The following is a 288,358-nucleotide window of genomic DNA, read 5'->3' as shown; positions in this document are numbered from 1 at the left end:
TAAACACAAATAATTGATAGCAATCAGGAATTTTATGAACAAAGCTTGAATTTCAAACTGCGGATGAATTCAGTAACAACCAGCAGCTTTCTAATATAACATTAGCTGTCAAGGGTGAATTCTAAGAAAGCTGCATGATGAGCGCTAGTGACCCAGAGACAAATAGGTTCAAGACTGGATTTGTATAATCCAGGCAGCAGTTAATACCTAATTGTGATACCTTACCAGGAAGAGTAAAGCAGACCTAAAAGGCTACACATTAACACTTTAGACCGCCAAGATTCTTGGTTGAACTGGCTTACAAGTTTTCAGAAGTGAGTTGATTTTTAGAACCCTGGTGTCAGTCTACCAAGTACAGAATGAAGAGCTCTCTTAAAATAGTTGGTGGTGGCTTCCCTTCAGTTTTTATTGTCACTGGTAAATTCTACCTGGTTCTGGCATACTTCACTTTGATTTCCTGCTGTCCTCTACTGCTTGCCTCTAAATCAAGGTAAAGAGCAGAGCAGGTATGTATTGATGTTGCATTCTCAATCATTTTACATGCTTAGAGCACTTGAAACATAAGCATTGATTGGCAGTTGACTTCAGTGTATGATTAAGTCTGCCTTGGTGGGAGTGGGGCTCAATGAGAGTAGGAATGAGAGCATGATATAAAAACAGTAATAAATGAAAAACATCTGAATTTTTTCTACATAGCTGAGATACACTGGATGTCAAAAATAATTTGGCATTTGATATAATTTCAGATAACTGTGATCTGCATTTTAAAATATCAAGAGACCGCCTCAGTGCTTCTTCCCTTACAATGGAGAGTTTTGCTTTTCTTTGGGCTGGAGGAAGAGCATCTTATGGTGTGTCAAAGGGCAAAGTCTGTTTTGAGATGAAGGTAAATCTAATTTTGTGACTTCCCAGCAACTTTTATTGGTTGATGGAACCGGTCAGAGGGACCCCTTTACGTTTCCTCTGAAGTAAGCAGGTCTTAGGAGACTGTTCCGTTACATTTTTTAATATCAAGAGTATACAGAGCTAGTTCACTTAAGGTATTTCTGTAAGTTTACATTAATTCAGACCTTTGTTAGTTCCATGTATCAGCTTATTAGTTCTGAGAGGGGAATGTGTTTAGCTAAAGATTGAATTCTTTGTTTTAATAGCAAGGGAAGAAGTTGGCCCATAGCCCAAATGAAATAAACTTAAGAGTTCGGGGAATTGCATTTGGGTTTTCAGCTTAATCATGTAGCTATTTGATTTTTCAGGTAACGGAGAAGATCCCAGTCAGGCATTTATACACAAAAGATATTGACATACATGAAGTCCGCATTGGCTGGTCCCTAACTACAAGTGGAATGTTGCTTGGTAAAGTTTATATTTGAGTACTGCAGAAGCGGGAATGTTTAGGATCTGGTTACAATATTAAGTGAGAGTTAGAAAGCTTTGATCCGATTTTGCCCATTCAGTGTTACTATTCTATTTTACAGTTAGAAAGTGCAAGCAAGGATACTTAAACTTTTTTCTTCTTGTCCTTCTGTAGTTTTAAAGATGATTAAAACAGACTACCTTTGACACGTAAATTATCAGTTTACTGTTTATATCATAGCGGACTGTAAGTCGGTTAAGCATTTGGTAAAGAGACGGCTGTCAGATTGTCATGTGCTCACTAATATTTTTTAGCATTCATTTTAAATAGGTTAGGTGGGTCTGAACTGTCTAGGCCCTAATTTTAAGTTTTTGGGGTTTTTTTTCCTTTTAGGTGAAGAAGAATTTTCTTACGGATATTCTTTGAAAGGAATAAAAACATGCAACTGCGAGACAGAAGATTATGGAGAGAAGTTTGATGAAAACGATGTGATTACATGTTTTGCTGTAAGTTAAATTCTCTGTAAATGCCAGTAGCTGTGTGTATAAATTAAAGAAATTCTATCAGTGTGATTATATACTAGATCTACGTTAAAGACAGGAGGGGCCTAGGAAAAAGAGGCTTAGGGGGTAAAGTAGTACCTGAGTTTGGATACCTTGCACCTATGTAACAAACAGCACAGCAGTATCTGAGTTTGGGTGGGGACCGAGGAGAAACAGCCAGTAGAGCTGAACCCTTCAGCTCTGGGGTTAGCAACAGGAATAGCTCTGACGGAGCCCTGGCCACGAAAAGCAGTTGAATTGGAGGAAGACACATTTTAGGGATCACTAACACAATTTGACATAAAAACAGGAATGGTGTGAAAAATATCCTCTAAGTCATGGATCATGTCTTGTGTTTATGAATATTAGTTTACATTTAGCTTAAACATGTTAACTGTGGGGGGATTATACTTCTGTGTACCTTGACAAGTTTAGAAAGCTCAAAAATAGATTCAAGCTGATTATAAAAATTTTGTTCAACAGAATTTCGAAACTGATGAAGTTGAACTCTCCTATGCAAAGAATGGACAAGATCTTGGTGTTGCCTTCAAGATCAGTAAGGAAGTTCTTGCTGACCGACCACTGTTCCCACATGTTCTCTGCCATAACTGTGCAGTTGAATTTAATTTTGGTCAGAAGGAAAAGCCATACTTTCCAATACCTGAAGACTCTACTTTTATTCAGAATGTCCCCTTAGAGGACCGAGTTAGAGGACCAAAGGGACCCGAAGAGAAGAAGGATTGTGAAGTGAGTTGTTAATGTGCTATCTGTAAAATGTTTATAATATTGAACAAGACATACATCAAGCAAGGATAAATCCTTGGGAGGTTATAATATTGTTAATACTTTACTGATGAATGATGAAGTTGTAAAAGTGTTGCTGTCTCTCCACCCCTACTGTAGGTTGTAATGATGATTGGCCTGCCAGGAGCTGGAAAAACTACCTGGGTTACTAAGCATGCAGCTGAGAACCCTGGAAAATACAACATTCTTGGAACAAATACCATTATGGATAAAATGATGGTAAGTAAAATTGAAATTAAAATGGCTAGCAGAGTGGTGGGTAATTCTAAGGGACGGCAACTTAACTGTGGCTTGTTTCCATTATTAATACTTTAGACAGAATTTTGGCTAAAAATGATACACCTAGCTAATCTATCTTCAATAAAATACGTTCAATGACTGCTTCCTCCAGAAATTAATCCTTAAAAGCAATTTAAAGGACAATTTAAAGTCATAAAAGCTCTTTATTTTGGTTTTTCAAGACAGGGTTTCTCTGTAGCATTGGAGCCTGTCCTGGGACTTGTAGATCAGGTGGGCCTCGAACTCAGAGATCCACCTGCCTCTGCCTCCTGAGTGCTGAGATTAAAGGCGTGTGCCATCAGCGCCCAGCCCAAAGCTACATTTTTTTGTAGTAATGAAAGGATGCGATTGAATTATGTTTTAAATGGTACCGGTGTCCTGTATGTATTTGAAATCTTTTATTAAAAATATAACTTGAAGTATGCAAATTAAAATTTTCTTGGTAGGTGGCAGGTTTTAAGAAGCAAATGGCTGATACTGGGAAACTGAACACGCTGTTGCAGAGAGCCCCACAGTGTCTTGGAAAGTTTATTGAGATTGCTGCCCGCAAAAAGCGGAATTTTATTCTGGATCAGGTAAGCAGTAACTGTAACTTTTAAGAAAATGTTAATTGATGAGGTGAAGGATTGTCTAACTCTTCTCTTTATGTCCTTTAAGACAAATGTGTCTGCTGCTGCCCAGCGGAGGAAAATGTGCCTGTTTGCAGGCTTCCAGCGGAAAGCTGTTGTCGTTTGCCCAAAAGATGAAGACTATAAGCAGAGGACACAGAAGAAAGCAGAAGTAGAGGGGAAAGACCTCCCAGAGCATGCTGTCCTTAAAATGAAAGGCATGGAATTTTTAAAAAATTGTTAATGTGCCGGGTGGTGGTGGCGCACGCCTTTAATCCCAGCACTCGGGAGGCAGAGGCGGGCGGATCTCTGAGTTCGAGACCAGCCTGGTCTACAAGAGCGAGTTCCAGGACAGGCTCCAAAACCACAGAGAAACCCTGTCTCAAAAAACCAAAAAAAAAATGTTAATGTCTTTGTGGTTTATGCCTGAAATACTCTCAGCACCAATACATTTAAAGATTAATCTTAGTAAATATAATAGTGTTCGGCTTACTTTTCAAAGGGTGTCACTAAGCCATGACCAGATACTGTAATAGGTTGAAAGAAATAAAGATATTCAGAGATGATTAAAAGTTGTAGGATTTACAGTAGTTTGGCAACTTTAACTTAATCTGACTTTATTCTCTGTAGGAAACTTCACCCTGCCAGAGGTGGCTGAATGCTTTGATGAAATAACCTATGTTGAACTTCAGAAGGAGGAAGCCCAAAAGCTTTTGGAGCAATATAAAGAAGAAAGCAAAAAGGCGCTCCCACCAGAAAAGAAGCAAAACACTGGCTCAAAGAAGAGCAATAAAAATAAGAGTGGCAAGAACCAGTTCAACAGAGGTGGTGGCCACAGAGGACGCGGAGGATTCAATATGCGAGGTGGAAATTTCAGAGGCGGAGGCAAGTACATTTTAGTTTTTTCTTAATTGAAATTTAGAAATGAGCGAGGTCTTTACAGTTTAAGTTTGAAGTAGCCAAGAAGAAAGTTTCTTAGCTAATTTCTATGCTGCCATGTTTAACTAGTATGTAATTTAAAATTTACAGTAGGTGTAGGTATACAAGTATTAAAATGTGGTGTTGCTTGTTTTTCACTAATGCTATAACTTGACAGTAGGTAGGAATTATACTTTGTTTACAGCATAACTAAACTGAACTCTGTTTGTGTTTAGCTCCTGGGAATCGTGGCGGATATAATAGGAGAGGCAATATGCCACAGAGAGGTGGTGGTGGTGGAAGTGGTGGAATTGGCTATCCATACCCCCGTGGCCCTGTTTTTCCTGGCCGAGGTGGTTATTCAAACAGAGGGAATTACAACAGAGGTGGAATGCCCAACAGAGGGAACTATAACCAGGTAATGGCTCCAAGAGGTGCTAACATCTATAATTTGGTATAGAACGTTGACATAACTTCAATGGTGGCATTGAAATAATTGCGAAACTATTGATCTTTGAATTTCAGATATACTGACAGTAACAACAATGAGCATGGGTGGGGCTTTATATAGGGTTTCTAAATGCCCCTAAAAATGGAAACTTTTGTTTCAGAGTTCTTTGTTTACAGATTTTATTTTCTTTCATAGAACTTCAGAGGACGAGGAAACAATCGTGGCTACAAAAACCAATCTCAGGGCTATAACCAGTGGCAGCAGGGTGTAAGTAGTTTCTTAAGTGATTAATAAATTATAGTGTTTATGTTTACAAAAATCAGGTGGAAGTGTTCTATATACATTAGTAGGACAAGTTGTCTATTGTTAACGTGTTATAAATTATAACCATGGTTAGGCTGGAGTTTAACAGTTTTTTTTAGATAAAGTAATATCTATTACATATGGTTTTATTATGGCTTTTTAATAGTTTTAAATTACATAAACTAACCCAAGTCTTGTGTTTCTTTTTGTAATGTGTATTGGTAAATAATATGGGTAATTGGTAAATTAAAACTTAAGTCTCTGGTCTTACGTAGAAATTAAGTGTGACAAGTATAAATTTGTTTTCAGCAATTACTCTGAATTAGATCATTGTCATTTCCTAAAAGCAATTTGAGTGGCTTATTGATGTTTTTTTCTTTAAAAACAAAATTTTCTCTTACAGCAATTCTGGGGTCAGAAGCCATGGAGTCAGCATTATCACCAAGGATATTATTGAATACCCAAATAAAACGAACTGATACATATTTCTCCAAAACCTTCACAAGAAGTCGACTGTTTTCTTTAGTAGGCTAACTTTTTAAACATTCCACAAGAGGAAGTGCCTGCGGGTTCCTTTTTTAGAAGCTTTGTGGGTTGATTTTTTTTTTTCTTTTCTTTTTTGTACATTTTTAATTGCAGTTTTAAAGTGATTCGTAAGAGAACCTCAGCATTGTGCACGATAAGAGAATGTGTCAGTATTTCAGGGTTCTACATTTTATCTGTAAAATGTGACTTTTTTTTTATCACAACAAAAGTAAAATGTTGCTTTGTACCTGGTGTCTTTTATTAAGCATTTACTCCCCCATTTCTCACAGAGAATAACAGTCGGGAGTCATTGTCACAATAAAATAGCAATGTTAGCAACCAGATTCATGGAAGGACTAAGTGTCCTCATGAATTGCACAAGATTCTGTACTGCTCATGGTACACTCCATCCTCTCTGTGAACTGGTGGGTAATAGTGAAAGAAATTTCTGACAAACCGGGAAGGCTATTTTTTTCTGTTCAACAACGGAATTTGGAACAATTGGGAATGAAGATAAAATTTGGAACCAAGATTTGAGAAGATGGAGTGTATGTAGAAGGGCTTTTAAAAATGTAAACTTGGTTGCATTATATGTGGAGGCTCAAACTTGTGAAGGTTAAATACCATAAATTTTTCCATTTGTTCTGCATTTTGATTCTGAAAAGAAAGCTGGCTTTGCCCATTTCTTATTAAAAAAAACTTGTTGTAAATCCAGTTGTCTAATGGGATCTATATGAAGTTAGCTATGTCTGTATGCCCTTCTCCCACAAAATACTGTATAACTAGTGTGCTTGTAGTAGTTAACTCCACCATCTTTGTAAGCTAATGAAATTGTGAGTCACCCATTTATATCTTTTAATCATGTCAGTTCTCGAATGGGTATCTCCTTAGCCTGCTGATTTCTTTTTCTTTCTAAAGAAAGTGGGTGGAGAAATTAATTTAGACGTTTGTTTGCAATAAAAGAATTCATTTTACTCTTGTTTGGGATTCTCGCCATCAAGGTTCAAAATCCCTTTATACTACAACTCCCAAGAGGAGAAATTAAGTGTGTGCTCTCTGGACAGCTTATTCTTTTACTTTGTACTTTGGAACATTTAGGTTTTAAAAACTTAAATGTACACTGACAATTTACAATATAAAGCTGAATTCTTCCCCTCCCCGCAAGACGACTTATAACATTTATGAGGGGCAAAGGTACTGGCTGGGAGAAGTTAATGCTCAGTTGATCATGTTTACAAAATGCAAATGGCTGTCCTCACCTGATTATATACATATATGATACATGAAACTTTGGGAACAGATGCTTTTAGAAGCCATCATGCAAGCCAGTCATTGATTTCACTACTACACAATGCTGCTAACTTAACTAGCTATGTGATAACATTAGATCCCCAAATTGTAATTTTATTGGGTTTGCACAGAACACTTAAATCTTCTAAAGGAGCCTCACTTATGAAGTGAGGAATCAGGAGTCAAACTGTAGAACTAAAATTAGAATTTAGTCTAGCATGCCAGTGTTTTTAGCCCGCTTCTGGTAAGTTCAGGTTTCCTGTATTGGTTGCTGTAGGATTTTGTTTAGGTATTTTAAATCATGTTTGTTTTTTGGTTTTTTTTTATTTTTTTATGTGAGTTTTGTTATACTTTGCTCCTGGAAGTTGCTACAAGCTAGTTAGATGAAACAGGTGGCCATAGAAATAATTGACACTAAAAAGGTCCTGCTTGACATTTGGTTTCAGCAGTAAATAAACTTACTGCTAGTAATCCCTTATGTGAGTAACTGCTGTATGGATAGATATATTATTAGGACTATATTCCTAACATGGAGAACAATTCAAACTTTTAATTCAATCAGTATTGATCCCAGTATTTTAGTTTGTGCCATTCAAGTCTTGTGTAGACCTACAGACTCCAGGAACAGGAGAACAAGGGTCAACTGATGAAGTAGGACATGATGTGTATATGGCACAAAAAAATAGGGAAAAATTCAAAGGGAGTGAGCTACACTAATAATTGCATCTGTGCTTAAATTCTCTTTGATTTAATAAAAGCAAATGCATTCAAAAGCAGATCTGAAGGAAAAAAATTGACTTAAGCCCAGTGGTGAGCAAAATTGAAATATTAGTTTGAAATAAGTATTGTTTAGAAGAAAACAGATTTTATTTTTTTTGTTCGGACATGCTTTCAATCAAGCTGAGCAGCATGGTATCACAGACTCATCTACAGAGGGGCAGAAGAACTACAAGCATGGGCTACATATTTCAAAGTGAGGACCCTTTAAAGGTCTTCCCTTCCCCCAGTAACAAAGTACTCTTTGAAGAAAATTAAATCCAATGCCTGCTGAGCAAAAGCTGGGGAAACGGCCTTTGTACATCAGTGGCAGAGAATTTGCTTAGCAATACTTAAAGGCAATGGGATTTGTCAACTGGTACTTAGGAAAATCATGTAGATTAATATTGTAGATTAATAACAAAGAAGTGTAAAAAGTATATAATATAGAACAAACTGGCATAGTCTCAGGACTGCAGTACATAGGGCCTTGACTAAGAAGGCTTATACCTCTTTAGTGTAAAAACAAATTTTAGATTTATTACAGAAAAAAATCAGTATTTTTTTTTTAATTTGGTTAGATCATGTTTGGTATTTAATGATTTCCTGTTAATGGAAATTGACTTTTAGACGCTAGCTCATTAATGTAAACTACAAGTCTAATAGACTCTTCTGCACAAAAATAATACCTTCTTAGGTAGTATACAGTTGGTGTAAAAAAGTCTAGTTGTATGTACATCAGTGTGAATATTTTTTTAATGTAGAATAAGCTTTAAAGTCCTAATTTTTTATATGAATGTAATATTTTTTATTAAAACGAACAGAATTTATAGCAGATTGCACTCCAGTATTCATTCAGTTTCCCCCAGAAAGATAAGAACAATGTTAATGGGTAAAATTCATGAGATTTGAGTGTTTTCTGTATTAAACATTCTTGGAGTTGGGTATTAGAAGTAACATTTGAAAACTGCTAAATTGTAACTTGAAATAGTTGAGCCAAGATGTAGTTAATTGATACCTAGGGCATAGTTAGGCAAAGGTTACTTGGAAGGACTTAGAATAAACCACAAATCTTGGAATAATTACCTTCATGTCTTGTTATCTAAAACACTAACTCTCCCTGGAGAGCATAGCCAGTTAGTGCTTTAAAGTTTTTAGTCCCTAGATTTTTTTTTTTTATTTGGTTTGGGTACATGCTTGTAAGAGACAAGTATTCAAAGAAGTTTGGCTAACTCATGTTGGACTGGCCTTTGTCTCTCGTTCATTAATATCCTTCTCATTAACCGTTTTCCCTCCAAGCCCTTGGAAGTGATTTTTATAGTGCTGATTGAAGGAGTATGCACCATTTGAATATTGGTGTAGAATAGTGGTTAAAACCAGAGGTCTTCCAAGTACACTGTGTATGCTAGTTTCATTGTTAAACACAAGGGTCAGTCTCATGCCAAACAGTGGGTTCAAAGTAAGAACTTGGCTAGGAATGATATCTTTCCCCTTTGAGTAAAAGTATTTAGAAAATGAACTATCTTAAATTTATAATTACAAACTTTATGCCAGTGGACTAACGGGTGTTGAAGAAAAGTGATGGGCCGGTAACTAGTCACTTATCAATACAACCTTGAGAAATGTCTGTATGCCAAAATTAGCAAGAGAAGGAAGTCGATGGGGGAAGGTTTATTTGAACACAACTGAGCCCTCCATATAGGGAGATTACTGTATTCTGAGTCATTGATGACAGTTTAGGATATTGTTTATTCTGAACAGCCATCCTCTAGGAAGGTTGTAAGCATTTCTTTTGGACAATTGAACACCTTGTGTGGCAGTGACATAATGCCATGTTCAACTTGTGTAAGTTAATTTCTGGAGTTTACTTGGGTTTGAGTGAGCCAGCAACACTGAATTGTTCACCTGCTTGAACCATCCCATTGGGTGAAACTAGAAAATAGTTTACCCACTAGAAGGAAATCTTACACTTGGAGGACACCTAAAAGTTACTGACCAAAAATTGAAGTCACAGACCAAAATTTGGTGTGAATTCAAATTATTAAAAGCATACCTAGATAAAAATATGGTTTGTCAACTAAGTAGCCAGTTGAGATGGGGAGGGATCATGGACAAGTGACAAGAACAGAGTTCCAGCATACTTCATTTTCTTGTAGCTTAGTAATAAAAGCAATGTGTTGATTTAAATTTCATCTCCTTTTTCTTAGTCTGTCCATGTGACTGTGCTGTGTTGAAGAGTAAAAGGGGCCCAACTAAATGTGTTCCAGTGATTCTAATAGGTATTCAAATTAATTGCTGCTTGTATATTAACCAGTTATGCTAGGTTTTCAGGATCACCTTACACAAAGCTATTGCAACCAAGGACGGGACAATTTCTAAGCTTTCCTGATTTTCCCTTTTTCAGAAGTGAAGTGTTTGGCAATTGACAACTATTTCTAGATTTGCAAGAATATATCTTTAGAAAGACCTTGACCCAAGTTTTAAGACATTTATTACCCTCAGGCCTATTTATTGCCAAACAGCGACCTTTAGGTTATTTTCTGACCTAGATTACCAATTTTTTTCTTCTGCTCTGACACTAATAACAGCCTTAGAAAATTTGGGAAATAGGCTGTGTGGGCTTTTTGGAGTAATGAGGTGATACATTGAAGTCCAAGATTAGATGAGAAATAAGCTGAAACCTAGAAGATGCTAAAAGTTAATGGGAAAGTGTGGTGTGAACTTTGTGCCATCCCTGGGGCATTTACTATAATAAAACACAATGTCACCTAGATGTTTCAGCTTTGTGGGTTTATATAGTGAAAATAGCTGTACCCTTAAAAGGGCAACTTAACAACTTTCAGTGAATAGGCAGCCAAGGGTTTTGACTACTGTTAGGGGGGAAAGGTGCAGGAAAAACTTAAGTAGGCTTTAAGTTTGTCTGGCAATCCAGATTTTCATGTCGTGGTATAGAAGCATTTACTCAAATATCTTTATAGTGCATGCAGATTGGTCTTCCAGTGCTGTCCATAAACAGGTGGTTTAGAGATTCAAGTACTTGAGTTCCCTTGTTCTACACTAAAAGTTAACATTAGAAATATTTGTCTAGCCAGGTGTTAGTCTTAACATTTTTGTCAATATCTTCATTTGAAACTGGATGTAGTAAATACAGTTGAAAAACACTCAAATAATTTCAGCCACATGTGCTTATCCAGTAATTGGGCAGCCATGACAGGATTATAGAACTTTTAATCTAGTAGTGCTTACACTTACCTGTAAACTGTAACACATTGAAAAGTTTCTCTAATTTTTTTCTTGTTGCATCAGCTTTGCTTTCTCAAAAAGTTGAAAATATTTAAAGTTGAACTTATGTATAAAAATACCAGTATTTGGGTGGTAGTAATGGATACTGGCTATTATATAAATCTGATAATTACTAGACCATTAAGCTGCTTCAAAATTGATTCTAGAGGACCGTTATAAGTCAGAATTACAGAAATTGTTTAATTTTCCTACTTACTAAGGTCTGCGTACCCAAAGAATAGTGTATATTAACATGACTTGTAAAGGGGTGCTTTGACACCTGTCACAGATTTTTATCTAGGAATAGAAGGATTCAAACCCTATTTGATCCTTAGCTCTTTGCTGAAAAGTGCATAAACAGGAATCCTGAATTTATTATATAGACCTCCGCATTATATAATCGAAGCAAAGGGAAACCATCGATGGAGTTAGAGGTACGTAGACTAAAAAGATGCTTGCAAATCAAATACTGGTTTTAGCATAGTTGAGATTTATTGTTGCCAAATTCAGTCAACAAGTCACAAGTCCAGAAAAAGCTGTTTATTAAATTTCCCCGAGGTCCTTTTACTGAGATGGAGAAGCAAGGAATTAAAGAGGGAGGGGCTAAGGGAGGAGGGAAAGGAATACAGCCTAGGATGTTAGATAAAACTACCAAAAGAAACTTCAACACCACTAACACTACAATTCTATTTTAATCAGCTATTTAGCTGGTACCTACTGCCTTATCACCTAGTATGAAATTTGGGATTATCGGAACCATGAAGGAAGCAATGTGCACAAGAGGGCGTTGAAGGTAGGTTGAGCTTAAAATCTGCAATATAATTTTGGGTTTGGGGTGACATGGTATCTTAGACCCTACCTAGTAAATACATAGCACTGTAACTCAATTAAGCCTGACCTTTTGGGAACCTACATGTGGTGTGGCTCGATGCAAAATCACCTACTAAAGGCACACCCTGTTTCTGAGGAAAATGGAAGGTTAGCAAAGGTTTCTGGCAAGCTTGGAGATTCTGGTGTGCAAGAGGTTTGGTGTCGTTTGGGTTGGGATGACAGTAGGTTGAATTAAGCTGGTCTGCAGTAATTATACCTGTAATACCAGCATTGGGATACTTGCAGTGAGATGAGTACAAGACTAAAAACATAGTGCTTGCAGAAATAATAGAAAACATTCCAGGGAAGCCAAGAAAACTTAAATGCTTTGTGGCTCTTTTTATTCAGTTGTGCTGCTGTGAAACTGAACTTTGTAAGTAGTGAAGATACTGGAAATGTTACTGGCCAAGAAAGGTTTCTCTTTCACGGTAAGATAATAACTGCAGTATGATAAAGCTAGAACTTAAATCAACAACCCTGTTAGGTTCCTGAGAGCTTAAGAACACTCACTGCACAGCTTGTTAGACTAATAGGTTGGCCATTTCACCATTGACAAATACTGCAAATTCCCTTCTATCAATGGCTAAGTCCTGAGGTGGTTACCGGCTGAAAACTTAAAGTAATATATGTGTGTGTAAAAACCATCATTGACTGGGTAGTTACGCAAGTCTGTCTGCACCCCACCCTTCATGGTGATCAAAAGGAAAACAGTTTTTTGTTGAAGGATAGAGAACAGAATTTCAGATATTGTCCTTTGGGTCATCCTGACAGCAGTAGGACCAGTAATGGATATCCTTGTTGAAGTGCAGTTTTTCCTTCAGTCTGGTTTAGTGCATACGACACATAGGAAGGTTTTACACTCCTGTGTTTTTTGAATGAGAATTGTGCAGTGTATAGCAAGCATACTGTACTGGCTTCCAAGACCAGAAACGTTTTCATGCAAGTGACACAATACATACAATTCACACACAATTTGAGTTTTTTTTTATTGTACACAGTATATACATTTGTGGTGTTCCAAAGGAGTAAGTAGTTCGCTTTGGGTTCTTTATGCTCAGGGTTGCTCAGCTGTTGCTACTGCTCTTGAGTTTTCTTTCAGGATCAAGGTGGGTGCTTTCATATAAAATCTTATTTTTAATTCCTTCTCTGGCGATTCTCTCCTGGATTCTCTGCTTAGCAAAATTATACCTACAATGGAACCTTAGAGAAAATATGAAAAAAATTACTAGTTTCTATATGACCCAAGGGATTTTAATTTCACACAGATTTTCAAAATGACTACTCCCAAATATATTTAAGGTGTTAAAATGATTTTATCTGTTGTAGAACGTGTATACTGTAGGGATCCCTTGGGTTCCGTTTGGCTATTTAAATCACTTTCATGTTTTAATGCAATCCTCTGCCATTCATCTGTTCAAATATACAATGAATGCATTGCCATAGTCTTAGGATAGATTTTTATTTAAAAAAAAATTCCTTATCTGAGTGTTGTGGCTTTAATCCCAGTAGCACTCAGGAGAGGATGCCGCAGGGGTCAGCCTAGTACTACTACAGTGGGGGTCAGCCAGGACAAAAAACCCTCCCACAATGGTTTGTGAAGGTGGTGGCAGCATGCACACACCTTTAAACCTAGCACTTGGTGGGGGGCAGAGTTCAAGACCAGCCTGGTTCCAGGACAGCCAGGACACAAGAAATCTGCATTTTCTGGAATATCTAGCAAACGTACCAGCATCCTAAAGTCACCAGGACAAATCCTCCTACTCCAACATCACATGATCTCCTAATCCTACCTGTCAAAAACAACTGAAGTAAATATAATCATGTTTGTAAAAAACGTTTTACCCCAGAAATGTTTAATACTTAGAAGAAATACTCACTGGTCACCAAGAAATGTCCAAGTCCAGCCACAACTGATCCTAGTGAGCCATATAGAATAGATTCTCGTGCACATGGAATGTTCTCAACATCTAAAATTCCTAGGAGCTTAAAGGGCTAGGATAAAATGAAAAAATCCTAGACTGAATAAGAAAATAGAGTTAAAGTACTACTATAAACATTACCATTTACTAGTTATAAGTGTGTCCTATCTAATTTACCACTTTGGCAAATCAGTTTGAATATAGTGCCACTTAAAATTCACTGGGTGAACATAGTAATTGCAGGAAGAAATACTTTATATGGTCATTTTTGTATTTGAACAAATAGCTTTATACTTTGTCCAAGGACATCTGTTGCTCACATGGGGAATGGAATGGAAACAGACTTGACATTCTTAGACATTGGTAACTTGTGATTGCAATCCTAGCAATCCAGAAACTTGTGGCAAGAAGGTTACTATGAACAGAGATTGGTCTGAGCTCTAGGAGTAAAAGTCTCAGAAGCAAGATTGCAACTTGGTAATGTAGCATGTGTGAAAGAAGCCACCTGTGTTGGGATTCCAGCACTGGAAGGAAAAACAGGTCTGGATACCTGAATGTCTTCTACGGTGCGTAAGAGATGGCACCTACAATGGAAGTCAATGGGTGGGGGGAAGGACAGCAAAGTAAAAGGCAAGTCAGGTCCTTTAAAGATGAAGGCAGAGCTGAACCTTGCCTATGTCTTTCTTACTGTTGGCTCAAGGATCTGCTTGAAGATAAAATGTGACTTTGATTCTCATTAAAGTAAAATTATGCTTTCTCAGATAATTGTTTCTGGCTTGTTTTTTGCTTGTATCACACACCCAACTTTTAGGTGTCTTCATGAATGTAGCAGGCCTTTGTAGTTGTAACCTTGATGGGCTGGGCTCACATAAAGCAGCTCACATAAAATAGGTCATGGCATTCCTAAGCTTTAGAGCCTGAACACCCTCACCCTGAGGAATCAGATGGGGTAGTGGGTCCATTTAGCTTAGGTTTCCATCCATGACATGGAGTGGATACAATGCTACAAAATGGGAACCTAGTCAAGATAAAGTATCCTAAACCAAGCCACCTTGGTTAGATTTTCTATTGTGATTGAGAAACTATTGGCTCTTTGGACAGATCAAAGTAGATTCTTCCAAAGCTTTCAATGCATCTAAAATATGCTTGGGTTGACCCAGCAGTTCTTGGCACGTTATCCCTAGCACCTGTGGTTTCCAAAGGGTCACACGCACCACGCCGGGCATGCTGTGCACCAGGCATACCAGCACAGGTCAGAACAACTTTAACTATCAATTGCACAGGATCACACTTGGCCTTAACGCTAAACTTTTATGATTGATGGGCAGGTCCTCCACCAGTGTTCCCAAGCTTTTTGCTTTTTTTTTTTTTTTTTTTTGAGTACTGATGCTATTTGGATGGGTGCTTATTGGGGCAAGGACAATATCTTATGGCAGTCCTGCTTACAAGGGCTCTAGGGATTGAGCTGACCATCACTAGCCCCAATCAAGCTACCACTTTTCTGGTCCCTTTTTATGGCATCACTAACATTACATAGATACCTTCCACCTATACTCCCATTCTCCTTTGTTTCGAGCAGTAACCCTTGACAGTCAAGGCCGGTTATTCCACCGGCCTGGATTCCCCCTTGTGGCCCCAAGTTTTCCTGTCATCCTATTTATACGCTTTCCTGTTAGTGGAACTTAAAATTGTACTTAGTTGTCTCGTTCACTCACAAGTATTTTAAAAATCTGTCAAATCACATTTACCTTTTGTACTACCAAGTTATTCAATGAGTACTTTAGGCCTCATCATGGCTCTTGGTTGTACTTAGAACTAACCATTGCTACTAAGGCCCCCTAAGCCCTGAGAGGAGCTTTGCATTACATTCTCCACTCCAGACACACACCAAACAGGCGGTTATGTCCGGTCTGACTTAATTGAAATTCGACCGTTTACCCCAGTAGGTTGTAGGCTTCATAAGCGGAGACTGTCTCCTTTTTTATTACAGCCCAATACACGCAGTACTCAATGCATTAGCGGATTTACCTTACCTGTGTGCACGAGGTCTAGTATGTTACAAGCTAGCCCAGGCTGTCCGTGCCTCAGCCTCCTAAGTGCTGAGATTACTGACACGTGTCGCCTCGCTCAGCTCGGAGAAATTTTCATGGACCCTCTACTAACCCTTGCTACCAAAGTACAATGCATTGCTAGGTAAGATCCTGCGGGTCTGCTCTTGCGTTTGCATCAGCTGGCAATTTGGCACTCACATCGGGATCTGCGGACTAGACTGCCAGAATCGCTCGCGGTCATGGGGACCGGGCTAGGAAACCAGGGCGCCCTCCTGCGCGCCCACCCCCGCGTGCCCCTCGGCGTGCTTTACCTTCCTCTCCGGCTCCTGGGGCTCTCGCGCGGCAGCCATGGTTGCCAGTCGTCACTTCCGGCCCGCGACGGAAGCTGAGGGCCCTGCCCACCCTCCCGCGCGGCAGCGGCCATCTTAGGGAGCGTTACTGTGGCTGCGCCCACGCCTGCCGTGGCCCCCTCCTTTGTTCCACGGTCCACGACACAGTTTTTCCAGTCCCGAAAGCGGCCATCAAGAATGGAACGAGAGAGGAGGCAGCCTGGAGAAGCGCCACTGGCTCCTGTCTCGCCGGCGGGGTGACCCGAGCCAGGGAGCGCCTAGAAAGTTCTCTTCCCCCAGCCCCTCCTCTGCATTAACCGCCATTTCCAACCGTTGTGCGCGTTCCCGTGCCGGGCGTCCCGGCGCGCGCCGAGGGCGGGGCCGGGGCCGCGCGTCGCGCTCCGCTTTGTCCTCGGAGAGGGCGGGAGTCGGGGGTGGACGGCCCGCGCTGCCGGAAGTCGCCTAGCCCTGTTCTCGTAGGCCCCGTCTCCTACGCGTCCTTTGTCCTGGCTTCGGTGACCTTGGCGGCCGCCCGCGTCCCCTGCCTCGGTCCCTCGCGGCTGCCTCCCGGCGTACCCGCGCCCCTCCCCTCTCCCCTCCCTCCCCAGGTTTAGAAGGTTAAAAATAAAAGCGCGCCGCTGGCGTGGAGGAGACCCGGGACAAAATGGAGGCAGCCGCTAGCTGGAGACGTGCGCCAGGCGCGCGTGTCTTCCGCCGGGAGGGAGGCCGTGGGGTGATGCCACGGCGACATAGCGGGGATGAGCCCCGAACGTGTGTGTCGTTGGGCTGAGTGACAGCCCGTTCAGCAGGCGGTAGCGGCTCGGTTCCCGGGTTGATGCCTTGGATCCAGCCTTGGGCCTCTCTTTGTTTACCTCTCTTTTTCCCGATTTGGGCTCTTCCGTTCCAAACGGTCCTCCCCGGAAAACGTTCCAGCCTGGCTTTGTGCAGAGTCATTCTGTCTCTTAGCGTGGTGCCCAGTGCCTGTCAGCGTTCCTAACCACCATCCCGGCTCCATTCTGTCTCTCATGCTCATTAACTGCTTTCCTACAATTCCAGGATGGAAAAGTGATTTATATTTCTGTGTTTATACGTGGTAGATTTGGTATTTTTAAGGTTTTTTTTTTTAATTTACGCTAGAGAGTGTAAAAGGCTCTAATATTACTAGGGAATAGAAAATGGAACTGTTATATTGACAGTTTGGGGTGCTCTGGTCTGCTGAAATTCTTGGCTAGCCAGCTTTTGAATTCTTGTCTAGAAGGTATTAATATTTAAGGTAGTATTTATTTAAATATTTAGTATAATATTCCATAAAGGATGGAGGAATTCTTTTGAATTCCTGATTGCGGTATGAAGGACGTCACTGGGAAAGTACCAAGGAAATAAATAATGTCATTTTATTTGTGACTTGAGTTGGAGTCTATTTCACTTGTCTTTAAAAACTGTTCTTTGGATTCATTATATTAAAAGTTCTTAATTTAACAAAATGGCATGAGCTTCAGTTTCTTTGTTAAAAATGGGTAGTGAGAAGTAACTCAGCTGTCATCCCTTCCTCCTCCCTGAAGGTGTGGATGATAACAATCACTTTCTCCCCAAAGGGCAGCGTTTATTCTGGAGCCAAATATGAGTGAGTTGACCATGGTCCAAGAACATGGACTCAGCCTGTCCCCAAACCACATTAAACATAGTAACAGTTTTATGACGTTTATATGGTAACAAAAGTGATAAAACATTTTTAAAACACACCTATGGAAACATCAGGTACGGGAGACCTCTGGCTGTAGATTTTCTATGAGGACAGTCTTTGGGATTGGGCAAACCAGTGTTCTGTTTATACATTCTGAAAGGATAGGTACAAGGAGAGATGTTAGGCTAAACATAGAAGTGGGAGGTGAATGGCTGTCGAGGAGGCTGAGGACAGCCTCAGATAATTGGCTCCAGGCCTCTACTGTCACAGTGGAATCAACTGACCTTGGAGAAGTTTTAACCTGGGAGGGAGGTGAGGTGCGGTGCGAGTGTGGCTTTTTTTCCTTGGGAACTACAGTTCGCAAAGCAGAAGGGCAGATATGTTTTTCCAAACCGTTTCCTTTCCTTAATTAAGTTACTACACAAATACATAAATTTTGAGTCCTTTAAAATAACACTGGATGCAGGTGTATTGACTATCACCTGGAATCCCACACTCAGGTTGAGAGAATTGTGATTTCAAGGCCAGGTACAGAGTGAGACTGTGTCTCAAGAAACAAGTTGATAACTCACTGGAGGGCTGGAAGGTATAGTTCAGTGGGAGAGTATTTGCTGAGCACACCCAAGGACTTGTTTCAAGTTTGATACCTAGGATGCTTAATACACACACACACACACACACACACACACACACACAAATTTTTTTAAGAGATTTTTTTTATTGAGCTCTACATTTTTCTCTGCTCCCCTCCTCCCTGTCTCTCCCCTCCCCTTCAGCCCTCTCCCAAGGTCCCCATGCTTCCAATTTACTCAGGAGATCTTGCCTTTGTCTACTTCCCATGTAGATTAGATCTATGTAAATCTCTTTTAGTGTCTGCATTGTTGTCTAAATCTCTGGGATTGTGGTTTGTAGGCTGGCTTTCTTTGCTTTATGTTTAAAAACCACCTATGAGTAAGTACATGTGATAATTGTCTTTCTGTGTCTGGGTTACCTCACTCAAAATAATGTTTTCTAGCTCCTTCCATTTTCCTGCAAAATTCAAGCTGTCATTTTTTTCTGCTGTGTAGTACTCCATTGTGTAAATGTACCACATTTTTCTTATCTATTCTTTGATCGAGGGGCATTTAGGTTGTTTCTAGGTTCTGGCTATGACAAACAAAGCTGCTATGAACATAGTTGAGCACATGTCCTTGTGGCACGATTGGGCATCCTTTGGATATATACTCAAAAGTGGTATTATTGGGTCTTGAGGAAGGCTGTTTCCTAATTTTCTGAGACATCGCCACACTGACATTCAAAGGGTTTGTACCAGCTTGCATTCCCACCAGCAATGCAGAAGGACACACACAAATTTTAAAACCTACCATAACCTGCCAGAATTCATGTGGTAAAAGGTAAGTCTCCAATCTATCACATGCATCTTTTTTATGCCATCTCTGATTGTAGTGGGCCTGCCCTGTCAGCTGCGCTTTCTTTTCTATCTTTGGTCATTCTTGAGAACTTTTATGAAATGAATGCAGTTGTGACATTTGCCGAAAGCAATTGTTTACAGAAGTGAAGAGGTCACAGTTAAATGGTAAGGCAGTGAGCCTTATTTAGCTCAGGGTCATATTGTTCAGGAATTTGGGGCAGGTTTAGAGACCAGTTCACCTTAGGAATTTATATGGCTGTTCCAGAGACCAGTTTACCCAAGACAGCACTGGCAGTATTCTTAGGATTTTTTTTTAAGGGTTTCTCTGTAGGTTTGGAGCCTGTCCTGGAACTAACTCTTGTAGACCAGGCTGGCCTCGAACTCACAGAGATCCGCCTGCCTCTGCCTCCTGAGTGCTGGAATTAAAGGTGTGCACCACACTGCCCTGCTCTTAGGAAGTTTTTGATGGGATGGTCTAACTATACTTCAGTAGTGGTCTGCTACACTTCTGCCATGTGGGTTGTAGGGACCGAACTCGGGTCTTCAGGCTAGGCCGCAAGCTGCTGCACTGTCTTGCCAACCCCTGCTTCCTCCTTTCATGAGATCAACTTTCCATAGCTTTGTGCACTTTACATAAAGTCGGCTGTAGCTCAGCGGTAGAGCATGCGCTTACCATGAGGGAAGTGTTGGGCTCCATCTGCAGTGTCCTACAGACCAGTTGTGATGGTCTTAGTTCACAGCCGCTCTAGCCAAACCCTGTATGGCTAGTTTCTTCTAGTTCAGTTGCTTTGCTAATCTTGTTTATGGAATTTTTCAGTTTTCAGATATTTAACTTTTCAATGTAGGGTCACGTCTACCAATGCATTCTTTTTTATTATTTATTTATTTATTTATTTTGGTTTTTCGAGACAGGGTTTCTCTGTGGCTTTGGAGCCTGTCCTGGAACTAGCTCTGTAGACCAGGCTGGTCTCGAACTCACAGAGATCCGCCTGCCTCTGCCTCTCGAGTGCTGGGATTAAAGGCGTGCGCCACCACCGCCCGGCTTCTACCAATGTATTCTTTCATAGACTTTTTAAGAACTATTTATTTACCTGCAGGCACATGTGCTTTGTGTGTGTTAGTGCACACACTACGGTGTGCATGAGGAAGTCAGAGGACAGCTTGTGGGAGTCAGTTCTCTGAGAATTGAACCCAGAATATCAGGCTTGGCAGCAAGCTCCCTTACCCGCTGAGCAGTCGGCTCCCCACCCCAACCCCTTGCATAGTTATAATATAAATAGTGTTGCTAGATGTAGCACTCTGGAACCGCAGTTATTTATTTAGAGGGCTTGAAATATATCTTCTGTCTTCTCTTGGATTTGAGTCACTAATAAGAGATTTGATGTTACTATATTTTTTAGCTGATTTAATATATCCCCTCCCCCTGCCCCATTTCCTCATATTGTTTCTTTGCTTTGTATTCTTTTGTTTTGTTTTTTTGGTTTTTTGAGACAGGGTTTCTCTGTGTAACAGCACTAACTGTCCTGGAATTAGTGTTTTTTGTTTTTTTGTTTTTTTTTCGAGACAGGGTTTCTCTGTGGCTTTGGAGCCTGTCTTGGAACTAGCTCTGTAGACCAGGCTAGTCTCAAACTCACAGAGATCCGGCTGCCTCTGCCTCCCGAGTGCTGGGATTAAAGGCGTGTGCCACCACCACCCGGCCTGGAATTAGTTCTTGTAGACCAGGCAGGCCTCAAACTCGCAGAGATCTGCCAGTCTCTGTCTCCCAAGTGCTTGGATTAAAGGCAATTGCCGCCACCACCTCGTATTCTTGATGTCTTGATGGTAAAGTGTTGTGGAGAGTTCTACCCTGGTCATGTTTATTTAGGGTCCCAAGGGTTATTGTGTGTGTATGTCTACTTCTAGAGAAATAAATAGACATTCTCACAAGAAATTTTGTTACAATTTCCTTGAATAAATTCTCTATGCCTTTAGTGTACATGAGTGAGCTCCTAGCTGCATAGTCTTAGATTTGATATCTCTTTTTTTGTTTTGTTTTGGGTTTTTTGTTTTTGTTTTTTGAGATGTCTCTCTGTGAAGCCCTGGCTGTCCTGGAATTCTTTGTAGATTAGGCTGGCTTCGAACTCAGAGATCCTACTGCCTCTGCCTCATGAGTGCTGAGATTAAAGGTGTGCTCCACCACTTCCCAGCTTTTAGATCTCATGGTCATAGACTGGAATGCTTGAACCTTGTGGTCATGCTCACTATTTTTCCGTGTTGATATTTCATGCAGTATTTTATCAACATTGTTCTTCAGCCCCTGATATTCTTCTGCTTGGCTGAATCTATGGCTTATGCTTTCCACTGTGTTTACTGTCTATTCAGATCAACTTCTTACTGTTTTTTGGAGACAGGGTCTCACTATGTAGTTTTGGTAGACGAGACTGGCCTTAAGCTCATTAGAGATGCATGTACTACCACAGACATCTATTTCAGTCTAGGGTTCTAGTACCTTTTATTGAAGAGGCCGTCTTACCGCTAGTGTAAACATAAGGTGTCTGACTGGAGAGATACTTGCTGTTCTGGTGGTTTGACAGCCTCTTCTGGTCTCCACAAACACATAAATAAAAATAAAGGTAAACTTGAAAACTGACTGTAGCTGTGTGGGTTTCTTTCTGGTCCTTTATTCTATTCTGTTTTTGTCTGTTTATTATTCTGTGTTAGCATATGTTTGTGTAGCTCAGACAGGGTTGGATAGTCCTATAATACCAACACATTGGGGCAGGAGGATTATTGAGATTGAGGCAAGTCTGGGTTACAGAATGAGGTTTAGGCCCATCTGGGCTCTACAGAGAGTCTGTCTTCAAAAGAAGAAAAAAAGAAAACAAAAACAAAAGGTTTAAGTACAGAAGTTACGAGGGACATGGTTATTGGGAAAAGTAGGTTTAAGCAGAGAGAATGGGTATGGTCATACAGCGTAAGAATTTGATCAATAGCTATACATGGTTTTGGTGACTTGAAGTTATATTGTCCATATTACTTAAAAGACTGAGTAAAATGTTTTAAAAAGTATGTTTTCATTCACCTCAGAAACTTTTCTTTAGTAAATGAAACCATAGAATAGTTTATGAAGTGCACTGTTCAGATTTACAGGCTGGCAAGATCGGAACATTTCAGAGAAAGGCACAGGGTCACGAGGAGGCCAGGCACGTATCTTGCTGGAAACATGGTTTCTAATCTTGCTTGTGAGATTCTCAGGAAACCACTCCCAGATGAGAAAGGCAGAAGGTCACACTCTACACCTTAAGCATTGTTCATTAATATTCTTATTTGAAATCTCTCTCAGAAAGGAATGGTTTAGCTGGGCGTGGTGGCATATTCTTTTAATCCCAGCTCTCAGGAGGGAGACAAAGGCAGGCGGATCTCTGTGAGTTCGAGGCCACACTGCAAAGCAAGTTTCAGGATAGCCAGGGCTGTTACACAGACAAACCCTGTCTTGAAAATAAAAAATAAAAAAGAAAAACATGCTAAGAAAATGTCAAGTCATCTTCATAAGAATTTTGTTAGCTATGTATAAACTTGGCTCTCTGTAGGCACAACTTAAACTGTTTCTGGGATAAGGGGTTGTTTTCCTTTCCTATACCTTTAATGTCATGGTGGGTGGGGCTCGCATGTGGTTCCCTCAGATGGCAAGGTAAGCCAGTGTCTGAATAGATAAAATATGGCGCCTTGGTACCTGTCGTTAACTATTGGGCCTGCAGAGCACTTGCTGTGATGGACAATGAAAATAGTGTTACTTCAGATCTGAACACGCGCTGGGCGGTGGTGGCGCACACCTTTAATCCTAGCACTCGGGAGGCAGAGGCAGGCGGATCTCTGTGAGTTCGAGACCAGCCTGGTCTACACAGTGAGTTCCAGGACAGCCAGGGTGCTTACACAGAGAAACTCTGTCTCCAAAAAACAAAACAAAAACAAAAATTCCTAAGAATGCCAAAACAAAAAATTAGAAGGAACTGTAGTGGTACACACCTTTAATCCCAGCACCTGGGAGGCAGAGGCAGGCAGGTCTCTGAGTTCGAGGTCAGCCTGGTCTACAAGAGCTAGTTCCAGGACAGGCTCCAAAGCTACAGAGAAACCCTGTCTCAAAAAACAAAACAATAGGGTGCTGGAGAGATGGCTCAGAGGTTAAGAGCACTGGCTGCTTTTCCAGGGGTCCTGAGTTCGATTCCCAGCAACCACATGGTAGCTTACAGTACATGCCAGAACACTGCATACATAATAAACAAATAAATATTTTAAAAAATAAAAAAAAAAACAAAAAAAAACAAAACAACAAAACAAAATACAAGGATCTGGGGAAGGATCCAGTGTGGTCTCTGCCACACAGAAGTACAAAGGTCACTAGGCCTTTAACCACATCTGTTCCCAATCTTCTGGCCAGGCACACACGGAGGCCTAGGTTTGAATGGGGAGTCTTCATTGATCGCTCCCCACCTTACTCCCTGAGCATTCCATTCTGGAAGGACCGGCCTGAAGACCTGGAAAATAACTGACTCAGAAGGGTCTGGAAGTCCCCTAAACTAACCTGAACCACAAGACTCTTCCCTTCCTAAGGTGACCTAAGCTGTAAGGAGCCATGAGCAGAGGGGGCTTGCCACCTGTCTGCCTGTCCATCCTGCAGAACTCCAGGCTTCCAGCTGTCATTAGTTGTCACCATGTTGGGGTGGGCTTTCAGGCTGGACTTGGTGGGATCATTACTTCCGTCTGTTGTCAGTTCCCTATCTGGATGAAGGGACAGTTTGCATCTCTCCCGGAATGGCATCACACCACACAGCTTGCTGACAGCTGGTTTGTCCAACTTGCCTTGGGAATCCCATCTCTACCTCTGAGTGCTGGAATTCCAGGTGGATCAGCCACATGTCTACCTGGCATTTCTGTGGGTTATGTGGGTGCCCGAACTCCAGTCCTAATGTCTGTGCAGGAAGGGATTTAACTGCGGAATCAGCTGAGTTCCCCATTTAATTTTTGCTAAATATTTTCCTTTTCCTTTCTGTTTTCTTGTTACTGAGACAGGGTCTTCTCAGTAGCTTAGGCTGGCTTGGAACTCATTACCCCGCCCAGACTGACCTCCTCCTGGCTCCGCCTTCTAAGTACTAGGGCTGTAGCTATGGCCATGCTCCGTTCTTGCTAGATGGTAGAAGCGTTACAAATACATAGACAGATTCAATGGATTATTCCAACTAATAAATTACCAATACTATAGCTGGACCAGTTTGCATTTGCCCTTACTTGACCTCTGAGCAAACAATTGTTCAAATCATGGCCAGCTATCTTTGGTTCACTCTTTCAGGATATTTTTGCCACCTCTCTTGCCTGCCATTTCCACTAGCCATTTATTCTAAGAGGAAAGGGGACGATTTTCCCTATCATTTCCTCTCTGTTGGGGCTGGCTGACTGGTTCCAAGTTATTCCTTCATCTCCTGTGAGGCCACAGCGTTGGCAGCTTCTCTGGGTTCAGATTTAACTGTGTTGGTGAGACTGCTCCAGAATGGTGCCATGGGCTTCTTGTCTTTCACTTTCAAAGATGGGGGGTAGGGTGGGGCTGTAGCCTTTGAAGACCCCTGGGGTCAGCATGACCCTCTCTCAGTCCCGGTATTCCTAGCAGCTGTTGAGACCTTCAGCTTAAACTGTGACTTCATTTGTAGCTCCCTCCATCCCTCCCAGATTTATTAACTGGAGTCGTAACGGAGGACTGGGGTTACTATGAAGCTAGCAAGTAGTGAAGTATTGCAACATGAATGCATGCGCATGCCGCGCAAGAGCTGTTCCCTCAGCCCTTATTTTGCTTTTCTTAAAAATTACATATATTTGTTTATTCCCTAAGCCCTTTTCCTCCCAGTTTCCACTTGTTCAGTCCTGAGGCTTGGTTGGGAAGGTTTTATTGTAGTAACTTATTAAATGATCTACAACCCAGGCTGGAGGTGGAACTCACTTGATAGGTAGAGTGCTTGCATAGCATGCAAGAGGCCGTGGTTTCATCTCCAGCACCAGTGCAGGGCATGCTGGTGCCCGCTTGAAATCCCAGCACTTGAGAGTGGAGGCGAGAGATTCAGAAATCCAAGGTCATCCTCAACTGCACAGCGAGTTTGAGGCCAGCCTGGGCTACGTGACACCCTTTCTAAAAAACAAATACCAGTCTGTTTTATCCTGTTCTTTCGGGGCAGAGACTCAAACCCAGGCTGATCATGTACACTCTCAGCTACAACCACAGACTCCTAGCGTGAAGGAGGAGAAAGCTACAGAATTTTCATTCTGTTTGCGAGATTATTCCGTAGATTATCAAAGGGTCATGCATAACCTTGCCCTTGCCTTTTCCTGTAGGCAAGAGGGATCCGCAAGCATTGAAAATCCCCCTTACTTGTGAGCAGAGACGCTATGGGCAGTAAATTGCGCAGCCTAGTGGCCAATGTTTTTATTACAGTTACTTTGTAATGGGAAAGAAATGCAAAACCAGTTACAAAAGCTCCAAAAAAGTTAAAGTTACCAAGAGTCTACAATTAAATGTGTGTGTGTGTGTGTGTGTGTAGTGCCAGGGAGCTAAGGTGGAGGTCAGAACAATCTGAGACAGTTTCTCTCTCCCTCCTTGTGGGTCCCAAGGATAGAACTCAGGCTGTCAGGCTCGGCAGCCAGTTTCTCTACCGACTTAGATATCCAACTGACTCTGTAAACTTTTGTCGAGTATGGTTTTTAAGTTTTGTTTTTTTTTAAATAAAACACAGGTGCAGAAAATTGCACAAAACCAAATGTATAGCTCCTCTTAAGGAAAACAATCTCATTATTAGTACCTGGGCCCAGAAATGCCAGCCACAGTCTCAGAGGACAATGAGTCCCATCCAAGCACAGGTAGGCGGCCGTGCAGCTAATGAATGTTCTTGAGAGTGGACGCTGCACACTGCGAGCACCCCCTGGGGACTCAGGACTAGATGTCTCCAACTGCTTTGTGATGGTGGGCAAAGGGGCTGGGGCTGGGGTTGGGGTGTGGAAGAGGAGGAGGGCAGTGAGAACACCCTCCTAGGAACTGCTGCCAAACCTTACCAAGGGCATGGCTAGAGAGCAGAGGCACAGACCCGGTGATCACCCACAGGCTCCGCTCGGTGGAGAGAACTTTGTGAATGTTGTCTGAGACGCTGGGAAGAGCTATTTGTCAGGAGTGTTTCTCCTGCCCATTCCCTCCCAGGCTTCTGAGAGTCTGGGAGGTTTGGAGGGAATGCCTTGAGTTTGGTGAGTGTCAGACCTTAGATCTCACCCAGATAAGACTGTTTGCCTCAGTTTCAGCTCTTTCCATGTATAGAAAGAACTGGCTTGTAAATGTGCCAACCCTTCACCACAATTACCGAAGTTTTCCAAGTCGCAGGCGCTTCTAAGCCTGGGGACCTGCAGCTTTCGGATTCCATCGTCAATAATCCAGCGCAGAATGGCAATGTTGTGCTGCTAAACCTGAGTGTTCTGTGTTTTCTGATTTGCCTTGAAGGCCTTGATAAGCTGCTCCTTCAGACGGGACAGGCTGACCCTCACCCGGTGCTACAGCGCTATCGCGGAGCACAGAGAACATCTCAAGCTGGATCTCAGTGGCCACCGAAAGCATAGCCAGAATTCAGATGCCTCCTCGGCCGTCCTTAGAGGGTATCCCAACTTTGTCTACCTCAGCTTAAATGATAAGGTCATGCTAAGGAGGCTGACTGTGTGGTGGTTTGCCCGGGACACCTATAAGCACTTGGTCCCCAGTCCGAAGCAACATTTGGGGAGGCGGTACAGTCTTGCTGCTGGAGGAAGTGCATCATTTGTGGCAGGCTTTGAGAGTTCATGGCCTTGTCCCACTTCCGGTTCACACTCTGCTTCCGGCTTGAGGCTCAAGATGTCATCTCTCAGCTTCCTGATCCAGATGCTGGCTGTCCTGCTATCCCCACCATTATGGGTCTAACCCCATTCCGGAACTGCAGTGCACAACGCCTGTCTGCACTCTATGCGCTACCATACAGTTCGTGAGCTTCGGGCAAGGGGCTGGAGATTGAAACATACAGAGACACACAGACAGAGACACAGACCTCTAGTCACTGGTAAGAAGCTCTTTATTCTATAGCACCCTGGAGGCTTATATACCCAACACAGTCAGGTGGGCCAGCACGTGAAAACCTTATCCTCATCCTCAAGGCAAGGCAACACGTGCTCGTGAAACAGAGCTGGTAAACAACTTTGACACAGCTTTCGGTAACTCAAATCAGAAGGAAAGTAAAGATCTCTAGTGGGGAAGAGCAGCTGGAGGCCAGGACTCCAAATGGTCCCAACATAGAACTGTACAGCAAAATAAACATTTTTTTGTTTTTTTTTAATATTTATTTATTATGTATACAATATTCTGTCTGCGTGTATGCCCGCAGGCCAGAAGAGGGCACCAGACCTCACTACAGATGGTTGTGAGCCACCATGTGGTAGCTGGGAATTGAACTCAGGACCTCTGGAAGAGCAGGCAATGCTCCCAACCGCTGAGCCATCTCTCCAGCCCCATAAACTTTTCTCTAAGTTGGCCATGGTGTTATAGCAACAGAATGGTAACTAATACTGACGGCTTCAGGAATTACCCAAGCCCAACTACCTGCAACACAGCATTCAACAAATGCTATAACACAATGCCCAAACTCGGTTTGAATTTGGAGACATTTACACACTGAGAAGGCTACTGATTTTGGTACTGATCATACAGATGCCCCACTGCTCCTGTTCAGCCATCCATGCCCAGGCCAGCTTTGGCACCAAGAAGAACAAGGAGCTTTGTGGGTGTTAAGTGCAGATTGTGCAAAAGCCTGTTATCTAGGAAGTCTTGTACAGGGTGTGGCTTCCTCTTCCTCTGGAGCAAACATAGGAAAGGTGGAGCAAACAAGAAAGCACTTGGCTACTTTTATTACTGGCTTTCTCTTAGCCTTCATCTTGTAGGTTACTAGGGAACCATCTGAGGGGGAAAACTGTGTGTGTGTGCGTGTGCGTGTGTGTGTGTGTGTGTACCACAGTCTGACACTGGGTGTTTTTCTTGATTCCTTTCCATCTTGTTTTTTGAGAAAGAGCTTCTCCCTGAACCCGGAGCTCACCAAATCGGCTAGGCTAGCTGGCCAGCAAGCCTGCGTCTTATTGTCCACCTCCCCAGGACTGGATCACAGGCTTAGTGCTGCTGCCCCATTTGAGGGTGGAACTGAGATCTTCATCCTTCATCATTCAGGCAAGTACCCTTCTGCCTGAGCCATCTCCCCGGCCCCTGGATGTTCCTTCCTAAAAAAATATAACTGTTCCTGTCAGTGTTGTGTTCTTAAGAGCCCCAAGTTTTAGGTCTTGGGAAATTTTAGGTGAGCCTATAATTTCAAAATAAGATTTAAGCCAGGGGTGGTGGCACATGGCTCTAATCCCAGAGGTGGGGGAAGGAGAAAGGAAGGGGAAGGGGGGGGCATACATCAGAGGTACAGAATTGGTATAGGATTTGAAGGTTCGAGATGCTGTTTTCTAAACTGGGTTTATCTGAAGCCACCTTTTAAGATTTAGGTCCCAGAATCCTGCATGAGGCAAGGAAGTTTAGTTGTGCTTTTCGTGTGTGTGTGTGTGTGTGTGTGTGTGTCCACAGAGGCCAGAAGAGGGCATCAGATTCTCTGGAACTGGAGTTACAGGTGGTTGTGAGCTGCCATAGGTGTTGGGAATCAAACCTGGGTCTTCTGCAAAAGTAGCCAGTTGTTTTGACTCCTGAGCTGATGGAGGAAGGTCATTGGCTAATAAAGAAACTGCCTTGGCCCATTTGATAGGCCAGCCTTTAGGTGGGTGGAGTAAACAGAACAGAATGCTGGGAGGAAGAGGAAGTGAGCTCATACGCCTTAGCTCTGCTCTCTAGGGCAGAGACACGGTGAAGCTCCGACCCAGGATGGACATAGGCTAGAATCTTCCCAGTAAGTGCACCTCGGTGCTACACACATTAATAGAAATGGGCCAGGCAGTGTTTAAATGAATACAGTTTGTGTGTTGTTATTTCGGGGCATAAGCTAGCCAGGCGGCTGGGAGCAGGGCGGCAGGAATGCAACCCGCAGCTCCTACTACACTGAGCCAGCTCTTCATCCCCCCAACCCCAGGGATTTCTTTTGGTAGCATGAGTTATCTTTAAAATGGTACATAGAAAACGATCACTTTTCTTAAAAATTGCACACACTGGGTTAGAGAGATGGCTCAGATGTTAAGAGCATGGGCTGTTCTTCAAAAGGACCCAAGTTCAATTCCGAGCACCCACAAGGCAGCTCACACCTGTCTGTTCTGGAGGACCTGGCACTCGCAACAGACATGCATGTGGGAAAACATAACAGAGCAACAAACAACACCAACAGCAAAAAACTACACACACTAGGCTTAAGTCAGCGATTTCCTATTAAAAATCAATTTAAAAAGTGCACACCCACCATTTCTCTCGCTGTGGTTTGAATGAGAATGACTCCCATGGACTCAGTGTAATTTGAGTGCTTGGTCCCCAGTTGTTTGGGGAGGCTGAGGCTTGTGTCACCTCTTTGAAGGACATGTGTCCCTGGAGTTGGCCCCTCCCTGCTCTTCATTTGCTTTCCCGGCCTTCTGCTGGAGGCTCAGTGTGCTCCAGCATGTCTGCCTCCTCCCATGTGATGGTGAGCAGCTCTGGTCCCTCTGGAAGCTTAAGGCCAAATCAACCCTTCCTCCTATAGGCTGCCTTGGCCATAGTGTCTATCACAGCAGCAAAAAGTAACTCAATTATGTTTTCTTTCTTTTATTTTGGTTTTTCGAGGCAGGGTTTCTCTGTAGCTTTGGAGCTTGTCCTGGAACTAGCTCTTTTAGACCAGACTGGCCTCGAACTCACAGAGATCCACCTGCCTCTGCCTCCTGAGTGCTGGGATTAAAGATGTGTGCCACCACTACCCAGCTTCTGTTAACTTTTTTTTTAAATAATCAAAAATTTTCATGTTGGCTGGTGAGATGGCTCAGCAGGTGAGGGCCTCACTGCCAAGCTTGATGACTGAGTTTGGTCCCCAGGACCCACAGGGTGGAAAAGGAGAACCCAGAAAGTTGTCCTTTGACCTCCACACATGGATTATTTAATACTTAATATTTTTAATAGCAAAGCTCTTATTTATTTTTTGATAATTTCATACATGCAAAAGATGCATTTCAATTATGTCCCTCCTCCCAACCCTGCCTGGGACCCTCACCTCATCCATGTCTCCCAAATACCCCCAATAGCTCCTTCCCCTTTCTTGTTCTCTCTTTTTAAACTTTTTAAAAATAATAGCCCACTGAGTCCAGTTACTGCAGGCAGTTGGAATGTCAAATGCTCTTTTACCTTGTTTTGTGTGGGTGAGTAAGTCTAAGTGCAATAGCTACGCCTACCCTTTCTCCGGCTCTTAGACTTCTGTCCCCTTTTCAGAAATGTTTCCAGGTCTGGGGGTGGGGAGGGTGTGTGTTTTGATATAGATGACCCTTTAGGGATGAGCGCTCAATAGACTTTCTTAACTTTGACCACTTATGTGCAGGGAGCCGGACAGGATCGCCATTACAAGATGGCACCGACATCCTGTCTTGTTGGAAATAAACAACTCCATATTTGGCTATGCCTTTGGGAGCTGCGTGTCCCCCGCTTCCCGCATGCACGGTGGATAAGGGCCCTTGGGCCTATCCCGATGCAGTCTGGTGTCAGCTGATGGTGGCAGCCAATCACAGGGCAACCCGTGTGCCTACTCCCTATATAAGCAGCTGCTTTAGCGCTCTTGGGCGCCTCTCGCTTCCTGCTTTCCCTCAACCAAGGGCATTCCATTAAAGCGTGATCTGAGAAGAATCCTCGTGTGGTGGTTGTTCTTTCTCGCTGGTCGAGAAGTTTGCCGCACTTATGCAGTAACTCCTGACCACTGGCTGAAGCTGAGGAGAGCACCAGTCTATATAAGACAATTCGACAACATGCATTTAGTAAAACAGCAGTAGAAGGTTCCTCCCCAGGGCCCACGACCTCTCTAGCCATGGGATTAAAAAGGAAAAAGATTATTTTTTTTAAATTATGTGAATGCATGTGTGTCTGACTGAATTTATGAATATGTGTGCAGGGTCCAAGGAAGCCAGAGGAGCTGTAGTTATAGGTAGTTCTGAGCTACCCGACATGGTGCTGGGACCTGAACTTGGGTCCTCTGCAAGTGTACCTCTGAACGGCCGAGCCATGTCTCCAGTTCAAGCCATGGGCTTTGACCAGGTTTACAACACCAGGCCTGAATCCCTTCCTGTAGAACAGCCCTCAAGTCCAAATGTCATTAGTTACCCCCATAACCTCCATGCCATATTGCCCTAGTAGGTGCCTCTTGCTCGGTGGGTCAGTACTGGTCGCAGGGTTACCACTGATGTCTTTTATTCCCCCAGCGGCCTGCACAGCGCCCTCTGGTGTCATAGAAACTAGCCAGCAGGGAGGATTTTACAGGTCCCTTTCCTTCAGCTTGACTTCTTCATGTCCTGCAAACAAACTATGTTGTATCTTCAGCAATGGGGTCTTATCTCCCGGGTCTGGTGGGTAACCAAGAACAGCGCCTGTGTTGCTACAGAGGCCTCCGAGGCCTCACTGGTCACTCACAGGGAGGGATCCCATTTAACAACCCATATCTTATCCTGGGTGGGGTGGTGGCAATGGGGGTGTCATTGTCCACACATGCAGGGTATTTGTGTTTCAGACCCTTTTTAAAAAAAAAAAAAAAAACAAGGGCTCTCTATGTAGTCCTGGCTACCCAGGAACTTGCTGTGTAGACCATGCTGGTGTTGAACTCTCTGAGATCGTCCTGCTTCTGAAGAGTGCTGGGATTAAAGGTGTTAGCCACCACCCACACCAAATTTTAATATTTTTAATTATTTAATTTAGATATTTTAAAAGTTATATATTTAAATTATTTTACAAAGTAGTAGGACTCCACAGGGCTTTCCCTTGGAGTTGGCTGCTATGGTCTTGTTTTATCCTTGTTCTGGTACAGGTTTCACTCTGTAACCCTGGTTGGCCTCGCACTCCCAGGAATCTGCCTGCTTCTGCCTCGCAGTGCGTAGGGACTTTTCATCCACCCTTAGGTTTTATTTACTCACTCCGCTCCCTCTTCTACTTTTTATATTATTTAATTTTATTCCAGGAAAAAAAAATATAGTAACAGTCACTTCTGTGATGGGAGGCTCCTCGGTTTTGTCTGTTTCGCCACCAGGTGTCGCCACAGCACACTTGCCCATGCTTCATCCATTGGCGAGTTCCTGATTCTCTAAATGCTGCAAGTTCAGCTGCTTCAAAACAAATAAAAACTTGGTATTTAGTTGTGTCATACACCCAAAATATCCCAGAGACTATAATGAAGATTAAAAGAAAACAAATAAAAACATTAACCAGGTGCATAGGGAGACCTAAGAACACCCCTGAGATAGGAACCCCAGGGAGATTCTCTGCTGCCTTGTGTGGCTCCTTTAAATGTGTCAGGAAGATGTGTAGTTTTCTTTACCACGACCCTTCTGCCAGAGGCTCCATCCTGATTTTCAAATGTTATTGGTTTGAAATTTTAAGACCAAGTGTAGTGGCACACGACTTTAATCCCAACACTAAGGAGGAAGAGGCAGGAGGATTGCTATGGGTTCAATCAAGGTCTGCCTGGTCTACTGTGTAGAGTTCCAAGCCAGCCAGAACTACAGGGTGAGACACCCTCTCAAAAAACAAAGTTAAGCCGGGCGGTGGTGGCGCACGCCTTTAATCCCAGCACTTGGGAGGCAGAGGCAGACGGATCTCTGGGAATTCGAGGCCAGCCTGGTCTACAAGAGCTAGTTCTGGGACGGGCACCAAAGCTACAGAGAAACCCTGTCTCGAAAAAAAAAAAGTTAAGACCTGTTAGTCATCGCCTGTGGATTACTAAAGTGCGTGTGTTTAATTCTGAAGAGAGTCCTGAGAGAGGGTACAGATAGGTTCTGCTAGTCTTCTGTGTAGATTGAAAAAAACAAACAAACAAAAAACAAAACAACAAATCCCTTGTGTGAACAGGTCTACAGGGCATTTTAGGGTCACAGGTCAAATGAGTTTTGAGGCTGTGAGTGCCGTGCTTTAGGCTCTGGGATAGATGTTGAGCTTCAGGGGCTTAAGGAGCATCCCCGGGGTCCTCCAGCCACGGAAACCAAGCTGTGGCCAAGCCAGTGACCGCTTTGGCAGAACCCTTCATTTCCAGGGGGCCTCCGGTGAGCATCATGATAATTGGGTACAGGCCCACAGCTTTTCTGTGGAGTGGCCCACGGGAGCGTGGAGGACATGCAGCAAAGACCCAGGTGGAGAAAAGAGAAAGGATTTCACCATGAGCACGAGACTTGTGGTCTTTTAGCTGCTTGCCTGTGTCTCCCACGGGGTAAGCATCAGCAACAGGTGAATGACTTGAGGGGCTGGATGATCTCCAGGATGGGAATACTCACCCCTGATGCAAACGTGCAATCTTGAATCCACAGCTGGGCTGGCCGTGGGATTGCAGAAGGACTCTGCCTGGTGACCAGACTTGGCCAGTGGTTTCGTGGGAATTTGTTTAGTACTACAGCATGCAGGTGGGAGAAGTGAGGCAGGCAGGTAATTTGTTCCAAGGTGGGCAGGAGAGGTAGGAGGATATGCACGTGTGCGTGTGCGTGTGTGTGTGTGTGTGCGTGTGTAGGCGCGTGTGCGCGTGCATATTATGAAGGGTCAGCGATGCTAACTCCATCCCCACCTCATCATCTGAGAATGGGTTCTATGTCCACTGGAATCCTTAATTTGCTCTCCAAGGGTGTCCCTCCCTGGAGCCTGCTCACCTCACACAGCTAGCTCTCAACTGCCTGGGTGTTAGCTGAGCTATCACCCTGCATGTTGCGAGTATTTGCAAGTTTCTGTGTTCTTTGCCATAAAAGAAGCCCTCTGTGCTGTCCCTGTGTCTGTTACCATGTTTTCTTTTTTTTTCTGAAGCTTACCATAATTTATTTATTTATTACATATACTGTATTCCGCCTGCATGTATGCTGTACTCCAGAAGAGGGCGCCAGATCTCATTTCGGATGGTTGTGAGCCACCATGTGGTTGCTGGGAATTGAACTGAGGACCTCTGGAAGAGCAGCCAGTGCTCTTAACCTCTGAGCCATCTATCCAGCCTCCTGTTACCATGTTTTCATCTGTCACTCCACTTTCCAGTATGACACTCCTGCAGGCCAGTGCCCATCAAGCCCACGTGGGATTTGCTGCCCTTGACTTGTGTGGTGGTTGAGCTTGGTTACCAACCTGACAGGATTTAGATACCAGGAAGACCTGCCTCTGGGTAGGCCCGTGAGAGCATTTCCAGCAGGATTTAACTGAAGAGGGAATACCCACTCTACAGAGTGGGCAGGATCAACTGGGCATGATGGCACAGACCTTTAAACCCAGCACTTAAGAGACAGAGATAGGCGGATCTCTGAGTTCAAGGCCAGCCTGGTCTCCAGAGTGAGTTCCAGGACAGCCAAGGCTACACAGAGAAACCCTGTCTCAACCCCTCCCAAATTATATATATACATATGTGTCTGTGTGCACATGAATGCAACCGTTCTTGAAGGCCAGAAGAAGGCATTGGATGCCTGCACCTGGAGTTACAGGTGGCTGTGAGCCGCCGATGTGCATGCTGGGAACCGAACTCAGGTCCTCTGCAATAGCAGCATGTGCTCTCCACCGCAGCAACATCTATGTAGCATATATATTATATCATCATATTTTTTAGATACATGATTGATTCCTATTGCAAAGCAAGACTAGACCGTGTGTATAATAATGCGACTACGGACAGCCCAAGGCAGTGATGCCACAGTTGAAGCAGCCGCCATGCCATATGGAAGCAGCTGTGGTGGGGTGGCTCAGTGAGCTGCTGTGCAACCATGAGGACCTGATTCAAGACCCAGAACCCGTGTCTTAAAAAACCAGCCATGGGGGCACGTGTTTGGAACCACAAAGCCGAGGAGACAGAGCAAAATATTCTTTGGGGCTTGCTGGCTCAAAAAAAATGTGGCTACCCACACTCTTGTACATGTGCAGAGAGTGGATAGGCATCTGTTGGTGACTTTGCCACTGTGGGGTGTGGCCTGGCCTCACAGCGGGAAGGTGTTCAGGTTTAGTTTGGACATTTGTAAATTCCACATCGAAACTCGCGACCGGCCTGCACTTGCTCTAGCTTTAGAATCCCATCCTCAGTTGCGGTCCAGCCACTCAGGATGCTGAGAGGAATGAGTTCAGTCCATAAAGTCAAGGCCAGCCGGGGCAACATAGCAAGACCGTGTTCTCCATGCCCCAAAGTCTAGGCTGAAGAGAGCTCTTGTCACTTCTCAGCCTCACTTCATCTCATCTTTAAAAAATTACTATTAGCGAGGCGTAGGTCAGGGTCGTAAATGTGCGTCACAGCTCAGGAATCCTCGCAGCACGTCCAAAGGCTCGGATGGGGGCGGCTGAGTTACAGCCCTCTTCTAGCCCGTGTGAGCCCGTGAACCCCCCCCCCCCCCCAGCACAATACAAAACACACTGTTTTCCAGTGGTGAACTTGAACGTTATTTCCTTATCTCTCTCGTCTCTGCCCCCAGGAAGGCTGCCTGCTTGAAGAACGGCAGGGATTATTTAGTCTCCCGTTCAGGACACAATTCATTCTCTCCTTTCTGGGCCTCTGCTATCTCTGCAACATTAAAGAGGACCATGCTGTAGAGCTTTACAGTTTACAAAGCACCTTCGTAAACATCTTGTAATCTACAGACCAGTGACCCTAAACCCGAGAGAGGCTAGGTAGCCTCCCGGGAGCTAACACTCCTTTATACCTAGTTGGTTATTTTGTTCATCACTGTACAAAACACCTGAGAAAACAAATTAGGAAGGGAGGGTTGACTTTGGGGGGAGTTTAGGGGCACAGTCCACCACGGTGGCAAGGCTGCAGCTGGGCACACTCCATCTCCAGGCAGGTGCTCAGGTGCTCAGCTTATCTGCCTTCTGCCTTCTCCTTTTTATTTATTTATCCCAGGCTGTGGGATGATACTGCCTACTCTTTTTTTTTTCTTTTTGAGACAGGGCTTCTCTGTGTAGCCCTGGTTGTTCTGGAACTCACTCTGGAGACCAGGCTGACCTTGAACTCAGAGGTCCGCTTGACTGCCTCCTAAGTGCTGAGTTAAAGGCGTGCACTGCCACCATCCAGCACATATACATAATTTCCAAAGCATAGTCTAGAGAGATGACGAGGTTAGCAGCTGGCACTGCTCTTGCAGACAACCCGAGTTGGTCCCCAGCACCCAGGTCCAGTGGTTCACTTGTAACTCCAGCTTCATCAGGGGTTCTGATGCCTCTGTCCGTGGGCACCTGCACACGCATGTACATCCCCATACAGAGATACACATATATAAGCATTATTTTAAATAAATTTGTTTTGTTTGTTTTCAAGACATGGTTTCACTATGTAGCTCTGGCTATCCTGGAACTCACTCTGTAGACCAGGCTAGCCTTGAATTTACAGAGATCTGCCTGCTTCTTGCCTCCTGAGTGCTGGGATTAAAGACATGGGCCACTACGCCCAGTTTAAAATAAATCTTCAAAAATAATAAAGTAGAACAAAATATTCACAACATTTGGTGTGACATGTTTCTTTTATGATTTTAAGTATTTTCTTCTCAGTGCTGGGCCGGAACTAGAGTTTCCCGTGCCCTCCCACTGAGCTGCTTCGAGAGGCCTGCATTCTATTTATTTATTTATGTTGGTTTTTCAAGACAGGGTTTCTCTGTAGCTTTGGAGCCTGTCCTGGAAACTAGCTGTTGTAGACCAGGCTCGAACTCACAGAAATATGCCTACCTCTGCCTCCTGAGTGCTGGGATTAAAAGTGTGCATCACCACCACCCGGCTTATTTTATTTTTGAGAAGCATACAAAAGCGTTGTTCTGGCCCGGAGAGATGGCTCACACTAGGCTCACAACCAAACACACAAAAGCACTCTCCTACAGAGGTGCGGAGCAGGTGTGGTGATGCATGGTCGTAGCCCAGCGAGCTATTTAGAGGCTGGAGCAGGAGGATCGCTTGAGCCCAGGAGCCTAGCAACATCAGGCGATCCTGTTCGAAAACAAATAGATCCGAAGACACCACCCGTCTGCCAAGGAACGTTAAGCAAGGCACTAAGATACCGTTGATTCGTTCCAAAGCTGCGTTTCTTTGCAGGAAGTTTTTACAGTACGCAGTTAATATGACTCACACATCAAAGGATTGTCAAAACACTGGAGACTCAGTGGAGCATGGTTGCTGGGAAACGAAGCCCAATGTCACGGTTACTTCTTTTAAAACAAGGAAAGAAGGTTGGAGATGGTTTACTTGCTCTCATTAATACCTTAAAAAGATCTAGAACTAGAGAGAAGGCTCAGCATTTAGAGCATATATATACTGCTCTTGCAGAGGACCAGAGTTCAGTTCCCAATGAGTCACAACCTGCTGTAACTCCAGCTCCAGGGAATCTGGCACCCTCATGACTCCATGAGCACCTGCAATCACCTACACATAATACCACCATCACCACCACCGCAACCCCATGACCACCACTACTACCACCACCTCCTCCACCACCATCACCACCACAACCCCCATGACCACCACCTCCACTACTTCCACCACCATCACCACCACCTCCTCCACCACCATCACCACCACAACCCCATGACCACCACCTCCACTACCTCCAACACCATCACCACCACAACCCCATGACCACCACTACTACCACCTCCTCCTCCACCACCATCACCACCACAACCCCATGACCACCACTACTACCACCTCCTCCTCCACCACCATCACCACCACTACCTCCACCACCATCACCCCCCCCCATGACCACCACCTCCACTACCTCCACCACCATCACCACCACAACCCCCATGACCACCATCTCCACTACCTCCACCACCATCACCACCACCGCAACCCCATGACCACCACTACTACCACCACCTCCTCCACCACCATCACCACCACTACTACTAGCCAGCACATGTAGGGCTCCTCACAAATTCACTACCATCTCACTTTTCATGGCACCTACCAAGCTCTTTCCTACTTCCCATTTAATCTCTGTGACTTTGAAACTGATGTTATAACAATCCCAGTTTTATAACCGAAGAGACTGGAGGCTCAGAAAGAAAGGAATCTTGCCCTTGGCTCATGGGTCACAGTAACTTATAATTCACAGTGCAGGAGGGCTTGAAGACACTACCTCTGAAGCTATTTCTGTGAACCTGTGTGGCGCTCTGGAGGAGGGAGGGTTCCTCCTGCTGCTCTTCTCGCCTGTGCCCCCTGTGACCAGCGGCAGACCTGCTAAAGTAGTCAGAAGACCTGACGGAGAGGTCAGGAGATCTGACAGAGCGGTCAGGAGACCTGATGGAGTGGTCAGGAGCTGGAGATCGCCTGTGGCCTTCTCGCCCTGGCCCCAGTTCCCCTGAGTGGCCCAGAGACAGAAGTGATATAGCAGTCACCATCTGGGGCTCCGGGGACACGAATGAGGTGTTCCCCCATGCTTTTCTGAAAACAGCCTACATCATAACCTCTGCAGGAAGAAAACCTTGGCATGTCCTTTGAGGTTTCTGTCCTAGACCAGTGGCCACTGGCACCTCGGGGTCTGGGGAGCAGCCCTGGTCTCCAGAAAGGTGCCTTACAGTGGAAGACACACATTTCTGGTTCCTGTCAGGAGAAAACATGGCATATGAGCGCTGTTGTTTGAATTTGAATGTCCTCCAAAGACCTGCACGTTAAAATGTTGGTCCTTAGGGTGGCCCCGCAGGGAGATGGGGGAACCATTAGGAGGTGGGGCTAGTGACAAGTCTTAGGTCACTGGAAGGCATGTCTTTAAAGGGAATTATGGACCTGGTATCTTTTTTTGGGGGGGGGTATCAAGACAGGGTTTCTCTGTAATTTTGGAGCCTGTCCTGGAACTAGGGTTCTCAGTCTTTTTCTTCCTGGCCATGAGGCCAATTTACTCATTATGCTCCCACCACAGGTCCAAAGAAACAGGACCAATTGATTGTAGATATTATAATAATCTCAATTTTTAAATAAATATTATTTATTTGGGATCCCAAAACTATGAATCAAAATGGACCTTTCCTGTTTTTTGTTTTGTTTTGTTTTTGGGTTGTTTTTTGTTGTTGTTGTTGTTTTTTGTTATTTTGAGACAGGGTTTTTCTGTGGCTTTTTTTAAAAATATTTATTTATTTATTATGTATACAATATTCTGTCAGTGTAAATGCCCGCAGGCCAGAAGAGGGCACAGATCTCATTACAGATGGTTGTGAGCCACCATGTGGTTGCTGGGAATTGAACTCAGGACCTTTGGAAGAGCAGGCAATGCTCTTAACCTCTGAGCCATCTCTCCAGCCCCTTTCTGTGGCTTTTTGAAGCCTGTCCTGGAACTAGCTTTTGTAGACCAGGTTGGCCTCGAACTCACAGAGATCCACCTGTGTCTCCCTCCCAAGTGCTGGGATTAAAGGCGTGCACCACCACTGCCTGGCGACCTTTCCTGTTTGTAAGTTGATTTTTCTTGGGTATTTTGTTACAGTATAAGAAGCTGATTTAACTCACTCCCTCAATTCCTTTTGCTTCGCATTGAACCTTCTAAGTGGGGTTTTCATTTTCCTAAATCTTGACACCTCACTGATTGACTTTTGTAGATGGAATGTTTGGTGCTGATCTTGCCAGAGAGGAGCTTGGGCCGTGTTGAATGTAAGAGGACTCACAGGTGATCTGTTTCCTTTTAAAATGGAGCCTATCACTTACATGGAAGTTAGAAACGTGAATGGGGTGATTTCCCTGTGGAAAGCCAAGCTGCCAACTTGATACTTTGTTGCGAACTTGATCCTCCCATGTTTTTTAAATTTGGATGTCTAGGAAACCAAATCCTATTTTTTCAGCATCTCAACAACTTCATGCTTGACAAAAGACTAAATGCTAATAACTTAATTCACATACTGGAATGTTCCAGTTACAAAGTGTTAGGATTTCTATAAAGACAGGAAGCCTAGGGCAGGAATGTGTCTAAACACAGAGTGCTGGCCTGGAACACAGGTGGCCCTGGGTTTAATATCCAACACCTTGCAGACCAGACATGGTGGTGCACTCCTATAATCCAAGCATTTAGGAGGTGGAGGCAGGAGGATCGTGTAAATTCAAAGTCTTGTTCAAGGTCAGTTTGGGGCTGGCTACAGGAGACCCCGATCTCAAAATAAGTGAGTAAATAATTTAAAAATCCATTTAGATTGATTGCTTCCCAGAAGCTCTATATTTAAAAAGGAGCAATCTGAGAAATTATACTGTTTTGTCTCTAACACGTCAGGTGAGTAGGTCATGCTTAATAGATTCCAAGACAGTGTGTTTTTCTGTTCTTGAAAATGCTTGAAGGAATGTAATGCTAAAAATAGAGATGGAAATAACATTCATCAGGTAAAATACGGTAATTTAGAAGGTCGGTCGGGTACTGTGAGTTCTAGGAAGGGCGACTTTCTGCTGACCCGCTAGATCTTTCTGGTGCGTGGATGTTTGTCACTTAGTGCCATCACATGGCCTCAGTGATTGACACTCGACACGGTTGTCCTTCAGTATCCATGGGGGAATTGGTTCCAGGACCCCTCTTCATATGAGTCAGAGTCTGTGAATTCTAAAGTCACATAGAAAATAGTCTTATTTGCCTACAATCCAATCCATTCAATTCTCCCATGTACTTTAAACCATCTTTGGGTTACTTATGATACCAGTAAAGTCTTTGCTACCCAAGTCATTATAATGATTTGTTTAGGGAAGAATTTTTTTTAAAGCTGTACATATTTAGCATAGACAACAAATATATACACACACACACACACATACACACACACACACACACACACACACACATTTTTCAGTCTAGAGTTGGTTGACTCCATACAAGGACACCATAAAGAGTTGTTTGTCCCGGATATAATGGCACACGCCTTTAATCCCAGACTCAGGAGACCACTTGTTTCCTTCATGGCTGCTCAGCTAATCACACAGAAACTATATTGTTTAAAACACTACTTGGCCATTAGTTCTAGCTTCTTACTGGCTAAATCTTACATCTTAATTTAACCCATCTCCATTAACCTGTGCATCACCATGAGGTCGTGGCCTACTACAGCAAAGTTTCAGCATGTCTGTCTCTGGTGGAGACTCCCTGGCTTCTCCCTAACTCCTCCTTCTTTTTCTCAGCATTCAGTTTAGTTTTCTCTGCCTACCTCTATTCCCTGCACAGGCCCAAGATGGTTTTTTTTATTAACCAATGGTATTCACAGCATATAGAGGGAAATCCCACATCACCTCCATTTTACTGTTTAAATAAAAAGGAAGGTTTTAACTTTAACATAGTAAAATTATGTTTAACAAAACAGGTATCAAGCAAGAATTACAGTTACAATATTTCTATCTACTTTATCTTTTATTATAAGTAAGGAAAACTATAATAATAACTCTCTATTCTTCAACTCCATCAAAGACTCCAGAAGGATATAATATTTCCTAACTTAACAGGAAGTGCATTGTAAGCAACTTCTAAAACTTTAGAATTGACATAGACATCTCATTGCCTAGACAGTCACCCAAAGTTCTTCTGTAACATTGCAGGCACCCATATTCAGCCTACAGGCCTATAGTATCCAGCAGACATTTCCATGAAGCAGGAAATTTCAAAGACAGATCTGCCTATATCAGCAGTTTGTCAGTCACTTTCTTCTGTGTCCTGCAGAATGTCTGATAGTCTCTTTCATGAAGCAGGAGTCCCGAAGGATGGCCTCACTTTTAGGCAAGTTCAGCAGTCATTTCTCTGCAGGGCCTGCATGTCCATTTCATCAAGCAGTCTAGGCAAGAGCAGTTTCTTGCCCAAATGGCTAACCAACTTCATAACTCTTCAATGTCCATCTTCCTCTGGAAGTAATTGGTGTTGCCAGGAGCAGATGGGTCTCATTGTCATGAAAAGTCCTAACTTCTTAAAACATTTAAATGCCGTATTCCATAGACCTTTGAAAGGTTTGAAGAATGCCTATTCATCTGAAGTACGTCTCTGTATATCTAGAAAATCTAACATGACTAGAAGCTTGACTGTTATAGATGATTATCTAGTAACTATATTTCTTAATTATGCATTACATTTTTAAATGAGCTGCATAAACACAATACCTTAATCAAGAGCAGAAATATACATATAACAAAATTGGCTTTAAATTTGTATCCATAAAACAAGATCCATACCAATGCAAATCTCTATAGTACAGGCAAATCTCTGTGAGTTCAAGGCCAACCTGGTCAACAGAGTGAGTTCTAGGACCACCAAAAATACACAGAGAAGCACTGTCTTGAAAAACAACAAACAAACAAACAAACAAAAAGTTGACTGTCTATGTAACATACCAAAGAGAGAGAGTGTGTTTTTCTCTCATTCATAGGCATAAGCTATAAGCTGACTTTGATTCTGAGAGATTTGAACCTGTTAAATTTCCTTGTTCATCGTTGTATAACACTCACAAACTGTTACATCATCTGTTCCACCAAAAAGGATGTATGTTCTTGCCTAAAGGAATCAGACATGATGAAGAGATACTATTGCAGTGTGTGTGTGTGTCTGTGTGCGCGCACGTCTGTCTGTCCGTCTGTCTATGCTGGGTAGCTTGTTCCTGTTGTCCAGAGGAGATCATGTACATATTTATATAAATATGGATATGTTTCTACTGTCTTCTAAATGCCCACATCCGCTAAACTTGGGGATCACAGAACTTACATGGTGCCCCATCTCTGAACCAATCTGACCTCACAGATCCTGTGCTTACCTAACCAGAATCTTTGGCCCAGTTCCCAGTTTCTGGAAGAAAGACCTTTTCTGTCTCATTTCTTTGGTGTGGGTCACATTAAATAACCTATTCCCACCCCACCTCTCTTAAAGGAGCCATGGCATTAAGCCATGCCTAACTCTGTTTTTTTTTTCTTTTTTGTGTGTGTCTAGAATTACTTTTTAAGTTTTCTCAGGTTTTACGTGGATTTAGTCAATCGCGTTGGGTACCAGTTTGTAGTAGGAGGCTGCTTGTTCATTTCCCAGCTGCCCAGACACCCTAAATAACCACACAGAAACTGTATTAATTAAATCACTGCTTGGCTTATTAGCTCTAACTTCTTATTGGCTAGTTTTTATATCTTAATTTAACCCATTTCCATTATTTTATATTTTACCACAAGGCTCGTGGCCTACTGGCAAGGTTCTGGCATGTCTGTCTTTGGCAGCGGCTCCATGGCTTCTCCCTGATTCTACCTCTTTTCTCCCAGCATTCAGTTTAGTTTTCCTCACCTAGCTCTGTTCTACCCTATCAGGCCAAGCCAGTTTCTTTATTAACCAATGGTATTCACGGCATACAGAGGGGAATCCCACATCACACCTCCAACAAGGCCACACCTCTTAATCCTTCCCAGACAGTTCCACAAACTGGGGACCAAGCATTCAAACATATGGACCTATGGGGTCCAGTCTCATTCAGTCCACTACAAACCAATCAGATTTCATATCCTCCATCACCACCCAGCCCTTTTCTCTCCATCTTCTTTTCTTAATAACCAATATCAATGTGGTAGGAACCCAAAGAAGATGAACACCCTCCTTCCTTAAGCCCTGAACAGAAGCAGGATTCTCATCCTACCTTGTTGTAACTCAACAGTAGCACTTGTGATGATCTTTTGTTGTTGTTGTTGTTGTTGTTGACTTGATGGGATTGAGAGGCACCACAGAAAATAAATGCAGCTCTGCAAGAAACCTAATGGGGCACCAGAAACCAGAGCCTCCAAAGCCAGGAAGAGCCCATGCTGTAGCGTTGTGGTGGTGAAGGTGAGGCATGGCGGAGCGTGCCGTCAATCCCAGCACTGGGGAGGCAGAGGCAGGTGAAGTCGCACCAAGGTGAGGGATAGGATAAACAAGGACAGCCAGCATGTGCTCAGAGGAGGCTGGAACTGAAGCGGTGTGGCTCAAATGACCACAGATGAAACATGCCACTCCTAAATATGACTCTTTTACACAAGGATTAGCCCAAACCGTTTATTTTAGAAAATCCAGCACAGGAGAAGCTCTGGAAACAAGAATATACACACTGTAGCTGGGCAGTGGTGGCACATGCTTTTAATCCCAGTACTCACAAGGTAGAGGTAGATGGATCTCTATGAATCTGAGGCTAGCCTGGACTAAAGAGCAAGTTCCAGGACATCCAGGGCTACACAGAGGAATCCTGTCCTCCAAAACAACAACAAAAGCAATGAGAGAGAGAAAGAGAGAGGAGAGAGATACATATAGAGAGGATATATACTGCTTTCCTAAAGGAAATGTGCAGGGCTCCTATTGTTGGTATTTGTATCCCCTGTATGGATTGGTTTATTGCTGTGATTGGTTTAATAAAGAACTGGTCAAAGCCGGGCAGTGGTGGCTCATGCCTTTAATCCCAGCACCTGGGAGGCAGAGGCAGGCGGATCTCTGTGAGTTCGAGACCAGCCTGGTCTAGAAGAGCTAGTTCCAGGACAGGCTCCAAAACCACAGAGAAACCCTGTCTCGACAAACCAAAAAAAAAAAACAAAAACAAAAACAAAACTGGCCAATAGCTAGGCAGGAAGTGTAGGTAGGACTTCTGGGCAGAGAGAGGAAGTAGGAGGAGACAATAATCAAGGTGCAGGCACAGAGGAGACTCAATGAGACAGAGGGATTCGGACATACAGAATACAAGAAAGGTAAAAAGCCACATGGTAAAACATAGATTAATAAAAGCAGGCTAATTTAAGTTATAAGAGCTACTGGGACAAGCCTAAGCTAAGGCCGAGCTTTCATCATTAAAAATAAGTTTCTGTGTTGTTATTTGGGAGCTGGCTGTTGGTGCAGAGAAAGACTAGTTACACGTATGGTTTGGATGCTCCCCACCCCCACCCTCAATGGTAGCATGGGGAGGTGGTGGGACCTGGTGGGAGGTGGTGGGCTTGCTCTTGAAAAGGATGAAGAACTACAGCTTCTTCCTATTGTCTTAGTTTGCTTTTGGAGCATGAGATGGCTTCCAGCATGGTGTGCTGTGAGCATCTAGGGGAAACAGGTACACTAGAAGACTCGGGAAGGCGTAGGGAACAGGGGCTCTTGGTTGTGCATGGCACGTTTACCACACGTCTCCATTCAGAAGGTGGATGTAGTTACTGTCTGTGTTCTCACGTTTTCTTCTCTTTTGGGAGTGGTCTTGCTGTGTAGCCCTGGGTGTTTGTGGACTTATGATTCTCCTGCCTTAGCTTCTGCAGTGTGGGGATTAGAGACGCGAATCACCATACACAATCCCCTTTTCACTTTTACAACCTTAAATTGCCTTCAGTTTGCACTCTGATCTAGGTGGTGTTCGTTTTGGTAATTACAGCAGGTGTGGTGGGGAGCGAGTCTCTAGGAGGCTTTACCTTCCGTAGAGAAAGTGGCCTAAATAGTACCTTACTCCACAGAGTAAGAGGCTCGTTCTTCGCCTTGGGCAACCCAGGCAAAGTTAGAGGCGTTCCCAAGTAGCTGGTTCTTTTAGTTCTAAACGTTCAACTTGCCCAAGGGGCATATTTGGGGATGACACATTCTGAACCCCTTCACCTATTATGCCCAGTCCATGAGGACCCCAAAAGACCACCAGGGAGACCAACTCACACAAATGCAAAAGTTTATTGTGTGCACATTACAAGCCGGCAGAGATCTTGTCAGTGCAGCAGCAGCAAGAGGAGGTACCCCGCTCTTCTTGAGGCAAAACCCAGAAATTTAAAGGCAAAACCCAGAAAAGTTACATTAGCAGAGTGTGGGGTGATGGGTTCAATCCTGATTGCACGTATCTAGGGACTTTTCAGAAATTTTATTTTCGAACCTCACCTGTTGCTTATCAAGTTTTCTTATCGGCTGACCTTCTGGTGGGGACATTCTGTGGTCACCTGTACCGGCTACCCTGTTACTTTTGCCCCTAGCCATTTCTGAGGATGGGGATGTTTTGCGGAAAATAGCTTACACAAGGCACAAGATGGAGGCAGAGGACAAAATGGAGGAACTTCGGTTCTTCATCACCAAATGCGATATTGTCCCAAATCGATGGTTTTTCCTCTCATTTCCGTTTAATCAACCAGGAAAAACAACTCTTACTTCACCCGGGAATCATTTCTTGTCAGGATTATGTAGTAATCTATTCACAGTACATTTGCCTTTGCCAAGCATATGCTAAATTATAAATATATTCTACAATATATTGACAAATCCATAAGGCCTAAATCTCCAGACTATTGCAGCCAGAGACCCAGGGCCCTGTCTAATGTTGCTTAATAGTGAGGCAAAGCGGGACCTCAGGGTCCTTTCTCATTATGTCTGAAGTCACTCTGTAAGGAAAGGGCGCAGTCCCTGCACCCCTCCTAATTCTTTTGGTTGAGACAGGGGCTCATGATATCCCAGGCCGACCTCGAACCCCTGAGTGCTAGGATTACACACGATGCCACTGTGCCTGGCCCTGGAGAAAACCCTAGCATCCATTGTGGAGTCACCTTCCACGTTTCCTTGGCAACCTAACCGGAGGGGGCGACTGCGGGCACACAGCCCCTGAAGGCCGCGGGGGAACGCAGGTCCTTTAGGTGTCCTGGGGGCCACCGCAGAGCTGAGCGGCCAGTGACTTCCCGAATCGTCGGCTCCGGTCCAGCCCATGGAGGAGGCGCGGGGGCTGCGGCGCGGTGGCGTGAAGCACGAGCTGCTGGAGAAGGTGGCGCGCCTGCGGCGGGGCGCGGAGCCCGAGGTGGCGGCGCGCAGATCGGCGGGCGACAGCGGCTCGGGCTTGGGCTTCTGGTGCTGGCGGCGGCTGTTCGCGCGTGGAGCCCGGGGGGCGCGCCGGAGGAAGAGCAAGTTCCCACGGCCCGGCGCGGCCGCCCCAGAGCGCGGCGTGTGGGGATCTCTCGGCCTGCAGAGGCTGCTGCAGAGGCTGGCGAAGTGGCGGCGCCGCTACCTGCGGCGAGGGGAGCGGCCCGAGGGCCTGGAGGAGATCCCGCTGCTCGTGCTGGACCGCACGCGGACCGCCGACTAGGGACGTCTGTGCCGGATTCGCCCGCACACTCACCGGCCTCCGGTCTGTTAGGTTTTGTAAACGAAGGCAAGAAGTGAAAATAAACCCCTCACTGTATAGATGAAAGAACGTGGATTTGGGGGTGACTCTCGCATCCCAGGTGCAGGAGGGAGGCATCAGCTTTTTGAGCGCATCGGTGATGTCTTTGGAAGCCTCCTGGCTGGTCCCTGTCCCGACGCTGGGTAGCGGGTGTAATATTGCCTTCTTACCACAACCCCCTGGGTGGTGTGGAATTGCCTCGCCATCCTTGATTTCATTTGTTTATAATGCAGATGTTGAGCCTACGCTGCTTTTTAAAATGTATTATTTAGGACCTTAGAGATGACTCTGTGAGTAAACCTTGGGACTCGAGTTCGAGTCCCTGAACCCATGTAAAGGTGACGAGGCAACTCCAAAGAGTTGTCCTCTGACCACCACATGCACAATAGTAATACTAGGTAAAAACATCAGTCTTTCATGGTTCCCAATTTCATATACATGCGCACACACATACATATATAATATACAATTTACCTCTGCGTTGAACATATCCCTACCCTATGTCCTCATTCTCCCTCCCGCTGTCCGGGATCTTTTCCCTTAAGATTCTAAAAAAAAAAAAAAAAAAAAAAAAAAAGACTTCTAGTACTTTCGTCCTTACAGGTTCTTATGAGCCTGAGAGCCAACATTAGAAGCAAGACTTGGGGTTGGGGGGCTGGAGAGATGGCTCAGTGGTTAAGAGCACTGGCTGGTCTTCCAGAGGACCCAGGTTCAAATCCCAGCACCCACATGGCAGCTCACAACTGTCTGTAACTCCAGTTCCAGGGGATCAGATACCTTCATACCAATGCACATAAAATAAAGTTAAATAAATTTAACAAAAAAAAAAAAGACTTGGGGTTGGGTGTGGGTGTGGGTGCTTGAGTCTGAGAATTGCCGCTAGGGATAAAAAGTAAGGGAACCGCCACCAGATTTCCTGGGGGTGGGGTGGGGTGTGGGGCGACCCTTGGTCCCTCTTCCTCCTCAATAAAAACCTTTCTAATGATACTCTGGCCTAACACGCCCGTCAGGATGAAAGTGAAATGTCGCCAGAGAAATGATCAAAGCGCTCTCAAGGACTTGGAGGTTAATAAGCGACTGGGAGGGTGTTTCCTCGGGCTGCTCCCCTGTCCCATCCTCATCCTCGGTTTTCCTTCCTCCACAGACAGGAGCGGACCTTTCTAGCAAGCTGAAGATGATGTGCCCTGGTGTGGCCGTCGCGGTAGACTTTGGAGTTTGCTCTGCCCAAGACCTAGAGAACCCAACAGGGGTTGGGGTAGAGGGGAGGACAGATGGCGGGTGGGGGGGGGAGGAGATGTCTGGAAATGATGAGGTAATTCCACACCATCCAGGGACAGGGGCAGCGGTGGGCAGGGAGTGTGAAAAAGCACAATTACAGCCCATCTAAAGAACGTAATTGTCTCCGAGGTTCTAGATAATCAGGCAACGCTGTTGGGCGGAGCAGAGAGGTCTCTGAGCGGAGCAGAGGTTGGCTCGCAGGTGGAAAAGAACAGGACACACCAGACTACCCATTTCAAAGCTGCTCTCCTACCCTGGGCAATGCGGTTGTTTTCTGTTGTAAGGACTGAAACAGGGAAGACGTCACAGACAGGGAGGGAACTTCATGCTGAGCAACATGGCCTGTTGGGGACATTTAGTGAGCTGGCCAGAGAGGCATGCAGGTCATAGAGGATGCCCCCCTCCTTGTGCTCAGCTTGGGACCCCCACCTCCCATTTCTCTGGGAAATGGAAAATTCCCAATTTTTAAATTGGAAATTCCAATTTTTAAAAAGTGAAGCTTCGCAATTGTCCTTCAAATGTGAAATACTGCAAGGCAAAGGCAGGGCATAGGGGTTTTGTTTAGGCCCCTTAAAGGAAAACTACTTTCTTTTGATTAAAAGGTTGGAATCTGGAGCCAGGCATGGTGGCACACACCTTTAATCCCAGCACTTGGGAGACAGGCAGGTGGATCTCTGAGTTCCAGGACAACCAGGGCTACACAGAGAAATCCTGTCTCAAAAAAGCAAAACAAAGCAACAAAAAAAAAAAAAATTGGACTCTGAGTTTTATCTGTGACCAGAGTGGAGCCATGGAGTTTAGTATCTTAAAGATTAGAACATTATTGCCTGTTCCCTTCTTAAATGTTATCCAGCTGGACCTGTCAATCACATGGCCTTGGAGACTCTCCCTCAGTAAAGCCGATTCTCCTGAAGATGGGAGAAGGAGGTGGGGAGGAGAACGATACCTCCCCCCCAGCAATTTGGCTGTTCCACGCCTTCCAATTTCTCTGTAACTCTAATAATTTTTTGATGTCATTGAATGCGGTATATATGTGGTTCCATTTTGATCTATTGGCCCTAGTGCTGAGTCTCAAACAATGGTCGTCCATGATTTTTCTTTAACATGAGGGATGATGGATGGAATCCTGACCAAGAACCTGGGAGACTCAAAAAAAGAAGACATGGGTCAAAATGCTCGGACCAGGAACAAGGGCTTACAGCCCAGCTCCTCTGCAGCCTTGAACATTGCTGTGCACTTGGCATTTTTTGTGAGTTTCTTTATCCTGTCATTTCCCAGCTAGCTTCTAGAGTCTATAAATCTGTGACAGGGGAAACTTTTTTTTTTCAAACCAGAAAAGCCATGAAACTTTATTCTGAAAATAAAACCAGTTTTCCTGGCTCTTGTGTTGAACTGATTGGGCCTCAATTCCATTGATTCCTGAACTTAAAGACTGTTCTGTAGGCCCAGTAGGATCCTCTGTGTGGAGAGACTGCACAGACCACTAGAACACCAAATTGCTAAGCCCTTGAGCACCAGAATGGAAGTGTTGCTGAATGACCCTCCAGAAATGTCAACTGCTAAGTGCTCCCTGGATTTATTTCTTTTATAAAGAGCCAAGTGAAACTCCAGTTCATTTCCTAACCCTTAATTTGAATGTAGCTGCGCCTTTGTGTTTTGACCATTCTGGGGACTCGACAGTCTTTGCCCCTCAGTAGACTGAAGTTAGCCAAGACTCAGGTTTGGTCTGTATGGTGCACACTCTCTCTTCCTCTTTCCTCCCTAGCTCCCCGCCCCTTCTACAGTTCTTTGTCTAAGCACACAGCTTGAAGCGGTGCTTAGCTTATTTGAACAGTTGCAGTGATTTAATGAACATCTTCAGCCTTCCTTTTTGACTCAGGTGCCACACCCAGCCTGGCAGGTTTGGTGTTGCCACCGAGCCTGCAGCTGACTCTTCCTGGCTACCTCCCCCTCAGAAGGGGGGACTTTTATTATGTTAACTGCCAGGTGTCTTCCTCTAGACCCCTAGCTCAGCTGCAATGCTCATGCTGGGTGCTCTCCGGTAAAATTCAGGAATAAAGACCTGGGGGTGTTTTCTCTCCTTCTTGACTACCTCAAGGCTAGGAACCTCCCATATTCTGTAATGGCAACTTTTACCCGTGACCTTCTGGGCATAAAATAGCACCACACAGGCCTTGTTTCCTTAATGCCATCTTCTTCCTAATGGAAAACCAGGACATATTAAATGCAACCCCTCACTGTTCAGGCATTATTCTGTTGTCTTAAATAATTCAGAAACACATCTCAAGGTCTGAGGAGGTAAGCCAGCTTAGGGTTTTTGTTGGCAAAGATTTATTGTTTACTATGGGTACTGGGAATTGAACCCAAGACCTATTAGTTCCAGGCTAGTGCTCTACCACAGAGTTATAGCCATGGCCTTTTAACTTATAGCCAGCTGTCTATTATGACATCTTGTGATTATTATGTCTTAGTTAGACTTTCTACTATGACGATAAAACACCATGACCAAAAACAACTTGGGGAGAAAAGGGTTTATTTAAGCCTACAGTTCCACATCACAGTCCATCACCCAGGGAAGTCAGGACAGGAACTCAATAGGGCAGGAATTGGAGGCAGAAACTGATGTGCCTCATGACTTGCTCAGCCTGTTTCCTTACAGCTCCCAGGATCGCCAGTCCACAGATGGCCCTGCCAGAGTGACCTGGGCCCTCCCTGATCAAACAAGAAAATGGACCAGAGGATTGCCCACGGTTGGTCTGGTGGGCCATTTTCTCAGTTGAGGCTTCCTCTTTTAGAAATGACGCTAACGTGTGCCGAGTTGACAGAAAACCAGTCATTGCACTACGCCTCACCAGACTTGGGGTCCTTATGCCCCAGCTTCGCAATCACAGAGGGAGAGCCTAGGGCCACGGTGCTGGCTACTTTCATCTTTGAGGGGTACTGTGTATGTGTCAGGTTCCCCCAGGTAACTGCTGCAGAAATGTTAGCTGTAAGGCAGGAGTTAGAAGGTCTCTGAGGTGAGGCGCTCCTCTCTGTACTTTTCCTGAGCATCTCTCTGTAACCTGCCTGTTGGGGACTGCGGACCCTCAGACTCCAAATTTTCTTTTTCTTTTTTTTAAAATATTTATTTATTTATTATGTACACAATATTCTGTCTGTGTTTATGCCTTCAGGCCAGAAGAGGGCACCAGACCCCATTACAGATGGTTGTGAGCCACCATGTGGTTGCTGGGAATTGAACTCAGGACCCTTGGAAGAGCAGGCAATGCTCTTAACCTCTGAGCCATCTCTCCAGCCCCCAGACTCCAAATTTTCTATGACCCCTTGCCTGCTGAAGTAAACAGCTTGTTTTCCTGTGCTTGCAGCTGCTCTGAGCATGAGACCCATGAGTTCCTGATGGCAGGGGAGTGGTTTCTGGTGGGCTTGCAGCTGAAAACTCTTGAGAGCTAGAGCGTGGCCATTTGTCAAGGAGAGCTCTATATAAGCTGCCCTGGAACACAATAAAAGGGGCATTCTTCTTTCAAGGATGGCTCGTGTCTCTGTGTGTGTGTGTTTCAATCTCCAGCCCCTTTCCCGGCCTGCAAACCATCCCGTGGTAGACAGGAGGATGGTACACCTGTCTCCGGGTCTCACTGCAGATAACGCTCTGTCCTGACCTGGAGGGCATGGTCTCTCGAGGGACTTACACCACGGCCATCACATCAGTGGCAGTCTCTGACAAAGCTGCATGTCTCTTCTAACACTCAAGGTAACCCCTTAGTTATGAGCCCCTAAAAATGAAAAAAGCAAAGAAAAATGATATACTTCCAACATGCAGAGGCATGGAGTAAAATACTGCCAATCAGAAAGAGAATGACACAAAAGAGCTTAACCAAAGCACATCAGAACACCAAAGTCTGCGACGCTGGGTCCTGGGTCTGGGGCCTGCCGTGGCGTCAGCTGGGCTCCAGCAAGCAGCCTTGGGCAGCCTGCCCCTCCAGTTCTGACGCCTCCAGCACCCACAGTCCCTTTGAAGGGGCAGCCCCACACGACGTCCACAGCTTGCCTTGCCCTTCGGGAATGAGGCTCATTTATTAAAGGCCTTAAGGCCAGGGTCAGGTCTTGAGCTGGGACATCAGAAAAGAACAAGGAGCCGGGGTGGTGATGGCCCACGCCTTTAATCCCAGTACTTGGAAGGCAGAGGCAAGTGTATCTCTATGAGTTTGAGGCCAGCCTAGTCTACAAAGTGTGTCCAGGACAGTCAGGGCTAAACAGAGAAACCCTGTAGAAATATATCAAAACCAGCATGAAGGGAAGGAATGGCTTCATTTGAAGACACGGATAGATACTTCCCAAAGAGAGAGACTGAGAGGGCCAGGGAGAGCTCAGAGGAGCCTTGGGGGTGAATCCTCCAAACAGAGGAAATGGCTGACTCTCATAAGTTTTGGGGTGCTTGCTTGTAGTATGGAGAAGCAGCGGGCTATGTCCTGCCACCCAGCTAGCTTAGCCCCCGAAATAACCACACGGAAGTTTAATACAATTTTTATGTGGTTATTTTGGGGGCTAAGTAGCCGGGAAGCCAGGATCGCAGCCCGCTCTTCCTCCTACTACAGGTGCTGGTGGGAAGTTTTACATCACGCGATTTAGTCTGGGATAGTATGCCTGACAAACCGCATAGAGGAGTCAGGAATAAATCCCACAGTACAGAACAGCTTTGAAAAAAGATTTGCTGGGTGGTGGTTGTGCACAACTTTGATCCTGAGGAAAAGACAGGTGGATCTCTGTGAATTCGAGGTCAGCCCGATCTATGAAGCGAGTGAATTCCAGGACAGGGTGAGCTATTCGGAGAAACCGTCTTGAAAAACTGTAAGAAAAGGATCTGTGATGCTTCACATGTGTGTGCGCACACACAAACATGAGGGATGTCCATACATGCACACGCGTGCAGTGTCTGCCAAGTCCAGAAGAGGGTGCTGTGTCCCTGGAGCTGGAGTTACAGGCAGACACTGTCCACTGTGGGCATTAGGAATCAAACTCAAGAACTACGCAAAAGCAGTCAGTACCATTCTTTACAGTAGAGCCATTTCTCCAGCTCCCAGAAAACCTTCTTAATTCTCTGCCCCAGGGTGAGAGTGAAGGGGGTGTGGCCTGATTTACTCAGGCTGGGAGATCTAGCCTCCTAGGAGTGACTGACTTCTTAAAGGGGCCGATTCGTGTTCCAACAAACACAATTGTCAATGACGAAATGGATCTGTGCTGTACACTGTGGAGGAGACAAACGGTCAAGTTCTCTTTAAACTGAGTTGCAACACAGGGCTGGAAAATTAACATACCCTTGAGGAAGGACAGCGAAGGCATACTGCTGGACCAGCCAGCTGAGAGCAAATCGCTTCTGGTAGGCGTTATCGACAATTACGGAGAAAAAGCATTTGTAGTATCAGTGGACAATACCAGAGGCCAGGAGCTGGGGCAGTGCACAGCCCTATATCTGGGGTAGCAGCTGCACCGGAATTGCCACTTGATTAAACTTAGGATAATTGGCTGTCTTTCTCCAGATCCAGCCATCTTCTGCACAGGCCAAATAGGAGACAGGGTTAGGTAGAGATTTGGAGGCAACCCCCAAGCCTTCATCTTCTGTCCCTGCAGGGATTCCATACTGACTTCACTGTTTTCCAGGGCAGAGCAGTTTTAATGGATTCCTTTTGGCCTTTTCAATAATAAGAGTCCCCACTCCCTCCACAGATAGGGGAACCAATGCAAGGATTCTGCCAACTCTTAAGTATATTTGTCCCTATTATGCATTTCAGGACTGAGGAAGCAACCACCTCAGGATGAACTCAGGGACCCACGATGTAAGGGAGGGTGGCTCTGCAGAATCAGTACAGGACACACTCAGACACTAAAGTCTCAGAACAAAGGAGATTTATTACCCCGGGAGGGCAAGCAGGGTGGGGTAGAGTTGTGTGTGTGTGTGTGGGGGGGGGGGCTGTTGCAAAGGCAGACAGCAGCAGACTACAGCAGCAGACAGCAGCAAGCAAGCAAACAAGCAAGCAGGAGTGTGGTTTTAAGGACAAAAAGTCCTTAAAAAAAAGTTTGTGCTAGGGTGAGTTGCTAAGTCCTGATTGGACATACTAGCCAAATAATGAATTTTGATTGTTGGGCCTTGGTGTTTTGTGTCAGGAACAAGTCAGTGGCCATGCAAGGGAGTGGACCTTGGTGGCTAGCTTTAGGAATGCAGTCTAATGGTCTTTAGCAAGGAGAAGGGTAAAAGGCAAAGCCTGTTGGTGCCCTGTTTGCCATGCTCAGGCCATTGTCAAAGTTTGGGAATCCCGACAATAGCCTAGAAGGAAAGAAAGAAATCTGGAACAACTTGCCAGCCCCAGATGTTTCCTCTGAATGTGCGTTCCCGATAGCCCTGAAGTGGCTAGCTCAAGACAGTCCACCTTCACTAACTGCTTCCGTAGTCCCAGATGGTCCCCCAAAATATAGACATCAACTGACACAGCCTGCTCTTCCTTGACCAACAATCCAGCTCCCCGAGTCCCTAACAACCACACCCCAGTATCAGCAGGAAGAAGCCAGAGAAATGATGCCCACTTAACTAACACCCAGTGATCCAACAGCAAGACTCAAAAAGGTGGGAATGATGGTTTTTAGCAGGCCCGAGCATGGCAAACATGGCACCAACAGGCTTTGTCTTTCACCCTTTTCCCCCTTGCTAAAAACCATTAGATTGCATTCCTAAAGCTAGTTTCCAGGGTCCATTCCCTTATTTGGCCACTGACTCATTCCTGAGACAAAACACCAAGGTCCAACAATCCAAATTCATTAATTTGCTATACTGGGTGATTTTGTGTGTCAACTTGACACAAGCTAGAGTCATCAGAGAGGAAGGAGCTGAGCTGAGGAAATGCTTCCTTAAGACCCAGCTGTATGGTGTTTTCTTGTTTAGTGATCAATGGGGGAGGGCCTAGCCCATGGTGGGTGATGCCATCCCTGGGCTGCTGGTCCTGGGATCTATAAGAAGGTGGGTTGAGCAAGTCATGGGAAGCAAGCCAGTAAGCGGCAACACCCTCATGGCCTCTGCATCAGTTCCTGTCTCCGGAATCCTGCCCTGTTTGAGTTCCTGTCCTGACTTCCTTCAGTGATGAACAGCAATACTGAAGTGTCAGCCAAATAAACCCTTTCCTCCCTAACTTGCTTTTTGGCCATGGTGTTTCATTGTAGCAATAGAAACCCTAACTAAGACAATGTCCAGTCAGGATTTACCAACTCACCCTAGCACAGAGTTGACCCTTTCTCCTTAAAACCTGCCCTTGCGAAAACCACCTGATTGCTTGCCACTGCTGCTTGCTCTCTGCCTTGGCAGCACCCTGCTGCCTCTCCAGGACAATAAGGTCTCCTTTGGGCTGAGGATTTGGTGTCTGGCTGTGTCCTGCACCACCTCTGAGGGGGCTGCACTCCCTTACACACAGTATCCACCATGAGTTGAATTCGGTTGAAACTTAAGTTCATCTCTTAACTTCCATAAGCTCCACCTTGATTAGAAGGTCATGATACTTTTGGGGGTCCCCTGGAATCAACATCAATTCAGAGCCAGAGTTTAGTAGGCTCCCAGAAGTCTGATCATTTTCTTTCTGCTAACACTCAGTTATCTTGGTAGAAGGCAGTAGGTTCTTCTTTTCTGTAGTGTAGCAAAATCCTTTCTCAGAGGAACTTGACTTCCCCTTACTCAGTGTTTTCTGGTCCATAAAGGACTTAAGTCTGCTTGGTGGGTTGAATAGGTGTGGCCCCATAGACTCACGTGTTTGAATGCTTGGCACATAGGGAATGGCACTATTAGGAGGTATGACTTTGTTGGGCTAGGCATGGCTTTGTTGGAAGAAGTGTGTCACTGGGGAGGTGGGCTTTGAGGTCTGGCCAATGTGACAGGTGCTTCTGCTGCCTACAGATCAAGACGTAGAATTCTTGGTTAGGGTTAGCTTACATGCTACTATGAGGATAATGGACTAAACCTCTGAAACTCTAAGCCAGCCCCAACTAAATGGTTTCCTTTATAAGAGTTACCATGGTCATGGTGTCTTTTCACAGCAATGGACATGCTGACTAGGACATCTGCTCAGACGGTGGTGGCACAAGGCTTTAATCCCAGTGCTTGGGAAGCAGAGACGAGCATCTCTGTTGTGGAATATTATTTTAACTAGGTAAAGATGTGTTACATTTGTTTATGCGGCAGAATATGACTTTAACTCTGTAAAGGTGTGCGACATTTGTTTCTGCTGCATTTGTTTAACGATGTAAGGACGTGTGTTTAATTATGTAAGGATGTGTGTTTAATTATGTAAGGATGTGTGTTTAATTATGTGAAGATGTGTTGCATTTGTTTCACCTTGCCTGCCTAAGGCACCTGATCGGTCTAATAAAGAACTGACTGGTCAATAGCTAGGTAGAAAAAGGATAAGTGGGACTGGTGGGCAGAGAGTAAATAGGAGGAGAAATCAAGGCTCAAGAAGAACAAGAGAAGAAGGAGGAGAGAATGAGGGACAGACAAGTCCTGGGCCAGAAGCCAGGCAGCAGACAGACATAGAGAAGCAGTGAAAGTAAGATATACAGAAGATAAAAAAGCCCAGGGGCGAAAGGTAGGTAAAGAGAAACGGGTTAATTTAAGATAAAAGAGCTGCCAGAGATCAGACCTTTGTCAGTTGCGGGGGTCTGAAAAAGCATGGGATAAAACCGGACTCGCTGAACATAGCCGACAATGAGGACTACTGAGAACTCAAGAACAATGGCAGTGGGTTTTCGATCCTACTGCACGTACTGGCTTTGTGGGAGCCTAGGCAGTTTGGATGCTCACCTTACTAGACCTGGATGGAGGTGGGTGGTCCTTGGACTTCCCACAGGGCAGGGAACCCTGATTGCTCTTCGAGCTGATGAGGGAGGGGGACTTGATCGGGGGAGGGGGAGGGAAATGGGAGGCTGTGGCGGGGAGGAGGCAGAAATCCTTAATAAATAAATAAATTAAAAAAAAAAAGAGCTGCCAGAAACAAGCCTGAACTAGGCCAAGCATTCAAAATTAATAGGAAATCTCTCTCATGATTTGGGGAGCTGGTTGGTGGTCCCTCCCAAAAAGCTTGGTACACATCTCTGAGTTTAAGGTCAGCCTGATCTACAGTGAGTTCCAAGAGAGTCAGAGCCTGGGCTACCCAGTGAAACCCTGCCACCCCTCTTCCTGCCAAAAAAAAAAAGTCTCTAGTGTGGAAATTGGTTGTGGGGCCATGATGCTCCATTGCTGTGATGTATGGTCGCTTTGGTTCATTTGCTTTGGAGTTTTTCTGTGTCGTTTTGGGGACACCATGATCAACCAGCTAGTGCCATAAGTCTACATGAGTCAGACATTGCGATCACCGAGTGGCCTCTATTGCCAGTACAGTAGGAAGTCTGCTCATCTTATGCTGCCGCGTGGCCCTGGCCACTCTGGACTCCGTTTCACTTACATTTTCTGGTTACGCAGCTGCAGTTCCCATGGAAACGCCTGGCATATAGGGCAGAGCTCAGGTGTGTTGGCGCCTGCTTGTATGTCTTCCCTCCTGGGGTAGTGTGTTTTACCCAGAAAATGCATTCCAGCATTCAAGTTCTCTGGTCTTTGCCTCCCCCCATGGTTAAGCCTATGGCCCCAGCGTTTCCAGCTCACTCATAATCGGTGTTTGGATCTCGACTTCAAATATAGCTGAGCCATCACATTGAGATTATTGGCACTTTGTTTTTTGTTTGGAGACAGTCTCTCTCCACATGGCCCTGCCTGCCCTGGCATTCACTAGGTAGATCAGGCTAGCCTTGAACTCACAGAGATCTGCCCCACTTCTACCTTCCAAGCACTGGCATTAAAGGCATGCACCATACTTCCGGAGGCACCTTGTTTTTTTTGTTTTGTTTTGTTTTGTTTGTTAAACTGAGAGACTTTAACGCTAAACTCAGACTGCTCAATGAAGCAATGATGATAAATCTAGCTTAATTCAATTTTATGTTTCTTCCTCCTTTATCCCATACTGTTGGGGACTGCAGACTCTCAGATTCTGAATTTCCTATGACCCTTTGCCTGCCGGAGTAGACAACTTGTTTTCCTGTCCTTGCAGCTGCTCTGGGCACGAGACCCTCAGGAGTTCTTGATGGCAGGGGAGTGGTTTCTGGTGGGCTTGCAGCTGAAAAATCCCGAGAGCTAGAGCGTGGCCATTAGTCAATGAGAGCCCTATATAAGCTGCCCTGGAACACAATAAAATTGGCATTCTTGTTTCAAGGATGACCTGTGTCTGTCTGTCTGTCTCTGTCTGTCTCTGTCTCTCTCTCTCTGTCTCTCTCTGTCTCTCTCTGTCTCTCTCTCTCTCTCTCTCTCTCTCTGTCTCTCTCTCTCTGTTTCAGTCTCTCAAACTGTCCCGTGGTGCAGGCAACACACCATACCCCTAAAAATCATTCCTATGCGTATTCCCTAGAGCTCAAAAATTCTTTTGTGGTGTAGTCCTCCTGTATAGGGGTCACATTGTACCTAACTTCTAGGGGCCTGTATTAGTCAGAATTCTCTAGAATCACAGAACTTATGGAATAAATCTCTCTCTCTCTCTATGTATATATACATATACTATACACACACATATAAATATATAAATTTATTGGAATGACTTGCAGGCTTCAGTCAAACAATGGGTAGCTATGAATATAAAGTCCAAGAATCTAGTAGCTGCTCAGTCCCATGAGGCTGGGTGTCTCAGCTGGTCTGCATATTCTAGAATCCTGAAGAAGCAGGTTTCAATGCCAGTGAGGGAACGGATGTGCTGACTAGGCAAGGGCAAGCAGGTGAAGAAAGAATATTTCCTTATTCCACTGTCCTTACATAGGCTTCTGGCAGAAGCTGTGGCCCAGATTAAATGTGTGCCTTCCAGCCTCAAGATCTGAATCAAAGGCATGTTGTCTCCCTGCCTCGAGGTCCAGATCACAAGGGTGCCCTCCATTTCTGGACTGTAGTTCATTCCAGATATAGTCAAGTTGACAACCAAGAATAGCCATCCCAGGGCCGAGGCAAAGAGAGATGTGGAGGAAGGTCATTGCTGTGTCCACATATAATGCAGTAGTATCAGCCCACACACTGACAGAGGGTGATTCTGCACCAGATGGGCGTGGGACTGGGATGGACGTCACTTCTGGTAAACTCATCAGCCACCGAGTGTCCGATGGCCACAGCCTTTCCCCAGTTACAGGACCCCAGTCTTCCAATATCTTCACTTTATGTGGCTGCTTTGAGCAGATAAGTCGGCTGCATGATGAAGGCAGGACACCCGATTGCTTGTCAGCAGCTTCAGCTCTGGGCTGCAGGAGAGGCTCTCTGTAAGATACACTTTGAAGCCTTGGGGGTATGGCCAGCCTTTTGACACTGCCACAAGATCTCACCTACAAAGTCCATCCTGGAAAAAAGCACATTTAAACAAACCAACCACAAAAATGTCTCAAAGTTTTAAGTAAGTTTATGATTTTGTATTGGATTGTGTTCATAGCTATCATTGGCCACGTGAGGTTCATGAACTATGGTTGGCCATGTCTTCATTCTGGAGCTGGGAAACTTGCTTATCTAAGCTTATTTCCTTCCTTTGTTTCTTTATTCTGTCAGCAATCAGCAATTGTATCCTTAGTTTCCCCAGAGTGTTCCACAGATGATGTGGAGTCGTTAAATTCCTTGCCTCTCACAAATCTTGAATCAGGAGTTGAGAATGCATTTTTCTCTGTGTGATTCTTTTAAGACTGTGTGTAACCATTAACTCTAGACTACGAGGAAGATTTAGGAAATGTTGGTTGTAGCATAGAGAACCCACCAACCCTTTAGAGAAGGCCACCCTTACAGCTCTTCCTAGACCATGGTGATGCATAGATGTGAAGGGCTATTTCCAGAGCAACACAGCCATGTCTTCGTCAGGTCAGCCATGCCTGCTTGCAGGAGATCACCACCATCGGGCCTGCTGTTGATGGTCCTCCAGAGAAGGAAGGGGTGGGGCCATTACAGCCCCCTCTCAGCCAGGCCTGCTGTTGATGGTCCTCCAGAGAAGGAAGGGGTGGGGCCATTACAGCCCCCTCTCAGACGTCAGCAACTCCCACACATTTGTATGCAATTCTGATTTTCTTTTTTTGAGTGTGGAGTTTATTGAAAGAAGGGTAAAGAAGAGGGAAGAGAGAAAGAGAGAGAGAGAGAGAGAGAGAGAGAGAGAGAGAGAGAGAGAGAGAGAGAGAGAGAGAGAGAGAGAGGCTTACCTCTTCAGAAAACCAGGGAGAAGAGCTGCAATTCTGATTGTGCAAACCCTGACTGCATTTGCATAGTGTCTAGGTATCTAGGTTGAGGAAAGTTAACTGAGAAAGGACTGCATCTTTTTAGTTATAGGGAAGCCATCATACATACTGAAGGCTTCTAAGTGGAGCTGCTTTGGGCTCCCCAGGCTCCTGTAAGCAGCTGTTTGGCCATGTTTACGTGAGCAAGCCCAGTGAACTCATTGATTCCCCAGGCAGAATGTGGAGTTGTACTTCACACTTGGGACCATGTAAGGAGAGGGTTGATGTTTACACCTCCCCAGAGAAGGACTTCTCACAAGAGCAGAGGCCTCTAGTTGCCTCTGGTCAGATTCTAAAGCATCTTTTTTCTTATGTTCTTGCAAGGGAAGAATTCACACCGTCAGTCAAGAGTTTAACTGGGGCAGGCTGGCATGACGGCTCACTAGGAAAAGGTGGTTGTGTGTAGGCCTGGCAATCTGAGTTCAATTCCTGCCTACTACCAGTACATTTTTTTTTTTTAAATAGGGTTTCTCGGTGAAAAAGCCCTGGCTGTCCTGGAACTCACTCTGTAGACTAGACTGACCTCAAACTCAGAGGTCCACCTGCCTCTGCCTCCCAAGTGCTGGGATTAAAGACATGCACTACTACCACCCAGCTTCAAATCTATATTAGGGTCTTCAGAGGACCAGAACTAGCATACTGTAGCTATAAGATTTACCAGGTTAGTTTGCACTAAAGGGCTGTGTAGCCCTACATACTGTGGAAGGAGGTAACCTGGTAGTTCACAGCCCATGGAGCTGGATGCCTCTAGTCCCAGTCCAATGCCAGGGTCTGGAGCTCCCCGGAGAGCTGCAGATACAGTCCACAGTAGAAGGTTAAGAGCTGAAGTCTGAGGGCCAGGACAAACTGCCTTCCCTTGTATCTGGCTGCCCCTTGGAAGCTATGGCCCGCTGTGGGGGCAGGCCTTCATCTGTTTATTTTCTCTGAAAGCATCTTCACAGACACCCGCAATCGTGTCTTCTGGGTGATTCCCAAACTCATCAAATAGACAATAGCAACCATCATAGGTATGAAGCGCCTCCCAGTGACTTGCAATTGCTTCCTGGGCCCACAGCTGGTGGCAATGTTTAGGGAGGTTCTGACAATGTGCAGGCAGAAGTAATAGTTGCTGGAGTATATCTTGTCAATAATCAGAAGGTATACATCAAAAGTGGGAGAGGTCTGTCTACACGCAGCAGACATGGGCAGTGCCACCCGACAAAGATGTGAGTAACAAGAACTACACCCCAGTGGGAATGTCAAATCCACACGGCGAAGCATTCACTGCCTCAGGTGGCATGGATAAAGTATGGACTCTGGTGTTAGGATAAATCGTGTATCCTGCAGGACGTGAAGTGCTTTGATCTTTCTGGCCTGTTTGGGGAAGAAAAATAGCCAGTCCTCAGCTGACCCGTGAGAGAAACTTTCCAATTTGTGCCAGGTTTAGGACTACTTGGTGTCATGTCCAACACTCCAGCCGAGCCTGCATGTTATCATCACAGAGGACCAACGTGGTCACAGGTTTCTCCAGCGTTAACAGATTTGTGGAAACACTGGTTTGTACCTGTGTGGGAGACGGATGTGCCACAGTGCGCATCAGAGGAGAACTTGTCAGTACTCTCCATCACGAGGGTTCAGGGGATGGAACTTGGTTTGTCAGGCTTGGCAGCAAGCTCCTTTACCTGCTGAGCCACCTCACACTTTAATTTTGAATTTATTCCTTCAAACTTTGAAAGTTTCACTAGGTTCTGCTGCTCACAGTTTTGAATCATAATATTCACAAGTGTCATTCTACTAGATTTTCTCTTTTTAAACTACTTTTTCAATGTTGAGTGTTATCTTTCCCATTGGCTGTGTGAGAGGTTAGTATGACTTTCATCTCTCTGATTCCCTTAGTTATGAAAAATATTTTAAGGCAAAGCTCTGAGAAATTTCATTATGTGATATTAGAAGAGAAAAATTGAATCATGGAGTTCTGTTTGATTAGCAGATGGAGAGAGGACTGAACAGGATTTTATTTAATAAACGTGTAATAAGAGTATATTGTTTTTCTACATCAGTAAGTTTTAACACATACATTCCTAGCAGTTCCTAGAGAGATCCTCACAACCGCAGACATGCCTTACAGCGTTCACAAAGTATTGCTCATCAGAGTGAGAAATCTGGAACAGTTCAAACATCCAGCCAAGGGAGAACGTGTAAACAGAATCATGGTGCGTGTACAGTACAGTAGGCTACAATACAGTGGTGGAAACAAGTTAGAACTATACATATTAATATGCATGAGTTATAAAAATAGAGAATTTTAAAACCATGGCATATATATGATTTCATTTATACAAAGCTCAAAAATAGGCGTATGCAGGTGATAACCATAAAGAAAAAACTGAAGGGACAATGTACACAAACTTCAAGATGGTGGTTCCCCTTCTGGTGGAAGGAAGAGGTAGTGATGGGAGAGGGACCTAGACATGTTTTCCAGGTCTGTTATTTAAGTCAAGTGGTAGGTACAGAGTGTTATTCATTTTATTATCCTTTAAACTGTACATACAATTATATACACCCCACCCTTCATTTTTCACACAGTGCTGGGACGAACTCCAGGCTTTGCAAATACTAGGTAAGTGCTCTACCACTTGCTATACTGGGAGCTACGTGCCCAGCCCTAAATTCTATTGTATACACCATTCAAAATCAAGGTGATTTTCAAAACAGTGCCTGGGACATGGAGCTGGCAAATTTTGGTTGTGGAGACGGGCAAGGTTTCACTTAGTCATAGCAGGACTCAAGGGACATTGTAGAGATCCCCTGTGTCACCTACTGATAGGAAAGAGGGGTGTGGGAAGTAACTGTTAGAGACAAAGTTTGGAGAGGTGGCGGGGAGCATTTGATGAAAGTAGGAAGCACCTCCCATATTAGCACAGTGTCTCTGGAGACAAATTTAGTGAGTCTGTAGATTGGGAGATGAGAGGCCAATTGACCTGACATCTTTTTACTGAGGCATCAAGTGAGGGTCTCAACAGAGATAAATGTGGAACATGTCGGGGCCACAAGGAGGGAGGAGGCATGAGGGCCTACAAGGGGAAGCTAACTTCCAAGGAACTGAAAGTAGGTCATGGTGCAGTGATGAGTGCCCGCTGCTTTGTGGACAGAAACGTAAGGCCAAGCCAACCCACAGAGTAGCAGTTAGACACTGGGAATCTAGATCCCGATCGGGCAAGCCAGCCAGATAATAAAGGAGCACTGAAGTAGCAGAGGGACCTAAGGAGCAAAGGACTTAGTTGCTGGCCATGGGATTTAGTTTGGGTGAGAGGAGAAATAGGTGGGTTTAGGGAGGGGATGTTAGTAAGTGCTAGGTATAATGGCTTTGGGATCTTGCAAAGGCCAATGACTTCTTGTAGCACAGTGGACCAGGGTAAATCTAAAGTTAATGGTCAGAAATGCTTGGAACAAAGATTCCAGAAGTGACCAGCCATGGCTCATGCCTTTAATCCCAGCACTCAGGAGGCAGGGTCAATCTCTAAGTTCGAGTCTACAAAGTGAGTTCCAGGACAGCCAGGACTACACACAGAGAAAACCTGTCTTGAAACAGAAGATTCCAGAAATGGTTTAGAACATTCCCAGTGGTAGGGCTAAGGTTTCAGTTCAGGGTTGAAGAGACAGGGAGACTGGGACCCCCAGTGGTTATTAGCTGGGGAAGGATGGTGAGACTTGGGGTAGAATGACAAGCACGATGACGGAGGAGGGGGCTGGCAACTGGGGGGAAGGGTGCCAAGATGACAGAGGCAAATGGCACGGGTCACCTGTGTGGTGTAGTCACTGGGAACGAGGAAGGCTGCAGGGGAAGACATTAAGAGCAGAAGCGTGTGAGGCAGCACGTAGCATCTGGCAGAACTGGACAGCGCAGGCTCTGTAGTAGAGAAATGACAGAAGCAGAAATGGAGAACACAAAGGTTTAGAGGGCTTCTCAAGGGACAGCGTGTGGCTGAGAGATGCTTCTTGGAATATCCCAAGAGTCACCTGGAGCAGTTTTGCCTGCCACGCTTCAAGTGTCAGAGGGGACAGTAAACATGAGCAGTTGGCAGATGAGGCGCTGGGCAGGGCCCCTGGGGATGAAGGTCTGAGCAGTTTGGGTCTTTAGTGATGACCGACATAAACACGGATGGGTAACTGATGGAGGTGGTCCTCTCATGGCAAGGTGGTCCTCGGATAAAACAGACCAGCCTTAGCCCAGGGACTACAGGCTCCTAGACAATTCTCTCTAAAGTGCTCAGGTTCATGTTTTATTTTGTCGTTACCTTTTGAATAATTTGTATAGGTTGACTCAAACCCACCAAAAACTTGGGAAATCCTGCCTCCACCTCTACTGAATTTTGTAGGGGAACCAATGACTAAGGCTTCCAGTGGTTCACCTGTCCATGCTGCCAGTCATTTTATCCAGGAATTCTGTGTGACTTTAGGCGACTGACCTCTCCACTGTCTTTGAGGCACACAGGATGTTGTGATGAAGTGTATTTAAGTGATCTAGTACAGCCCCAAACATGTGAGAGGTAGAACAAACGGATTTTGCTTTTTATTTTGTCTTCAATCTAAGGTAGAATTTTTTTGATATTTGTGGAGGGCAATGCTAGGGTACTCCTGTGGCGTCTGCTCACTGATGGCACGCAGAAGAGGAAGGTATACGTTTTCTGCACTTGCCTCTGCTCCCTCAGGCCATATTCTAGCTTTGCCACTGGAAAGTTCCACATCATATTTGAGGGGATAAAGACAGGCCACCTGCACTGAGATCCCCACCCAAGGTGGGCCAAACTACCTTAAAATATTCTTTTAGACGAGTGTTTTGCCTGCACATATATCTGTGTATCATGTGAGACTAAAAAGGCGGAAGAGGACTTCAGATCCCCTGGGACTACAGTTACAGGAACCTAGGTCCTATGGAATAGTAGTCAGTGCTCCTAACTGCTGAGCCACCACTCCAGCTCCAAACTGTCTTAATTTCGTAAACACATCGCATGTGTATTTGAACAGTCAAGCAAGCCACATTCAAGCTGCTTTGAGGAGTCTGGCTTAGCAGCCTGGGTAACTATACCCAAGTCCTCCAATTCAGAGGTTTGAAGGGTAGCCCGAGACACTGTGAGGACTTCACAGAAGCAGATGACTGTCCTGACATGAGACCCACTGCTTGCCCGTGAGTTTCGGAAACGACAGAAGACAAGGTGATGGCCAAGGCCTTCCTCCACCTGGAGGCCCATTTCAAGTAAGTGCTACCCAGCATGAGGGGCCAGGGAAAGGCTTTGAAATGGCAGCCCTCAACAGCGTGGGAGGGGGTCACTCTCAACTGAGGCTGAATTCTTTTTTCAGTCACAGCAGGGTCGCAAAGCACACGGAGGCTCCTCTGGTCTTTCAGTCAGTGGAGAGGTGGCTCTAACCTTTCTTTAGTGTCCCTTGGTTTGGACAGGAAGGAAATAGTTCACATTTGCAGTTCAAGTCAAGGTGTGTTGACAGGACCTAGCTTTGAGAATGCTTAGCAGTTCTGTTGTGGAATATTTGTTTAACTAGGCAAAGATGTGTTATATTTGCATTAAACGACCTGACCGGGCAGTGGTGGTGCACGCCTTCAATCCCAGCACTCAGGAGACAGAGGCAGGTGGATCTCTGTGAGTTTGAGGCCAGCCTGTTTTATAGAACGAATACCAGGACAGGCTCCAAAGCTACACAGAGAAGCCCTGTCTCAAAAAAACCAAAAACCCCTGGGCTCAGAGCGGCGAGACTGGCACCTAGTTGACAGGAAGTAGCAAGGAGGGGGGCATGGGTTTTTAGTTGGAGCGGTGTGGAGAGAGGCTCCTGGATGCCAGCAGAGAGAGAACGTTAGCCAGTTGCTACTCTGAGCTGGCAGGTTTTCACCCTAGCCTTTGAACCTCAAGTTTTATTAGATGGAGAGAGACTGAGTTAAAGCTGCCTTTGGCAGCAGCAGCAGAGCCACAGAAGTCCCCCAGGCTACGGCCTGAGCAGCAGGGCTGTTAGTAGTTTAAAGTGCACACACTGACATGGAAGACAGCAGTTCTGTTTCCTACCAGTAACGTCAGTAGCTGTTTGCTTCTCATTTACTGTTTACAAACTACAGGAAGTCATTAACCTTCCTTAGCACAGACTTCCAAAAAGTTGGAACAAGGCCAATACACGGGTAAACTCAGGGACAATTAAAAAAAGAGATTGCCGTTCCCTAGTACTACTGGCATTCTTCCTAGATGGAGGGCCTGTAAGTTGTTCTTAGCAGATCTGAATCTATTACGGAATTATGGTAAGAGTTCCATGGAGTGTCTCTGAGGTGAGAACAGCCGAGTTATAGTAGATCACTCTTATTTGGCAGAGTAGACAAATCTTGGTAGATCATAAAAACTATTAATTTACTTGACAAAACTTAATTTGAGGGGAAGAGTTTAAATTAGGGGAGAAAACATTGCACTAGGTACAAAAAGGCCGATGGAGGTGAAGGCGAAGGTTCAGGCTGGAGGTACCAAGCAGAAGAGGCTAATGGAGAACAAGGAGCAGAAACACACAGGCTCCTACTTAATTCCTGAAAGGGGGTTGGGAAGTCTTCCAGTCGGTCCACTCTGCCTCCATTTTTGAGACATCTGAGCTGCTACCTGCTGCTTGTGCACAAGAGCAATTATCATTGAGTAAGGGAAGCCGTGACTACAAGAACGACATGATACAGAAGGGCTGGCCGCATTCCTGCACAGCAGATGGGATTCCTGGATTGTACAAATAACCCTTCCCAGCACAAATACAGAACAGCCTTGTCTCTTAGAGGTCAGAAAGAACTATAAAACATTTCTTATAAAAGTAGTTTTTAATAAATCGATGTATTTCAATGTTGTAACATGATAACCCAATGTTGTATCAAGGTAGCAAAAGTGAAGGTTCCTGGTGTTTTATAAACACTGGATGACAGTACACTTGCATTCCACTTCACAGGAAATTCTCTTCAGGTCCAGGAAGATTCATTGACAGCTGTCCAACTGTTGACAGTGGAGATGTGTGTGTATGGAATGAGCAGATAAAGTCTAACAATCGAGCTACACTCTTGAACCCATACTGACAAGAAAGAGGTGTAATGGCAGGACGGCCAAATGCTGACAAAAACTAACTTTTAAAATTAGTCATTTAAAGCAAACATAGCATATACCAAAGCTACAGGAAACAGATAATGGAGTCGTAAGACGACACATGGGTTAGAGCCCCGAAGCAGTGAATGTGTTTCTACCCGTCTTGTGACAGAAGCCATGGAAAGAGTTCTGCAGCTGTCCGTGGTGTGATCTCTACACACAATGCTATCAATGGACTACACCTGGAATTCCCTGCTCTGTAAGATGCTGGTGATGGGTAAGATGCTATTGCTGTGAGTCAGAGCAATAGTTGGCTGGAGCTCAGGCCTGGAGGTGCTCTAGGACAATCACCACCTGCTACCGTCCCATGTTACACTTCTAAAGCTGATGTCCCCAGTGTGGGTTAAAAAACCCAAGCGTATTTAAAACAAGTACCAGAAACCAGCTGTCTGATCCTTTACAGCTATTACTGTTCAACCCTCCAGGAGAAACGGTTTCACTTGGTTACAACTACAGAAGCTATACTGGACTCCATGGATCACATGTGAATTCATGACTGCAGTTCTGACCTGGGATTTTTTTCTCATGAGTTCTGGTTGAGAACAAGATTGCTTTCATCCAAGGGCAAGAGAAGAAAAATTAATAAAACCCATTCTTAATTTGTACTGTAGAGAAGGTCCTCACTAAATGAGATTCTTTCTCTTTCAACCTCAATCAAGTACACTAGACTGCAGGAAACCTCATGTCCAGACTCTGACCTGCTCACTGTCAGGTAACTGGTGCAGGCATTCTTTATTTCCCAGAAGACCTTTATATCTCTTCAAATGCTACAGACATCAGCAAGTCACTTGTGTGTTGAGCTGCTGAAATATGGGTGAACACAGAAGAGCTGTTCCTGGTTATTTACCCAGAAATGTCTGAGGGGCCATTCCCTTGGGTCAACAGCAGATTCAGAACATATCTCAATGGTGAGAAAACATCATGATCCATATTATTAATAAAAAAACTCCAAGTGAACCACATCAAGCATTACCTCCTAACCTGGCCTGAGGGCTAGGTCTCTTCTTTTAGTGAACAACCTCCTGGAGAGCATTAGTGTTTTGTCCTAAGTCTCATTTTCAGACCTGAACTAAGTCAACTCTTCATAAAGACCACATATTCTGTCCTGCTGCACGGTTCCTGAAACACAGGCTCTGCCCCCACGGAGCAGAGCGACTTGCACCGGCTTTCCTCTCTGGACACACAACAGTCAAACAGCACAAAGTGGCTTCATTTTCCTCAGGCCAGTGTTTATAACCCAAGGTTTACTTTCCCTAAAGAGGGTGTGCTTACATTAAGTATCAATCAAAATCAGCTCTTGGCAAAGTTAAAGATGTAATTTACTCAAAGATATGTATCCTCACATAGAGAAATGTGACTTTCACACTAATGAAGTATCTAAAGCCGCAGTCAGTACCTTGGATGTTTCTATGCTGCATCCACTACTTTACACAGGACACTCTCTCTTAAGGCAGAACATTGATTGTGACATGTAATGATTGGTTCTTACATCCAAGGGTCAACTGGGGGTAGACTCTAGCAAACAACTTCCTTACTAAAGAAGATTTAGCTGTAGCGACAACTTCATTCCTACGATTATGTTATGTAAGAGACACATTTGAGAGAACATAAAAAGATGAATTTAAGACACACAAAAATATGATTTTTCAACAAGAGATCAATGAAAATAGAATTTCTATTATGAGGCGAAACTACTCTCATCATGAACTAATAAACTCCAACAAGCCATTTCTGGTATGGTGTACACAAAGTATTAAATATTAAAGAATTACCTTTGGGGGGTGTTTCTTTAGACTCTAGTTTTCAATGTCTAGTATAAAAGGTAGCCTGGATAGTTAAAAAGCAGTTTAATGTCAGTTCATACTGCTGCTCAGGAAGCTAGGTTAGGATACTCCCGCCCCACCCAAAACATCCTGGGCAGAGAGGAGTTTAGTATGTATTAAAATAAAAATGAAGCCCCTCCCCAACACATGTGCAAAAACACTTGTCAGTTGTAAGAGTATCTTCCATGAAAACATCTTCATTATAGAATCAAGGCATCAAGCCAGGCAGATACAAGAATACCACCCTGCTGAGGTGGGCTTATTTGGGATGAAACCAGCTGCTCCACGGGCACCCTGGGAAATGTGCTACTCAGACTAGGAAGGGGTGGAGTGGAACTGACCCAGGGCTCCAAGCCCTCGGGCTGTGTGTGTGCTCCTTCATGTCAGGCCAGTTTGGATCCCTGTATCTGGGCACCAAAAATGGTAACAAAACAAATACAAATCTAACATACAGCTCTTAAGCAGGTGATGGGAACTGTAACCATGTAAGGACCTCTTCAAGTGCCTACTTTTTATGCTGTAGTTCTGGCGATTTTCAGGATGTGTACAAAGATGACCTGCCTAATTTCTGAAGATGGTTTTCTTCTTTCATGGTGGCAGAAGTCCATGCAAGATTTGTAAACAGTGATACAAAATACTGTAAACGTAATTTAACAGAGCTCATATAAAACAGAGGAAGTGAATCCAAATTTACAAGTGGATTAAAAAAAAAAAGAGGGCAGCTTCATATAAAGTTTTCCCTCCTGCGCCAAGTGATTTTTTTTTTTGTTTTTGTTTTTGACTACAAATATAATCCTGAGCTGAAAAACTGGGATTTGGGGGAGAGCCATCTTTGCATACAAAATATCCAAAGGACATTTACTCTATTTTCTTTTCTCTAGTGATATTCAACTGCCAGAGACAGTTCTGAAGGTGTGACTTTGGAGATGCTCATAGTTTAGTGTGACGCCCAGTTCTGGCACCAGCTGCAGCACTTGCCATGGCAGCGGATGCGGCTGCATCCTCTGCTTCTTCCAGTTCATCCTGGAGCTCTTGGCTGACACTAGACTGCAGTGCAGCAGGAGTGAGCCACTCCTTTGGGAGGCAACTCTGTAGAAAGGGTATACAGGAGCTGAAGTAGGCCAGTCGGTTGATCCAGCGAGGAATCTCTTTCCCACAAAGAATCTAAGGAGGAGACAGCTCTGTGTTAGGGAGAAGAGAACAATGCTGGCTGTCCTGCTAAAGGGTGAGAAAATATATTGCAGACTAGCTTGTGGTGCTACTATTCCAGGCTGCTGACAAGCAGTGCCTTAACTCAAGAGCCAGGACCTTTCTGTAACCCCTTCCTTTCTTTCAGCTGTCTCTCTCTCTCTCTCTCTCTCTCTCTCTCTCTCTCTCTCTCTCTCTCTCTCTCTCTCTCTCTCTCTCTCTCTCTCTCTCTCTCTCTCTCTCTCTCAGTTGTCAAGTCAAGCTAATTCTGCTTGGCTTCTGTTTTGGATCCTTGAGCTACTTTGAAACATGTAAAATTACTTTGAACAGTACACAGAAGAAAAAGACTTGTTAGCACAAGATGTTATTAGAGTAAGAGAAGCCCCAGGCTGTTAGCAGAGTCAGTCTTGGGTATTCTTGTCAAATCTTTTCCCAGGATCTTTTCTACTCTCTTCCAGTCTCTACCACCCCACTTATTCCTGGACTGCATTCTATGTATTTTTCACTTGTTCAAAGATGTTCAGATGGTCCAGAAAGAAGTGTGCCCACATGAAGACTAGCTCCACGACACCCTGGCACAGGGACTATGGTCAGAATAAAGCATGGAGGCCTGGTTAGGGGGACTAACTGGGGTAGGAGTGGGTGTCAGCTGGAATCCTGCTACATTTCTCTGCCCACTTCTCATTCTTTTAGAGTCCTTAGGTCTGGGAGTCTTCCTCTTCCTATTTTAGATAGTGAGAAGCAGCTCAAAACAATGCTGACTTTACCCTGTATCATCTTGGCTCTGGTAAAAACTGGGCTCAACTGAATCCATGTTCCACTGCCACTTTGATGGTTTGCCTCTAGTCATGCTAGAGATTATGATCATGTGATCTGAAACTAGTATCTTAAAATATCTGCAAACATTAGGTTAATGACTTTGGAATAAGGCTTCAAAGTTTCTTACAGCAAAGAGGTAGTGAGCATTTAGAAAGTTGGCAACTGTGCAACACTTTCCCCTAAGGATACAGCAACATTCCTTAATCCGTTCTCTAGCTTGGCTAAAAGGAAAATGAGGTGACTTCATTTACGAACAGGTAGTGTGTTCTGACCATTTTTTATTACCCAGCATCTATCACAGTGCCTAAGAGCACAGAGCGAGGCAGATGGGTACTTAAATATGTTTAAATAATATTTGCTTGGGTAAAATGTGGGAGAAGGCTGAGCAATGAACTTCTTGACACGTTCCCATCTGTCTACTCCTGAATGCACTAGCAACATTGTGTCTTATATTTGAGATAGACCTAGGAGTATCCGCATAGAGATTAACCACATATGAAGTAGTTAAGAAAAATTAGGTTAACATGGCAGCCTCTTGCTGCCCATTTCATATTCTCCTTCTCAAATTTTGATTCCAGTCATCAATCTGTTCTCTTCGACATACCTTTGTGTTTCAGGGAAGCTGACTTCACCCAGCTCTTGGGGTTGAGGACTGATCAACCTAAAACAGTCTGCTATATCCAGCCACCTGTGTTCATAGATATACGCCTATGGCTCTTGGTTACGAGAAGACACAGAACTAAATAAGGTCATAAATAGTTTGCAAGCCTAAAACATCCATTTGCTGACTCATAAAATGTTTAGCAATTCTTGGGTTGATGTTTGACTTTTTTCTTTTTTTTTTTTGTGGTTTTTCGAGACAGGGTTTCTCTGTGGTTTTGGAGCCTGTCCTGGAACTAGCTCTGTAGACCAGGCTGTCTCGAACTCACAGAGATCCGCCTGCCTCTGTCTCCCGAGTGCTGGGATTAAAGGCGTGCGCCACCACCGCCCAGCTTTGACTTTTTTCTAAATTTCCATTTTAAAGAAAGCATTTTATGTACAAGTGTTTTACCTGCATGCACATTTGTATGCTATGTGTGTAGAAGAGGGCTTCAGCTCCCTAAAACTGGAGTGTAAATTACCATGTGGGTGCTGGGAATTGAACCTGGGTTACCTAGAAGAGCAGCCAGTAGCTGCTAAGTCATCTCTTCAACAACCTTGGGTCTGAGTTTTGAAAACTCTGAGTCAAAGCCCATTAGTAGGTTATTTAGCATTGTAACCACAATTTTATTTCTTTATTTTTTTTTAAGATTTATTTATTATGTATACAACATTCTGCCTCCATGTATGCCCGCAGGCCAGAGGCGGGCGCCAGATCTCATTACAGATGGTTGTGAGCCACCATGTGATTGCTGGGAATTGAACTCAGGACCTCTGGAAGAGCAGCCAGTGCTCTTAACCACTGAGCCATCTCTCCGGCCCCCACAATTTTAATAAAATAGACTATTAATAGTGAGGTAACTGTGACACTTGTCTTCTATGCATTTGTATAAATGGGAACATAATATTTTTTACTATGGTTCTTCATCAAATAGTATTTGGTTTATAGTGTGTGAAGGGTAATGTCAACTGGACCAACCACCAAATAGATAAGGCTCTAGGCAGGTATGTGAGGGATTATCTAGGTTAGATCATTGAGGTAAGGAGACATACCCTAAATGAGGACAGCACCACTCATGGGCTGGAGTCCCAGTTACTGCACAAAAAGGAGAAAGGAAACTCAGCACCAGATTTACCACTTTGCTTCCTGACTCTGTAGATGTAGGGAAGGCACGGCTCCTGCTGCAATGATGGACTTTCCTTTAACTATAAGCCACAATATACTCTCCCTTGTTTTATTTATTTATTTGAACTTTTCTTTTCCAACTCTCCCCCCTCTCTCTAATTTATTTTTTGTTACTTCATGCACACTGATGTTTTGCTTGCACGTATGTCTATGTGGGGGTGTTAGATCCCTTAGAACTGGAGTTACAGACAGTTGTGAGCAGCCATGTGGGTGTTGGGAATTGAACCTGAGTTCTCTGGAAGAGCAGTCAGTGCTCTTAACTGTCATCTTTCCAATTCCCCTTCTTTTATTCTGTAAATGAAAAAATTGTGTTTGTTGTATATATGTACACATATGCCATGATGTGTGTGGTTAGTGGTAACTTTTTGGAGTCAGTTCCCTCCTTTTACCGTGTGAATCCTGGGGATCAAACTCAAGCAGCCAGACTTTGCAGCAAGCCCCTTTACCTGCTGAGCCATCTTGTTGGTCCTTAAAATTGCCTTTGTCAGGAATCTGTCACAACAATCAGACAATTAATGGATAAAAAAGCAGGACCAGGAGGGGGCTGCTGCTCTGACAGACCTGAACCTGTGGTTCTTTGGGCCACTGGAACTGGTTTATGGGAGGAATATTAAAGACTTTGGAACTCTGGGCTAGAAAAACCCTCAAACACTGTAAGCAAATCTTCATGGGGCATTCCTGTGAGAGCTGGGAAGATAAGAATGTTGAGAGAAAAGGAGACAGTGGAGTCCCAGCTTAGGAGGTTTCAGAGGGAACCACTGACTCTATCAAATAACTGAGCTAGAAGTCATCCACATGTTATTCTGGCAAAGGATTTGGTTGCATTTTACGAATGTCATGAGAACTTGAATGAAGTCAAATACAGGAGTAATGGACTAGGTAGTCTGATGGCTATGGTGTGGCCACCGATTTTTGCTGTCATCTAGATCTAGGTAAGAGAGACCAAATGTCAAGCAAAGACATTAGAAATGTACAGTATGTCCAGGAGAGAGCCTGGGCACGTTTAAAGTTGCATAGAGGCCCTTGTAGAGAGGCTGTAAGTATTGAAGACAAACCTATTCAACACTGGAACAATGGAAAAGGTGCCCTGAGGACAAGACCCTACCCATCTAAGGCTCTGACTTGTGAAAATGCAAATATGTCCCACAGAAGGAAGTCTAAACCAAGAATGTAACTAAAGGCGTTAATGCCCAGGGAAGTGTCTGTGCAGGACACACTCAAGCTGCTGCACTGTGGTCCAAAGGCAGGCTACATCCTGAGCTGGCAGTAAAACTTGGTAGTATCATCTACATAGAACAGCTTTCTGAGGCATAAAAGATATAAAACTGTGTGAATCATGGCATCTTACACTATGGTGTCAGAAAACTGCTGAGTAGGCAAAAACTGGCAGTTCCTGAGGCCAACTGTGTGAAGCTGTGAGAGCGAACCCCAGTTTGAAATGGGACCTCAGTTAGTTGGAGAGGTCAGAATCATGGCTGTCTGCCAAGGAAAGCTGCGCGCATGAAGTGGAACTGGCATGTGCTGAGGCAACAAGAGCTTGGGCAGTGGCATTACCCCAAGCCCTTTAGGTCACAAATGGGTCCAACAGGAGCCCTATATGCCAATATGGAGCTATGGGGTTTGGTATTTTCCTTGGTCTGGTTTTTGGTCTTGCTTTGGTCTATTCATTCCTTGTTATGCTCTATTTCTACCTTTTAAAATAGAATGTTTTCTCTGAGCCACTGGATCCCGAAAGTAGGTAACTTGGTTTGATGTGAGAAAGGCTCAGTTAAGAGTTACAGTTATACTTCTCTTTCCCACCTGAGAAACGGTTTCTCTGTGCAACTACCCTGGCTGTCCTGGAACTTGATTTGTAGAACAGGATGGCCTCAAACTCACAGATCCAGCAACCCTTCTAGGATGCTCAGTTTCTACTAATAAAAATAGAAGAGGTACACATGGAGAATTCATCACAACACTCTGATATCAACAAGACTAGGCTAACTCAAGCACCAGAAATAAGAAACTAGTTGACAATATTATATTGTCATATGAAGACTGTTCAACTATCACTACAGAATGGACTCTAGGCCGGGTGGTGGTGGCGCACGCCTTTAATCCCAGCACTCGGGAGGCAGAGGCAGGCAGATCTCTGTGAGTTCAAGGCCAGCCTGGTCTACAAGAGCTAGTTCCAGGACAGGAACCAACAGCTAAGGAGAAACCCTGTCTTGAAAAATCAAAAAAAAAAAAAAAACCAAAAACAAACAAACAAACAAACAAACAAACAAACAAAAAAAACAGAATGGACTCTAGGACAGAAATGGGCCCTCTTATCAGTAATTTTACTGCTGCACTTTAAGTTATAATCGGTCATCTTTAGTCTAAAAAATGCTTTTAAGAAAGACTACATCAAGCCTTTAATGCCTGCATTTGTGAGGCAGAGGCAGAGAGCCAGGCAGATCTCTGTGAGCACAAAGCCAGCCTGGTCTACATAGTGAGTTCCAGGCTAACCAATCTAAGTAGAGACACCCTTTCTCAAAAAAACAAAACAAACAAAAAACAACCAACCAACCAACCAAATAAACAAAAACTATGTCTGCATAACTTTTGTTATAGCACAGTGTGATGTTTTTGCTGCTAAATTTTATTGCAGGTATTTATGTGTAGTTTGAATGAGATATGTTCCTTATGGTCTCAGGAATTTGAATACTTAGTCCTGTTGGTGGCACTGTTTGGCAAGGTTCAAGGCTCAGAAGGTGTGGCCTTGATGGAGGAAATTATTCACCACTTGCAGTTTGTGGTTCAAGATGTGAGCTCACAGCATCCAGTTCCCGCCATCATGCCTGCTACTTACTGCCATGCTTTCCCGCCACAATGGACTCTTACCCTCTGGAACCGTAAGCTGAGTAAACCCTTCCTTCTAAGTTGCCTTGAACATGGTATTTTATCAATCAATAGAAAAGTAACTAGTATATCATACATACAAAAACTATAGTACAAGCCAGATATGGTGCCTGTTTAAAAAACAAATAAACAAAACAAGTTATCTATTAACAAGAGTCAGGAAAATTCAGGTAGGCAACTAAAATTTACCAAACAAAAAGTCTCAGCAGCCAAGAAGTTTCTTTCTTCTTCTTTTTTTTTTTTCTTCTTCCAAGATAGGGTTTCTCTGTGTAGCCTTGGCTGTACTTGAGATCCACCTGTCTCTGCCTCCCTAGTGCTGGGATTAAAGGTGTGTGCCATCACTATCCAGTGCTAACAGTTTCTTAACCTTTATTTTTTTTAAAGTTAAGAATTTCAATGTCTTATGGTTTAAATCTAAAACATTCTCCCAAGGTTCATGTACTAAGTGTGGTTGCTAGCTCAGGGCACAATGGAAAAGTACAGAACTCTGAAGGAGTAGTTTAGTGAAAGGAAGTGTGGCTGGAGTAGTAGGAATGCCCCTGAAAGAATACCAGGCACCAGCTCCTTCCCGTTTCTCTCTTGGTGACAGATGGTAAGCTGCTTGGCTCTTCTGTGTCGTTCCCACCAAGACACATTGTGCACAGGCTCTAACCAATGGTAATCCACTCTGATTGGAAAATATGTCTTTTTCTATGTATTTGTCACAGTTATAAAATGCTAACATAAGGATACAAACCAACTGAGTAAGAGGCAATTATCTGTAGTCACTCTACCCACTACAAAAGAATGAGCAGAATCACTACTTAAAACTTGGCTGACTCCGCCGGGCAGTGGTGGTGCACATCTTTAATCCCAGCACTCAGGAGACAGAGGCAGGTGGATCTCTGGGAGTTTGAGGTCAGTCTAGTCTAAAAGAGCTAGTTCCAGGACAGGAAGAATCAGGAAAAAAAGCACCAAGATTGAATATAGTGGCACAGAAAGTACACCAGGAAAGTGCTATCTGCAGAACTTTAGGATGAAATTGAATTTACCTCTGATAAAGCTGAAGAAAAGTGATTGCAGTTTTTGTGCATCAAATGGTAGGCATTGCCTTTATACTCTTTCCCCAGTTCTTCTACAATCTTTTCTATATCGTCTTCTAGAAAGTCCGTACTCCCTAAAACAACAGCTTCTCTTAAAGAACAAAAAACAAAATAAACAAAGCAGTTTCAATCAGGTTATTTATAATAAGCATTATTAAGTACTTGCTTATTTACAGGTATATTACAATAAATAAATCAAGGCTAATATATTCAGACTAAGGGAAATGAGATACTTAGTAATTTCAATGATTTTAGTTTCCATTTTGCTTTATAAAACATGTTTGTTATTAGAGAACCAGATTTAAGGTAAAAATAACCTTGCTAAATATTCATAGCAAAGAGCTGGCCATATTTTTACTAAAGAAAAAATTCCTGGTATTAATCACCCTTGTGTTTGCATTGAGACAAGCCATGAAACTTGACTAAATTTTAAAATATATTATTCAAAACATCAAAAGAAAATACTGCAATATATTTCCTGGAAAATGTAACAGATATTACTCAATAAAAGGTAAAATTTTAGATATAAGCTAGTTGTAAAAGACAGCTACAAATTATTAGAAAATCATTTTATCAAGCACAAACAGAGACTGAGGGGCATCAGTACTGAGTTAGGAGCTGTGAAAGTTACAGAGATCCTGAACAAAAAGCATAAACAGGTTATTTCACACATTATTTGATTTCCCATTCTTATATAACAATTTAATTCAATTTTAAAATCTTAACTTTTTAGATTTTTTTAAATCTAAAAGTTCTTTATGCCCACAAACCAAGCTCTGACACCCACAACAGTGTGACAGAAATTACTCTCCCTACTTACTTAAATTTAAATGTTTCTCCTAGTTCAGAAGCATTTCCTGGGGAAATTTCAAATATTCCAGAAAAAGGGTAAGGATGGCCACCATAAGCAAATTCTGAAAAGATAAAAGTGAAAATTTTTAGTATATAATAAAATATAATCAGAATGCTGAATCAGCTTTAAAATACCACAAAGATAATGTTATCTAAACATTTTTCTAAAGTGCCCTTTGCAAGGTCCTGTTTGGGTATTACCAGTACAGAATATCTGTCTTTTTATTTTTTATTTTTGGTTTTTTGAGACATGGTTTCTCTGTAGCTGTAGAGACTATCCTGGAACTAGCTCTTGTAGACCAGGTTGGCCTTGAACTTACAGAGATCCGTCTCTGCCTCCCGTGCTGGGATTAAAGGAGTTTGCCACCACTGCCCGGCGGTGAGAATACCTGTCTTTAAAAGCTCTGAAATGGTAACTGTTACAGACACTCCAAAATGCCTGTGACTGCTCTATAGACTGCTCTACATGTACTCCAGGAGAGTGATCAGTTTTTAAAAGTGCTCAGTCTCTGTGGCACCATCACACCATGAAGCCAGCAGCTCAGGACTTGGGCACTTTCCAAGCTTGCATGTCACTGGAGAAACTGTCTAGTGAGAATGAAGTCTTCACAGTTCCTGAGGAGAGCTGTCCTGTTTTGGTGTACTTTGTCATCATGCTGCATGCATCCGCTCATACCTGAAGACTCTTCATTTACACTGGATTAGGAGTGAAAACACCACTGCACCACGCATAGGGGTATATGTCTGTAATCTTAGCACGCAGGACGCAGATGGATCATGAGTTTTAGGCTAGACTGGGCTATTCCTAGTGAATTCCAGGCAGGTCTGAACTATATATTGTTGAAGATATGGAGCGGCGGGCTACGTTCCGGCCACCCGCCTCCTGCACGGCTAGCTTTACCCGAAATAATTACACGGAAACTGTATTCATTTAAACACTGCTTGGCCCATTAGTTCTAGCCTCTTATTGACTAGCTCTTACATATTGATCTAACCCTTTTCTAATAATCTGTGTAGCCCACGAGGTGGCTTACCAGGGAAGATCTTAACATGCGTCTGTCTGGAGTGGGAAAATCATGGTGACTGACTGACTCGGCTTCTTTCTCCCAGCATTCTGTTCTGTTTACTCCACCCACCTAAGGGTTGGCCTATCAAATGGGCCAAGGCAGTTTCTTTATTAAATGAAAGTAACTCCTCCATCAATATATAGAGACCCTATCTGAGAAAAAAACATCAAAGCTGAAGCACAGTAAAATACCAACATTAAATACACAACCATCTTCATATTCTTCACAGCAAGTCTTATAGTTAGGAGGGCACTATTTTTACGTTCTCCTAAGACATGTATTTCCAGCTATATGCTCTTATCTACAACAAAAATGCAGATAGCTTCAGGACAGGAAAGAACCAGAGCTTCTGGCTTCAATTCTGGCATCTCATATTAAGTGGTAAAGTCTTTTTTCTTTTTCTTTCCTTTCCTTTTCTTTCTTTCTTTCTTTCTTTCTTTCTTTCTTTCTTTCTTCCTTCCTTCCTTCCTTTCTTCCTTTCTTTCGTAAAGTCTTAGTAGATATAAGCAATTCCAAATAAATGTTTAAGTAAGTTAGTCCTATCACTTAAGATTTACTAAATAACTAGGCATGGTGGTACATGCCTATAATCTCAGTGCTAGAGAGGTGGAGGCAGGAGGATCATTATAAGCTTGAGGACAGCTTGGTCTACACTGTGAGTTCCAGATCAGCCATGCTATATAGCAAGCCTGACTCAAAATACTTATTTAAATGAACGTATTTGTTAAATACACACTCTTAAGTTTTGAGACAAAGCACAGCAAAGAACGAGGTAGATGAGGTTTAGTTTTTCTCATTTATATTTTATTTGGTCATGTGTGTATCTGGGTGTATATGCTACCAAATAGTGTTGGTTTTCGCAGAGGTCAGAAGAAGACAATGGATCCCCTGGAGCTAGAGTCACGGTTATTAATTCTAGTCTCCCTCCATCCACAGCCAACAGAGCTGAACTCTAGTCCTCTGGAACAGCAACAAGTACTCTTAACCACTGAGCTCCAAGGGTATCTCTTCAGATAGATTCTGTAGAAACATAAACTTTTTTTTTTAAAGAAACGATTTGGTTACCCCTAAACTGACCTGATTAACTCTGCAATGCAGCCCAGGTTAACTTTTAATAATGCTCCAGTCTCTGCTCCCTAATTGGTGAGATTATGGGTGGTCCACTTCTATGCCTGTCCTAAATTTTGTTTGTCTATCTGGTCTTGAGGTAGGGTCTCATTCTGGCCTCAAACCCACAATCCTCTTACTTTAGCTTCCTAAGTACCGGGATACAACCATATACCACCATGCCCTGCTCCTCTTTAAGATTCAATAAATAGCCGGGCAGTGGTGCTGCATGTCTTTAATCCCAGCACCCAGGAGGCAGAGGCGGGCGGATCTCTGTGAGTTCGATGACAGTATGGTCTACAAGAGCTAGTCCCAGGACAGGCACCAAAAACTACAGAGAAACCCTGTCTTGAAAATCCAAAAACAAGCAACAAACAAACAAACAAAAACCCCAAAAGATTCAATAAATAGTTCTATATAATTTTTATTAAAATATTGTATATAATCAGATTGGATTTGGTAAAAATCATTGTTTTTTGTTTTTGTTTTTTGGGGGCAGGGTTTCTCTGTGTAACCCTGGCTGTCCTGGAACTCGCTCTGTAGACCAGGCTGGCTTTGAACTCAGAAATCTACCTGCCTCTGCCTTCTGGGATTAAAGGCATGTACTGCCACCACCACCTGGCTTCCTATTTTGATTTAATTTTTTTTTTTTTTTTTTGGATTTTTGAGACAGGGTTTCTCTCAAGATTTTGGTGCTTGTCCTGGAACTAGCTCTTGTAGACCAGGCTGGCCTCGAATGGATTTAATTTTTTATTTGTTTATGTTATGTAGGAGTGCTCTGCATGTTTACCTGCATGCCAAAAAGGGCATCATGTCCTACTGTAGATGGTTGTGAGCCACCATGTGGTTGCTGGGAATTGAACTCAGGACTTCTGGAAGAGCAGTCAGTGCTCTTAAATGCTGAGCCATCTCTCCAGCTCCACATGGACTTTAATCTTAAGTAGAGTAAGGGAAGACAAAGGTCCTTTTAGTTTTTATTTTTTTGTACAAGAAACAATTATAATTTCTCTGAGTTTCCACGAACATGTTTTGAATCATGTTTTTGTTTTTAAATTATTTTATGAAGGGGAGTAAAATTTGTGCAGGTTAATAGAGCACTGGAATAGCATATAAGAATATCTGGGCTCAAATTCTAGTTCTGATAGTTATTAGTAGTGTGAGTGGTGACAAGTTAGAGCCTTAATTTCTTTTTATTAAAAAATGCCACATTCTCTATAAATAGCATGATCATATGGTCTCAAAGTTCATAGCACTAAGGAAACCATAACACACTATTCAAATTTAACTAAAAAAAGTAATACAACTTAGGCCAAAGGTCAGATAGGAAACCCACAGGCTATAATCTCATCCACCTTCAATACTCTAATCATTGAAGATTTCAGCTGAAGCCCCTCATTGTTTCTTGGGGTTAGCAAGTGCACTCATTTCAAGTAAAGCTTAAATGACAAGTCTTTATAGCCAAGACTGAATAAGCTAAACTGCAGCTAGAAGCAACCATTATATATATAAAAAAGATAGGGATTAGGGACATAGTCCAGAGGTGCAGCACCTGCTTAGCAAGTTTGAGGCTACGGATTTAATTATCAGCACTTCTCTACCCAGATACAAAGACAGCAGAAACATCGTATTGAAATATTTAAGTAAATGGAGCTTACTTAAAATTAGTGAACAAGAAGGTACATAGTTTATCCTGGGTAAATTAGATAATGTACTCTAGGAAGTTACAAAGACTGCCTATCTTATGCAAATATAGGAACTTCGATAAAAGGCAAGCGTATAATTCATAGTGATAGATCACGATAATTGAGCAAAATGGTAGATGTTACTAAAGGCAAGAGTGCTTAGCATAGACTATTGATACTCATAGACCTTCAAAATCCAATGTTTACTGAAATTCCCTAAGGAATTGGTATTTCAAATTTGACACTTTCGCCGGGCAATGGTGGCGCACGCCTTTAATCCCAGCACTCGGGAGGCAGAGGCAGGCGGATCTGAGTTCAAGACTAGCCTGGTCTACAGAGCTAGTTCCAGAACAGGCTCCAAAGCCACAGAGAAACCCTGTCTAGAAAAACCAAAAAAAAAAAAAAAATTGACACTTTCTACCACTAACCAAAATGATTATTTTTGTTATGCAGTTTTCAAAGTGCAAAAGTTTCTTAGGAACTCTTACACATGTTGGAGAAAAACAATCATGACTTAACAACTTCAGAAAGAAGGTGTTTGGTTTTTTTTTTTTCCTTCTTCAAGACAGGAGTTCTCTGTGTAGCTGTAAACCAGATTGGCTTCGAACTCACAAAGATCCACCTGCCTCTGCCTTTTGAGTGCTGGGATTAAAGGTGTCCGCCACCACTGTCTGGGCAGGCTTTGGTTTTGAGACAGGTCTCACTTGTAGCTCTGGCTGTCTTGAAACTCTGTACACCAGGCTGGCCTTGAACTCAGAGAAATCTGCCTGCCTCTGTCTCCTGAGTACCGGGCAAAAAGGTGTTTGCCACCAAGCCTGGCTAAAAAATGTTTTAAAAGACACAATAATTAGAAAAAAATATAATGAATGTACTCTTTTATATTCTACCACAGGCATTTTTTTTCAAAGCACAGTATAAACAAATGTGTTTTATTCTACTTTTTGCAATAATATATGTAAGTCACTTCAAAGAAAGGGGACAAAGAAAAAGATCTAACAGTATTTTCTTTTTTTTCTTCAAGATAGGGTTTCTTTGTGTAACAGTCCTAGCTGTCCTGGAACTTTGTAGACCAAGTTGACGGCAAACTCACAGAGATCCGCCTGCTTCTGTCTGCCAAGTGCTGGGATTTTTTTTTTTTTTTTTTCGAGACAGGGTTTCTCTGTGGTTTTTTTTGGAGCCTGTCCTGGAACTAGCTCTTGTAGACCAGGCTGGTCTCGAACTCACAGAGATCTGCCTGCCTCTGCCTCCCAAGTGCTGGGATTAAAGGCGTGTGCCAATAACACCCAACTGATTCTGTATTGTTTTAAACTGGAAGAAACCCCAGAAGGCATATTTAAACTATGTGCACACATACCTCTGCCATACACTTCAATTCCAGAATGAAAAACTCCAATTCCAATAGATGATGTGTATTCATTCATCCAGTACTAAGGAGAGGGGAAAAAAAAAAACAACTTTTGAATATCCATTCATTTATAGTCCAACTCTATAGGACAGGTAGAGTAGAAACCCAATTCTTGCTATTTTGCCTTACAATGATGAAACACTACTTAGAGTAGCCTAGTCGGCTCTCACACATCTAATCTGGAAGGCATTCCTGTGTCTAGACAAATATTCAACTTAAGTCCAGCACACTATTTAAGGTTCAGCACATAATAAATAAAATTTAAATGAGTGAAATCTAAATTTGGATCAGGCTGGTAACAAAAATTGACATAAAAGTGACATTAGTGATTAAAATAGCACACACATAGCGGGTCATTAACAAGGGCTATTGGAGAGCCAACCTCGAAGCCCTCTCAGGGTTCAGATTAGAATCTACAAGAAGTGAAAAGGACTCCTTTTCCTCTGGCTACTGAAGGTGAATGAACAAACTCTCCCATTCTGTACTTCTTCATGCCAGTTTATTGTTCTGTCCCGCTGCAAAGTTTCCAGTTTATACACATACACAAACAAAGGCAATTCTCTGGTAATCACCAAGTGACAGAACCAGAATTTCTCAAAGTCATAAAACAGATAAGAGCTGTCCCAAGTGACAGCTTCTTTATGGCTCCAGGGAGGCGTGGCTAGAGAGATGCCTGGGCAGCACTAAGAGGCAAAAAAGGTGATTTAGGAGACTTTAAATTATAGGAAGGGAGAAGGGGAGTTCACATGCGGTACTACATTTCTATACTAAAATCCTGTATCGGTAAGTCGAGTAAGTGTAGGGAGTTTAATAACTTTTGTAGGGTTAGAGCTGGGGGTCAACTGAGGTTAGCACTTTGTCCCAAGTCAGCTGTAGGAGAATTTGGGACACCTAATCTCCTTATCAGGAAAGACTAAGAATCAAACAAGCTTGGACGTGCTATACTCATATCTTTGAAGGTCCCAAATGCGATCTATTTGAAAGACTTGGCTATTTTTTTTTTTTTAAAGAAAGGGTTTCTCTGTAGCTTTGGATCCTGTCCTGGAGCTAGCTCCTGTAGTCCAGGCTGGCCTCAAACTCACAGAGATCCGCCTGCCTCTGCCTCCCGAGTGCTGGGATTAAAGGTGTGCACCACCACTGCCCTGCTGGCGTATAAATTTTATCTCAGGGAATGAAGCAGAGATTTGACTGTGGGAACCAAGGTTTTTGACTGTGTGACCAAATTTTCTTATTGGGGTCCCACATATTGGGGGAAAGTCACCCAATAAGCAAAAGAATAAGGCAGTTTTTTAAAGTTTTCATAGTCCTTGTAGGACAAATAGATCCAATTATGAAGCATGTCCCAGTATATATTCTATATATCAAGGCTGTATAGCTAAAGGAAGCGTTTTTCCACAGACATATGTACCCATTAGACTGAGATGCAATCATGAGATTAAATATACACATCACATGAGATTATACATTACAGTGCAGACATTGGGGTGACACCCAGTGCCTTAGCAACAGTTTCAGTCAATGGTCCTGCAGACTCATCTGGACAGGATTAACCTCCATCAGATAACCATTCCTCTGGTGGGTTGATATCTAAACACTAGTTGTCACCTGTTGTAACTCTTATGACCTCTGACAGGTCATGGTGGCACATGCCTTTATCCCCAGCACTTGGGAGGCAGAGGCAGATGGGTCTCTATGAGTTCAAAGTCAGTATGGTCATTAAAGTGAGTTCCATGCTAGCGGAAGCTATACAGTAAGAAACTGTTGTGCCCCCCCCCCAAAAAAACAAACCAAAACAACAACAACAAAAAAACCCAAACATAAAGCACCACATATAGACATGCATATTTAGTTCCTATCTATTTTTCTTCTAAACTTTTTCATACTCTAGTGAGTTCTCTGCAAGTAGGCATACTTTATTCCTTGTTAACATTTATGGCTTGTTTACTACCCCAATTCAGCCTGAAGTTCGAAACTAGGAATAAGTACTATAAAGCACATAGGAACACTGAGGGTAAGAACAACCCTCCTACAGGCGCCATGAAGACAAACTTCCTAGAGAAGGTAGTTAGTATATGAAATGGGTCTATAGGCACAAATAAGATTTTCTCAGGTACCAAGTTTGGACTGGGCAGGGAAGAGAAAATGAAAGGAAAAGTCCAAGACCGTGGAAGGGGAAAGGAGATGTATATCAGAATTATGGTATGAAACTACAGGGAATGACTGTGAAAGGGTTTAAAAGGGTAGGCTAGAGAAGCTTACACTTAGAAAGAGGTAAATGAGTTACTAATGCATTAAACAAATACGTAGGCAGTAATTCCAAGTGTTATAAACCTATTGGACTTCTCTTGGGTTAGATGACTGATAATTTGTCTTTATTTTTTAACTATTTTATGTCTGTGGGGCATGTAGTATTGTGGAATATTATTTTAACTATGTAAAGATGTGTTACATTGTTTATGCTGCAGAATATGACTTTAACTGTGTAAAGGTGTTACATTTGTTTATGCTGCAAATATTCACTATAGCTGAGGAGGTAGCAGAATTGTAGAACCCCAGATCATGTACCAGGTCCTGTGCTGGGTTCCTAACACTGAAAAATTAATCATGACAATACAGGATATAGCAAGAATATCCTGAAACACATGTTTATATATGCAAATAGTTGCTGTTTGACAAAGGTAGTATTTAAAACCAATTATTAACAGTGGATAAATTATTAAACTAAGTTTAGTGGTGACTACCAGTAATACCAGCATTTGGGAGGTTGAGGCAGACGTTGGTGAATATAAAACCAGGATTGTAACACAACAAAACCCTCTCAAGAAAGCAAAAAGGAGGGAAAGAATGTACCCAGCTAGGGGTGGGTAGGAGACAGAGGTGAGGGCAGCGAGGAAGGTAAATGAGCGAGAAGCAAGAACATATGAAGATACCAGATGAAACTCATTATTTTACATGCTAATCTAACAATAACAACAACAAAAAGCAAAGAACACCCTCACCCCATCCCCCTTCTTTTTCAAGATAGATTTTCTATGTGTAGCCCTGGCTGGCCTCAAACTCAAGAGATCCAAAAAACATTTACCCAAATATATCTATCCTTACAGTCCAAGCAAACAAAGGCTCAGGACAGCCAGGTATACTAATAAACAAAAGTTCCATTGAAAAAAAAGAATCCCCAAAGATGTGTAAGCAACCACAGAAACAATTTGTAGTCAACCAACATGAATAATCTCACTAGTAAACAGGAAAATACTCATTATAATTTATCCTTTTTTTTTTTTTTTTTGCCTAAGACTGTCAAAACTTTGTTAGGAAAAGGATGAGGAAGATTGCACATTTATGAATCAATCTAGGTAGTTAATTATTCTACTCACAGAAATCTACTCTATAGAAATAACTATACATATACAAAAGAATGTTATAAAATCTTATTATTGTCCATAATGCCCCAAAAAACTTGATATAATAAGTATCAGGAGAGGAATGGTGTGTTTAATTTTTTGTCAACTTGATATAAGCTAGACTAGAGTCATCTGAGAAGAGGGACTCTCAACTGAGAAAATGCTTCCATAAAACTAGTATGCAGGGCAATTTTTGACTAATGACTGATGTGGGAGGGTCCAGCTTATTACAGATGATGTCACACCTGGGCTGGTAGTTCTCTGCTGTGTAAGAAAATAGGCAGAGAAAGCTATGGGGAGCAAGCCAGCAAGCAGCATCCTCAGTAGTCTTTGCTTCAGTTTCTGCCTCTAGGTTCCTTCCTTGAGTTCCTGCTCTGATATCCCTCAATGATGGACAGTGATGGAAGAGTCAAAAAACCCTTTCCTCATGGTTGTTTGATCCAAACAATAGAAATCTAATTAAGAAAAATGGTTAAAGAAACTAGAAAAAAAATCTGTATTATGAATTAAACAATTACTAAAAAGGAAAGAGGTAATGCTTTATAGAATATATATAGTTACAGATTGGCTGCTGCTCATTTGCATGGCTGTCTGGGAGCTTTGTCCCAATACTCTGTATTAAAATTTAAAAACTAATATAAAGTCACTGCTGATGGGTATGTGTTTTCTGCTTATAATAATTGAAATTTTGTAATGTTCTCAATATAGTAAAGGCTCCACTAATTTCTACCAAATGGCACAAGAATGCATTTGCAAGCACATTTTGAGACAAGGGTCTTACTACGTCACCCAGCCTAATTGGAACTTAGAATCTTCCTCACTTAGCCTACTGAGTAGGGAGATTACAGATGTATTTTAATACTATACTTGGCTGAGTATGGTTTGTTTTGTTTGGTTTTTGGTTTTATGAGACAGGGTTCCTCTGTATAACTTTGGAGTCTGTCCTGGCACTTGTTTGCTCTGTAGACCAGGGTGGCCTTCGAACTCAGAGATCTGCCTGCCTTTGCCTCCTGAGTGCTGGGACTCAAGGCATGCACCACTGCTGCCTGGCGCGTATATTGTTTCATAGATATAAATTATAGTTATCTGTTTTGAATAAACAAAAACTATTTTATATATGCCATGAATCCCTCAACAGCAATTTTTCCAAGTATAAAACAGGCTTTATTCTTTTAATTGGCAATGTCAATTTCTTCCTTGTTAGCAAACTGAGAACAAAGAAATTAACGAGGAAGTAAGTTTCTGTTCCTTATTCTGAGATGATATACAGTAAAACTTTGAGAGGAACATCTCATCATGTAGAACTCACATGCCACAATGATTCTTAGTCAGTGACAGTTCTCATATATGACGATCCCATAAGATTATAACAGCTGAAAAGTTCCTATTGCTTAATGACACATAATTAAGGTAATGGTGCAGCACATTATTTATATTTGTGGTGATGCTGGTATGTATAAACAAACTTAGAAGTATATGTAAGATATAACATTTTATATAAGTATAGTATACATAATTATAGTACAAAGGACTTGATAATAATAAATGTTGCTGGGTTTTGCTGTTATTTTACAATGTACTTCTCATACTTATTAAAGAAAAGGGAGGAAAAGCTCCCTGTAAAGTCAGATGCTGTGTTATGAGGGCAGGAGTTTTTTTTTAGCACCTCATGTTTATCTCACCTTTTACTGTATTCATAGGTCACATGCACTGTGCACTGGGATTCAACCACAGTACCAGGCCATTGTGAGGTGACTGGACGATACTGTGTAGGTTTGTATAACTACATTCTATGAAGTATGTACAAAAAAATTAACTGATAACAAATAGGTAATTGATTTATGTCCTACCTTAATTGATGCTTTTCTTTATATAGATTATGGATATGACTCTCAATGAAAACAAAAAATGCAAAATACATTTAGATACCCTAAAATTTTTTTGGGCAACACTAAATAAAGTGTAGTGATATTTTGTTTGTGATCTAACATATAAAGCTTGCCTTAAGATCAGAGTGCGGAGCTAAGACACTAGTTAGCCACAGAAGCCAGGTAGTGTGGCACACACCTTTAACCACAGCACTCAGGAGACAAAGGCAGACAGATCTCTTGTCAGTTCAAGGCCGCCCTGGGCCACACAAGAGTGAATCTGTCTAAAGAAAAACAACTCACACAAAGGTGATCCTAGCACTTGACATTCCACGCCTTTAATCCCAGCACTAGGGAGGTGGAGACAGGAGTGATATGGTTGGGAGGAGAGAAGAATATAAGACAAGAGGAGACAGGGTTTAGATGCAGTCTGAGGATAAATAGAGACAGAACTGCCCCTTGGTCTGAGCATTGGTAGAGGTAAGAACTCTATAGTGACTGGTTGCTCTGCTTCTCTGATCTTTTAGCATTAACTCCTGTATCTGACTCTGGGATAAAATTAATACCAATTAGAATTCATGTTACACTAAAGGAAATACAGTTAGTTCCTGAACTTTCTATTCCTAACCAAACTTCAAATGAATTACTTCTTAAATCACAGTGTGCATATCTAACTGTAAGCTGCCTTCTAGGTTTGTGTGCTTTTGGTTACAAGGAAAACAGGATGTAAAAAAGTAGCACTTTTTTACTTCAACAGCAGCAGGAAAGAACTCAGTACGTAGTCTGGTCACCACCTCTTCATACACAACAGCAGCACATTTCTGAAGAAACTTAGTTTTCATCACAAAATGAGTCAGAGTAAACAGATGCTTTTTCTTTGTGTGAGCATTTCCCTGAATATATTCATTACAGAAGGGCAAGCCCTTCCTTGGAGGTTTGGTCAGAGCGTGATGTCCTCCAAATGTTCTGCCCTTGTTCAGGCTTCCTTGATCTATTATTAGAGAACAAGCCTGGAGAGCTCACTCTTTACTTACAGGGGAGGCTGCCTGGGAAGACAGGAATTCAATTCAAGGTCAGCATGCTTCATCAAGTCCTGCCTCTGCTGTGCAGACAGCACGGATAAGGCCCTGTATTTGAAATTTCCTGAGATAACTGTAAACAAGCTAGGAGAACTGAGCCTTTTACTGAATGATCAGTTGTGAAATTCTCCTACAGTGATTTATCATCACTAACTATTCATGCTGAAGTAACTAACACCCTTTCACAGGTAAGATTTGTAAAATTAGCAGTGGTGATTTCCAATGCTTCCCTAACGTGGTGTTTATTCCTTGTTGTCACTATTTTTGGTTCTTTTTTATGGAGTCACAGTCTTGTTATGGACTCCAGGCAAGCCTCACATTCCTCGGATGCACTAGGTAGCCCAGGGAGCCTCTGGAGTGTTAGCATTATAAGTATGTACCACCAGGCCCAGTTCTTTTAATTACTATTATTATTATTATTATTATTATTATTATTATTATTTTAGACAGGGTCTATGTGTGGCTCTGGCTGTCCTAGAACTAACTCTAGACCAGACTGGCCTCAAACTCAGAGATCCACCTGCCTCTGCCTCCCAATGGATGGGAATAAAGGTGTATGCCACCACTGCTCAGCTACTTTTATTACTCCTATTATTTTATATATGCATGTGTCTCTGTGTGCAGTGTTTTTTTGTTTTTTTCTTTTATGGCATGTGTGTGGGTGCATGGTATATGAAGAGATCAGAGGCAGTGTGTTAAGATAGGAACTGAATTGAATCTGGAATTCACAAATGTGCCGAGGCTGACAAAGCAGCAGGGACCTGCCTGTCTCTGAGCCCCAACTACACATGCATGCCTGGCTTTTTTACATGGGTGCTGGAGATATAAAGTCAGGTCTTTGGGCTTCCATTGCAAGCAGTTCTTCCCCCCGCCCCTTCCCTTTTTAAAACAAGGTTTCCTTGTGTATGTGTATGTAGCCCTGGTTAGTCTGGAACTTAAAGAGATTGGCCTGGCTCTGTCTGCTGAGTGCGGGGATTAAAGATGTGCACTACCACTGCCTGGCTTCACAGTTTTTTTTTTTAACCATTATTTTTAAAAAATTATTTTGCTACCTCCAAAACTTATTTTATATAGCATCTAAAGCAAAATCTCCCTACAAAGTTCAGAGAGCTTCTTTTTTTTTAAATTTATTTATTTTGGATTTCTGCCTCCTCCCCGCCACCGCCTCCCATTTCCCTCCCCCTCCCCCATCAAGTCCCCCTCCCTCATCAACTCAAAGAGCAATCAGGGTTCCCTGACCTGTGGGAAGCCCAAGGACCGCCCGCCTCCATCTAGGTCTAGTAAGGTGAGCATCCAAACTGCCTAGGCTCCCCCAAAGCCAGTACGTGCAGTAGGATCGAAAACCCACTGCCATTGTTCACAGAGCTTCTTAAACTTGCAAAATTCCTGCTTTCGTAGAACAGCAAGTATAATGTATCTGTTTAATTCCATTTTATAAACTAGAAACATTTTTTCTAACAGAAAATATTATAAATATGCAAAATGAAATGACAGCCAAGAAAAAGCATCTATGAAAAACAAAACAAGCTGCTGAACTAGATTATGGCTGAATGTTAGCAAGATTTCTGTTAATTTGTGTTGAATGTGTCTTTATTGATTTTGTTGTCTAAATAGTAACAGATGCCAAAAGTTTAAACATAACGTACACAAGGAAAAAATGGATTATCCAGGATATTTTATTCAAACAAAGTCTTAGAAGTTGGCTTTTTACTTGAACCAGGGAAGGCCACGTCTATTCCCAGGGTGTGAGCCCACCAGAGTTGAGTGGACTAAGAACACCTCTCTGAGACGACTGCCAAAAGTGGGATGATGAGTTACAGGTGACGCCAGGGTCAGTCCTGCAGACAAAACCCAGCAGAGAGGTGTGCTGTATACAAGGGAGGGATGAACCAGGACCCGGGGCAGACCAAGTAAGGAGGCTCCAGATTCAAGTTTATGCAGTGCTGGCTTCACAACATGATCACCCAGGAATTATACTGGGGCGGGGGGAGGATGGCAAACATTTTAATTTGAAACTTAGAGTTTCCCTAGACGATCTTCTAGTTTGGAACATGGGGGACTTTCTTCTACTGTATTTGAATTGATCAAGTTAGAAAATGTATCCAAATATTACCACTAACAGAAATAGCAGAGAAGACTGGATTCTGTGAGGATTCAGCTGTTTGGCCTTCATTTGTTAGTGGATTTGGTAACTTTTTAAGGTATTCAATCTGTCTAAAAAAAAAAAAAAGAAAGAAAGAAAGGAAAGGAAAGGAAAGAAAGCTAATGTGGTGCTAATTCAAAATTCTGGAGCTTTGGTGTAAATATTGGCTTAATTATTCACTAATTCAAATTGGGGGGTGTATCTAAGTTCTCTGATTCTTGATGTCCATGTGAATATGATGAGGTAATAAACAGAATCTATCTTAGACTCCTGTGAGGGTTAAATGAATCAACACCATGTGTGTTCAGAAGAGTGCATGAGCCCTAGAAAACATTAGTGTCAGAAATGGAGAACTTGCCTCAAACCTGTACTACCAATACACAGGAGAGTTTAAGGCTGTTGAGGCTACAAAGCCAGTCACAAACAAGGGGAAGGAGGATGATTAAGAAAAAAAAAAAGGATAGTAATTTTTTCTATACTAAACATTTATCTACTAAAGAAAATGGACTATGATTTTTCAGCAGACAAGAAAGTGCATATGTAAACAAGTAGATCAGTTCTGGTTATCTGCCAATCTGTGAATTCTTAACAATTTTCATGATTCTTTCAGAGCTGAAGTCAAATTACCAGGGTGATGACTCACTAAATTGAAGAGAAAACAATGCTAGCGTTAATGTAACTCTACTTTCAGACTCCTACAAGATTTATTTATATTCTGGAGCAGCACAGGGGTGAGTGCATGGCCTCTTGAAGGAGGGCTGTATTTTATAGGATGTTTGTATTTGTGAGGGCCATGAGAGGCCTAGAGACCCAAATCTCATTTTGGCACAAGATCTTTACTTCTTTTTTTAAAATATTAATTTATTTATTATGTATACAATACTCTGTTGGCGTGTATGCCTGAAGGCCAGAAGAGGGCACCAGACCTCATTACAGATGGTTGTGAGCCACCACCATGTGGTTGCTGGGAATTGAACCCAGGACCTTTGGAAGAGCAGGCAATGCTCTTAACCACTGAGCCATCTCTCCAGCCCCAAGATCTTTACTTCCTAATGTCCAAGGAAATGGTAAACACAAAGACTAGGGCCACTGATGTACATTTTACCTCCTCTGACATTTATCTTATTTATTTATTCACATCTAGAAAACTTTTAAAAAAGCATCCCATAGTATTAACAAATGGAAAGGAAACAATGGGAAAGTTATGTAGAAAGACAATATATATAATTACTTAGGGCTCAATTTTGCTTCAATATAAAAACTGGCCTAGCCGGGCGGTGGTGGCGCACGCCTTTAATCCCAGCACTCGGGAGGCAGAGGCAGGCGGATCTCTGTGAGTTCGAGACCAGCCTGGTCTACAAGAGCTAGTTCCAGGACAGGCTCCAAAACCACAGAGAAACCCTGTCTCGAAAAACCAAAAAAAAAAAAAAAAAAAAAACTGGCCTAAACACTATTTATTATTTTAAACTATTGTATACTCAAATAAATTGAGTTATTGACCACCTTCTCAGAGACCTTTCATTAAACTTCACTTTAGTTAATAACTTGTCTTATCAATTTAATAAACCCTCATGCTTCCAGTTTGAGATCAACAATGATAAGTGCTATTTCCCTGGTCTGGAACCTGAATACTTAATACAGCCACCAACTTCTGCACACAACAGTGTCAAACAAGTGAGTAAGTGTAAAGCATGGCTGTTTTCCTCCAAATTTACAGCAAGTGTTTATGTAACATGTTGAGTGGAATGCTTGACTTGTTTCTCCCCCCAAAAAAGAGTGCTCAGGAAATAGAAAGTATATCATTTACTAAGTTTTAAATTCTCAAATAAACCACGAATAACGGAAACTACACAGTACTGTCTCTTATAAGCTGTTCTTGGTGATCAAAGCATTATTTTACAGTCATTACATAAAATCATTTCATTATACTTATATAGCAGTCAATACTTAAAAGCCTTGAAGTTTAAAAGTACTATATTCCTATAAAGGATTAGCTAGCAACTTCTTGTAGTATTTTAAGCTTCTGAAAAACTTTTATATTTTTTTTTCTGATTTTGAGACTAAAAACTGAAGATTCCTAGTCACTAGTGAATTCCTGAATTGGTTTCAGTGGGTTACACCAGCATTTTAAATGAACACCACACAGTAGTACTCATTGAAGACATGTGATAAGGTCCTATCTACCTACCTACCTACCTACCTACCTACCTACCTACCTACCTACCTATCTATCTATCTATGGTCTTAATTACATGTGGGCACAGTGGTTATTATATAAAATGTATTTCTTAGTTGATTCTGGATAAATTTGAGAAACATTGTTCTAGAAGAGGCTTCTAAATTGTACCTCAGTTTAAACGTTATTTTACATTGTTTATATTGTTTTGAGATAGGTTCTCAACTCTGTAGCCCAGTCTAGCTCAGAACTCAGAATGTAGTGAGGGTTGGCTTCGAATTCATGGGTGAGCCAGAGCCTCTCAAGTACTGGGACTCCAGGTGTGAGCCGCCAAAGCAAGGTCCAGGTCAGCTAATGCTACACAAATAAACGTCTTCTAAAAAAACAACAACAACAACACCACATAACGGTTTTTATACAAGGAAAATAAAAGTGAATTAAGTCTGTTAAAAAAACAACAACAACAAAGAGTATACATACATCAGTTACAATTTGGTGTTAATAGAAACACAGGACAATTTTCTGAGAGGCCTTTCTAAAGTATACATTCACTTATTCTATGTGAAATAGGTAAACTGTAAGGCAGGTGAAGAGGTACAAGCCTTTAATCCCAGTTCTCAGGAGGCAGAGGCAGGTAGGTGGGTCTCTGAGTTTGATGCAGCTTTGTCAGCCAGAGATACCCAGAGAAATCCTGTGTAATCCAAGCATGGCTGACTTGGAGCTTGATATGCAGAAATCCCCATCTCAAACAACCAACCAACCAAAAGGTGGGGTGATGTGGGAGTGTCATATATCAATCTGTTGATTTCATTGGCTAAGCAATAAAGGAACTGCCTCGGCCCATTTCATTGGTTAGAAGATAGGTGGGAGGAGTAGACAGAACAGAATGCCGGGAGGAAGAGGAAGTGAGGTCAGACTCCACAGCTCTCCTCTCCGGAGCAGACGCCCCAGAGAGACGCCATGCTACCTGCTCCAGGGAAGACGCACACCATGCCCCAGCTCCAACCCAGGATGGACTTAGGCTAGAATCTTCCCGGTAAGACCGGTGCTCACAGATTGTTAGAGATGGGTTGATTGGGATATCAGAATTAGCCAGTAAGGGCTAGAGCTAAGGGCCAAGCAGTTTATAAAAGAATACAGTGTCCGTGTAATTATTTTGGGGCATAAGCTAGCCGGGCAGGGCAGGCGGCTGGGGTGTTTGGGGACGCAGCCCCGCCGCCGCTCCCCATATTACTACAGTGGGGGGGGGGGGAGCAAAGAAAAAAAGACAAAAGAAATGTAGACCATGTTAGGGAAATGAGTGGCTGTCAATACAGACCCCAGTTGTTATCCTCTCTCACACAACTCTACGTCCTCACTGGCCCCCATGTTTCTATATGATCTTGAAATGTGTTCAACAACTTCAGAATTAGGAGGAGGTTAATTTATCACTCCTCCTAAAACATGAAATTATGGTGCGCCTTCAGGTACTACCACCAAAAAAGAAACAGCTATGGCTTTCTATTGCTTGAACATCACACAATGTGCTCACTTTGTCATTAACTCAGTAACGGAGAAACACCATTATTAGTACTGTACTTAAATTCTAATTTGAAAAGCAGGCAAAACCAAGAAGGCATCTTTTTGGAAATTAGAATTTCAAATGTATGTGAGCCACACAACTTTCACATAATTCAGCCACACTAAGACCTGCTAGAGACAATAAACATGTTAGATCCTTCTCAATAGTTCTTTTTCACATTGTTGGACAATAAACTAGAAATCATAATTACCTTAAAGTATTATGAGCTTTTCTCAGGCTAAGTTCCTCTTCCTTTAAAAAATATTATGTGTATGATGTGCAAGAGTGTACATGTAAAATGGTGTATGTGGAGGTCAGAGGACAATTTTTGGAAGTCAGTTCTCTTTTTCCTCTATGGGTTCTGGAGACTGAACTTAGGTTGACATGTGCATAGCACACTCAAGTGCATAGCAAGCACTTTCTATTAGGAGACACCATGACCATGGCAACTTTTTTTAAAAAAAACATTTACCTATAACTATTTTATGTGCACTGGTGTTTGTTGCATGTATGTCTTTGTGGTGGTGTCAGATTCCCTTGAACTGGAGTTACAGACAGTTGTGAGCTGCCATGTGGATGCAGGGAATTGAACCCAGGTCCTGTGGAAGAACAGCTAGTGATCTTAATCACTGAGTCATCCCTTGTGCCCCAGCAATAAAAAACATTTAATTGGGGCTTGCTAACAGTTTCAGAGAGTTTATTATCATCATGGTAAGAAGCATAGCAGCATGCAGGCAGACATGGTGGTGGAGGGGTAGCTCAGAGTTCTACATCCAATTGGCAGGCAACAGAAGTGAACATCACACTAGACTTAGCTTGAGCACTTAGACCTCAAAACCCACCTGCTAGTGATTAGTGATGAACTTCTTCCAACAAAAAGCCAAGCTACTCCCCAACAAGGCCATGCATCTTAATAGTGCCACTCCTTAGGAGCCTATGAGGGCCATTTTCTTTCAAACCACCACACTCGCTGAACTATTTTATTCATTGAGAACATTATAATGCCTAATTAACCCTAATTTTGCACATGTATTATGGAGACTTTGAAGGCAGCGTCCAAAATAACAATCATACCTTTAGTACTTCAATTTGGTTAGCACTGTTCTTTCTCTGTAGTGTAACATTTCCTTAAATAAAGTGCAGTTAAGCTGCACTTTTAAGATTTTTTTCCCAGGCAGCACTAGAGATTGAATATAGGGCCTCACGTTCTAGGCAAATGCTTTATCACTGAGCTATAGCTAAACTGCAGTTACTAAGTAACTGCTGAAGCAGATAAATGGTGGCTTACTTAGCTTACATAGACCTGCAAATGATAACACTACTAATAACAGCTAGCACTTTCTAGTGCTTATTAGGTGCCAGCTATCATCTTAAGCATTTTAGTCGACTCATGATCCTTTTAATAATTTCATGATGTGGACACTGCTGTGATTCCTGTTTTAGAGAGGAACACAGACACAGAAGTTGACTTCCCTGAGGCCACACAACCATAAAACCTAAGGATATGAACCATGTTGCCCGATTCTAGGCTATTTACAAAGATCTGTATTATACTACTTCTGATAAGATACCAGGCAGCAAGCTTGACTAAGAAGGAGATCAAATATAGCTACCTGTTGCTCCCTTCTCAGTTCTGCCTCTTAGACCAAATCAACAAAGATGGTTGACGGCTTTCAGTTTCCCATCTGACAGACTGGGAAGACCTATCAAAACAACAGATAGCCGAGTCGGTAGAACAACAGCACCATTGCCTGTCTCCATCAGCATGCCTGCTGTGCTCTTCTGTAAGCTTCAGGAGAAAGCCCAACAACCCCCACTCCTTTTAATATGTCTCACAGTACGGCATTGGCTGGTTGACTGGCCTGTAAGTCACAGAGATCCACCTGCCTCTGCCTCATAAGTGCACACCATATCTGCCTCCAACAAACCTTTTTAAGGAAGAAAAAGATCAGTTAAGATCTGGCCTCTGCCCTCAAGTTCTCTGCCTGTGGTAGTATCAATGTAACTGGCTCCCATAAGCTCATAAGGAGAGGCACTACCATTAGGAGGTGTGGCCTTGCTGGAGGAAGCATATCACTGTAGGGTTAGCTTTGAGGTCTTATATATGGTCAAGTCACACCCAGTGTCTCAGACCTCTTCCTGTCACCTGTGCAAGATATAGCACTTTGAGCTTTCTCTCCATCACCATGTCCCACCATGATGATAATGGACTGAACCTCTGAACTGTTTAAATGTTTTCTTTATAAGAGCTATCATGGTCATGGTGTCTCTTTCACAGCAATAAAAACTCTAAAGACAGTAGTACCAGGGACTGGGGCATTGGTGTGTTAGGCCTTGACCATGCTTTTGTTGGAAAGTATATGGACCTTGGGGCTGTGGGTTAGGAAAGCAGTGGAATGCTTTAAGTGCTGTTTAATGGGCCTTATGAACAGGGACATGGAAGACAGTGGTGCTGAATGTGATTTAAACTGTTGCAGGGAGGGGAAGGCTGAATAAAGAGGTTTCAAAGAAGAATGTTAATATGTGGTCTAGAGACTGGTCTAGTGAGATTTTGGTAAAGAATATGGCTATTTTTTTGCCCCTGTCCAAAAAGTCTGCCTGAGGCTAACATGAAACATTAGGATTAATTCCATTGGCAGAGGAAATCTCAAAAGTCTAGGTTTTAGTGGTAACTCTAATGAAGATTTATAATGAAAAGGAGCAAGCTGAGCAGGGTAAATTACCTAATGTAAATTTGGAGGAGAAAGCGAACACTAGAAGTGGAACAGAGCTAAATTCTATGTTCAAGGAGATAATGGATTAAGAAATGGAATAAAGACCCTACCCACATGTGGTGGGGCACACCTTTAATCCCAGCACTCAAGGCATTGGCTGGCAGATCTCCGAGTTTGAGGCCAGCAGTCTACAGAGCAAGTTCAAGGTCAGCCAAGCTTTGGCAGTGAAGGCAGCCATCGAAAACAGAAAGTTGGTGAAGATGTAACTGAAAGAGGGGCCATGTTCCAGCCCCAGCACAGGCAGTCCGTTACTCCATGCAATGGAAACAAAGAGGGTAATAATAGGCCAGTGGTAGTGGAAAGAGGAGAAAACATTTCCATTTTTTAAAAAATTCACCCTTCAGTGACATAAACTGTGAGGTCATCCTGGAAAGTGAGCTGAGAATAAGGAGTAGGAAAGAGGGTATGAAATACTGTAGCTGTCTTGGAGACTGGAAAAGTCAATTGACCAGAGGAAGGAGGAAGCACTGCCAGATAGCATGAAGGGCCCTCTTGGGATATGTGGTCACAACTTCTAAGTGAGATCAGTCAGAGTGGTTGTGTATTTCTCTCTAACCACATTCAGCTTCTGAGGTGTGGAGGAGATACAATTATTTGAATTGGAGCAGCCAAAAGTGTGGCAGGGAGTGACTAATGAAAGACTGGAATTTAACCCCAGACTGTGGGGTAGAATGAATGATTTAAAGGAACTAGCTCATGAGACTGTGGAGACCAGCAAGTCGGGACCTAGGGCAGCAACATAAAACACTACCATGGCCTAGTCAGGGGGACAAAAATAACCATCACACAAAAACAGTGTAGGATATATCTTATTATTTTATTATCATTATCAATTGGTTACTGTCCATTCATGAAAGTTACAAAGAACACTGTGGAAACTGAAGTTCAGAGAGGAAATGTGAGAACAGGACAGAGAAACACAGTCCTTTCCTTTTTCAGTGCAAAGGATAGTCAAGGCTTGCACATGTTAGGCAGATGCCCAAAGTCAGTGGTTCTCAACCTGTGGGTCGTGACCCCTTTGGGGGTTGCATATCAGATACCCTACATATAGGATATTTATATTACGATTTATAACAGTAGCAATAAAAATTTTATGGTTGGAGGTCACCACATGAGGTACCGTATTAAAGGGTTGCAGTATTAGGAAGGCGAGAACCACTGTTAAGACTACCCCTAGCCTTATAAGGAGAAAACATGCTGGATGAGAGTAGAGCTGAAGTGTTAAGAGTGCCTAGTCTTAGTTACGTCTATGCTCTTCTACCACCTACATTCTGGGCAGGTGTTTCTCTTTTCTCTCTCCTTCCCCTTTCTTTGATTTCCTTTGTTATTAAGAGGTATCACGTGACTTCCTTTCTCCTTATAATATCTGGTAAACAAAACCCCTTAAATATTTTAGTTCTTTTAATAAGAAAAATCAATGTCCTATATCTATCAATTCTCTCCCTCCTCAAATCATTAAAATATTACTACACTTAAAATTTCATTTTTTATGATCTTCTTCAATTAGCTTATGGCCATGTTAATAAGGGTATAGATTATTTCATAAACAGTTTGAAACAAGTGGTACCCTACTTGAGGATAAACATACAGATTATTTCTAAAACTTTCATTTCTGTTGCTGTGACTAATACCCTGACACGAAGCACCTAGTAGAGGAAAGGGTTTATTTAGCTTACAATCCCAGATTACTGTTCAGGGAAGTCAAGGCAGGAACTCACACACATCTACAGTCAGAAGCAGAGGAAACACATGGATAATCTGCTTGCTCTCATCTAGCTTTAATTTATATCGTTAAGGACCACCAGAAGGGGAACAGTGTCACCCTACAATTCTATCTTTCAAATTCAACTGACAAACAAGATAATCTCTACAGACATGCTCACAAGACAAACTGATCTAGAAAATTAATTCCTCCTAGCTGAGGCTCTCTTCTCAGTTGACTACAGGTTATGGCAAGCTAAAAGATTTTAATTAAAAAATTAAAATTAAAGAAAATTAAAGCTGGATGTGGTGGCACATGCCTTTTAATTCTAGCATTCGGAAGGCAGAGACAGAGAAATCTCTGTGAGTCTGAAGCCAGCCTGATCTACACAGTGAGTCCCAGGATAGCTGGGACTATGCAGAGAGACTCTGCCTCAAAATAAATAAATAAATGAATAAATAACTGTCCTATGGGTGAAAGGTCATAAAAAGCCAATATATTTTAAATTTTCAATATGGTAAATAACACTATAACTACAGCTAATAAACTTAATAGGGGATTTTACTATTATTCCATATCATTTGTGCTGACTTTTCTTGGTTGTCTACTTGATTACATCTGAAATTAAGTAAAACCCAAATGGCTGGGGATGCATGTAAGGGAGTTTTCTCAATTAAATCATTTGAAATGGGAAGACTCACTTCTAATCTGGATCTCTGAGGTGGATGATCCACCTTTAATCTGGACTCTCTCCTAAATACATAACTGAAGATGATTCAAAAGTAGTTGACAATTGTCTGGCAGGGAATTTTCAGGACAGTATATCATCCGGGCACTGGCCTAGTTACTACTACTCACTCCTCTTAGATGCAGTTAAGAGAGCAGGAAAATATGAGAAAGGTATTGTTTGGCAAGGAAAGGATTTGTGAGTTAAAAGTTGCAGAAAAGGGGTCAGGGAGATGGCTATGTCGTGAATGTGCTCACCACACAAGTTTGGAAATCTGAGTTTGGTCCCATATCCCATGTAAAGATAAAAGGAGAGAACTGACTCCACAAAGTTGTCCTCTGACCTCCATGTGTGCCATGGCATGACTCCATGACAAGCCCCCATCATGCAACATACATACATTAAAAAATAGATAAAGATGCAGAAAAGGCATGTGTGAAGACAGCAGCAGCTGGAGACTAGTGCCTTTTAAGAGAAACTTTGCAGTATGTAAGGACGCAACAGAAAAGGTTTATAATAATAACAGTGATAATAATAAACAACCTCTGCCTATTGAAGATTATTGTGAAAAATGCAAATTCAATAGAAGAGAGTCTGAACTGAGAATGAGGAAGAGGTTTCCTGATCAAAATCAAGAAAATAGCTGCCTCAGGCTGAACTGTGGTAGAAAGGGCCCAGGCTATACCTGAAACTGGCAGCAGAGCTTGGCGTCATTATTCTAACAGTACTAGTTCTGTAGGCATGTAAAAATAAGAAAGCAATATGAGGCTAGTATCATGGTTTCAGAAAGCCCCGAGGCCTGGCAATTGTGTGGCAGGGTTGGAGTCTCTGCAAGGCCCCCGAGAGGTCACAGTATCAAAGCTGTGAAGGTGGAGCTAGTTCCAATAGAGATCCCTAGACAATGGGATGGCCACCAAAGAAAGCTACAGGCAGAGTATAGCTGGCCCAAGAGAAAAAGGTCATATAAGCTGTAGGCAGAACTGGAAGGAAGGGACTACTCAAGGTTGTTAAACCCAGATTGCTTTAGTTACTTCTCTACTGTGTGATAAAACAGCATGACCAAGGCAACTTATAGAAGAAAGCATTTATTTTGGGTTTATGGTTCCAGGGGATAAGACTCCATCTCCATCACTGTGGGAAAGCGTGGCAGCAGGCAGGCATGGTGACTGGAGCTGCTGAGAATTCACATCTTGAACCTTAAGCTGGAAACAGGGAGAGCAAACTGGAAATGGCATGTGGCTTTTGTAACTTCAAAGCCTGCCCCCAGTGACATACTTCCTCCAGCAACATCACTTTCTAATCCTACCCAAACAGTGCCACAGAATGGGGACTAAGTATTCAAATGACTAAGATTATGGAGGGGCATCTCATAATGCAAAAGATACTTCTTAGTTCAACTTCAAAAGTCCCCTTAGTCTTTTAGTCTCAACACTGCTTAAGTCTAGTCTCTTCTCAGACTCCAGATAATCTCTTAATTGTAAAATCAAAAAGTAAATTACATACTTCCAAAATACAATGGCACAGAATATACATTACTATTCCGAAAGGGAGGGATCATGACACAGTGAGAAATACTGAACCAAAGGAAGACCAACCGAAACCCAGCAGGACAAACTCCAACTCCTGCAGCTACATGCCTGATGTCAAAGGGCTTACATTACTTTGCCCTTCCAGATTTGCCACTTGTAACTCAGTCTTCTCTCTTGGGATGGTTCCACTCCCTGTATACAGCTCTAAGAAAAGATGTTCATGGCTCTGGCAGCTCCAAAATCTGGGGATCTCCAACACAACATAGCTCCACTTCCACAGCTTCAAACAACAGCCTCTATGTCAGAACATCTTTGTCACATACTGCCTTGACCTCATTGACCTTTCAAACTGTGGAGGAAGAGTCCAGTATTGTGTCATTTATCTTTCATTACTCTAAAAGCAGTATCACAGGGATGACACTGCCAAGTGTGGCATTGGTTTGGGATAGCTAATTTGTCCCTTAAAATGCAGAAGTTTTCGTTATCCTTTCTAGGAGCAGAAAATTGCTTATGCATTTTTCTTTCACAAGTTGGTACCCCTCCCTTCAATTCAATGCAGATCAGGTATTAACCCCCTTATCTCCTTCATCACACGCTGAAACATTAAGTCTCGCTGGTGCTTTTTTTTCCTCTTCAAGAGTATGTTTTGTATTTCTTTTTACTCAGTTGCTTTTTTTCACTGTAGATTTGCTTAAGAGTAATTACTAATAACTGCATGACAAAGTCAATATTAGGCTATCTTGAATGCTCCTCTGCCAAAGAAATTAGTCCATTACTTTTAAATTTAACCTCACGTAAGTTTTTAGGACTTGGGCAGAAAGCAGTCCTCCCACCACCATCCCTCAAAATAGCACAGGAATGATTGTTTACACTGTTCCCCTCTGAAACTTGTTGAGCTGGACCTCCATAGTCTGCATAGCTCTCTGCACTACCTTCCAGGCTCCTACCAGGATGACCTGGTAAGCCTTGCTTACAGCATTCTATGGCTTATCTAGTATAATGTCCGAAAGTCTTCCTCATTCCACCCAGACTCCACATGGTCAGGTTCTTTGCAGTACTAGCCCATCCCCTGACACCAAATTCTGTTCTATACTAGATACTTTTCTATTGCTGTGATAGAATACCACGACCAAGGTAACTTATAGAAAGGTTTATTTGAGCTTATGGTTCTAGAGGAATAGAATGTATTACCATCACGGGGGGGGGGGGGAGTTTGGTAGCAGGCAGGATGGATGGCAGGAACAGCTGAAAGTTCATTATCTAAAACTGTAAGCAGCAAGCACATTCAATCTGCCATGAGGCTTAAAACTCTTGAAGCCCACCTCCACTGACATACTTCTTCTAACTATACCACACCTCCTATACATTCCAAAACAACATCACCAACTGGGGACCAAGTATTCAAATGCCCCAAAATATGGGGGAGGGGATCATCTCAATCAAGCCACTATATGATGCCAGCAAATCTCCAGACACTGAACAGAGCCTCAGGGCTTGGTGTTTGGTTTCAGTATTGCTTTAGCCTGATCTTTCCTTGCTGTGCTCCATTCTTTCCTTTTGGAAAGGGATTTTTTTTTTTTAACTCTGTACCACTGTTTATTGGAAGTATAAGTATATAGCTTGTTCTTTAACTTTGTGGGAGATCACAAAATAATCAAAAGTCTCGGAAAAGACTTTGGATTTTTTTTGGGGGGTGGGGGGGACGGGGACAGGGTTTCTCTGTGTAACAAGAGCCCTAGCTGTCCTTTAACTCAATTTGTAGACCAGGCTAGCCTCAGACTAACAGAGATCCACCTGTCTCTGCCTCCCAAGTGTAGTGACATTCCATTTGTATTTTAATAAAGCTTGCCTGAAGATAAGAGAGTAAAACAGTCACCCTGGTCAGTCTTACAGACCAGGCAATAGTGACATATACTTTTAATCCCAGTAGCCACACTAATTTGCCACTGAAACTGGGTGGTAGTGCACGCCTTTAATTCCAGCAGTAGAGAGGAATATAAGACAGGAGGAGATAGCTCTCACACACAGTCTCATTCTGAGAATTCTGGAAGCAGGATCGCCAATTTGGACTGACGTAGAGATAAGAGCCAATGGCTGACTGCTTTGCTTTTCTGATCTTCAAGTTGAACCCTAACATATCTCTGGGTTTTTATTAATTGTGCTACACCCAGGTGCTGGTATTAAAGGCATGAGCTACCACACCAGGTTCGAGACTTTAGAATTTTTTTAACAGTTTTGAAATTTAAGACTACGGGACATGTGAAATCAGAATGAATGCATTTTGCATTAACGTGGGCATGAGCCTACAGGTTCCACAAGTAGAAAGCTATGACATATGTTTGGGTGTCATGTTGACAAAAAGTAGACTTGTGATAGTTAATCTTGATTATCAAAACTTGAGAGTATTTTGAATCAGCTAGGAGATACACCTCTAGGCACACCTTTGAAGGCATTTCCAGAGAGGTTGAAGTAAGGAGGGAAGACCCACTCTGAAGTGGGCAGAATCATTCCCTGGGCTGAGCTCTTGGACCAAGTCAAAAGAAGTGGAGCACCAGTATTCACTGTCTACTTTCTGAAAATGAAATGTGACCAGACACTCACATCGTTGCCACCATGCCTGGGACTGTATCTTCAGTGAGCCAAAATAAATCCTTCTCTAACATTGCTTTTGTTAGGAATTTTAAACTGCAATGGGAAAACTAACTAATACAAGACCCCTACACCTTCAGTCACTAATATGCTTGCATCTAATTGACATCTGAGTATTTCCCAACCATAAAAGATTTCCACACTTAACTGTTAGTATGCTTCAAATTTTCTATTTTTAGTCACTAAGTTAACAGTTACTCTATGCAAAGTCAAGGAACTGCTAAGAGGAAACACTGATCATTGGCGGGAGGATTATAATTGTATCTTTTATTGACGCTGTGGCAGGTGCAATGACTTCACACAATAACCACAACCGAATGCCTAGAATCTGTGACTATATAATATGGCAGAAGACTATAGATGTAACTAAAAGTCTTAACTTTAAAATAGTTAAGTGACTGAAATATCTGCCTGAGTTCCCACTTAGTGAGATGAGCCTTTAAAAGACATAGCAACTTAAAGAGGAAAGGCCCAGAAGACAAAGGCATTAAGATCAGGAATTCAGGGCAAGCATGGTCAACATAAGATTCTGTCTCAAAATCAACAAACTAAACAACAGAACAACCAAACAACAAGAAAATTACACAAATACACACTGAAAAATGAATTAATCTAATCTGAAAAATTTTAAAACGTTAAAAAAGTTGGGGACAGCAGGGTGGCTCGGTTGATCAAGTGGCTGCCTTGCAAACATGAGTCTCTGAGTTCAATCTCCAGAATTTATGTTCTCGGGGGAAAAAACCCAAAATGATGACCAAAAACAAAGCTTCTGGGCATGGCAGCACACACCTTTAATCCTAACACTCTTGAGGCAGAAGAAGGAGGATCTTTGAGTTCCAGGCCAGCCTGGTCTACAAAGTAAGCTCCAGGACAGCCAACCCTACATAGTGAGAGACTCTTATTCCCCACCCCCCTAAAAAGTCAAGCACGATAGTATTTGTTTTGTTTTTAAATATTTATTTATATGTGCATTGGTGTTTTGCCTGCGTGTATGTGTGTGTGAGGTTGTCAGATACCCTGGAACTGGAGTCACAGACAGTTGTGAGCGGCCATGTGGGTGCTGGGAATTGAACCTGGGTCCTCTGGAGGAGCAGTCAGTGCTCTTAACTGTGAAGTCATCTCTCCAGCCCCAAGCATGATAGTATTTGTAATATCTGCACAGGACAGGCAGAAACAGGTGGATTCCTGGGGCTCACTAGCTCGCCAATTTAGCAACTGGGTGAGTTCTAGGCCAGTTAGAAACCCATCAGAAATAATAAAAAAAAAAAAGGTGGACAGCACCCAAGAAACACCTGAGGTTGTCTGATTTCCACACACGGACAAATAATTCAGAAAGTCAAATGTGTAACCGACACCCTAATTAAATTACGACTAGCTATCTACAACTTGCCTCTAAAGACTAGAAAGCCAGTGGATCCACTTATTCAGGTTCAGTATAGTTTTATGTGAGCCAATTCTGAACACTCTCTGGAGGGAAAGAGGGTAGCTCTGCCAAAGCTTTTCCTTTCTGCTCGAGTGTGGGTGCAGGTAGAACCCTCCCTGCATCCCACTACATCTTACTTCCACATTCTGTTCTATGATGACACCAAATTTATACTATGGCAGTGATTTTGCAACTCTGAGGACACAAGGACAAATGCCAGCAAGCTGAGCACAGAAGAGTAGGAGGTTGCAAAATCTTAATGACAGGACTGTGCTGCTGAACTATCTCAGGGGCTTTTTAATCTCTGGATTTAAGACATTATCTTGCCAATTTAAGCTACTGATTGTCAAGTTCTGTTACTTTCACACAGATCAACCAAAACTAAGAGCAGGACCAGGCCAGGTGACTGACTGAAGAAGGGTTTATAAAAAAGAGATTTAGGTTTACTTCCAAATTTTTGATTTGAGACACTGAGTAGAGTACTGGCTATCAAAAGTGGTAGTGGTGGGATTTGGCAGGGGTACGGTTGTACACGAAGGGAGAGGGAAGCATAGAAGAGGCAAAGAAAGGAAGGGCAAAGTCTGCTACTATATATATGGACTCAGACTGTATGGAGATGGTACAGTGAAGAGTGTACTCAGTATATAATAAATGAGTGTACATGGATGTCATTTTAAAAGTCTTAATTAAGCCAAGCGGTGGTGGCACACGCCTTTAATCCCAGCACTCGGGAGGCAGAGGCAGGCGGATCTCTGTGAGTTCGAGGCCAGCCTGGTCTACAAGAGCTAGTTCCAGGACAGGAACCAAAAGCTAGAGAAACCCTGTCTCGAAAATAAAAAAATAAAAAAAGAGAGAAAAAAAGAAACCCTGTCTCAAACAACAACAAGCCAAAAAAGCCTGAACTAAATCAACAAATGTATGAAAGAAAAGTCAGGCTTCATCATACTTGCTCCTCTCTTGGAGGAGCTTGTGAATCAGGCCAAATAAAAATGCCTTAACTGGAAGACTTCTAGGATGTTTCTTTCCTATTTTTTGTTGTTGTCATTTTGTTTTGATTTTTATTTCTTTTTTCTTAGTTTAGAAACACTAAGACTGTGTTTCTCTGGGTAGCCCTGGCTGTCCTGGAACTCAGATATCCACCTGCTTCTCGCTCCTGAGTGCTGGGATTAATGGCATGCGCCACCATTGCCAGGCTTCTTTTCTGTTTTTTTAAAGGTACTATTTTTAAAAGGAAGAAACTTGTATCTAGGATGAATTGATAAACACAAACACTTGCAAATTTTAATTTTTAAGAAATTCCTTAGTAGCTAACATAGCCTGAAATACAGAAATTTTGGAGCTATTAAAAATAAAGACTAAGTTAAAGCAAATATAACAGACTTATTCCAGTAATGGAAAGAAATCTGATTTGCCTGACTTTCTATAAATACAGATAAATTAGGGATATATGAGTAATCCATTCTCAAGTTTCAGAGAATTACACCTGGCCCTATTTAATTGGTAGTAGGTTGCCCCAAAGTATACAGAAAACTATAATCACCAAAAGAAAATAAGTAACAATTTAGCATAAGCTCTTGAGGACCATATTAGTCCTCCACAAACAGAAAGACAGCACGCAACCCTGCTCATTATTTACATATATGTGGTAGGTGTAGAAAAGGAGGAATGATATACAGCCATCCAATCTAGTGAACAGGAAAAATAGTCACAGCTGAAGCAGGTGACAAAGAGATACAAGGATACATGGCAATTGATCGATGGTTGCAACAGGAAAATCCAGTGGTTGATTTTGGAATAGTTGATATACCAGACTTATAAACAAACACAATTATCATCAAAGTCATCTACAAAAAAACAGAAATTATAACCAAAGATAAAAGGAATTTACCCTGAACATCAAGCAAAACACATCAAAAAGTAAAACTGATATGAGAAAAATGTACACCTTAATCCACTTGGCTTTGTGCTAAAGTCTGTGATCACATCGATCCCCTCGAGGAAAACAAGTGTTTTCCCTGGCTCACAGAGTCCTCACAATCCTTCCCTCACTCCAGTTGTTTTCTTTCAAGCATCCTACCTTCCAGCTAAAAGTTCCCAGGTCAGCCTGTGCTTCCCTATTCTTGTCCTTTTCATGCTGACTGATCCGACCACTGCCTCTAGTTCACCCCTTTTTCTCTTTCAGCATTTCCTAATTCTACAGCTACAAAACCATCTCCTTTGCACCCTCTTCTGCTCTTAGTAAAATAATGCTCATCTGCTTCAAATGATAACCCTTCTTGTGTCTTCCTTATGCTATCCCAAATTCCTTAGAGCAGAGAGGTAACAGATCCTATCTGTGGATTCTACAGGGTCAAAATTAAGTAACGATAAGTTTCTGAATTAGTGATATAAGCAGTCATAGATCAAAATTCCTCAAAAGAACATACAAGGGCAAGTTTCTTTCTTTCTTTCTTTTTTTTTTTTTTTTTTTTTTTTTGATTTTCGAGACAGGGTTTCTCTGTGGCTTTGGAGCCTGTCCTGGAACTAGCTCTGTAGACCAGGCTGGTCTCGAACTCATAGATATCCATCTGCCTGCCTCTGCCTAGTGAGTGCTGGGATTAAAGGCGTGCACCACCATCGCCCGGCCCAAGGGCAAGTTTCTAAAACATTTTTATTCAAATGCTTCTCTTCCTCTTGATGAAATAAAGCAACATGTAAGAAATAATTAAGGGACTCATTTAGCAGAGACAATACTGAATCAAGACTGTCATCTAGAAATTCTAGACCCTGCTTTTAGTCACCTGGGAAGGTCACTCACTCTTTTTTTCTGTCTGCTTTCTCTGCAACTAGAGATAGGAGCAATAAATTTTTTTAATTGCTTCATATTTTATCATCACTTAAAACACTCTTCCCCTAAGAAACATAGTTTGAGTATCTTCCCTAGCCCTCACTAACTAGTAACAATTTTCCCAATTCACAGAACACACACTATATGTCATGTAATGCATTTTCAATTTAAAAAGCAAAACTCTATAACCATGGCCACTGGTCACTGTATACTCCTAATTTATTAAAAACAGAGCCGAGGCCGGGCGGTGGTGGCGCACGCCTTTAATCCCAGCACTCGGGAGGCAGAGGCAGGCGGATCTCTGTGAGTTCGAGACCAGCCTGGTCTACAAGAGCTAGTTCCAGGACAGGCTCCAAAACCACAGAGAAACCCTGTCTCGAAAAACCAAAAAAAAAAAAAAAAAAAAATAGAGATGATACCTCAATATATATTCTCCAGAGTCAAACATATCCAGAAGGAGAGTATATAATAGTTCCCATCAATTAAAAAAAATTCAGAGTCTGATAGGCAGAAGGCACTGAAATAATAAAAGTGCAATATTAAGTCTGAAGAAAGGATTCCCATGGAATGGAACACAAAAAGCTTAAATCCAGAGAATAATTTCTTAACCAGTAGTGTAGGCTATTAGTCATATGCTCTTCTAGAATCTCTTGTTATTCAACTTTTTCAATCATGATTCACTTTTCCTCGTCTATTAACCCACCTCTTTCATCTCCAGACTGACACTGGAACCTCCTAGAAGCCTCGCTTGTAGTCACAGGCTGTCACTGCTGACTCCTAGCTATCAATAGTTCCCTTTTCATTAAAGAACGTGTATAAACAATACAAAGAGCTTAGAGCTGTAAATAAGAACCAAGACTCCCTACTGCCGAATTTCTTTCAGTATTTTTAAGCCAACAGAAATAATGACGGAGAATTTCTCATCTGTCAACGCACATACAAAAAATTTCAGGCTTTTCAAGCTAAGGTAATCCTCCACAAAACAAAACAAAACAAAACAAAAAAAATGAAGTCACCAAAGGCAAGGAAACAAACCCAAACTTGCATCTCACTGTGGCGACCATTCTATGGGTATTGCAAGTGCAACCACGGGGGGGTCTACAGTTCTTCAAAGTTAGACGACACAATAAACAGGGCTTCCCTTCCCTCTCTAGTGGTCATGTCATCCACCTGTTGCGTCACCTGCAAAGTGGTCTCTAGAATCTTAGCACAGGAGCACCTCTGTGGTCTCTAAATAATTCAACCGGGCTATTTTCTAGATAAATTTTAGCTTCATTCATTTTAATGAGGCGGCCTCGGAGGCGAGGGTGTGCTGGCTCCGGTTCACCTTTGGGGAGACGCTAGCGTCCGCATCGCAGCTGTGACTTTCTAGACTCGGGGGGCTTGGGAGCTGGTGGGAGACTTGAGCATTTGGAGGCGGCCAAGGGTCAGCAGCAGCAGGGCAGAGGGGGCAAGCGGGCAGCTCGGAGGCCAGGCGGTGGCGCGGAGGTCGCACGGCGACGGAAGCCTCGCAGGGGACACGGCTCACCCGCCCAGGGGTCGGGCCCACAGTCAGGGGAGCCGAGCTCGGAGGAGGGTCGTGCCCCAGCCCTCCCTCGGGCCGACTGGGCTTCTCCCGGAGGCGCGCCGGCCAGTCTGGGGATTAGGAGACAGCGCGACGGTCCCCTCCCCCCACCCCCGGAGAACTAAGCCGGAGGCGGGGACGCCAGGCAGGAAGGGGCCGGGGTCCCAGCCTGTCCCAGCGGGCCGATCGGCCGGCTCGCAAGGGCCGCCAGGGGCCGCACTCACCATGTCGTACACGTTGAGCACCACTAACTGGTTAGCCCCCATCCTCCTCCCCGCGGCCGCCGCCTCGTCCTCCAGCCGCTCGGTCTCCGCGGGGCGGAGGCCGCTGCCACCCCCGCGGGAGCTTCTGGCAGGGCACGAGCCGGGCACTAAGCGTCCAGCCCGGCCCGCCGCAGCAGGGGCGGAAGCATCCGGCAGCCGGGGACGCTCCCGGGAGCCGCTGACGGAGACCTGTGTGAGGACCGGGCCGGACCGGTGGAGAGCCCGCTCCGGCTCAGGCGCCTCCCCTCGGCCGCAGACACGTGGGGGAAGGCGGAGCCTGGGCGAGGGGCGGGCTCCAGGCGCTCTGGAGGCGGGGCCCGCCCGGCACCGGGGTTGAGCCCGCCTGCGCGCTGACTCTCTCCGCTGCCGCTCCTCGAGACCTAAAATGGCGGCAGGCTGGGCGCCTCTTCACCTCGTAGGCGCGAGGTCGCAGGAAGACTACACTTCCCAGAATGCAGCGCGTAATATCTCGTTTCCTATTGGGCGTATAGGTTTAACTACATCTCCCAGGATGCTCCAGGAACACCCCCCCCCCCCCGTCTTGCGTCTCCGAGGGAGACTACAGCTCCCAGCGTGCCGTTCTCTAGTTCTGTCCGCGGAACCTTGACTGTTCGTCCTTGGCGAGCGAAAAAGTCGAATACCTTGTATCTTTCAGGGCTATGTCTGGTGCTGGTAGAGTGAGACGTGAATCCGACGGAATGTGAAGAAGTGATGACTAAGTTTTCCAAAACCCTTCTAATTTTTAATTTTTTTGCAAGTATAGGAGTGAGGAAATAAAGGAAGGTTACTGTTGTAAGGTAGGGTGTAAGAAACACCCAGTTTACCCTCAATATGGAATTCACGTTTTCTGTGAGTATCCTGCTCACGTGGGAAGAGTGTAGCAACTCATAGATCAGCTCAGTCATAGGACACAGAAAGCGTTTGTGCACCCATTCAGCAAGCAAATATTTGTGTGTGTGTGTGTGTGTGTGTGTGTGTGTGTGTGTGTGTGTGTGTGTGTGTGTTCCTGCTATAAGCCATGCAATCGGGTAGACTGAGGAATGCCAGGTCCTGAGATTTCAGTTTATGATTGAGATTGAATATCTATTTCAGATTTGTGTGTGTGTGTGTGTGTGTGTGTGTGTGTGATATGGGGGAGGGAGGGAGAGAGAGAAGAAGGTAGGTAGGTCTGCAGGTGCCTAAGGAAGCCTACAGGCCTTTGATGTTCTTTGGAACTGAAGTTATAGGCAGTTGTAAGTTACTTGATCCGGGTGCCAGGAACCAGACTCAAGTCCTGTGGAAGAGCAGCAAGGACTCTTAGTGGGTGTTCCTCTCTCCCACCCCTGAGATGGATTTTTAAGTGAAGACTTGGTAGTAGGGTTTGGGTCAAAGGGTGAGATGAGTGTGTGAAAAAAAAAAAAGAAAGATCGCTCGAGTTTCTGTGTGGAAGAGGAAATGGAAACATGAAGGTTAACGTGGTAGACTGTAAAAATAGCGTCTCAAATTACACATAAGCTTTGATGTATCTCTCTACTGACTCCAGCAAGCCTTGACTTGCTTTGGTCAATGAGACCTTGACAAATATAATGCAAAAGAGTTGAAAAGCACTTTGGATTTCATGCTTGGCTTCTTTCTGCTCTTGAGAGTCTAGCGTTATATGAACAAGTTTGGACATTGAATTTGTTGCAGGGGTTGGAGGTGGTTTCAAGAAAGAATAGGTTCCAGATTTTTGACAGACATTTGGATAGATAATATGCTATTTGATAATATATGAAACTTTGGAGGGGAAACAGGTTGGGAAGAGGGTAATCGAGTTGTTGTTAGATCATGTGATACTTTAAGTGCCTTTTACACGCGCTTGGGAAATTGAGTAGGTATTTACATAAATGAAATGGAGTCATAACCATTAAACTGACTAAAATAGACATCCAAGTAGACTTTAAAGCCTAGAGACTGGTTGGATAGCCTATATCCTACTTAGCATCTCCGTCGCTGTCTCTGGCCAAAAGCAGCTTAGGAGAAGAAAGGGTTTGTGGGTCACAGTCCATCACTGAGGGAAGTCAGGTTAGGGCAGGAACTTAAAGCAGAAACCTTGAAGGAACACTGCTTGCTGGCTCATTTGCGGGCTTATGCTCAGCTAGCTTTTTTATACAACTCAAGACCACCTGCCCATGGCAAGACCACCTGCCCAAGTAATGGTACCTCATGTAGTGGGTTGGGCCCTCTTATATCAATTAAGGAAATCAAGACAATACCCACAAGTCAGTCTGGTCAAGGTAATCCTTTAATTGGGACTCCTTTCTCATATGACTCTAGACTATGTCAAATTAAAAGTTGACTAGGAAGCCCAGAAAAAGGTACAGGTAGAAAATATTAAATGGGGAGGGGGATGGGAGGACAGGGTACAGGAAGGAATCTGGAGAGGGATAACTAACATTAATGGCCTTTTAAAAAATCTTATGGGGGGCTGGAGAGATGGCTCAGAGGTTAAGAGCATTGCCTGCTCTTCCAAAGGTCCTGAGTTCAATTCCCAGCAACCACATGGTGGCTCACAACCATCTGTAATGGGATCTGGTGCCCTCTTCTGGCCTGCAGGCATACAACAGACAGAATATTGAATACTAAATAAATAAATAAATACATCTTTAAAAAAAAATAAAAAATCTTATGGGAATTTACTATTGTAGAAATTTCCTAAAATATATACACACAGGAAAGGAATTTAAATGGAGTCATCATATAATGGGAGAGAGAATGCCCAAACTAGATATCTTAAGCCACCAAGTAAAGCCTCCCAATGCCTAAAATGGGTTTCGTCTTGTTGAGTTGTTGGCCAACAAGGGTCCTATAGACCCCTTCCTCCAATATCACAGAATAGTCAAAGCTATTGGATAATCTCTATAACTGACAGTAAGGCCTTATGGCTAAAGGTACTATTTATGCCATCAAACACGGAGAAATTGATCTGTTGCCCAACTACAAGTTTCACTCCTACTGACTAGTGTTCCGTAGTACTGTAAGGTATTTTTCATGACACCAGAGGAAAAGGTAATCAATATCATCCGCTACAAACCCAGTTGCTACAACAGCAATGTGCCTGCAAAATATATAATGTAATAGTGGCACAATTGTTATAGGAGTATCCAACCCGTGTGTGTGTGTGTGTGTGTGTGTGTGTAAGGCCTACTCTGTGAATGGGAACTCAACCCCAAAACTGCTAAAGCAGCTAAGAAGCTGTAGCTTGATAGGTCATGAACCCTAGGAAAAACTTACTACTATTATTTTTTCAAAGGAGCATAACAATAAAATGACTCCTAATAACTTACTGCTATATCCATAGATCAGTGGTTCACTCAGCCCCCATTGAGAAGCTTCTTGCAGCCGATGGGAATTGTGCTGGCTGGTTTTGTGTGTCAAGTTAACACAAGCTAGAATTATCAGAGAACAAGGAACCTCAGTTGAGGAAATGCCTCCATGAGACCCAGCTGTAAGGTATTTTCTCAATTAGTGATTAATAGGGGAGGACCCAGCCCATGGTGGGTGGTGCCATCCCTGGGCTGCTGGTCCTGGGTTCTATAAAAAGGCATGTTGAGCAATTCAGGGGAAAGCAAACCAGTAAGCAGCACCCCTCCATGACCTTTGCATCAGCTCCTGACTCCAGGTGCCTGCCATGTCTGAGTTCCTGTTCTGACTTCCTCCAATGATAAATTATGATATGAAAATATAAGCCTCCCAACATGCTTTTTGGTCATGGTGTTTCATTGTAGCAATAGAGAGCCTAACTAAACTGGGCAGTAGTGATGCACACCTTTAATCCCAGCACTTGGGAGGCTGAGGCAGGAGGATCTCTGTGAGTTTGAGGCCAGCCTGGTCTACAGAGCGAGTTCCAGGACAGGCTCCAAAGCTACACAGAGAAACCCTGTCTCAAAATAAACAAGTAAATAAATAAATAACAAAAACAAAAGAAAAACAAGCCAAAATAACCAACCAAACAAACAAAAAAGAAACCCTAACTAAGACAGGGATTAACCCAGAGATCCATAACTGAGCAGTGTGCAGAGAGTAAGAGCACCCATCCCTAAATGAAATATCTGTATTAAACCATTCCCCTCAAAGCTCAAGGAACTATGCAAAAGAGGAGGCAGAAGGGTTGTCAAAGCCAGAGCTGGTGCATGACTCCAAAGAAACAGTATCATCCAGACATATATGAACTCAGACACCATGATAGCACACTACAAGACTTGCCGAAAAACTTAGGTATCATACCAGTATGGAAAAGAGGGAGTAGACACAAAATCCCACCCTAGCCAAGAAGATATTTGTAACTGGTCCCTGCTGGGGAAGGGAAAATCAAGTTTTCTCCAATGAATAGTCACTAGGTATGTCAACCACACTCCAGGGCAGGCCCTATACCCGGGAGTAGTTGGCCAATATAAAACAGGGAAATCAGAAAGAACACTAACTCAGGAGTCACAGAGGCAGACACAGAGGGGGCTTAAAGACCTGTCAGAAATGTTAAGGGGAAACGTGAAGACAAGGAAGCGGAGACAACTCTAAACTTAAGGCCATGGAGGGCCTTTTAAAGCTGGGACATCCTGGGGCATAATCGTCCGTGGGACATCCTGGGGCATAATCGTCCGTCAATTGTGTAGGGAGAGGGTAGGGATCAAGGACATAAGTGGAGGGGTTGACCTTTGAGAGGAGGAATGCTTTATTCATAATGACAGTATGGAAGGAAAAGACAAATGTTTAATGGCATAGACACTCAAGGAGACAGAGGAAGCAGGCTAGAAACTGAGATGTGTATACTACCTGCCCTTCCTTCCCCCTTTCCTTCTTTTATACTTTTCATTCTTCTTTTGGTTTTTGTGATACTGTCTTGCTACATAGATAAGGCAGGCCTTGAACTTTCAGTTCTAATATAGACTCTGCCTGGATGGGAAGGTGCTTTTCAGGCCTATGTCACCGCCTCACCTTTTAAACACCAGATCCAGCTTTAAATAGTGAGAGCCCGGCGGTGGTGGCGCACGCCTTTAATCCCAGCACTCGGGAGGCAGAGGCGGGTGGATCTCTGTGAGTTCAAGGCCAGCCTGGACTACAAGAGCTAGTTCCAGGACAGGAACCAAAAGCTACGGAGAAACCCTGTCTCAAAAATCCAAAAAAAAAAAAAAAAATAGTGAGAGGTGCCCACGTGCGGGGCTCAATTTATTTCTAGGTTCCTTTCATGCAGAAATTTCACTTCTCAGCTGGGAGGCTGCTTTCACAGATCCGAACAAGAACAAATATAGTTATTACTCCAGCATGAATGAGAGCGGGCTCCCAAGGCTCCTTTCTTAGTTGAGAAACTACGGAGTCCTCTCCACATCAACCATCAATCAAGACAATTCCTCAAAGACAATATAGGCCAATCTGATTGAGGCAATTCTTCAATTACAATTCCCTCTTCCCAGATGACTGACTCTAAGGTATGTCAAATTGACAGTAAAACTGACCAGGACAGGGCCTGCAGTGGCTTGAATGAGAAACGTCCCCCATGGATTTTAGCATTTGAACATGGTCCCCAGTTGGGTGGTACAGTGTTCCTGGAGACTTAGAGGGTGACAGCCTGTGGTGATCTGAATGAGACTGGCCCTTATAGGCTCATAGATTGGATGCTTTATCCCTAGTTGAACTATTTGGGAGGATTAGGTGATGTGGCCTTGTTGGAAGAGGTGGGCTTTGAGGTTTCAGAAGCCCCGTAGCAGCCCGAGCGTTTCTCTGCTTACTGCCTGCGCATCAGGCCATAAAGCTCTCAGCTATTGTTCCAGCACCATGTTCCTCTGCTTTTCGCTATGACGATCATGGACTAACCCTCGGAAACTGTAAGCAACCCCTAAGTCAGTGTTCTGTTCTTTAAGAGTTGCCTTGGTCGTGGTGTCTTTCTGCAGCCGTGGAACAGTAACTAAGACAGCAGTTGGTACCAAGGGCTGTGGTGTATGGCTGTGACAGGCTCTGCGGCTGCTTGGAGGAATGCAGAAGACTTTGGGATTCTCAACTAGAAAGGTGGTTGAAAACCTTAAACAGGGCTTACTGGTCACCCTGGTATGCATATGGAAGACAAGACAGAGGTGCTGAGAACAATGTGGGCATAGCTCAAGAGGTTTCAGAGGGAGGCTATTAGTAACTGTCCCAGAGACCATTCTTGTGACATTTTAGCAAGTGTGACTGCTTTTTGCCCTTGGCTCAAATCTGCCTGAGGCTCAATGGAAGAGTTTTGGATTAATGTCCTTGACAGAGGTGGTTTCAAGACAGCCTAGTATTGGCTGTGTTCATTCCTATGCAGATCTACAATGAAAAGCTGGCCAAAGAGAAATAGAGCACCAGGAAGTATAACTTTGGAGCCAAGTCCTGTGCTCAAGGAGGTAAAAGGCTTAAGGGACAGTCTGCTGCTAAATGAGATAAAGGGAGTGGTGAGCTCAGCCAAGACCCTACCCAGCTAATCCTGCAACCTGTGAGTGGAAAAGGTTCCTAGGCTTAAGCGACAGAAAGCCAATGTAAATGTAACTCAAAGAGGGACCAGCTCAAGCAGACAACAGAACTTGGCAACTTCTACAATGTGGTTCTGAATTCAGAGTCAAGAAGTATAGCACGAATTCTAATTAGTATTAATAATAAAAACCCAGGGGCTGGAGAGGTGGCTCAGCAGTTAAGAGCACTGACTGCTCTTCCCGAGGACCCAGGTTCAATTCCCAGCACCCACATGGCAGCTCACAACTGTCTGAAGATCCAGTTCCAGGGGATCTGACACCTTCACACCAATGCACATAAAATAAAGTTAAAAAAAATAATAAAAACCCAGAATCAGATATAGGGACTAATGTTGAAGATCAGAGAAGCAGAACGGATAGCCGCTAGAGAGTTCTTACCTCTACCAATGCTCAAACTGAAGGGACAACCCTATCTCTATCTCAGGCTGCATTTCCTGACTGCTGCCTTCGACTTTACGGAGCTCCTGTCTCCTCCCATTTCATATTTCTCTCTTTGCCCAGCCATATCACTCCTGTCTCTACCTCCCTAGTGCTGGGATTAAAGGCATGTGATCCCAAGTGCTAGGATCACCTGTTGTAATAGGAGCGGTGGGGCTGCGTCCCCAGCACCCCGGACGCCTGGCTAGCTTATGCCCCGAAATAATTACACAGAAACTGTATTCTTTTAAAAACCGCTTGGCCCATTATATCTAGCGTTTTCTCGGCTAACTCTCGCACCTGGACTAGCCCATTTCTAATAATGTGTGTAGCCCACAAGGTGGCTTACCAGAGAAGATCTTAACCTGCATCTGTCTGGAATGGGAAAACCATGGCGACTCACTGACTCAGCTTCTTTCTCCCAGCATTCTGTTCTGTTTACTCCTCCCACCTATGTTTTAACCTATGAGGGCCAAGCAGTTTCTTTATTGCTTAACCAATGAAATCAACAGATTGATATATGACACTTCCACATCAATCACCTTTGTGTGAGTTTTGTTTCTCTTATAGACTAGATCAATTTCATGTAGCCCAGGGTAGCCTTGAACTAACAGAGATCTGTCTACCTCTGTCTCCCCGAGTCCTGGGATTAAAGGTGTGTGCCACCATTGCCTGGCCTGTCTGGCTGACTAGTGTGACTAGCTTTGCACTGTGATCTTCAGGAAAGCTTTATTTGTTAGATTAGAAACAAAATATCACTACAGAGGACCAGAAAGGCCATGGCATGAAACTATGAAGGTGAAACCTGGATTGTGTTAGAGCACCAAAATATTGGAAATGCCAGAGCTATGGGCCAAGGAGGGCTGCTAACAGGGCGTGGAATCAGCCTTAGAGAGAGGTGGTTTCAGTCAACAAAGCAGAAATGAGTTGGACATCTGAAGAATGCTTTGACATTGGACGTGAAGATGCAGAATTGGGAGTTTGCCCTGCTGGGTTTCAGTGGCTCTGGCGTTGGTTCAGTGTTTCTCTGCTAAGACTCTTAGCCTTCTGAGACTATAAGCCAAAACAAACCCTTTTTAAAGAAGTTGCCTTGATCATGATGTTTTATTGCAGCAACAGAAAACTAACTGACACAGGCAGGACACAGGACATCCTTTCTTTTGCCTTCTAGTCTCCTTCTAGAACCTTCTTGGAGGAAGCTTCCAGAGAGGCACAAGGTGGCAGAAATGTAGTTTGCAGAGTCCTGGCTCCCTGCAACAAAAAGCAAAGCATGAAAAGACATTTGAAACAGAAGCAGTAGTGGCTAAACATTCAGTCACAACCATTTCTTGCCTCCTGGAAGGAATAATTTCTTATATACTGGAGGAAACAGTTCGAACTGTGGGGAGTGGATGAAGTCCTGAGTGAATGTGTGTTGACATGGGCATGTCAAAGATACGAGCGTCATGTGACTGGCAAGGGCTTCCCCTGGTGTGTGGGCGTACAGATTATAGTTTTCTCTCCCACATGACTGCAGGTTGAGCCTACCCCATACAGAGAACACTATGCAGATTCGCTCACCAGCTTCCTTGTTTGTGCTGCATATAAGTGTACTGAGTATTCAAGCAGTGGCTGGGCTGTCTCCCTCTGAGCTCACTGCCCACCTGATGTCAGCTCTTCTGTATTTGTGTTTGTTGTGGCCTTAGTCAGGACAGTCCCAAAGCCATGAAAGCTGCAAAAACTGGTAGAATTTAAATCTAGTGCTGGCTGTGTTTTCTTGTATATCAAGTCACCCTACACACACAGCAGCTTAAAATTAACATTATTCCTGTCACCTGGAGTACAACGACAGTTTAAATGAAAGTCTCTTGAGTTGCTGTCTTCTGTCAGTAGAGCCCTATATTTGATTGCTTGATTGGTGAATGTTGCTTAGTCGGTGGGAGGCTTTAATTTGTTGCTTCCTGACCTCTTCGTAAGGCTGCTCCTGATATGGTAGCTTGAAGCATTAATCAAATTAATCTTTATCAATAAAAATGGGAGTCAAATATTGGGGTCAGAACCTGGAAGATCAGAGAACAGGGAGCAGTTGCCAGCTGCTTCCTACCTTTTTAGCTCCTCCATGCAAAAGGGCTGAGATCCTCTTTCTACCCTGCCTTATTGGTGAATAAGTACAATACCTTGAAGAAGATTAGAAACATGTGTACAGTATGTTCTAACCAAGATTACCTTAAATTTGTATTAACATACAAACATATCTTAAATAAGAGTAGAAACATATATACAGTATAACAAAAATAACCTTAAATTTGTATCAATATACAAAAATCCATACCAATGTTAAATATTGAAGACCAGTCATTGCTTTTTTGGTTTAAAAGTAGATTCAATAATCCTTTTTATCCTATCATTTCTATATCTCTCCTTTTTCCGTACACTAACAACTTGTAACCAACCCACCACCCCAAGTGCTAACAAATATTCATAACCCACTGAATGGTCAAGAACCACCCACACCTCCTCTTGGGGAAGTGGATGTCATGTTCTTAGAATTATTTCCTGTTTTTGGGGGGTGAAGGCATCTTTAGGGGGTCCTGAAAAAATTGGGTTAATTGTCAAGTCCCAGGAGAAGTAGTTGTATCATTTGTTGTCCAGTCTCTGTGTAATGGAAAGGTACAGGGCTTGCCTTAAGTCCTGGCTAGAGTAGTCTGTGAGGCTGGACTATCTGATAACCTCATCTCAAAATTGACCTGAGCAGTTTGTAGCCCAAAGTTGATCTTTGGGTGGTTTGTCATCTTAGTGGAATTACCATAGTTCTGTTGGACTTGTCATTGTGGGGCACCATCCTCCTTTTGGAGACTTCAGAGGTCGCTGTTAGGCGTGTTCATGGTTCACTGCAGAAAACTTAGTCATTTTAAATGTCACATGCAGCAGATCTCAAAAAGTTAAAAGATTATAATTTGTTATGTACATCCAGAGTATAATTACTTAATGTCTAGTTACCTGATAGAGACTTAAACCCAAAAACATGTACAGGAAACTAGATGAAGTCTTTTTCTACAATTAGTTAGTACTCTATATGACCATTAATATCATGACAAAAATTTAAATATATATTAATTTTATAAATTTTGAGATAATACTTATACATTAAGAAAAGCTTTAAAGAGTCAAAATAAAACCAGAGAATTATGAGATTAGTGGCAATAGAATAGTCCCTTAATTTTGTTTTTTTCTTCTATCCCGTATCAAGTGGTTCTTCTGACATGAGACAGAGATTTTTTTTGGATTTTCCTTTAATAAGTGTGCTTGGGTTTAGAGAAGGAGAAAGCCACATTCAACTCCAAAGCCAACTTTAATTTTTAATTGAACTAGGAGTACAAAAAAACCATTTGCATTATATGTCTGTAGGGAATAACAGAAACAAGCAATTGGAAATATTTGTGAAATTTTATCCTGTTGGAAATATGATTTACCAATAGGCCAACTTGCTCCTTTTCGTGGAACACTTTCTCTGGATGATTCACCCTTTTCCTCAGATGTCTCATTTGTCCAGTGGTCTTCAGATTTCTTAGCTGGATGCCTTCATTATCCTGGAAAGACAAAAACAAAACCCTGCCCCAACCCTAACTTTTGGGAGAGTCCTTTTTTTGTCAACTTATATCTGACCAAATGAAAAGCATTTGTTAGTCTTATAAATTAGTTTAGATTGAATGGTCACACTGTTTGGTAAACTATCACCTCTTTCAGTCAAGAGGTCTTTCTTGTTTGACTCTAACTAATCTTTATCAATTTTGATGTTATTCATAGCTTTTCTTCTTCTGTGGAAACAAAAGCAAAACCTCTTTCCCAACATAACACATATTCTGATTTCCATTCTGAAGTCAACATATTTTTAAAGTATACAGGCTGATTTAATTCAGCAGTTTTTTCTATTGTCCAATGACTCTCTACAGCTGTCACTTTTTTTCATTAGCATTTAGAAAATTTAAAGCTAATAAAGCATTGTGCAATCTACCTCTGGGAGTCTTTATTACCCCTTTCTGTTTATTAGGTATATCTTTTAGAGTTCAATTGGATCTCTCTATAACTGCTTTCCCATGGGATTATGTGGTTTTGCCTTCTAAAGCTGTCCTATCATCCAGAACAGTATGGTTTTTTACAATAGGCTTAGGTCCTTTAATTATTCTGGGGAGGACTTTCCCCCACCATGACTGGGAATGATGAAATCAAATTTGACATGGGGAACTGCAAGAGGTCCTCCAAGGTATTTTCCTATGGCAAAGGATTACCTTGTCTGTCCCTTGTTGATATGCCTTCCTTGCTCCAGTGTCAACCTTTACAGTGCCTTCTGCATACTCTAGAAGGCAAGGGCCTTCTAGTTGGATTATTTCTACAAGAAACATGTTTCTAGTAACACCCTGCCTATAATCCCTTTTCTGATGATTTTATTTACCACAATGAAAACATCTGACCTTTTAATTTTTCTTCAAGCCTTTGTATATCACCTCTCCTACCCAATTATTATCATGGTTGTAAGATTTAATATTGACTGTATCTCAGATCCATTCCTTGATGGGTGCTGATCTTTTCTTTAAAGGCCTAATTACCCTTTTGCATTGTGAATTAACATCTTCAAAAGCCAAGGATTCAATTAATACTTGTTTAGCTTTGGGTTTGGTATCATTCTATTTATAGCTGTACTCAATGTTTGTAAAAAATCAGTGAAGGTTTCTTTCGAGCCCTGTATAACTTTAGTAAATATCTCAGTTCACTTTCCTACTTCTCCAACTCTGTCCCAAGCATTCAAAGCTGCTGCATGGAATAGAGCCAAGGTGTGGTAATTATATAGAGATTGTCTTTGTAATCTGTATAATCACCCTCTCTGAGAAGTTGGTCTTAGGAAAATTTAATACCTCTAGCCCTGCTTCATTGTTAAATGATCCTAGCCTCATCTTTCTACCAGGTTTTCTACTGCAATTGAGGACCAGGTTCCAATACTGCTATAACCAAGTCTTTCCAGTCTTATGGGATACATCTGTTTTAAGTTGACCACAAATTTAACATCTGCCTCACAAAAGGTGAATGCATACCTTATGAGACTATTGTTTCCTCAAATCTCCTCAAATGTAACATTTCCATAGGAATCCAGCCAGTTCTTTTATAGCCTTGGGGAATGCTTGTAATTTGGTAGTTGTTCCTGTATGGTGACTGGATAAATTAGGGCTGGTGTTTTGATAACCTTGGGTTGGTCCTCCTAATTTTATAATGTAGTGGTGAGGTTGGTTTTCTTTTAAATTCCTCTATGTTTGTCTGAATATCTCTATTATCTGTTTTAGTAAGTTTTTTTAAGGCTTGTGTTGCTGGTTATTTTACTCCTTTTACTCTTTTGGCTTTTGGAAAGGGGGCTACCACCAAACTCCCAAATAAATCACACTCAGAGATTTACTCTTTCTTATAAATGCCTGGCCTTAGTTTGACTTGTTTCTAGCAAGATTTTCTTAACTTAAATGATCCCACCTATCTTTTGCTTCTGGACTTTTTCCTTTCTTAATTCTGTAATCTTACTTTAGTACTCTTATTCCATGGATGGCTGGGTAGCTGGCCCCTTCTTTTCTTACTCCTTGACCTCTCTTTCATTCTCTATTTTCTCCTATTTATTCTCTCTGCTTGCCATCCCCACCTATCCTTTCTCCTGCCTTGCTATTGACCATGCAGCTCTTTATTAGGTATTTTAGATGGGCAAAGAATCACAGCTTCACAGAATTAAACACATCCTTGCATTGTTGAAACAAATGTTTCACAGTGTAAGCACATGTAGCACATCTTAAAATAATAATCCATAACAGCTTATCAGTCAAAATTGCAGTAGGGTTTCACTATGTAGCCCCCATCAACTTGCTCTGCTCCTTGCCTGAGAAATGGGAAATAAAACTTTTTTAAAAAAAATCCTTTATTTTTTCCTTTGTTTTTATTTTATGTGTGCAGGTGTTTTGCATGCACATGTGTCTGTGTTCCGCATGTGTGCAATGCTGTTTGAGCCCAGAAGAGGGTGAAGGATCTCCTAAAACTGGACTTACTTTGAGTCACCATGTGGATGCTGGGAGTCAAACCTAGGTCCTTTGGAACAACTAGCTACCCTTCCCTCCCTCCCTCCCTCCCTCCCCCCTCCCTCCCTCCCTCCCTCCCTCCCTCCCTCCTTCCTTCCTTCCTTGTTTTCTTTTTTGGTTTTTTGAGACAGGGTTTCTCTTGCTATATTGGAACCCACAGAGATTCACCTGCCTCTGCCTTCCCTCTGATAGGATTAAAGATGCACACCGCTGCCACCACCACCTGATTTTGGTTTTTTATTTTTTAAATGCAATGTAACAGTGTATATTATATCTTTAAATTGAATAATAATGATAACAAACATAATAATGTATGTTATTTGAGGGAGTAATTTAAGAACATTTTTCAGATCTTGAATTTAATAATAGTATGAGCTTATATTTAATGTTCCTTAGTCAAACACATTCATAATATAATTACATATATGTACATTACCTATATATCTGTCTACACACACACACACATCTCCAGAATTAACTCTCGGTTTCCCTAATTCTTCTTCCGTTTTGAAGGAGGCTTGTGAAGTGGCTCAAAAATAAATTGCCTATAAATCTTCGCATACCAGAAATAGCTCAGAACTAGAACACTGATGAACGTGAGCATCAAGACAAAAATCAAGGCAGCTACCAGGTAGAAACTTGGGCTAGAAAAAGAACAACAACAAAGAAGCCATCAGAAGCCATTCTTCACACTCTGCCGCTAATCTATTCAATCAAACTGTCCTAGAAGAGCTAACTCCCCTGCTGGCCACACAGAACGAGTAGTAAGACCTAGCATCTGTCCTCAGGGTGGTTAAATGTTTGAGGCTGATGAGGAAGAGGGAAGTGATCCTCAGGAGAGAAGGGAGCATGGAAGAGCCCTGTGAAGTGGTGCAGAGGAGGAGGGACCTAAGTGTGGGTAGGGGTCAGCTAGTGCTGCCTGGGGTGGAGGAAGTGATCATGGCAAAACAGTGTTTGTGGCAAAGGGAGTTTTCTAGAATGGAGGAGATGCCACCAAAGCATGAAGAAACTTTGAGGTCCTTCCAGGACATTCTGGAATGGAACCTAATTCCATGTGACTAATACCTCCAAAGTCAGACAGTGTGGTTAGAAATGAGGAGTGATGGGTGTAAAGAGATGGGGGATGTGGTTCAATGTCTACCAGGAATAAGGTCTGAGCTTGCTTTCTCACACTGAGGGAAAAAAGGAAAAAAAATAGGTGGGCATGTGTCAGGTAAGGAGAAGCTTACAGGAAGTAGAGAGAGTATGGCATTTATTCAAAAGGCAAGAGAGTGTTTCATGTGTGTAAAAGGGGATAGACATTGTGTAAGGCCAATCCTGACTGAATGTGACGAGTGAACAGAGAAGCCCCCGCCATGTGAGCCAGTTCTAAGGGATTGGTAAGCGATGGTGTGGGAGAAGAGATGGAGAGATGTGGTTAGGTCCAAGATAGATTTAAAGCTTGGACTGGATTTGTCTTGGCAATTTGTGGCATATCAGGAATGCGAAAGAATAAAGAGAACCGCCAAGTGTGGGGGACAGTCACCATGAGCTGGTGTCGCTACTCACTGGCATTAGACTCAGAGGGAAGAGGGCAGGCAAGGAGAACTGGCTCCAGTACGTTCCCACGCTGGCCTGGAGCTCCTGGGCTCAAGTGATCCTCTCGCCTCAGGTTGCAGAGTAAGGGGTGCTACCCCTGCAGGCTCAGGGCCTGGTTACATGGCTGGTGGTGACTGAGCATTTGTGAGTGTGTGTGAGGGCGTATGTGTGTATGTGTGTGTGTGTGTGTGTGTGTGTGTATGGGTATATTTGTGAGAGCACAGGTGAGTGTGTGCATGCGTGCGTGAGTGTGTGTATTGACGTGCAAGTGTGCATGTGTGCATGCGTGCATGAGTGTGTGTATTGACGTGCAAGTGTGCATGTGTGTACTGGTGTACAAGCGTGCATGCATGCGTGTATGTATTGGAAGCTACTCTCTGCTGGGGCCCTTCAGGTCTCTTCACCTTGGATTCTGTGGCAATTACCTCCCATGACAGGGGGCTTATTCTTAGTCTGGACACTTAAATGTTCTTTTCTATTTGGGGCCTTCATGTCTGACTAGAACACTTGGTTGTCGTGTTACAGTTTCTCTGGGCCCACAGTTATCTTAGAATGATCTTTCTCCTCTGTGGCCAAGCAAATGGTCCTTGCTTGGGCCATGATGAACATAACCCATCTTTTCTCTGCTAGGCATTGTGCTGAGATGGGAGGATCGTGGGTTCCAGGCCAGCCAGGGTTATGAGATTTTTGTCTTAAAAAGTAAAGTCAGGAAACAAGACTCAAACAAGCAGATACGTAAGACCCGCAGCACTATCAAGTGCTGCTCATTACCGGGGAATCGCTCCGAAGGTTTCGATCGCAAAAATAGCTGTTAGGTTGCAGAAACTGCAAATTAGAAAAAGTGATATTAAAAGTTGAGCTAAATGTATTTAAAATATCCTCTGCATCTCTATGGTAACACTCAGATCATATGTAACTTTTTTAAGGTGTCATTTTTTTGACAAGGACACAATAGATAGATGCACTTACAGAACAGTTATGATGTTTTTTTTCCTTTTGGTGCAAATTTGAGGGGGGATAACCATGCTGTCCTCACAGAATTGCACACTTTGGGTGGTAGTTTCCAAGGCAATGGTCGTAATGCCATTAATAATAATAATGAAGAATCATAAGCATCTTCAGAAGTACTACACAGTTAACCGTTGCACACTGAGCCCTATTTCACTGGAGACGGGAGCTAAGTGAATATTTGCTATAGGCCTGGCGGTGTGCAGAGCACACAGTTGGGGCTTCTCACCCAGGCCCTGAGTGCACTTCTCAGAATAATGTAAATACAGGGATTAGTGGCCACTTAGAAACAAACTAGCAATTTGCTTAGTTCTGAATTTTACTCTGTGTGATTAGAACTTGGAAGGCCACTGTCCTGGGTGGTGGTGGCGCATGCCTTAAATCCCAGCACTGAGGGTGGGGCAGAGGCAGGCAGATCTCTGTGAGTTCGAAGTCAGCCTGGTCTATAAAGTGAATTCCAGGACAGTCAGAAAACACAGAGAAACCCTGTCTAAAAAAAAAAAAATCATTAAAAAAAAGAGAGAAGAAAAGGGGTCATTGAGTAGCAGATGAAAAGATGATGTAATAAATTTCTTCTTCTTCTTCTTCTTCTTCTTCTTCTTCTTCTTCTTCTTCTTCTTCTTCTTCTTCTTCTTCTTCTTCTTCTTCTTCTTCTTACAAATTTTCACCTCCTCCCCTCCTCCCATTTCCCTCCCCCTCCCCCCACTTTCCTTCCCCCCTCCCTCTCCAGTCCAAAGAGCAGTCAGGGTTCCCTGCCCTGTGGGAAGTCCAAGGTCCTCCCCACTCCATCCAGGTCTAGGAAGTTGAGGATCCAAACAGACTAGGCTCCCACAAAGCCAGTACATGGAGTAGAATCAAAACCCAGTGGGCCGGGCGGTGGTGGCGCACGCCTTTAATCCCAGCACTTGGGAGGCAGAGGCAGGCGGATCTCTGTGAGTTCGAGACCAGCCTGGTCTACAAGAGCTAGTCCCAGGACAGGCTCCAAAACCACAGAGAAACCCTGTCTCGGAAAAAAAAAAAACCAGTGAAGATAAGGCATTTCTTAATACCACTGCCAGAGTACATGAGTTTGAGGGACAGAATTGGGAGTTACTCCATTTTTCATTATAACCAAGGCACATGTGGTAGGAAATGCTAAGAGCTCAGATTCCAAAGAAATAAAAACATCTTCTGCCAGGAAACAAAATGCAGTGCTGGTCATAGACATGCAGTACATGAGAATGAGGAACTCGGCGTGGTGGCCCACACCTTTAATCACTGGGGATACAGAGAGAGGCAGCTCTCTGTGAGTTCAAGGCTGGTCTGGTCTACATAGCAAGTTCCAGGACAGCCAGGGCTACCACAGAGAAACCCTGTCTCAAACAAACAATAACTTTAGTCTCTGTGTCTATGTTTATACTAGTTATATGTGAACTACCTTTGGTTTTTCCCCTTTTTTCATTTCTCCTACTCATTTATCACATACATTAGGTGTATTGGTGGTAAGTGGTGTAGGATGTGAAGTCAAGATCACGGCCAAATTAAGGGAGGAACAAAAATTGTTTTGAGAGTTTGGATTTGGCACTAGACGCAATAAGAAGGATCTGTTCCACTTTGGAGGGTAAGTGCATTTTTATGACTTAAGTATAGTTGCATTATCATAAGAGAACTTCCGAAGTTGCGTGATTTGGGACAAGGAAATAATGACACGGACTGTGGTGGCTGTTTGCTTAGTCTTTTCAATTCGTTCAGTTTCTCTTCAGCTTCATTTAGTCCCTTTGTATTTTTATTTTAGCTACTCTATTAGCTTGTATTCACTGTATAAGATCCTGCTTTTTAGCATGGAAGCTTTCATGGATAGACACCATCAACCCATCCCACATCAACACCATCAACCCATCCCACATCAACACCATCAACTCATCCCACATCAACACCATCAACTCATCCTACATCAACACCATCAACTCATCCCACATCAACACCATCAACTCATCCCACATCAACACCATGCTCATCCCACACTGCCCTCTGTACCTGACTGCTTGCTAACCATTCCTCAAATCCTGGATCCCTTGCGAGTTTCACACACTCTTTTACCTTTGAGATCATTTCACCCTTGAAGTAGCAGGGTGGTCCTTAGGATAATGACTCAAGCCTAATTTCCTTATTATTTTATATATGTATTTGTTACTTTGAGGCTCTAGTCTGGGCTGGCCTTGAACTCCTGAAATCAAGAGGGTCTAGTGAACTCAGTCCCCGGAGTATTGGAATGACAGGCTAGTATTACACCTGTCAAAGTCTCATTTGCTTTCATGGGGTGCATAATGGAAGCCACCAGAAAGAGTTCATGTTTTCTCCTGACATTGGCAAGAGCCCCTTTCTGCCCATTGTCAGGGAGCTGCTTAAGCTGCCTTTGAACCAGAATGGTTCCCTTGCTTGGAAGGAAGTATTTTCATTCCTGTGGGCAGGGAGAGAAACATGCAGCCCTCAGGATTTCCTTCAGAAGTGGGTGTATGGGCTTCCATTTGCTCTGTTTTCTCATAGTGGTAGAAAGCCCAGGGCCTTGCACAGGGTAGGTGTAATGGCTAATCATTGTCAGCCTATCTGGCTTTAGAATCACCATAGAAACACACCTCTGGCCGGGCGGTGGTGGCGCATGCCTTTAATCCTAGCACTCGGGAGGCAGAGGCAGGCGGATCTCTGTGAGTTTGAGACCAGCCTGGTCTACAGAGCTAGTTCCAGAACAGGCTCCAAAACCACAGAGAAACCCTGTCTCGAAAAACAAAAAAAAAAAAACAAAAAAAAAAACAAAAAAAAAAAAGAAAGAAAGAAACACACCTCTGGGGAAATGCCTGACCAAGGAAGACCCCATTAAACATGGCTGGCACAGTTGCATGGTCCGTGGGGAAAAGAGAGTTGAACCCGACATCCATTGCTCTCTGCTTCCTGACTGCAGCTCTTGATCAGCTGGCTTCTCTTGGGTCACTAGGCTGTTATTACCAGGAGAGATTTTACTCTCAAATTGAGACAAAATACATCCTTCCTCCTTCATGTGTTTCTTTTCGGGTGTTTGGTCATGCCAATGAGAAAAAAAAACCAATGTGTGTGTTAAGGGGACACTGTACCAGAATGGAATTTCAAGCCAACTGATCCAGTTAACAGTTGACATAAAATCTCCTACTTCCATAGAGTATTTGCTATGATTACCACAAAATAAAAGGCAAACATATGAATAATAAGAATAACAAAAGTTAGATGTTTGGGTGGCAATAATCCCCCCCCAAAAAAGCAAAAAAAAAATTTAAGGGAAAAATGTCATAAAACATTTACTCTCACCTAAAGTTTGGATCCAAGATTCTCACACGAAACACATACATTCCGGAATGGTCCATGGGCCATACTAAATGGTTTCTATTAGTATAGTTTATAATCTCATATGGTTGGTTTAGGTCTCCAGGCTTCCCAATAACATACGAAAAACAAGTCCTATAGTTCTGAGCAAGATGAAAAGATAAAAAAGAGGTTATTTCCTGACTTAAACAAAATCCGATTTATAGTTGAGATTTATTTATTTTAATTTTATGTGTATGATTATTTTTGCCTGCATTGAAGTGTGCCACTGACATGCACTACCTGCGTAGGTCAGAAGAGGGCATCAGAACGCCAGCAACTGGAGTTACAGATGCTTGCGACCTGCCTTGCGGATGCTGTGAACCAAAACCGGATCCTCTGCAAGAGCAACCAGTGCTCCTACCCACTGACCATTCTCTCCAGTTCAGATTCTCATATATTTATCTTGGAAAGTCATTAAAGAGATGCAATAACTACCCTTTCTATTCTGCCCCTGTAGTACCAAGGTGCACATGCCACATCCCCCTACCAGCCCTCGCTCATGGTCCAGGGAGGACCCTCTGAGGAGATGCCTCACGTAGACGAAGATATCCTTAGTTTGGTGAATGACCAGGATGTCAGGTAGTAGTGTGGGAACAGGACACAGATGAGGGAGGATTAGTTCTTTAGGAGGGGTAAAGCTTTAAAGAGACATGTTTGCTGTGGATATAGCTCTAGTAGCAAGGCCGAGATCCAACTCAGCCCATTGCAAGGTGGGTCTAACCCTATGTGGGTAAGGTTGGCCTTGGAGTGAGACTCCTGGGCTCCTCTAGGAATGGATGGGATTTCACCACTTAGAAATGACAGTCACCCACAACTGTACCACCTGGCAAGTTTATTTGGGTCTAGAAGTTTGCACTTCCATCTGTCCTGTGATCATATGCTTATTTCCATATCATAGATGCTGAGTACAGCCAAATTCTGTCTATAACTGTTGGATAAATAGTACTGGATTTATCTGATGGTATTTATTTCTTGATTTCTTTATTGCCCCTACATTTTGAGGCCCTTAAATCCAGCGCTACCATGGGTATAATCTATCTTCAGTATACTAGGTATTGGAGGTGAGTTATGCTATAATTTATTTCATGCAAAGCATATGTGTTCAGTCTGATGAACTATAACTGTACATCATGGTGAAAGTAGTAAAAACCCGCATCTTCTACCATTTCTTGCCTCTGTTTACCTTTCTGACACTGCATGTCTGGCACATGTATAAAACAGTATGTAGGAAATCTGTGAGTGAAGAAAAAATAAAAGGTTCATAGTTTTTGTTGTAATCTAACTTGAAAATGCAAAATATGCCGGGCATGGTGGGACATGCTTTAATTCCAGCACTTGAGGGACAGAGGCAGGTGTACCTCTGAGTTGGAGGTCAGCCTGGTCTATATAGTGGGTTCCCAGGTAGCCAAGACTCTGTAGGGAGACCCTGTCTCAAAAGAAAAATAAAGAAAGAAAATACAAAGTATTTTTTCTGGACTTTGAGAGTTCTTGTCTACTGAATTGGTTAATGCACGAAGTCATGAACTTGATTAGAAGAATATGAGACATTTGCAGTATGTGTGGGAACTGGGCCTCTGCTCAGCATCACAAAAAGGCCCTGGTCACCAGGACCTGTTTGCCTGCATCACTGTGTGCATTTTTATATGTACACACGTGATGGAGGAAGGGCATTGGTTAAGTAATAAAGAAAACTGCTTGGCCTCATAGGTTAAAACATAGGTGGGAGGAGTAAACAGAACAGAATGCTGGGAGGAAGAGGAAGTGAGCTCAGACGCCATACCTCAGCTCTCGGGGGCACACGCGTGATGAAGCTCCAACCCAGGATGGACGTAGGCTAGAATCTTCCCGGTAAGCGCACCTTGGGGTGCTACACACATTATTAGAAATGGGCTAGTCCAGGTTGAGAGTTAGCTGAGAAGAGGCTAGATATAATGGGCCAAGAGGTGTTTAAAAGAATACAGTTTCCGTGTAATTATTTCGGGGCATAAGCTAACTATGTGGGCGGCCGGGTGCCGGGGACACAGCCCCGCCGCTCCTACTACAACACACATGTGAGTACTTTAATTCTCTCTCTTTCTTTCTTTCTTTCTTTCTTTCTTTCTTTCTTTCTTTCTTTCTTCCTTCCTTCCTTCCTTCCTTCCTTCCTTCCTTCCTTTCTTTCTTTCTTTCTTTCTTTCTTTCTTCCTTTCTTTCTCCCCTTTAAAGATTATCTATCTATCTATCTATCTATCTATCTATCTATCTATCTATCTATCTATTATATATAGTGTTCTGCCTGCATTCATGCCTTCAGGTCAGAAGAGGGCACGAGATATCAATTACAAATGATTGTGAACCACCATGTGGTTGCTGGGAATTGAACTCAGGACCTCTGGAAGAGCAGTCAGTGCTCTTAACCTCTGAGCCATCTCTCCAGCCCCCTTTATGTTATGATACTCACCAGTGGATGCTCCTCTGTGTCACATTTGATGTTTCCCGTCATATCACTGGACTCCCCATTCAATTATTATCCTTCCCCTTCCTTTCCATTTGTAAGCCATTATTTGGTTAAGCTACCTAATGTCTGAGAAAACAAATCTGTTCTAGACTAACAAATTCACTCCATTTCTAGTCAAGGACTTCTTTGTTTAGGATTCTCAGTCATGTCCAGAGATTCAGATCCCATCCCGTGTCACAGAAAAGTAGCCACCCCTGCAGTGCCTGTGTTGTCCCTACCTATTCCACCATGGACTTGAAGAACCTACAAAAATGCCACTTTTTCTTGGGAGTCTTTCAGATATTTTTCACTGAGAATTCACAGTGCCTAGAGCTACTTCTTGTTGTGATATATTGCTTTACACTGTGTGAAGATGTGTCACTGGGATTGGTTTAATAAAAAGCTAAGAAGTAGCTAAGTAGTAGGTATAGGTGGGACTTCCTGGCAAAGAGGAAGTAGGGGGAATCTAGGTGAGAGAGATGCAGTGTGATCAGGATAGGCACTGCAGAGTAAGGGAATAGAGTCATGAGGTAGAGAGTAAATTAATAGAAATGGGTTAAGTTATAAGAGCTAGTTAGAAGCAAGCCGAAGCTATTGGTCAAGCTTTCGTAATTAATAATAAGTCTCCATGTTTTTATTGGGGAGTTGGTGGTCCTGATGAAAAAGCCCAACTATAACTTCTCAGATGCACATGCTACTCATGCTTGTAGAAGCAGAAAGGCCAGACAGCAATCAATGTAGTGCTGGGAATTAGAGGCACTCTGTCTCATTGTAGGTATATTGTTACAGGAAGAAATGGTCCCTCTTGCAGGGTCAAGTGATGCTCTGCAGTAGGAAGTAGCCTTATTTCCCAGGGCTTAGTTAGCATCATAAGTACCAACTTTGCACACTACCCAGATTGTAGCTGGGTTCATGCTGCTCATGACGAGCTCTGCTTCTCGTATGGTAGAACGGAGATTGAGGGCCCGACGTGTTTCCTCTAGAATCTTTGCAGGTTGTGAACTACTTCAGTGGTTATCAGGGATAGTCCTCAGATCAACATTGCCATCTCCATCTTGGACTTTTAGAAATGCAAGTTTAGGGGCTGGATCAGACACTTGCATAGCTCACACAAGGCCCCGGGTTTAATCTCCAGTGTTGGGAAAGAGAAGGAAAGGGAAAGGAATGGAGCAGAGTGGAGAGGAGAGGAGGGAAAAGGGGAAGATGGGGCTTGGGGGTTGGGCCCTACTTCAGATCTAGGTGAGACCAAGTTATCTATTTTAACAAGCCTCCCAGAGGATCATTCCTGATTTCTCCCGAAGCTTGTGACCAGCTCTACCATTTCATGCTGCTTCAGGCAAATTCCATGATTGTTAACCACCAACCTACCCACTGCTTCCTCATGTACGTTGTTGCTGAATAACATCTGGGAGTACTGAGATGCCCTATGTAACATTTGTTCTGTAGACACTGTTCTTTACACCTTTGCCCGACCCCAGACCCTTGGGTATTTTTTTTTTAAAAAAACCAACAACAAAAATAACCAGGAATGCAAGTTTGGTTTGAACTGAATCCATTATTACTTTAATTCCTCATGATTTTAAGTAATAAGTAGAGGTGGATAAGCTATAGTTTATTAATTTGTTCTATAAATATATAATGTAATAATACATTAACTAAATATTAATTAGTCCTATAAATACATATTCATTATCTACAGTGAGTTAGAGACTGAGAATATAGCAGTGAGCAGAAGAACATGGTTCCCTTCTCTCTTGGACCTTGAGTTTTGTTTTATTTTTGCTTTTGCTTATTTAAGATTTTTTTTTAGCTTGAAGTATGTGTGTCTTTGTGTATGTATATGACTGGAGGGCAGGAGAGGGAGCTGGATCCTGATGTGGAATTTACCTCTGTATGCTGTGATTACCATTGATAACTAAAGAAACGGCTTTGGACCTATAGCAAGGCAGAACTTAGCTAGGTGGGGAAAACTAAGCTGAATGCTGGGAGGAAGAAGGCCGAGTCAGCAAGAAACAATGTAGCCCCTGCTGGAGACAGATGCCTGAACCTTACCAGGTAAGCCACAGCCACATGGCAAATACACAGATTGTAGAAATGGATTGAATTAAGATGTAAGAGTTAACCAATAAGAAACTAGAGCTAATGGGTCAAGCAGTGAGATAATTAATACAGTTTCTGTGTGGTTATTTTGGGTCTGAGCTGCCAGGTGGCCGAGAAACAAACAAGGAACCTCATTACAACAGGATCCCTTAAAGCTGAAGTTACAGGCAGTTAGGACCCATCTGAAAAAAATGGGTTCTGGGAACAGAACTCGGGTCTTCTGCAAGGGCAGTACATGCTCTTAACCACCTAGCCATCTCTCCAGACCTGGTTAGCTAGGTAATGAGATTTTTAAAGTAGGCTGCATAATGTGTCAGAGAGTTATAAATGTTCATAATACTGGAGAAAAAAGGGACAAGAAATGAAGGCTCTCTTGGGAATGATGGCCAGGGGAGAGTTCACAGTCTAATTAACTCTTAAATAAAAAAATAAGATAAATTCTTAAGACATTTATTTTTATTATTTTTAAAATTGTGTGTGTGTGAAGATGTGTTGTATATGCAATGTGTGTGTGTATGTGCAGGTGTGTATGTATGTATAAGGTGTGTGTATGTGCAAGGTTTGTGTGCATGTGTATGTGTGTATGTATGTGTAGGTGTGTGTATGCATGTGTATGTGTGTGTAGGTGTGTGTATGTATGTGTAGGTGTGTGTGTGTATGTGTAAGTGTGTGTATGTATGTGTAGGTGTGTGTATGTATGTGTAAGTGTATATGTATGTGTAGGTGTGTGTATGAATGTGTAGGTGTGTGTATGCATGTAGGTGTGTGTATGTATGTGTAGGTGTGTGTATGAATGTGTAGGTGTGTGTATGTATGTGTAGGTGTGTGTATGTATGTGTAGGTGTGTGTATGTATGTGTAGGTGTGTGTATGTATGTGTAAGTGTGTATGTATGTGTAGGTGTGTGTATGAATGTGTAGGTGTGTGTATGCATGTAGGTGTGTGTATGTATGTGTAGGTGTGTGTATGAATGTGTAGGTGTGTGTATGTATGTGTAGGTGTGTATGTATGTGTAGGTGTAGGTGTGTATGTATGTGTAGATGTGTGTATGTATGTGTAAGTGTGTATGTATGTATAGGTGTGTGTATGTATGTGTAGGTGTGTGCATGTATGTGTAGGTGTGTGTATGTATGTGTAGGTGTGTGTATGTATGTGTAGGTGTGTATGTGTGTATAGGTGTGTATGTATGTGTAAGTGTGTATGTATGTGTGTAGGTGTGTATGTGTGTGCGGGTGTGTGCATGTGCATGTGTTTCTGCGGAGGCTAGAGATGTCATGTTCCTCTAGATCTAGGGTTATAAGCAGTTTGGCCTCCATATATGGTTCTGGGAACTGAACTCTTTCACTCTGTAGGAGCAGCATATGCTCTTAACTCTGGGCCACCTCTCCAGACCTGGAAGACAACTTGTCTTTCAAAAGGCTCAGTCTCCATATGCTTATGTATAGTGGCCTTTTGGGAATGTACAAATGCAGATTTTCATCAGGGAATACTAAATTTGTACCAAAGAGTGAATAAAAAAATCAAAGACAAGAATTTTTTAAATAATTGGAAAGTAGTACTTGATTTTCCCTAAGCAGTTTAAATCCAAAATGTTTCTATTAAGCTTTTGTTAATCTCAATGCCAAATTTAGTTCTTTACTTACGTGAGGTCCCCAGACTTGATCCAGTGGGAGGTCCTTGTTTTGCTCTATCATTGACTTGAACGTCTGCGCTTCATTTATGCAACCACTCTGCCAAAAGATGTCAACATGTGATTATGGAGAAGGCTTTACATTAGCTTACTTTGGAGTATGTAATGCACTCAAAGATTTGTCTTTTTTTTTTTCTGAGACAGGGTTTTTCTATAGCTCTGGAGCCTACCCTGGAACTGTCTCTGTAGACCAGGCTGGCCTTGAACTCACAGAGATCCCCCCTGCCTCTGCCTCCTGAGTGCTGGGATTAAAGGAGTGCACCACCATCACGTGGCAAGATTTGTCTTAAAAAAACAACTTTCAGCCGGGCGGTGGTGGTGCACGCCTTTAATCCCAGCACTCGGGAGGCAGAGGCAGGCAGATCTCTGTGAGTTCGAGGCCAGCCAGGTCTACAAGAGCTAGTTCCAGGACAGGAACCAAAAGCTACGGAGAAACCCTGTCTCAAAAAATCAAAAAAAAAAACAAAACCCAACAACTTTCATTTGAATAAAGTACAGTTTTTTCTCGTTTTTTTTTGGACTTCAGAATCATTTATTTAAAAATATTTAAAGTTGAGAATAGTCTTTAATGTAAAAATGTGAATTAAAAACATTGTATTGTAGTAATACACACAGATTTCTTTGAAATTCATTGGCAGTTTTTCTACATCTTAGTACAAATATATACAAATTCATATCCACTTTTCTGTTTTTGATGGTAACTTCTCTTTTACTTTATCTTAAATCCTTTCTGAGAATCTCTCTGTCTCCATGATGCTACATAATATTTTTGTGTGTGTGTGTGTGGTTTTTTTTTTTTTTTTTGATTTTTCGAGACAGGGTTTCTCCGTAGCTTTTTTGGTTCCTGTCCTGGAACTAGCTCTTGTAGTCCAGGCTGGCCTTGAACTCACAGAGATCCGCCTTCCTCTGCCTCCCGAGTGCTGGGATTAAAGGCATGCGCCACCACCGCCCGGCTTACATAATATTTTTATTGTTTCTATTGAACTATATATTTTTCCCACTCCCATTCCTTCCTCTCTTTTCCCCCTCCACCCTCCCCTCTGCCCCCTACACTCCCAATTCTCTGGAGCTATGGATCATAGTCAGGTTATCCTTTTCTTTGCTTTATATCTTCTATCCGCTTATGAGTGAGTACATACTGTGTTTGTCTTTCTGGGTCTGGGTTACATCACTCGGGATGGTTTCTTCTAGTTCCATCCATTTGCCTGCAGATTTCACGATGACATTTTTTTTTAGAGCTGAGTAATATTCCACTGTGTAAATGTATCACATTTTCTTTATCCATTCTTTAGTGGAGGGGCATCTAGGTTGTTTCGTTTCCAGGTTCTGGCTATTATGAATAATGCTGCTATGAACATTGTTGAACAAGTGTCCCTGTGGTATGATTGAGCATCCTTTGGGTACATGCTCAAGAGTGATATCGCTGGGTCTTGAGGTAGACTGATTCCCTTTTCTGAGAAACCACCATATTGATTTCCAGAATGGCTGTATAAGAATGCACTCCCACCAGCAGTGGAGAAGTGTTCCCTTGACTCCATACCCTCTCCAGCATGAATTGTCTTCAGTATTTTTGATCTTAGCCAATCTGACAGGTATAAAATGATATCTCAGAGTCATTTTAATTTGCATTTCCCCCGTGATTAAGGATATTGAGCAATTCCTTAAATGTCTTTCAGCCATTTGAGTTTCTTCTGTTGAAAATTCTCCCTTTAGCTCTCCATTACATTTTAAAATTGGATTATTTGGTATTTTGTTGTCTAGTTTCTTAAGTTTTTAAAATATATTTTGGAAATCAGCCCTCTGTCAGATGTGGGGTTGGTGAAGATCTTTTCCCACTTTGTAGGCTGTAGTTTTGTCTTGTTTACTGTGTCCTTTACCTTACAGAAGACAAGAGGTCTCAGGGTACGTGCTACTGGCGTTCTATTTAGGATGTGGTCTTCTGTGCCAATGTATTCAAGGCTACTTCCCACTTTTTCTTCTATTGGATTCACTGTAACTGCCTTTATGTTGATTTCCTTGATCCACTTGGACTTGAGTTTTATGCAAGGCAATAGATACAGATCTATTTGCAGTCTTCTACCTGTTGACATCCAGTTATACCAGCACCATTTGTTAAAGAGGTGTTCCTTTTTCCCATTTTATCTTTTTGGCTTCTTTGTCAAAAATCAGGTATTCATATGTGCATGTATTAATGTCAGTGTCTTCAATTTAATTCCATTTATCCACGTGTCTGTTTTTATGCCAACACGTAGTTGTTTTTATTACTATAGCTCTATAATAGAGCTAGAGGTCAGAGATGGTGATGCCTTTAGAAGTTCCTTTATTGTACAGGATTGTTCTAGCTAGTCTGGGCTTTTTGTTTTTCCATATGAAGTTGAGTAACTCTGTTTTAAGGTCTGTGAAGAATTGTGTTGAGATTTTGATGGGAATTGCACCGAATCTGTAGATTGCTTTTGGTAAGATTGACATTTTTATTATGTTGGTCCTACCTATCCAAGAGCATGGGAGATCTTCCCATTTTCTGATTTCTTCTTCAATTTCTTTAGAGACTTAAAGTTCTTGTCATACAGGTCTTTCACTCGTTTGGCTATTGTAAAAAAGAAAGGATGATGTTTCTCTATTTCTTTCTGGGTGTTGTAGGAGGCTGCTTGTTTATTTCCTAGCTGCCTAGACTCCCAAAATAACCACACAGAAACTGTATAAACTAAATCACTGCTTGGCCCATTAGCTCTAGCTTCTTATTAGCTAACTCTTAGATATTAATTTAACCCATTTCTATTAATCTGTGTATTGCCATGTGGCTGTGACTTACTGGCAAAGTTTTGGCATGTCTATCTCTGGCGGGGCTACATGGCATCTCACTGACCCTGCCTCCTTTCTCCCAGCATTCAGCTTAGTTTTCCCCACCTACCTCCATTCTACCCTATCACAGGCTCAAGACAGTTTCTTTATTAACCAATGGTAGTCACAGCATACAGGGGAGAATCCCAGATCATCTTGGTCCATTTATCATTTGTGTATCAGAGGGCTATTGGTTTTTTTGAGTTAATCTTTTATCTTGTCACATTACTGAAGGTGTTTATCAGTTGTAGGAGTTCCTGGGTAGAGTTTTGGGGGTCACTTATGTATACTATCATATCATCTGTGAAAAGTGATAATTTGACTTCTTCCTTTCCAATTTATATCCCCTTGATCTCCTTTTGTTGTCTTAATGCTCTAGCTAGAACTTTGTGTATAATATTGAATAGATATGGATAGATTGGACAGCCATGTCTTGTTCTTGATTTTAGTGGAATTGCTTTGAGTTTCTTTCCATTTAGTTTAATGTTGGCTGCTGGCTTGCTATAAATTGCTTTTTATTATGTTTGGGTATGTTCCTTGGGTCCCTGATCTCTCCAAGAGCTTTATAATGAAGGGGTGTTGGATTTTTGTCGAAGTCTTTTTCAGCATTTAATGAAATGATGGTTTTTTTTCCTTTCAGTTTGTTTATATAGTGGATTACATTGACAGATTTCCATATGTTTATATAGTGGATCACATTCACAGATTTCCATATGTTTATATAGTGGATCACATTGACAGATTTCCATATGTTTATATAGTGGATCACATTGACAGATTTCCATATATTTATATAGTGGATCACATTGACAGATTTCCATATGTTTATATAGTGGATCACATTCACAGATTTCCATATGTTTATATAGTGGATCACATTGACAGATTTCCATATGTTTATATAGTGGATCACATTGACAGATTTCCATATGTTTATATAGTGGATCACATTGACAGATTTCCATATGTTTATATAGTGGATCACATTGACAGATTTCCATATGTTTATATAGTGGATCACATTGACAGATTTCCATATGTTGAACCAATGCTGCATCTCTGGGATGAAGCCTGCTTGATCATGGTGGATGATTTTTTTTTTTGATGTGTTCTTGGATTCGGTTTGTCAGTATTTTATTGGGTATTTTTGCATCAATGTTCATGAGGGAGATTGGCCCATAATTCCCTATCTTTGTTTTATATTTGTGTGATTTGGGTATCAGGATAACTGTTGCCTTGTAAAAGGAGTTTGGCAATGTTCCTTCTGTTTCTATTGTGTGGAATACTTTGAGTAGTATTGGTATTAGCTCTTCTTTGAAGTTCTGGTAGAGTTCTGCGCTGAAGCCGTCTGGTCCTGGGCTTTTTTTGGTTGGGAGAGTTTTAATGACTGTTTCTGTTTCCTTCAGTTTTTTCACTACTTAAAAACAAATTCAGTTTTAAACACTGAAAACATTCAATTTAGTGGCATCAAGTTCATTCATAGTGTGTAACCACACCCACTGCCAGCAACGAGTTGAACAAATCTTCACTCCTTTCTCCCTGTAGCCCCTGGCAACCAAATTCTACTTTCTGCTGAGATTTTTTTAAGTGAACTAATATTTACAAGTGTAATAGTTCAGTATTTGCCTGCAATTAGCTTTGTTTCGTTTAGCACAATGCCCTTGTAGTCCATCCAGGCATAATGTGAGAATCCCCTTTCTTTTTACAGCTAGGTCACATCCCCCTGGAAGCACAGAATGCGTTTTAATCATTGGTTCCTCTGTTGATGGTTTCATTTTTCTTTGGTTACCATGCAGAATGCTCATGGAACATTGATATTGGTATATAAGTATCTTATTCCTTGCTTTTAATTATTTTTTAAAAATTACATTTGTGTGTGTGTGTGTGTTCATGTGTGCAAGTGCATGCTGTAGGGTGAATGTGGATGCCAGAAGACAAACAACCTGTGGACTCCTTCCTTCCACTGCATGGGTCCTGGGAAGACTGAGCTCAGGTTGTCAGGCTTGAGGGAAAGCTCCTGCATCTGCTGAGCCACCTGTGAAGCTAGAGTTGCTAGGGCACAGGAGAATTTTGGTGGAATTTTATGAAGAACTGTCAGACTATTTTCCATAGCACAAATCCCTTCCTTTTATTTTAAACCCGAAAACAAAACAAAACAAAACACAGATGCCCAAACAAATACACCCAACAACAAAAACCCTACTACTCTTGATTTTAAATAAACCAACCCGGAATGTTCCCTGGAGCCCTACAAGCTCTTAGCTTCTCTGAAAGTCTCCACAGCTTCCCGTTTCCTGCACATAACCATTGTCCTGGCTTGTCTAGGCATCATCCTCCCAGTTCTTCAGTTTCCTCGCTGGCAGTGCATCCCCACGTACTACAGTCTCATCCATGAACATCATGTGATACACCATTTGATCGCTTTTTTTAAATTTTTTTCCGTTTATTTATTTATTAAAGAAAGATTTCTGTCTCTTCCCCGCCACTGCCTCCCATTTCCCTCCCCCTCCCCCAACCAAGTCCCCTTCCCTCGTCAGCCCAAAGAGCTACCAGGGTTCCCTGCCCTGTGGGAAGTCCAAGGACCACCCACCTCCATCCAGGTCTAGTAAGGTGAGCATCCAAACTGCCTAGGCTCCCCCAAAGCCAGTATGTGCAGTAGGATCAGAAACCCATTGCCATTGTTCTTGAGTTCTCAGTAGTCCTCACTGGGGATGTTCTATCGGGAACTCACCAAGGCCAGCTGGCCTGGGTCTGAAAAAGCCTGGGATAAAACCGGACTCACTGAACATAGCAGACAATGAGGACTACATTTGATTGCTTTTAAACAAGATTACCCTCTCTTCATTTTCTTACAGCCTTGGCTATTGTAGGTAGCTCTTTGATCGCGAGTGTACAAATCCATCCTGAAGAACATTCTTTCCACTCTTTTGAATGAACAGGCATGGGTGAGGAGAACTGGCAATTGTGTTTTAAATTTCTCCCGTGCTGCTTTTTTCTTCCCAGCATGGAGGTGCCCTTCACACCCCAAAAACGAGTATGTCCCCGTTTCTCCTCCATTGCTAATGCTTAGCCTTTGTTTTTATCCTAGTGTATGTGAAATAGTATCTCACTGTAGATTTAATTTAGGTTTCCTGAATGTTCTCAAATGTCAACTAGACATTTGTACATTTTCATTGAAATGTCTGTTCAAGTCCTTTGCCCCAACCTTTAATTGGGTTGTTTTGTTGTTGAATTATGGAAGTTTTCTGTATGTTCTAGACATTTTCCTTATCAAATATATGATCTGAAAATACTTTGTTCCATTCCATGGGCTGTCTTTCTACTCATGTGTCTTTTTTCTTCTTTGTTTCTTTTTTTTTTTTATTTTTTGAGACAGGGTTTCTCTATGTAACAGTTCAAGCTCTCCTGGAACTAGCTCTTATAGACCAGGCTGGCCTCGAACTCACAGAGATCTGCCTGCCTCTGCCTTCCGAGTGCTGGGATTAAAGGCGTGAGCCTCCACTGCCCAGCTCTTGTGTCTTTTGATACACACAGTTTTTAGATTTTCATGGCATCCACTTTGTTATCCCTTCCCTTCCCCTTCTCTCCCCTCTTTTCTGCCCGTATTCTCTTCTTTTGTCTCCCATTTCTTTCCTTTCCATTTCCCTCTTCCCCTCTTTTCTTCCATTCTCTTCCTCCCCCTCTTCTTTTCCTGTCCTCTCTCGTTCTTTCATCTGTAACTTGAATCATAGCCAATAAATCATTGCCCAAACCAATGTTGGGATGATTTTTTTTCACTTGGAAAGTGTTAGCATTTAATTGGCCTCCCTGAGTGGCTTCAAGCCACCAGAACACAGGCACCTCAACACCCTTTATCTTCTCTTCAGCTCTTCTGCTGAAAAATTTGGCTTTCACGATGACAGGCTGCTTAGGGAGCTTTCCCTTCCCCAGAACTTTGTAGTAGCCCGATCGCACGACATCAATGATGGGAGCAACTCCAGTCTTGTTCTTGGCAGCATTGACCCGGGTCTGCTCACTGACCAGCGGCCACAGCTTATCCAGGTTGACAGTCGGGCAGAAGCTCTGGTTCCTCTTTAAGTGGTAATGCCTCATCCCAACTTTCCCGAAGTAACCTGGATGATATTTGTCGAAGTTGATCCTGTGATGATGCATGCCTCCAGCGTTCCCGCGTCCTCCTTGATGCTTGCAGTGTTTACCGATGCGGCCATGGCCGTGGCTCACGTGGCCCCAGAGTTTCCGGGTCTTCCTCAGTCTGGATGGCAGTGTTGGGATGATTTTTACCATTCATTTTCTTCTAAGAGTTTATAGTTTGGGGTCTTAAATTTAGGTTATAGATCCATTTGTTGTCTGCATTATGTTAGGTGAGAGTTTCATTTTACTTTTTTAAAAAATGAGTATTAGTGTTTGCCTGAATGTATGTCTGTGTATCATGTGTATGCAGTGCCTACAGTGGTCAGAAGAAGGGATCAGATCCCCTGAGACTGGAGTCACAAGTGTGTGTGAGTTACCATGTGGGAGCTGGGAACTGAACCTCAAATCCTCTGCTAGAGCAACCAACACTCTTAACCACAGAGCCCTCTCTCTCTCTCTCTCTTTCTCTCTTTCTCTGTCTCTCTGTCTCTCTCTCTCTGTCTCTCTCTCTCTCTCTCTCTCTCTCTCTCTCTCTCTCTCTCTCTCTCTGTGTGTGTGTGTGTGTGTGTGGTTATCACTTTACCCAGTACTGTTTTTCCCTCATCAAGTGTCTTATATGAAGTAAATCATTTATGTGCTGTGGAGGGGATATACTCTTTAAATACACTATTCAAAGATGGTAATGAAACCCTGGTCAGGCTCCCCATTCCTTTCCACACCTGAGAAGTTCAGCTGTGGAAGAGGGGGATACAGCTTCCCCAGCAGGACTTCCCAGGGACTGCCCAGACCTGCAGTGGCCAGCCTCAAAAGGGGGTCACAGCATCCGTGGTCTGGGTCCCCAGTGCCTTTCAGGACCTGCAGAGGGCCAGGTATTGAAGAAGCCGAGCTCACGAGGGCCTGATTCTCCCTGAGGAGTCCAGCCGGGTAAGAATGGTGCACAGCTTCACAGACTGGTTTTACATCGTCAGTTATTGTATTGAAATTTCTTTTAGTCTGAGTATCCAGCTATCCTTGTTTCAGGCATTGTTATATATGTTCTCTGTGTATGGCCGGGTGCTTAGCTACAGGCATGGGCAGGGCAAAAGAAAGATGCGCATTTACAGTTGCCATGACAGTGTGCCGGAATTACACCTGGGGAAGAGAGCTAGTAACAGAATAAACTAGGGAGCTTAAGCTGGAAAGACAAAGAAGGGAAGAAAACTGGTATTGACAGAGAGGAAGAAGCAAAGGGTTCAACACGACAGTGTCTCAGGTTTGTGAGGACAAATGAGGAGGAGCAGGATTGGCAAGAGGGCTGTGGGTGAGCTGTGATGTCTGAACTTACATCTGATTCTAGAAGCTGTGTTATCCAAGGTCTCTATTGTTCACAAGGATGGATGTGATCAAAGTCTGATTATTTGTATTGTGATGCTAGGAATCTTGTTTGTTTATTCGTTTGTTTTTTTTTCTGAGACAGGGTCGCTGTAGGATGTCTTTCTGTATGTTGTGAATATGTGTTGCTCTCATTGGTTGATAAGTAAAGCTGCTTTGGCCTATGGCAAGGCAGGATACAGCCAGGCAGAAATCCAAGCAGAGATACAGGAGAAGGGCAGAGTCTGGAGACACCTCCCAACTGCCGAGGAAGCAAGACATGTAGAAAATGAGGTAACAAATCACAAACCTCATGTCAAAGCATAGATAAGAAATATGGGTTAATTTAAATGTAAGCACTAACTAGTAATAAGCCCGAGCCATTGACCAAACACTTATAAGTCTCTGCATGGTTATTCGAGAACTGGTGGGTGGGAGAAAAACTTCCTGATTACACAGGGTTTCTCTGTGTAACACTGGCTGTCCTGGAACTTGCTCTGTCTGTAGATCAGGCTGGCCTCGAACTTAGTTCGCCCATTTGACTTAGTAAGAAAATACTCATATATAATTGCATCATCCTGGCTGTTACATTATTTTATTTTTTTGACCTTTCTTCTGCCTGTTTTATAGGACATCTTTTTTTTCCCCCAGAGATGAACTTCAGTAGTCATTGACTTTAATATAGAGTTGATGTTCTCTTTTTTACTTATCTTGATTTGGTTTTACTTCCCTTAGATAATTTACATATAAATTAAAAATCAAAAGAATGTGTTTAATTGCATGCTAAGTTCTCGTCATACCTGCTTCATAGTATTATTAAAGGTATAGTCATCTCTGCCATGGATTTCCCACACGATAAAATTTGCTTGGACTATTTTAACAAAGCCATGTTCATTAAACCTGAAACAACAAACACAAAAGTATCAGTTTAGTGTCTAATAGAGGGCCGGCAGCTTGAAAGTCAGATGGGCTTAGGTTTGAATCCTTTTTGTTTGCTTGTTTTTTGAGATAGGCTCTCATATAGCTCAGGAGAGCCTCAAGCTTACTGTGTAGTGAAGGACCCTTGAACTCCTGGCGCTTGCCTCTCTCTCTCTCTCTCTCTCTCTCTCTCTCTCTCTCTCTCTCTCTCTCTACTTCTCGAGTGCTGGGATCACAAGCCTGTGTCATTCACAGTGGTCAAATCTTGTCTTTATCACTAATTAGCTTTGTGATCCTAGGGAAATTACTGGAACTCACCAACGCTTACAAGTATTTATCTGTGATATAATTGTATCTAATGGCTGTGTCATTGTCCCCAACTGATTGAAATACTGTGTTTCCGCCTCCCAAGTGCTAAGATTACTGGCATAAACCGCCATGTCCAGCCCCAGACAGCAGATATCATTCAAAATGAAAACCAGTAAAGAGAAGAAAAATTGGAACCACAACTTTCCCTCATTGCCATATATTAATGCGATGGGGCCCTGGTAACGCGGAGAAAGACCGAAGAATGAGATGGGTGGAAGGACAGGCCGAGGAGCTTTTGGCATCATGAAACCACGTTTCATGTGGTGGAGAGGAAGCCATGGAGTTCCTGGAGCGAAAGGTGGAACCTCTGCTGACTTCCCAGGAGGGAGCAGCTGGAAGATGGGCTGAATCTTGGGTCTGCAGCTGGGAGAGCTGAGGTGGGGCTGGGAGACAGTCATCTCCATGGCAGCAGGAAACAGTCACTGTCCTCCAGGGACAGGTTACCCCCTTGTGATGCTTGGACAGGACATACTAGCCCCACCAAGCTGAGAGGAGTTCCCTTAGACACATGGAGTTTAAAAAGAGATCTGTTACTTTATAATTTTTCTCTATCATAAAAAAATAAACACTCAAGAGCAAAGATAAACTTATCATCAAAAGATTTATACCTTAGCATTGTAGAACTTGGGACCACACAAATGGTTATATAGCTTCCTTCTCCACCAGTTATTGCTCCCCTCTCTCAACTTCTTTCTTCCCACTTTCCCATCTCCCTCCTTCTCTCCCTATTTTTCCTTCTTTTTTCTTTTATTTTTTTGAGACAGAGTCTCATAGCTCAGGATGACTGACCTCAGACCCGCTACATAGCTGAGGATGGCCTTGAACTCCTTAGCCCCTGCATCTACCTCCCAGCTACTGGGCTTAGAGGCCCGTGCTAACTTTCTACCCTTCCTTATGCTCATGTTTCTGAATGAAATTGTCCCATATACTCATTGGATGGAAATTTCCTGGAGACTCGCTTTTGGGTCCTGTTCTTGCTTCTAAGCTGCTGCCTCTTGCAATGAATGTAACCCTGCTTTTAAAATACAGTCCATCCTGGAAACAACCTAAATGCTGCCCCCCAGCTGAAGAATGGGTAAGGAAAATGTGGTACATTTACACAATGGAGTATTACACAGCAGAAAATAACAACAACATCTTGAAATTTGCAGGCAAGTGGATGGATCAAGAAAACATCATTTTGAGTGAGGTAACCCAGACCTAGAAAGACAATTATCACATGTACTCACTCATAAGTGGTTTTTAAACATAAAGCAAAGAAAACCAGCCCACAAATCACAATCCCAGAGAATCTAGGCAACAATGAGGACTCTAAGAGAGACATACATGGATCTAATCTACATGGGAAGTAGACAAAGGCAAGATCTCCTGAGTAAATTGGAAGCATGGGGACCTTGGGAGAGGGCTGAAGGGGAGGGGAGAGACAGGGAGGGGAGCAGAGAAAAATGTAGAGCTCAATAAAAAAATCAATAAAAAATAAATACAGTTCATCATTTGTCAGCTGTCTGTTGATTTACAGACAAATACTAGGTCCTTGACAATGTCTCGATGTTTCTTGACCAGCTCTCGGCTTCACTTCAAAGCTATGGAGTCTGATTTTCAGGTTGGTTAAAGTTTGCTGCTACCCTACACTGGCTAGCCCAATCGGTTATTCTCCCATTCTCACAAAGTGTGCGTGGGGTGGGGGTGGAGGGTGTTTGGGGGTGTGGGGGGCGACACATAGACTCAGGTGTTAAGCGGCAGTACTTGGGAAGCCATTCTTGTTTCTGTGTTTCCTAATTTTGAGAAGCCATGAAGAGCTTCAGATCTCAGTTCCCAAACAGGCGTGACGGCGAGCAGCTGCTTGGTGTCTGGGCTAGGGAGAGCCACAGAAAGATTAAAAACTCACATGAGTGCTGTGCACCCCTTGCCACGCAAGAGTGCAAGGGCCCTCAGGAGGAGCCAAGCTCAAAAGCTAGCAGCTTTGGTGGAAGCAGGAGTTTGATTATAGCTTGTGAAAGTGGTAGACTTCTTGATTTCCTAAGAATTAGGCGCTGATGAGATGAGGTAGCTGGTCAAGCAAAGGCACTTGCAGCAGAGTCTGATGACCTGAGATTGATCCCTGGAACCACTAAGTAAAAGGGAGGGAGCTGGTCCTGACACCTGACCTCCCTTCCCCCCCAAATAAACGTTGTTTTCTTTCTTTTTTCTTCTTTCCTTCCTTCCTTTTTTAGAATTAGGTACAAATTCTATTTTGCTCAAGGACAAAAAGAGCCACAGTGCCACCCTGTGTCACAAGCATGCATTGCAGCCACGGTGCCACCCTGTGTCACAAGCATGCATTGCGTGAGCCACCCTGTGTCACAGGCATGCATTGCAGCCACGGTGCCACCCTGTGTCACAAGCATGCATTGCGTGAGCCATCCCTGGGTTTGTTTCATTGTGACAGAAGGACTTGCTTACCCGAGATTGCTCATTTTAATAAATTTTCATGGGTGGGTAATAGAATTCTAATTAAATCTGAGAAGGCAGGGATGTCACTAATTGGCAGCTAAATTCCCAAAAGTTGATAATTTTTCTGTGGAAATTTGACTTCGGGAATCGAAGAGACCTCATTACTGATCTTCATATTCTAAACTTGGGGATGATCCGTTCTGTTAACTAGGTCTTTTATTACCTGTGTTTAGGGGAGCATAAAAGCTAGACAAAGAGGCCTGGGGAGAGAGCAAGGGAAGAGTAGGTGACTGTGTACGCAGTGGCTGCTGTTCACCCAGGAGGGTCCTTTTGGTTCCTTTGTTTTGTACAATGATCTAGTAGAGAGGGCGTGATGATTGATATGCCACCTTGTCAGGATCTGGACTCATCCATGAGGCAAGCCTCTGGGCACACCTGTAAGGAATAATTTAGGTTAATCTCCAAGCATGCCAGTGAAGGATTTTCTTGGTTACCACCCTGAAGGTGGGTAGTATTTTCCAGCAGTTGCCCAGATGTCAGGAGGTCCAAGGGCAAGCTTTTACTTTTTGTCTCTTTGCCCTTGTGTCTTGGTGTTGTGTTCGTTGACCTTGTTTGCTCCACTAGTGAGAGTCTTCCTTTGCTGACGCCAGAACTCAGCTTCTTCCACCTTCCAATGTGAACTGAAGACAAGCGGCTTTCTGGGCATCCTCCAGAGCCTGCGTGCTAGACCAAGACAGTGAGCTATTCTGTCTCCTGGACTGTGTGGCTTCTGCGTTCTGAAGACAGCCATTGCTGGATGACCCAGTCTAATAAACCTCCTTCATTCTATGTGCTGTGTTCCTCAGAGGACTCTAAAAGAGAGGGGAGAGATGATCTGGGAGACAGAGGGGAGCATCCAGGAACAATGTTCTTAATTAGTAAAGACTATTTAAGACTATTTCCTAAGTGGAGAGACAGGCTTTAGACAGTTCACCTATGCTGTGCTGGCTAGTTTTTTTTTTTTTCGAGACAGGGTTTCTCTGTGGTTTTGGAGCCTGTCCTGGAACTAGCTCTTGTAGACCAGGCTGGTCTCGAACTCACAGAGATCCACCTGCCTCTGCCTCCCGAGTGCTGGGATTAAAGGCGTGCGCCACCACTGCCCGGCCTTTTTTTTTAAATGTTAAATTGACACAGACTACATTCATTTGGGAAGAGGGAGGTTCAACTGGGGAAATGCAACAACTAGATTGGTTTGTGCGCACACTTATGGTACATTTTCTTGATCAATGATGGCTATAGGATGGCCCAGCTCACTGTGGGCAGCGCCGCCCCTGGGCTGGTGATCCTGGATTGTATGTATGTATGTATATAGATATAGATAGATATAGATATAGATAAAGCAGGCTGAGCAAGTCATGAGGAACAAGGCAGCAAGCATCACTCGCAATGGTCTGCATCAGCTCCTGCTTCCGGGTTCATACTCCACTTGAGTTTCTGCTGTCAGTTCTCTGGATGCCGGGCTGCAGACTGTGTGCTGAAACAAGTTGCGTTTGGTCATGATGTTTCAGCACAGCAACGGGAGCCCTAAGACACACTGTGCACCGTACAGAAGCTTGAAGATGCAGGTGTGTTGTCGACATCTGTCTCACTCCTCGTCATCCTCTCCCTCAGCACTCTCATATCAAAACATTGACTCTTTCTGCTTATAATCACTCATTTCTATCATAGATGAACTTCTTGGTCCATGGTACCTTTTCAACTATTCCCCACCTCCTAAGTATAATTTTACTAATAGGTCTCCCTACTCAGACTTGTTTCCCTAGAATTCAGAGAGACCCAGCCAAAGCAAATAGTCACTCATATGACTATTCTGGAAGAAGGGAGTGAAAGCCTCGCATGGGCTGGACTCTGCCAGGACAGCCTCTTTGCCCCTTGATGTAACAGCACTCTCAACAACTGAGCTATTTCTCCAGCACACAAATTAATTTCCAAAGTGGGTGTAAACTTACAGCTCTATCACAGGTTGAAACGGCATATCGAATTCAAGCCTCTGAGGACAGCCGTATTTTTCCACATCGTACCTTACTTTCTAGAAAAAAGAAAAATGCTTTAGTTGTTGTGTCCATTTATCTCATTGACAACATGTAAGCTTTTCTTACCTTATTTTCGAGTGGTTCATCTCTCAGAAATTCCCTGTTTAAAAAAAAAAAAAGACACATGTCATTATCCCTGCTTACACTTCCTCCCTTCTGACTTAAAAACTAAAAGCATAGTTTATTTAGGGTGGGTGTCACAAAAGCCAAGTAGAGAACACGACGATAAACTACCAAGTGCTTCCTACAAACTGGCACTTTACGTATCCTTTGCCACCTCTGTGAATACAGTCTCACGTCAACCAACAGCCAAGCAGGTACAAGCCGCTGCCCTTCATTTGGAGACGTGGGACCGTTTTCAGAAATCGTATGAAACTTACTCAAGATTGCAAACCGTGTTTCGGTTGTGAGAAGGATACACGGTTGGAAAGTCTGTATTCACTGTGTTAGTCCAGCGCCATGCTCCCCATTCACTGTGTTAGTCCAGCGCCATGCTCCCCATTCACTGTGTTAGTCCAGCGCTGTGCTCCCCATTCACTGTGTTAGTCCAGCGCCGTGCTCCCCATTCACTGTGTTAGTCCAGCGCCGTGCTCCCCATTCACTGTGTTAGTCCAGCGCCGTGCTCCCCATTCACTGTGTTAGTCCAGCGCCGTGCTCCCCATTCACTGTGTTAGTCCAGCGCCGTGCTCCCCATTCACTGTGTTAGTCCAGCGCCGTGCTCCCCATTCACTGTGTTAGTCCAGCGCCGTGCTCCCCATTCACTGTGTTAGTCCAGCGCCGTGCTCCCCAGAACATAACTGTTCTAGTCACGGTTCTACTGCTGTGAAGAGACACTGCAACCAAGGCAAGACTCTTTTTTTTTTTTAAAGCATTTGATTGGGAGCTTGCTGACAGCTTCAGAGGGTTAGGCCATGACCATCTTGGTGGGGAGCAGACAGGCATGGCACTGAAGCAGTAACTGAGAGTTTTACATCCTGACCCACAGGCAGCAGGCGGAAAGAGAGACACTGGGTTTTGTATGGGCTTTGGACACCTCCAAGGCCACTCCCAGGGGCACACCTCCTACAACAAGGACACACCTCCTATTCCTTCCCAAACAGCTCCACTTGCTGGTGACTATTCCAATATACGAACCCATGGGGGACATTCTCATTCAAATCACCGCAGTTACTAAATGAAAGAGTCAGAAATAACATATTTTGTTCTTAAAGACAAGGTCTCATGATGCCCAGGCTGTCTTCAAACTCATTCAAACTCCACCTTGTGAATGCTGGGATTATAGATGTATACCCCTTGTCTTGTGTGTGTGTGTTTTGTCATGCCGGGCAGGTACTCTACCACTGAACCACATGCCTACCTTTAGATGTGTATTTTAATTAATTAATTGACTTGTTGATTGTACATGTATGATGTGTGTATATGTACACATTTGTATGAATGCAGGTGCATATATACCATGACATGCATACAGAGGTCAAGGGACAACTTCTGGTATTGATCCATGCCTTCTACATTGCTTTGCAACAGGGTCCATTTGCTGTTTTGTCACTGAGTGTTTCTCCTTTCCCAATCTCACTGTAGGTGCCTGGGATTTAAGATAGATGTTACTGGGCTTGGATTTCCGTAGGTTTGGGGAACTTTGCTCACTGAAGCATCTCTCTAGGCCCTAAAATGGATTTTTAAACCCCACAGTAATTCCCTAATTTCAATTTATTCCTTTAATGGAATCCTTCTCCTCTGTGAACTCAAGAGAGACTGCACGTTCTAACTAGGTTCTTACACAGTCATGTAGAAAGTGAGGTGAGGTGCAGATACTCTCATTTAATGGAATCCTCCTCCTCTGTGAACTCATGAGAGATTGCACGTTCTAACTAGGTTCTTACACAGTCATGTAGAAAGTGAGGTGAGGTGCAGATACTCTCATTTGTCTTCCTTACGTGAAAAGGAACAATATGGGATTTGAGACTAAGTGATACTTGCCTTTTTTATTGAATTGAACCAGAAAGGACAGTTAGTGTGATTGTACATGTTTCAGAGAAGGTTAAGGGTTATATCTCCAGCTTTTTTAAAATTTGGGAACCATCAAGCCAAATACATGCATGCCAGTGGCATTTCAACCACTAAGCACTAGCTTATTATAGCCTACTAGCTGTTATTAATATGCTTATGTTAGAAATATTTCTTACTTGTCAATCACGTAAGAAAAATCCCGGCGGTAACAGTCAGTATTACTAAACCTACAAAAATAAAACAGAGTATAGACAATTCTTCACTGAGCTCAGTGGTTCTTAAATTGAAGATGATTACATAATTAATTAACTAATTATTAAATAATTAATTGGGATCAGTTTTCTGCCTTAGCATTTCTATTTTTTTTTAAAAAACCCATTTCACAAACTTCTTATTTACCTCACTTTTTGTACATACATATTAAATTTTTTAGAAGAAATAGACAAGATCTCCTGAGTAAATTGGGAGCATGGGGACTTTGGGGGAGGGTTGAAGCAAAGAGGGGAGAGGCACGGAGGGGGGCAGAGAAAAATGTAGAGCACAATAAAAATCAATTAAAAATTGTGGAGTCAGGGAGAGACTGGAAAAAACAAACAAACAAACAAAAAAAGTAAGAATACGTTTCTATGTGTTTATTTGGGAGCCACATGGTGGGCCCCCAAAGAGTAAAAACAAAGCAAACAAACACACCAAAACACCAAAAACCAAACTACACTGGTTCATATACTACCTAGGAATAGACACTTGTTTTTGAATTAGACAAGTCATTTCCTAAATACTAAGATGAAAATCCATTACCACCACCACCACCACCACCACCACCACCACCACCACCACCACCACCACGTTCCCACAGCACACTCACTCCCACCCTCACAAAGGAAAGAGGCCAAAGTAAGTTGTTGTCTCCGTTAAGCACTGGACCTCAGTCGAACAGACTTGCGTGTGTTGATGTAGATTCTCTACCGTGCAGAAGACAGCTTTACAAATGGTCAGCACGAGCTGTGGGCCTCACTGTGAGGTCGAGGAAATTCAAACCTTGCTCTGAGGGAACCATTGGTGGTTCTGTTACTAGAAAACCTATCCAGGGAAAGCAGTGCAGGAAGAGGAGACCTCTCTAGTATAGGGGTAGAGAAGTCTCCGACAAGGGACAATCATAAGTGGTTTAAGTAGGACGGAAAGAAGGGAGAATGGCTTCCCTCTCTTGTTTTCTGGGGCCATATTGCAGACTGATGAGTAACAGCAAGGACAGACACTGACTTGTTATGGTGCAAAGTGGCTGTCTTAGTTAGGGTTTCTGTTGCTGTGAAGAGACACCATGACCATGGCAACTCTTAGAAAGGGAACATTTAATTGGGTGGCTCCAATTACCATCATGGTGGGGCATGGCAGCATGCAGGCAGACATTGTCCTGGAGAAGGAGCTGAGAGTTTTACATCTTTATATGCTGGTGACAGAAGTGGGCTGAGACACTGGGTGTGACTTGAGCACACTTGAGACCTCAAAGGCCACCCTCAACAGTGACACTTCCTCCAAGGTCACACCTGCTCCAACAAAGCCACACCTTCTAATAGTGCCACTCACTGTGAGCTTATTGGGGGCCAATTACATTCAAACTACCACAGTAGCAACCAAAGAAATGCTGCCTCCCAGTGTGGCTCAAGCACAGTGTGTGACTTGACGGTAATTTCAAACCAGGGTCTGGAGAACTAGTTCAGTGCTTCCAAGCACTGACAGCTCTTACAGAGTCCCCAGGTTGATACGCAGTACCCCCTTGGTGGCTTCCACCTGTCTGTAATTCTAGTTGTAGGGGACCCGATGCCCTCTGCTGGACTCTGAGAGTACCAGGGATGCAGGTAGTGCACAAATACATTTGCAAGCAAAACGGTCACGTACATAAAATAAAATATTCAAACCCACTGAAGCTGGACACCGATTCCAGTTCAACTTTAGATTTCACCATGAGCATGCCCGTTAGAGGCTGGTGTTTTCAAGCCATGATTACCACTCGTGGCTTTTTCCATTTGTGTGAAAACTTAAGAATAAGGCCTAACAACAAACGGAAGAGATGTACTTACCCTTTAACCTTAATGTATTTATCTATATCACATCCGACAGCAATTTCAAGCGCCTGAAAATGAAGAAATTTTACAAAGTGAATTTAGCAACTCAGACTTGCACGACTTGAGCTAGCTTTAGAGCCAAACACAGTTACATTTTAGATTAGAAACACAGACTATCTATCTCTTATCTGAACTGCGTGGCCTCAGAAGTGTCCCAGATTTTAGAGAATTTGCATATATCTAATGAGCTATCTTGGGGGTGAGCCCCGGTGGGACTCATCTTCTGCATCCACAGCTGCACCCCTATCAGTGCCGTGCTTGCAGCCAGTGCTGTAGATTTTGCCAGCGGGCATCTATTATGTACTTAATTCAAACAGTAATTTGTCAGCGAATTGAGTAGCCTTGCAGGAGTGGTTTATCTTGGTTTGCTAGTCAACTACTGATAGGCTACATCCTAGGCCTATGGCTATTTGTTTTAAACACCCTAACCTCACGTACCAGATGGCCTACTATTTCCTTCTGTGGGCCGTGATTGCAGGCCACGCGTGTTTCCACATTCCCAGTGAAGAGTCCAAGAATAAGAAAATAAAATTATAGATTTCAAAAATAAGAATGTAGAGGGGAATGAGAGCAGACTGTCAGCAGCTTTCTCAGCAGATCAAGGATCATTCATTCACAGTGAGCTATTTTCTCAGGTGTCTGGGAAGCTTAGGTCATTTTACAGCTGGCTGTTTTATTTACAAGGCCAGTGCTTCTCCCTACAAATTGAGAGTGGTGTCCTGGCCATCCCTGATAAATGACAGATGTGAACTGAGTTAACCTTTAGGAGACAGAGATATGTGACCTTGGGTTAGACACTGTCTCCGTTATGAACAACTGGCACCAGAACAGGATATTTATGGTTTGCATCTGGTCACGAGGCTAGCTGACCGGACCAAGCCCCCTAGGGTACCTTATCGCAACTCTTGAATTGATGAAGCAGCCCCCTAGGGTACCTTATTGAAACTGTGAGTTGCTGAAGTATGCTTTATCTAGCTTTGCGGTCGTTCGGGGAACTTGGGAACAGACAAACGGGGCTGTCCCCAGGATGGCCTAAGCCCGCCATTTAAGGAACCAATGAAATTGCTGTTGCTATGCTCCCCCATTATGTAACCTGTAAAATCCTATAAATGCGGGTTGGAGAGTTGTTCAGGGTGCTCAGCTGGCGGGAGCTGCTGGGTCACCCACAAGCACTTGTGAGCATTAAAGAAGCCTCTTGCTGACTGCATCCACTGGCCTGGTTTATTGAGTCTGGGGGTATCTCCAAACGTCCTTGAAATGGAGGGTCTTTCACCAATGTGTATTGAATTACCACAGCTACAGGTGTTTAGCAGCCAGCACAGTGTCTGCCAGACTGTGGGAGGACTTACTGACATAGGTCATGCTTACTGGGAGAAACTCTTGGATTCAGTGGGAAAGGCAGCAGTGACGTAATACAGACATTCCACATGGAAAGGGCAACGTTGAAAGAACCAAATAAAATTCCACCACGAGAGAGACCCCACCTCAATGTGTAAGGTGGAATGCATTGAGAACGGCATCTGACATCAACCTTGGGCTTCCACAGTTGTGAACACACAAACACATGTACCTACACATATGTACACCTGCATATATACCACAGATATATACACACATACAAAAGCTATTGCAGTCTGATGTGATGTCTGTGTAAAATACACACACACACACACACACACACACACACACACACACACACACACACACACATTTTCCCTAGTTTTTGGATATAGGTTCTTGTTACTTTGTCCAGGCTCTCCCTGAACTCTTGAATTCAGTTAACCCTCTTGCTTTTTGCCTGACCCTGATTTGATAAATACGTTGGTTTTGCTCCTGAATTCCTCTGTTGTTGGAAAGATCAAACACTTTTCCAGAAGGGACATGGTAGAATGATGATTATCTTCAAAAAAAAAATGAAAGAGACTTTTTGTTTCTTCTTGTTTTTCATACCTGGTAACATCGTATTTAAAGTTTAGAGGTTAACATTATTGAATCTCTACCATTAAGAACTCTTGGTCATAGCTTTACTCTGACTGTCAATGCTCAGAAATATATTGCTTAAAAATTGCACACAGCTTATGTAGGACTAAAATAATGACTAAATCGGCCTTAAAAGAAAGCTTAAGAAGACAGCCAGTGTTGAAAATACAGCAGATGAAAGGAAGGAAGGAAGGAAGGAAGGAAGGAAGGAAGGAAGGAAGGAAGGAAGACAGGCTAGCACACAACTGCTTTTTAGCTTTGTAGAACTGCCCATGTTTCTGTCAGAGCCAAGCTCCTGGTTCCCTTTCCCCTGCCTGGAAATCCATGGCCTTTCATTTCTCTTGGCAGAGGAATATTCCATAGAGGGAGTTCTTTGATTTCATTGGCTAAGCATCTTGCCCACAGGATACGGTTTATCTTCCCAGCAAAGCTGATTTGCCTCTCGTCCTACCCAGGATCATTCAGTCTTTTCTTTCCTGCAAAACCCACCCTGCCCTTTCTGCTTACTAAGCTGTCCGTGTCCCATCAAAGGGTGCTTGCCCTACTCAGCTATGTGATGGTCAGGACAAATGGTGTCCATCAAAGGGTGGTTTCATTTGTAAAACCCCGTTCTCATCCTGCTCTGAGTCGTCAAAAATCATAAGCCCCAGATCCCAGTAACCACAGGTAGGATTAAAAATGTGAGCTGTCTTGTAGGTGGACTTGGAAAAGGATCTGGACAAAGAGGAAATGTGTTTTCTGAGGAAACTACAGCTGCAGGTTAGGCGTGTGGCCTTCTGGACATCTGCTGGGAGACAATCTTATCCAGAGCCTAAAGGAAACCATTTCTCTTTAGTTCCGAGACAGGACAGGGTTGGTCCAGCCTCAGTTCAGGTCAAGCCCAGAAAAACTTATTTTATGTATCTGTGTATTTGCATGCTTGTTTGTGTGTGCACCACATGTATTCAGATGCTCACAGAGGCCAGAAGAGGACATGGGATCCCCTGGAGCTGGAGTTACAATCAGTTGTTAGCCAGCCCATGTGGGTGCTAAGGACTAAGCCCTGGGAACTCAACACTTAGCCGCTGGGCATCTCTTCAGCAGCAGCAGGCCCAGCTTATGGAACAATGTCCCCACGTGGGAATTCTAACCACCATTGTCACTGACATGCTGGTGGGCAACATCCCTTCATGGCATCATTCTTCTCCTAGAGAATTAGCAGGGACACCTGGGAGCTGCACCTGTTCAACTCTTGGTGCACGGTTGAGAGGTGCCATGCTGCCTTGTTGGAGACAACAGCTCTATTTGCTGCAGGCAATGAGATCGAATGGTAAAGATGGCAGGCTCACTGTAGCTCATTCGATCTGGCGGTTTTAACAAGAGCCTGACATCATCGGATAGAGAAAGGGCAGAGCCGGCACTGTCTGTCTCTGGACCATTTTCCCAGGAGGCTCATGACTTATTTAATAATTCATGAGCTTGGCTCATGTATGTGTAGGTACATACATGTGTAGGCGAATATCCATGTGTATACTTAAGTGTGGAGGCCTTAGGTTGGTGCCAGGAAACATCCTCAACTGCTCTCAACCTTGTTTTTTGAGGCAGAGTCTGTCCGTTGAAGTCAGAGCTCACTGATGTGACTAGTCTAGCCAGCCAGCTTGCTCTGACTCCACCATCCAAATGCTGGGATTATCCAAGGTGGGTTGCTACACCCACCCAGCCTTTATGTGAGCTCTGAAGAGCCAAACTCTAGTCCTCCAGCTTGTGTGGCAAACGCTTTATCCACAGACCCACTTCCCAGTCCCTGACTATGTATTTTTGAAGAAAAATAGTTGATCTCCAGAACATGTTACTCACCTGTTTGGAAACTGGACACATGTTTGAAGATTCGGTAGGTCGGAATTGAACAAGCACGAGACCCATGTTCTTTTGCCTGGGAAAAATAATCCATGCAGGTTATGGTAGACTCATGACAGTAGGAGACAGTCAGGAATCAGTCTTTATATCGAGCAAATGTGAAGTCCTATCACATGTGGGGTTGAACCCTCTGAAGAGCTGAAGAAACCTGGAAGGTGGCTACTTCCATGAAGGCAGCTCTTCACTGTGGAAATGTCCTCGGCAGCTCCAGTACTCCCCCCCACCCCCTTTTTGCTCTGTTGGATCTCCTCGTTGACCAGATAGTAGCGCAGCATGAAACAGAAGTGAGTATCCGGCAGCATTTTAGATACTTCCTCACTCTCTTCACAACTATCCTCAGTGTCTGGGTACTGAGGTTCTGCACAGTATAGACCACACATAAAATTATCTAAGATATTTTCTTTTCCATCGAGACCCCTGCCTGAAAAGCAAAATCTTACCAGGAAGTAGTGTCTGAAATCAAGCTTTTGAATCTTGTGTTTCTGTTCCTTTTGAAACCTCATTTTACTCAAACACAAAATGATCCATGTACACATGGTGCTAAGAAAGGCTTTCTATCTGGCCTTTCTTTGAGTTCAAATCAATTATGCAACTTAATGAGGTTATGAGGTGAACTGTTCTCCATTGTTTCAAAGGTGTTGCCAAGGGGGTGGGGACTCCTTAGAGCAAAATGAAGAGCACATTCAGGAGAAAGCACGTCAAGGTGGTAAAATACAGACTAAAAGAAATGGGTTAAGTTGTAAGATCTAGTTAATAATAAGCCTGAACCAATAGTCTAAACAGTGTGTAATTAATATTAAGACACAGAGTGGTTATTCAGGAACTGGTGAGCGGGAAAGAAACCTCCAGTTACAAAGGAGAGTCTATATTGAGTTCACAGTTCATAGGTAGAGTTTATCTTGATGAGGAAGTGAAGGCAGCAAGAAGAATCACATCCATAGTCAGGGGACAGAGATGGATAAATGCAGTGTCTGGTGTACTGTTCCCTATTTACATTCCAGGTGTCTCAATTAGGGTCACTATTGCTGTGATCAAACACCATGACCAAAGCCATTTGGGGAGGAAAGGGTTTATTTGACTTAGACTTCTGTATCATCCGAGGATGTCAGGACAGGAACTCAAATAGGGTAGACACCTGGACACAGGAACTGATGCAGAGACCAAGGAGGGGTGCTACTTACTGGCTTGCTCCGCATAGCTTGCTCAGCCTGCTTTTTTTTTTAATTTTAATAGAACTCAGGACCACCAGTCCAGGAATGGCACTATCCAGCACGGGCTGGGCCTTCTCCCATTACTAATTAAGAAATCACCCTATAGCTGGATCTTATGGAGGCATTTTCTCAACTGAGGTTGCCTCCTTTCAGATGATTTAACTTGTGTCAAGTTGACATAAAACTAGCCAGCTCACCAGGGAATGGTCCTACTCACAAAGGTCTGGTCTTCTCACTTCAGTTAGCCTAAGCATGATGATCCCCATAGGCATGTTCAGAGACCATCTCCTAGATAAATCTAGATCTCATTAATTGACAGCTGAGATCAGCCATCCCTCAAAGCCAGAGTGAACAAGAAAGGGTGACAGAGACTCTTCTGACAACTGTATACAAGAAGCATTTTCTCCAAGCTCTTCCTATCACTGCTCCTCCATCTTGTTGTCTTTTCTTTCTTCTTTGTGGTGTGTGTGTGTGTGTGTGCGCGTGTGTGTGTATGCATCTGCATGTACATGCATGTGTGTACTCATTTATGTGCTAGTAGGGACCAGAGGTCGACGTCAGATATCTTTCTTAATCATTGTCCACCTTAGATTTTAAGACAAGCTCTTACTGACCCTCACTGATTGGCTGAGCAATGGACTCCAGGGATCATCCCGTGTCTCCTTGCCCCCAGTGCTGGGATTACAGACATGTGCCACCACTTCACATAAGCATGAGGACCTGAGTTTGGTTCTCCTGCACCCATGTAAAAGATAGGCATAGTGTAATCCCAGCAAAGGGGGCAAAGAGACACAGGATGACCCCTGGAGTTCATTGGTCAGATCATATCCTACTGGATTACAAGGAGTGCCTACATTTTAAAGGCTGAATATTCACTTTACATATATCTAGACATGCAAAAGAATTTGAAATTTGGACATTGGGAAGGGTGCGAGTTCATTTAAATAAAAGAAAACAAAAACATCAGAAACTCAAGTAATGTATTTAAAAGTCATACTTACTGTAGCTGGAAGTAATTATCTACTAATTCGTAATTTGTTCGCTGAAAAAACGTTGTTAACTGAAAAAGAAAATCAAAAAGTTTCTGTTGAGCAGAAAAGGTGGAAACCAGGCCTCAAGTTAGTATCATTTAGGTTTGACATCTAGATACACTGGAACAGGTTACAGTGTTCATCAGTGCAAACCAACTTTCTGTAAGACACGTTGTATACTTTAGACATTTAAATGTTTGAGTAAGAGAAATAATATACTTGACATTTATTTATTTATCCATTTAGTGTGTCTGTGCGTGTGTGTGCAGGGGTATGCATGTGCCATGGCATACATATAAAGGTCAGAGGACAACTTACAGGAGTTGGTTCTCTCCTACTGTGTGGGTCCTCAGGCTTGGTGATGAATGTCTTTATGGGTTCAGCCATTACTGGCCTTGTTTTTTCTTCCAAATTTTTCTCTTGTAAAGTCTTAATTATGTATACATTATTGTATGTTGTTCCTTCTTTTACTCGTGTGTGTGTGTGTGTGTGCGTGTGTGTGTGCGTGTGTGTGCATGTGCCCATGTATTCCTTGGGGAAGCCAGAGAACAACTTTGGGTGTTGTTTCTCAGGTATCATTTGTGATCTTTAAAAAATTTCTTTTACCTTTTATTTTATGTGTATTTGCCTGCATGTCTGTATGTATGTGTGCCACATGCATACAGTGCCCTCCGAGCTAGAAGAGGGCATAAGAACCCTTGGAACTGGAGTTACAGATGGTTGTGAGCTATCATATGGGCACCAAGATTGCTACTCAGGTTCTCTTAACCACCAAGCCATCTCTCCAGATTGCCCACTTCCTCTTGAGGCAGGGCCTGTCACTGAAGTGGGGCTGGTGGCGAGCCATAGGGATCTGTCTGTCTCTAAGAACAAGATGCTGGGATTTAAAGTGTGTGCTACCAAACCTGGGTTGTTGTTGTTGTTTTAAATATATGGGTTTTGGGGATGAAACTCATGTCCTTGTGCTTCCAGGGCAAGCACCTCACTGACTGGATCCTTGCCCAGGCCCCTTTCAGGCTTCGCGCTCACCACATTCAGCCTTGGTCACTGCAGCACTTTGGTTTTTATGTCTCCTTACGTCCTAAGATCAGAAGACCACAATGTAATTTTCCTTTCTAGATGGTTCTTCTCTGAACCATCGCACATATCTTCTTTGCTTCAGTTGCCAGAACCCTTTTCTTTTCTGTTGTTTTTGAGAGTTTTTAAAAATGTTCACTCGCTGTGTGAATGTGCGCTCCTGTAATTTCAGCCTCCCACATTTTGGGGATTTTATTATTGTGTATTAATAATTAGTATATTTTAATGTGTAACAATACATTATATATAATGTGACAATCAATAATGCAATATCGTATAATAATATTATGCTCTATATTGACAATACTGTATAATATTAAAATACAATACACAATACTATATACCTTATATTTACCTCTGTTATAGTGATGGTTTGGAAATACAGCTGCAATAACTCTTCAACTATTGTTTGCATTCTCCTCGGCTGTGTAACATACCTTGTTTGTCTCAGAGCTCATCTGCTTCCTCAGGTATTAGAGCCCCCACCCCAGGAATGGAAACAGCAGATTTATTAGACTGACTTACATGATGTAGTCTGGGTACACAACAGTGGCTGTACCCCAAACTCTGGAGACAGTAACAGCCTGGCAGCTACTTTTGAAGTGGGATGTTTTTTGGCTGGCTTACATGATATGGTCTAGCTAGTCCAACAGGGGCGGTCCTCATGCTAGAGAGGCTGGTAGACCAGCAGCTGCTTAGTCTAGGAGGCTGGCCGTTTCCACAGTCCCATTCCGGTATGGAAAGCCTGTGGGTTTCCTGGAGAGCTGCTGGTTTTCATTTCATGTCAGAAGGACAAAAAAAAAAATTGGGTTCTGATGTCACCAGTAACAGTGGGAACAGTGGTGGCGACAGTATAACCCGGGTAGATGCGCTCATCAGTGGGAGCAAAGGCAAGTAGGCTGAAGCCCAAGGTTTCTCCTCTGACTTGCTTCTGTCTGGGCTGAAGCCCAGATGCCATGCTCAATTCAGACTTTCCATTTCAACTAACCTACTCAAGAAAATCTCTTACAGGCATGTCCAGGAACTAACTTCGGATAATTCTTCACAGGTGTGCAGAGGCAGGTGACCCCTCGGGCTCACCAGCTTACTAGCCTAGCCTACCTGTCGAGTAACATTCTCTGTCTCTCAAAAAGAAGAACAAGAACAAGAAGCAGCTCATGTTTTTGTGTTTATTCAAACTGAATAAAAAATACCAACTTACTATATTTTTGGTGGAGAAGCCTGAGGCAATCTCATAGGAGACTTCCTGTGTCCAGGTCAATATATTTGGGCCGTAGTGCTCCACAACAATACTGAGACCTGTATTTTCTAGGTAGACTAATTGAGTCCAAAATGTCAGGGTAATTCCTTTGTCCATAAAGTAAATGTTACTAAAAATATTGTGTTGAAATGCCACATACGGGCATTGTTCTTGGGTTTTGTAAAATATACTTTGGAGCTCCTGATATAAGGGGTATTGCTGATGCTGCAGCCCGTTTTGATCGCTATAACATAACAAATAAGGTTTAGTAAGCTGGTTTTTGTAAAACGCTGTCTTTACTGTTGTGTTCATCCACGCGTGTAGCTTGGTTGCATGTGAAATGTCAGACTTGAAAAAGAACATTACGTTATTTTCCATTTTTACCAAAATATTCCCATTGTGATCTGGAAAAGAGAGAGAAGAGAATGTTTACATGTTATTTAGTTTCGTAATGTTGATTTGTGTGTGCATGTGCCTGCACGTACATGCATAAGCTATATAACACACAAATGGAGATCAGGGAAATTTCCTTCTCTCTTTCCCGTTTGTGAGCTCCGCGGATCAAACTCAGATTGTCAGGCTTGGTGTTAAGCACTTTTGACCTGCGGAGCCCTCTCACTGGGCCAGATTCGTGTTATTTTAAGTCGGCATAAGTCATGTTTTTATTGACGTATACTTTGAATAAAAAGAATCCCTTCTATTATGACTACGTATCTTGAAAAAAAACTAGAGGGAACAAGCAGGAAACTTGGTACGTATTCAAGGAGCACGTCTCTTCACAGCCACCATGTTTCTTTTATTTATCACAGCACATATGCAGTGTTTCAAGTAAAGAGGATGAATGGGGCAAGGGCAGGACTATCAGAGAGGAGGATGTTACAGTCAGACTCGTGTTTCCTTCAAATTCGTATCCCGCAGCTTTCTTCGCCCCTCTAACGACACTGGGGAACAGAGCCTTTAAGGAAGTAATTCTAGTTAAATGAGGTCGTAAGCATAGGACACTAACCGAGTGGGACTGGCATCCTTGAATCCTTGAAAGAAGAGGAATACACCCGTCAGGAAGATCTCTCTCTCTCTCCCTCCACACACACACACACACACACACACACACACACACACACACACACACACACACACTGAGGTGAGGGTCCTGGGAAGACAGTGAGGAGGAGACTGTCTGCCTTGACTCTGGACTGGCAGAAATGTGAGGGAATTTATGTGTGTTGTTTAAAGCACTCAGCCTGTAGTATTGTGTGGGTCATCCTGGTAGGATAAGGCATTTCGTACTGGATGAGAAGCCACTGCCTTTCTCACCTTAACAGAGTGCTTGGCCTAAAATGGGACAGGACTAAGGCACCACTCGGAGATGACTGGTTGGAAGCATGGAGTCAGGGGTGTATGATGCTCAATGTATCTTATATTTGCAAGCAGAGTAAATCACTAATTCATAAATTACCATAAATAATATACTAATTAGCCGGGCGGTGGTGGCGCACGCCTTTAATCCCAGCACTCGGGAGGCAGAGACAGGCGGATCTATGTGAGTTCGAGGCCAGCCTGGTCTACAAGAGCTAGTTCCGGGACGGGCACCAAAGCTACATAGAAACCCTGTCTCTAAAAATAATAATATACTAATTAAATTTGCATAATCAGAAATGTATGCAGTGAATCAAGAGGTGGAAGGGAAGAAATGTGTGTGGGGATGACATAGTGGATATTTTTGGTAAATGATTAAGCAGTTACAGGGTACAATTAAATCTGCATATAAATCGAATCTGTCTACAATTAAAAACCTTTCCAAACAAAACAATAGGTAGGCTGGAGAGATGACTTAGTGGGTAAGGGCTCCTACCACCAAACCTGATGACCTGAGATTGGTCCTGAGAGTCACAGGATGGAAGGAGAGACCCATATCCCCTCCCCCCCCAACGAATAAAAAACAACCAGAAAAATAGGCTGTTTCAGGACAACCTTAGGTGTCAGGTGTCACTTCTCACCTCGACTTTGCTTGAGATATTTAACTTTTACTGTTTGTTACTGTCCATGCCATACTAACTGGCTCATAAGTTTCTGGAGCTGTTCTTGTCTTGACCTCCTATCTTGCCATAGAACATTGGAAATACAGGCATGTGCTTCTGTTTCCGGCTTTGCATTGGTTCTGGGGTTCTGAACTCAGGTCCTAATGCAAATGCCTTACTCAGTCGTCATTTATAGAGAAGGCTAAGAATAAATTAGATCATCGCATTAAGAAGCAGACACAGGCCACCAAAATTACAGGGAAGGAGTGGAAGTGATGGACTGCTCGTGACACAAGGTCGAAAGGATGGGACTTTGCTAAACAAAACTGACTTCTTTTCAAAGGGGAGGGGCAGCAAAAACAGAAAAACACAATAGTAGCGATGTTTTGCAACAAAGGAAAAGGATTGGGCCTTAATGAAATTAAAGATGCCAGACAACACATAACTGAGGCACAGAAGAAAGGTGCCTGCTCTGGTGGGAGACCCGAGCCAGTCAGTCTAGATGGCGGGCTTTCCAGAACTGACTTGAGCAGGGAAGAGCGGCGGTCAGCGGCGACGGGGCAAGGGGACCGGAAAGCGGGATGGCACCTGAGACAATGGTGCTAAGTGACCGTGAGAAAGGACCGAGACACACGACCATCTCATGCCGTTAAGATAAAGTTCATCAACATATACCTCACATAGAGCGTCCAATGGGATGCAGAGAAAATCTACAGAGTGGCAGCTAAGCAGAGTGGGTTTAAGTCTCACATGTAAGAACTAATGTAATAAAACGAGATCCACACATTCCTCCTATCAGTGGTGACTATCAGACACCGTATGAAAGCAAGGGTTTTCCCATACTTGGGAGGAGTGTGGCTCCCTTTGTGACTTCCTGTGTTCCTCTGCTCTTTCTTCGGAGCAGCCCAAGCTCTGCTCCTTCACCCTGCACACTCGCGGCAGCACCTGAAGGAGGCTCCTGACCGGCCCTTCTGTTCCCCAGTTACAGTGACCCATGCTCAGTTCTTAAAAACGTTGTCAGATGAACGCGATATGGCTGTGATTTTTTACATTCAGTCCTTGACATGGTCATCCCATCCCCCATCCCCCATCCTGTCTCCCCACTCCTGCTTGGTCCCATTTACAGGTGATGCTTTCCACTGCGTTTTTCGTTTCCTACGTTTCTATTCGTTTGGTTTTCCAAAAGCCTGCTTTCCTTGGTGGATTTCAGGGTTGGTTTTCTTGTCTTTTATTCACTTCCTTATTTCATTTGCTTTTTCGAATTCTCTTTAAGGTTACTGATTTGAAAAACAAAACAACACAACCAAAACAACATTATAAAACAACAAAAACTAGATTCTTGAGTCCTTGCCTGACATTTCAACTACTTGAGCATGCTCGATTCAGTTACTGAGGAGTTTAGAGAGAATGCCTATTACTGGCGTGTTTTCCCCTTTTATTTCATCTAAGCCTCCAACCTATGGGATGGTATTGCCCCACTCAGAGTAGGTATTTTCCCCTTAATCCTACCTGGAAATACTTAGGGGCTTTCTTTACTAGTCTCCATGCTTTGTCTTTAGGCTTTTCTTTTCTTTTTTTTTTCTTTTCTTTTTCGAGACAGGGTTTCTCTGTTGCTTTGGAGCTTGTCCTGGAACTTGCTCTGAAGACCAGGCTGGCCTCGAACTCACAGCGATCTGCCGGCCTCTGCCTCTCAAGTGCTGGGATTAAAGGCGTGTGCCATCACCGCCCAGGTAATTCTGGGTATTTCTTCTTCTCCTCCCCCTCCTCCTCTTCTTCTTCTTGCTTTGGTTTTCTCTTTAGGCATTTCTTAGTCAACTTGACAACCATGACTGACCATCAAAGTCCACTGCTTGTCAATTTGACATTCAACCTTAAACCAAACCACTATGGAGTGCCCCCTGCCCCCTGCAATGATCATGTCTTACAATCAAAACACCATCTCTAAGGTTCATCAAAGTCTTAACAGTCTAAACAGTTTGAAGTTTCTTCTGAGACTGAAGGCAAAGTCTTAGCTGTAAACATGATCAAATTAAATACTTTAGAGGCACAGTAACACAGAATAAACACTCTTATTTCAAGAGAGAAAGATGAGGAAAGAAAAATGGGAAATCTTTCAAGACAAATGTTTTGCCCTATAGAAATATTCCTTGTATTCAAGGCATACTGTGGTGGTGGGATGTGGGCCCCATGTGCCTAGGGTAGCTACACTGGGATGGCCTTGAAGTCTTCAACCCAAACAGCCTCTCTCTTGAGCTGGCTCCAGGGTCATGCTTGGCAGATATTCTACATTCCTGAAAGTTGCTACATCTTGACTTCTCCAATCAGGAACTGTCTCAGGGACTGTCAGGGACTGCCCGTGGGAATGACAAGGATGTCACACTGCCTAGCTTCAGGGGCTTTCTTTTGGAATTTGGATGGAAGCCTCCACCACTAATGTGGGATTCCCCTCTGTATGCTGTAAATACCACTGGTTAATAAAGAAACTGTCTTAGGCCTGTGATAGGGTAAAGTAGAGGTAGGCAGTTGGGTGGGGGGAACTAAACTGAATGCTGGAATAAAGGAGGCGGAGTCAGGGAGAAGCCATGTAGCCCCACTGGAGACAAACACCGGAACTTTACCTGGTAAGCCACAGTCTCATGGCGATACACAGATTAATGGAGATGGGTTAATTTAAGATATGAGTTAGCTAGAAATATGCTTGAGATATTAGCCAAACAGAATTGTAAATAATATGATTTCTGTGTGATTATTTTGGTTCTGGGAGGCCAGGACAAACAAGCAGCTTCCTACAACACACCACCCCATTAGCTCTTATAGTTTGCATGCCTACAAAACTGTCATAGAGTGGATGAAGCCAAGGTCTATTGCCAATTTCAGGGGTGGCCAGGCTCCCTTAGACCACAGCCACACTGGCCTCTGAGTACCTATGTGACTGAGCATAGTGAAAAGAATCTTGAGAAACAGCTTCTGATGTCTTCTGTGCTGGCAGGGTACCCTGGAGGCTCCTTTCAAAGGGGAGAGACTCTCACATGCTTGTATTCTTTGATACCTTCGAGTATGCACTGGGTGAGTCCTACCCAGTTCCCAACGTAACTTTTTCTATGGTCCCAAAGACAAAACACATGGCTTTTAGTTAATAGTGGCAATCTCTTCAGAAAGTAGGCCTTCCTCAGCCTCAAATTTTCACAGACCTTTCTGTGCAAACATCAAAGATTTTCATCCTTTTTGCTCTCGGTTCCCAAGAACCTTGCTAAAACAGCCAGTAAAACCTGTAATGCAGGCTTTCTTGACAGTCCCTTCACAAAATTAATTTGATTTTTACTTTAAATCTCAGCATCTGGATATGAGCAGGCTCTGGACACGAGCAGAACATAGCCAAGTTCTTTGCCAGGCTGGAACATGGATGTCTTCTCAGATTCCTTAACCCAATCATTCTTGCCCACAGGCTGGAACATGGATATCTTCTCAGATTCCTTAACCCAGTCATTCCTGCCCACATTTCTAATGACAGTTTGATCTTCTGAGCTCTCACCAGAACTGGACCATTGAGCTCGGTGTCCAGAACTGTTCTTCCAGAGGCCCTAAGTTCTGTCCCCAGCACTCATGGCACGGGCAGCTCACAACTACCTGTAATTTCAGCTCCAGATAACCCTTCTCTGGCATCCCAGGTACCTGGACTCATGTGCTCATACCCCCCCCACTCACATATGTACATAATTAAAACAAAAGTACATTTTAAGTCTTGCATGTAACATTCCAGAACTGCTCTAGCCTGCACCTTCATATTTTTCCAGATTATTACTACAGGTGAGCCTCAGAGGTTTAAGAACTATACCTTTCTAAGCCTGGATGGAGGAGGGAGGACCTTGGACTTCCCAGAGGGCAGGACACCTGCCCTCTCTTAGGACTGGAGGGGAAAGGGGAGGTGGGAGCGGAGGGAAATGGGAGGAGAGGAGGAAGTGGAAATTTTGAATGGTATTATTTATAAAGCAATAAAAAAAACCCTTTGTCTTAGGCACTGAAAAAAAAAAGAACTACAGTCAAATCTGGTTACAACAGTGACTGTATCTGTCTGGTACCATTTTTGTTCTGTGTGGTTTGGTTGATCATGTTCTCATTGACAGAAACAGTTTAGAAGAAGGAGTGATTCATTTTGACTTACAGGTTGAGAGTTGAGTCTCAAGTGAGCTGACTGTCTGACTTTAGGCCCAAATAGATGCTCACTACTGTGCTAGCAGGAGCCCATGGAAGGGGAGGCTGCTTATTTCATGGTGGGCAGAAAGCAGGGAAGTGCCTGCGATGGCCGGCTCTCTCCTCTTCTCTTATTTCATTCAGGACTCCAGCCAATGGGATTTTGTGATGACACTCAGGGCAGGTTCCCCAACCTCCTTCAGTTAAGCATCCCTTGCTCTCACAGACATACCAAGAGGTGTATTTTACAAATCTCCTTAGGCATCTTTCAATATAAACATCTCGGACACTTGAGATTTGGAATGACTGCTACTCATCCCCATAAATGTGTTGGAAAGGGCAGCCGGAGACAGGAGCAGTGAGATCAGCCTGGGGATGCTGGCTGCAGGGCAAACCACAAGGATCGACAGAGTTCCGAAGTCAGCAAAACATGCTCTGGGGTGCTTGGCTTGCTGTTCTGAAGTTATGATGTTGAGGGGTAGGAAGAAGGAGGAGGAGGAGTACACATGGGGAGAAGAGATTCTCTAGAAGCCAAGTTAAAAAGGCATTTTAAGGAAAGGCCCAGAGATCATGTTAAATTATTTCAAATGCCACCAGTGGATCACTCAAGGTGCCCCAAAAGCGAACTCTGAGTTAAGAAGGCTGACTGGTTGAAAGTCTGCTAAGTTGTGATTTGAAGGGAAACAGCGGAGAGGGACAAAGAGTGCTGCTATACAATACTTTCTTGCAACATATGGGGAAGAAAACTGAAGTGCTGTGAGTTAGAGGGTAACATGGGGTCAAGAAAGGGTTAACTGCAAATTATGACATATAAATCCATTTCTCCAGATGACTGGAAAATTGAGGCTTAACTATTTTGGGTGGTTTTGTGGATTAGAATATAGATCTATATAAACCTACATTGGGGTTTGGGGGTTTAGCTCACTGGTAGTGTGTAAGAAAGGTTAAAGGACAACCTTCAGGTGGCAGAGCTGCTCTCCTTCATGCCTTCTCTGAGGCAGGGTCTTCCCACCAGCTGTAAACTAAGCTAGCTGGCCAGCAATCTCCTATCTTGGCTCCCAACCTCTCATTTCCCATGGGTGTGCTGGGATAATAAATGCTATGTTACTGTGCCCAGTCCTGGGGATCCAAACTTGGGTCACTGGGCTTGAGCAGCAAGAGTTTGTATACATGGAGTATCTCCTTGCTTTGGTTGTGTCCTTTCAAAAGGTGTCCACATGAAAATAAGGTGCACATGAAGAACACAGTATAGTAACAGGAGGAGAGACTGGACTGATGTGTCCATGAGATGGGTTACTGGTGTAGGAGGTCCTTCTGTATTTGTGTTGATTTCATTGGTTAAATAAAGAAGCTGCCTTGGCCTTTTGATAGGGCAGCCCATAGGTGGGCAGAGTAGACAGAACAGAATGCTGGGAAGAAGTTAAGTGTGGCAGACGCCATGTTTCTCCTGCCTGAGACGGACATAGGTTAGACTCTTGCCAGTAAGCCACAATCACATGGTGCTACCCAGATTACTAGATATGGGTTAAAGTAAGATGTAAGAATTAGCCAAAAAGAGGCTAGATACAATGGGCCAGGCAGTAATCTAATTAATACCAGTTCCGTGTGATTATTTCAGGCATAAGCTAGCCAGGTGGTGGGACACAGCACTCTCTCTCTCTCTCTCTCTCTCTCTCTCTCTCTCTCTCTCTCTCTCTCTCTCTCTCATTACTACAGGTTACTGTGGGACAATGGTCTTGTACCCTGTAATGATTTGTCACTTGTATTGGTTTAATAAAATGTTGATTGGCCAGTAGCCAGGCAGGAAAATGTAGGCAGGGCGACCAGAACAGGAGAATTCTGGGAGGAGCAAAGGCTCAGTCTGCAGTTGTTACCCAGACACAGAGGAAGTAGATGAGAATGTCTCACTGATGAAAGGTACCAAGCCATGTGCCTAACACAGACAAGAATTATGGATTAATTTAAGATGTAAGAGTTAGCTAAAAATATGCCTAAGTTATTGGTCAAATAGTGTTGTGATTAATATAGTTTCTGTGTGATTATTCAGGTCTGGGCAGCCCAGAAACAAACAGTTTCTGCCTACAAAGGGGAAAGGCAAAAATAAAACAAAGAGAAAACACCACCCACTCCCCAAATTCCAGGTTACAGAGGAGCATGTTCTGCTGGCAACTTGATTTCTGGTTCCTAGCTGGCTTGTAGAACTGTGGCATGGAGCTACAGATCAAGGTACTTAGTTGTGCGAACCTTAGGAACATTAAACAATATAACACTTTCAGAGTTCGAGGTCAGCCTTGTCTGCAAAGTTCAGTTCCAGGACAGACAGGGTTGTTACACAGAGGAGCTCTGCTCAAAAGAACAAAACACAACAAAAGACAGCACAGCACCTCCCTCCCTGACAAATAAATAAACTGCTCCCTTAGCATCTGCCAACCTAGTGAAATGAAACTTTTGAGTCCACCATTCTGCCACATGGGATCACAGTTTAACACCGGTCAAGTTTAAAAGTGATTAAACTTTAGGTGGCTAAATATATACCCACAGCCATCAAAGGCGCCAAATATTGGAACACCAATACAACAAAACCCAGAATACTTTTGGCAGGGTTGAGAACTCCTCACCTGAAATGATGTTGTGGATTTTGCTGCCACCTGATAACTTTGACAGATTGCTCTCTCCTGACTCTGCTGTTAAAATTCCACGAATGCTGTAGTTTTTGTAGAAATAGTATATGCTGCGGTCATCCCACAAGATCAAATCCGGCAGGGCCGAGTAAAGGAAATACGCTTTCAATTTTCTGTCCACGGGCACCTCTAGTTGGAAGTCCTGGAGTACCCACTTTGGTGCATCCTCGTTATACAGCAGCAAGAACATCTTTTTGGTGGTAGTGCAGGGGGAGCAATAGGAAACTAGTGCAGCAAGCTCCAGAGGGTGCCACGTGTAAGCCAAATAATGTATTTCTACTTCGTCGTTGCTGCCAAACTTTAGCACGTCTTTCAGTTCTGAGATATCTAGTATTTTTTCATATTTAAATTTAGGATATCCAAGATAAATTTCCTTTTTTGTCCATATTGCCATTCTGCTTCTTTTTCTTTCAAACTAGAAAAGAAAAAAAGAGGAAAAATTTTCAGGGACAGAGAGTGGTCTGGCAATTTCTGTCTTCTGTCTTTTCCTGCTCTCGACAGTGAAGAGCAGAGAGTGAAGGGAGTGCCCGCTCTTCAGCGGCACAGACTCCTGGGCTCCCGAGACTCTGGCTTTCATCCCCAGCACCAAAGTGATGAAGTGAAAAGGAGGTAGTTACCGAGCTATTACCAAGCATATTTCAGAATAAAACTTTAGGAACTGACGTCCAATAGAGAAAAAAACATGTCATACTAGATATAATGAAAAGAAATAGTTACATTAATTTTCCTCATATTTCTAGCAGTAGAAAGAATCAATGATATTTTCCTTTACACTTGAAAATATCAGCCTTTCTTGGCTTCTTATTGATCACTCTTGCCATGGTCGTGAACACCTGTAGTAGTCCCAGAAGCTGGGAGCTTGAGGGAGGCTACTTCTTAGTTAGAGGCCAGTGTGTAATTTGTCTCAATTACAAACAAACAAACCCAAATATCCCATGAAACAAGAAAAAAAAACAGTTTTCTTTGTTTTAATTTTTATCATTTTACACTATCATCTATGTGTTTCTCTGATATTAGACGACTCAAAGTGTAATATTAACAATGCATTAGAAGTAAAATATGAGACCATACAAAGGACTGGAGTATAAATACAAAGACACAGTCACAAGCTTCTACAGTGTTGTGACATTGTATGCTATTTTTTTTTATTGATTTTTATTGAGCACTACATAGTATATCATTTAAAAGTAAACCTGATAAGTTAAAGATTATTATATATAAATAATAATATATAATAATAATAAGATATTATTATAAATCTCAGTTTTACCACTAAAAATAGTTCCTATTTTAAAAAATCTATATGAGACAACGCAAAAATACTAAAAATTTTTACAGTCCATTTAGAATGAGGTAAGAATGAAGAAACAAAGGACCAAAGAGCCAGTGGGATAGAAAGAAAATAAATGTTGTTGTGGGGAGGGGACTCAGTGGTAGAATGGTTGACAACAATGCATGAGGACCTAGCTTCAATGCCTGGTAGAGGGGGAAAGAAGCCAAAACAGTGGTCTTTTCCTCCCAAAGGTTTGGGGTGTGTGTGTGTGTGTGTGTGTGTGTATGCCCACAGGTATTCAGGTGCTCAGGGAGGCCAAACAAATACCTTGGATCTCTCAGTACTGAGCTCTAGTACAGTCTTTGAGAGCTGCCTGTCATAGGTGCTAGGATCTGAACTCTGATCTTCATGATTGAGCAGCAAGCACTCCTCACCACCGAGCAATCTCTCCAGCCTCCCAATTACTAGTCTTAATCCAGCTATAGTAATAGTTAACACTACGTCTAAACAGATTCTACTCAACGGCAGAGATTATCATCATGGATTAAAAAAACAACAACACAAAAACTTTTAAGTCTGTAAGAAACTCTCCTTAAATACAAAGATACAGAAAGGGTGATGGTTAAAGAGAAGAAAGACACGAGCAAGAAATACATAAGACCTAGGGAACTGGAAGTGAGGTCCTGGGTTCTAACTCCAGCACTATGAAAGAAAAAACAGGATGTCTGGATATAAGATTAAAATGAAATGCCACTTTACACCACTGAGTTGAAGTGCTGGAAGATGGGATATGCCAGGGTTGGGTAAAGGTTGAACCACTATGAAAAAAAAACCTGCTATAGATATTTTGTAATTACTACAAGCTTTTAAAATGAATATTGATACTGATATGTAATAGAAGAGAGACCCTACTGTGGCATCCCTTCAGAGCCCTCAGCTACTTCTTTAATATGCAAACAGAGAGATGTTTGATTTGAGAATTTCTTCTTTTCTGATACAGAAATGTGTCTTCCCAATCTTTCCAATTCCTGTGATCAAAAACTAACCAAGGGCAGCCCCAAGGGAGAAGGATTTAGGTTGATCTGGCTCCCAGGCCCGGGTTGCAGTCCAACACTGTAAGGAGGTCAAGGCGGGAGCTGGAAGCAGTGTCGCATCCACGGTCAAGAGCAGAGAGAGAATGAAAGCATGTGAACTTGTGTTCTCCACACTGGCGCCCTCTCTCGCTGGTGCCCATTGCTCCACACATGACCCAGTTCTGAACCAAACCCTAGGAAATGGCGCTGGCTACTTCGAGGCTGGGCCTTCACCACCAGTTAACAATAGAGATGACCCACAGAGGCCAACTTGGTAATTCCTCAATAGATTTCCCTTTCCAGGTGTCACATGTAAGTAACCCACATAAACACTGGGAATTCAAATACCTAAGCGACCGTGAGCTGGCTGCTGTGTAGGAACACTCCAGAGGGAAACACTTTAAAGAAACGGTTCTTTTATTTTTGAGATTTTAATATAATTACATCATTCTCACCTTTCTTTTTATTACTCCAAATGCTTCCATATCCCCTTCTTGTTCTCTCTCAAATGCATGACCTCTTTTCCATATGTGTATGCATGTATATTCTTAAGTATCACCGGCATTTTTAAACTATCCTAGTGTTTACAGCATTTAATTTTTAGATTTATTTTTATCATTTCATGTATATGAGTGTTTTGCTTAGATAAATGTCTGTACATCCATGTGCATTTCTGATGCCTAAGGAGGTCAAAAGAGGGTATTGGATCCCTTCGGACTGGAGTTACAGATGTTTCTGAGCTACCATGTGGGTGCTGGGACTCAAAGTCAGGTCCTCTGGGAGAGCACTCAGGGCTCTTTGCTGCTAAGCCAATCTCCAGTCCATCCATTTTCTGTAATAAAAGCTGACAGAGGTTTGGATGTATTAGGATCTCTTTGGAGGTCATTGTTTTATGCAAAAAGAGTTTGTTCCATGCCCCCCCCCCCACTTTACTCTGTCCTAAGGCTTCGCCTCCTGGTATCTGAACTTTGACAGTCAGAGGTCAGTCCTGAGGACAGCGCACATGTTGAAATTTGCATCTTCCTCTGGGCCAGCCCTTTGGGACAGCTTTTTTCCTCCCAGAATTTCTCTTACTGTGGGAAAGTTGTGGGGAGGTGGGGATTGGGAGTACGTGGTGGGGTGGGAGTGTTCTCTTTGAAAGGATGAATTCAATCAAGACACAGGTTAAGTGGAAGCTCATTTCCCAAAGCATCAGTGGGGTTGATAAAGCTGAGCAGAGCACCCCAAGGAAAGAGTGGGGTGAGCTTCTCTGAGGTGGGGAGCAGCTTGGTGGGTCCTATGTTGTGGATGTATGAAACGCTTTATGAAGTGTTTGTGAGGTGGGTATCAGAGCAGCCACACTCATTACCACCTGAGCTGAGAATGTTGTAAGAAAGCCAGGCCCTATCTTTGCTACCAGGAATAGCCCAGCCCTACTGTCCAGGATTCACGACAACTGGAACTGTAGGCACACATCATTCAGACCATCCTTCGTGGTCGGCTTGGTTATTTCACACATTTGAATGTTCAACATATGTGCTTGCTTTTGCCATGTTTCTTTAGGAGTCCAACGATGTATTAAAAGAACATTTACATTTTTGTGCAATATTTATGTTTTGTAGTGAGAATGTGTAGTAATATGGAGCTGCAGCGGGGCTGCGTCCCCAACACCCCAGCCGCCTGCTCGGCTAGCTTATGCCCTGAAATAACAACACACAAACTGTATTCATTTAATCACTGCCTGGCCCTTTAGCTTTTGCCCTTACTGGCTAATTCTGATATACCGATCAACCCATCTCTAATAATCTGTGAGCACTGGTCTTACCGGGAACATTCTAGGTTGGAGCTTCATCGCGTGTGTCTGCCCAGGAGCAGGGCATGGCGTCTCTCTGAGGCGTCTGCTCCCAAGAGGAGAGCTGTGGAGTCTGAGCTCACTTCCTCTTCCTCCCAGCGTTCTGTTCTGTTTACTCCACCTACCTATGTTCTAACCAATAAAATGGGCCAAGGCAGTTCCTTTATTAGCCAATGACCTTCCTCCATCATTTCCCCTTTTTTGGTTTAAACAAAAAAAAAAAAAAGGCTTTAACTTTAACATAGCAAAATTACATATAACAAAGCAGTTATCAAGTAAAAATTACAATAATCTTTATCATAACTAAGGAAAACTATAACTATAACTAACTATTCTTAACTCCATCAAAGACTCCAGAAAGATACAATACTACCTAAGCAAACAAGAAAAAAGCAACTTTTAAAACTCTAGAAATGACAGAGACATCTCGCTGCCTGGACAGTCACCCAAAGTTCCTCTGTACTGTTGGGGCATCCATCTTCAGCCTTCAGGCCCATGGTATCCAGCAGACATTTCCATAAAGCAGGAAAATTCAAAGTCAGTTCAGTCACTATCTGTTGTGTCCTGCAGAATGTCTCGCAGACTCTTTCATGAATCAGGAACCCCGAAAGATCATCTCACCTTAGGCAAGTTCAGTAGTCCTCTCTCTGCGGGTTCTCTGTGTCTAGTTTATGCAATAGTCTAGGCAAGAGCAGTTTCTTGCCCAAATGGCTATCAAACTCCATAAGGATCCTCTTCGATGCCCATCTTCCTCTTGAAGTAGATTGGTGCTGCCAGGAGCAGAGTGTCTCATTGTCATGAAAAGTCCTCAGTTATTAAAACATTAAATGTCCTATTCTGTAATCTTTGAAAGATATGAAGAATGCCTATCTAAGATATATCTATGCACATCTAGAAAATCTTAACTAACATGACTACAAACTTGACTATTATGATGATCTATTAACAAGCTATATATATTACATTTTAAGTGAACTACACAATCACAATATCTTAATCAATAGCAGAAATATGCATATACATATAACAAAATTGACCTTAAAATCCATACCAATGCAAATTATTCATACCCATATCATTTCCCCCTTTAAATGTAAAAGAACATTTATAAACAATATTTGGGAACATGGGCGCCGTTTTTTCTCTCCAAACTGCTTCCTGCTGAATGGGGACGCTGTTAATCAGATCATTTAGGGTGTAACCTGTGTGCCAGGTTTATCTCAGTTGGCAGTTAAGTGAAGTAATTTTTTGAGGGTGTTCACAGGAACCTTTCAGGAGGTGGTGGTCTATCATACCATATCGGGATAGATGCAATCCACAGGGTCTGGTCCCCTGTGAAAACAAAAGAAGACCCTCTCCAAAGCATCATATCCTTAGACCCAAATTCTGAAATCATACCCTCATGATATCCGTTCTGATTCCACTTGGCAGCCCATATAATGAAATGTCTCTCTGTACTTAGCTCCTTCACAGTAAAAAATTTTAAAGAAAACACAATGTACATAATCCAGACTCTCTGTGAATTTTCCATTTTGACGTGGCTTATTTTTCTTTATTTCTTTTAATCTCTTAACTATCTGTACTCTGTCTCTTTAAAGACTTTACCTTTTTTTTTAAACCATTAACTTTATTCTCTATATTATTTTTCTTCTCTCTCCCAAGCCTACGTACATTCATCCAACAGTGTGACTCATTTAGTGGTCTGAATCTGTCCTATTGTGAATCTGCAATTTTTTACTATCCAGGAGCACTTTTGATTTGCGCCTTTAAATCACTAGGCACTTAAGAATCTAAGCTGTGACATTCCTGGGTTAACTTTTTGCTTTTTGAGCGCATATCTTTGACCTGGAATAACCCTGTAGACCAGGCTGTCTTTGAACTCTCAGAGATGGGCCTGTCTCTGCCTTCCAGGCATTGGGATTAAAGGTGTTTGCTACTACACCTTGAACTCACAGAGATCTGTTTGTCTCTGCCTTTTAGGCACTGGGATTAAAGGTGTGTGCTACCACACCTTGAAGTCACAGAGGTCTATCTCCCTCTGCCTCCCAAGTGTTGGGATTAAAGGTGTGTACTACCACACACAACAACTCTCTTGCTTTTTTGTTTTGTTTTGTTTTTTACTATAAGAACTTCAACTTTTAGTCTGCATATATTTTTAACACATTTTAAACCATTCAGAAATTTTCTCTGTCTTTGAATCTCTCTTTACTGTATATCTCTCTTTTTCTGACCACATGAATCTTTAATTTACCAAGCAATCTCAGTAGGACTAAAGGCGTGGCTTTGCCGGCTAGATGTAGCCCATTCCTTAGCTTTTCAGCCTCATGGCTGAGGTACTGGCTGTAGCCATGTTTACTGCCACAACTGTATGGCATTTCAAGGTCCCTGCCAGCAAGTGAGCTTCAGCAGCCTGTGCTTGCAAACCGCACGAACCGCCTGCGTAAAAGAGTCAGAGTTTGCCCTGGCAGGACAGCCCAGAAAGCTGGCATTTTTAAACGGTGCAGCTTTTTTCCTGCTACGGCTGAAAACCGAAAAGCATGCGTTCAGCTTTTCGTCAACAGCATTTAAGTGTTTCGTGGCAGGACCTCTTAATGAGCTGCAGGTTTTGCAGCTAAAGCTGAGTCAGGAAGCCTCTCTTAGATGAGGCGCTTGCTTGCCTCTGGCAAGCTGAGTAGACCCAAGAGAGTGCTGCTACAAAAAACCATGCACAACACTGTCATTTTGTTCTAGAATTACTTCCCAAGCTGTCTCAGGCTTTATGTGGAAGCAGTTGTCCACGTGGGCACCATTTGTAGTAATATGAAGGGCAGCGGGGCTGCGTCCCCAACACCCCAGCCGCCTGCTCGGCTAGCTTATGCCCTGAAATAACAACACACAAACTGTATTCATTTAATCACTGCCTGGCCCTTTAGCTAATTCTGATATACCGATCAACCCATCTCTAATAATCTGTGAGCACTGGTCTTACCGGGAACATTCTAGGTCGGAGCTTCATCGCATGTGTCTGCCTGGAGCGGGGCATGGCGTCTCTCTGAGGCGTCTGCTCCCGAGAGGAGAGCTGTGGAGTCTGAGCTCACTTCCTCTTCCTCCCAGCGTTCTGTTCTGTTTACTCCATCTACCAATGTTCTAACCAATAAAATGGGCCAAGGCAGTTCCTTTATTAGCCAATGACCTTCCTCCATCAAGAATGCTTTGGTATCTATTCTCCATACTATTGAGGGCAGGTTGGTTAACTTTTGAAAGCACACAGGATCTTGGGGGAACATATATAGGGAAGCTCAGTCCTCACAGTGTGACTGCGTTGCTCTTCATGATAGCATACAAGATTAATTTTTTTCTTTGTCACTGGGGATAACATCTTTATTGCTAAGATACCTCAGAAAACTTGAATTTCAGAGATATAGTTGTTTACATCTTTAAATAACTGTCTTTAGCCAAATATGAGCTTGAACGTGCTGAATCTTTTTTTGTTGTTGTTGTTTTTTTCGAGACAGGGTTTCTCTGTAGCTTTGGAGCCTGTCCTAGAACTAGCTCTGTAGACCAGGCTGGTCTCGAACTCACAGAGATCCACCTGCCTCTGCTTCCCGAGTGCTGGGATTAAAGGCGTGCGCCACCACCGCCCAGCCGTGCTGAATCTTGTATGGTCTTAGGAGGTAAGTGGGGCTATTGGCTGAGAGAGATAATAACCATGCAAAAAGATGCTTTGTAGAGCCCCTAATATAGTACTGAATAAACATTATAATAATATATAGATAACACATATACTCACATTTATCACCTTTCACTAACCTTAAATAAAAACCTGACCTTACACCACTTTCTTCTTGAAACGCCAACAACGCCGTTTTCAGGAGCACCGTCTTTCTTGCCCAGTCTTCTAAATGACCCCTCGGTTCTTACGTAAATACCACCATTTATTATAAAAACAATTGCACCTCTGAGTATGGTCACATCACTGACGTTGTGCCTGTCAGTTTCACTCAGGATACCTGGGGGGATTCTTATCCTGGTCCAGGTAAGGAAGGAATCATTTGTTTGGAAGGTTTCATCTTCGGTGACTAGGACAGAAAACGTATAAACGCAGACACCACTGCCACTCATCAATGGACTTCCAGCAGGCAGCGTGATTGGTAAGTATTCTGGGAGTGAGGAGATGATCAACAATGGAAACGTCAGAAGGAAGGGGCGATTGGAAACGAAGCAATCTTGGAAAGCCACTTTGGTTCCTCTTATCTCTTTCACTACATCATCTGAGGACATTGGCAGAGTAACGTTCCAGGTTCTAAGGAAAGAAAAATGAAAAAGAAAAGAAAAAAGAGAGAAGAAAAATTATGTCTGCTTTCTCTGATCCATCATGTACAGTTTATACATCTAAAAAAATTCTAAGCTTTTATCAACATAGGCTGCCATGGCTCCATTTGTTTATTCTTCACTCAGAGAGGAAAATACTCTTGACTTTGGATGCTCTTTTTTCTGCAGTATGTCTCACTAATGCCAAGTAAACAGTCCTATCCCCCTCTTTCTTAACATACAGTTTTACACATCACCTATTGCTTTCTTGTATGACAGATGAAGACAAATCCCTTAGATACGCCTTTCTTTCTTCCTCTGAAGTCAACTATATCACACTTATTAATTTCATCAGCGGGTCCTTCTATGGTTACTGCTATAGAAAGCAGACAATAACAGGTGTCATGCAATGGGTGCAGAGAAGCAGGAAACTTTCTGTTCTGCCGAGGGAGATCTGAGAAGGGTAGCGACTTTAAAACCACACAGTTTAAGTCATCTCTCAAAAACCAGATGTGAGAGATACCACAAGCCCCAGAAATCGAGCTGTTTCTGCATGTCGAGGAGATGCAAGGCATGGTGGCAGCTGCAAATCAACATGCAGATGCTCCCAGCAGCATGGTACACAGCAGAGCTGAAGGGAAGTGTAACCAAGGTGCTTGCCAACTTGAGAGTGACTGAACCAGGAGTCATGTTCATATAATAGTGGCACCGGGTGGGCAAGTGGGAATGTCCCGACCACTGAATGGGTGTGAACCATAGTTTACAACGGTGGAATATATGGCATGTAAGCTGTCATTCAACAAAGCTTGTTAAAAATAGGAAAGGGCCGGGCAGTGGTGGCACACACCTTTAATCCCAGCCCTTCTGCTCCATCAGAGACGGCCTGCAGTTTGGTTTTATAGGGACCGCTGGTCCTGCATTGTCACTTCCACAGTGTTATAAAAGCATGAATAATTTGAGTTCCGACTTACTCCTTCGAAGATCTGAGTGGCACTTCTTTACCTAATTCATTGCAGTTTTCTGCAAGTCTTGGAACTTCTCACCCCTCACCCACACTGAGAAGACTCCCGATTTGGCCACTTCCCTTTCAGGAAAGTACTCCCGCCTCCCTCTCCTGCAGGCCTGGGTCAGGCAGTGTGTCACTCAGTAGCCTGGGTTCACTTCCATGGGAACATCTCGGTTCCCTTGTTGAAGACAGTAACTATATCCCTTAGTTCCAACCCACTCTGCCTGTGGCTAGGTGCTCAGGAGGTTAAGAAAGCCTGTCTGTACCTTGTGATCTACCTTTGCTGGTTAACAGAGGTTGCCTTTCTGGTTATTAGAGAACCTGTGTGTTATGGGGCACTGGTGGAGGCAGGGACTATTACAGTCACACACAGCTATAGTCCACTTTCACAGCTGAGCTGGGAACATTTAGGGACATGGTCACCTCTTTTGAGGCTTTTAGATTGAGGGTTAGGTTTTTAAACGCCAGTCTGACTGGTGTTTTCTGAGTTGATTGTCAGCCGAAATGATAGCAAGTTATTTTTCCTGTAGCATAAAGGAATTCTTCCCTTGGAAATCTCATGTCAGATACATTTTATAAAAGTCCACTAATGTTTTCAAATCTCGTTTAAAGTTTCCGATTTTTAAATTAAAGGTAAATTAAAAAATTAAATACCCCTCCAAACTTAAGGGATTCGGTTGATAGGTGATCCTCTTCGCTACCGTGTGAATGTGAGGGTGTTGCCCCAGGGTGTTCAACAAGTTGGTTAGTATTTTGGAATTCTGAAAAAACAAAAACAAAAACAGATAAAGTTTCTCTTTTATTATTTTCATAGCCAAAGGTATTTGGAATTACTTTCATGTATTTAATAATGTTCTTTTAATTAAGATATTGTTTATGCTTATATATATATATTCAACAAACTTTCGAGATTTATTTTTTGTTTCTTTTTCTTTTTTTTTTTTTTTTTTTGATTTTCGAGACAAGGTTTCTCCTTAGCTTTTTTTTGGTTCCTGTCCTGGAACTAGCTCTTCTAGACCAGGCTGGCCTCGAACTCACAGAGATCCGCCTGCCTCTGCCTCCTGAGTGCTGGGATTAAAGGCGTGTGCCACCAACGCCCAGCTTATTTTTTGTTTCTTTTAACCATCTAGCTTCTTCCCCCTAAGAATTTTATAAATAGAGGTGCAGCTATATTATAAATAGAGGGACAGTGCTTGCTCCGGTCTATAAATGAATATAAGCTACGGTACGGGAGCCAACATATTAAGGGCATCTTTGCTCCATCAGAAGCCTCCGTGAATGAAGACTGCTGAGATCCTGAAAATACAGAAACCTAAGTTTTTCTTTTTATTTTTATTTTGTGTTTTTGTTGTGGGTAACGGTGTGCATTGCCATGGCACACATGTGGGGGTCACAGGGCACACATGTGGAGGTCACAGGGCACACATGTGGAGGTCACAGGGCACACATGTGGAGGTCACAGGGCACACATGTGGAGGTCAGCCATGGTACACATGTGGAGGTCAGCCATGGTACACATGTGGAGGTCACAGGGCACACATGTGGAGGTCACAGGGCACACATGTGGAGGTCAGCCATGGTACACATGTGGAGGTCACAGGGCACACATGTGGAGGTCACAGGGCACACATGTGGAGGTCAGCCATGGTACACATGTGGAGGTCAGCCATGGTACACATGTGGAGGTCAGCCATGGTACACATGTGGAGGTCAGCCATGGTACACATGTGGAGGTCACAGGGCACACATGTGGAGGTCACAGGGCACACATGTGGAGGTCACAGGGCACACATGTGGAGGTCAGCCATGGCACACATGTGGGGGTCAGCCATGGCACACATGTGGGGGTCAGCCATGGTACACATGTGGAGGTCACAGGGCACACATGTGGAGGTCACAGGGCACACATGTGGAGGTCACAGGGCACACATGTGGAGGTCAGCCATGGTACACATGTGGAGGTCAGCCATGGCACACATGTGGAGGTCACAGGGCACACATGTGGAGGTCACAGGGTACACATGTGGAGGTCAGCCATGGCACACATGTGGAGGTCTCAGGGCACACATGTGGAGGTCACAGGGCACACATGTGGAGGTCACAGGGCAACCTGAGGGAATCACTTCTCTCCCTCACCTGGGTCACAGGGATTGAACTCAGGTCATTCAGGCTTGGTGGCAAGAAACTTCACCTGCTAACCAACTTTAGTGGTTCCAGAAAAATAATAATACTAAAAATCTGTCAGCATTCAATATACTGAGGTGATCATCCCATCTGAAGCACTTCATTAATGCTGACATTTCCACATCACTTTTCCCCTGCTCTACTGAAGGTCCCCAGAATTTGACCTTGATTCCTTCTCTCTCCCCACAGTGCGTTCTTCTGGCCTCCATAGACATTGTACTCACATATGTACATAAATTTAAAAAAAGGGAAGTAAGAGAAATGGGTGCTGTCAATAGAAAGGAAAACATCCCTCCCCAAAGTTCAAAATATCTGTGTACCAAAGGACACTCTCAGCAAGGTGAGGAGACCAGCTAGGCACGGTGGTCCATGCCACTAATCCCAGAACCAGGGAGACAGGAATCTGCCTGGTCTACAGAATAAGTTCCAGGACAGATAAGACTACATAGAGAAACCCTGTTTCAAAAAACCAACCAACCAAACAATCCCCAAAACAACAACAAAAACCTTTAAAAAAAAAAACCCAACCAACTAACCAAACAAACAAACAAAAAATAAAAGTAAGGTAAAGAAAAACAGCCCATAGAAGAAAGAAAATACTTGCTAATCACATCTGGCACAGGCTATTAATATTCAGAATAATGCCCAGTAATTCCGAAAGAACATGACCACAAATGAACAAAGACTTAAAAAGACATCTTTTCCCAAAGAAGATTATGTAAATGGTCGATAGGAACGTGAAGAGATGGTCAGCATCCCCAGTCCTTACAGAAGGCAGATCTAACCACAATGATGTTGGCAATGTGACACACACTTTTAATCCTCGTACTCCGGAGGAAAAAGCAGGTAGATCTCTGAGTTTGAGGCCAGCTAGAGCTATTTAGTGAGGTTATGCCTAAAACAAACAAACAAACAAACAAGCAAACAGCACACACAGTGAGATTTCCCCTATGTTGGGGATAGCTATTTCAAAAAGCAAAACAACATCACTGATTGATTCCACAAAACCTGCAAAGTGTGGCTGAGGGTATGGAAGAATTGGAGCCTTTTGTGAACCAGGAATATAGGGCCATGGAAGGCTGTGAGAAACACTACAGGTTTTTAAAGAATTTAAAGCAGAATTGTAGCACAAATTCTAATTGGTCTTAATAAATAAAACCAGGAGCCAGATATTAGGGAGTGAAAGCTGAAGGGTCAGAGAAGCAGAGCAGCCAGTCACTGGAGAGTTCTTACCTCTACCGATGCTTGGACAAACAAAGGGGTGATCCTGACCTCAGATTGCATCTCCAGATGCCTGTCAACCCCTGGAATCCAGACAAAGGTGGAAGAAGAGGACTGGTTCCACAAAGCTGTCTTCCAGCCTTGACACACATGCTCTGGCATGTCTCCACTCCCCACACGTCTTATGCAAACACATGCCACACCGCTCCCCACGCTCCCCACTAAAACAGCGACAGGCTCGTGAGAGAATAGTAGCCTATATTGATTTTCCTCAGTATGCTTGAGTTGTAACAGAAAACAAAATTTAAGTCTTCAAAGCAGTAAATTTGTAGCAAATATAAGGAAGGGCTGACACATTTGCTGTGTTACAACTTAGCTATGTTTTTAAGGCATCACTTCAATAGAGCATATCCTTAAGGCACAGAAATGACCCTCTCTTCCCCCCATGAGAGAATACTCAACAGAGATATTTACAATTTTTTTGTTTTGGTTTGGTTTTTTCGAGACAGGGTTTCTCAGAGTAACCTTGGCTATACTGAAACTAGCTCTATAGACCAGGCTGGTCTTGAACTCAGAGATTTGTCTGCCTCTGCCTCCCGAGTGCTAGGATTAAAGGTGTGCGCCAGAAGTTTACAATTGTAGAGCTCAAGGGCAAGGTCAAGATATCTATAGTGACTAAGCTGAACAAGGGGGCCATAAAAGTGTTTTAAGCTGGTTTCAGGAAGCTTAGAAGACTATCCATTGACTATAGCTTACACTCAGTCCTTAAAGACAGGCAGCCTGTGTGATCTAACCTAAGATGATGTTTGTACTTACGAGAGAAGGTTTCTCTGCGGTCCATTCCAACTCTTCGCTGCTGGAAATTTCTGGATCATATACCCATATAGTGACAGTCTATAAAAGAAAATATGAGAGGCACAAATCAGGCTCAGAGCCGGGCGGTGGTGGCGCACGCCTTTAATCCCAGCACTCGGGAGGCAGAGGCAGGTGGATCTCTGTGAGTTCGAGACCAGCCTGGTCTACAAGAGCTAGTTCCAGGACAGGCTCCAAAGCCACAGAGAAACCCTGTCTTGAAAAAATAAAAAAAAAAAAAAAAAAAAATCAGGCTCAGTGGGTTATAAAAAAGAAGAGTACATTAAATTGGGAGGGGGTGAGGACAGAGGGTGAATCTTGGAGTAGTTTGGGGGAGAGATAATGGTTGGTATAAACAAAATACATTCTATGCATACATAAAATTATCAGAGAATATTAAAAATACACAAAACATTTGCATTTCCTTATATTTTATACAAATTTCATTTTTGTTGTTGTTGTTGTTGTTGTGGCAAAACCACTCAAAATGTTCTTAATTAATTCAAAAGTTTTCATTACTGGGGCTGAAGCGATGGTTCCGTGGTTAAGAGTACTAGCTACTCAGAGAGACTTGGGTTTAATTGCCAGCACCTACATGGGGACTGACAACCATCTTTAACTCCAGGTATGAAGGCTCCAGTGCTCTCTGCTGCCTCTGCAGGCAGCAGGCAGGCAGGTGGCACACGGTTGGATGTGTAGGTACAATACGCATACACGTAAAAACAAAAGTGAGAAAACGGTTTTCATTATTTTCTATTTTAAAACATCAAAAGCAGTGTTTGTAGTTTTTAATAACTAGAACAACACAAAGGTCCATGAAGTGTTAAAAAAATCTTTCTATAACTGGAAGTAATTGATGATAATATCCTGCATTAATGATCACACGCCTTTCTGTAGACCATACATGGACGTGGCAGCCTTCCTACACTTCCCCACGTTTTATGGAAAACGAAATTACCCTCTGCATACCGTTTGTAACTTATCCTTAGCATTTGACATCATAGGTTAATAAAAACAGATACCATTTTTCCTTATTTTTTTCTTGAATAATTTATTCACATTGCCCAAAGCAAATTATATGACAAAGAGAACGACAGCAACCAAATGCCTCCCCTTTCCATCACTCAGTTCCCACCCACAGGGAGCCAGTTTGTTATTGGCTCCATTTCTCTAAGTTCTGAAAACCTTTCTATAGAACCAAGAAAGATACATCTCCCCTCATTTTAGTACAAATACACACCCATGGGCAGATCTGATGGAGACAATTCCTCCACGTGTGCTTTCCTGTCAGATGGCTGTGTCCAGTTGACAATTAAAGATCACCAGGACACTTGGGTTCCAGGGATCTGATGTGGGAGTGTCATATCAATCTGTTGATTTCATTGTTTAAGCAATAAAGAAACTGCTAGGCCCATTTGATAGGCCCACCCTTAGGTGGGTGGAGTAAACAGAACAGAACGCTGGGAGGAAGAGGAAGTGAGGTCAGACTCCACAGCTCCGCTCTCCGGAGCAGACGCAGGAGAGACGCCATGCTACCTGCTCCAGGGAAGACGCACGCTATGAAGCTCCAACCCAGGATGGACTTAGGCTAGAATCTTCCCGGTAAGCGCACCTAGGGGCGCTACACAGATGATTAGAAATGGGCCAGAGCAGTGTTTAAAAGAATACAGTGTCCGTGTAATTATTTGGGGCATGAGCTAGCCGAGCCGAGCCAGGCGGCTGGGGATTTGGGGACACAGCCCCGCCGCCGCTCCATATTACTACAAATGGCGCCCAACGTGGGGCTAACTAAACCCACTTACAAAACCTGAGAAGGCTTAAAAATAAGGGAGAGAGCATCTAAGACAGATTTTTGCTGTTTGTTGGTGGCGTGCTGTAGAGAGATTTCCTGATTCAGCAACAGCAGCAGAAAAAAAGCTGCGTTATTTTAAAGTGTGGCTTCCTGGGGCTGTGCCACCAGTGAAAACTCTGGCTTTATGTTTGTGTTCCCGCTTGGGGTCGGAAGGAGAGTGCTCCGAGACCTTGACGATGACTCAGAGCTCCCCGCCTGCTCCTGGGCAGAAGGCAGAATCAGGCTTAGGCAGGCGGAAGAGCATGGCAGATTCCTGCTGCCATACAGAGACGTGTTTTCAGACTGCGTAGTGCTCTGCGTGTCAGATTTGGATGTTACTTGGATGAAAAGAATTTCTGTGCTGCACGCTCAGTCTCAGAATTAAAGTGCTGAGTGCCGCTCCTACCTGGTAGCCCCAAGAGGCTTCCTGACTCAGCTTCAGCTGCAAATCCCTGCAGCTCATTAAGAGGTCCTGCCACGAAACACTTAAACAGTGTTGATGAAAAGCTGAACACATGCTTTTCGGTTTTCAGCCGTAGCAGGAAAAAAGCTGCCCGTTTAAAAATGCCGGCTTTCTGGGCCATCCTGCCAGGGCAAACTCTGACTGTTTGAGGCAGGAGGGCCGGCTACAGAGAGAGGACTTGAGTGTTGTCTGTTGTAGCTTGCTGGCTGGCAGGGACCTTGAAATGCTATAAACATGGCTACAGCCAGTACCTCAGCCAAGAGGCTGAAAAGCTAAGGAATGGACTGGATCTAGGTGGCAAAGCCACGCCTTTAGTCCTACTGAGATTGCTTGGTAAATTAAAGGCTCATGTGGTCAGAAAAAGAGAGATATACAGTTAAAGAGAGATTCAAAGACAGAGAAAATTTCTGAATGGTTTAAAGTGTGTTAAAAATATATGCAAGCTGAAAGTTGAAGTTCTTAAAGCAAAAAACTAAAAAAAGGAAGAGAGTTGTTGTGTGTACACACCTTTAATCCCAACACTTGGGAGGCAGAGGGAGATAGACCTCTGTGACTTCAAGGTGTGGTAGCACACGCCTTTAATCCCAGTGCCTAGAAGGCAGAGACTAACAGTTCTCTGTGAGTTCAAGGTGTACGCCTTTAATCCCAATGCCTGGGAGGCAGAGACAGGCGGATCTCCGAGAGTTCTAAGACAGCCTGGCAAAGCAGCCTCGAAAAGCAAAAAGTTAACCTAGGAATGTCACAGCTTAGATTCTTAAGCGCCTAGTGATTTAAAGGCGCAAATCAAAAGTGCTCCTGGATAGTAAAAAATTGCAGATTCACAATAGGACAGATTCAGACCACTGAATGAGTCACACTGTTGGATGAATGTACGTAGGCTTGGAAGAGAGAAGAAAAAGAATATAGAGAATAAAGTTAATGGTTTAAAAAGAAAAAAGTAAAGTCTTTAAAGAGACAGAGTACAGATAGTTATAGATATAAATAAAAATAAGCCGCGTAAAGATGAACAATTCACAGAGAGTCTGGATTCTTTGTATTATTGTGTTTTCTTTAAAATTTTTGACTGCGAAGGAGCTAAGTACAGAGAGACATTTCATTATATGGGCTGCCAAGTGGAACCAGAATGGATATAAGGGTATTATGATTTCGAAATTTGGATCTAAGGACATGATGCTTTGGAAAGGAGTTTCTTATTTTGTTTTCACAGAGGATGAGACCCTGTTCATTTCTTCTATTCCGATTTGGTATGATGGACCACGTCCTCCTGAAGGGTTGCTGTGAACATCTTCAGAAAATTGCCTTGCTCAACTGCCAACTGAGATAAACCTGGCACACAGGTTACACCCTAAATAATCTGATTAACGACGCCCCCATTCAGCAGGAAGCAGTTTGGAGAGAAAAAACTGTGCCCATGTTCCCAAATATAGTTTATAAATGTTCTTTTACATTTAAAGGGGGAAATGATATAGGTATGAATAATTTGCATTGGTATGGATTTTAAGGTCAATTTTGTTATATGTATAAATGTTTCTGATGTAACTTTTACTTGATAACTGTTATATGTAATTTTGCTATGTTAAGGTTAAAGCCTTCCTTTTTTTGTTTAAACAGAAAAAGGGGAAGTGATGTGGGAGTGTCATATCAATCTGTTGATTTCATTGTTTAAGCAATAAAGAAACTGCTAGGCCCATTTGATAGGCCCACCCTTAGGTGGGTGGAGTAAACAGAACAGAACGCTGGGAGGAAGAGGAAGTGAGGTCAGACTCCACAGCTCCGCTCTCCGGAGCAGACGCAGGAGAGACGCCATGCTACCTGCTCCAGGGAAGACGCACGCTATGAAGCTCCAACCCAGGATGGACTTAGGCTAGAATCTTCCCGGTAAGCGCACCTAGGGGCGCTACACAGATGATTAGAAATGGGCCAGAGCAGTGTTTAAAAGAATACAGTGTCCGTGTAATTATTTGGGGCATGAGCTAGCCGAGCCGAGCCAGGCGGCTGGGGATTTGGGGACACAGCCCCGCCGCCGCTCCATATTACTACAGGGATCAAACCCAAGTCACCAAGTTGTGCGGCTCCACACACATACTGTGCCTTTTTGCTGGCTCCACATAGTAAGTTTCCCAGCTACTACACAGCAGTTTCCGCGGTAGATCTGCCATAGCAATATGTGAGAGCTCTTTCCTTCTATCTCCTCGGACAGAGCCACTCAGATGGATGAAAAATGGAATTTTGATGTAGTTTGACTGTGTTTGCTTTGTGAGAAAATGCAAAGGTCTCTCCCTGTGTTCAAGGTCCACGTTCATGTCCCTTGCACATATTTTTCTTCTGGGTTGTTGCTGAGAGGGGGGATGATTGTCTGTTCTTGAATATCTGCCTGGAGGTCATCATTATTTGGTTTAAAATACTTTGTAATTCTTCAAGCTGGAGAGATGGCTCAGGGGTTAAGAGCACTGACAGCTCATTCAAAGGATCTGGTTTTAATTCCCAGCACCCACATGGTGGCTCACAACTGTCTGTAACTCCAGACTTAGAGGATCCAACACCCTCCTCTGGGGGCACTGTATGTACGTAGTGTGCAGTCGTACAGGCAGGTAAAAAAGAAAAATCTGTATGCATAAAACTAAATAAACATTAGAAAAACTTTGTAATGCTCATTTTGGTTTCTTTTATAACCCGTGAACACATGTATTTAAAATCTCCATTATCTGGGGACTGGAGAGATGGCTCAGTGTTTAAAATTTAAGAGCTCTGCTGTTCTTCTGAGGGGCCAGGTTTGATTCAGAGACATGTTGGCTCATATTCATCTGTAATTCCAGTTCCAGAGAATCAGGTGCCCTATTCTGGCCTCCAAAGGCACTCCATCTGCGTGGCACACATACATACATGCAGGCCAAGCATTCACACATTAGATTTCCCTATGGTGGAGGCTGGGTGTAAGGGTATATGTCCATAATCCCCAGCGATCTAAGAGCAGAGTCAGGAAGACTGCAAGCTCAAAGCCAGCTTGGGTTGCCTAGTGAGGGAGGAAAACAAAACAAAAAAATCTGAGCCTGGAGACTTTCTAAGAAATTCTATTATTAATTCCTAAATTAATTGCCTAGTTGTTACAGAAGGCATGGCCCATCATCTGCCTTTGTTGACACAGAGCCTGCCAAATGTTCTGTAAGTGTGAGATGGGTATATAGCATGAGATATTAACTATAGTATAATAAATAATTATTATATTAAATTTATTCATGGCATTTAAGTCCTTGCTGACTTCTGGTGATGGTTTTAGCTGCACCTGAGCTAGCCATTGTGATGGTCTGGCCTTAGCTTCTTGGCTTGGCTGTTTTGTTTTGATGAGCTGGGTGGCAGGTTTCTCTTACTTGCTTCTGTAATGATTCTTAGGTCATAAATATGGGGATGGAGTCTTTCTTTGTGGAAAATCTTAGTGATAAGTCCCTAAGTACTGTGATGATGTTTTATAGACTTTGTTTTGATACTATTCTAGGTGATGCTGACCGATTCCTGGGATGCCTAATACCAATAGACAATATTAGATGATTGCTTTTTGTCTTCTAGACATCTATTTAAAATTTTATTTATTATCGTGTGTGTACTCGTGTATATGTGGTTGGTGGTTGTGTCATGGTGTGTGGAGGTAAGAGAACAACTGTGTGGAGCTTGCTTCTCTCTTCCCGCCTCTATGTGGGTTCTGGGAATGGAGTGCCGGTCACCATGCTTGCACGGCAACTGCCTGCTGTTGATACGTCTTGTTGCTATTTTATGCCAACTCTGCATATTTTCAAAAAGATGCCAATAATTTTCTGAACCGGGTTAAGTTTTAGATTTTAGAATTATACTGGATTTATAAACTGAATAAGCAGCTTTGTGTAATGCCTTTCAACAAGCTGTAACGACACAACGATGAGGGTAGGGACTTGTCCCGCCTGCTACTGTGTGCCCGGCACATAGATTAAGAGATGCTAGAGATCAGATAGTCATGGTCTGCTGGGACATCATTAGCATCATTTGCTCTGCAAAGGCAGCAAGGACTCCGAGGAGACCATCTGCTGCTGGCGCTTTTCAGAACATTTGTAAATTTCTTCCCGCTCTCTTTAGTAGAATTTGGCCTTGCCACCTTTGGGGTCAACTCAGTTAAATCTAGAAAAATCTAGATTTAAAAGGCATTATTAATGTCTTTGTGAAGCAGGGCGGTGGTGGCGCACGCCTTTAATCCCAGCACTTGGGAGGCAGAGGCAGGCGAATCTCTGTGAGTTCGAGGCCAGCCTGGTCTAGAAGAGCTAGTTCCAGGGCAGGAACCAAAAGCTACGGAGAAACACTGTCTCAAAAATCAAAAAAAAAAAAAGAGTTTTTTGCATTATATATTTTGCCTAACTGGAATTATGTCTCCTTTGTTTTGGGGTATAGTGTTTTAGACAAGGTCTTGCAGGGTAGCCCAAAACTGATTGTTCTATATATCCTTGATAACATTTGAGATTATGGGTTGATTGAACCCACTGTATTGCTGAAGATAACTTTGAACTCTGGACCTTTGTCTCTGGAGTGCTGACATGGACCAGCCTTGATCCATGGGCCACAGGAATGGACTAGTAGCCACACAGTTTATGTGGTTCTGGGGATTGAACCAAGGGCTTTGTGCAAGCCAGGAAAGTGCTCTACCAACTGAGCTACATCTCCAGTCTTTAAATAATTTCATGGAATTTGTTTTGAGACAAGATCTTGCTTTATAGCTCAAGCTGGCCTCAAATTTCTTATTCCCCTACATCATCCTCCTGTTTGCTCAGGTTGCAAATCATACCTGGGTCCTGTAAGGCTTTTTGTATTTTTAGGTTAGACTTATCAAATGTACCATGTAATAAAACTGAGAACATCAAATAATACTAATTTATAAAACCATGATACATGCTACATTATATTCATAAAATATATGTTAACATGTATTTTGTGAAAAGAGCATATTTTACCAATTAAGAACAACCAAGACAATGTTTGCTAATAGCTTCCAATTTTCTTTAGTGTTTCAACAGAAGACACTTGAATAATGTTTCTGCTATTTAATAAAAGAATATTGGAGAAAAAATCCACCTTCTGTAAATGTATGGTTGAACTTCCCTGACTAGGCCTCCTGGCCAACTAAGGGGTCTTCAAAACACACTCTGAGCCTTGCTACTCTATGGAGAATTTATGACAAAAGTACATTGGGAAATTCCTCACCTGGAAACATAAATGATAAATGGAAAACAGTAATGACATGTGATGGATATGCAAAATTGACAAGAGTTACCTGGGTTAAATCTTCAAAATTTTCTCTGTTGGGAGAAAAATAAAATACATTTTAATAAACATGGTGTAAGCATTAGTTAGAATACTATGCTTTCAATATATATGCTTCTTTGTTCTTTTTATTATTATTAACACAAATCCACTTTTATTTATTTACTTTTCAGTAGTTTAAATCCGGGAAGGGTACAGCATCACATTGATACTGTGTCCAAAGGCCTTTGTAGGAAGATGGCTTCAGGATTTGGCATGAACCATGCCAGTGTTTCCATACCTGAGTGTCCTTTCCCAGATCACTCTGGTTTTGTGTGGTTTGCCTCCAGGATCCACTGTGCTGTTCTTTGCTTTGCACACATGAGCACAGCTCTTGCCCAAGTAGAGTTCAGTTTCATCTCCACCATAAACACCTTCAATTTTAAGAAGAGTTATATGCTCTCTTTGGTTCCAGAGACCTCACTTAGAGCCAGCAAAGAACGGCCTTGTACCACAGCCCTCCAGACACATTCGCCTTTTAGAAGTCCTGTTCCCAGCAGGCTTCTGCCAGTGCCAAGATGGTCGAAAGAGCAAGATACACATTTCTAAACCTTTGGATATTCTTTTTACATTTTATTACATAATTACAAAGAATTCACTGTTATATAAAACAAAAATGAAACAAACCCTAGGATATATCTACTTATTTACCAAGGGATCTTTAACCCATTTATCATCACCAAAGACTGAGGAACTTGGGTCTTAAGTGTATGTTATTAAATTAAAAACAAAAAAAGCTATTCTGAAAGGCTATGTATTATATAATTCCAACTATACATTATTCTGGAAAATCAAAAGCTGTAGGAAAAGTTAATGAGAAAAAAGAAGCATGATGTCTGTGGGTCATGTAGGAGAGAAGAATGAACATGTGGGTGCCAGTATTTCAGGACAGTGAAAACATAGTGTGATCCCAGGATGAGAGACTCACCATCGTGCATTTGTCTATGCTCATGGGAAATACAACACCAGGAGTGGCTGACTGGTAACACAAGCTTTAGACTTTTGGTGTCAAAACACTGATATAGGTTTATCAGTTAAGATAAATATGCCAAGAACGGGTGGTGGTGGCGCATGCCTTTAGTCCCAGCGCTTGGGAGGCAGAGGCAGAGGCAGAGGCAGAGAGATCTCTGTGAGTTTGAGGCCAGCCTGGTCTACAGAGTGAGTTTCAGGACAGCTGGGGCTACATAGAGAAACCCTGTCTTGAAAAACCAAAACAATAAAAATAAAATAAATATGGCACTGTGGGGAGGCATGCTGATAATGGTGCACATGCACAGCAGCAGGAGGGGGTGACTCAGCAGAAGGGGGTGACTCCGCAGGAATCGCTCTCCATCTCCCTCTCAGCTTTACATGAATTTCAAACCGCTCTAAAGGAAATTAACTCTTAAAAAAACCCTGAACCTGTATTCAATACAATAGCAAAATCTACTAAGAAAATGTAATTTTATAGCTGGGTGGTGGTGGCACTTACCTTTAATCCCAGCACTCAAGACGCAGAGGCTGGTGGATCTCTGTGAGTTCTAGGCCAGCCTGGTCTACAAGAGCGAGTTCCAGAATAGCCAAAGATACATAGAGAAAGCTGTCTCAAAAAATAAAAAGCAATTTTAAATTTTGACTATTTATAATAGGAACAAAATGCAAAGTAGGAGAAATTAGTATTCACATACCTTTATGAAAAATTAACAAAATTTTGACATACAAAATAATCAAAATAAATGGAATGTTGTATAATATTCTTGAGTAGAAATATTCCTAAATAAATTAAAATATTAAAATACAATAAATTATGTTGTGGAATAATAGTTTGGTACACTGTGAAGATATCTCTTTGAAAGGCACCTTCTGATTGGTTTAATTAAGGGCTAAATGGCGAATAGCTAGACAGGAAGAGGTTAGGTGGGACTTCTGGACAAAGAGAGAAGAGAGGAGATGATCCGCGGTGCCGCAGAGATGCCAGAGGAAAGGAAACAGGAGGTACAAGGTAAAAGAGAGGGGGAAAAAGCCATGAGGCAAACATAGATGAATATAGATTAGTTAATTTAAGTTATAAGAGCTAGTGGGATAAGTCTAAGCTATGGGCTGAGCTTTCATAATTAATAAGAAGTCTCCATGTCATTTTTTATGAGCTGGCGGTGAAATGATCTGACGAGAGTGGGAAGAAAAACATCAGACACGAACAAACCCACTTAGAACTTTATTAGAGAAGCGAAGTGCACGCAGGCCTGAGAAAACAATGTAAGGAGAGAGAGCAAAGACGGAGCCTCCAGCTTTTAAAGGCTGCCTAGCACAAGCACACAGGGGGATGACGTGACATCATCACATGCTGATGACGCAGATGACAGGCGACCCTTGCATGCGCGCAAGGGTTTTGAGTCACAAGTGGAGGTAACCACGCATGTGCGCACGTGGGTCACACGGGCCCTTTGTTCCCAAGGGTCTGCCCACATGTGCCTGCCTTTAAGACACGGAAGTGTGGCCTTATAGGTGGCTGAATAATTACAGACAGCCCAAAGAAAACTCCATCTACAAAATTACAGCACAAATCCCCAGGGCACAGATGTAGTTGAGTGATACAGCATTTGTCTACCAAATATAAATCCCTGCCTCAATCCCCGGTATCACAAAAACTAAATAAAATAAATAAAAATAAAATCTCAACAAAATTTTACAAATCATTCCAAAACTTTGTAGGGAAGAAAACAAGGTTGAATGTAGCTAGGGCTAGGTATACTAACATTGGTCTATAATCCTGCCATTCAGGAGGCAAAGCAGAAGTGTAGTTGTTTGGTTTTTTTTTCTCTTTGGGGGGCCCACCACCCAACTGCCAAATAAATACTTGGAGACTTATTCTTACGTATAAATGCTCCACCTTAGCTTGCTTGTTTCTAGCCGGTTTTTCTAACTTAAATTATCCCATTTCTCTTTAACTACATTTTGCCTCTGGGCTTTTTAACTTTCTTTATTCTAAGTGTCTTTCTTTCTTTCTTTCTTTCTTTCTTTCTTTCTTTCTTTCTTTCTTTCTTTTTGTTTTTTTTTGTTTTTGTTTTTTTGTTTTTCGAGACAGGGTTTCTCTGTAGCTTTGGTTCCTGTCCTGGAACTAGCTCTTGTAGACCAGGCTGGCCTCGAACTCCCAGAGATCTGCCTGCCTCTGCCTCCCGAGTGCTGGGATTAAAGGTGTGCGCCACCACCGCCCGACTCTAAGTGTTTTTCTTTCCTTCTTTCACTCTGACTGGCTGGCTGGGTGGCTGGCTGGGTGGGTGGCTGGGTGGGTGGCTAGCTGGGTGGGTGGCTGGCTGGGTGGGTGGCTGGGTGGGTGGTTGGGTGGGTGGCTGGCTGGCTGGTTGGGTGGCTGGCTGGGTGGGTGGCTGGTTGGGTGGGTGGCTGGCTGGGTGGTTGGGTGGCTGGCTGGGTGGGTGGCTGGCTGGCTGGCTGGGTGGGTGGGTGGCTGGCTGGGTGGGTGGCTGGTTGGGTGGGTGGCTGGCTGGCTGGTTGGGTGGCTGGTTGGGTGGGTGGCTGGCTGGCTGGTTGGGTGGCTGGCTGGGTGGGTGGCTGGCTGGGTGGGTGGCTGGGTGGCTGGTCCCTGCTGTCCTCCTCTCCTCCTCTTCTTTTCTCACTCTTCCCTCTTCCCCCAAGCTTAGATTTCTCCTCCTGTTTATACTGTCTGCACACCAGCCTCCTCTATCCTTTCTCCTGCCTTGCTATTGGCCGTTCAGCTCTTTATTAGACCAATCAGGGTGTTTTAGGCAGGCAAAGCAACTATGGCTGCATACTCTGAGTGGAGAATCAAGAGTTCCATTGAAGAAATGTGGTATTTTACAAATCTGATCCAGCACATTAACCACATATGGACAGATCATTGAGAGTAGCAAAAGAATAAACAACAATCCAGCAACAGAGGACAGTAGGATTGTTAGCCAAGGGGACCAATCAAAGAGCTTGTGGAACCAGGAAAAGATTGTTGTCTTTCTTTTTGCCCTTTGAGGAGACTCTCATCGAGCTCTTGAAGAATGTTTGTAATGACTCCCAAGCGGTTAGCATAGAAACAACAGGACTTACCCAAGGCAGCACTTAGTCTTCCTTGTTTTAGGAGTCGAGTCCCCTTCTGTTTGGTTAGACCATTTCTGCTAAAATGTCTGCTTGTTGTACAAGGTATGAGGTCACTGCCTGGAGGCAGAATAGGTCTTTTTCCTCAGAGAAACTATTGTAACTGACTTGGCTAATAATTAGTGCTGCTACTCTCCAGGCAGCTTGACCCACAATACCTGTTCCCACCATTATGGGGATGAAGATTGGCATTCCTCACTTATATCATAGCCCCAGGCAAGTGTCCAAATGTTTCCTGCCAGCTCAGCCATCACAATAATATATTCGTGGGACAATTTGTACTAAGACACAGATCTCAGGTCAGTTTCCCATGGCGAAAAGGCTAGTTGATATACAGGGGTATAAACCATGGTACAGGCATACCAAGACCCTTGGAGTGACTATTTGATGGAGTTGTTTAAGTTAAGAGTATTGGAAGACCATGTGAAAGTATATATATATTCGTCATATTGATGAATAGTCAGTTTTGTCTAAGGGATAGTTGAGTTGCAAGCCCTTGAAGGTCACCTAGGCTGAGGGGGGTTCCCAGGGACAAGCTGTTCTGTTGGTGAGGGACACAGTCCTGAGCACTACAGTTGGCTATGTGGCCAGAAGACCTAACCCCATATAAAAAGCGAGTTCCTCCCTGGTGAGGTGGCATTTTGGATTATCTAGGTAGTCTGGAGCTAAGTTGTAAGGACGTGAGAGGCCAAAGGAGGTCATGTAAAAAGGTCCCATGGGGAGGACCGGAGTCCTAACCTGTGATCACTATATAGTAAATGCCATTCCATGGTCATTACCAGACTCAGATAACCTAAATCCCCAAGATCTTCCCAAGACCCAGGAGCTATAAGCTTGTGGGTGTGCAGCATCCCATCCTTTAACTTGGATTATAATGGGGTTACAGAATATGAGTTTTGGGCAAGAACTATTAACAGAAGCTGATATTGTTATAAAGGGGTCCTTGCCAGCATTTTAAGAGGGGGCCCCATTTCACATCTCCAGGATGGACACCAGAACTCATTTTGACTGGTGCAGGACGGGCGGCCCCACCCGGGAGGGGTGGGAGCATGAGAAGTGGAAGGCCCAGCAGCAGCAGCACAGCCTGGCCGCAAGGACTTCCAAAACCTATAGAGAGAAGTTACTTGGGGGAAAGGTGCCTGTGTCCTGATCATTCTCTGTACATGATACCCAGCTACATCAATGACCTACAGAGCCTCAGAAGCACCTGCACCTAGGCGAGCAACCACTTGAGTCTTAGAACCCCCTGCAGCTAGAAGAGAGATCACCGGAGGCTCTGCCCTGACTACACCTAGAGGAACTATCAATGGAATCACAGCCCCCAACTATACCAATTGGAGAAAGAGAGACCACCCCTGAAGCAAAGGCTCTGCCTGTACCTATTGGAGGAAGAGATGAGTAGACAACAGGGTAAGACTTCACTCAACAACATAAAGAGCAATACAGCACCTCCAGGAACTGGTGTCTTTATAACAGCAAGTCCTGAACATCCTAACACAGATGAAGCAGGACAAAATGACCCAAAAAATAACTTTAGGAGAATGTTTGAGGCCCTTAAAGAGGAAATGAAAAACTCCCTTAAAGAAATGGAGAAAAAGACAAACAAAAAATTGGAAGAAATCAAGAAAGAGCAATCAAACAGGTGAAGGCAATGGTTCAAGACTTAAAGACTGAAATAGAGGCAATAAAGAAAACACAAACCGAGGGAATTCTGGAAATGGAAAATCTGGGAAAACAATCAGGACCTAAAGACGTAAGCATAAACAACAGAATACAAGAAGTGGAAGAGAGGATCTCAAGCGTGGAAGATATCGTAGAGGTTCATTGGTCAAACAAAATGTTAAATCTAACAAATTCTTAATACAAAATATCCAGAAAATCTGAGACACCATGAAAAAAACAAAACTATGAATAATGAGGATAGAAGAAGGAGAAGTATAGCTCAAAGGCACAGAAAATATATTCAACAAAATTGTAGAAGAAAACTCCCAAACTAAAAAAGGACATGCCTATGAAAATACAAGAAGCTTACAGAACCCCACATCTGACAGAAGGCTGATCTCCAAAATATACAAAGAACTCAAGAAATTAAACACCAAAATACCAAATAATCTAATCAAAAGTGGGATACTGATGTAAACAAAGAAATCTCAACAGAAGAAATTCAAATGACTGACAGACATTTGAGGGATTGCTCGACATCCTTAGCCATCAGGGAAATGTAAATCAAAACAGCTTTGAGAAACTTTACATCTTACACCTGTCAGAATGTCCAAGATCAAAAACACTGATGACAGCTCATTCAGGAGAGGACGTAGAGAAAAAGAAACACTCCTCCATTGCTGGTGGGAATGCAAACTTGTACAGCCTCCTTGGAAATCAGTATGGCAGTTTCTCACAAAATTGGGAATCAATCTACCTCACGACCCAACAATACCACTCTTGGGCATATACCCAAAGGAAGCACACTCCTACTACAAGGATATTTGCTCAGTTTTGCTCATAGCAGCATTATTCATAACAGTCAGAACCTGGAAACAACCTAGATGCCCCTCAACTTGAAGAATGAATAGAGAAAATGTGGTACATTTACACAATGGAGTACTACTCAGTGATTTAAAAAAAAAAACACCTTAAAATTCACAGGCAAATGAACGGGAAGTGGAGAAAACCATCCTGAGTGAAGTAAACCAGACCCAGAAAGACAAATATACTCACTCATAAGTGAATATTAGGCATAAAACAAAGGATCACCAGCCTACAGTCTACAACTCCAGAGAAGCGAGGTAACAAAAAGAGGACATAGAGACACACTTGGATCTGCCTAGGAAGGGGACATAGATACCATCTCCTAAAATCTTCATCCAATGACTGGTGGAAGCAGTTGCAGAAATGCAGACACAGAGTGGTTAGCTGTGGAAATAACCACTGGACAGATCTCCTGGATCAAGTCCATGGTGGGGAAACCCACAGCAAAAGCTGACCCAAACTAGTGGGAGCTCACTGCCTCCAGACAGACGACCCGGAAACCTGCATAAGATCAATCTAGCCCCCTCTGAAAGCAGGTGACAGTGGTGGCTTGGGCAGTTTGTGTGCCCACTGGCAGTGGGACCAGGAGCAATCCCTAATGAATGATCTGCCTTTTTGGAGCCCATTTTCTATGAAGAGAAACCTTGCTCAGCCTGATACAGGGAGGGGGGAGGGACTTGGTCCTGCCTCAGTGTGATGATGTGACAGAATTTATTGAATCCCCATGGGAAGCCTTACCCTTTCTAAGGAGCAGATGGGGAAAAGGTGGGGTAGCAGGAGGGGAGGGAGGGGAACTGGGATTAGTATATAATATATATATATATATTACATATATAAAAATTCATAAATATATATAAATTTACATATAAAGAAATGCTCCTGAAAGATTTTAGTAAGGGCTAGAGAGTAACATGCTTTTCTAGGTTGAGAACCGAGTTGGAAAGTTCCCCTAGGAGAGGGTCTCCCAGGTATCTGATTGACTATTAGGTCTGGCATTAGAGGACACAAATTAGTCTTAGAGATTGAGACTGCTTAAAAAATCTGTCTACAACACCTCAGATATTAGCTGCTCTGTCCAGAAGTCTGTGCGTCTCCAAATAAAAGTAACAGGAGTGGGTATTGGGAGGTTCCCAGAGATCCTGGGAATCAGATGTTACCTTAGAGGTGAAATCTGGTCCATTATCTGACCCTATTACAGAAGGAAATCCATACCTTGGGATGAGTCCATCAATGATCTTCTTGACTACTATTTCTCTTTCAGTGGGGAAGGCTTCTACCCAGCCTGAAAAGGTGTCCACAAAGATTAGGAGGTATTTATGTCCATATTTGCCAGGTCTTACATCAATGGAGTCCACCTCTCAGTGGACTCCAGGCTAAGTTTCTCTTTTCTTCTTGCTTTGAGAGGGCTCTTTCTTTTCTGGGTTAGTAGCCTGGCAAGGGAGGCATTGACTCACATAGTCCTCTACCAATTGATTTATGAAATTTTTGAATTTTTAGTGTCCCAGGAGTTCTTTTAATTCTCTTTGGCCTAAATGTGTCCCCCTGTGTATGTGGTAGATAAGGGACTTGGCCAGTTTGGTTGGCAGAATGACTCTTTTGTCTGCAGTGTACCTCCATGGGTTTTTAATCCAGATGTTTGATAAAGACATAGAGTGTTTATCATCTCGGGCAGAATAATACAGCATCTCAGGCAACACAGGGTCTGGAGTGTTATCAGTAAGTTGGTGGCGGCCAGGGCAGCCTCCTCAGCTGCATGACATGCTCTTCTACTGCCCTGGGCTTCATAAAAATTTCCCTTCTGATGTCCTGGGCAATGGATGATGACCAGTATTTTGGGGAGCCAGAGGGTAGACAATAATAAGTCTAGGATTTCTTGTTTATTTTTAATAGCATTTTCTCCATCAGTCAGCAAGTCTCTTTTTCTGTAGATGGCCCCATGGACATGTACTGTGGCAAAATAGTAGCTGTCCATATAAACATTGATAAAATTTTCCTAACTTTAGGGCCTTGGTAAGGCGAATAATTCAGTCTTTTGTGCTGAAGTGCAGGAGGCAAGGCTGTGGCCCAGGCCGTCTCTGGGGGTGTCCCTTTTGCTGCCCATGCATACCTGGTTCCTTCCCAAACAGTCGTGCCTGGTCACGTTCCATGTACTCACTGTGCAGTCATGGATGATGTCTGATTCTCGGTTAGGCAACAGGGTCACCAGGTTGAGAAAAGTGCTTGGGAGGAACCTATTGTGAGGGAGATTGAGGAGCAAGGCCTGGTAGTGTGTCAACTGGGCGTCGGTCATTCACCAATCAGGAGGAGGAGTTATGAGAACCCCCTCTATCAAATTGGGAGTAGTTATGGTTAGAGGTTGCCCCAGAGTCAATTTGTCAGTGTCCTTGACCAAGAGGGCTGTAGTTGTGGTGATCCAGAGGCCATGGGAGCCAATCACTTGGATAAATAGGCCACAGATTGCTTCCAAGGTCCAAGGAGTCAGAACCCCCTTAGTTATGCCTACTCTCTCATCTATGAATAGTTGGAAGGGCTTATTTATGTCTGACAGGGATAAGGTGGGGACCTTTAGCAGGGCTTCCTTTGTAGCTGTAAAGATCCCTTCTTGTGTCTCAATCCAGAGGAAGGACTCCTCAGTACTATGAGTGGCCTCATATAGGGGTTTGGCCACTTCAGCAAATCCTGGTATCCAGAGTTGGCAGAATCTGGCTGAGCCTAGAAATTCTCATATTTGCCTTTGGGTCTTAGGGGCCAAGATATCCAAGATAGTCTGTTTCTGGGCAGGTGGTAGCCATCTCTTACCTTCTTTTAGAATGTATCCCAGGCATGTAACTTCTGAGACACAGATCTGAGCCTTTTTAGCTGACACTTTATATCCCAGCTGGTCTAAGACTTGCAGTAAGTCTTTAGTTGCCTGTAAACAAGAGCCTTGGTCCTTGGAAGCAATCATGAAATCATACACTTAAAAAAAAAAAGATCATACACATATTGAAGGAGGCTTACTTCAGGGTGTGACGCTTGGTAGTTTCTCAAGTCTTCATGCAGGGCTTCATCAAAGATGGTTCAAGAGTCCTTGGAATAGGTGGGTTCAGGTGAGTTGCCTGCTGAAGTCCCGGTCTGGGTCATGCCTATCAAAGGCAAAGACAGGCTGACTCTTGGCTTCCAGGGTTAGGCTCTTGGCTTCCAGTGTCTTTTTTTTTTTTTTTGTCCAAGCCAGGGTTTCTCTGTGGTTTTGGGGCCTGTCGTGGAACTCACTCTGTATACCAGGCTCGCCTCGAACTCACAGAGATCTGCCTGTCTCTGCCTCCAGAGTGCTGGGATTAAAGGTGTGAGCCACCAATGCCAGGCTTTGAAGAAGGAATATCTTTAAGGTCTGGAACTGAGTGAACTTGGAGCTATGGTGAGAGGAAGCTTGGGAGGGTATAGGGGTTGGGAACAGTTGAATGAATATCTTCAACCCATTTGTTAACGTCCCTAAGGTGCTGCACCCACTGGTAATCACTGGTCCCGGCTTTTTGACTGACAGAAACAGGGTGTTCCATGGATACTGGCAAGGCACTAGAATTCTGTATTCCAGGAGCAGGTTGATGTGGTTAGTGATGCCGAGTTTGGCTTCTGGAGTCCTGGGACACTACCTTGCCTGGACCGGCTGGGTATTTACTTCTAAGGCAACGATGACTGAGGGCTGCTGGATTGCTAGCACTGGGGGGTTGGTCTCTACCCATATTTCTGGGATAGAATGTTGGAGTTTGAGTATTAAAGGAAACATTCCTGAAGCACGTGTCTGTGGGGAAAGGAAAAAAACTGTATTCTCCTTCTCGGTTCAGAAAAAAAGGCATAGATTTCATGGGGAGAATGTCACCCCCTTCCCAATGAAATGAACTTTGGTTTCCATTTTTGTCAACTAGTCTTTTCCCAAGAAGGGGTAGGGGAATTCAGGGATAACCATGAAGGAACGTGTAACCTTTTTTCTTCCCAAGTCCACAGTTCATTTTGTGGTCCATGGATGCAAGTCTATCCCTGTATCCCCTTGAGCCTATGTTTGTTTGTCTAATAGAGGCCCTAGCGGGTTTTCAAACACAGAATCGTGAGCTCCAGTGTTCACTAGGAAGTAAATAGGTTGCCCCCTCCACTTGTAGGGTTACCCAAGGCTTGAAGAGGGTAACCCCTGTCCCCTTTGGTTATCTAGGCCTCCCAGTTCAAGGACCTTTTGGCTATATTTAGGTCCCTTTTGTCCTTTCTTTCTCTGGGGACGTTCCCTCTTCCAATGGTCCATTTCCTTGCAGTATACCCAGTGATTCTTTTTTATATGGGGGCACTGGGAGCTCTCACTATCTTCCCACCCGCTGGCTATTTGCAACAGTTGGCAGTCCCTAAGTTCAGTGAACCCCTGGCTCTGCTACCATCAACATCTTGGCCAGTCTGTCCTCGGGTGACTGACTCTCTATTGTTATAAACTTTGGTGGCTATAGCCATTAATTAAGATAAAATTTTAACCTTTAAATCTGTGATGCTGCTTGGTTAATGAAAGCCAGGTTGAGCACTATCTGATTTTCTGTTATTTCAGGAGCCAATGGAGTATAGGTACCATAGGCATCCATCAGGTGTTCAATAATTCACTGGGTGGTTCATTCTTTTCCTCTACTACCTGACTCACCTTAGACAAATTTGTGGGCTGTCTAGTAGCCCCTCAGAAACCCCCTATAAGAATCTGGTGATACGGCGGTGGTGGCGCACGCCTTTAATCCCAGCACTTGGGAGGCAGAAGCAGGAGGATCTCTGTGAGTTCGAGACCAGCCTGGTCTACAGAGCTAGTTCCAGGACAGGCTCCAAAGCCACAGAGAAACCCTGTCTCGAAAAACCAAAAAAAAAAAAAAAATCTGGTGATAGACTTTTAACCACTCCCTACCTCCAGCCATGTCCCATCCCCCACCAGGCCAGGAAATGGGGAAAGCAGAATTGACAGTTGTCTCATCATCTGTGGGGCGACCATCTTGCCCTGGAACCAGCTTGAGGCATTCTTGCCAGATTCTCTCTCTCTCCATAGTAATAAATACAACCTGGAGGAGCTATTGACAGTTATACCAAGAGGGCTGATGGGCAAACAAAACAGTATCAAGAAGAGCTATTAGTGTTTGCGGCTTCTCAGGAAAAGAGGGTGACTGGAGTTTCCAGTTGCATAGATCGCTGGTGACAGAGGGAAAATAGGCTGGGCGAGAGTTGCCCTCCACATCAGGTGGCCCCATGGTGCTGAAGGGGAGAGCAATGGAGGTCACAATTCATGATTTTCCTGAATGAGTATGGAGCAGGCTTGGCCCAGAGATGGATGATGAGAGGGAGAGGGGAAGAAGGAGGAGCTGTGGGAGGGAGCAGAGGGTCTAGGGGAGGGTGATGCAGTAGAGGAGTTAGCAGCCATGCTATTCCCTGTCAGAGAGGAGTTGCTCATTTGTTTATGGGGCCAGGGGTTATAGAGAGGAGGAGGGGAGTCAACCAGCTCAGGATCAGAAGGGGAAGGCAAGACTGCAGGCGCATCAGACCAATGAGGCTTTCCTTTTGATTTCCTTGGTTGATCAAGAAGAATGGCAGTTTTATTCACTGAGGAAAGAATGGGGGGTTTTACCCAGGAAAGGGGGGGTTGACCAGAAGATAACATCAGGCCACAATGTAGGGGACCTGGTCTGGATGGTCTGATGGTTAAAACCATGTCCTGGTTCCTAAGAATAAGCTTAAGATCGAGGGAATCTTTAGGAGCCATCCCGCTTGGAAGGCTGGCTACTCTGCTGAACAAATGACCCTAAGATGCCCCAGTTTCACACAGGTGGCAGAGAATGCTGCTGCATCCCTAAAGTCCTGAAAATGAGAAAGGATGAGGTCCAAGAGGGGCTGAGATTTAGAGGAAGCTTGACCCATGGTGGAAATTAATTCACAAGCAAGTACAAGAAGGAGACCAACACTAAATAAGACAAGGGGTAAACAAAAACAAGGAGACAAAAATTCGGCAGACAGAAAGAAGAACGCTACAAAATGGGCTGCATGGTCCTGAACCAGTCCCGATGGGCTGCAGATGAATGACCCAACAGTCACAGGAGGAGTGGAGGTGTCCCCTGTTCCCTTCAGGCTTGGAGGTCAACGGTGTGTTCGCCTGCTCTCTATTGAGTCCCAGCTTGTCTATATATCAGTTACAAAAACCAGAGAAAAACATACTGATTGGCCTGAACCAGTAGAAGAAAGTTGCCAGAGACCGCAGTGTCCTCCCAGAATTGCACAATCCTGGGTGAGCCCCCAAAATACTGGGTCCTCGAGTTGTGCCAATAATGGGGACCAGACCACCAAAGTCTACTAACCAGAAGGAAGCTTTATTCCAAACACCCTGGGGTACCAAAAACTTCTAGCTAGCTAGGGCCACAGGCAGAATTCGGGCTTCTGACACTGTGACTCCAAGGGGAGGCTACAAGCCTCTTATAGCAAAAACCACAAGACTGGTGGTGAGTCAAAGGAAGTTTTACAATCTTGAGTTTAGGCCTTGGGTCACATTACTTTCTGAGATTCACACCTTTTTTTTGAGACAGGGTTTCTCTGTATATCTCTGGCTGAACTGGGATTCACTCTGTAGACCAGTCTGGCCTCGATCTCACAAAGCTCCACCTGCCTCTGCCTCCCAAAGTGCTAGGATTAAAGGCATGCACCATCACCAGCCCGCTGAGATTCATAACTTTTGATTACAGGTGTTAGTTCAAAATCTTTGCCAAAGCCTGTGGCTATCTTGACACGGCTGCTTTCCTCCCATAGCCAGAAGGGATGTAGGGCGGTGGGTCACAGAGGGGTTAAAGGCTGACTTCTGTACACAGCAGCTGTCGGCTCCAGTTCTAGGATATGTGTATAGGCTAGAGGCACACAGTTTTTCGTGTTTCTGAGTTCTTCAGTTGCAAACAAATGCCTTGCAGCAGCATGGTGAAAAACCAAAGATTCTTGCTTAAATACTGATGGAGTTTTAAAAAAATTTTAGCGAAGGAGGTAATTTATAGAAAAACAAACATATTGACTTGGTTTATTTTAAAAATGAAAAACTAAAGATAAAGTATTACAACATATAATTGGTGTCTTAGTTAGGGTTACTATGGCTGTGATGAAAACACCATGACCAAAAGCAGCTCAGGGAGGAAAGGGCTTATTTCACTCAGTGCTGTACAACAAACAGTTTATCACTGACAAAAGTCAGGACAGGAACTCAAATAGGGCAGGGACCTGGAGACAGACGCTGAGACAGAGGCCATGGAGGAGTGTTGCTTACCGGCTTGCTCCTCTGGCTTGCTCAGCCTGCTTTCTTATAGAACCTAGAACCACCAGCCCAGGGATAGGATCACCCACAAGGGCTTGCCTTATCCCACCAATCACTAAGAAAATGCCCTGTAACTGGATCTTATGGAAGCCTTTTCTCAATCAAGGTTCCCTCCTTTGGGATAACTTTAGCTTGTGTCAAGTTGGCATAAAACTAACGAGCACAGTTGGTAAACTCTAGAAGAAAAGCATGGACACATTATGAATTATTCCACACAGTTTCTGGGGGGAGTTTGGGCTAGCTACTTCCTGGATAGCAGGTCTGTTTTGTGGAGGAGGTCAAACTGGCTCAGGGCTGTATGGAGGCTCATCTTTGTTAGTCTCAGCTCTTGGGACTCAGTGTGCGTAAGTGAGAACAGTAATCCATTAAATGAGTCTTGGGGTTTCTCTGCAGATATCTTGGTTTGTTTTGCTATAGTGAAACTGCCAAGTGGGTGACTTTAACATTGTGAAGTGCACAGTCAGCGTGCTGCAGGCTCCACTGTCTGGAGTAGGCCACTTCCTGGTTCAGAGATGATAGTGTCTCACTGTGGATAGGGTAGGGAGTTTCTGACATAAGGGCAGTAATGCTGTCCACAAGGGTTCCATCCTTATGACCTAATCACTTCCCAAAGCCCCACACCAACTAAAGTATGAACTTGGGTGGGGACACAGGCACTCAGTCCATCAAGACAGGTTTTCCTCTCTGGTAGCTCCCAAACTTTCTCCTTTAAGGGAAGCAGAAAGCAGCCCATCTGGTCACAGTGGGAGGTCACACTCCAGGCCTATCAGGAGTCTTTACTTCCAAATTTACCCTTGTCAATTGCTCAGTGGTTTCAGAACCCATGGAGGGGAGGCTAGTGACTGAGAACAAGGACAGAATCCTTATGTTTCCATGAGTACCAGAGACTCAAATTGTCTCCTCAGTGAGACTCTGGAGAAGTTGATGTTCAGGGACCATTCAAAGATAATGAAGCTAGTGGCAATAACCATGATTTCCTGAGATGTGTGTTCTGATTGCTTCTGACCAGGGCACAGGGCAATCCTTAATGTAGCCAGTGTAAAGTGGGTTGTAGCATTATGGTCACATAAGTCACATAAACAATGGTTGTTTTTTAAGGAAGCAGAAGGAAGCTTTGCTTTAAGAAAACATGTGCAAAGTAGTTAAAGAGGTGTAAATTTCATTCATCCATAAAATATATACTGCCTTCACCATGATGCTAAAAAAGTTCCTTACCTATTAAATAAAGATAACGATTCTTACACATCTGTAGTCATTATGAAAACCAAGAAAAAGAATGTGTATAAAAAAATGAATCTGGATGTTATAGTATACTGTGTGGTCACAGCTTGCCAGCAACAAAGGCAAGAGGACTGTCATAGAATGGAGGCCATCCTGGTCTATAAGCTAAGTCTAGGCCAGCCAGAGGTATACAGAGAGACCCTGTATGAAAACAGACAGACAGACAGATATGTAGCTGCAGTAAGTGTTCAAATTGTAGTTGTTGATATTTTTATAACTTCTAATTCAATACTGCTTTGGCAATACATTTGAGAACACCTTGGTTGGTGGATAAAGGCTTGTATGCTAATCATGATATGGATAACGAATCTTTTAAGTGGGAGCTAAATAAAAGTTTTAATTACCTTTATAGTGCATATTACTTACAGAATTTTAAAATACCACAAGAAGCAAATATGAGATTCACCCACAGTCAAATGGCGTTCCTCTTCCTGGGTCTAAAAAGAAATGCAAAAGAAAAAAATAAGTTAAATTTGAGATAGATACCAATAGCGATATAAGCCTGAGCATCACAGAAGAACTGTTACTTACCTAAGAGTAGAGAAAATTAGATTTTAGACTAGAATTAATAACATACAAACAGAAAGTATTCAATTCCTCAGCTTCTCTATAGTTACTGGAATGAATGGCAAATTTTGGAGATGTCTGGCAACTTGCTATCCCTATTACGTCTATCCTATTTTTCTCATGGATGTATGCTTCTACTTACCTTCTGGATCCGTGATTCTCAACTGCCCAGAGGACAGGTTATGTTTGGCAATGTGTGGAAGTGGTTTGGGTTGTTCCAACTACCTGTTTGTTTTCTAAATCAGCAGACCCAGTGACATTCGTTTGCATTCACATGTGCTTTCTTGAATTGAAGAAAGGGAAGTGGAATAAAAGATGGGTCTTCAGTTTGCTTTCAGTCCTGAGTATTGCCATTGGAATGTGTGACTTGAGACTTTGTAGGAGCCAACCATGATAAGCTTAATAGAAACAGACCACCCGAAGGAAGTTCTTAACTTCCAGCCATTATCATCTGCCAGTGTAGGACCCAGCCATGATAAGTTTAATGGAGGCCTGAGTCGCAGTACACTGAAGCAATACCTGGTGGCAGGAAGGACCACAAACTGGGATTACCCAGGCACCACCAAGAACAGACCATCCAAAGGAAATACCTAATGTTCCATCCATTGTAGATAGGATCACCTGCCAGCACGTACTCACCAGGACACCCCTAGACAAACATTAGCCAATCAGGGGACCTGAACCTTAGAAATCCCTCACCCCCACCTTTACTACTATAAAAACTCAACTCTAACTGAGCTTGGGGCTTGGGGATCTCTGATTATTCCAATATGTTGGACACATGGAGAGACCAAGTTTGCAAACTTATATAAAATAAAGGCTCTTTGATTTTACATAAGGGACTCGGTCTCCTTCACGAATCTGGGCATAACAACCTATTCTTCTGAGAGCATCATTAACAGTCAGGATGCTGGCATACTAAGTGATGAAAAGGCTAAATAGTAGGGTTGAGGTGTTAGTTGAATGGCTCAGTACTTGCCAAGGATGCACAAGGCCTTGGGTTCAATCTCCAGCATCATGAATGAATGAATGAACACATACAAAGAAAGGAAACTGAAGTAAAAATTAGATATAATGTCACAATTTATACTCTGATATGAAAAATGACAGACTGACAGTAATTTCAAAATGTTGGCTGAGGTCGCTCGTTCTTCCCAGCTGCCTGGCTAGTTCAGACCCGAAATAATCACGCAGAAACCATACTATTTAAATCACTGCTTGGCCCATTAGCTCTAGCTTCTTATTGGCACACTCCTACATATTAATTTGAACCCATTTCTATTAATCTGTGTATCGCCACATGACTGTGGCTTACCGGGTGACGCTCCCAGCGTCTATCTCCAGTGGCTCCATGGCTTCTCTCCTACTCTGTCCTTCTTTCTCTCAGCATTCATCTTAGTTTTCCCTGCCTAGCTAAGTTCTGCCCTGCTATAGGTTCAAAGCAGTTTCTTTATTTATTAACCAATAAAAGCAATACATAGACAGAAGGACCTTCCACACCATCAAAATAGCTCTAATTTGTAGTTATGACTAAAATTATTTACAACAATTTGTATTGGAAAGGCCAAATGAGAATGTAACGGTGATTATTTTTCAAAATTCAATAAAACATCACTAAAATCAACTTACTTGGCCTCCGACATCTGGTTTTATGGTATGAATGCCAGGTGTAGCACAATGTAATAGTGTTGTGGGAGAGCTAGTATTCAGAAAGAACAGAAAAGAGGAAATCATTACAAATGTATTTGAGCCTGATTAAAAATCCACCCACGCTGGGCAGTGACGGCACACGTCTTTAAGCCTAGCATTTGGGATGTAGCGGCAGGTGGATCTCTGCGAGTTTGAGGCCAGACTAGTTTATAGAGCAGGACAGCTAAAGCTGTTACACAGTGAAACCCTGCTTCAAAAAAACTAAACAAACTAGCAAACAAAAAATCCACCCCCACACAACTTTTAAGCTTAAACAATTTAACTATACGTGAGAAAGAGAAAAACGAAACAAACAAAACTTTAACATAGCAGCTGTCTTACTGTTCTATTGCTGTGAAGAAACACCGTGACTAAGCAGTTCTTACACAAGGAAGCACTTGATGCAGGGCTTGCCTGCAGTTTCAAAGAGTTAGTCTGCTATCATCACAGTGGGGAGCAGACAGGCATGGCACCGGTGCAGCAGCTGAGAGCTTTACATCCTGATCCACAGGCAGCAGGCAGAGACACTGGGCCAGTGACATGCGCTTTGTAGACCTGGGTGGCCTCAAACTCACTGAGATTTGCCCTGGGATTAAAGGTGTGTACCACCTCCGCCTGGCTTTACATCTATTTTCAAAGTAAGGTAGCCTTTTTTTTTTTGCATGTGTTTTCTGGAAGAAAATTTACATGAAGTCAGAATATTGAGTCTGAATATCTACATTATGTGAGTGAATGCTGGTTTATACATTGTAGGGAAGGAATGGATGTATACATGGAGGAAAATCTTACTTTAAATTTTGAACTTTACAACTCTCTGGTATGCTCCATGATGAAAAAGATGTTCCTTCAAACTCTAGCTGAATCTAAGAAATGAGATGAAAGTTCATGTTAACAAAACAAACACTGTTCATCTAGTTTTCAGTTGTAAGTTCAATTATCTGGTTTGTATTACTTAAAAAAAAACAACTAAGATTCAGTTATATTGAAATTGTGTGAAATAAAATGTCAAAACAACAAGGAATGCTTGTCACACACCAGAAATTGACACACTTGTGGCTGGAGAGATGGCTCCTCTTGCAAAGGACTGGGATTTAGTTCCCAGCATCCACGTTAGGCTCCTCAGTACCTGTAACTCCAGTTCATGGGATTGTACTTCCTCTTTTGCCCTCCAGAAATTCTAAAACACACACACACCATACACATGCAATATATATATATATATATATATATATATACAATATATAATATTATATATTGTATATATATATATACATACCACACACAAACACATAAACACACACAGACTACACACACACGAATACACACACCGCACAAACACACAAGCACACACAGACTATACACACATCACACACATACCACAGACACCACACACACACCACACACAAACACCACATACACACATAAATACACATACACCACACATACACAAACACACAGACTACACACATACCACATACACACACACACACCATGCAATAATAAATCAAGTTAAAATTGTCTAAGCATTTAAAGGGGAATGGTATTTTGATAGGTTATAAAGATTAAAAGTGACGAAAAGATATGATTCTTTGCTTAAAAACAAGATGCTTTAGTACTGAGGTCCTGCCATTGACACACTACCAGCTATCAACCATCATGACTTTACGGGTTACCTTTTCCCTATTTCTAAACACACACACACACACACACACACACACACACACACACACACACACACACGGAGTGGGGGAGGAGAGGGAGCGAGTGCTAGGGGTGCAGCTCAGTGTCTCTGGGTCAAATATATAGCGCTAGCCAAGTAGAGTAAGATGTGTGTGTGTGTGTGTGTGTGTGTGTATGTGTGTGTGTGTGTGTAGTTCTAAAATTTACCAATATAAAATATATACTTTCTTTTTCACTCTCACATAAGTAATTTACCCACACTGGCCACATTTATAAAGAAAGTCTTCATGAACCTCAATGAATTATTATAATACATGCTATTCCTTTCAATACTAGCAGATAAAAATTAGAAGTTCATATACACATAGGTGGAAAAATTCCTAGAGTGCCTGTAATCTTAAAGCAGAAATGAATCCAGCAAAGTGGACTTCTGAATGATTCTTTAAAGAAAACAATCCTAATGTAAATCACACAACACCTGCAAAAAACCAATGATAGCATTTGATGTTATCAAGAATGGCCATGTATTGTGTAAGTAATAGGTCAAAGGGAACTTATAGTCTTACATGTATATAAAAGAAACATGTTTGAAAACAAACTCAGTTGTCAGTATGAGAATAAAACAACAGCAGAGAACATCTCCCAGAAATAAAAAGGAGACTTTTTTAAGAGAAAAAAAGGATTTCCTAGAAAGAAAATAACATTTATAGGAAGAAATAATTTTTATAAGTCACTAATGTGATGGCTAACTTGGGTTGTCAACTTGACCCCATCTCCAATCAACTGAAACCGAAGCAGCGGGGCACACTTGTGATGGATTTTCTTGATGAGCTCTTTTGACACGTGAAGACCCCCCTTAAATCTGGTGGCAACCCACATAAAAGGACATGGAAGAAGGGAGCTTTTGCTTTTTGTCTGCTTACCCTCACTCTTCATTGATAAATTTGTCCATCCTATTCCTGAGGCATTCCTTTGCTGGTGTTAGAACCCACTTCTTCAGGGTTCCAGTGTGGTCTGAAGCCTGGCAGCTCTTTAGGACTTCCCTAGCACTCTGGCACAGACTGGGACTGCTGAGACATCCAGTCTTTCAGACTGAACAACTACCGGGCCCCTTGGCTTTTCCATCAGGCCTTTGTTGAACTACCCAGACCACAGCCTGTAAGCCAGTACAATAAATCTGAAAAATCCTTTAGAGACCCTGGACTAGCACACCCCTGTTGTGGTTTGAAAGTGAACTGCCTCCCTCCCACTTTTGGCTCACGAGTTTGAAACGCTTGAGCCCCACCTGCTGTGCTGCCTGGGACAGTTTTAGAACTATTGGGTCTTACTAGACCCAAGTTAAGTGGGTCACTTAACTGGGACCTTGAGGTCTGACCAGGCCTCACTTGCTCCTCACTCTCTACTTCCAGACTGTGGATGCAGCCAGCCAGCCTCCCACGCTGCCCCATGCCTTCCCCACCAGGATGGAATGTATCTCCTTGAAGTGTAAACCATAAAATAACCCTTCCCTTCCTTAAGTTGCTTCTTGTGAAGTCTCTCACAACCATCTGTAATGAGGTCTGGTGCCCTCTTCTGGCCTGCAGACATACACACAGACAGAATATTGTACACATAATAAATAAATAAATAAATATTTTTTTTAAAAAAAAAGTGATACCTAAAAAACCAAAACAAAACAAAACAAAAAAAACTTCTAGGATAGAACCAGAAACATTCAAACCCAAAAGTCAACAACAAAAGAAATCCCTACTGGAAATCAGTAATTAGGCTCATTGACAAACTTTGTAAAAGCCCTGTGTTCTTAGCAGGTGGAGATGAGCACCCCGACTCCCCCCCCCCCCCCCCCCGCCTCACCCCCACCCCCCGGGGAACAGCACGACAGATCTACCAATTTCAAAACCAGCCAGAGACTGGAGAGAAATGCAGCCGGGCAGGAAGAAAAATACAGGCTGAGGAAGGAGAATCGGCGACAGGGAGCCGGCGTGGAAGGCATTCTGTGTCCTTTTTTGTTTGTTTGTTTGTTTGTTTTTTGAGACAGGGTTTCTCCGTAGCTTTGGAGCCTGTCCTGGAACTAGTTCTTGTAGACCAGGCTGGCCTCGAACTCAAAGACATCTGCCTGCCTCTGCCTCCCCAGTGCTGGGATTAAAGTTGTGTGCCACCATTGCCAGGCTGAGCTATTTTTAACTACTCTTCCAATCTTAATGAAAGGGAAAGATAATTTCAATTTCATGTTTTTTTTTTTAAGCTTAAACTGGGCTTGTTTGTTTTTTTAAGGAGGCTCAACTGGTAAAGGTGTTTATCCCTAGTCTGGCAGCCTGAGGTCAACCCCACAACCCATAAAAGCCGTCCTCTGACTTTCTCAGGAATGCCATGGCTTGTGCCCCTCCCCCCACGAACAGGATAACAAACCAGATTACAAATCCAATAAAATCCCTTTAAAGAGAAAAATCAACAGGAAGGGGACCACAGCCAAATCCCACAGTTGTCAGAAGAGGAGGGCGTGAGAAGTACGATGGGATGTATCTGTGGAAGAGTGCAGATTTATCCAGATTTACCCGACAACAGAAGTTAATGCAGAGTCACACATAGTCAAAGTGCTGAGAAGGGATTGCTGAGTGTTCAAACCCCCACAAGCGCTGGAGGGAGAGGAGAAGCAAAGGACAGAGCTGGAGGATGGAGCGAGTCCTGTGAATGGCTGTCTCCTGGACGTGACTGTTGTCGTTATGGCTACCCTGCCCAGGACAAAGCCACCACAACCAGCAGACATCCTGTGGGGAAGCGCTAAGCAGACTCCGTGGGGTTTTAAAAAAAAATCAGGGACAATGAAGGTAGTGGAGAAACGCGTCGGGGGGGGGGGGGGGGGGGGGGATGGCAACAGGAAGTGAAAGGAGGATTTGGGATAGATTTATCAGTGTGTACACACTCGAAATTGTCAACGAAAAAGTAAAAGAGAAAAAGGAAGTGATGATAAAATGGAACAAAGATGAAGCCTGAGGCTATATTGCTTGAGGCCCTGGGTTTAATTCCCAGCAAAGCAGAAGAGGGATAGATTGTTGAATATACAACTTGGATGGACCTGGATGGAATGATGGTAGTAAAAACCCATCACAAAAGGCTGTTAGGATGTTTTAATGTAACTGTAAATATTTTACACACGTACGAATAACAAAATCTAGAAAAGGAGAACAGAATTGGAGAGCGGGTATCAAGTGTATTTTGTAAGAGAACAGCGGAAGGGAGCCTTGTAGTGCCAGAGCGGTTTCTGTAGCGTAATTGTGGCAGGGATTACACGAAGCAACGCATGGGATAAACCTGCATGGAGCTGTGTGTTCAAATGTGTGCATGAAGAAACAAATCTGACTCAATACTGTGCCAATGTTTCCTGGTTTGAGTATTTGATACAAGATGCTACTATTGAGAGGAGCTAAGTGAAAGGTATCGCCCATATTTCTTTGCAGCTTCTCCTGGGCCTACAATTATTAAACAAACAAACAGACCAAGATTTCCCTAACGGGCTTGAGCGATAGCTTAGTTGGTTGGGAAAGTGCTTACTGCGCAAGCATGAAGACCTGCAGTCGATCCCCAACACGTGTATAAAAAGCCCGGTAGGGGAGCAATATCTGTGATCCCAGCATTGTGGTCACAGAGACCGAAGAATCCCTGATCCTTGCTGCCTGGGTAGTCTAGCCAGTCAGAGAACACAAGCTTCAGTGAGAGACTGTCTCAAAAACAAAAGGACTGGAGAGACCATTTGGGATTGAGAACACTTGCTCTTCTTGCAGAGGACGCGGTGGTGTTCCACAGCCATCCCTGACTTCAGTTCTAAGGGACCCAACATCCTCTTCTGCTATAGGAATTCCTATGGCCAGTAGCCTTTAAGTTACCCGCCCACTTTGGTGTGACCTCTAGACTATAAATGCCAACGTAAAACATGTGTCTGGCCTCTCTTCCGGCTGCAGGATTTCGTTGCTGTTCCCCATTGGAGCAGAAGACTGTGATTTGTGAGTCTACCCCTAAATAAATAACCCTTTATTATATTCAATTCTGAGCTAGTGTGAGATTTCTTTTTAGCATCCATTTTCAGTCTTCTGACCTCTCCAGGCATGAGACATACACACAGTAAACATATATACATGCAGGCAAAAAATTCATACAAACTTGTATGCAGGTAAATACTCATATACATAAAACTTTTTAAAAAGAGAGAATTGAACAAGATATGCTGTTACATTTTTTAAAAAGTAATAAAGAGACTAAGGTCTATAGATGAGAGGACCCTACATTTATAGTGCTGGTTTACATGGGTTGTAAGTTTACATCTGTTGAATAATAGTTATTCTATTTCTCAATAGGCAACATAGTATGTATAACATCTGTATCTATCATAACACCTTTTTGTGACTATTAAACCACAAAATACATAAAATAGCACTGCCTATTTTTTTAATTTATTTATTTTTTGTTTTTTGGCATTTTGTTTTGTTTTGTTTCTCAAGACAGGATTTCTCTATGTAGTCCTGGCTGGCCTGGAACTCACAGAGATCCGCCTGCTTCTGCTTCCTAAATGCTGGCATTATGAGTGCTGTGCTGTGCAGAATAAGCAGGCTGAGGTTCCAGGTTGTTGCGTTAGTAGGGGCAGCTCTATTAGAGTGTACGGCCCACCTGACCACAGCCTTACCATACATGTCTGTCCTTTCCTCATTCCCTCCCCATCTTGAGCCAGGGTTCTAGCCATGCGAGACATGACTCTATGAACATATTTAAGGACATGTACCAGAGAGGTACCAACAGTAAGGTGATGAGAAGGAAAAGGAGATACAGACGACACCGCTGTAAAACAGTATGAATAACCCTTTGAGGGCTCAAAAGCACTAACACTCTATAAAATAGTTAATACTTACAGAATTCCTGGTACTAAGAATGGAATAGTCCGAGCCATTGATGGAATATCTGTGGAGGAAAAGGCGAGATGTGATCTTGAGAATAATTTCTCCTCTACGAAGTAGGAATTCTATATATGGTCAGGGGATACCCTGGTTTCCAAGAGTTTTACCCTCCCAGGAAAGTGAGGTCAACAAATGGCCACTACCCATCAATTCAGCTGGTTAGGGCTTGCTCGGTTCATGAGGCGTTAAAGTGACGTGAGAAGTAAGTCCTCCCCCTTATTCACTTTAGATTTTGAAAGAGGAACTTGCTACATGGCCCTGGCTAGCCTTAAGATCACTATGTAGCACAGGCTAGCCTCAAAGTCGTGATGAACCATCTGCCTTGCTCCTCTGAGTGACGGGATGCCTGGTTGAAAGCAAACATTCGTTACGTCTATTTTGTAGAAAAAATACTACCGAATATATTAGGTTTGACTCCTTCACTTATGAACTCAGATAAAATTCAGAAAACTGGAGACTAGAGTTTCAAAACCCAGTAGTTTTCGTCTTAGAATACTAGAAACAAAACTTCTAAGTCCTTGTTCATGATCATTTTTGTACTGTTCATTTGTACCTTAAATTCTATATAGCTCATCCATCTCAGGAGCCACTAAGGCAATAGAAACAGACTATGAGGCACTGTGCACATGTAATTAAACTCTGTCTAGTATCACAAAGTACAAGAACAGACACAGCTCATTTCTATAATGTATTCGAGCCAAGCCATAGTCACTGTAAAATAATTACTAGTAAGGCAGTTTACACTCTTTTTTAACTAATTCTTTGAAATCTGACGTGGGTATTACACTTGAAGTCCATCTCAATTTGAAGTGTGTATCAAGAGCTCACAAGTCACATGTGGTCAGGGATGCTTATACGGCATCTTTCCCTTTGCTAATCCACTCTATCTACCCTGCATATTTCGTTGCCTCTAGAATGGGTCCATCCTTAAATTTTTAAACCAGGCCGGGCAGTGGTGGCGCACTCCTTTAATCCCAGCACTCAGGAGGCAGAGGCAGGAGGATCTCTGTGAGTTCGAGGCCAGCCTGGTCCACAAGAGCTCGTACCAGGACAGGAGCAAAAAAGCTACGGAGAAACCCTGTCTCGAAAAATCAAAAAAAAAATTTTTTTTTAAGCCAGAACCATTTTTCCTGTGTGTAAGAGAAAGTCGCTAGAAGGCTATTATGTAGTTCCTTTATCAGTATTACACAAGCCTCAACAGTGCTCTGAATTCTTATTTCAACAGATGTTCACCACCAGGAGAATTTTGCACATTTTATATGGACATGTACTCGTCAAATAAGGAAACACATGCTTTTATATAGCACTATTAATTAAAATGAATAGATTTTCTTCATAGGTTTTATTCCCCCACCCCCACCCTGAGCAAGTGTGAACCATCTCTCACTTCCTATGGATTTAGTATAAAACCCTTTCATTATGTTTGGAAGTGTTAGACGAGAGAAGAACTACCGGTGGGAATTAGGGCATCTTAAGACAAAGTTACAGTATGCAGTTGAATTTGCGAACACACTGGAAACTAAGTGATGATGCTCCCTTTCCTGGAAGTTGGTTGGTACCTGTTCCTCACCAGCTTCGCCTCACCCTGTAGAAGGTACATCTAACTATGTATAAGAGGTATATCTATAAAAGGTACATCTAACTATGTATAAGAGGTATATCTATAAAAGGTACATCTAACTATGTATAAAAGGTATATCTATAAATGGTACATCTAACTCACTAACTCTGGCAGCGCTCTGACTGCCTCCTCCTCGCTTCCTTCTCTGTGTCAGCTAGTTAATGTGTTCATGCTGGAAATGGATCTGAGGTGGATGCAGATGGATTATGGGCCTGGCTTTGTCTTCTAGCCACGACCCCTTGAAAACAAATTAAAGAGCATTAATTGTCTCTTGTAGGGGCATTTCTATTGTATTTTAATAAATAAAGCTTGCCTGAAGATCTAAGAGTAAAACAGCCACGTTGGTCAGCCTTACAGCCAGGCAGTGGTGACACACACCTTTAATCTCAGTAACCACACTAGTTGCCATAGGAAATAGAAAAACAGTGCAGCCTTTAATCCCAGTGATGCACGAGATTAATCCCCAAACTAGAGAGGATTATAAAATGGGAGGAAACAACTCTCAGACATAGTCTCATTCTGAGATTCTAGAAGGCAGGATCGCCATCTTCAGACTGAGGTTGAGGTAAGAGAGTGGCTGGCTATTTTGCTTTTCTGACCTTCAGGTTGAACCCCAGTTTCTTTCTCTGAGTTTTTATTAATTGTGCTTCAGACTCTAATCTTTAACCTTTTCTTCTCTCAATAGATAATCCCCTTCCTAGTTTTGTGGGGTTTTACCTTTTTATATATGTATAAATTGACAAAATAGTGACTTTGAGAAAACACTTGAGGGACTAAAATCATTCTATTCCGTTCATTACAGATTCAACCCCATATACCTGGTGGACAACTAGAGGGAACCTCTTCTCCTGGCACACGGTGACCTACATAGGGTTTCTACTGCTGCAATGAAACACCATGACAAAAAAGTAAGGTGGAGAAGAAAGGGTTTATTGGCTTATATGTCCACATCATAATTCATCAATAGAGGGAGTCAGAACAGGAGCTCAAGCAGGACTGGAACCCGAAGGCAGGAGCCACTGCAGAGGCCATGGAGGGGAGCTGCTTACTGCCTTGCTTTGTATGGCTTGTTCAGCCTGCTTTGTTATAGAACCCAGGACCACCAGCCCAGGGATGGCACCACCCTCCATGGACAGGGCCCTACCCAACTGATGACAAATTGAGAAAATGCCTGACACCTGGCGCTCGTGGAGATCTTTCCTCACCCGAGGCTTCTTCCTGTCTGATGATGCTAACTTGTGTCAAAAAACCAGCAAGGACACACACAGAGAATATTTAGAAAAATGCATCACTTAGTTGACCCCAAGGCAAGTGCCGACAGATTTCCAAGAACAAGACATCACACTCTGTGGTTATACAGCTGCAGTAAGAAGCTATTACAAAGCCGGGAGTGTGATGCGCACCATTAGTTCCAACAAGGGCAGAGGTCTCTGTAAGTTCAAGGCCAGACTGGTCGGCAAAGTGAGTTCCAAGATAGCTAGGGCTATGTAGACACCCTGTCTCTAAACAAAACAAAAAAATTATAACAAGAGAAGGCAGAAAAATCCCTCTGTATTTGGAATTTTAAAATGAACTGCCAGGGCTGGCACGCTGACATAGACCTGTGAAGCTGAGGCTGGGGGATGGTGAGCTCAAACCCAGTCTAGGCAAATGTGTGAGACCTTGTCTCCAAAAACAGAAACAAAAGCCTCTCCAAACACTGATACATAACTCAAGGGTTATAGAGAATAATGCAAGTTAAAGCCACCTAGAAATGAAGGATGAAAGGACTTCATGTCACTTGTTGTGAGCCGTAACAGGACAATAGTGTAAGGGAAATTGATATTTTACAGAATCCTGTGAGGAGAGACACGGGTCCAAAACTATTAGTTACTCTTGGAGTTCTTAGAACTGAAGGTGATGGCATATGCCTCTATTCCCAGCACTCAGGAGACAGAGGCAGGAAGAACAGCCTGTGCTATACAGTGAGAACCTGTTTCAAAAACAGAAAATGAGAAGACTGGGTGAGCTGGAGAGAGAATGAATATCAGAATAAGTCCATCACTATAGAAGGGTTTTTTATTTATTTTTATTTTTTATTTTTATTTTATTTTATTTTTGGTTTTTCGAGATAGGGTTTCTCTGTGGCTTTGGAGCCTGTCCTGGAACTAGCTCTGTAGACCAGGCTGGTCTCGAACTCACAGAGATCTGCCTACCTCTGCCTCCCGAGTGCTGGGATTAAAGGCGTGCGCTACCATCGCCCGGCTTAGAAGGGTTTTTTAAAATGCAAACAAAAATGTATATAATACAAAACAGCAGAACAATGATGAATAGGGCAAGAACACTTATGATAAAACTGATGATTTTATTTATTTATTATGTATACAGTGTTTGGCTTGCATATATGCCTGCACACCAGAAGAGGGCACAAGATCTCATTACAGATGTTTGTGAGCCACCATGTGGTTGCTGGGAATTGAACTCAGTACCTCAGCAGTCAGTGTTCTTAACCTCTGAGCCATCTCTCCAGCCCCTGACTGCTCAGATCTTTAAAAGATACAATTAAATGATTTTAACCAAAAGCTGTCATAATTAGAGATTTACAGTTATTAAAAAGACAATCACTGGGTCAGTGAGATGGCCGTCCACATTAGGGTTCTACTGAAGAGACACCATGATCACAACTCTTATAAAGGAAAACATTTAATCGATGCTGGCTTACAGTTTCAGAGGTTCCGTCCATCACAGTGGAAAGCATGGTGGCATGCGGGCAGACATGGTGCTGGAGAGTAGCTGAGAGTTCCACATCTGGATCCTCGGGCAGCAGGAAGAGACCGTGAGTCACTAGGCCTGGCTTGAGCTTCTGAAACCTCAAGGCTCCCAGTGACATATTTCCTCCAGCAAGGGCACACCTACTCCAACAAGGTCACATATCCTAATGGTGCCACTTCCTATGAGCCTATGAGAGCCATTTTCTCCCAAACCACCACAGTGGGCTCATCAGATAAAAACATTTTCTGTACAACCCTGACAATCCATGTGAAAAGCTAGATACAGTGACTCTAGTCTGTAATTCCATGCTCTTATGTAAGACTGGAGGCAGGGACAGAATCAGCTGGAAAGCCCTGCTACACAAATGACAAGAGGCATCCGGTCTCAAACAGCAACCATACAAGGTGGAAGGAAAGAACCGACTGGTGGCTCCTGTCTATAACGTCAGCACTTGCAGGGGTTAGGTAGGGAGATCGTCATGCCATCCTAAACTACACCATAAGTTTGAGGCCAGCATGGGTTATAGAGTGAGACCCTGTTTCAAGTATAAACTATACATGCATGCATGCATACACATATACACATATGCATGGTCTCAATTATAAAAAGCTTTCAAAATTACATCTTACTAAAACTGACTCAAGAAGAAATAAAAACCCTAAATATTTGTATAGCTATCAGAAGATATAAAGTAGTTGTTCAAGATCTCACCTAGCCAGGCGGTGGTGGCGCACGCCTTTAATCCCAGCACTTGGGAGGCAGAGGCAGGCGGATCTCTGTGAGTTCGAGACCAGCCTGGTCTACAAGAGCTAGTTCCAGGACAGGCTCCAAAACCACAGAGAAACCCTGTCTCGAAAAATGAAAAAAAAAAAAAAAAAGATCTCACCTAAAACACTGGGCTCAGAGGCTTTCCATATGAGTGCTATTAAAACTTTCAAGGAACAAATTATCCCGATTGGGGGCTGGAGAGATGGCTCAGTGGTTAAGAGCACTGGTTGCTCTTCCAAAGGTCCTGAGTTCAATTCCCAGCAACCACATGGTGGCTCACAACCACCTGTAATGAGATCTGACATCCTCCTCTGGCATGCAGGCATACATGGAGGCAAAATGTTGTATACATAATAAATAAATAAATCTTTAAAAAAAATTATCCCAATCTTAGGTAAACACTTTCAAAGAACTGAAAAAGAGGAACATCCTGTTTTTTTGGGGGGGGGTTGTTTTTGTTTTTTTGGCTTTTTGTTTTTCGAGACAGGGTTTCTCTGTAGCTTTGGAGCCTGTCCTGGCACTAGCTCTTGTAGACCAGGCTGGTCTCGAACTCACAGAGATTCGCTTGCCTCTGCCTCCCGAGTACTGGGATTAAAGGCGTGCGCCACCACCGCCCGGCCAAGAGGTACATCCTGTGACTTGTTTTCATAAATCTGGTGTTGTGCTAATAACAAAACCAAAGTACACTGAGCATGTTGGTACTGTGAAACAATCCTCTTGTACACTGTGAAGATTTGTCACTTGAACTGGTTTCATAAAATGCTGATTGGCCAGTAGCCAGGCAGGAAGTAAAGGCAGGGCGACCAAACTAAGGATGATGGGAAGGAGAAGGGCAGAGACAGAAGACATCAGCCAGATGCAGACAGAATAAGATGGGCAGACTGTATTGAGAAAAGGTACTGCTACGTGACAGAGCGTTAAACTAATAATAAGCCTGAGCTAATGGTCAAGCATTTATAAGTAATATTAAGCCTCTGTGTGGTAATTTGGGAAGCAGCTTCTGGGTATTTGGGACTGAGCAGCTCTGAGACAGGAAACTTCTGCCTACATGTTGGTGTTTGCCTTTCATTCCAGCACATGAAAGGCAGACATAGGGGGCTGGAGAGATGGCTCAGAGGTTAAGAGCACTGCCTGCTCTTCCAAAGGTCCTGAGTTCAATTCCCAGCAACCACATGGTGGCTCACAACCATCTGTAATGAGGTCTGGTGCTCTCTTCTGGCCTGCAGGCATACACGCAGACAGAATACTGTATACTTAATAAATAAATAAATATTTAAAAAAAAAAAGAAAGGCAGACATAGGCATGTTTCTGAGTTTGAAGCCATATCATGTTCCACATAGAAAGTTCCAGATCATCCAGGCTTGCATAGTGAGATCTTGTCTCAAAAGAAAAGGGAAAAAAAGAGGAGGGGGCTGGAGAAATGGCTCAGCAGTTAAAAATATATATTGCTTTGACTCAATGCCCATCAAAATCCCAGAAAAATTCTTCAAAGACCTTGAAAGAATGGTATTCAACTTCATATGGAAAAGCAAAAAGCCCAGGATAGTCAAAACAATCCTGGGCAATAAAAGAACTTCTGGAGGCATCACAATCCCTGACTTCAAATTCTACTACAGAGCTACAGTACTGAAAACAGCCTGGTAATGGCATAAGAATAGACAGGAGGACCAATGGAACTGAATAGAAGACCCGGATATCAATCCACACATCTTCGAACACCTGATATTTAATAAAGAAGCAAAAAATATCAAACGGAAAAAAGAAATCATATTTAACAAGTGGTGCTGGCATAACTGGATATCAACATGTAGAAGAATGAAAATAGACCCATATCTATCACCATGCACAAAACTCACATCCAAATGGATCAAAGACCTCAACATAAAGCCAGCCACACTGAACCTTATAGAAGAGAAAGTGGGAAGTACACTTGAATGCATTGGCACAGGGAACCACTTCCTAAATATAACCCCAGGAGCACAGACACTGAGAGAAACAATTTATAAATGGGACCTCCTGAAACTGAAAAGTTTCTGTAAAGCAAAGGGCATGGTCAACAAGACAAAATGACAGCCTACACAGAATGGGAGAAGAGCCCGGCAGTGGTGACACACACCTTTAATCCCAGCACTCGGGAGGCAGAGGCAGGCGGATCTCTGTGAGTTCAAGACCAACCTGGTCTACAAGAGCTAGTTTCAGAACAGGCACCAAAACTACAGAGAAACCCTGTCTCAGGGAAAAACAAACAAACAAACAAACAAAAAAAACCAAAAAAAACAGAATAGGAAAAAATCTTCACTAACTCTACATCAGACAGAAGTCTGATCTCCAAAATATACAAAGAACTCAAGAAATAGGACACCAAAAGATCATCACATAATCCAATAAAAAAAAAATGGAATACAGACCTATACAGAGAACTCTCAACAGAGGAATAGAAAATGGATGAAAGACACTTAAGAAAATGTTCAACATCCTTAGTCATCAGAGAAATGCAAATCTAAACAACTCTGAGATTCCATTTTACACCTGTAAGAATGGCCAAGATCAAAAACACTGATGACAACTTATGCTGGAGAGGTTGTGGGGTAAAGGGAACACTTTGCATTGCTGGTGGAAATGCAAGCGGTTCAACCCCTTTGGATGTCAGTGTGGTGATTTCTCAGAAAATTAGTAAACAGCCTTCCCCAAGACCCAATAATACCACTTTTAGGTATATATCCAAAGGATGCTCAATCATGCCACAAGGACATGTGCTCAACTATGTTCATAACAACATTGTTTGTCAAAGCCAGAACCTGGAAACAACCTAAATGCCCCTCGATGGAAAAATTGATAAAAAAAAAATGTGTACATTTACACAATGGAGTACTACACAGCAGAGAAAATAACGACAGCTGGAATTTTGCAGGCGGTGGTGGCACACGCCTTTAATCCCAGCACTCGGGAGGCAGAGGCAGATGGATCTCTGTGAGTTCGAGACCAGCTTGGTCTACAAGAGCTAGTTCCAGGACAGGCTCCAAAACCACAGAGAAACCCTGTCTTGAAAAACCAAAAACAAAACAAAACAAAAACATTATTTTGAAGCCGGGCGGTGGTGGCGCACGCCTTTAATCCCAGCACTCAGGAGGCAGAGGCAGGCGGATCTCTGTGAGTTTGAGACCAGCCTGGTCTACAAGAGCTAGTTCCAGGACAGGCTCCAAAACCACAGAGAAACCCTGTCTCGAAAAACCAAAAAAAAAAAAAAAAAAAACAAACAAACAAACAAAAAAAACCATTATTTTGAGTGAGGTAACCTAGACACAGAAAGACAATTATCGCATGTACTCACTCATAGGTGGTTTTTAAACATAAAGCAAAAAAAGCCAGCCTACAAACCACAATCCCAGAGAACCTAAACAACAATGAGGACAATGAGAGAGACTTACATAGATCTAATTTACATGGGAAGTAGAAAGTATAAAAAGACAAAATCTCCTGAGTAAATTGGGAGCATGGGGACCTTGGGGGAGGATTGAAGGGGGAAGGGGAAAGGCAGGGAGGGGAGCAGAGAAAAATGTAGAGCTCACTGAATAACATGGAAAAAAATAAAAAATAAACAAAGCTATATATATCTATATATAGATATATATTGCTCTTGCAGAGGACTGGAGTTCATTTCCAGTATCTATAGCGGGCAACTAAAAATTGCCTGTAATTTCAGCAATTTCAGCTCTAGGGTATCTTTGTGGGCACTGCACTCATATGCACACATGTCCCCACACACATATAACACATATATAATAATAATAATAATGATACATGAATCTTTTTAAAAACCAACTCACTTGGGAGGCAGAGGCAGGTGGATCTCTGTGAGTTCGAGACCAGCCTGGTCTACAGAGCTAGTTCCAGGACAGGCTCCAAAGCCACAGAGAAACCCTGTCTCGAAAAACCAAAAAAAAAAAAAAAAAAAAAAACAAAAAGCAAAAAACAAATAAAAACCAACTCAAACAGAACAAACCCCAAAGCTCAAATAGGTAGATACAAATATCCTAAAGGAAATATTTACTGACTGAATTTAAGAAGGCAGGAACGTAAACCATGACAAACTGGATTTACACCAAGTAACTGTTAATATAATTAGGAAAATCTATGGATGAAACACACCACAAATATTAAAGAGGGAAAATGACTAGCTTCTGTATGTACTCATAATTTAAAAGTGTCTTAGTCAGGTGGTGGTGGCACACGCCTTTAATCCCAGCACTCAGGAAATAGAGGCAGTTAGGTCTCTGTAAGTCTGAGGCTAGCCTGGTCTTCAGAGAAAGTTCCAGGACAGACTTCAAAACTACACAGAGAAATCCTGTCTCGAAAGGCAAAAACAGAAAACCAATCCCCCTTCAGTATGTGGCCCTGGTTCACCTCTTAAGTGGGGGGGGGGGGAGTTCTTATGTTTAATATTGTCATCTTGACAGAAGCTAGAGTCAGTCACCTAGGGACAGACTTCTGGGTATGATGTGAGGGAGTTTCTAGATCAGGTTCATTGAGGTAGTGAGCCCCACACTATGGGGGGAACAGTTTTATGGAGGGGGTATGGGAACATCCTTACTAAATAATAAAAAGGGGAAGTGAGGTGACCACCAGCGCTCACCTCCCTTTGCTTTCTATCAGGGGACACAACGTGACCAGCTGTTGTGCCTTGTGCTTCCTCACGGTGGACTGAACCGTCACACCGGGAGATAAACTCTTACTCCCTGAAGTTGCTTTTGTTGGGCTTTCTGAACCAGCAGCGAGAAGAAGAATGAGTCCACAGCGGAGCAGAGAAAGCACTAAACCCATTTCTGCAGAACATATAAATGGATACAAGATGCTGATTTAATAGGACAATGTAATATTCCCAAAGATGCCGTTTTGAATCATTATAATTCCCATTAAAAGAAATTCTAAACGAATTTTTCATGTAATAGTTGATAACCTATTTTCAAATTTATGTGACCGTCCAGGTCCCAGGGTGTCTAAAGACTTCTGGCCATAGAATAATTAAGACTTCTCAGGAGGACCTTGCTGAGACACCAAGTTCATGACATTATAGCAGCAGAATGTAGGTGTGGCAATAGGCATACTCACCAATGGAACAGAACAAGACGTTAAGCCCAGAAACAGACCCAAGTCCACAATGAAGATTTGTATGAAGATTATATGTTCAATAAATTAAGAAAATAGGGACTTTTTAATACGTGGTACTGGTTTAAAAATGTATCTAGGGACTGGAGAGATGCCTCAGGGGTCAAGAGCACTGACTGCTCTTCTAGAGGACCTGGATTCAATTCTCAGCACATGGGGGCTCAGAGTGTCTTAACTCCAGTACCAAGGGTATCCAGTGCTCCCTTTTGGCCTCCTTGGGCACTGCATACATATGGTGTACAAACATACATACAAGCAAAACACCCATATACATAAAAAAATAAATCTTTTTTGGGGGGGGATTCTCGAGACAGGGTTTTTCCGTAGCTTTTTGGTGCCTGTCCTGGAACTAGCTCTTGTAGACCAGGCTGGCCTCGAACTCCCAGAGATCCGCCTGCCTCTGCCTCTGTGCCTCCCTAGTGCTGGGATTAAAGGCGTGCGCCACCACCGCCTGGCTCAAAAATGTTTGCATGGCGCACGCCTTTAATCCCAGCACTTGGGAGGCAGAGGCAGGCGGATCTCTGGGAGTTCGAGGCCAGCCTGATCTACAAGAGCTAGTTCCGGGACAGGCACGAAAGCTACAGAGAAACTCTGTCTCGAAAAACAAAACAAAATAAATTAATAAATAAATAAATAAAACAAGAGCCTCCCGTGAATATTATTTAACAAACATTGTAAAAAATAATGAACAGATCTCTGTGAGTTCGAGACCAGCCTGGTCTACAAGAGCTAGTTCCAGGACAGGCTCCAAAACCACAGAGAAACCCTGTCTCGAAAAACCAAAAAAAAAAAAAAAAGAACATATTAGTGGAAGAAAGAACTTGGAGCAGGGAAGAGTTTTGTCTATGTAAGACACCTGTCAAAATAGCTAACAATAAAACAGTTTAAGATTCATTTTCTTAGATTTCAGAAAATCTATTACTTTTTTTTCTCCAGTGCCTTTTGAACCTAGGGCCTCATGCATGTCTAGCATCAAGCTATACCCTTAGACCAAAATGTGGTGCATTCCTTTAATTCCAGCACTCGGGAGGCAGAGGCAGGTGGATATCGGTGAGTTCAATGCCAGCCTGGTCTACAGAAAGTTCCAGGACAGGCTCCAAAGCTACAGAGAAATCCTGTCTCCATAGAAAAAAAGAAAGGAAGCAAGCAAAAAAGAAAGAAAGCTGAAAAGAAGGAAAGAAAGGACTAGGTACTAGCTCAGCTAGTGAAGTGCTTGCCTTACAAGAAGGGGAATGCGCATAATCAAAACCCAGGCGTGTTGACACATACGTGCTTCTAACCTGTCGGGGGCCAGCCTCGACAAAAGCACCTTTCTTCCAGAGTGGAGGCATGGGAATTTAGAAATATTGTAAAGGATACAAAGACACAAACAAAAACAATAAAACACAGAAACACATAGGACAGTATCAGGAGGGAATTACAGTGAGTACTGAAAATTCACCCATGTTTAATTTCCAACAGCTTAATATACCCCTGACTTCAAAAGGTAGGACTGCATTAACATACAAATTCAAAGTCACGTGGTACGTTCACCACTCATGCCCTTGACTCTTGCCTTAGACCAAACACTCTGTAGGCAAACCACTCCCTGGGTGGAATTCCAAGTTATTTCCATAAAGGCGAACTGGAACTTGGTTGGATCCTTAGACTTTTGTTTTAGGTAGGAACCAACTGCTTCCCTACTTTAGGACCACAAGGTCTAGCAACTAGTCACAACTGTTGAAGATGAAAGTCTTGAGAGAGCAGAACTCTGATTCACAACTAAGTGGGACCTTTGCTTGAGCTAGAAACACAATAATCTGGGGCTGGAGAGATAGCTCAGAGGTTAGGAGCATTGCCTGTTCTTCCAAAGGTCCTGAGTTCAATTCCCAGCAACCACATGGTGGCTCACAACCATCTGTAATGAGATCTGTGCCCTCTTCTGGCCTGCGGGTATATACACTGACAGAATATTGTATACGTAATAAATAAATAAATAAATATTTAAAAAAAAAATAGAAACACAATAATCTTGAATGAACTAAAAACAAGTCCCAAACCCAACCCCACAATTGACAAAGGTCTGATCTCCAAAATATATAAAGAACTCAAGAAACTAGACCATAAAAGGCTAATCAACCCAATTATAAAATGGGGCACTGAGCTGAACAGAGAATTCTCAACAGAAGAACTTCAAATGGCCAAAAGACACTTAAGGTCACGCTCAACTTCCTTAACGATCAGGGAAATGCAAATCAAGACAACTGTAAGATATCATCTTACACCTGTCAGAATGGCTAAAATAAAAAACACCAATGATAGCCTTTGCTGGAGAGGTTGTGGAGAAAAGGGTACACTTATCCATTGCTGGTGGGAATGCAAACTTGTGCAACCACTTTGGAAAGCAGTGTGGCGGTTTCTCAGGAAATTTGGGATCAACTTACCCCTGGACCCAGCAATGCCACTCTTGGGAATATACCCAAGAGAGGCCTTATCATACAACAAAAGTATATGCTCAACTATGTTCTTAGCAGCATTGTTTGTAATAGCCAGAACCTGGAAACAACCTAGATGCCCTTCAATGGAAGAATGGATGAAGAAAGTATGGAATATATATATATTAGAGTACTACTCATTAGTAAAAAACAAGGACTTCTTGAATTTTGCATGCAAATGGATAGAAATAGAAAACACTATCCTGAGTGAGGTAAGCCAGACCCAAAAAGAGGAACATGGGATGTACTCACTCATATTTGGTTTCTAGCCATAAATAAAGGACATTGAGCCTATAGTTAGTGATCCTAGAGAAGCTAAATAAGGAGAACCCAAAGAAAAACATATAGGCATCCTCCTGAATATTAACCTTCATCAGGCGATAAAAGGAGACAGAGACAGAGACCCACATTGGAGCACCGGACAGAAATCTCAAGGTCCAAATCAGGAGCAGAAGGAGAGAGAGCATGAGCAAGGAACTCAGGACCAGGAGGGGTGCACCCACACACTGAGACAATGGGGATGTTCTATCGGGAACTCACCAAGGCCAGCTGGCCTGGGTCTGAAGAAGCCTGGGATAAAACCGGACTCGCTGAACATAGCAGACAATGAGGACTACTGAGAACTCAAGAACAATGGCAATGGGTTTTTTATCCTACTGCACATACTGGCTTTGTGGGAGCCTAGGCAGTTTGGATGCTCACCTTACTAGACCTGGATGGAGGTGGGTGGTCCTTGGACTTCCCACAGGTCAGGGAACCCTGATTGCTCTTTGGGCTGACGAGTGAGGGGGACTTGATTGGAGGAGGGGGAGGGAAATGGGAGGCTGTGGCGGCGAAGAGACAGAAATCTTTAATAAATAAATTTAAAAAAAAACAAGTCCCAAACTCCCTGACCTCTGGCCTCTTTGGGCCTCCACACTAAGCACATTAGAGGGTATACGTCAGCTGCCACTAGATAACTAACCTAACCACTTGGTGAGTAATTTCAGGTCAGTGAGAAAAACCTGTCTCAAAATAAAAGTAGACGCTCCATGAATTCTAGGCCAGGCTGGTCTACAGAGCGAGGTCCAGGATAGCCAGGGCTACACAGGGAAACCCTGTCTTGAAAAACCAAAAACAGAAAAGAAAAAAGAAGTAGACAGTGGCTGGGCAGGTGGCACTTGCTTTTAATCCGAGGTCTTTGGAGGCAGAGGCAGATGGAGCTCTGTGAGTTTGAGGTCAGTCTGGTCTACAGAGCGATTTCCACCCCATCCAGGGCTATACAGTGAGACTTCATCTCTAAGTCAATAGTTAACTAAGCAAATTAAACAAAGGTGGACAATGCCTTAGCATAGCAGCACGGGCTTGTCATTCTCCAAACCAGTATTTCATATAGGAATTATATTTCCTTACATTTATGTGGCATTCCTACTTTATCCAACACTTTTCCCCAAATCACTCTGCTTCAGCTCCTGCACACACACACACACACACACACACACACACACACACACGGAATATTTTTTAAAAGATACAATTCAGGTATTCTGTAACATTTTTTCCACTAACGTGGAACTGGACTTTAGCATTCCTTTAGTCGTGAATATAGTGACCAGGGATGACTTACTGTTTGTAGCCTGGGAGTCAAAACGTACCTTCCAGTAAATACATTTTTATCATCATGGGACCACACCCAGAGTGCTGTCCTCTAGTAAGGCACAGGTCTCAGTAGATACAGCATAGATTTTATTGCTAGGAAACATCCAATATATTTGCTATCTAGTGCTTTAAATATCATTGGTGACTTCTCCGGTGTCCAAGACAAAACAAACAAACAAAAATTCAATAGAGCTCATAAATTTCCCGAGGTCACAGGCCATCTTTAACACTCTCAAACTCTCATCGGTGACTTATTGTTAGCGTGTGCTGAGCGCTCTAAATTTAAGACTGCGTTCAACCCACAAAAAGTTATCTTCACTGTGAAAAGAAGGCTTAAAAAAATTCAGAACAGCCGGGCGGTGGTGGCGCACGCCTTTAATCCCAGCACTCGGGAGGCAGAGGCAGGCGGATCTCTGTGAGTTCGAGACCAGCCTGGTCTACAAGAGCTAGTTCCAGGACAGGCTCCAAAACCACAGAGAAACCCTGTCTCGAAAAACCAAAAAAAAAAAAAAAAATTCAGAACACAATACTGTTGCTCCTTCTCACGGATCTGTTTCAATGACTACTCTTTCTTATATTTAATTTTTAAAATATAAGATAGTTTGTATTTAAATATGTATTCTGTTTTGCCTACCTACGTCTGTACACCATATACATGCAATACCCGCGAAGGACAGAAGAGGGCGCCAAATGCTCTAGCACTGGAGTTACAAACTGTTGTAAGAAGTCAGTGGGCTGGAAACTGTAGCAGGGTACTCGGAAGAGCAGCTGGTGCTCCTTCCCACGGAACCACCTTTCTAGCCCCTGTATTTGATTTTTAATTAAAAAAATATTTTTACAGAGTTACTTAGCCTACGTTTGCTTTGAATTCTTGGCCCTCTGTGTGCTGGGGCTCACTGTGCACCATCATGCTAGCCTAAGGCCACTCTTTCGTACCTTCACCAGTCACATGACGTGTAAGAGAACCCCTTCCTCATTGTAAAGAAAACTTTACAAAAAAAGAAAACAAAGTTTACAGCTGTTTGACTTCTTGTTGGTCGTGTTAAATGTTAATTTGGGGAGATAATACTTATTGTTATATAGCATAATCCAAGAATGTGATTTTTTTTCTAGTAAAAAGTGCATTTTAACTCCCATTAAAACCCAAAATATTTTGACATCCCTTTCTTGCTTGTGATTACTGAATACCGGACAACAACAAAAACAACCAATGCATTAAAGATCTCTCAGAACTTCATAACATCTTCGGTCTCTAAATCAGTACTTGGGAATTAATCTCTTTACCTTTATACAGCACTTCTATTTTGGTAAATAGTTTCTCCCAAACCACTGCTTCAATTTCCTAAAATAAGTCAGAAGTGAAATGCCCCTCCTTTCCCCTTCCTAGTCATCTCTGGCTCTCCTTTGGGGAGTGAAAGGGTACAACTACAGGGAGAATTTAATAATTCATGGGGGGGGGCTGGGCATCAATCTCCAAGAGGAAAAAATAAAGGTATGGGGAGGATATACTCAAAACACATCATATACTTTCATGTAAATGACCTTACATATGTCATATGTATGTATGTATCTCTATTATCCATCTATCTATCCATATATATAAATAACATTTTCCTAATGATCTAAGGCAAAACATGAGGGTACCACCGCCCTTCTGCAAAACCCGGCGTTGCAGAGGACCACACCAGGAGGAGCTCAGGTCATCTGCTGGGGAGCTGGACACCCCGCCGGGACCTCCAACGCTAGTGGCCCGGGGTGCATCTTTCTACCTCCACACTGCCAAGCCGCAGCAGCTCAACCACCACAGCAGCACCGCCACTGCCCCGGCCGACATGGCGCCAACTCCACCTCTTAGCAACCGCCTCTGCAGCGCCAGCCGGGTTAGCACGCTCCGACGTCCCAGTTGGCTTGTGCTCGCGCAAGGCGGGGGAGAGAGAGTGAGCGTGCGCAGGGGGAAGACTTGCAGGGTCCCCAGGAAGTCAGCCACTGGGTGAACACATAAGTCCAATTTTCAGTTCAAAAAACTGCACCTTGAAAAATCCGAGTTGGCCCGATAAAAGAGAAACTATAGATGATTCCCCCCCACCCCCGCACCCCCGTATGTAGTCTCCTGTAGCACAGACTGGCTTCAAGCGCTTGGTAACTAAGGATAACCTTGAACTCAGAACTGAAGCAGAAAGCAGAGAGGGTTGCTGATTTGCTCGCCACGGCTTGCTCAGGACTACCTGCTCAGGGGTGGCACCACCCACAATGAGCTGTGTCCTCTGCCGTTAATCATTAGTCAAGGAAATGTGCCACAGAATTACTCACAGGTCCGCCTGACGGTGGCGATTCCTCAGGTGAAGTTCCCCTTCGCTAAAGACTCTAGATTGTGTCACGCTGACCAAAGCTAACCAGCATAGTATGTATGAGACTCTCAAATCATGAATAAAATATTATATCTGATTTAAAAAGCAGAACAAAGTCATTTTTTCTTATTTTCAAGAGGAAAAAATGGACAGAAATGAATGTCATGTGTGTTCCTGCAATTAAAAACCGAATACATGCAACAGCATTCTTGCTTTCAAAGAGTTTATAATCTTGTGCTACAGTTGAGAGAAGCTCAATTCTCATGTGCATTATAATTTGTTTACTAGTTGAAGGCAGCAACTGTATCATTCTTTTCTATCACTGCTGAAAGCAGGAAACACAACCCAGGGTTGCTAGCCAAGGTACACCTCTGTCCTTGAAGCAGTCCTGACAGAATTTTGGGAGGAGTGTAGCAGAGTTAGTGGGTTTATTGATGAAACAGAAAGCCACAGAGTCAAGTGTGGCCGTTAAGAGAGGAAGACGTCCAATAGCTGCATGTGATTTGGAGGCATTGGGGCCATTTAGTCCACAACTAAAGTTTAGTATTAAAGAAAGTATGGGCCTGGCGGTGGTGGTGCACGCCTTTAATCCCAGCACACGGGAGGCAGAGGCAGGTGGATCTCTGTGAGTTCAAGGCCAGCCTGGTCTACAAAGGGAGTTCCAGGACAGGCTCCAAAGCTACAGAGAAACCCTGTCTCGAAAACAAAAGAAAGAAAGAAAAAGAAAATACGGGCTGGTGTGTTCTTTCTTTCTTTCTTTCTTTCTTTCTTTCTTTCTTTCTTTCTTTCTTTCTTTTTTTGAGACAGGGTTTCTCTGTAGCTTTGAAGCTCATGCTGGCCTTGAACTCACAGAGATCCACCTGCCTCCCCCTCCCACGTGCTGGGATTAAAGGCGTGTGCCACCACCGCTCAGCTGGTGTGTTTTTCTTTTCCAGTGAATTCTATCTCTGAAGAGACTGTTTTGAAAGGTGTTAATCTCAGAGTTGGGAGGAAAAAGACTACCTACCCAAATCATCATGGCCAAATTATTGAAAGCAAACAATTAAAGCGAGCTTTGTGTGTGTGTGTGCGTGTGCGTGTGTGTGTGCGTGTGCGTGTGTGTACACAGGTTGCCTCCCAGTAAGGCAGAGCTTGAGAGGTCAGCGCTGGACGTGAGGATGACCTGCGGCCAGCCGTGCTAAGGTAAGTATGAGAAGGTGACCCAAAGGAAGTTCTTTACTTCTGACCACTATCACCAGCCAGAGTAAAACTCTGGCCATCGATAAATTTAAATGGAAGCCTCAGTCTCATTAGTTTACCTTGAGGCAATGCCCGGTTGCAGGAAGAACCACAAGCTGAGATAACCTGGTCTTCACCCAAGGACAGACCATTCAAAGGAAATGCCTGGCATCCCAACCGCTGTAGATAGGATCACCTGCTAGAACACACTCAATAGGACACCCCTAGACAAATTTCAGCCAATTAGGGGTCTTAAAACCTCAGAAACCCCTCAAATCCATCTTTACTACTATAAAAACCCAATTCTAACTGAGCTCGGGGCTCTCTGGTTATTCCAATACATTGGACGTGCAGAGAGACCAAGTTTGCAAACTTGATTCAAATAAAGGCTCTTTGCTTTTACATATGGGACTCAGTCTCCTTGTTGGCTTTTGCAGGGACTTTGCGGATTTGGGCATAACAGAAGGTAGTTTTTATAACTTGGGGGTAGGGGGCTTCTAAACAGGAAATTTGGTGGGCAAACTCGCTGGCATTACAGGAGCAGAACATAAGCATAATGAGTTAGCCCTAACAACTTCCCGAAAAAAGGCATTGTTGCTAGAAGGGAATAACAAGGTGGTCACAACAACAGGCAGTCACAACAACGGGCAGACACAACAACGGGCAGTCACAACAATGGACAATCACAACAGGCAGACACAACAACAGGTGGTCACAACAATGGGCAGTCACAACAACAGGCAGTCACTACGACGGGCAGTCACGACAACGGGCAGTCACGACGACGGGCAGTCACGACAACGGGCAGACACAACAACATAGACATAGACAGTCAAAATAACCTTTTGAAACAAAGTTAGGGTTGTAAGAGAGTTATTATACTTTTTGAAATAAAGGCATGTTCGCCCTTTCCTGGAATAGGTAGTGCTGAACCATTTGTATTTCAGGTTCTAGGTGGGGCAATAGCTCAGTCCTTCAGAAACAGGTTTAATCATGATCAGGAACGAGCCTAGTCTCTCTTGACTATAAGATGGCTTTGAAACCTCAGATGGAGGCAGACTGGTTTATCAAAGGCACGCTGTGCTGGCTTGCAGGTGGAGAAGGGAGTGCTAGTGGAGATGAGACCTGGATCCCGTGATCCTGACTATTTGGGACGATCTGTGGCCTAGGTTGGACTTTAGGCATAGTTCATTAGTTATCAACCATCTCATTCGTAGAGCTCAGAAATGAAAGCGCTAGTAGTTCTGGTTAAAGTTGAAACTCCTGGGTGTCAGCTGAAAGATGAGTGAGAAGGGGAGAGAGACAAGGCCACGCGGGACTTCAGACAGTATAATAACACCTTGCTTGGGAGGAAAACCTACAGGGGAGGTCCTGTAAGGTCAGAGCCTGCCATCTGCACAGAGGCCGGGGTTGTTATGGGGAAGGAAGTACGTGGGAGGGGTGGAGGGGGAGTGTAGAAAGGTTTCCTTTTTTTTTTTTTAATGTTTAAATTGGCTTTTGCTAGGACTGCAAAGTGATTAGTCAAGAATGTTAGATGATTAAGAAATATCCTGTATGGCCAGGCATTAATACGGTCTAGGGGTGTGTTGCAGAAATCCAGGAAAACGAAGGATCTTAGATCTATAAAGCTAACTACTGTGCTTTCAAGAAAATTGACACGCTTTAACCCAAACGGAGGAACTTTTCAAATGGAATGGCCATGGCTAAAAGAGCCATCAAGGGGCAGATATCAGAACCAGGACAACAGAGGTGGAAAATCATTTTTCACATCTCCACTAGTGATCTTGTTTCACAGTGTCCCCTGTGCCCAGGAGTCTTATATGTAGTAGGTTCTCAATGTGTAATGATAACACAATAAGCAGAAACAGTAGGCTTGCTTTCTGTGGTTCCAGCTCAGGATCTAAGCAGAGGGTGGCCAGGTTAGCATGTGAATAAGAGAAATAGCAAATGCCAAACTGGGTTTTACGGACCCTCCAAAACCATGACAGTATACCCACATTGGGAGACAGTACACAGAATACAATTCTATTCTGTTTTTATTTGTTTGTAATGGTGGGTATCAAATCCTGGGTTTTTTTTTTTTCTTTTGGTTTTTCAAGACAGGGCTTCTCCGTAGCTTTGGAGCCTGTCCAGGAACTAGCTCTGTAGACCAGGCTGGCCTCGAACTCACAGAGATCCGCCTGCCTCTGCCTCCCGAGTGCTGGGATTAAAGGCGTGTGCCACCACCGCCCGGCTCAAAGCAATTTTTATCAGAATTTGATGTCGCAGTTAATTTGGGTTGCACTGAAAACATTAGATCAGGGCTAGAGAAGCGGCTCAGCAGTTAAGAGCGTTCCTGCAGTGCTCGCTGCTCTTGCAGAGGATCTGGAGTCTCTTCCCAGCCCCTATTATCACGTGGCTCACCACCACCCACACTCCAGCCCTCTTCTCTGACCTTCATGAGCCTGTGCACACACACCACTAAAAATTAATTTAAAACCCACGTTCGGTAGACAGTAGGCCGGAGGTGGTGGCGCATGCCTTTAATCCCAGCACTCGGAGGGAGGGAGAGGCAGGTGGACCTCTGTGAGTTCAAGGTCAGCCTGGTCCACAAGAGCTAGTTCCAGGACAGGCTCCAAAGCTACAGAGAAACCCTGGCTTGAAAAACCAAAAAAGAAAAAGATAGACAGTAGGCATACTCTAGAATCAGCCACAACTGAAACACTAAACATACAAGAAACATATAAACGTATAAATCTGCAAAGAAAATGCTCAAGGCTCTTCAACAAAGTGCAAACAAACCAGGAGTCTGATTTCTCTTTAATCACTGTTGGCCATTACATAGAGGTCTGTCTGGAGCAGGGAGGGAGCTCTGGTTCCTTTTGGACATTAGTCAGTGCACTAACAATTATGTACATTCAAACTTGATTTTAAATATGATCTTCAGCTGTACTGTAAATAGAGTACTGCATTGTAGTTTCCATGTTTATTATTTTCTGTAATATTTAAGAATTACCTAAGCATATACAAAATGTACAGTTACTAAAGCAGCTAATTATTTGTCCCCTATAAAAGGAAGGGGCTTTGCTGTTATTTCATGGCTTGAACCATAATAAACACTGTACCTGCAATTTGTAACATAAGTATTACAATGTTCTTAAAAACCTTAAAAATCTTGAAACCTTGTTTTTCAAAGTCCATTTAATTTTGATCAGTATATTGCACTAATTATTTTAGGTATTTTCATTATATGAAATCTACCATGTGTCAGATGATTTAATCTATTTAAGTGTTGATCTGCTAGCAGAACTTGTACATTTTACAGTAACTCAAAATTAGTAAGGAAAACAGTTCACCAGTGTTTAGTTTTATATTGAGGTGCTCAGGTTGGAATAAAGTGGTATAAAAAACAAAGAAAAAGAAAAAAAAGAAAATGCTCAAGGTACCATTTCGAGCCTCATTAGAGCACGTTAAGTCCTACATAAAAGTGTGAAGGCCATGGGGAATAACTCAGTGGTAGAGTATTCGGCTCAAATTACAAGGTTCTGGATTTGATTTCCAACACTTCCAGAGGGAAAAAGTGGGAGGGTAAAGGGGGGTAGGGCGGGCAGAGGGAGAGAAATTCTTCTGTAGAAAGGATGTATTTTACTTTATAAAATATGGTTGTGGAGATTAAAAAAACCCAGGTGCATTACGGATATGACGTGGGCAATTGACTCATCTCTGTGCCTCAGGTACTGCAAAATGAGAAGAGTCAGGACTTATCTCTCGATTTCCTAAAGTCCTCCACTTTCACTGCTTTTGAGCTAGCACTTTAGCCCCTTTGTCAAGTTCTAAACGCACTCGGCTCCGTTCCAGCTTCCGTGGTTTTTTTTTTTTTTGGTATTTCCGTTTGTGCTTTGTAAGGGTATTTCCTCCCTTAGCTAAACCAAGTCTTTAAACAGACAACAAAATTGGCTTTCACACACCAAGACCGACAGTCCGTGACAGCCGCGGCGCCATTCCTCGGCCACCTCGCAGCACTGCATGTTGGGAGTTGTAGTCCAACACTCCTCATGCCCCTCACGGCCCTCACGCCCCTCCGCGCCTCTGGAGTTTGAAAGCCCCAGGAGGGGCCGGTGGGCGGGCTGCGAGGGCGGAGCTCCCTTAGCCCCGCCTCCCGCCCGCCGCTCTCGCGCGGTTCGCGGCTGAGTCGCGCGCCAGGCCGGAGGAGGGGGTGTGGCCTCGGCCCTGGGGTGGCGGCAGTTGAGGCCGCGGTGCCTGCGGGCGGTGCTGCGGCTCCGGCCTGCGCGAAGTGGTCCCGCCCTGAGCGGGCGGCGGCGCGCGGGGCGGGGCCTGGCGGGAGGGTGGTGGCCCGCGGGGCGGGGGCGGGGCCGGCCTCTGGCTCCTTCTTCCTCCGCATGTGGCTGGCGGCTGCACAGCAGTTGGCTTCACGCTCTGCTCGCCCGCCGCGTCTCCTCAAGGCTCCTCTGGCCTGACCGGAGCCATGTCGATCTCAGAGAGCAACCCGGCCGCCGCCTCCCTGCCCAACGGCGACTGCGGCCGCCCCAGGGCGCCGCCCGGAGGGAACCGGGTGACGGTGGTGCTGGGCGCGCAGTGGGGCGACGAGGGCAAAGGGAAGGTGGTGGATCTGCTGGCGCAGGACGCCGACATCGTCTGCCGCTGCCAGGTGAGAGGAGCCGGGCCCTGCCGGGGGACGCCCGGGCGCGGTGAGGTGTCACCTTGAGCTGCGCCCCTTGGCCCGGGAGCTGCGGGGGAGCCCCTGTCCTGGAGTCTCGGGTGGCGCTCCAGGTGACTCTGGAGGAACCTGGAGGATGTGCGACGCTTGAGCAGCATTTTGGGGTCTGGGGACCGGACGGGCGGTTCGCTGGGGGCGAAGTGGAGGGGGCTGCCGCCCGAGGCCTGCTCCCGACTCCCGCTCTGACCCGGTGAGGACCGGGCGAGGCCCACCCACCGGGGCGGCCGAGGGAGGGTCATTTCCCTCAAATTCCCAGAAACCGAGACTGCCCCACCTGCAGGCCCCGGCAAGCAGAAGCGCTCCTCCTTCGGTCCACTTTGTTGACATCAGATTCCTCAGCGGAGCTTTGGGACTATTTGGGTCCTCTTTTCTTTTTTTCTTCCCCTTTGTATCCCTTAAATTATATTAATGGGAGATCTTTTTTTACTCATTGGACCCCAAAGAAGGAATCCATGAGTGTGAGCAAGTAGATACAGATTTCAAATTGGATATTTAGAAATATTTACAATGTTCCGGTAACATAAAAAGTTGACTTTCGGGAAATCGAGTACTTCCTACCCGGAGACACGTGGTCTTCAATGTTAGCTTTTTTTTTCTTCTTTTCTCCTATTTGTTTTGCTTTGAAGCAGCCTAGAGGCGAGGCCTTTGTAAAGGCTCTCAGAAAACTATCTCCCGGCTTCAGAGTTCAAAATAGATGAACATACCCGTGTTCAAAAGAAGATGTAGTGTTTGTAGTTGACGGCGGCATGTTTAGGTTGTAAGAATATCTCTTTTTCCTGATGTGCATGTTTTTGTGTCTTGATACGCAGTTGGTCTAGGTTAGGCGAGGGACCTGGGGGATAGCTTTCTGCCTAAAATTGAATCCCATGCAGAAGCAGGTGTGTAAAAAGCTAGACGCTGTGGCTTGGGCCATCTTGCTTTTTATTGAGTGCAGAAACGTACCCTGTCTGTTTCTTAGCCGAGCTAACCGTGGCATTAACTACGGCATTCCCACCCATTCTTCCTTTTCACCTGTTTCTGTTCCTGCACCTTGTCTGGCAGCATGCATATTTAATGGTGCTTTGAAAGGGGTTGGCGTGGTATTCTGACTCACGTTGCCATAGGAAGTGCTCCAAAGGAAAGCCTTTACCATTTCGTGTTTAAAATCAGGTCTTGTACGCAGGATTGAAGACTTAGGAAAGTGCCTAAACTCTTGGTGGTTAGAAGAGTGGGTTTGAGGCCTGCTTGGCTTTTGACTTGGAAATAGATCACAGACAGGTCCAGCCGTATTGTAGATTCCAAGGTTGTAGCCATTGTATTTATCCAAAAGGTTCTCAGTATAATGTACCTTTAAAAAGTTATAGGATCAGTTTGTAGACTGAAGGTGTTATTATGTTACCAAGAAAGTGTTCTTAGGGAGGTCATGTATCAGGCTGATCTGATGCCTTTGGAATGCCCAGAGATATGATTGGGGAGTTACCTGAGGCTAGTGGAGAAATAAGTGATCAGTCAAACTTCCACACTTATAAACTTACTACTTACATGATCCTTACATTTTTTTCTTGTGTGATTTAAGAGTCCATCATTAGGATTCTTACTATTCTCATTAACTGCAAATAGATAAAAAAATAGGCTTAAACATTTCTTTTTGGGTTTTGTTTTTTGTTTTCAAGACAGGGTTTCTCCGTGTAGCCCTGCATGTAGACCAGGGTGACTTAAAACTCGGAGATTGACCTCACCTACCTCTGCCTTACAAGTGCCCCGTGCCACTGGGACCCTCTAGCATTTCTCTTTTGTGGTTCATCTTGGTAACTGTAGCTTATTTGACTAGCACTAGTAACTCAGTATCTACTTAATGACATTAGTTCTAGGTTGTAACTCTGAAGACAGTGGAATGTATAGAGAATGGAGACAGCCAGTTGTAGGAAAGGAATGTTGAGCCTGGACCAGTTTGAGTTTATTTGACAAGTGGAGTGTTAGCCATCAAGAAGAAGATTGTCATTTATAGGTGAATGGTGGGGTTGGAGAACATTATATTAACTCAGATTTAGAAAAACAAATATAGCTTGTATTCTCATCCAAAGAATCCTAAAAAATTCTTGAAAATAGAATGGGAAGAGAAAGGGGATTGGGTCAAAGAGGCTGACGAATATGAGCAAAGTACATGAGACACCTATATGAAAGTGTTGTATGAGATTACCATTTTGTTCATCTGCTAGTCAAGTATACCTTAAAAGAGGTTTATAGTAATAAAATGTATCCCTTGTTATTGTTACACACCATTTCTCCAGAGTGTTTTGTATATGTATATTTAAATGTATCCATATTTCAAATAGAATCACAAAATAATTTCACATATAAAATGTAGCTTGAAATCTAGTTTTAAAGAGGAGAAGGGGACGAGTGATGTTTCCTAACTACTATACTTTTTAGTATTAATAATTTAATAATAAGATACATTTTAGGGGAAAGTAGGTGCAAAGCTGATGACATTTTGTCATTGGAGCACTTAAGGCCTGTCTTCCAATTTAGGATCATAGTTATTTATAAATGTGTAGGCACTGTAGACTCAAATACATGTATAGGACTTGAATCAACGGATGATCATCACTGCTGTGCTGCCTTTAGTTTTAAATCAATTTTTTTTTTTAATGGAAAGGAGAGTAAGTAGAGGACCAGCTGCAGACTGATGATTCATCCAGGAAACACCTATTTTATATCTACAGGACAACACTGAGGTCTGCAGTGGAAATGCCAGACTGTCTGAGCCTGTGCCCACAAGAAACTCCTAGTCTAGGAAACCACTGCTGTGTAAACGGATTTGTTGCCAGGGCAGGGCTGAGGAAGGTTAGGTAGCATGTGGAAACAGGATATAGCACAGAAGTAGCTTGTTAGTAAACCTATTACTGTTCTCCCCCGATAAGTAGTATATTTGCTTCCTTTATTTTGTTGAGTAGAAACTACAGAGAGACCGGACTGGAGGTGTTTGTACCAGCCTTATTTAGTGGTTTAGAGAAAGCAAGATCTTGGTTACCTTGATAACCTTGGTTACCTTGCCTAGGTAAAACTAGATGCTGGAATTTGGTGCTTAGAGTCCACACTTCTTAACTAAGACCTTTCAAGGCAGTGCTGTTTCCTGCTTTCATTGTGAATTGTTTCGTAACGGAAATTTAAGGTAGGAAACAAAGCCTGAGACTGTCATCATTTTCACATTTGTGTGTCTGAAACTGAAAATGACCACAATGGTGAATGTCTTCAACTCTCCAAAGATTGCCCAAGCACTTGGACGTCTTTACTAAAAAATAATGCAGATAGATATCTTTATGTATTTTTTTATCTAGTATATCTGGTTATGTTTAATAGTTTAATCAGTGTTCTACTAGTAACTTAATTAATAGTCAACTTTGTAATTGAAATTAGTGATTAAAAGGGTGGTTATTGTTATAGGTTGACAGGTGTGTTAGATTTGGTGAAAAAGTTCATCTGGAAAAGTGAAGTTTCAGTACCAAGAAAGTATCTGATAGTAGTAACCTTTGACTCAAACTACCAAGTTCTTAAGTTTGAACATTAGACAAGGGCATGGGTCTGAGGCCCTGTGACCTTTTAATTTATAGTGGGAACCCCATTCATTCCTTCTTTCATTTGGAGCCCTGTTGATCATAATACTGTCCACGTATTCAAGCCATAAAGACAGAGAGCCAGACTGTTTCCCGTGGGACTCTGAAAAGAGAGAGCCTCTAGGACTTGTACATGAAATTGTTTCCTTGGCACTTGGGCTTTTGCTGTTGTAAAAGAAAATGCCATTATTTTATGTTCATAACACCCCCAAGAGGTTGCCTTCATCTCCATCACAGCAGGAACTCACTTAAAGGTTTAAAAAGAGGGGAGTAACTTGAGGGAATAGAAAGGTCTAATACATTAAGAATAGAGTCATTTTTGCAGGTTTGATTTCATTCCCTTTTAGTCTAGCCTGTCCTGTCCCAGTCCCCATCCCCATCTCCTCTTCCCTCTCTCCCCCCATCACACCCCCCCTTGCCTTTTAAACTTCCCCAGAACCTTTATAACTTCAAAATTAGACACTTAGATATATCAACAATATTTGGTTTGAACTTATAGTGTAAAATTGAACTTGGTGGGTTCTGGTTTTTAGAGAATAGAAAGAAAAAAAAAATCCAAAACATTTGTCTTCTGAGTTCTTTAAGATCCAGTTAGGGAGAAAGGGTATTCATGGAAAATCTGAGAACAAGATGACTAAATATTGTTATTGCATCCCTATATCCTGCAGTGCCATGCTTTAAAAGTATTGTCCTGGACACCATAGAGATGTTATTAAAATTCAGCATTTAATCTTATTTATATTTTTATTGCTAGAGCAAGATGTGAACATTGAGAGCAAGGGTATACTTACCTTGTTGTAATGGGCTTGTTTCCTGTTTCTTTGTTACAGACAATGGAAAGAAACTGTAATAAGCAAAGTCGGGATTTGTCTGGTGGAGGAGGAGAGTGGCCAGGGCTGCTTCTGGGATCTATCTCAGCAGCATTTCATGGGTTCTAGCACTTTAAATCCTGGCTTTCTGATGCTGATTGGCTCAGGTTGGATTACTGTTTGTCTGGATCAGTGCTGTGGCCAGGGGCATGTTTACTTCAATTTGTAAAGTAAGGGGAAAGAAGGGGAGTTGAACATACTCTTAATGCTGACTTGAAATTAATTTCGTAGGAGAAATGGTGTCGTAGGAGACTGCTCATTTGTTACCTGGACACCCAGACCTGAATAATATAACCTATATTATTTTTAACACTGCTTGGCCAATGGCTTAGGCATATTCCTGGATAACTCTTATATCTTAAATTAACCCATTTCTGTTAATCTGTGTATCACCATGAGGCTGTGGCCCATTCTGGTGTCTTTCTCCTTCAGCAGCTACATGGTGTCTCTTTGACTCCGCCTATCTCTGTTCTGATTTCCTGTCTGACTTTACTCTGCTAACTGTTGGCTGAAATAGCTTCTTTATTAATCAATAGTAATAAGACATATTCTTAGCAGATAAAGGGGAATCCCAAATCAGTATGGGAATACAAGACAGAAGAAAACACCAGAAAATTTGGGATTGTTCTTGTTCATAAAATGTTTTTCAACAGTCTATTGTACTATAGACTCTTCTTTTCTGGAACAAATGTTTTTTGGAGTCAAATTATTTGAATTCTAGGAAAAAATCAGTGAAAATTACCTATGTATTTTTGTAAAGGCAAAAAATGATTCATTGGAAACTTTGCTTTTTTTGCTTTGAAAACATGGAATTTTTCTGAGGTTTTTTGTTTTGTTATAATGCTTAGTTTTGTTTTGTTTTTTTTTAAAGATTTATTTATTATGTATGTACACAACATCTGCCTGCATGTATCCCTGCAGGCCAGAAGAGGGCACCAGATCTCATTATAGATGGTTGTGAGCCACCAAGTGGTTGCTGGGAATTGAACTCAGGACCTCTGGAAGAGCAGTCAGTCCTCTTAACCTCTGAGCCATCTCTCCGCCCTGATGTTTAGTTTTTGCACAGCTCTATGATGTGATATCCAAATTATTAAGAAGCTTGACTTAAATATTTATTCTTGCTTATTTTTTGAGTCAGTTTCACTCTGTGGCTCAGGCTGGCCTGGGATTTAATGATCCTCTTGGCTCGATCTCCTGAATGCTGAGGTTGTAGGCTTTTGTCATCATGCTTGCCTAAGATATTAATTAAATTCTTTTTAGAGTTGTTACTTTATTAATATAAGTGTTTTGTCTGCATGTATGATTGTATATCACTTGCGTTTCTGTTTGTCTGTGGAGGTTAGAGGTCATTGGACCCCTTAGAGCTGGAGTTCTAGATGGTTGTGAGCAGCTGCGTGGGTACTGAGACTTGAACCTAGGTCCTCTGCAAGAACAAATACTCTTAGCTGCTGAGCCATCTGTCCAGCTGCCTTAGTTACTTTATTGCTGTGATAAAACACCATGACTAAGGCAACTTGTAAGAAAAAGCATTTAATTTGGTTTATGGTTTTAGAGTTCATTACTTTTCAATTTAGCCTCAGGCAAATTCTTAGTAGAAGGGAAAAAGCAGCCATATTCTTTGCCAAAGTTTCACAAGAATGTTCTCTAGCTCAGTTGCTGTTATTGTTTGCCCCTGGAACCTCTTGAGCTGGGCCTCCACATACAGTCTATAGCTCTCAACAGGATTCTACTAGGACGGCCCATTAAGCTCTGCTCACAGCATCCAACTGTTTTCCTAGGCCAAAGTTGCAAAGTCTTCCCACTTTCTTCCAAAAGCACATGGTCTGTCACAGCAACAGTCCACTCACTGGTACCAATTTCTGTCCTTGTTACTTTTCTATTGCTGCAATCATGCCATGACCAAAACATAAGTTTTGTCTTGTAGTTTCAGAGAGTTAAGAGTCCATGATGGCAGAGAGGAGGACCAGCTGAGAGCTCACATTGATCCTCAGCCATGAAGCAGAGAATAATAGGAGTCATACTCTATCATTAACCTCTAAGTTTGCTTCAGTGGCATACCCCCCCCAAGACCACACCTCCCAATCCTTCCCAAACAGTTCTACTAACTGGGTACCGTTAGGAATATTTTTTATTTATTTATTTATTAAAGATTTCTATCTCTTCCCCGCCACCGCCTCCCATATCCCTCCCCCTCCCCCAATCAACTCCCCCTCTCATCAGCCCGAAGAGCAGACCGGGTTCCCTGCCCTGTGGGGAGTTCAAGGACCTCCCACCTCTTCCAGGTCTAGTAAGGTGAACATCCAAACAGCTTAGGCTCCCACAAAGCCAGTACGTGCAGTAGGATCAAAACCCAGTGCCATTGTTCTTGAGTCCTCAGTAGTCCTCATTGTCCGCTATGTTCAGCGAGTCCGGTTTTATCCCATGGTTTTTCAGACCCAGTCCAGCTGGCCTTGATGAGTTCCCGAAAGAACATCCGCATTGTCTCAGTGTGTGGGTGCACCCCTCATGGCCCTGAGTTCCTTGCTCGTGCTTTCTCTCCTTTTGCTCCTGGTTTGGACCTTGGGGTTATAGTCTGGTGCTCCAATGTGGGACTCTGTCTCCTTTCATCGCTTGATGAAGGTTAATATCCAAGAGGATGCCTATATGTTTTTCTTTGGGTTCACCTTCTTATTTAGCTTCTCTAGGATCACGAATTATAGGCTCAATGTCCTTTATTTATAGCTAGAAACCAAATATGAATGAGTACATCCCATGTTCAGGAATATTTAACACGAGCTCCCTACCCACGCAAAAATTCCCAATCAAGCCAAATCAAAACAAGCCAAATTAAGAAATATCCAGGTTTAATGGGAGATCTGTGCTCTCAGGTAACCCCAAGGAAGAACCGGGAAGCACGTGAACCTGACCCCCAGGAGGAAGAAAGGGAGACCACATGTCCTTCTTTGGGGAGATCACTTAAATACCCTGGGACCAGGCCTACTGGGATTTGGAGTCCAGACCAGGCTTGGGGGCTGGGATACGAGGGGCAGGGACCTATGCTCCCAACTTGACATTCCAGACTCTGGATATAGGGGTGACAGAAAATTGGAATGGTAATTATGACAAACATTTAGGATCTCTTTGGGGAAAAAGGGGTGTAGACTCAAATCTGGCTACTTCCTGCGGGTGTGGGGAAGGGGAGAGCCAGGTGTCCACATTTAGCGAGAGGTGTGGCTGGAAAGGCATCCCATGAACTGTCATCCCGGAGATGGCAGGCATCTATCTGTTCCTTGGGGGAGATGAGAAGGCAGGTGTCTAGGAAAAAAAATGTTATCACTAAAGATGAGTGTGCCAGAATGAGGAGCAGGTAGGTTGTTTCAAGGTAGTGGCTATGACAAACAATGCTACTATGCACATAGTTGAGCACATGTCCTTGTGGTACGATTGTCCTTTGGTATTGCTGGGTCTTGAGGAAGGTTGTTTCTTAATTTTCTGAGAAATCGCGACACTGACATCCAAAGGGACTGTACCGGTTTACACTCCCACCAGCAGTGGAGGAGTGTTCCCTTTTCCCCACAACCTCTCCAGCATAAGTTGTCATCAGTGTTTTTGATCTTGGCCATTCTTACAGGTGGATGGATCTCAGAATTGTTTTGATTTGCATTTCTCTGATGACTAAGGATGTTGAACATTTCCTTAAGTGTCTTTCAGCCATTTGAGACTCCTCTGTTGAGAGTTCTCTGTTTAGGTCTGTATTCCATTTTTTTTTATTAGATTATGTGATCTTTTGGTGTCCCATTTCTTGAGTTCTTCATATATTTTGGAGATCAGACCTCTGTCTGATGTGGGGTTAGTGAAGATCTTTTCCCATTCTGTAGGCTGTCATTTTGTCTTCTTGACTGTGTCCTTTGCTTTACAGAAGTTTTTCAGTTTCAGGAGATCTTGTTTACTGTTTCTTTCCACCTTACTGTGTTTTAAGATTAATTTTTTATATCTCAGTTTCCCCTGAATGGCACTTAAGGAAATCCAAGATTATTCTGGATATTTTCACCATATTATTACATACAGCTAAACTTAAATATTTAAATTGAACTGACTATTTAATAATGGTGGCTAGTATTTCAGTGAGCAAGCTTTGCGGCATGCGACTTCTGGTCTTTTATTATTGAACTTTCCGGCCCAAATTGCATATTAACTTGGACAAACTTAAGGAATAAACTAATTCATCTTCCTTAATTATTATTCATAACCATCTGGCTTTAAAAATGTATATGCCAATTTTCATCTATAACTGTGATTGTTGTCATTACTACCTGACATGGTGAAACATTAGCTTAGAAAGCAGGCTTTTGTTACACAACACAAACATTTTTATGTAATAATTATAGTAAGGCAGTTCTTTAAACAAATCATGGACTGAGGGTCACTTTTGAGACAGGGTCTTATGTAGCTCAGGCTGACCTCAGACTCGCTACTGTAGCTGAGCATGACTTAATTTCTGTCTCTTCCTGCCTTGGGCTAGGATTATAGGAGTGCACCACAACACAGGATGGAATTTTTTTTTGACATTTATAAACATTTAATTTATTCTTTTGAACTGGAAAAGACTCATACCCACACATTGTACAGTTTGCAAAATTACACAGAAATTGAAAATAAGAGTCTTTGATATCTGGTAATCTGTAAACAGTGTAAACAAATTTAAACCACTGATGAAGAAGTTTTCACAACTCAGCAAATGCATTTTCTTTTCTTTGGTTTTTCGAGACAGGGTTTCTTTGTAGCTTTGGAGCCTGTCCTGGAACTAGCTCTTTTTTTAAAAAATATTTATTTATTTATTATGTATACAATATTCTGTCTGTGTGTAATACACGCAGGCCAGAAGAGGGCACCAGACCACATTGCAGATGGTTGTGAGCCACCATGTGGGAATTGAACTCAGGACCTTTGGAAGAGCAGGCAATGTTCTTAACCTCTGAGCCATCTCTCCAGCCCCTGGAACTAGCTCTTGTAGACCAGGCTGGCTTCGAACTCAGAGATCCGCCTGCTTCTGCCTACCAAGTGCTGGGATTAAAGGCGTGCGCCACCACCGCCCAGCTGCAAATGCATTGTTTTAGGTGACAAAGCATTCAAAGAGAAGAATTCAGATGAGTGGCATTTAGTTATTGGAAGGATACTAACTAAAAAATGGAAGGATTTTCCTGCATAGGATGAATCTTATCTCCTTTTAATCTAAGTGATTTGTTTAAGAGGTATTGAGAACCTAATTTACTTCATACTTAACAGCTGGATTTTTAAAAATGAGCATTCTGCATCTACAATGTTTGTGACCCACAAGTGTTTCAGATTTCAGGCTTTTAATTTGTGCATGGGATAGAAGCTTCATGGTGTGGAATTTTCCACTACCGGATTGTGTGATACAGCGTTTCAGGCTCGGGGGTTTTGTGAATTAGGAAAGAATGTTCAACCTAGAATAAGGAACTGATCATTTGTCTCAAAGTTACCAATACATTGAACATTTAGTAAATATTTATTAAATTTAATAATAACAATTTAGAATTAAACAATTTTAGTAATGACAAGTTCGAATTTGGGGGGGAACTAGGAAATTTTAATGTGCTTCATATTTTAAGAGATCTGTCTTTCCTGACATTGAGACGTTTTCTGAAGCACAAAACTTATGATTTTTAGAAAGAATGATTGGCCTGTGGGCTAAAGAGATGAAAAATCCAGATAAAAGTTGTGTTAGTTCAAAAAGACTAACTTACAATAAATCACATGCTTTTGGAATGTAATGTATGTTTTAGGGTTCTACCAGAATGGTGATAAATTGTTATGAGTGTAATAATATATACCAAGAAGTTTATGGCAGTATTGTTTATAATGACAGAAAACTGGAAACAACTCAAATCGTTTTCATTGTGGGACCAGTTTAATTATTGTATGTACAGCTAAAAAGAATATAAAAGAATTAAATGGTTTTATTTGCAAGGTTGTGGAATGGTCTTTAACATTATTAAATAAACAAATGTAGTTATCTGTCAGTAGATATTTTATTCATCCATAAAGAAGAATGAAATGGCATTATTTGCATATATAATAGTCTAGAAACATGAAAATTGATGATTTGGAAAAAGGAACTGGATGGGGAAGAGGAGGTAAAGGAAGTGAGTGAATATAGCCAAAATACATAAGCTAGAAACTTAGTACAGTGGGTATGCAATGATAGGAATAATTGGACTGATCCATGCCCTATATAGGGCCAGAGATACCTACAAACTAAGTGGATTGAGCTTTTACCCTTCCTCTCTTTTTTTTTTTTTTTTTTTTTTTTTTTTTGGTTTTTCGAGACAGGGTTTCTCTGCGGTTTTGGAGCCTGTCCTGGAACTAGCTCTCAGAGATCCGCTTGCCTCTGCCTCCCAAGTGCTGGGATTAAAGGCGTGCGCCACCACCGCCCGGCTACCCTTCCTCTCTTAAAAGTTGTGTGACTTCCTGTATCTCCAGAAACCTGAATTCATCAATTTCTTGTTCCTTTCAGAGTAATCCCTCAAGTGTACTGTAGCATGGAAAGAACCAAATGTTTTGTTTTGTTTTTTTTTTTTTTAGTAAATTATATATATGGCAGACATTTGGATTTCCTTGGGTTATATTGCCATCTAAGTAGGAATTAGTTAAGCTATTTGCCATATTTATTATCAGGCTCAATTTCTTTATTTTGTTTCAGGGAGGAAATAATGCTGGCCACACAGTTGTTGTAGATTCTGTGGAATATGACTTTCATCTTTTACCTAGCGGAATAATTAACCCAAATGTGACTGCCTTCATTGGTGAGTGTTTAAACTGAACCTCTTTGGGACAGTAATGGTATATTTTCAGTATCAAAACTGACATCACTTTTACCAACCAAAGGGTCCTTGCCACATCACTAATGTTGGCCAAGATACCTTATAGGACAGAGCCACCAGGCTGTTTGGGTCCCAGGGTGTCACTTTGCAAGGATCTGTGCGTGTTGTAGTCTTTATTCCATAAAGAAGCTCCGATCATCAGGTCAGTTCTCCAAAGACTTAACTATGACAAGAACTACGAAATAGTTCATTCTAAATTCTTAGAAATAATAATCTGGTGATTTGTATTTCATTGTTTAGTGCTCATAGTACACTAAACTGATTTTGTGACCACAGCAGTGTGTGCTTCTGAAAGACATTGGTCTAGACCATGGTCCAGCTGCGCTGTTAGCTGGTAATTCTTTAATAAAATGCAATGACTTGTTAATAAATGTAACTTGTTCTTCTGTTCAAAATAGATGATTATTATACATGTCTACATTTTAACATTTATATATATGTCTATATTATAATTACAGGTGTTTAAGGTGGAGGATTGTTTGTTTCTTTTAGGAAATGGTGTGGTAATTCATCTTCCTGGATTGTTTGAAGAAGCGGAGAAAAATGTTCAAAAGGGAAGAGGTATGAATGAACGAGGTTAACTGTAATGTGTTATTTTCATTAAATGTGTTCTCATTTCTTCATCTCATTGACTAGTCTTGCCGTGCACCCTTTTCTGTGTATGACTCATCACACTGAGTGATAATGAGTCTGCACCTTATTTGCTGAATCCACTTTTTTTCGTTTCTTTGCAATGTTTTCCTTAGACTGTCTCCTATATCAACTTAGAATACATTTTTACATGTCAAAGACAACTGTGGGAGAGTTTACTAGTTTTGGTTTGTCCTTGAGTACAGCACCTTTAGTGCTCTGCTGGAGAGACCACCCCTTAATCTATAAAATTCAAATTGTGGATATTGTCAGTTTTATTTTATTTATTCTTAGTTTTTTGTGGTAGGGTTTCTTTGTATAGCCTTATCTGTCCTGGAACTCACTCTGTAGAGCAGGCTGCCTCTAACTCAAGAGATCTGCCTGCTTCTGTTCTCCCAAGTGCTGGGATTAAGGGTCTGCGCTAGTACAAACTGGCTTTAATTTTTATTATTATTATTTTTTTTATGTTTGAAACTTTTGTATTGGGGATTGAAGCTAGGTGCCTGTACATGATAGGCAAGTGCTGTATCATTGGGCAACTTTCCTAGCTCCTAAACCTGATTTTTATATCCAGATGTTAGTTTTGAGAGCAGTTTATCCTGAGAACACGTATAATTCATTAATTTGGTAATATAAAGTAAACTACCTGTTTGAATTTGTTTTGTCTGTTCCAACAGTCATTTCCCCTTGTTTATTGAATGATGGAACCCAGGTATGAATGCAAACAGCTCATAGTTCCATGGGGCGCTGCATCTATTTCATTATCATTCTGTATCCTGTGTCTAGTAATCTCCAATACTCTGGAGAAATCATTGTTTTGTCCAGTCACATTTCTTTGTAACTCTCTCTTGGGAAGGGTGCCATTATTAAGACCAATTTCCTTCTCTTAAATTTCCAAATGGTATGTACCCAATCTCCACACCTATGTCCAGAAAAATATTTTCCTGCACTTTGCTTTTGGGGTTCTTAGGAATATTCATGTGAGTGTGGCTGCCTTGAGATAGGAACTGTTTAGAACAAAATACTTGGAGATTAGAGCATGAATGAGCTTGGATGTTAAGAAAGACAGTGACAGCCTTGATAAGCTCCATGCATCTTCCCATGCAGAAGTAAAGATACAAACATGAATGCTTTAGTAAAAACACTCTTTTATAAAACATTCTATTCATAAAGAAATTAAATCTTAAAAACAAAAAACAAAATGTTTGATAAAGTGTATCTTTTCTCTCCTAGGTCTAGATGGCTGGGAAAAAAGGCTTATCATATCGGACAGAGCTCATATTGGTATGGAGGCCATATTGTATTTATTTATAACTGCCTTTTAATCAAATGTATCAAGTGTGAAGGCATTTAGAAATGAATTGACTCTTATGTTCGTTTATGGATTGTAGTTGAAGTAAAATGCATAAGATCGTGTGTGTGTGTGTGTGTGTGTGTGTGTGTGTGTGTGTGAGATGGTACACACCTTTAATCCTAGGCGGAGGCAGAGGCAGGTGGATCTCTGAGTTCAAGGCCATCCTGGTCTACAAGAGTTAGTTCCTAGTTCCGGAATAGGCTCCAAAACTACAAAGAAACCTTGTCTCAAAAAAAAAAAAAAAACTTTTTTGAAGAAAACTACACTGAATTAGCATACAGTTGTTTTTTAAATGAATGTCCTCTTTTCCATTACGTTGTTCACCATAAGGTTCTTAATCTATAATCTGTAAAGAGCAATTTTGTGCTATTGTTGAGCATTTTTATTTCACTAGTATCCTGTATGATTTGTTTTTAGTGGCCTGCTTATCCTTATTCTATACTTGGTACTTCAAAAAGCTATTGGTATGACTATATACCGCATTTAGAATACTTGGATATTTTCAAAAACTCAAAGTAGGATTCTCTATACAAATGTTTTAAGTTTATCACTTTGTCTGAGAATGCAGGTTGCATATTGGGGAAATTACTTTAGTGCTTTAGACTGCCAGGGTGAAAGGAGGGGTGCTGGGGTAGACGGTGCAAAGTGTCAGAAAGACCCTTCTTTTCTTTTTGGCTTTGACTCACAGTCTTGCTGTGTTGCCAGACTGGACTGGGACTCTGTATATTCCAATCTGGCCTGAAGTGTGTGATCCTCTCACCCTTCTGTCTTAACAGGCTGCTATGGGACCGACTCCCAGAGGCTCTGACACTAGCACACTTCCATTTGCTTGTACCATTGTGGTGTACCATCTCACATTGTGGTGTAAGCTTAATACAATGTCAATAGTTTTAAAGAAATTTTAAAATGATAAAGATGATTCTTAATCAGTTTTAGAAATACTTAAGCAGGGCTGAAGATATGCCTCAGGAGGTTAGGAGTATTCATTACTTTGCTGAGATCCTGGGTTTGATTTTGAACCCCACATGGTGGTTCATACCACATGGAACTCCATTTGCAGGGGATCCAATCCCCTCTTCTTACCTCTGGGAACTAAGCACACATGCAGGCAAAACACACAGAAAATAATGACTAAGTCTAAGAGACTAAGAGGTTTTTTTTGTTTTGTTTTGTTTTGTTTTCGTTTTATTTTTGGTTTTTGAAAACAGGGTTTCTCTGTGTAGCTCTTGCCACCCTGGAACTTGCTCTGAACACCAGACTGGCCTCAAACTCAAAATTCTACCTGCTTCTGCCTCCTGAGTGCTGGGATTAAAGGTGCATGCCACTACTCTACTTACTGCCTGGCTAAGATTTTTTTTTTTTAAATCAAAAAATTTAAGCAACCTAATGTAGAATTTTTTTTTCACATCATCTTCTGTCCTGCCCTACTGTTGTAGTTTGTAATAAGAACTGAGAAATAAGCAGGCTACTTAAACATTCTAAGCATCCCAAGTGCAGAGTTGCTGATGTCTGTCCTTTATCTTCTGTTGAGTACCTGCCTTGTGCTAGACACTGAAGGTGCAAGAGTCTTAGAAAAGACATTATTAAAAAAAATCCTTTAATATGTAAGTATGAAACAATATGTAAGATAAATATATATCATGAATGTCATGGCACAGAGTGCTAAGTTTCAAGGTGAGGCTGGGTGTTAGGAAAATAGTCCTAAGTAGAAGCAGGTGATCTGAAGAGGTAGTGGGAGCATCTTAGTGCCCAGGAGGATTCCCTGAGAAGCGAAGCCCAACGGAGATGCGGCACGGGAAAGCAAGCCAAGAAGGCGTTAGCTGTATTGTGGGTTACATTGAATGCATTATATCTTTGTGTTAATAAAGCTGAAGTATAGCACTGGTAGTGTAGTTCAGTGGTAGAAAGTGCTGAGTAATTACCAGCATGAAATACTTAGATTAATGAAACTCAGCCAAATTTACCTAGAACTATTTTTTTACTAATGAAACCGCTAAGGATGTACAGTAACCTTGTTTTAAAAATTAGAATAAATTCTCAAGATGGTTTTTCTTTTCTTCAATGTCTAGACTTCTGTGGGAAACAGAAGCAATATTCAAAACAACTTCAGAGAGAGTAATCAAAAGTAATTGAAAGGGGGGCTGGAGAGATGGCTCAGTGGTTGAGAGCATTGCCTGCTCTTCCAAAGGTCCTGAGTTCAATTCCCAGCAACCACATGGTGGCTCACAACCATCTGTAATGAGGTCTGGTGCCCTCTTCTGGCCTGCAGGCATACACACAGACAGAATATTGTATACATAATAAATAAATATTTAAAAAAAAAAGTAATTGAAAGGCATTAAAACATCACTGTGAAAGCCATTGTTCTGATATACTAATAGCTTCCTGAGGCCTAGGGAAGCAATACCTTTTTTTTTTTGGAGAGCAATAACTTTGTGTCAGGTTGCTAAATTAATTTTTGAAAATACAGTTCAACTGTTCTGTTACCCATTTATTTGTGGTTTTCTAGTTGCCTTTTTAACTGCTGGTAATGGAAAGTTTTAAATGCAAATGTTTTTTATGCAGAAATTGTATGGCATATTCTAATATCTCAGTTGTTTTATAACTGCCTTGCTGAATTGGGGTTTAATGAAACAACTCTTAAGACTAATTCTGATCCCTGAAATGATTTAGAAAAGTTACTGTCTGGGCAACAGGATAGAAGCATGACCACACTAATCATATGATGGTAGTTTGAAGAACAACACGAAACGCTAGAATTCATAAAAACATACACAATCCAATGATATAGGCTTCCAAGTCCTGGAAAAAATTGCTCTGATGACTTTTATTATTTGTTCCCTTTGGTCAAAGGTTACCATAGCTCATACTTATCTTATAGATTAGTTCTGTCATTTGGAACTTTACTTAAAACTATAGTTTATACTGTCTTTTGCATTTGGCCTCCACTGAACATTCTGCTATAATTGTTACAATTCTATTGTTATTGCTACTTGAAGCAAAATTTTTCTTTTTAAAAATTGTTACCTATTATGAATATACCAAATCTTTTATTCCCTACCATTGATGAAAATTGAGTTTTTCCAATATTAGTTTATTAAAAATAGCATTACTGTGACATTCTTTCTTGTGTTTTTTTTTTTCTTGTTTGGGTTTTGTTGTTGTTGTTGTTTGAGACAGGGTTTCTCTGTGGCTTTGGAGCCTCTCCTAGAACTAGCTCTTTATTTATTTATTTATTTATTTATTTATTTATTTATTTATTTATTTATTTATTTATTTATTATGTATATAGTGTTCTGGGCACCAGATCTCATTATAGATTGGGTGTGAGCCATCATGTGGTTGCTGGAAATTGAATTCAGGACCTCCTGAACAACAGTCAGTTCTCTTAACCTCTGAGTCATCTCTCCATCCCCCTAGAACTAGCTCTTGTAGACCAGGCTGGCCTCGAACTCACAGAGATCCCCCCTGCCTCTGCCTTCCAAGTGCTGGGATTAAAGGCGTGTGCCACCACCGCCCGGCTTACTGTGACATTCTTATAGCTATCATTTGCTGTGTAATATTCCAATATAATTTTAAGGATACTCTTTTACCTACTTGTGTGGTGCTGAGACATATATTGATTCACACACTGCAGATTCAGGATCTGTAATATACAAAAATTTCAAAACCCTCACAAGACATCCCAGAGAGAAAACTGGTGATTATAGTGTGAATTCTAATTGTTCTTAATAATTAAAACCCAGAGTCAGATATCAAGGTAAATGCTGAAAGATAAGAGAAGTAAAGGATCCAGCCACTAGAGAGTCTTTTTACTTCTACTAAATCCTCAGACCAAAGGGGGCAAGATTCTGTCTCTATGAATCCTCAGACTGAATAGACTAAGCTCCTGTCTCCTCCTGCCTTATAGTCCTCTCACTAGGCCCAGCCATATCCTTTTCCTGTCTCTACCTCCCTAGTGCTGGGATTAAAGGAGTGTGACTCCCAAGTACTGGGATTAAATCTACCACAGCCTGGCTCTGTTTTTCTTTTAGACTAGGTCAATCTCAAGTAGCCAGGGTGTCCTTGAACTCTACAATCTCTGTCTCCTGAGTGCTGGTATTAAAGGTGTGTGCCACCACTGCCTGGCCTCTATGTCTAGCTAGTGGCTAACTCTACATTTTGATCTTCAGGTAAGCTTTATTTATTAGATCACAAACAAAATGTCAGCACAGGTGATTATACAAAGGTGTTAACCTTGCTAAGCAGGGCTCTGGGTGGAGCTGCCCTTGTAGTTTCTGCAGTGTCTCAAAAGCAGGGGATGAGGGGAACAACGCTTTCTGCATAGCTTTGGAGGTTAAGGATTGTGAGAATACAATTTCAGTCCAGGTTTTATCAAAATTTTATTATTTCTATATAACTAGCGTGTATCTTCTAATGCTCATAGTGGTGCGCATCGCTAATCCTAGTACTGGTTAGGCAAGAACAGGGAGTCTTTGAGTTTGAGGACAGCCAGGGTTACACAGAGAAACTGTCTTAGAAAAAAACAAACAAAATGCTTCCCTAATTTTGAGAAATCAGTCGTTTTATTTAATAATTTATTTGGAAATAATAACATAATTGATAAAAAGAAATCCTGGCATACTATGATAAAATCACTGAATTGTATACCTAAAACTGTTTTTGTGGTCTGTTAACTATAAAATTATGGTATGTTTTAAGAAAAACAAAAAACAAGTAAATAAACTTGTTTAGAAGTTTATTAAATAAACTTGTTTAGAAGTTCATAGAATAAAACCCTAGGCCTGCCTGCCTGTGAGCTGTTTATGTAGTGAGTCAGTAATTATTTGAGCATTTGCTGGTGCAGAAATTAACTAGCAAACTGTCATCGTCCGTCCCACTGCTCAGGGTATTGTCAGGGGATGCGAATGTGCATACAGGTGCACAGAGGCACCTTGCACAGGACTGCAAGGGTGCTGATGTGAGCAGAAGAGTGTTTGCCATATCAGAGTTTTTCTTTAGGAGTTGTGGAAAAACATTAAGTTCATAGACAGGGATGCGATGAGTTATTTGTGTCTTTGCAAGAAATTTTTGGATTCATTAAATAATTTGAATTCCATGTTCAAGAGTGGAAAGGTGCGCAGGTTAGAGTGTAGCTTTAGTGAAAGGTGATGGAAGTTTGGGACTAGGGAGGAAGAAAGAGGAGGTGTCAAAGTGATCTCTAGACTCCTAGAGTCCAGACTTGAAGATGTAGAAGGAAAAAAGGATTGATTATCTTTGGCTGGGTGTTGGTGTTGCATGCCTTTAATTCCAGCTCTGAGGAGGCAGAGATCTTGAGTTTGAGGTCAGCCTGGTTATTATTAACAGTGAGTTCTAGGATGGTCATCAGGTAAGGATATTCTAAAGTTAGCTTTCTTCCCCGCTTTTTCTTCTTTTTGAAACACTCTGTGATCTAGGCTATCCTCACACTTGTTCTCCTGCCACAACCTGTTTAGTGCTGAAATTACAAGTGTAAGCTGCCATAGGACTTTAGGAATATAACAGCATAATTTGTTATAAACAAGGTTGGCCGGAAAGATTTCTGGTTTTAGTGATTTGAAATAGACTATTTTTACTCTGTATGTTATCTTTGTTTCAATGACAACTGTGATTTGTTTGATTTCTTTTCAGTATTTGATTTTCACCAAGCAGCTGATGGTATCCAGGAACAGCAGAGACAAGAACAAGCAGGAAAAAAGTATGCTATATACATAAATATATATATATATATATGTTTAATTGTGTAGTTTAAGCACTTCCTTATATAGAAATAAATGTGAGCCAGAGATAAACAAAACAAAATTCAGAATAGGTAAGAATATTTTACTTAGGTTTCAGAGAAAATCAGTTAGATTATGCAAGTAAACTTGCAGGAAATTGCATAAATAATAAAGTTATGTAACTTTCTTCTTTGGAAAGGTCTGGCTGAAGACTTACATCTTCCCTCTGTAACTTGAAACTTGTTTTGGTTTGTTTTTTTAAGTTTGGGTACCACAAAAAAGGGCATTGGCCCAGTGTATTCCTCCAAAGCCGCTCGGAGTGGACTTCGGATGTGTGATCTTGTTTCTGACTTTGATGGCTTCTCTGAGAGGTAACAGACTTGTTTTTTTCAAAATTAAAAAAAAAGCATTTTAAAATGAAGTACAAAATTGAAGCATCAGTATTCAGATTAACTTCATGAAAAAATAACCTAATGGTGATGTAAAAATGATTACCTAAGATAGAGCCGTGTTGTTTTTAAGGACTGACATGTGACTTGGTTTTCTTTGAAAGGAAGTGTCCCCTGTATGGTAGTACTGATGTACTACTCACCATGTCCTAGGATTCAGGGACCCCATTACGTCTTCCCAGGTCTCGGTAGATTATTGTGTGCACATCTTCAAAACTAGAGGTGCTACAGTGACGTAGTCTCTATGGTACAGTCTCCATGGAAATGTAGTTGTTTGTTTGCATTGGCAGGCAACTATACTGAAAAGTCCAGAGTCTAGTGTCTGAGTATCGTATAGACCATCCCCTTTCACTTTTTTACACAGTAGAATGTGTTTTATCTTTTCTATTTTCATATTTTAGTTATTCTATCCTTTCTCCAACTGTACATATCACTTTAATTATCTTTTTTCAATGTAAAAACTTATACTTATTATGAATAAATAATTTATTTGTATGCTTACCTCCTTTTTAAATTTTTTAAATTTTCTCAAAAAGTATTTTAAGTTTCAGAACTAATTTGCTTTTGAGACCATTTACAAAGCATAGAAATAACTTGACTTGAACATATTATTTGAAGTATACTTTAAGATAGTTAATGCCATGCTGATCTGTTTCTTTCTCAGGTTCAAAGTTCTAGCTAACCAGTACAAATCTATATACCCTACTTTGGAAATAGACATTGAAGGTGAATTACAGAAACTTAAGGTAATGCTTTCTTAGCTCAGTGATGTGCTCTTAAATACTGATTTACCAAACTGACATTTAGGTTTTTTGTGCGCTCCAGCTTTGTGTATTAACTTGTGAAAGAATTTGCAAGTCATTCTTGAACATAGCATGTTTGTATAATGTCACACTGTTTGGTCTAAATGGAATGTTGGATGGGAAAAGGAAATGGTATTGAAAATAGCCAGATCGTAGGTCACAGGTGCACCTGCAGGAAACTTAGCTTTTATTCAGAAGACAGTGGAAAGCTATTGGAGAATTTTGAACAGAAGGTAGTTCAGATTTGAATTATGAAGAAGCTATGCATGACTGCTGAAGTGTGGATCTGTAAAGAAAGAGGCAGAGTAAAGTCAGTGTGTTTAGGGTTGGCAAACAGTTTCTTCAGCATTTATTTCTGATACATAACTTTACTGGCCACATAAGAAGCCCACAAATGGTAACTGTTAGATCCAGTGGTGCCTGAGTTAGCAGAAGGTTTCAATCATTGGTAAATTTTGCATTGTTTTCTATATGCTTGGTAAAAGTATTAATACTGCTACCAGGACTGAGTAAGAATCTACATATCATATGTCATTCTGGAATAGGTCTGTTTATGATTCTGATAAATTGAGTGTGGTGGCCTTTGACTGTAATTCCATCACTTGAGAAGCAGAAACAGGAAGGCCAGAAGTTCAAGTTCATCTTCAGGAACGTACTGAAGTTGGAGCCCAGCCTGGGCTACATGAGGTGATTCCTAAGGGGGAAAAAAGAAATAAGAAAAAGGAATAGCAGCTGGGCGGTAGTGGCGCATGCCTTTAATCCCAGCACTTGGGAGGCAGAAGCAGGCAGGTCTGTGAGTTCGAGGCCAGCCTGGTCTACAAGAGCTAGTTCCAGGACAGGATCCAAAGCTACAGAGAAATCCTGTCTCAAAAAACCAAGACAAAACAAACAAAAATTTATAACGGAAAAGAAGCAGCAACAAAAGAAACAAACAAGATTTTCACAAGTGACATGTGTTAAACCAGGACTTTACAGAGTCATTTTAGCCACACAGAAAGGACTGAAATATGAATATGTAAGAAATTAAAGACAAGCACCAGGGAGAGACCAGACAGATATTCATTAGTGGATACAATATATTCCTATGGGTTCCTGGTAAATAGCTTCTAGAATTAATTACCATTCCGGGTGTCCATAGTTGAAATAAGGTGTTATTGCAGCTGTACTACGGCTTATTTATTTGGAAGTTAAACATTACTAGCACCTCATGTTAGTATTTGATACTATCAGCTGATGACAAATTATGGTGTTGTTGCTGTAATAAGGAGGACAGTGCTCTGTTGCTAACATCTGCATGCTTGCCAGTGTCGTTTGTGTCCTCTCCACATTTTGGTGTCACTCTGATTTGAGCTTGAAAATTGTTGATTATATAAATTATATATAAATGCAGCTTTTCAAATACCTTTTCAAATAAAAATGTCAAAGTGCCATCTAATACAAGCAGACAGTTGTTCTTATTCTCTCTGAAAGCCAGCTTATGAAGTGAGTACTTTGCTCTGTTCCCATTGAAGTTGATATAGAACCCTTAAATGTCATAGTGCTTATGTGTGTGTGTTGTTCAGGACCTCACACATGCTAGGTAAGTACTCTGCCACTTGCCACATCCCTGGCTTTTGTACTGCTAATCATTCTTTTCTACGAGACCAGAGCTAATCCAAGTGTTCACTAGGGTGAGCCCCATCACCAGCGCCTTCTGCTTGGGTTTTGTCAGTTTCCACTGTTGAAGGCCAGGTAGTTTCCACTTTGACTGGTGTTACAATGTATTAGTGCACATGGAAACTGGTTTTTGTCTTTGTGTAGGGTTATATGGAAAGGATTAAACCGATGGTGAGAGATGGAGTTTATTTCCTATATGAGGCCCTCCATGGACCACCCAAGAAAATCTTGGTAGAAGGTGCAAACGCAGCATTGTTAGATATTGATTTTGGTAAGTGAGATATGATTCATAGGGAGTTTGACTGAGTCTAAAGTACTTAGATATAAATATTAATGTTAGCATTAAGGAGGTTATAAATAGTGCATTTAGCGATTATATTCAAGAATGAGAGAGCTTGTCATCTTATGGCAAGGTTTTAAAAGGAATAATATTGTGGCAAGCACAGTACAAATTTTACACTTCATTAGAAAAATGGAATCATTTGGATTCTGTGGGCTTGGAGTTCTGCAGATTGTGAATTTCATTAGTTGGTTCATGATTTATTCAACTCCTATTTCTCTGGAACTGTAAAATGATAAAATCAATTTGTAGAGAATCTTTCCCTTTTTAAGTCTTAAAAAAAAATGGAAGTTAGTATTATGTATTTTAAGATCTAAGCAAACCTATGTATGTTAACTCACTTTGTTCATGAGACTTTCTGGTAGGCTCAGCATTTCCTCCATCCTCATGGTTAAGCTAACCTATTCAGATGACTGTCTCATTAATCTTGGTGGTTATATCTAAATATACTTTTTTACACAGTTAACAGTTCTGGGTGACTTTTTAAAAAAAATTTTTTTATCTATTTGTGTGTTTTATTTGCATGAATGTCTTTATACCACATGAATACAGTGCTCTTGAAGGCCAGAAGTCATTGGATCCCCTGGAAATAGAGTTAAAGATGGCTGTGAGCCATCAAGTTGGTGCTGGGAATCAAACCTGGGTCCTCTGGAAGAGCAGCACGTGCTCTTAACTACTGAGCCACTCCTTGGGCTTGACATTTCATAAGCTTTGGATACTAACTAATGATTAAAGAGAATGTATTTTCTCTTTTATATATATACCCCTTTATCCTATAATAATCAATCTGGAAAGAGTGTATAATTAGCAGAGTGAGTAGTTAAGTATAAAGGGGAGAAAAAATGCACCCTCGTAATTGTTGCTGAATAGAGTTCAAAGGCTGAGGGAATGTTGAACACCACAAAATTACTATTGCTCCAGGGTCCTGCTGCACCCTTAGTGTGTCTACCAGGGAGTGATTTGGAATTAATAGGAATCATCAAACTATGTAGGTAGGTGTCTGTATCAAATTCTTGCACAGCAGTGAGTACATACTATAGAGAGCCAAGTTAGCAAATAGACACACTCTGGGGTTCTCTCAGTTCAAATGCTGCAATTAAAGCTCTGACCATCTGCATTTTAAACTTATTACAGACAAAGAGAATTAAACCTAAAACATTGAGCCCTTGAGAGAGGGCAATACAGTTTATGGTCAAGTCTTCAGATACCTGGAATAAATTCATATGCCTGATTTTAATGTAATTCTGTTTTAGAGTATGTGTGTACATGTGTTCATCTTAGTGTTTTGTTTCTTTTCTCTATTTTCTAGGAACTTACCCTTTTGTAACCTCTTCAAACTGTACTGTTGGAGGTGTCTGTACAGGTTTGGGTATGCCCCCTCAAAATGTTGGAGAAGTATATGGAGTTGTGAAAGCTTATACCACTAGAGTTGGTATTGGTGCCTTTCCCACAGAACAAGACAATGTAAGCCCCTTTCTTAGTAATCCAGTTTTTAAAGTATGGAAAGAAAAATCATATCCACCTTAAGAGACTCCTGCCTCTCTCTTCATTTGCAAGGGTCATTTGATATGTTTGCCTTCTCATTTTCAGTAAAACTATATAACCTTAATTCTTGGGATGATTGACTAGGTTTGTCTGTTTAAATAAATATTAACGACTTACTTGTTTATGAACTTTCCCTTTGTTGTGAAAATTACAGGAGGAATTTAAAAGGAGAAAAGACGTATCTTTTTATTGTTGCTCATGGCTTCTGTTTCATGTTTCTGGGCAGTAATAAGACACATTGTGGCAGAAGGGTAGGTGTAGGTAAACCTCACCTCATGGCATTTGGGAAGCCTCTAACAAGGTCCTGCCTTCTAATAGTCCAGCTATGAACTCATATGTAGCAAGTCTACCCCCAAATAATGACGTGGAGACTTGTTAATTATGAAAGCCTAGTTTTAGCGTAGGCTTGTCCCACTAGTGATTATAACTTAACTTAACCTGTTATTTATTTATTATGTATACAATGTTCTGTCTGTGTGTATTCCAGAAGGCCAGAAGAGGGCAACAGACCTCATTATAGATGGTTGTGAGCCACCATGTGGTTGCTGGGAATTGAACTCAGGACCTTTGGAAGAGCAGGCAATGCTCTCAACCACTGAGCCATCTCTCCAGCCCCAACCTAACCTGTTTTTATTAATCTGTGTTCTGCCATGTGGCTCTTTTCCTCTCCTTCATTCTGTACTGGCTTCTCTGCCCGCCTAAATTGCATTCCTCTCTCTGCCCAGAAGTCCCACTTAAAGTCTCCTCCCTAGCTATTTGCTGTTCAGCTCTTTATTAAACCAGTCCAGGTGCATTAGGCAGGTGAAGTAAAATATAGATACATTTTCACACATAGCGTGATCAAATATCTTGCAACACTCATCAATGGATTAATTCTTTGATAACATTAATGTCCCTGTGATCCAGTCACCTCTCAGTATTGCTAACTGCTGAGAACCAAGCCTTCAACACATGAGCCGTTTTGTGGGACACATCTAAGATCATAACAACTTGTTCTTATTAGGATCTAATTGTTTGTTATCTGTCAATCTATATTTGACCTGTATATAACAGAAAAAAATAGTACTTTAAAAATGTAAAAATGAAATCAAAACTGAATATATTCCAAGTAATGTCATCTCCATGGACTCCTGTCTCCAGATTATTTCATGAAATATTTTTATCAAAAGAGATAATTGTTTATTATATAATCTCTAATATAATTCCCTGAATGTACAGCTCTGATATTCTAACTCATAAATTGTGTTATACAGGAAGTTGGAGAATTATTACAAACAAGGGGTAGAGAATTTGGAGTAACCACAGGCAGGAAAAGAAGATGCGGCTGGTTGGACCTTGTTTTACTCAAATATGCTCATATGATCAATGGATTTACTGCGTGAGTGTTCAAGATTTATTTAGGGAATGGTAAACGGCTGATGACCACAAATTTGATTTTCAAGAAGTAATTTGAGAATTCCCTAACAGAAAAGCTTCATTCCTTCACCTCCATGATAAAATCCTAGTTTTAGCAGTGGGATGAGATGTAGAGGAAGTGCACAGGAAGAAACACCCAAGGCCCTAGGAAGAACCGTGGTAGTCTGACTTGCATGCGTGTACAGAGGGCGGGGAGATGGGTAGGCAGTTAGGCTTAGATGACCAGGATGAACAGTGCACAGAGAAGGACGATGCTGAGTGGGGATGGAGTTCCTGACCTCCTGGAATCAGATGTGCAGATGTGTGCACTATGTTGATGTGACTGGACGTGCTCCCCTTTCTGAGTCTCCGTCTCATTACCTTTAAAATCGAGGTGATGATATTACTCCCATCATGGGCATTTGAACAAAGAGATGTAGATATACTGTCCTGCTCACTGAAAATATTCAATAACGTTACTAGCATTTTATATATAAGTAAATGTGTTTGTGTCTACATTAATAGGCTGAGCATCTAACAAGCAAAAGGAGGAGGGTTTTCTTTTTAATTTTTGGTTTTTTGTTTGTTTGCTTTTAAAAAACAAACAAACAACCCCCAACAAATCCCAAACCTAGTATTTTATCTAATTTCCACAGATTTTTCCCTAAACTTCCTGTTTTCCAGTCAGTTTTCGGGAAACTGATGTATGACGAAGCGGTCCTTGATGTTTCCTCACTCTGCCAGTTTCTGACCAGCAGGGTGGAGGTGATGCTAACCAGAGTGAAGAACTGGGGATGATAGCATGTGTGGAAATGTACTTACTATCTCATGATTATGTGGACCAGTGCTCTGCTATGTCCCTCGGGCACAAAATGCATCCTTAACTCTAGGCAGCTTTCCCACAAGCCATCCCTCCTAAGAAAGCTGAGCAAGTGTGAAGTCACCAGTGACAATCCATTGTAATTACTAGAAAGTAACCCTGGTATATTACGAAGACTATATGTCAGTGGAGTGTCCGGTGTTTTATGCGTGGCACGCTTTCAAGTACAATCCTAACAAGTTTTAAGAACTGCTTTGGAGCTTTGGGCTTTGCATGAATTTTTCCTTTTTCCTGTACCTGTCAGACTGGAGGTCACAAGTTTGCTGTTTCAACAGTGTCTGGTTTTTGTTTTTTCAAAATTAGGTTGGCCCTTACCAAGTTGGATATTTTGGATATGTTTACGGAAATCAAAGTTGGCGTTGCTTACAAATTAGATGGGGAAATCATACCTCATTTCCCAGGTACTCTTTTTTTTTAAGGCTGTGTCTAATGTTTATAAGATTATTAATATTGTCATCTAACTATACATTATGTATGATATATAATTGTTACTTGTTATAAGATTATATATCTTTCACAGGCTTTTTTATTTTTACCTTACTAATAATGCAGATATATTCACTTAATAACATTTTGTTCAAAACTTGTATTAATTTCAGAGTTGGGTCACAATCAGGTACTTTATACTTTAACGCAAAATAAGAAAGCTATTTGGACTGTGCTGCTTCGGGGTTTAATTTTTTTAAACTTAAAATGATTGACATGCACAAGCTAAGTATGACCTGTAGCTTAGCTACTTAGGAGCCTAAGGCAAAAGGCCCACTTTTGAGCCCAGAAGTTTAAAGCTGGTTTGGGCAATATAGCAGGACCCTTCCCTACAGCAGCATCAAAGTGGGTAAGGGAGAATTTTTTTTTTTTTTTTTAATATTCTGAATGATTTTCATCGAAGAGTTCTTTCTTCCTTGGGAATAAAAAGGTTAAAAAAAAAAAGGACCCTTGGATCTTGTATTCTTTCTCAATATATGAACTTACTTCATCCTTTAAGCCCTCCAGGTGAAGGAGATGCCTACTTGAGCCAGTATAGTCTCTGAAGCCTGTCTTAATCACTAGGTTTCCTTACTCAGGAATTCAGTAAATGCTTCTAGATTTAGATATGGAAATTGCTGCTTTTTCAGATTAGTTTTTCTTAAACACCAAGGAAGTGCCAGTTGAAGGAATGTTGACAACCTTAATGAAAAACTTGGCAGGTTGGAAAGTTTTATGTCCCTGAGACTAGACATTCTTGGAGAATAATTTTCTGTCACTTTTCCAGTTTTCTCTTACAGAAAAACAGACATCTGTTAACATTTTAGGATATGGTTACTTAGAAACTGATTACTCAAATATATGTTACGTCCTGGTCGTTAATGGTCAAAACTGTTTTTAAGAGTTAATATAGCTCAAGTATCAAAGAATAGTGCAGTCAAATACAGTGACTTGGCAAGAGCCATCATAATTGTATAGCAGATTCATTATTTTTATTAAAAATACTAACAATTCAAACAGATAAACTTGTCAAATTTATGCTTTTTGGTTTTGTATTTGTATCTGGACTTGAGCCAGATTTCTCCAGAAATACTCCAAGATTGAAATTTTCATCCAAGAAGTGTTATAGAATGTTCTGAGAAACATCACTTGTAATGGCAGCAGTAGTACATGTAGTATAGCTGACCACTGTTCACGTGCCCCATAGCTTCCTTTGAGTATTAGACATTACAGAGAGTCTATTATACTTAGATTCTGTTGCCTTTCTCTGAGTACATGGATTCTTACTTTAGGGACCACTGAATTGGTGAATGGTTATCTTGAACTTGTATCATTGGTTTTATGCTTTGTTAATATTCTTGTGGAAAGTCCTGTGTGTTTCCACAAACCTCTGCTACGTGGTCTCAGTCATTCTGAGACTCTGCTCTGAAGAGGGAGACCTGAATAGTGTACCACACTATCCACCATGTCTGCAGATTCCAGCAGGGCTATGTAGAGAAAGTCACTACTGGATGGAATAATAAAGAAACTGTCTATCCCACGGTAGATTTCTCAGAGGATTGAAGATGTACACACACATGGTTAATAGTATAGAAATTCAAAATGCTCCAGAAACAGAAGAAAGTTTGACACAACTCATTTACCAACCACTGTAACTGAAGTTTTAACTGTGTAATCTTTCTTTCTTTCTCTTTCTTTCTTCTTTCTTTCTTCTTTCTTTCTTCCTTTCTTTCTTCCTTTCTTTCTTTTCTTTTTCTTTCTTTCTTTCTTTCTTTCTTTCTTTCTTTCTTTCTTTCTTTCTTTCTTTTTTTTTTTTTTTTTTTGGTTTTTTCGAGACAGGGTTTCTCTGTGACTTTGGAGCCTGTCCTGGAACTAGCTCTTGTAGACCAGGCTGGTCTCGAACTCACAGAGATCCGCCTGCCTCTGCCTCCCGAGTGCTGGGATTAAAGGCGTGCGCCACCATCGCCCGGCCTGTGTAATCTTTCTTCACTTAAGTGTATAATCATGTTGCTAAAGAAATGCTGTTTTATAAAATACTACCCTAAAGGCTATGTGTGCTGGTGTTTCAGACCTTGCTAATGGTCTGAAAATTCTAAATTTGGACACATCTGGTTTTGAGGATTTTGATAAGTGTCCTTGAACCTTCTTTTGTCAGAGTCGTTTGAAGTGGGCATAGTGGTTCATGCTTATACTTCCTTAACTTGGGTAGGCTGAAGGGAGGACTGCCAAGAGTACAAGGCCAGCCTGGACTGAAGAGAAACCATGTCTGAAAAACAAGTCATTTGGCAACAGGCAGTGTGTTCTATAAACATATACTTCTTAACTTTCAGCAAACCAAGAAGTCTTAAATAAAGTGGAAGTTCAGTATAAGACTTTCCCAGGATGGAACACAGACATATCTAATGCAAGGACGTTTAAGGAGCTTCCTGTCAATGCACAAAATTATGTTCGGTTTATTGAAGATGAGCTTCAAATACCAGGTATTTATGAGCAGCTGTCTTATTTTTATCATTTGGTTTAAGATGCTTGTCAGAATGGAAATCTTGGATGGACATTAGGAAATAATAGGGTATAAATAGGACATATATCTATTGCTGTATCTCATTACTGTTAATTTGGACTAAGATTTTATTGTCATGGTCACTGAGGGTGAAGGAATGGTAAATACTTTATAGTTAGAACAGAATAATAGGCAGGCTAGTCTGTGCTGGATCCCTTCTAGTATGCATTCTTTCTAGAAGAAAAGAAGGGAATTTCCTCTCTTACTGACTTAGAATACAATTTTTTCTATTCACCTTTTTGATTACATAATTGAAATACTTAAATTATCTTTGAATGGCAATAATAAATAATTCCTTTGAACACAAAAGTACTCCAGCACAGTATGTACTTCTTCAATTTTAAACCACTTTCTTCAGCAAATCATGTTTTATGTTTATAATATGCTAAAATTATTACATGGGAGAGCTCTATTTAAGGCTTATTTATTATTTTATGTGTGCCTGTACATAATATATGTGTTCCACATAGGTACAGTGCCCACAGTACCAGAAGGGGCACCATGGGTCCTCATGAACTAGAGCTATGAATGGTTTTAAGTCACCGTGTTGTGCTCAGAATTGAACTAGGGTCCTCTTCAAGAGCAGCATGTACTTTAAGCCACTGAGCCATCTCTCCAGCCCCCCATGGAAGACTTCTCATCTTGACAGAGTACCCCAGAAACCCTTTTTTTGATTCTTAGAATCCACATTAATAGATACCTCAAAAGGTTTCTTATATACTAAATTATGTAACATAAGTATATCCATAGTTCTTTGTTTTTGAGATCAAAGATATTCAGCATTTATTATTATTTCTGCCTTTAAGAAATAACAATAACTTTAAAAAATTCAAGTCAATCCCTCATAGTACTGGTTAATGACATTGAATCAAAACCTGATGCTTTACTTTTTGAGCCGCTACTTTTTAAATACAGCATCACTCTTAACTTAAAATGAAGCACAGCTAGGAGTTCAGCTCTTGCTCCTCTCTCTTCATCCCAAGGTTAAATGTCACAGGGGACTTGATTGCTCTTCTCCTTGTTTTGTTTTCCAGTTAAGTGGATTGGTGTAGGTAAATCCAGAGAGTCCATGATTCAGCTCTTCTAAGGACTGCCAGCAGTGCACGAGACACTCCTTGAGAGGGAGGGAAAGATACTTAAACATTTCTCTATGATCTGCAAATTCAAGAATAAAGACATTGAAATGAGTTTTAAGCTGGCATTGGTTTGCAGTCTCTGCCGGATGGCTGTCATGGATAGACTGGCGCCCTCCCATCCAGCTTCTCAGCTGGCATGGCCGCCGCATCTGTTGCTCCTGCTGCTCATGGTGCCACACACAGCTCCTTTCCATGTTTAGTAATTGTATAATCCCTGTTGTTTGAAATCTAAATCTTCCAGTGTAGTTTTTCTTCATTATTGTCATTGTGTTTGAGTTTTTATCCCGACTAGATAGTGAGAACAATTATTGCAGTTTTGCACAAGTATTTTTACATTCTGATCATTCAGTTCTGTCATTGTAATCTTTGCTGTTAGAGAGAGAAATGATAAGATGGATTCTGTCACTTTGTAGTGCTATGAATGCTGTATAAATTGTGAACTGCTTATTTGCTGAGCCCACTGCAAAATTGGGCTTCGGTTTGGGAGGGGGGAGTATGTTCATGGAACCTTTCATCTGTATAGAGCACAGAACTTAGTTCTCTCTACAGTTATTTAATACAATGAACATTTAATTCAGTGTTCAAAGAGATGTTTCCCTGCAATAACAATCTTAATGTTAAAAGATAATTATTAAAAAATCTGTTGTGATATTTGGTGAATACTTTTGTTTTCAGGTATGAGCTCAATCAAATGTATATCTTTCCTTTTTATTAAGTATTCTGTTGTTTCTAAGAACAGTGGGTTGACTTTCAACATTGTGCCTGCCAGTATATCTACAAAATGAACGACTCATAAGTACCCACATGAACCCTGATTGTCAGCCATAATTTTGATCATGACTTTATCTCCTTTACTGAAAAGACAAAGCGGTGTTATTTGGCAGTTAGGCTTTTCATCGCGCTGTAGATTATCCGCCATGGACTATTAAATGCTTAAATTAGGTCTCACTTGAAATTATTTTATTATAACCACCAATAGCTAATTAAAAAGAACCAAATATTTCCAGTATTTGTGTGTTGTTTTTCTTGTGTTCATAACAATCCTAGTGTGGAGGAAGGATGCCCTGGGAAGTGCATGGGGACAGGTAGGCAGAGATCAGGAGGATCCAAGTCTCTTAACCCTGAAGTATTTTATTAATACATGGTTTAAGAAAAATTCCAAACTAGCCGTTTCATTGGACTCAATAAATAAACACAAGTGACCCCACCAGCCCACTCTCACTGTGTAACACTTGAGAACGGAGCAGAGCCAGCAAACCCTACCTACTTCACCCCGTGAAAACTGCAAGGCCTCGGAAGACCTGTATTCTTTGCTATAAGCATTGTATTATTGAAATATTTTCAGTAATGAACCCATTTTCATTCAAGTCAGGAATTTTTCCTCCATTACCCAAAATATCTCCGATTGAACAAGGCTGTATGTGCCTTCTATTAGACACTGTTATGAAAGATATGGTAGCGACATCATGCTAAGCATTGATGAATGATGTTAAATGCTTCAATGAAGCATGCATGGTGAAATGAATGAAACCTAATCAAAATGTCTGGCAAGGGCCAGAGAAGGCATCTTAGGAGATGCTTAAACATATTAACTAGACAAATTAGCATGAGGGAACATGTTCAGGGTCCACTCTAGATTCTGCAGAAGTGGAAAAATGGAACCAAATTAGCAAGGGGCTGGGTGAGGTTGGCAGCCGACTGAGGGACGTGGCAGAGTCCTGTAGGTTAGAATGTAGGGCCTGTTACGGCTCGTGACTCCAGGTCTCGGGGTCTGATGCTGTCCTTTGGCCTTCATGGACACTCACATGTGGTGGGCATATACATCTTTAAACCTAAGTTTTAGAATTTAGTGGACTATTGAATGACTGCAAGTGGGAGTCACCACAGAGCTAAGCATACCCAACTGTAGCACAAGATGCTTGAGCAGGGAAGGTTAGTATGCGTATTTGATGTTAATTGGATACTACAGAATTAGGAGGACAGACACGAGACAGTTTTTTTTTTTTCTTTTTGTGGTTTTTCGAGACAGGGTTTCTCTGTGGTTTTGGAGCCTGTCCTGGAACTAGCTCTTGTAGACCAGGCTGGTGTCGAACTCACAGAGATCCGTCTGCCTCTGCCTCCCGAGTGCTGGGATTAAAGGCGTGCGCCACCACCGCCTGGCACAAGACAGTTTTGAGAAGATAATGTGAGAGGTGCGTGTTTGAGACAGGCTGGCCTGGAAGTCACCATGTAGCTCCGCATTACTTGGGCCTGATCTTTCAGGACCCTACTTCCCAGATGTGTGCTATACCACATGTGACTCAGGAGGTTCTGCCTTTGCCAGAACTACTATAATCAAAACATGTGGCACTGTCATGGGAAAAGATGAAGACAATTTATGGTATGCGGTGCATTTTATAAAAATGTAATTGACAATAAGTAGGGACAGCTTCTGCTAGGACCTAAATCTAGATTTAGAACATGAATTTTTACTTTCTGTAAAAAATCACCCTTAGGTGATTACCAGGCGGTAGATCTCTGTTCAAGGAAGGCCAGCCTTGTCTACAGAGCAAGTTCGGCTACACAGAGAAGCCCTGTCTTAAACTAAAAAAAAAAAAAAAAAAAAAAACAAAAATTATTTTAGAAGGTATAGGTCATGAAAAGGGAAAACTAAACTGAAGTGGAAGTGGTAGGCAATCTGTGTAAGAGGATTAGATACAATTTAAAGGCAAAGACTGGTAAAAGCCATTGAAAAACAATCAGACTTCATTGTGCCTTTAGCTAAAAGAAACAGATGGGGTTATATAGGGGCTGAAGATAGAGCTCAGGTGGCGGAGCGCTCAAGGCCCCGGGTTCCATCCTTAGTACTGTCTGTATGAAGGGGAGCTTGGTCTCGCCTGAAGACCCCGCCCATCACCCATAGCATCTACTGTTAATATTAACTCTAGCTTCTCCCCAAGGATCATGTAGACTTTTACTAATGTTTGTGTGTGTTGAAGGAAATATGATTCACCCTAGCGGGGACTGGCTCTGAACTGGCTGATTCCAGATCTGAAACTGGCGGGTTCTAGATTGGCTTTTGTGGTGGTGTGGGTCAGTGCTGTGTCTAATGGCTTTGAACCTGGGATGTCACTGTTTCAGATGCAGGAGGATTAATGAGAATACTGCTTAGCATTTGGAAGAAACCCGTATTGGTGGCTGGGGACTAGTTGGTGGGAGAGGCTACCTGGAAGTTGTTAGCACTGTTTCTGCCTAAGGAAATCTTTAAGTCCAAAGCAGAAGCATCCCTGAGGGGTTAGAGGTGTCACTGCCACATTAAGAGTTATGATTCCAAAGAGCCCATGCATCTCTCCCGTGTGGGTTTTGGGAGGAAAACAGTGGATTGTTGTTAAGTGGTAGTTGTCACTTAACTAGTGGGTCCCCAGTTGCAGCTGGTGTGCCACATATGTATGATTCATTGTTTAAGCAAGTTCACACATCCCTTGTTAGATGGCATGTTGTAGCTTTTGATGTGAGAAATTGCCCCATCCCTATTTTTAAAGGTCTAGACTTGGTTCCTACAGGAACCTTCACAGTCCTACCATACGGGTGTGTTGTTGAGAAGGATGATAATCCTGGATGCAGAGTTTCATTAATTCCCCTCTTTGCTAGTCCCGAATCCCACTGTGGACCCACAGTTGTCTCCCAGTCTTCTTCCTTGGCTAGTGATCTCTGATCCCATAGATGAGCACTTACTGCGAAGGTAAGATGGTTAGATGATTATCAGCAACAAGACGCTAAATGCTTATGACAAATTGGGACATTCGCATACTTTTTATTCCCCTTGCAAGCACTGTATTACACAGCTAGCTTCTTCAGCAGATGACAGATGTTCTCAGGGTTGGAGCTTGATTTCCTGACCAATTTTCTCTGAAGAGAATTTGTAGCATAATATTTGTTTAGGATTAGATCCATCTGCATACACTCTTACAAGTAGTGCTGTTACCATTAATTTACTCACGAAAAAATTGCCCAAAGTTGTTTTCTTGGAATACCACACTTTAAGTGAGTTTTAAAAGGTGTTTCTTGCAAAGCCACTTCTCTCGTCACAGCAGTAGACTTCTGGTAGTGAATTAAGAGGTCTAGGATTTGATGTAACTGTGCCTATTTTCTGATCCAAACCTGGAATGTAAAAGAAATTAGTGATTTTTGGGGGGCTACTTACTCTGACATTTTAACACCATCTTTTTAGCAACTGTGTACAGTACAAAAGTAATTGAAGACATTTAAAGGGACATAATAAAATGTGGGTGCCAGCGAGATGGGGGAAGAAGGCACTTCTGGCCAAATCTGAGAAGTAGGGTTCAATCCTCTGGCTCCAGATAGTGCAAGGAGAGAACCAACTCCTGCCAGTTGTCCTGTGACCTCTGCATGCTCGTGTGTGTAAGCACACATACAACATAAGAATGTAACTAAAATATAGAAAGGGGGATGGGATCCAAAGTTCTTTCTTTAGTCTCTAATTGATGGGCATATTGTTAGATTATATAAAAGTGTAAGAAAAACTCATTTGATTTTTTTATTTTGGTGTCCTGATGTTTCTGTCGGCTATCCTCTGAGGACCTGGGTTTTCAGCGTGGACACCTCTCCTACTGGCTCTGTCATCCCTCCAGACTGCAGCTGTCTTCGCTGGAGATGAGATGAAATCCCTCCCGACCCTGCCATTCTAAAACTTGTTTTGTAGCCTAGGTTGACTTTGAACTTTTAGTCCCCTTGCTTCAGCCTCCGGAATAGCTGGAATCACAGGCTTATGTCACCAGTTTTCCAGTTTTTTGTTTCGTTTTGTTTAGTAAAAAGAAAGGGACTCTTAAGGAAAACTAGTGAACAATTAGTAGTACAGAGACAGTATAGCTTCAAGGCAAGCAATGTTGAAGAGCAGTGTGGTCTGGATGTGTATAATTCTGCCCCTTTCCTCCTGTCTGTGTGGTTTAGGCTTAGTTCATGAGAGATCTTGGAAACTTGGCTTCCTCTGTTTAGAACAACAGCACTTACCCCAGAGAGATGCCTAAGGACTAAATATGTGCCTGCCACAGTGTGAGAGCCCCCAAAATTTGGGGTATATCTCATTTAGAAATTCTCAGTAATTCGTACTCAAAGAGTCAAAGTCAAAAGCACCGGTGACTACAGCCCTATGGGAACTGTGTAGGTGTCTTGTGAATGTCAGGATCACCTGTCCACCTCGGCCTTCCACGGGCCACAGCGTGTCGATATGCTACAAGGGGAACCTAGAATTTCTGAGCTGTGTGGAGATAAGCAATTGTTACAGGCATTTAGACTAGAATGAAAAGAACCTCGCAGAACACCAGATTACACTCAAGATTTTGTTCCCAGTGTTCAGAGAATCAGCTTCCTAGAAGGACATTAAAGAGTTTTCACCCCTTTTCAGTCTCGGATGCAGAGAGTTTCTTTCTGCTCCCCAGTCTCTCTGCACATCCACTTCTGTCCCCAGTTTCACTGGCTCCAGTCATGCCCCTTGTGGAAGTAAATCCCCAGGGTATGCTGACCTTGCCACACTGGCAAGGTCATTCTCAACAAGTTGATAGCACTTACCAGTCTCATAAAATGGCAGGGAGTAGTCTCTGTGGTAAGTTGTTTCATTATACCACGTGCCTGTAGGCCTTGACAATTTTCCAAAACGAATGTATTGAATGAGTGTCTGCTGGTCTAATTGAGGCTCGTACGGAGTTTTGCTCTTGGGTTGAATTGCCAGGTCTATAAGGGTTCTACATGGGAACAGAAACAGCTTGCTGAACACCTTTGGAGAATTCATCCATTTTCTCCTGAGCTGCAATCTAGGATCCAGAGCAGGCTTTTAGCTAGACTAACCCCCTAGTGCCGTCTGGGTTTTCTGTAGAACTGTTGTAACCTTCCCGGGCCCCTCTCTAACCATCTTCAAAGGATGAAAGCAAACAAGAAATCAAGATAGAATGGCCAACATCTTCATCAATCCTGGCAGTGTTCATTGACTGACATGGCATGCTTGAGGCATGGATATAAGTACACTGTGACCATAGGCAGCGTGTACCTGAGGCCTTGAGAATGTGTGTGCATTTGTCTCAGCAACTGTGGCAATTAAAGATGTCGACAAAGACTAAGAAAGCTTATCAAGGGACTTTTGTTCCAGTAGAAAGAATGGGGACACCTTCATGTTGAAAACAGAAGGGAAGCACCTGAAGCGGTAGACATGCCCCGCCCACAAAGGTGACAGGTAAAGTCAAGACGCACCTCATTGCTTCAGGATTCCTTTTTCCATCATGAGATCAGATACATTCACTATTTAAAAAAAATTCTCTCCAGCAAGGCACTAAGCTACATACGTATGTGTATACATACATATGCATATATATGTATGGCCCTAAGAACTATATTCTTTTCTGTGTCCATTTTGTTTCAGCTTTCTTTGCAGTGCTACAAGTGAATCCCAGAGTCTCGCACATGCTAGGCAAGCACTACCACATGGTTACATCCTTAGACCTTCCTCCATGACTGGATGCTGTGTATGGATTGGCATTGCGTTTGAAAATTAATCTGGAGGACGCACAGCCAATTAGAGCCAATGGACTGTAGGCAGAGTCATCCTCGGGGAGACAGACTGGGATGTGGGCATTTGCCCCTAGGCTATAACGCTAAGGGTGGAGTGAAGGGAGGGATGTCTAGCTCTGACAGCGGGCACCTGTCCTTCCTCATGCGTCGTGGCACACCTACAGTTTGCAGCGACCCCAAGGCTGTGGTGGGAAGGTCCCTGAGCTCAGCTTGAATTAGAAACCAGCCTGGGTAATGAAATCTCCCCCAGATTTTAAAAACAGAAGTTACTTAAGTATTTCGTTTAGTACTCAGAGCCTTGAACTGGAACTCAGGAACTATATATCAAAACGTAGACCTAACATTTACAGTAATTGTGTGACCTGAGTTGAGACACACTGCTTGGGCCATGGAGATGGCTCATCGGGTCAAGGCTGGTGACCTGAGTTCCATCCTTGGCTCCCACTTGGCGAAAGAAGAAAATGAGTTCCAAAAAGTGTCCCCCGATTTCCGCACGTGCATGGTGGCAGGAGCAGGCAGGCCCACAGTAAGTGAATTTCAGAACTAAGAATGTCTCATTCGTCTGCCGTATTTCTAACTGGATCGGGATGACCTCAGAACTGCCTCCAGTTTCATCATTGAAGTCTAGACTGTACACTGCCGACTCCCACGCCCGTGTGAGGATAATTGGAGGCTGGCTAGATGGGGCTAAAGCCAGAGAAGGGAAATTGATAGGCAGGAGACGATGAACTCAAATGGCAATAATCATGCTGAGGGCTTAACACGCCTCAGCATTTCACAGCGATTCTTTAATTTGGGAGTGAGATGCTCAGAGAATGTGAAAATTGCCCCGAATCAAACATTTTATAAGTTCCTCAAATTGATGTTTTTACCTCTTGTAGCCTCTTGTAGTTTTTCTAGCCTCTCTGGACCAGGAAATAAGGTTGATGTGTCTGTGGCTATTAATTTTTGCTTTTCTTTTGTGAAAGGAAGGAGCCACACAAACCAGGTTTAAACCTTTATTGAGAATGAAACCGAATCCCAGTAAGTTTAAGATATTTGACCAAATTTGGAATTCTAAACTTATAATGTTTCTGAAATTACATAAACTATTTAATAAAAGTTTTATATTTATTGCTGACTGTGGAAGCAGTGTATTCTCTTTTAAGAAAAAAATCTGTAAACTAGAGAAAGGGATAAAAACACAAAGTGCTAATAATATGGCTACTGCGGAAATGAAAACAGAGCCATATTATCAGTGCTAGCAACGTAGCTCCCTGGTGGACCGTGCTTGACATACTTGAGGCTTTGGGTTTGATTCCGGCACCCAGAGGCTTCCCAGGAAACCCAAAGCAAGTCCCAAGATTTTTACCAGTTCAGACTATTTCCACTCCTTTTCTAGCCAATAGGCCAGTCACACTTGTGACTAACATTACTATTATTGGTATTGTTAAGGTCGTGTAGCTACGAGCTGGAAAGGTGGATAAGGTCTTACAGAGAACCTGAGTTCCATTCCCAGATCCCCATGGGCATGGGACAGCTCACTTCTGACCTCCATGGGTACTATATGATATATATATATATATATATATATATATATATATATATATATATATCCATTCACTTCCCCTACTTGTCATTTTAGTTTCGATGACATTCTCGGAAATTAGGATTTAGGGGTATGTCTCACCTTGGAGCCCTCTTCACGCTGTAGTCAAAATGGACTCTTGCCAGTTGCCCAGGGTAGTAGCCTCTGATGTCCCTTCCTTGGTGACAGATAAATATACTGAAGGAAGCAGGCAAGAAGCAGTCATTACAGTCAGTCTCTTACACAAGTCTACCCGCTGCCATGTGATAGGGAATTTATCTGAACTTTGGACCCTCTCTTCCAAGCAGCTGAAACCAGTCAGACTTTCCAGTCATGTTGGTTGTTAGTCATAGCAAGTGTTAGACCTGACTTTGTGGTATTGGCTGGCCTCTCTTTCCCAGTAACCTCTAAAACTTATAATAGAATGTCTTTTTATTTCCAGGATTCCTAAGAAAATACTTAGCATGTCATGTACTGGGTAGGGAAAAGAGAGAGGGGGAGGGAGGAGGGAGGAAGGGAGGGAGGGAGGGTGGAGACAATGTGTAAAGTCAGTGACAAGGCTGAGAGCTAGTTAAGAGTGGTTAAGAGCACTGACTGCTCTTGCAGAGGACCCAGCACTCACATCTGGCAGCTCACAACCTTCCATGACTCCAGTTCCTGAGGATCTGATGCCCTTTTCTGACCCCTGGGGGAACCTGCCCACATACAGTACATACATATATACTCAGGAACATGCTCATATAATAAATAAAATCCTTGAAGTCAATGAAACAGATGCTGCTAATTGCCAAAGCACAGGAATAAAAGAATGAAGATTCCTTATCCTTTGAAATGTTTATAAAATTTTGTAAGTTTTTTTTGCTTAACTATAGTAGTTAGTTATATAAGACTGTGATGTCAAGACATATGATACTAGTAAGTCTGGTAGGAGGATTCTAGCCTCGGAGGGTTGGGTTGTGAGGAAGGACAGGTCTATATAACCTTGGCTGGCCCTGAACTTATCACCATCTTCTGCATGGGCTCCTCAGTGCTGGGATTACCAGTATATGCCGCCATTTTGGTTGTTGTTTTGAAGCATAACATGAGCCACCCCATGGGGACTGGGATGTGAGCATGAGCTATTTGTACAACTGGGATGCTGTGGTGTTGGAGCCTTGGCCCCCAGGGTGGTGCTACTGTGCAGTGGTAGAACCTTTAGGAGATGGGGTTTAGGGGAGGACCTTAGGTCATTGGTAATATTGAGGCAGAAGAATGGGGTGAAGAGTGAAGTCCAAAATCCCTTACACAAAAGCTGTAAGATTCACATATAGAAGAAACCTATTGACAAGGACGGGAGGAAGAGCTATGGGACACTAAGGAGAGCCAGAGGTATTCAGGGTTTGCATAGGCTAAAAGGAGGAACTCTCCAGAGGGGGGGAGTCATGTATGCCAAGACTAAATCACAATTGAGTTCAGAGTAGAGGACACGTGGATGTTTTAGCTTTTTGTTACAGATAAGTCAGCTTAAAAAAAGAAAGGTTATTTACCTCGTGGTTTCAGTCCACGACAACTCATTGGTCCTATTGTTTTGGTCACACAGCACATCATGGCGGGAATGCAATCATCTAAAGGTTCCACCATCTCTCCATAGCACTGTTGGCAGGAGGCCAGCCTTTCAACATCCTGGCCTTGGGGGACCATCCCAGATCTGGATGATTGCCGGGGTCAGGGTTGGCCTAGCTGTCCAGTGAGAATCAAGGCAAGTGCTGGGCAGGGCAGGTTCTGTCTGTCTGTGCAAACAGACCTCAGAGAGCTCTAATTTTCAGAGTAACCACAGGGTGTCTGGGCCTGTCTAGTGGCTAAGATAATAGGACTGAGCCCTGAGTTACAAGCGGGGGATTAAGTCGTAAGAGGAGAGAGAAGTTGGCACAGAAATAGGGAACAAGTGACGTTGCTCAGTGTGTGGGAGGGGGAGATGCCACTTCGGCAAACCTCCAAGTTGTGAGCACTGGTGTAGGAGTCCGCTAGAGCCAAGCCACAAGTTTGTGAGGTATCACAGGCACCCAGGGCACGGCTCTTATGGCTGCACTGCTGTCTGCAACAAAGCCCGCTGGGGTGCTGAAGGAGTTTCCCCTGCTCTTGCTACTGCTCCGAGAATGGCACCGTTCCCACTGGCTTCCGGAAGTGTGACCTGCTGCCGTCCCTCGGAAGAGCCCCTGGCTCCTTGGTCGGAAGTGGAGAGAGAGAGCAGGAAAGAGTTTTAGGGAGACAGGCTAAGTGGAGAAGTGAGGAGATGTGGGGAAGAAACTTTTCTCTCTTCCTTTTGCACCTCCTGCTCTCCCACTCCCCTCTCCTGCTTTGTCGGGGCTGCCTGCTGAGCCCAGGACTTTCTGCACACTAAACAACTGTGCTATCACGGAGCCATAGCTTCCTTTTATTTTAATTTTGAAACAGGGTCTCTCTGCATTTTCCCTGCTGACCCCAAACTCATGATCCTCCTGCCTCTGCCTCTTGAGTGCTGGAACTATAGGTGTTTATGTCCAACTCCCTCTGACTCTGGGGAGTTTTCTAAGTCCTCACCTGTGACCTTAACCTGGAACATGAGAAACTTCTAATTCATGCAACCATTAAAGTGGCAAGGTTTTTGGTTTCTTTTGCTTTTTATTTTGTTCTGTTTTTTAGCTCCTGGCTTGGCCAGAGACTTTGCAGTGAACTCTCAGCTTCTCTCCTGGAGGTTCAGCTGGAGGGGAAGGACGAATGAATGGGAGCACCCCATGTGCCAGGCCAGGGTTCTGCTCAGAGGTTACTGGTTCCTGAATGCGTCATAGAACGCTCTCCTAAGGTAGCATGGGCTAACCAGCTTGTCTGGTTCCACTGCATTATTTGCATGTCCCTGACAGCGTGGCTGTCTGATAGGGTAGGTTTATCTACACAAGAGTGGATCTGTCCCTGGGAGGGTGACTGTAACCAGAGCAGGATCCGAACTCGGCCACAGACAACATTTAGTATGCATGGGTGAAATCAGGAGGGTTTTCTGTGTACATGGTACCATTGCCAGAGGGAATACCATCATGTGCCCATCTCAGTCACCTGTGCTGGACCTCCAGCCTTAAAGACTAATTCTCAGGCACCTAGCAAGGTAAATATGAACTTTTCATAGGTGTTTCCTAACAGTGAAAAGAGAGGCTGCGTGCACATTCTGAATACTGCGCAGCAGTGAGTACCAGAGCCGTGGAGCAAGCCCAGTCCCTAATTCCATGTCTTACTCAGAGTTCTCTACAACGTATGTGTGATTTTTGTTTTCCAGGGGAGTTTGTTTGGCACGACTTCTGTTTGGACCGTATGGTTCTCCCACTTCTAGGCAAGTGGACCCAATGTACCAAAGGGTCAGGGTAAGCTGGTTTTGGTTCAACCAGAAGGAGTGTTCGGAAGCTCCGATGTGGCCACAGTGTTCTAATGGGGTGTGCTGTTGGCAGGTAGGTCCTGTACGCTCACCCGAAGTTCATCTGGTAAGAGAAGCCATGTCTAGACAACATGCTAACATTAGTGGTGCATGCTGTAGCACGTTTGAGAACTAAAGCTTGCAGCTAAGCATCTCAGCTAAGGATGTGAGCTGACATAGAGGATGAGATTAAAGACAGGGCTGGGAGATGACCGGCACATCCTCTCACCCTCCAGGAAGTACCGGCTCCATGGTTTTCCCTCAAGGAATGGGAGGGCAGGTTCATTCGCTCATCAGTAAAATGAGAATTCTAGCTACTGTTTCCATCAATGATGGAACATGAGTAATGAGACACTTGTAGCTGGAGACTGAAAGGCCTCTTCGTTAGATGTCTGTCTTTCTAGGTAGCATGAGCTGACCGTGCAGTGGTGTCTGGATGTTGTCAGGATGCTACAGTTGATAGTCATTTCTATTGCTGGGGCCAGATACCATGACCATGGCAACTTGTATAAAAGGAAGTGTTTAACTGGGGCCTCGCGCACAGTTTTAAAGGGTTAGACCATGATCATCACGGTGGGAAGCAGACAGACATGGTGCTAGCGCAGCAGCTGAGAGCTTTACACCCTGCTGCACAGGCAGGAGGCAGAGGCTGGGCCAGCCCACTCCTGGGGACACGCCTCCTCCACCAAGGCCACACCTACTCATTTCCACCAACAGTTCCACTAACTGGGGATGAAGCATTTAAACATCTGAGCCTCTGGGGGGACATTCTCATTCAGACCACCACAATATTTATTTATTTTGGTGCTGGAGGTTGAACCTGGTGCCTTCTGCATGCCGAGCATATTCTCTACCACTGAATGATAGCTCCAGTTGATGTTTGTCGATGCTGCTGTGGCTGTTTACTTGTGTGTATGGCGCTTTTCACCTGCATGTGAGTTCACTGCATGTGTGTACAGTGCATGTGTGTACACTGCCCAGAGATATAAGAGGAGGGCGTCAGATTCCCTGGAACTGGAGGTACAGATGGTTGCAAGGTTGATATAGTCATGTGGGTGCTGGGAACTAACGCCTGCTCCTCTAGAAGAGCAGTGAATATTCTTAACCATAAACTTGACACAAATCCTGCGCTTTTGATCTCCCATACCACACTGATTTTCCTCCGTTTGGGGGATCTTTTCAGGAATATCTTGGGCTCCACAAACTAACAGAGCATCCAGCCCTAGTCAACACACACCAGGCCTCCAGCCTGACCTGGGGATGACACCAGCTAACCCTTGTCTCTAATTGAATTCTTCTTGCGAGACTCAGATGTGGTCACTAAGATTACTCCTGAGTCTTAATTACTAACTTTTATTAGGTGCCCGCACTGGTTTGCCCATGAGTTTCACTATTCTAGCCCGCAGGGAAAGCCATGAAGGGATCAGCGGGATGAATGTGCTGCGTCTGCAAACAGGAGAAGGGCAGACCCGAGTTGTGTCAGTGACCAGAATCAAACAACCACCGAATACTTCCGCTCATGCCTTCTGGTTTCCTTAGCAACAGCGCATAGAGGGCCTGCTCTGTGTTGTCACTACTCTCAGGCAGAAGTGATGGAAGCGATTTTCAGAGATGGGCAAGAAAGTTCCACACCAGAGTGGGGGACCAACCCAAACAGTGAACCGTAGTGAAGCCAGACCAGTGGGTTCAAGTTCCGTCTCTGCTAGTTGCAGCCTGTAGGCTCTTGGGACAGTCGCTTATCCTCATCATGCCTCAGCTTCCTTGTCTGGAACTCGCGGTTGTTATGAAGGCTAATGCTGACACACAGTAGAGCTGCCTGTTACCTTCTACCAGGGGTGAGATGGGGAGGAAGCAAATCCTAAGAAGGAAAACTGGAGGCTGTGATAAGGGCCCTGAGGCCATGTGACATAGGGGACGTGGGGACAGAGATAGAAGGAGAAGTCTTCTGCTGGCCAAGGTACTCAAGAAGTGGCTGTCTAACTAGTTGGAAGGGAGCTGAGACACTGTATGAGAGGGGGTGTGGGGGTGTGGAGTAGTAGTCCAGGGAGAAGGAGGAGCGTACCCAAAGGCCTGGGATCGAGAAGAAGCATAGCTTCCTGAAGAGACTGAAGACCGATGGGAAGGGAAGGGCTGGGCCTGCGAGGACTTCGTGGTACCCAGCAATGAATTCGGATTTGGCCCCAGGTGTAGTGGGCTGAGGGGTTTATTTCAGGGAGGGCTGTGATCTTTATGAAGCCCAAGCTAAAGAACAGACTGTTGGAGGATGAGAGTCTGCATCGATACGGATGACTGGGGAAGGCAAAGATGATATGGACCCCCTGAGACTGTGAGCTGGGGACATAGCCTGCATCGAGAACGGCCCCTAAAGGCCCATGATGCAAACTTGATCCTTAGGCCATGGTGCTAAAGAGAAAGTGGAACATTGAAGAGGAGGTAGCTACTAGAATGAAGATGGGTCACGGGGGATGTAACCTTGCAGGGGATGTTGGAACTCTCATCCCTCCATCTCACTTCTGCTTCCTGGGTGATTATAGGCATGCAGCCAATAATGGTTAATCTTGATTGTCAGCTTGATGGGAGTCTAGATGACACACTGTAGGTGTGTTCTGTGAGAGCATCTCCAGAGAGGTTAAACTGAGGTGGGAAGATGCGTCTTGAATGTGGGACCCAGACTGAATAAGGAAGAGGAAGGAAGTGCAAGCCTCACCCTCCTCTACTTCCTGACAGCAGACACTGTGTGACCAGGCACCTCCTGCTGCCACGCCTTCCCTGCCATGCTGGTGGGGCTGTACCCTTCTTAAGTAGCTTCTCTCAGTTATCTTGTCACAGCAGTGAGAAAAGTAACTAGAACACTGCCCTTGTGACATTCTGTGCCGCCACAGCCGCGGGGCCAAGTTAGCTAACATACGAGCATTTTGATAGCACTATCCTGGTGGCAGAGTTGGTAGAACTCACTGGGGAATTAAACTGTTTTTGGTGGGGTCTAAGGTGGGTGGAGAGCCCCCTCATAGGGCATCCTGCAGTGGAGAGTGAGGCACCAAGATTAGGGCAAGTGTAGGGATTCCCGCCATGTGGTTCTGATGAGAAGCAAGAGTGAGCTGAACACCGACAACCAGAGGCCCCGGCCAGAGGCACACTGCTCAAATCCTTGCGCTCCCCAGGGCCTGGCTTGGACACAGTGATGGATGTGGTTCCCCAGAGCTCCCCAGAGCAGCAGCCAACAAAAATTTGTTTTCATTTTTCCTAGGAGATGAGCCCACAGTAGACAAAGTGATCTCATCCACACACAGACGGATTGGTGGCTCGAGGGGAGGAAGGGATGAGGGGATGCAGAACCTGCTCCCGATTTCTTTCCATCCTCCTGTCTCCTGGGGTGGAGTTCGAAAACAGAGGGGCAAGGTCTGTGTGTCCTCTGACAGAAAAGTCTTTTTTAAAAACATTTATTTACCTATCGTATGGGTTTGTGTATGTGTGTGGATTCACACGTGTGCCACACACCTGGAGGTCAGAGGAAAACCTGCAGGGGCTGGTTCTTTCCACCATGTGGTTCTGGAGATCGAATTCAGGTCTTCAGATTTGGTGACAAGAGCCATGAGCATCTCACCTGCACCGTGACAAGGGGATTCTTAAGATATCCAGAACTGGACAGGAAGTAAAAACAAGGCCTGCTCAAGCCCACCAGACCACTGGGGCTCCAAGAGGCTGGCCCCCCCATGATGAGGCGAGAGAAAGAGGGCTAAAGAGGCAGAGAGGGGGTGCGATGGGGGTAAAGGTGAACGACGGCATATGTTTTCTCTTACACAAAATCTAGACTTAAGTATACATATGTGAGACACACACGCAGAACTGGGTTAACGCACATGACATGCGACCAGAAAGGGGGCTATTTGCAGGGGGCAAGGGGACCAGTGAGAGTTGGAGGAGAGGAACACAGGTTAGTGGGGTGCAATGATTTGTCTGTGTTGAAATGTCATAATGAAACCCATTATTTTCTATAATAATAACTTAAAAATAATTTTAAAAAGTTAAAAAAACAAAACAAGACATGAGGCTGTCTTCTTAGAATTCTGTACTGATTGAAAGCTCCATCCTTAATTAATCCTTCCAGTATCTGCCAGAGAGCTTCACAGCCACACCCCCTCTGAGACATAGTAAGCCAGCAGGTGCCTGCTTTGTCGGACTTACCCATTTTTGTGGCCCTGTGAAATGCATGCCTGGTATCATGGCTATTGCTTAAAGACTTGCTAATTGTGTCTGTATGTGTAGAGAAACTGAAAGCCTTGTAGGGAGTAAGAATAAAGAGACCTGTGAGGAGGAAACAAAACAAAACAACAACAACAACAACAACAACAAGACTTGAGGCTGGCCTCCAGGGCATGAGGCTTGCAGCCCCAACCTTCTTAGTTTCTGGTCTTTGCAGATCCCACAGCAGGGGCTAATGGGAGAGAGGCTTAGGACTTAACAGGTAGTACCCGCCACCTCCCTGCAAGATAAACTCAGCAGCTAAGCTTGTCTACAGGGCTTATTATTCTTGTGTTATAGATGGCCTTGGAGAATGAATGAGAGTCCCCTTGGTCTCTCTCTGTCTCTTTGTGTGTGTGTGTGTGTGTGTGTGTGTGTGTGTGTGTGTGTACAGTCAGCTCCCATATTGCAGAGGAATGGGGATGTTTTGATTTACCCCGAGGGAGTAAATCTGATTCAAAGTTTGGGTTTGAGTTCCCCACTCTTCCTGTTGGAGCCTTTCCCAACCTGTCTCTTATTTTTGTATTTGGAGTTTCCTGGTTGCTTGGATTCTGCAAAGATGTAATTTCTTTTTTTATAACTTTTTTTTTTTTTTTTTGGTTTTTCGAGACAGGGTTTCTCTGTAGCTTTGGAGCCTGTCCTGGAACTCCCTTTGTAGACCAGGCTGGCCTCGAACTCACAGAAATATGCCTGCCTCTGCCTCCCGAGTGCTGGGATTAAAGGCGTGCGCCACCATCGCGTGGCTTTAAACTTGGGACTGAAGGTTTGTTGAGTGGTTAAGACCCCTTGATGCTCTTCCAGAGGACCCTGGTTCAGTTCCCAGCATCCAGCTTACAACCACCTTGAAGTCCAGCTCTAGGACCTAATGTCCTCTTCTGGCCTCCAAGGGCACTTGCAAGCATATGCATACACACAAACACACACACATGTTCACACACACATGTTCACACACACACACACACATACACACACACACACACACACACACACACACACACACACACACACACACACACACACTTTTCTTTTAAAGTCTTAAAAAACTAAACCAACTTTCTCTACATCCCAGAATGGGTCACTAGATCCCCCCGGCTGCAGCCGCCCCTCAGTGGCTGGGAAGCAGGACAGGTGGTTCTCTTCCCCTGGGCACTTGCCTTCCTCACCCTGGTGGTTTCCAGATGAGCCTTACCTAGGTGGAACCGTTGGGCGACGCTCTACAAATTCTCGTAGTCGGATGGCTGTCATGATAGATGGGAATCTGAAAAGAGTTAGGGAGTGAAATTTCTTACTGCAAGGTTACAGAGTTTCCAGGCGTTAGCTATTGCTACAATTTGGATGCAGATTGTTTCCAGAAGACAGGCCCTCCCTAGGCAGATGGACCTGGGCTGTATAACAACGGTGGCTGAAGCTGAGCCTTTGGGAGCAGGCCAGAAAGCAGGGTGCTTCCATGGTCTCTGCTTCAGTTCCTGCCTCTAGATTCCTGT

General features: G+C 42.8%; 7 protein-coding genes and 2 pseudogenes across 10 annotated transcripts in view; 3 read left to right on the top strand and 6 right to left on the bottom strand.

Annotated features, from left to right (window-relative positions):
• The window catches only part of Hnrnpu (heterogeneous nuclear ribonucleoprotein U), a 9,723-nt gene extending 2,965 nt beyond the window's left edge, over positions 1–6,758 (top strand). Inside the window, exons 4-14 of the mRNA XM_075989277.1 lie at positions 747–886; positions 1,254–1,353; positions 1,748–1,860; positions 2,380–2,643; positions 2,800–2,919; positions 3,426–3,554; positions 3,637–3,805; positions 4,218–4,472; positions 4,742–4,923; positions 5,152–5,223; positions 5,663–6,758. Of these exons, the coding sequence (XP_075845392.1) occupies positions 747–886; positions 1,254–1,353; positions 1,748–1,860; positions 2,380–2,643; positions 2,800–2,919; positions 3,426–3,554; positions 3,637–3,805; positions 4,218–4,472; positions 4,742–4,923; positions 5,152–5,223; positions 5,663–5,716 (1,598 nt within the window). The 3' untranslated portion in view covers positions 5,717–6,758. The remainder of the gene's footprint in view (positions 1–746; positions 887–1,253; positions 1,354–1,747; positions 1,861–2,379; positions 2,644–2,799; positions 2,920–3,425; positions 3,555–3,636; positions 3,806–4,217; positions 4,473–4,741; positions 4,924–5,151; positions 5,224–5,662) is intronic.
• Positions 6,759–12,943: 6,185 nt separating this feature from the next.
• Positions 12,944–17,164, bottom strand: Cox20 (cytochrome c oxidase assembly factor COX20). Of its 2 annotated transcripts, XM_075989278.1 has the most exons (4): positions 16,264–16,848; positions 13,860–13,974; positions 13,709–13,772; positions 12,944–13,182 (listed from the first exon to the last, which is right to left on the bottom strand). In XM_075989278.1, the coding sequence occupies exons 1-4, from the start codon at positions 16,300–16,302 to the stop codon at positions 13,047–13,049; spliced, it is 354 nt and encodes a 117-aa protein (XP_075845393.1). In that variant the 5' UTR covers positions 16,303–16,848; the 3' UTR covers positions 12,944–13,046. The 2 variants fall into 2 exon arrangements, with proteins under 2 accessions (XP_075845393.1, XP_075845394.1); XM_075989279.1 differs by lacking the exon at positions 13,709–13,772 and having other exon boundaries at positions 16,264–17,164.
• Positions 17,165–46,989: 29,825 nt separating this feature from the next.
• C10H1orf202 (chromosome 10 C1orf202 homolog) lies at positions 46,990–47,723 on the top strand. Its single transcript, XM_075987582.1, has one exon. It carries the CDS (start codon positions 47,157–47,159, stop codon positions 47,529–47,531), a length of 375 nt encoding a protein of 124 aa, XP_075843697.1. The 5' UTR covers positions 46,990–47,156; the 3' UTR covers positions 47,532–47,723.
• A 20,322-nt stretch (positions 47,724–68,045) lies between these two features.
• Positions 68,046–112,076, bottom strand: Desi2 (desumoylating isopeptidase 2). 3 transcript variants are annotated; one of them, XM_075989273.1, is made up of 5 exons: positions 111,761–112,076; positions 84,063–84,135; positions 78,821–78,914; positions 77,950–78,091; positions 68,046–71,367 (listed from the first exon to the last, which is right to left on the bottom strand). In XM_075989273.1, the coding sequence occupies exons 1-5, from the start codon at positions 111,800–111,802 to the stop codon at positions 71,134–71,136; spliced, it is 585 nt and encodes a 194-aa protein (XP_075845388.1). In that variant the 5' UTR covers positions 111,803–112,076; the 3' UTR covers positions 68,046–71,133. The 3 variants fall into 3 exon arrangements, with proteins under 3 accessions (XP_075845388.1, XP_075845389.1, XP_075845390.1); XM_075989274.1 differs by lacking the exon at positions 68,046–71,367 and adding an exon at positions 73,965–74,326; XM_075989275.1 differs by lacking the exon at positions 68,046–71,367 and adding an exon at positions 74,344–74,527.
• Positions 112,077–125,298: 13,222 nt separating this feature from the next.
• Catspere (catsper channel auxiliary subunit epsilon) lies at positions 125,299–187,048 on the bottom strand. The gene is made up of 17 exons (XM_075987369.1): positions 186,932–187,048; positions 186,301–186,378; positions 182,734–182,840; positions 180,573–181,065; positions 172,544–173,021; positions 163,678–164,120; positions 161,370–161,428; positions 159,098–159,173; positions 155,237–155,289; positions 153,335–153,385; positions 151,215–151,248; positions 151,065–151,144; positions 146,157–146,256; positions 136,988–137,074; positions 130,713–130,870; positions 127,158–127,211; positions 125,299–125,452 (listed from the first exon to the last, which is right to left on the bottom strand). The coding sequence occupies exons 1-17, from the start codon at positions 187,046–187,048 to the stop codon at positions 125,299–125,301; spliced, it is 2,622 nt and encodes an 873-aa protein (XP_075843484.1).
• On the bottom strand, positions 143,658–144,159 carry LOC142859196 (large ribosomal subunit protein uL15 pseudogene; annotated as a pseudogene).
• A 7,039-nt stretch (positions 187,049–194,087) lies between the features above and the next one.
• LOC142858174 (large ribosomal subunit protein eL33 pseudogene) lies at positions 194,088–194,901 on the bottom strand (annotated as a pseudogene).
• A 45,489-nt stretch (positions 194,902–240,390) lies between these two features.
• On the top strand, positions 240,391–272,092 carry Adss2 (adenylosuccinate synthase 2). Its single transcript, XM_075989272.1, has 13 exons — positions 240,391–240,714; positions 251,952–252,054; positions 252,625–252,693; positions 253,996–254,046; positions 259,766–259,832; positions 260,118–260,225; positions 260,968–261,049; positions 262,907–263,033; positions 264,412–264,566; positions 265,901–266,025; positions 267,226–267,323; positions 269,718–269,867; positions 270,982–272,092. The coding sequence occupies exons 1-13, from the start codon at positions 240,532–240,534 to the stop codon at positions 271,032–271,034; spliced, it is 1,371 nt and encodes a 456-aa protein (XP_075845387.1). The 5' UTR covers positions 240,391–240,531; the 3' UTR covers positions 271,035–272,092.
• A 3,021-nt stretch (positions 272,093–275,113) lies between these two features.
• Spmip3 (sperm microtubule inner protein 3) lies at positions 275,114–288,119 on the bottom strand. Its single transcript, XM_075987581.1, has 4 exons — positions 288,064–288,119; positions 279,314–279,409; positions 276,652–276,824; positions 275,114–275,223 (listed from the first exon to the last, which is right to left on the bottom strand). Exons 1-4 carry the CDS (start codon positions 288,117–288,119, stop codon positions 275,114–275,116), a joined length of 435 nt encoding a protein of 144 aa, XP_075843696.1.
• Positions 288,120–288,358: the final 239 nt, after the last annotated feature.

This window comes from Microtus pennsylvanicus, chromosome 10 (assembly GCF_037038515.1).
Source record: "Microtus pennsylvanicus isolate mMicPen1 chromosome 10, mMicPen1.hap1, whole genome shotgun sequence".
NCBI lineage: Eukaryota > Metazoa > Chordata > Mammalia > Rodentia > Cricetidae > Microtus > Microtus pennsylvanicus.
This window is presented reverse-complemented; position numbering and strand designations above follow the sequence as displayed.

Excerpts from the sequence above, each read along its gene's own strand:
- Catspere (XM_075987369.1), bottom strand. The coding sequence starts at position 187,048 with ATGCGTATTGTACCTACACATCCAACCGTGTGCCACCTGCCTGCCTGC. Across the intron at positions 181,066-182,733 it reads AATCCCTTAAGTTTGGAGGG|AACCTGGAACGTTACTCTGC; the intron begins GTATTTAATTTT and ends TTCTTTCCTTAG. Across the intron at positions 125,453-127,157 it reads ACCTTCGGAGCGATTCCCCG|CCCAAGTTTCTACCTGGTAG; the intron begins GTAATGAGCAGC and ends TTCTTTTTCTAG.
- Adss2 (XM_075989272.1), top strand. The coding sequence starts at position 240,532 with ATGTCGATCTCAGAGAGCAACCCGGCCGCCGCCTCCCTGCCCAACGGC. Across the intron at positions 254,047-259,765 it reads ATCGGACAGAGCTCATATTG|TATTTGATTTTCACCAAGCA; the intron begins GTATGGAGGCCA and ends ATTTCTTTTCAG. Across the intron at positions 261,050-262,906 it reads GTGAATTACAGAAACTTAAG|GGTTATATGGAAAGGATTAA; the intron begins GTAATGCTTTCT and ends GTCTTTGTGTAG.
- Desi2 (XM_075989273.1), bottom strand. The coding sequence starts at position 111,802 with ATGGGGGCTAACCAGTTAGTGGTGCTCAACGTGTACGACATG. Across the intron at positions 84,136-111,760 it reads TGCTCAACGTGTACGACATG|TACTGGATGAATGAATACAC; the intron begins GTGAGTGCGGCC and ends CCCTCTCCTTAG. Across the intron at positions 78,092-78,820 it reads GGAGAAACATTTAAATTTAA|AGAAGCTGTTGTTTTAGGGA; the intron begins GTAAGTAGGGAG and ends TTGTTCTTTAAG.
- Cox20 (XM_075989278.1), bottom strand. The coding sequence starts at position 16,302 with ATGGCTGCCGCGCGAGAGCCCCAGGAGCCGGAGAGGAAG. Across the intron at positions 13,773-13,859 it reads TGGACATTTCTTGGTGACCA|GTAGGATTAGGAGATCATGT; the intron begins GTGAGTATTTCT and ends TGTTTTTGACAG. Across the intron at positions 13,183-13,708 it reads CTGGTGACTTTAGGATGCTG|GTTCCATTGTAGGTATAATT; the intron begins GTACGTTTGCTA and ends ATTTTCTCTAAG.
- Spmip3 (XM_075987581.1), bottom strand. The coding sequence starts at position 288,119 with ATGACAGCCATCCGACTACGAGAATTTGTAGAGCGTCGCCCAACGGTT. Across the intron at positions 279,410-288,063 it reads CGCCCAACGGTTCCACCTAG|TATATTTATCTGTCACCAAG; the intron begins GTAAGGCTCATC and ends TGCTTCCTTCAG. Across the intron at positions 276,825-279,313 it reads AGCGTGAAGAGGGCTCCAAG|AACCCTTATAGACCTGGCAA; the intron begins GTGAGACATACC and ends GTTCCCATGTAG.
- C10H1orf202 (XM_075987582.1), top strand. The coding sequence starts at position 47,157 with ATGGAGGAGGCGCGGGGGCTGCGGCGCGGTGGCGTGAAGCACGAGCTG.